The sequence below is a fragment of the Callithrix jacchus genome, chromosome 5 (genome assembly GCF_049354715.1).
Source record: "Callithrix jacchus isolate 240 chromosome 5, calJac240_pri, whole genome shotgun sequence".
In the NCBI taxonomy this organism is placed as follows: Eukaryota; Metazoa; Chordata; class Mammalia; order Primates; family Cebidae; genus Callithrix; species Callithrix jacchus.
In genome coordinates this window covers 139,271,958-139,560,315 of record NC_133506.1, presented here as the reverse complement: position 1 = coordinate 139,560,315, position 288,358 = coordinate 139,271,958, and the positions used below count along the sequence as shown (strand labels likewise).

Below are 288,358 nucleotides of genomic sequence, written 5' to 3'. Positions count from 1 at the left end.
TATCAAAATCCCAATTATGTCTTTTGTAAAAATAGAAAAGCCCCACCCTAAAATTTATATGAAATTTCAAGGGATCCTGAATAGGCAAAACAATCTTTAAAAGGAACAAAATTGAAAGACTTGCTTCCTGCTTTCAAACTTACTACAGAGCTACAATAATCAAAAAAGTATGGTACTGGCATAACAAACACACAGATCAATGGAACAGAATAGATAACCCACAAGTAAACCTTTGTGCCTGTGGTCAATGATTTTGTTTTTCTTAAATTTGGTGTTTTTTATAGAAAAATACAAAAATAGCTTTGCCATGTTGCCCACGCTGGTCTCAAATTCCTGAGTTCAAGCAATCTGCCCACCTCAGCCTCCAAAAGTGTTGGGATCACAGGCATACGCCACCATGCCCACCTTCAAATGATTTTCAATAAGGGTATAATATGATTCAAAGGGGAAAGGACAATCTTTTCAACAAATGATGCTGGGAAAACTGGATATTCACATGCAGAAGAATGAAGTTGGGAACCTTACCTTAAAACATATACAAAAATTAACTCAAAATGAATCAAGGACCTAAATATAAGTGCTAAGCTATAAAACTCTTATAAGAAAACAAAAGAAAATCTTCATGACATCGGATTTAGCAATGACTTATTAGATCTGACAGTAAAGGTACAGTCAATAGGAGAAAAAATTGACAAATTGGACTTTGCAAAAATTTTTAAAAATTGCATGAAAAGATGCTATCAACAGAGTAAAAAGGCAAACCACAGAATGAGAAAATATTTTACACACATACCTGATAGGAGATTGATTTCCAGACTATATATGTAACTCCCCAAACTCAACAACAAAGAAAAAATAATCCAATTCAAAAATGGGCAAAGGCCGGGCACAGTGGCCTATGCCTGTAATTCTAGCACTTTGGGAGGCTGAGGTGGGTGGATCACCTGAGATCGGGAGTTCAGGACCAGCCTGGCCAACATGGTGAAAACCCATCTCTACTAAAAATATAAAAAATTAGCCAGGTGTGGTGCCAGGTGCCTGCAATCCCAACTACTCAGGAGGCTGAGGGAGGAGAATCACTTGAACCTGGGAGGTGGAGGTTATAGTAAGCCAAATTGGTGCCACTGTACTCCAGCATGAGTGACAAGAGTGAAATTCCATCTCAAAAAAAAAAGACAAACAAAAAAACAAAAATGGGCAAAGGAGTTGAATGTACACTTCTCCAGACAAGACATACAAATGCCAATTAACACATGAAAAGATGCTCGACATCTCTAATAATCAGAGAAATGCAAATCAAAACCATAATTGGATACCACCTTACATCAGTTAGAGTAACTACTATCAGCACTGGGGATGGTGGCTCACGCCTGTAATCCCAGCACTTGGGAGTCCCAGGCAGGCAGATCACCTGAGATTGGGAGTTCGAGACCAGCTGGACCAACATGGAGAAACTCCATCTCTACTAAAAATACAAAAACTTAGCCAGATGTGGTGGTGCATGCCTGTGATCAATTCCAGCCACTCGGGAGGCTGAGGCAGGAGAACCACTTGAACCCAGTAGGCAGAGGTTGTGGTGAGTGGAGATCGGCCATTGCACTCCGGCCTGGGCAACAAGAGCAAAACTCCATCTCAAAAAAATAAAAAGAATAACTACTATCAAAAAAACTGCTATTGCCTGGGTGTGGTGGCTCAAACCTATAATCCCAGCACTTGAAAATACGTTAAAAAAAAATGCACTTGAAAATATGAAATGAGGCTGGGTTGGGAGGCCGAGGTGGGCAGATCACTTGAGGTCAGGGGTTCAAGGCCATCCTGACCAACATGGAGAAACCCTGTCTCTACAAAAAATACAAAATTAGCTGGACATGGTGGCACATGCCTGTGATCCCAGTTATTCAGGAGACTGAGACAGGAGAATCACTTGAACCCGGGAGGCAGAGATTGTGGTGTGCTGACATCATGCCATTGCATTCCAGCGTGGGCAACAAGAGCTAAACTTTGTCTCAAAAGAAAAAGTAAAAGAAAATACGCAATGAAAGATACATAATATTTCACTAACATAGTGCTGTGGTTTGTATATTGTTTGTCTCCACCAAAACTCATGTTGAAATCTGTTCCCCAATGTAGTGGTGATGAAAGGTAGACCCTAGTGGGAAGTGTCTGGGTCATGGGGTTAGATACCTCATGAATAGCTGACTCCCTTTCCAAGGGTTCTTCCTCTTACAGGAATGGATTGATTTACTCCAATGGGCGGCAGTGGCAAACTTTCTTTATGCCGAAATAGGACTCATTTTAATCTTCTGCTTACCTTTTATTCCTCCTCAGAGATGGCAGAAGATTTTTTCACTTAATGTCTGGGGTAAAATTGCAACTTTTTGGAAAAAGCCTTTCCTTACTATTATCGTCCTATTGATTGTTCTATTTCTAGATGCTGTGTGAGAAGTAGGGAAATATTCCTCAGTTCATACCATTTGGAAGAGTTCCACCAGCAGACCTGATGCATATGAACACACACAGATGAAACTTTTTAGGTCTCAAAGAAATCTTTACATTTCTGGATTTTCTCTATTTTTTTTGGCTAGTGTTGAGATGTCTGGTTACGCTTATTACTCAACTGGCAAAAGAACTGTTAAACAAAGGTGTACTTAAAACTCAAGCAGAAAATACTAACAAGGCTGACAAAAAATTTTTGGAAGAAAATGAAAAACTAAAACAGATTTTGAAAAGCCATGGTAATAATGAAGAATGTGTTTGGGAAGCAGAAAATAAAAAACTAGTAGAAGACCAGGAGAAACTGAAAACTGAATTAAGGAAGACTTCAGATGCCCTTTCTAAGGCACAAAATGATGTGATGGCAATGAAGATGCAATCGGAGAGACTTTCAAAAGAATATGATCAACTCCTGAAAGAACACTCTGAACTTCAGGATTGTTTAGGAAGACGCAACAAGAAAAGACTCAGACCTTTATGAAAGATGCTTGCGATATACCATGTCAAAATAATAAATTTCTTATGTTAGCCTCTAGAAAATTTAAAATGAAGTTCAGAAAAATGTACTATGACCTGTCATTTTTTTAATGCCACGCATAGGTTGTATTGTAAAGGCATTATCAAAATATTTGATGAGGTTTCAGATATATTGTAAAGTCTGTATTCCACCTCTTAAGAAATATATAAGCATGTTAAATACCATATTTACATATTGATAATGACACTGGTATATGGTGGCTGTATAAAAGGAAAAAATTCATTAGCTGGTTACTTTCAAAATTAGAAGTTTTAACTTGCATGAAACCATTAATAGCCTTGAAAGCTTTGATGAGTTTTCAGTAATAATAATCCATGTAATCTGATGATGATGTGTTTGAAAATAGTTTTCAGTATCAGCAAATTTGTATACAGGGAATGTAAATAAGGGTAACTATCAGAGCTATCCACTGTATTTATAAAGAAGAGTTCGAAAAAACAATGACTTCGTTTTTTTTAAGCCTGATGATGCTATGGTTTACTCTAATAAGATATTGTTAATTATATTTTTGTTACTGTGCCCCTGCACATGTTGGACCGTTTTTTGTTGACATTTGTATTAATAACACGTAATTAGTAACCACTCTACGCTTTCAAGTTAATCTAGTCATAAAGTTTACATATATTTACATAACTGCCATTCCACTGCACTGAATTTATTTTACAACAATGTAGAATTCTTTAAAAGTTAACGTAGAACATATCCAAAAAGCAGTATTTCTTTCCATTGGTTGTGAGAGTACCTAATTATATAAATATTACCTCAAAAATACATCCACTGGTATCACACAGTTTTTCTAAGATGTTTCTATGTTCTGAAAGCTAATATTACGGACTATTTTTCCATTCAAACATTCATTTAGAATTTCCGTTAGAAGAGGCAGTGATTGTAATATTAATATGATTTAAGTTGTTCCCGTGTTTAGACATGAAATCATCTTCCTTGTCCCATAAAAACCTAAATATTAAAAAAAAAAAAAAAAAAAAAGGAGTCTAGCTTCTGCTGGTCAAGGTGACACACACCTATAATCCCAGCACTTTGGGAGGCTGAGGCAGGTGGATCATGAGGTCAAGAGATAGAGAGACTATCTTGGCCAACATGGTGAAACCCGTCTCTACTAAAAATACAAAAATTAGCTGGGTGTTGTGGTAGGCGCCTGTAGTACCAGCTTCTTGGGAGGCTGATGCAGGAGAATCGCTTGAACCCAGGAGGCAGAGGTTACAGTGAGCCAAGATCATGCCACTGCACTCCAGTCTGGCGACAGAGCGAGACTCCATCTCAAAAAAAGAGTGTGGCTTTATTGGTTTTTGTTTTTTCTCTCTCTTGCTTCCTCTTTTTCTTTGTGATCTTTTTACACATGCCTACTCCCCTTCCACTTTCTGCCATGAGTGCAGCATGAGGTTCTCACTAGAAGTGAAGCAGATGCAGCACTATGCCCCTTCAACTTCCCAGCTTGCAGAACTGTAAGCTAAATAAACTTCTTTTAAAAATAAATTATCTGGTCTCAGGTATTCTGTTTAGCAACACCAAATACACTAAGACATATAAGGTACCTTGAGCAGTCAAATTCATACAGACAGAAAGTAGAATGCTGGTTGTCAGAAGAAATGGGGAGCTACTGTCTAATAGGTATAGAGCTTCACTTTTGCAAGATAAGAGTTATGAAAATGGGTGATGGCTTCAGCAGGTCATGGGCTTAAGAAAATTAAAAATAATAAATAAAATGGGTGATGGTGATGGTTACATAAGTTTATTCATACATAAGTGAATAAACTTAGTGCCATTGAACTTAAAAATAGTTAATAGGGTAAATTTTATGTTATGTGTATTTTATCACACTTTTTAAAAATTTTTAGGCCAGGCAAGGTGGCTCACACCTGTAATCCCAGCACTTTGGGAGGCCAAGGTGAGTGGATCACTGAAGGTCAGGAGTTCGAGACCAGTCTGGCCAATGTGGTGAAACTTGTCTCTACCAAAAACATAAAAACTTAGCCAGTGTGGTGGTACATGCCTATAATCCCGGCTATGTGGGAGGTTGAGGCAGGAGAATCATTTGAACCTGGGAGGCAGAGGTTGCAGTGAGCTGAAATCGTGCCACTACACTCCAGCGTGGGTGACAGAGCTAGACTCTGTCTCAGAAAAAAAAAAAAAAAAAATTAAGAAAAAAGGTAGGGCCGGGTGCAGTGGCTCACACCTGTAATCCCAGTACTTTGGGAGGCCAAGGCGGGTGGATCACGAGGTCAAGAGATCGAGACCATCCTGGTCAACATGGTGAAACCGCGTCTCTACTAAAAATACAAAAAATTAGCTGGGCATGGTGGCACGTGCCTGTAATCCCAGCTACTCAAGATGCTGAAGCAGGAGAATTGCCTGAACCCAGGAGGCGGAGGTTGCGGTGAGCCGAAATCGCACCATTGCACTCCAGCCTGGGTAACAAGAGCGAAACTCCGTCTCAAAAAAAAAAAAGATAAAAAAGAAAAAGGGCAAAAAGACACTGGAACCAACTTAAGGAAAAAAGACACTAGAGTCAACTTTATTTATTTATTTTAAATTTCAGATTCAGTGGGTACATGTGCAGGTTTGATCACAGGGACTGAACGAATTTACATTCCCACAAACAATGTGTGAGTGTTCCCTTTTTTCCACAGCCTCGCCCACATCTGTTATATTTTTACTTTTTACTAATAGCTATTCTGACTGGCACAAGATGGTATCTCATTATGATGTTAATTTGCATTTCTCTGACGATTAGTGATGAGGAGTATTTTTTCATATGTTTATTTGGAACCAACGTTAATAGCTCTCACTAGCTGTAGTAGGCTTAATATGGACCCCAAAGCTATCAGGTCCTAATCCCTAAAATCCATACATGTTTCCTTCCATGGCAAATATTTGCAAATATAAGTTTTTAAAATTTTTTTTGAGACAGGGTTTCACCATGTTGGCCAGGGTGGTCTCAAACTCCTAACCTCAGGTGATCCACCCACCTCGGCCTCCCGAAGTGCTGGGATTACAGGCATGAGCCACCACACCCGGCTGTAAATATGATTAAATTAAGGTGTATGAGTTAAGGAAAGTGTGGAATAATCAGACTGGGCTCTAAAAGCAATCACATATATTCCCACAAGAGGGAGACCAACGGAGATTTGACACTCAGAAGAGGAGAAAGCAATGTGACCATGAAATTGAAGACTGGAATGAGCTGGGCAATGTGGACCACATCTCTAATCCCAGCTACTTGAAAAGCTGAAGTGGGAGGATCTCTTGAGCCCAGGAGTTAGAGACCAGCCTGGGCAACACAGTGAGAGCCTCCATCTCTAAAGATAAATAAATAAATAAATATTAGCTGGGTGTGGTGGTACATACCTGAAGTCCCAGCCACTTAGGAGGCTGAGGTGGGAGAATCCCTTGAGCTCAAGAGTTTGAGGTTGCAGTGAGTTGTGATCATGCCACTGCACTCCAGCCTGGGCGACAGAGCAAGACTGTCTCAAAAAGAAAAAGAAAAAGAAATAAAGAAAATCAAGTCCCAGGTTCTGCCTCACAGGCGATTCGTAAGTATTTGATGAATGAGTCACTGACTTAGGAGGCCTAAGACATTTAATCCAGCTCCTGGAGTGAGAGGAAAGAGATCCTTTTGAGAGGCAACAATCAAAGTTTCAAGTGCCTTTCAAGACCACCTAGTCCCATCCACCCTCCACCCCCACACCAAGGTTTACAGATGGGAGAATTGATACTAGAGAGGTGAAGTTCTTGCCCAATGCACTCAGTAGCACAGATGGGCTGGAACCCTGGTCTGCATAACAACCAAGTCTACTGGGCGCCAGGCATGGGGTTGAGTGTGGGAGACCCAGATGAGTGTGAGGTGAGCCCCGCTGTACCTTTCTGCCTCCCTGAGAGCAACAAGAAAGAATGGTTCAGACAGGAAGATGCCTCTGATGTGGTGGTTCTCTAACCGGAGAGGGCAATAGCATCACCAAAGGAACATGCTTAAAATCGACTCTGGGCCCAGCATGGTGGCTCACACCTGTAATCCCAACACTTTGAGAGGCCAAGGTGATCACCTGAGGTCAGGAGTTTGAGACCAGCCTAATCAACATGGTGAAATCCCGTATCTACTAAAAATACAAAAATTAGCTGGGCATTGTGGCGGGTGCCTGTAATCCCAGCTACCTGAGAGGCTGAGGCAAGAGAATCACTTGAACCCAGGAGGTGGAGGTTGCAGTGAGCCAAGATTATGCCACTGCACTCCAGCCTGGGTGACAGAGCTAGACTCTGTCTCAAAAAATAAAATAAAATAAGTAAATAAATAAAATCGACTCTGTCTAGAAACCACCAGCCTGAGCTCTTCAAAACTGTCAGCGTCATGAAAGACAGAAAGGCCAAGGGGTCATTCCAGATCAAGTAGACCTGAGCGACATGACAAGTAAATGCAACACCTATTCCTGCATCAGATCCTGATCGGGGAGGAGGACTGTCCACAGTGGAAAATATTCAGACCATTGATAAAATCTGAATACTAGATAATATTATCCTATCAGTATGAGTAATACTTGTTCTGTCATTATGGCTGCAATGCTCTTGTTCTTTAATACATGCTAATAATTTAAAGGTAAAGAGACCGCCAGGCGAGATGGCTCACGCCTGTAATCCTAACACTTTGGGAGGCTGAGGTGGGTGGATCATGAGGTCAAGAGATTGAGACTATCCTGGCCAAAATGGTGAAACCCCATCTCTACTATAAATACAAAAATCTGCTGGGCGTGGTGGTACGCGCCTGTAGTCCCAGCTACTTAGGAGGCTGAGGTGAGAGAATCGCTTTAACCCAGGAGGTAGAGGTTGCAATGAGCCGAGATGTGCCACTGCACTCCAGTCTGGTGATAGAGCAAGACTCCATCTCAAAAATAATAATAATAATAAATAAATAAAAGTAAAGAGACATTATGCCTGAAACTATCTCCAAAATCAAGTATGTGCCTATACAAAATATTTTTTTTTCCTTTGAGGCAGAGTCTCCCTCTGTCACCCAGGCTGGAGTGCAGTGGCCCAACCTCCGCTCACTGCAACCCCTACCTACTGGGTTCAAGTGATTCTCTTGTCTCAGCCTGCCAAGTATATAGCATTACAAGTGCCTGTCACTATGCCTGGCTAATTTTTGTATATTCAGTAGAGATGGAGTTTCACCATGTTGTTCAGGCTGGTCTCAAACTCCTGGCCTCAAGTGATCTGCACACCTCAGCCTCCCAAAGTGCTTGGATTACAGGTGTCAGCCACTGTGCCCAGCCATGTAATCTGCTTTTTTTTTTTTTTTTCTTTTTGAGATGGAGTCTCACTCTGTTGCCAAGCTGAAGTGCAGCGGTGAGATCTTAGCTCACTGCAACCTCCACCTCCTGGGTTTAAGCCATTCTCTTGCCTCTGCCTCCCGAGTAGCTGGGATTCCAGGCACACATCACCATGACCAGATAATTTTTGTAATTCTATCAGAGACGGGGTTTCACCACATTGGCCAGGATGGTCTCGATCTCTTGACCTTGTGGTCTGCCCACCTTGGCCTCCCAAAGTGCTGGGATTACAGGTGTCAGCCACTGCGCCCAGTTAGAGTTCACTTTTAAAATTAATAAATATTTCAGAGGATGGGCACCGTGGATCATTTGAGTTCAAGAGTTCAGTCAGCCTGAGGAACATGGCAAAACATTATTGTTATTAAAAAAAATACAAAAAATTAGGCAAGCATGGTGGCTCACGCCTATAATGCCAGCTGCCCCAGAGACTGAGGTGGGAGGATCACCTGAGTCCAGGAGGTCAAGAATGTAAGGAGCTGTGTGTCACTCACCCCAGCTGAGTGACAGAGTGAGACCATCTCAAAAAATATAAATAATAATAATAAACATGTGAGTCTGCTTAAAATTTTCTACACATGCGCATTTTAAAATTTCTCCAAATACTACTCTCTGATTTTTTTTTTTTTTTTTGAGACAGAGTCTCCCTCTGTCTCCAGGCTGGAGAGCAGCCGCACAATCTCGGCTCACTGCAATCTTCGCCTCCCGGGTTGAAGATTTTCTCCTGTCTCAGCCTTCAGAGTAGCTGGGACTACAGGCATACGCCACAATGCCCAGCTAATTTTTTTTTTTTTTGAGAAGGAGTGTCGCTCTGTCACCCAGGCTGGAGTACAGTGGCAAAATCTTGGCTCACTGCAACCTCTGCTTCCCCGGTTCAAGCAATTCTCCTGCCTCAGCCTCCCAGTTAGCTGGGACTACAGGTGTGTACCACCACGCCTGGCTAATTTTTTGTATTTTTAGTAGAGATGGGGTTTTACCGTGTTAGCCAGGATGGTCTACATCTCCTTATCTCGTAATCTACCTGCCTCAGCCTCCCAAAGTGCTGGGATTACAGGCCTGAGCCACTGCGCCTGGCCTAGGGAGCAGAGTTTTAAATTTTTGCATTTTTTAGTAGAGATGAGGTTTCACCTTGTTGGCCAAGATGATCTCAATCTCTTACTCTCTGATTTTTTATTATTAACATTCTTTTGTGCATTGTAGTCAGGGAATGCCATGTGTACGTGATCCATTCTTTCATATTTGTTGAGAAATCCCTTATAATTCAGTTAGTATTCAGTTTGTGTAAATGTTTCACATATTATTTAAAAATTAGTCATTTCCTCATTATTGGGTACAGAACAATTTTTTACCTTTAGTATAAATTAAAGCCATAAATGTGCTAAACGGACTTTTTTCTGCTTGACTTTATGAAAGTGTGGCATAATTATGGATTTTCAATTTCACCATATATTTATGAATGATTTCATATGTAAGGAGCATACAGTTTCTAAACTGAGCGGGGCATGTTGGCATGTGCTTGTAGTCCCAGTTACTCAGGAGGCTGAAGTGGGAAGATTGCCTGAGCTCAGGAGTTTGCCACTGCACTCCAGCCTGGGCAATAGAACACGACCCCATGCTCTATCAATACAAATTAAAATAAAATAAAAACACTTCGAATTTTCTGGTTAATTTTTCTTTTTATCAATAAGTAATCTCTTTTGCTTAGTAATGCATTTTGCAAAAATGTCTATTTTATATATTATTGTTGCTTCACTAACTTTCTTTTGCTTAATATTTCGCTAGTATACATTTTTTATCTCTTTGCTTTCTGTAGTATAATTTGTAGCATATGATAAACTTTACATTGCTACCATTTAAAAATCTAATCTTCAAGGATTTCTCTTTCAATAGGCAACCATATTGTCTATTCATATCCATTTTTAGCATTTTGTGTTTTCTATTTGTTTGTGTTTTGCTTATGTCTTTTTCTCCTTCCTGCCTGTGACCGTTTTAACGTATGTCCACATATTCTCTGGTACTTTTCCATTTAATTTGTACTGCCTAATTCCCCTCTGTTTGCCTGTAAGAAGCACTTGGTGACTTGCTTCTGATTACTTAAATAGAAATGACAGTGTAAGGCTGGGCATAGCAGCTTATGCCTGTAATCCCAGCATTTTGGGAGCCCTAGAAGGATGGATCACCTGAGGTCAGGAGTTCAAGACGAGCCTGGCCAACATTATGAAATCCTGTCTCTACTAAAAAATACAAAATTTAGCCAGGCATGGTGACTCATGCCTGTAATTCCAGCTACTAGGGAGGCTGAGGCAGAAGAATCGCTTAAACCCAGGAGGCAGAGGTTGCAGTGAGCCAAGATCACACCACTGTACACCAGCCTTGGAGATAGAAAGAGACCCTGTCTCAAAAAAAAAAAAAAAAAGAAAAGGAAAGAAAAGAAAAGAAATGACAGTGTATGGTCAGGCGCGGTGGTGCACACCTGTAATCCCAGCACTTTGGGAAGCTAAGGCAGGTGGATTGCTTGAGCTCAGGAGGTCGAGACCAGCCTGGGCAACTACAAAAAATACAAAAGTTAGCTGGGCATGGTGGTACATACCTGTAGTCCCAGCTACTTGGGAGGCTGAGGCAGGAGGAATACTGGAGCCTAGGAGGCAGAAGTTGCAGTGAGCTGTGACTGCACCACTGCACTCCGGCCTGGGAGACAGAGAAAGACCCTGTCTCAAAAATAAATAAATAAATAAATAAGACAGTGTACCACTTTGGTGACAACTAGAGAAGAACTGAAGCCTCATGCTAACAGCCACATGAGTGGGCTTAGAAGCAGATCCACCAGCCCGTGAGGCTTTCATGTGACTGCAGCCCTGGCCTTCATGTGGACTGCAGTCTCATGAGAGACACTGAGTCAGGACCACCCAGCCGAGCTTCTTCCAAGTTCTTGACCTACAATAACAGACATAATAAATATTTGTTATTTTAAGTCACTCAGTTTTTAGGTAATTTGTTAGGCAGTAATAGACTATTATCCTGCTTCCTGTGTGATTGTTCAAGTTTTCTTTTTCCCATCACTACTAATTATTCTTTTCTTTTTTTGAGACAGCATCTCCCTTTGTTGCCCAGGCTGGAGTGCAGTGGCACAATCACAGCTCACTGCATCCTCAACCTTCTGGGCTCAAGCAATTCTCAACCCCTCACTCCTGAACTCCAGACATGTACCACTGCACCAAGCTAATTTTTGTAATTTTTTTTAGAGACAGGTTTTGCCATGTTGCCCAGGCTGGTCTAGAATTCCTGTGATCCACCTGCCTCAGCCTCCCAAAATGCTGGGACTACAGGCATGAACCACCACACCTGGCCAATACTAATTTTTTTATTCTTTTAGTAGCTATACTTACATAGCTAATATATATTTTATTTTAAAATACCTACTTAAATTACATACATGCCCTTCTCTTACAAAATATAAGAACTTCAGAATATCTTAACGCTGATTTCTTTGTTCTATACTCCATGTTAATATTTTATATACTTACAGAACATAAGTTAAAAAAAAAAGCAATCCCTAAAAATAGAAAGTAAAATGAAACAAGTAAAACTTGTGTATCCAGTTGGCAGCATAACCATCTAGCAAGAAACACCATCTGACTTTACACACTTTAATTTACTGTGCATATTAAGTTGGAATTTTGTTAAGGAAAAAAGTAACTACAAACTAAGTTTAAATCAGTTTTATTAATTGTATATTGGGTGGTATTTGTGTATATTTTTGTTCTGTGATAGTTGCATTTACATGTAGGATAAAGCAAATAAGATTTATGGGCCAGGTGAGGTGGCTCATGCCTGTAATCCCAACACTTTGGGAGGCTGAGGAGGGTGGATCGCTTGAGGTCAGGAGCTCGAGACTCCAGCCTGGGCAACATGGTGAAAACCCATCTCTACTAAAAATACAAAAAATTAGCCAGGCATGGTGGTGGGTGCCTGTAATCCCAGCTACTACAGAGGCTGAGGCCCGAGAATTGCTGGAACCCGGGAGGTGGAGGTTGCACTGAGCGGAGATCATGCCACTGCACTCCAGCCTGGGCGACAGAGTAAGATTCTGTCTCAAAAAAAAAAAAAAAAAAATTATGCTTCTATTTTTGAGAACTGTACTGTTTGGCATGAGACAAAAGAAATGCAAATGTAAGATCAGTGAGTTTCAGAAAAAACCCTGTGGTTCAGTATGAACTCATGTTATATTGCCAAAATAACATATTCATTACTAGCCCTGTCCCCTGAAAAACCTATAAACAATGACCATGTAGGAGCAATAAATACTCCTAGCTTCTAGATTATGCTCCTTAACTACTATGTCCTAATAAAAGAAAACAATGGTCTGGAAAAACGAGATTCAGGTGTGGGGCAGGAAATGTAGGGAATAATGGAACATCTCGTTATAACAGAAAGCAAGGAAATATGAAAGATGACTCAGATAATATCATATCAAAAGGGCTCAGAAGCAAAATTGAAATGACCAAAGTTGAAACATTATGACTATCAATAGAATACCTAGAATAGATTAAAAGAAAACGCTATTACACAAACTTTAATCTCTGACTATGCTCATCACAGTAAAATAATTGATCCCTCTGAAGGATATTTGTAAAACAACTGTTGATATAAAAATAAAATGGTAGAGATGAATCTCTAATGTTTTATTTGGGGAGAAAGCATTGCAACTGGGAGCATACATACAGATCAGGTGGTTTTCTTTATGTCTGAGGAACAAAGAGAAGGTTGGGGTTTTTATGAAAAGAAGTGTTATGTACTGCTTGTTGAGAAAGCTCTCTGGCACTAGTAAGGTTCTGGGGAGCTGGCAAGCTCCAACTGGTGAACGACGGCGGTGGGCAAAATTAGTCCTAAAGTTGCAGCAAGTTATCACAACAGTCTTACATAAAACTAGTTTCAGGCCAGGTGTGGTGGTTCACGCCTGTAATGCCAGCACTCTGGGAGGCTCAGATGTGTGGATCACTTGAGGTCAGGAGTTTGAGACCAGCCTAGCCAACATGGCGAAACCCCAACTCCACTAAAAAATACAAAAATTAGTTGGATGTGGTGGCAAGTACCTGTAATCCCAGCTACTCCAGAGGCTGATGCAGGAAAATCGTTCAAACCTGGAGGTGGAGTTTGCAGTGAGCCAAGATTGTACCACTGCACTCCAGCCTGGGCAACAGAGCAAGACTCCATCACAAAGAAAAAAAAATCATCCTACTGATTCTAGAGATCTTTTCTAAAATATAGCAACCAGTCATCTTATGTTTTTTAAATCTTAGATTCTGTTCCTTCTCTTCTGATAAATTTTCATAATTATTTTATTGCTTAAAATACCTTTTGACTGGTTTGTCCAAGATAAGCATTAATTCCCTCAGTCCCTTTTCTCTCTCTTCCCCACCCCAGTTGTTTTTGATCTATGCTTCTAATATCCCTATGAATTACTTGGATGACGATTTAAGAATATTATAGTAACACACTTTCAAAGAATAAACAAACTTTGGTTCCAATTACAGTCCTCCAAGGTTTATTTTACATATTAACTCCAATAATTAAATATTTTCTTTTCTTTCTTTCTTTTTTTTTTTTTAAGATGGAGTTTCACTGTTTTTTTGTCCAGGCTGGAGTGAGATCTCAGCTCACTGCAACCTCAACCTCCCAGGTTAAAGCGATTCTCCTGCCTCAGCCTCCTGAATAGCTGGGACTACAGGCGTGCACCATCAGACCCGGCTAATGTTTATATTTGTAGTAGAGACAGGGTTTCACCATGTTGGCCAGGATGGTCTTAATCTCCTGCCCTCATGATCTCCCTGCCTCGGCCTCCCAAAGTGCTGTGATTACAGGTGTGAGCCAGTGTACACAGCAATATTTTCTTTTTTTATTACAATAGTAAGAAAGTGCTGATGTTACATTAAAGATACTTTTGTTTCACTAAAGTATTATAAACAATTTCTTTGTTTTTGAGATAGGGTCTCACTTTGCACCCAGATGCTGGTGTGCAGTGGCACAATCATGGTTCACTGCAGCCTTGACCTCCTGGGCTCAAGTGATCCACCTCAGCCTCCTGAGTAGCTGGGAATACAGGCATGCACCACTTCTGGCTAATTTTTAAATTTTTTTTCTAGAGACTAGGTCCCATTATGTTACCCAAGCTGGAATAATTTTTTTCTTAATGTACTACTGCACTGTGCTAATTGGGAATTAACAATGACAGGTAAAATGTACAAGCTTTTATTAATGTGCCAGGTACAATTCTAAGTGTCATATGTGTGGGTTTTTTTTGTTTGTTTGTTTTGTTTTGTTTTTTGAGCAGAGTTTCGCTGTTGTTACCCAGGCTGGAGTGCAATGGCGCGATCTCGGCTCACTGCAACCTCCGCCTCCTGGGTTCAGGCAATTCTCCTGCCTCAGCCTCCTGAGTAGCTGGGATTACAGGCACACGCCACCATGCCCAGCTAATTTTTTGTATTTTTAGTAGAGACGGGGTTTCACCATGTTGATCAGGATGGTCTTGATCTCTTGACCCCGTGATCCGCCCGCCATGGCCTCCCAAAGTGCTGAGATTACAGGCTTGAGTCACCACACCCAGCTTTTTTTTTTTTTTTTTTTTTTTTTATATAGAGTCTTGCTCTGTTGCCCAGGCTGGAGTGCAGAGGTGCCGTGTTGGCTCACTGCAACCTCCACCTCTTGGTGTGCTCACTGCAACCTCCACCTCCTGGGTTCAAGTGATTCTCCTGCTTCAGCCTCCCAAGTAGCTGGGATTACAGGCGTGAGTCATTGTGTCCATCCAATTTGTTTAATTCTCAAAAAAAAAAAACTTCTTAGGTATTTCTGTTACATTTTTAAAATGATAAAAGTGAAGCTGAGTAACTTGTCTTTTTTTTTTTTTTTGAGACAGAGTCTTGCTTTGTTGCCCAGGCTAGAGTGCAGTGGTACGATCTCGGCTCACTGCAGCCTCTGCCTCTGGGATCTAGCGATTCTCCTGCCTCAGCCTCCTGGGTATCAGCCTCCTGGGTAGCTGAGATTACAGGTGCCTGCCACCATGCCTGGCTAATTTCTGTATTTTCAGGAGAGAAGGGGTTTCTTCATGCTGGCCAGGTTGGTCTCAAACTCCTAACCTCAGGTGACCTGCCCACCTGGACATCCCAAAATGCTGGGATTACAAGCTTGAGTTACCGCACCCGACCAGTAACTCGTCTATTAATATGATCACACAGCTACTAGTGATAAAGTTATGATTCAATGTCAGGTCATCTGGCCCCTTTGCATAGTCTTGTTCATAATTTTGTGACTTTACATTAGCCAGGAGTCCTGAATTATCAAGATTTACAATAAATAACACTATCTTGTTGAACAATGAAGACTTTTTTTTTCTAAATGTTCAACACCCTTCGAAATCATGGCAGCATACTGAGGTGAGGGTTTTCATTGGCACTTGAAACTGTTACTGTTGCCATTATCCGGAAAAAGAAACATTACCCAATTTAACCTTTGAACAGTATCAATGACAAAAAATTGTGAAAAAGATACAGATTCATAAAATGGATTACATGTGGCTAATGAGCTTAACATTTAGCTTTTGTGAGAGCGCTAAATTTTCTCTATGGAGCCCTTCTCCACGAACTCAGTGAACCACTGGCTTTGAACTCAACCACCTTTAAAAGAAAAAAGATGCTTTCAATTTACAACAGTCATTAACATGATAACACTACGTGTAATTCATTTATTTCCAATACTAATTAGGGGCCTTAAAATGTGATATTTGGCATGTCCATGAAATACAGCACTAAGTAGCACGCAAAGGCTTACACAGCACTCTCATCAGTCCATGAACATGCTTTCGGCTTAGATCAAGCTCATCCAACCCACAGCCCTTGGGCTGCATGCAGCCCAGAACGGCTTTGAATGCAGCCCAACACAAATTCGTAAATTTTCTTAAAACATTATTATTATTGGCATTTTGGTTCTTTTGTGTGTGTGTTTTAGCTCATTAGCTATGTTAGTGTCAGTGTATTTTATGTGTGGCCCAAGACAATTCTTCCAATGTGGTCCGCGGAAGCCAAAAGATTGGCCACCCCTGCGTTAGATGGTTAATGTCTAATTTTCATTGAGTAAATCTTTGCCTTTACCATACCACAGAAGTAAAAAGGGGCTCGATGTGTTTTTTAAAAATCACATTAACTGTATTTCCAGACACACGGCCAGGTATTTCACCAGCTTCTATCCAGACCAACATTCTCAGTTGTAATCCCACTAAGGACCGCCAGGGCGAGACGAAAGCGGCATTGCTTCCATCTTAACGTGGAGGCTTGGAAATTGTTCTGCACCGTGACTTCCGCCAAAGGCGTAGGTGTAGACGAAGAACAAAAGATAAAACACCTCGTGGAGAACGCCTAGGAGGCCTGTGAGGCCTGTGGGGCCCGCCCTTCTCGGGCGCCGTCTGTCCCTGACTCCGCTCCCCCAGGGGGCCGCAGAGGGTCTGTCCTACGATGGAGCAGGCTGTGGAAGGAGCCTCCATCAGCCATTGAGGACCAGGAGACGGTGGCAGGTGGTGGACAGGCCTGGACAGGGCCAGCGCCCGAGGCTGCGAAGCACAGGACGGCGGCGCCCAGGGACGACCCAGGGCGGGCCCCGGCTCCTCGAACTGGCGGGAGCCCAGCTCCAGGGGAGCCCGCAGCTCCCTCCATCTTGATTGATGGAGGTGGGGAGCGTTGTCTGGGTCTCTCCAACGTCGCGCCCATCCCCTACGGCTCCGCGGACGTAGACGCCAGCAGCCGGGGCTGTTCCCTTGGCCTAATGGCAAAGCCCAGTCGGGGCTTCCCGGGGACAAGTTTCCCGGCCCCAAGGGGCTTGGTTTTGAAGGGGTCCCAAGTTCCCACAGCCGTTCCGACAAAATAGAGGACGTCGTCTCCCCTTGCTGCAGCCACGGCGGGAGGTGGGGGACTATTCCCCACGGGGCGCGGCGAGGGTGGAAGGGCCTCCACTGGCCCCAGCGCGATCAGGGTTCCACTTCACCCGCGGCCCTGAAACCCCACTCGGGCCTCGCCCCTCTCGGGGGCCTTCAAGGAATTGGACAAAGAGGGCATTGGGGGCATCAACGCCGCGTCTCTCCTCGGGCAGAGGCGTTGGGAGCCGCAGCCGCGGCCTGGGCGCCCGGAACTCGGGCCAGGACAGGAGGCCCCGCCAGAGTCTCCCGGGCTGTCTAGGCCCGGGAGAACCCCGAGCCCCGAGGAGTCGAGGCGCTTTCGGTCCAGCGGGCAGCGAATTTAGGGCTCCTAACTCTGGAGGACCCGGTGGGTGGGGGCGGGGGACGCGGGGGACTCGCTTGGAGGGGACCCAGCGGGGATTCCAAGGCCGGTGGAGGTGGGAGCGAAACTGTAGGGCCGGGGGTGTGGCCCGAGCCTGACGGACAGCCCTTCGGACCACCCCACCTAGCTGGGGGAGGATTGTCCTGAAGGACGGCCGTCGGGGCCAATGGGCGTGCCCTGAGTTCCCAGGCCCACCTCCCCTTCCAGCCAACGAGCAAGCACATGGCTGGGCCTCCCCGGGCCGGGCATCAAGCTGTCTCCTCTGCCTCCTCCTCCTCACCAGCGCTATACCTGGGACGGGATCCAGCCGAGTTTTGCGTGTCGCCGAAGCGGGGTGGGCCGGGGGAGGGGAGGTTCGTTCTGCGGAGCCGCAGCCAGAGCCGGGTGAGGCTTATCCCCGCTGTCTTCCCAGTCCAGGGCCGCCGAGAGTGGGGGTGGCCGGGAACAGCGCAGCCTCCGGAGGAGAAGGCGAAGGAGACTAGGGAGGCGGAGATGGGTGAGGGCAGCCTCTGAAGCCTCCCACGGACCCAGGATTAATACCCCGCGGAGCGGCTGCTGTCGCCGCTGCCGCGTCGGGGCCTCGGGGACAGCTCCGGGCTGAGCTCCTGTCACAGGCGCCTTTGCATGCTGCCCAAGAGGCTGAGAGAGTGCGGGCCAGGCCGTGAGAGCTGGGTGAGGCGGCCGCCAGCGGCGGGGGTAGCGGGGCCAGCGGGGCGGCGGGGCGGAGGTCCCGGCCGCCGGGGGAGGTCGCGGGGCATTTTCCTTTCTCTCCTGCGGGGGGCGGGGAAGGGGCGCACCGGCCGAGTCTCTGCTTTCTGGGCCGCGCTGCCACCCAGTCCGCCGGAGCCGAGGTACTTAAGTTTTTCAGGGCGAGTGCTGCTGCCACTGCCCCGCCGAGTCCCCTCCCGCTTTTCTTTTCCCTCACGCTGCGCGGCTTTTACTCTTTGCTTCTTATCTGGGCTAGTTTAATGGCGGATCTGGGGCCTGTCGTTGACTGCAGGGGCCCCAGGGCAACTTCTTGAAGCAGTTTTGGGCCAAGCCGTGACGCCCGCCTCCCGTTACCTCTGAAATGGTACTTGGAGTCACAGAGATGACGCTGGGTGGGCAATTTAGGAGGGAATACAAATCCCTTGCTGGCGTCAAGGCAACGTTTTCCCTTCCCTCTCCGCTCCCGGGACCAGGCTCGGACTCCCGAACCCACTCTATCTCCAGTACTGCAGTTGGACGAAGCACTTTTAGCTTTGTCTCCTCCTTGCGGTTCCTATAGTTCTTTTTTTCAACTTGGTTTCTCGGCATCATTAGGGTTGGGGAGGGTAGTAGGGCCCAGGAACTCCTTGTATTCTTACCTCATTGCCACCTCCTTGTGTTGGGTTGGTTATGCATCCAGGTTGCTTGTCCCGAAATTGTTTTTCATTTCTCATTCTAGGATCCAGAATTACCTTCAAGCCAATGTCGTGAAGCTTTGGCAGAAATTGAGAAGGAAATATCTCTATTGTGAGTCTTTTTTACCCTGCTTGGTTGTCTAATATAATTAGTGCAATAGTAGGGTGTTCTTCCTGAGGGATTTGTGTTTGTGTTATCTTGAAGGCCCTGGCCTTCAAGCTAATTGCTTGGGTGGCCCTGTCCCCAGAGCCAGGCCATGGTAGTCCTTGGGAAGGCATGGGGAGTGCTGGCATTTATACCACGGGAACTCTTTCAAGTTCCAAAACAAGATTTAAAGTTAGCTCTCTCTCTTTTTTTTTTGAGACGGAGTTTCACTCTTATGCCCAGGCTGGAGTGCAGTGGCACGATCTCAGCTCACTGCAACCTCCGCCTCCCGAGTTCAAGCGGTTTGCCTGTCTCAGTCTCCCGACTAGCTGGGATTATAGGCGCACGCCACCATGCCAGTTAAGTTTTTGCATTTTTAGTAGAGTTGGGGTTTCATCACATTGGTCAGGCTGGTCTGAAACTCCTGACCTCAGGTGATCCACCCACCTCGGCCTCCTAAAGTGTTGGAATTACAGGCGTGAGCCACTGCCTCTGGCCAGTTAGCTCTTTTAAATGCCTTGCATTTAACAATTTTTTCTTTTCCAATAGATTGGAAAAACTTTTTTACAGTCAGATTGAAAAGAAACTACAGAATAATCTGTTGTTTTGACATTGGTGTTTGACTTATATTTGAGGAAGACTGTTATTTATGTACCCTGTCAGTCCTCCAGCGAGCATCACATGAGGAGATAACGTAAACTATTTGTCACACTATTCCTAAGATTGACCACTGAATCTGAGTGGCCTGATCTCTCTCTGTTGGTTTTTGTCTTCAGGGTTTTTTGCTGCTAGACAGTGATCTATGTGTTCATTTTGGTACAGTACAAATGCCCTTTCTCTGTCAGCTATTAACTTAATGGTTTTAACACCAATGCTTGTGTGAATCAATAATTTCATTAGGAGTGACAGAATGATTTTCTTTTTTAACAAGCTCTACTTCTACATTTGTAGTAGTTCCTGTAGAACTGTAGGAACCGCAAGGAGGAGACAAAGCTAAAAGTGCTTGGTCCAACTGCAGTACTGGGGATAGAGTGGGTGTTGTTTTTGTTTTTTTTTTTGAGACGGAGTCTCTCTGTCACCCAGGCTGGAGTGCCGTGGTGAGGTCTCAGCTCACTGCAACCTCTACTTCTGAGTTCAAGCGATTCTCCTGCCTCAGCCTCCCAAGTAGCTGGGATTACAGACATGCACCACCATGCCTGACTAACTTTTGTATTTTTAGTAGAAACAGGGTTTCACCATATTGGCCAGGCTGGTCTGGAACTCCTGACCTCAGGTGATCCATCCACCTCCCAAAGTGCTGGGATTGCAGGCGTGAGCCACTGTGCCCATCCTACTTCTACTTTTACTATCTAGGATTCAGTTCTTGCCAATTTTGTCCTTTCAACCTTGATCAAACAGTTCTCCATTGCTCATCAAAAACAAACTTGTGACTGGGCACAGTGGCTCTTGCCTGTAATCCCAGCACTTTGGGAGACCAAGATAGGCGGCTCACCTGAGGTCAGGAGTTTGAGACCAGCCTGACCAACATGGTGAAACGTCATCTCTACTAAAAATACAAAAATTAGCTGGGTGTGGTGGCGAGCACCTGTAATCCCACCTACTAGGGAGACAGAGGCAGGAGAATCACTTGAATCCGGGAGGTGGAGGTTGCCATGACCACAGAGATCGCACCTCTGCACTCTAGCCTGGGTGACAGAGCAAAACTACATCTCAAAGAAAAACCCAAACAAACAAAAACAAACTTCTGATTTGTTTATCTCCCGTAGGAGTATTCCTGCCTTGCTTTTACCCTTGTTGCTTTCTGCTAACTTATTTGCTCTTATTTTCTTACATTTTGCAGCACACCTCTTTAGTTAGTTTAAACTTAGGACTGTGTCAGGATGTGGTAGATAGGTAAAGTGGCTGGGCAAAGTGGTTCATGCCTGTCATCCAACCACTTTAGGAGGCTGAGGTGGGTGGGTAGCTTGAGCCCAGGAGTTCTAGTGTGGACAACATGGCAAAACTCTGTCTCCACAACAAATACAAAAATTAGCAGAGCGTGGTGCCACACACCTGTAGTCCCAGCTACTTAGGAAGCTGAGGTAGGAGGATCTCTTGAATCCAGGAGGTGGAGGCTGCAGTAAGCAGTGGTCACATCACATACTCCACCCTGAGCAACAGATGGAGACTGTCTCAAAAAAATGTGTAAAGTGACCCAGGCGCTGTGACTCACTTGTATAATCCCAGCACTCTGAGAGGCCAAGTTAGGAGGATTATTTGAGCCCAGGAGATGCAGTCTTGCAGTGAACTATGTTCCACAGCATACCACCTTGGGCAACAGAGCCAGACCCTGTCTTAAGAAAACAAAAAAGCCTGGTCTATAATGTTTGGGACACACACATGCATGTAGTTAGTGGGAGATATAATTGTCCCCCACCACCTGAGATACGTAATTCTTATCCTCTTCATTTTTTTCCTTTATTTCTCGATATTTTCTCAGCTTTATCTTTTAACTCTTATTGCTAAATTTTTCATTTCTGCCACTAAGCTTTTAATTTCCAGCAGTTCTTTTTATATTAGAAGCGTTGGCTAGGCATGGTGGCTCATGCCTGTAATCCCAGCACTTTGGGAGTCCAAGGGGGATGGATCACCTGAGGTCAGGAGTTCGAGACTAGCCTGGTCAGCGTGGTGAAATCCTGTCTCTACTAAAAATACAAAAATTAGCCAGGCGTGGTGGTGGGCACCTGTCATCTCAACTATTCGGGAGGCTGAGGCAGGAGAATCACTTGAACCCAGGAGGCAGAGGTTGTAGTGAGCCGAGATCACACTACTGCACTCCAGCCTGGGCAACAGAGCAAGATTCCATCTATAATTTTTTTTTTGAGACGGAGTCTTATCCTGTCACCCAGGCTGGAATGCAGTGGCGTGATGTAGGCCCACCACAACCTCTGTCTGCTGGGTTCAAGTGATTCTCATGCCTCGGCCTCCTGATAGCTGGGACTGCAGATGTGTGCCACCGCGCTCAGCATAATCTTTGTATTTTTAGTAGGGATAGGATTTGACCATGTTGGCCAGGCTGGTCTTGAACTCCTGACCTAAGTGATCCACCCGCCCCAGCCTCTCGAAGTGCTGGGATTATAGGTGCAAGGTGGGTGGATAGCTTGATTCCTTTTAAAAAAAAAGGTTTTATTTTAAATTTTTTTATGGGTATATAGTAGGTGTTATATCTATTACATAATTCTTGCCTGATTTATTCGTGATTAAGAATTGGGAACTGGCTGGGCACGGTGTGGCTCACGCCTGTAATCCCAACACTTTAGGAGGCCAAGGTTAGTGAGTCACCTGAGGTCGGGAGTTTGAGACCAGCCTGACCACTATGGAGAAATCCTGTCTCTACTAAAAATACAAAAAATTAGCCAGGCATGGTGGTGCATGCCTGTAATCCCAGCTACTTGGGAGGCTGAGGTAAGAGAATCACTTGAACCCGGGAGGAGGAGGTTGTGGTGAGCCAAGATCATGCCGTTGCTCTCCACCCTGGGCAACAAGAGCAAAACTCCGTCTCAAAAAAAAAAAAAAAAAGAATTGGGAACTAAGAAGCAAATTGGAAGAGTGAGAGTGGGGCTTTCAACTTGAAGCTTAATAATAGGATGATCTTTTGGTCAATTGATGGAGAACCCCATGGGTTAATATTTTTAGGACTTTCCTTTTTTTCTGGTTCTTAGTTCCACAGGGAAGAGTCTTGCTGAGAAAGCTTCCAGAGAAGTTTGTTGCCTGGAAAATACAGGTCTGGATGCCAGCTCTCTGGGAATCAAGTAGAAAGGGGGACATTTCATGGGTGTTGAAACATTCCCCAGTGCTTGATGAACCCAAGACTTAGATCTTTATGTTCTATCTTGTCAAAGAAAAAATGCTGAGAATCTGTGCTAGGATGGGGAAAGGCCTGCCACCATCAGCATGATGGAGGGAAGAAATCTGTCAACCTCCTTTTTCAGCATCTGCCCATCCTGTTCCAGGGGTATCTGGTGCTATATATTCCTGAGCCTACAGCATAAATCAGAATTTTTTTTGGCTTTTCTTCACTGTTGTAGACTCTGGCTATCTCAGACTGGTAGTTAGTTAACCATTCATCCATCTCTTCTTCGGCTTATAAAATCATGTTGCTTTTGTTTCTTCTCTTGCTCTTCCTTTCCTTGTGATAGTACTGTTTAGGGGAGTTTTGGAAGGGAATGAAGTTAGTTGTATGTGATCAATCTACCATCTTTTTTTTTTTTTTTTTTTTTCTTTTTCAGAGACAGGGTCTCACTCTTTGCCCAGACTTTAGTGCTGTGGTACAGTCATCGCTCACTACAGCCTTGAACTTCTGAACTCAAGTGATTCTCCTGCCTCAGCCTCCCAAGTAGCTGGGGACTACAGGTGTGCACCACAATGCCGAGCTAATGTATTTTATCTTATTCTATTTATTTTTTATTTATTTTTGAGACAGGGTCTTGCTCTGTTGCCCAGGCTGGAGTACAGTGGTATGATCATGGCTCACTGCAGCTTTGACCTCCTGGGTTCAAGCCATCCTTCCACCTCAGCCTCCCAAGTAGCAGGAACTGCAAGCATGTGCCACCATGCCTGGGTAATTTTTAAATTTTTTGTAGAGAAGGGTCTTTCTACTTTGCCCAGGCTGTTCTTGAACTCCTGGGCTCAAGCTATCCTCCCACCTCACTTCGCTTCCCAAAATGCTGAGATTACAGGCATGAGCCACCGTACCTGGCCTTTGGTTTTTTTGTAGAGATGAGTTCTCCTTTTGTTGCCCAAGTTGGTCTTGAATTCCTGGCCTCAAGTGATCCTCCTGCCTTGGCCTCCCAAAATGTTAGGATAACAGATGTGAGCCACCATGCCCAATTTAGATAGTAATTTTGTACCTAGTTCCTGCAACAGTTCTCTTGCTACTTGTGGTGGTAGTTCAGTTTACTCTTCTTTTTCTGATCTCATTACTTTTGTTAGTACCTTCAGAATCATGGTACACCTTTATATCTGATTTTAAATAGGAGTGAGTGATTGTATACTCAATTATGAAGTGTCTCTGAAAGTAGTCTACAAGAAGAGAGCTAAATATAATAGGTCAAAGTACATTTATTCATTTCTTTGTTTTAGTGTTAACTCTTTATCTTTACCCCTAATTAAATATCCTGTTAAATTTACAATGTCATTACTCATCCTCTAGAGATAGTTTGCATTTAAGCATTTTGCTTGTGTTATAATTTGTGCGTGAATAAGATACCACAAGAATACTAGATAAATATTTAAAATTAGGCAGTTGCTAAAATCCTAGGATGTAGTGATATAGCACAATATTTGCCTAAATACCTTTTATTGGAAAGGATTTTTGGTTTGTTTTTGAGACAGTCTCATTGTATCACCCAGGTTGGAGTGCAGTGGCATGATCTTGGCTCACTGCAACTTTCACCTCCTGGGTTCAAGCAATTCTCTTGGCCTCAGTCTCCTGAATGGCTAGGACTCCAAGCACATGCCACCATGCCTGGCTAATATTTGTATTTTTTGTAAAGATACCTGCCTCAGCCTTCCACAGTGCTGGGATTATAGGCATGAGCCACTGGGCCTGGCCATAATTTGATATTTGTTACACTCTGTAATATGGACCAGGCAGTATGCCAGGAATTTGCATGTCTACTCATCTCATTAAAAACCTTAAAGCTATATATTATCCCCGTTCATAGTTTAGAAAACTAAAACTCAGTGAGGTGGCATAATTTGCCTGTTGCCACGTAGCTAATTGAAAGCTAAGGGCAAAGGATCACTTGAGCCTAAGAGGTGGAGATTGCAGTGAGCTGAAATGGTGCCACTGTACCTGGGTGAAAGAGAAAAACCCCATCACAAAAAAAAAGAAAACTGAGGCCAGGACTGTCGTGGTGGCTCATTCCTGTAATCATAGTACTTTGAAAGGCTGAGGTGGAGGATCACTTGAGCTCAGGGGTTCAAGACCACCCCGGGCAATACAGTGAGACCTCACTCACCTCCACTAAAAGAAAAAAAATTGAAAATTGAGAACAGCATGTATAATCCCATGTATTGTTTCTGTATATTTACGTACATTCCAATTATACTTAATTTGCCTTCTTGCAGTTGAGATAGAAGTGATTCTTTTTTTTTCTTTTTTTTTTAGACAGAGTTTCGCTGTTGTTACCCAGACTGGAGTGCAATGGCACAATCTTGGCTCACTGCAACCTCCGTCTCCTGGGTTCAAGCAATTCTCCTGCCTCAGCCTCCCGAGTAGCTGGGACTACAGGCGTGCACCACCATGCCCAGCTAATTTTTGTATTTTTAGTAGAGACGGGGTTTCACCTTGTTGACCAGGATGGTCTCGATCTCTTGACCTTATGATCCACCTGCCTCAGCCTTCCAAAGTGCTGGGATTATAGGTGTGAGCCACCACGCCTGGCCAGAAGTGATTCTTATACATGATCAATTTCATTACCACCTCTGTACATGTCCTTATCTCTCATCTGCTTAAGATCCTTCCATGTTCCATCAGTTATTCACTTCCAGATTTTTCAACTATTGTTTCTCCTCTAGGTTCTTTCCTTCATTGTAATTTAATGCATAGTAAGTATACAAAATGTTGAGTATTAACAAGTTAAGAATTTGGGGCTAGGCCAGGTACCATGACTTGTGCCTATAATCCCAGTACTTTGGAAAGCAGGAGGATTGCTTGAGGCCAGGAGTTTGAGACCAGCCTGAGCAATGTAGTAAGACCCTTGCTCCAAAAAATTTATGAAACATTAGCTGGGTTGTGATGGCAAGAGCCTGTAGTCCTAGCTACTTGGGAGGATGGCTTGAACCCAGGAGGTTAAGGCTGCAGTGAGCCAGGATTGCACAACTGCACTCCAGCCTGGGCAACAGAGTGAGACCCTGTCTCAAAAAAAAAAAGTATCTGGGGCCTAGTGTTAGAGCCCTGAGTTTAAGTCTTACCCCAAAGGCTTATCTGGAACAATTTAGTTAGCTTCTCTAGGCCTCAATTTCTTGAACTATAGAAGAGTAAATTATACCTACCATTATGGGGTTTTGAGAATTTTACTTTCTGCAAAAAGCCCATAGCATAGTATCTGGCATAAATGGACTTATTGCTTTCTATACAAGGATAAAAAAGATGTAGAAAGATAATCACATAGTTATTTTGGAAGAAGAGATTTTGGAAAAAAAAAAACAATGACCCTTGGTAAATAGAGCCATATCATAAACACTGTAGTAGATAAACGCATATGGAATATAAGTGATTATATTAGGACCCTAAGTTATTGGTATTGAATATAATTATTTTGTTACTATTTTCTAATTCAAAGGAAGACGGGCATTTTTTCACTATGAAGAGTGACTAAAGTGAGTCCCATAAATTGATTACATTTTTTTAAAGGATTACCAAGATTATATAATTAATTTCCATTAAACTCTGAAGTAAACAGTTAACAGTAGAGGAAAAAGAGAATGGATATCAGGTATCACATAAATAAAACAATTTGAAAATTTTACTTATACTATTTTATTGTAGCAAAATGCAAAAACCATAACATACTAGAATTTTTCTTTCTTTTCTGTCTCTTTACAGGTTCATTGGCATGGATAAATGTTCAATGGGAGGATTAGAATTGACTGAACAGACTCCTGCTTTATTAGGAGATATGGCCATGGCAACTACTCTCAGGGACGTAGGAGATTCATTTGGTCATCCAGCTCATCCTTTAGTCAGTAGATGTAGAAACTCAACAGGGGAAGATGATGATGATGATGATGATGTTGTATTTATTGAATCTATACAACCTTCTTCAGTTTCGGCTCCAGCAATAGTTGATCAAAGAAACTTTAGATTTATGTCATCAAAAAATGAAAAGCCACAAGGAAATTATTCTGTAATTTCTCTTTCTTCAAGAGATTTGGCATCTCAGAAAGGAAATATAAGTGAGACAATTGTTATTGATGATGAAGAGGACATAGAACCAAATGGAGGAGTGGAGAAAAATTCTTCCTGTTTTATTGAATGGGGACTTCCTGGAACTAAAAACAAAACCAAAGATTTGGATTTCTCCACTTCCAGTCTTTCAAGAAATAAGGTAAATGCAGGAATGGGTAATAGTGGTATCACTACAGAATTGACTGAAATACCTTGTTACTAATGTTACAACATTAGAAACAGGTATAAGCTCTGTGAATGCTGGGCAAGATATGAACATAATGATTACATATAAAACATCACTATAGAATACCAACTTGGGAGATGTCGCTAAAGGACTTCAGTCAAGTAATTTTGCTGTTAATATACAAACATACACCCCATCTTTAACTCCACAGACCAAGACTGGAGTAAGACCTTTTAACCCTGGTAGAATGAATGTGGCAGGAGACATATTTCAGAATGGAGAATTTGCAGCTCATCATAGTCCTGGTAAGCAGTAAGTGGTATTATTTTCTTTCTACCTCAGGTAGATAAACCTTTGGGTATTCTTTTTAGTGCTCATATCTATTTTATTCACATTCTATGTATAAAGTATTTTATTTCTCTTCACTGTCTTTTTTTTTTTTTTTTTTTTTTGAGACCGAGTTTCACTCTTGTTGCCCAGGTGGCGTGCAATGGTATGATCTCTGCTCACTGCAACCTCTACCTCCTGGGTTCAAGTGATTTTCCTACCTGAGCCTCCTGAGTAGCTGGGATTACAGGCGCCTACCATGCACAGCTAACTTTTGTATTTTTAGTGAGACAGGATTTTACCATGTTGGCCAGGCTAGTCTCAAAGTCCCGAAGTCAGGTGATCCGCCTCCTAAAGTGCTGGAATTACAGGTGTGAGCCACCACACCCGGCCTTTGACAAGTGCATGCCATAATAACCTGCTAATTTTTTTTCTTTGGTAGAAAGAGGGGATTCTATTTGGTACAGTCTAGTCTATTAGTCTAAAATCTATTGATTTTGAATTTTTTTTTTTTTTTTTTTTTTCAAGACGAAATCTCACTCTGTCGCCCAGGCTAGCATACAGTGGCCCAATTTTGGCTCACTGCAACCTCCACCTCCCAGGTTCAAGCAATTCTCTTGCCTCAGCCTCCCAAGTAGCTGGGTCTACAAGCGTATGCCACCACGCCCAGCTAATTTTTATATTTTTAGTAGAGATGGGTTTTCACCATATTGGCCAGGCTGGTCTTGAACTCCTAGCCTTGTGATCCGCCTACCTCGGCCTCCCAAAGTGGTGGGATTACAGGCCTGAGCCACCACACCCGGCCTTGAATGGATTTTTAACCTTTGTATTTTTTTTTTTTTTTTTTGGGGGGGGAGGAAGGTAGGAAGGGAGGGAAGAAGGACGGTAGGGAGGAAGGAAGGGATGAAGAAAGGAAGGAAGGAAGGGAGGAAGCGGGGAGGGAGGGAAGAAGGACGGTAGGGAGGAAGGAAGGGATGAAGGAAGGAAGAAAGGAAGGGAGGAAGCGGGGAGGGAGGGAAGAAGGACGGTAGGGAGGAAGGAAGGGATGAAGGAAGGAAGAAAGGAAGGGAGGAAGCGGGGAGGGAGGGAAGAAGGACGGTAGGGAGGAAGGAAGGGATGAAGGAAGGAAGAAAGGAAGGGAGGAAGCGGGGAGGGAGGGAAGAAGGACGGTAGGGAGGAAGGAAGGGATGAAGGAAGGAAGAAAGGAAGGGAGGAAGCGGGGAGGGAGGGAGGGAGGGAGGGAGGGAAGGGAAGGAAGGAAATCAAGCAATGAGAGAGACATTGCCGACCTGGATCTAGAGGTTTACAAGTTGATTTCTTTTTTTTTTTGAGAGAAGGAAAGAAAAAAAAAAAATAAGTAAAGGAGAGGAAGAAAGAGGAAGAGAAAGAGGGAGAGTAAATGGAAATATTGCTTTATTTTGAAAAAAAATTGAGTATTAATAATGGCCAATCAATGTTTCATTTAAACTTATGGGTAGGTGTGATGTGGTATTGACAAGAATGTATATTTTGTGTATTTGAAGTGGAGAGCTCTATGAATATTTATTAAGTTTACTTGTTCCGGATCTGAGTTCGAGTCCTTGATATTCTTATTAATTTTCTGTCTCATTGAATCTAAGTCTCGTATCTGGGTATTAGGATCGTTAGCTCTTGTTGTTGCATTGATCCTTTTACCACTATATCTTTGTTGCTTTAAAATCTATTTTCTCCGATACCAGAATTGCAACTCCTGCTTTTTGTTTACTTATTATTTATTTTTGCTCTCTATTTGGTTGGTAAATCTTTCTCCATCCCTTTGTTTTGAGTCTTTGTGTATCCTTGCATGTGAAACAGGTCTGGATGTAAAATGCCATTGGGTTTTGGCTGTGTCTTTTGATTGGGGGATTTAGTCAATTTAAATTTAGGGTTACTGCCATTTGATGTTGACTGGCTGTTTTATCCATTCGTTGGTGTAAATTCTTCTTTATGTTGGTGCTCTTTACTTTTTGGTGTATTTTTAGAAAGGCTAATACTGGTTGTTTCTTTCTGTGTGTAATGCTTCTTTCAGAAGCTCTTGTAAAGCAGGCCTGGTGCTAATAAAATCTCTGAGTTCTTGCATGTTCATAAAAGATTTTATTTTTCCTTCAGTTGTGAAGCTTAGTTTGGCTGGATATGAAATTCTGGGCTGAAGGTGCTGTTCTTTGAGGATGTTGAATATTGGCCCCCACTCTCTTCTGGCCTGTAGAGTTTCTGCCGAGAGATCTGCTGTAAGTCTGATAGGCTTGCCTTTGTGGGTTATCCGACCTTTCTCTCTGGCTGCCCTTAGTATCCTCTCCTTCGTTTCAACCCTGGTGAATCTAACGATTATGTGCCTTGGGGTTGCTCTTCTTGAGGAATATCTTTGTGGTGTTCTCTGTATTACCTGGGGTTGAATGTTGACCTGCTTTGCTAGTTTAGGAAAATTTTCCTGAATAATATCCTGAAGGGTATTTTCCAGCTTGGATTCATTCTCTCCATCGCATTCAGGTACACCTATCAAACGTAAATTTGGTCTTTTCACATAGTCCCACATTTCTTGGAGACTTTGCTCATTCCTTTTTATCCTTTTTTCTCTAATCTTTTCTTCACGTTTTATTCCATTAAGTTGGACTTTGACCTCTGATATCCCTTCTTCTGCTTGAACAATTCGAGTGTTTAAACCTGTGCATACTTCTCGGAGTTCCTATATTGTATTCTTTAGTTCCATTAATTCACTCATACTCCGCTCTAAGTTGTCTATTCTCAATAGGATTTCATCAAACCTTTTTTCAAAGTTCCTAGTTTCTTTACGTTGGGCTACAACATGGTCTTTTAACTCACCGAAGTTTCTTATTATCCATTCCTTGAAGAGTGATTCTGTCATCAGGAGGCGCTCGTTCTCCATCAAGCCTTGTTCCATTGTTGATGTGGAACTGTGATCGTCTTTAGAGGGAGAGGCGTTCTGATTTTGAGTATTCTCAGCTTTTTTACGCTGGTTTCTTCCCGTCATTGTAAATTTATCCTCCTGTCTCTTTGAAATTACCAACTTTCAGATTAGGTCTCTTGAGTGGACGTCCAGGTTGTTAGTTCCCAGGGCCAGAGCAGCGGTGTTAAAACTGATGGTGTTTTTCTGCCCAGGATTCTCCTGTCTGGCTTCCTTCTTGTGTCCGTAGTAGGCGACTCTGCCTTCCCGGGGCTCCAAACCTCGGTCAGAAGGGAAACCGGTCCTGTTTACTCTGTGCCGAGCGCTCCGCGCCGAGGTGCCGTCACAGCCGCTGCCGGGCTCTGGTGTCCTGCTGGGGACCCGGCCGGTCCTCCGAACCTGTTTACTTTGCTCCGAGAGCTGCCGCGCCAAGGTGCCGGCGGAACCGCTGCACCGGCCACGAGAGTCGCGCTGGCCACCCGTGTGTTTCCTCCACTGGGGGATCTCCTGCTCTGTAAGCGACCAGAATTTGTCTGAAAGTGTGGCGTCCTCTAGTTCTCCGCGCCTTCCCTGAGAGCTGCAATCCCAGGATGTTAGCGATCGGCCATCTTGGATCGTCTCCCACCTTTGTATTATTACTTAATAACATTGTGCCTTGGTTATTTGGAAAATATTGGTTTACTGGATCATTCAGATCCTGCTAAATGTTGACACTTGATACAAGTTTTCAAAAATTGTCTTTTTTTTTTTCCTCCCGCCAGTGACATCACTCAGGAGGTCCTGGAATATGTGCATCAAGTTTTCAAAAATTCTGATTTTCACTTGAAAGCTCAAATTTTCTCATCAGCAAGAAATACTCTTAGTTTTCTTGAAGTGATAGACTCTTTTGATTTATTTTTAAGAAAACGTCTCCTAATAGTCACAGTTTGTCATTCTTTGAAGTAAAAATGATATTCCATGAAAAACGGCTAGTTCACCTTATACTCCAGGAACTGTGCGAGCACTTTTCTGTTTTTCAATAGGAAAACCTTTGTACTTTGGTATGAAACAGAAATACTTTAGGCATACTACCCAGTTTGTCATACAGAAAATTAAGATTTCAAAGGCTAAAATTTCGTGAAATTATTAATAACGTTTCCTGTTGGACCAAAGACCTCTATAGTAAAGATGATTTTTGTCCCTGGTCCCTGGAAGAGAGACTCTGATTCCTTGAAATTTTCAAGTGTCTTTGCTATATTCGTAAGCCCCTTGGATCATACCTGAATTTATACTAAGAGATGAGATGACTCACAGTGGGATCTAGACACCAGAAAGACCAACTATGGGATGAGAAATTTGGGTCTTTGAGGCAGCCCAAAGTCAGGGAGGGGTGGGGATCTGGAGCTGAGTTCAGTCATGTGGGATGAGTCACGCCTATGTAATGAAACCCAAGTAAAACCACTCTAGACTTTGAAGCTCAGTGCAGCCTCTTGGTGAACATATCAGTACGCCAGGACAGTGATGCTACTGCATCCACTGAAAGCTGGCCCAGAACGTCTGCATTTGGGACCCTCCCAGACCTTGCCTTATGAGCCTCTTCATTTGGCTGTTCCTGATTTGTATTCTTTGTTTAAAAAAACAAACAAACATAAAACTGTAAATGTAAGTATAGAGCTCTTCCTGAGTTCTATGAGTCATTATAACAAATTATCCAACCTTGGGAACCCTCCCAGATTTGTGGCCAGTTGATTAGAAGTGCAGGTGGTATCTGAAGTGACGGCAGTCTTGTTGAGACCCATGCTTTTTTTTTTTTTTTTGAGACAGAGTTTCGCTCTTGTTGCCCAGACTGGAGTGCAATGGCACGATCTTGGCTCACCGCAACCTCTGCCTCCTGGGTTCAAGCAATTCTCCTGCCTCAGCCTCCCGAGTAGCTGGGATTACAGGTGCGCACCACCATGCCTAGCTAATTTTTGTATTTTTAATAGAGACGGGGTTTCACCTTGTTGACCAGGATGGTCTCAATCTCTTAACCTCGTGATCCACCTGCCTCGGCCTCCCAAAGTGCTGGGATTATTGGCGTGAGCCACCGCGCCCGGCCTGAGACCCATGCCTTTAAACCTGTGGAGTCTGATGCTAAATCTGAGTACATTAGCATCAGAATTGTATTCCATATATACCAGTTGGTATTGGAATAACATCCATAAGTGAATTTATTTTTACAATTGCATGCTAGTGAAAACTGCTAGTACAGTTTAGTTCCATTGTGAGTGGTTTTGCATTTCCATCATTAGTGCAAATGCCACATAGTGCAAAAAGCAATAAATCTTGGTATTACTATGGAAATAGTTTGACTTCACACACTCCCTTTTGTTTCTTTTTCTAATACAATGCTTAATACAAGTAGTAGACTATAAAACCATGTCTTTTTCTTGATCTTGGGGAAGCATTAATATATCATTATATTATTAGTTCATATTAAATGTAACTATGTTTTTTGTTTTGTTTTGTTTTGCTTTTTTTTTTGAGACAGACTCTTGCTCTGTCACCAGGCTGGAGTACAGTGGCACGATCTCGGCTCACTGTAATCTCTGCCTCCTGGGTTCAAGCGATTCTCCTGCCTCAGCCTCCAGAGTAGCTGGGACTACAGGCGCGCACCAATGTGCCCGGCTAATTTTTTGAATTTAGTAGAGAGCCCAGCCATAATATAACTATCTCTGTTAATGTTGATGTGTCATTTAAAAGTAGGCTGGGGGTGGTGGCTCACACCTGTAATTCCACCACTTTGGGAGGCCAAGGCAGGCGGATCACCTGAGGTTGGGAGTTCGAGACCAACCTGACCAACCCTACCAAAAATACAAAATTAGCCGGGTGTGGTGGCCTGCACCTATAATCCCAGCTACTCGGGAGGCTGAGGCAGGAGAATTGCTTGCACCTGGGAGGCAGAGGTTGTGGTGAGTTGAGATTGTGCCATTGTACTCCAGCCTGGGCAACAAGAGTGAAATTCCATCTCAAACAAATAAATAAAAGTGGCAGAGGTGGGTAGATCACCTGAGGTCAGGAGTTTGAGACCAGCCCAACCGATATAGTGAAACCCCGTGTCTACTAAAATTACCGAAATTAGCTGAGCATAGTGGCATGAGCCCATAGTCCCAAATACTCTGGAGGCTGAGGCAGGAGAATCACCTGAACCCAGAAGGCGGAGGTTGCAGTGAGCTGAGATCACACCACTGTACTCCAGCCTGGGTGACAGAGCAAGACTCTGTCTCAAAAAAAAAAGTTTGTTATTTCGGGTAGTTTCCACTGTTTGCAATTACAAACAATGTTTCTCATAAACATCTCTTAAGTTTGGTACCCTTATTTTCTTGAAAAGTTTCTAGAAGTAGATTTGCATTCAAAATGTCAACATATTTTTAAAGCATGTGATGGTTAGTACAAAATTCTCCCTACCACCAAATTGTGTTACTTTTCTTGCAGCATGAGAGTTCTGTTTTGGCCAGGCACGATGGCTCACTCCTGTAATCCCAGCACTTTGGGAGGCCGAGGTGTGTAGATCACCTGAGGTCAGGAGTTCGAGACCAGCCTGACCAACATGATGAAACCGGTCTCTACTGAAAATACAAAAAATTAGCCGGGCATGGTGGCAGGCACCTTTAATCCCAGCTACTCAAGAGGCTGAAGCAAGAGAATCACTTGAACCCTGGAGGTGGAGATTGCAGTGAGCCAAGATCACACCACTGCACTCCAGCCTGGGCAACAAGAGCAAAATTCTGTCTTAAAAAAAAAAGTTGTTTTTTTTAATACTGTAAACATTCCCAAACAGTAGGCATATTTTTTAAAGTTTGCTAAACTGAAAGGTGGTATCATCATAATTTGCATATCATTGACCATTTACAAATATATTTGAAAATTTTAAATGAATTTTCTCAAATTCATGTCTGTCACCCATTTATTACTATATACATGTCTTATTAATAGCTAAACCTGAGACAACATAGAAAACTTGCAATCTCTATATAGAAGGATGTGTTAAAAGCAATGAAGGTGTCAAAGACTTTGAAATGATGTCCATTGCAACTCATCCTTTTTAGTCTATTTTTACTTACTTATTTTTTGAAACAGGGTCTGGCTCTGTCGCTCAGGCTGGAGTACAGTGGCATAATCTCAGCTCACTGTAACCTCAACCACACGGGCTCAAGTCATCCTCCCACCTCAGCCTCCCAAGTAGCTAGGACTACAGTTGTGCATGCTACTATACCTAGCTAATTTTTTTCTTTTAAACAGAGTCTCACCTGACTCTATCATCCAGGCTGGAGTGCAGTGGTGCAATCTCAGCTCACTGCAACCTCCACCTCTCCGACTGAAGCCATTCTCCCTCCTCAGCCTCTCTAGTAGCTGGGATTACAGGCACACGCCACTGCGCCCAACTAATTCTTGTATTTTTTGTAGAGACAGGGTTTCTCCGTGTTGCCCAGGCTGGTCTTGAACTTGTGAGCTCAAGCCATCCACCTGCTTTGGCCTCCCCAGTGCTGGGATTATAGGCATGAGGCACCACACCATGCCTGTTTTTCTTTTAGTCTTTTACTATTTGTTTTATAATCATTTTTTATATTTTACATATGTATTGCTTGTTTTAGATATCATTCATGTTTATTTTATTTTATTTTATTTTGAGGCAGTTTCTCACTCTGTCACCCAGGCTGGAGTGCAGTGGTGCAATCTTGGCTCACTTCAACCTCCATCTCCTAGGTTTAAGCAGTTCTCCTGCCTCATCCTCCTGTGTAGCTGGGATTACCGGTGCACACCACTGTGCCCAGATGTTTTGTATTTTTGGTAGAGGCGGGGTTTCACCAGATTGGCCAGGCTGGTCTCAAACTCCTGACCTCAAGAGATGCACCTGCCTCGGCCTCCCAAAGTGCTGGAATTACAGGCATGAGCCACTCCACCCAGTCTCATGTTGATTTATATAAGCAAGAATTCCATCTTCGATAAATAAAACCTCTTTCATGGAGTTTATGACTAAGATGCCTTGCTATATATTTATGTTTTAGTCTTTAAGACCATTTTTCATCTTCTGAAGTAAATTAACGTTGTATATTTAATGGTGTATTTGGGTAAATAGGTGTATTGTTTTTTTTTTTTTAATAGGTGTTTTTCATTACAGAATCGTAATAGAGACTGATACTTCACTATACAAAAACATTCTGGGCTGGTATGGTGGCTCACACCTGTAATCCCAGCACTTTGGGAGTCTGAGGTGGGTAGGTCACTTGAGGCCAGGGTTTGAGACTAGCCTGGCCAACATGGCAAGACCCTATCTCTACAAAAAATACAAAAATTAGCCTGTGGTGGTGCATGCCTGTAATCCCAGCTGCTCAGGAGGCTGAGGAACGAGAATTGCCTGAACCCAAGAGGCAGAGGTTGCAGTGAGCCAAGATTGAGCCTGTACTCCAGCCTGGGCAATAGAACAAGACTTTGTGTCAAAAAAAAAAAAGAAAAAATTTGTGGTTAGCTACTATACTATCATTTCACTCAAATTGTAGGTGTAACTGAGAATTACCAAGGTGTTTGAAAGAGGTTTTTTTTTTAAATTTATTTTTTTATTGCATTGCATTTTCGGTTTTGGTGAAAGAGGTTTTGATTACTCCTGAAGTTATTTTTATTCTTGTCATCCCTTTATCTCATTAATTTAAAACTATATTTGATTTTTTGTTGGTCCAGGAGTGAAGACATATGTTGCCCAGGCTGGTCTTGAATTCCTGGGCTCAACCAATCCTTCTGCTTCAGCCACCCAAGTAGCTGGGACTACAGACCCGCACCACTGTGCCTGGCCATTTCAAATATTTTCTCTTTACGTGAAGTACTCGTGATTTAAAGTTTAACAGGCTGGATGTGGTGGCTCACACTTGTGATCCTAGCACTTTGGAAGCTCAAGGCAGGTGGATTGCCTGAGCTCAGGAGTTCAAGACCAGCCTGGGCAACATGGTGAATCTTCGTAGCTACTAAAATACAATTAAATAGCTGAAGGCTAGGTGTAGTGACTCATGCCTGTAACCCCCATCACTTTGGGAGGCCAAGCTGGGCGGATCACCTGAGGTCTGGAGTTCGAGACCAGCCTGATCAACATGGCGAAACCTCGTCCCTACTAAAAATCCAAAAATTAGCCAGGCATGGTGGTGTACACCTGAAACCTTAGCTACACTACCATGCCTGCCTGAAGTAGGAGAATCGCTTGAACCTAGGAGGCAGAGGCTGGGGTGAGCTGAGATCACATTCCAGCCTAAATGACAGAGCGAGACTCCATCTCAAAAAAAAAAAAATTCTTAGGCCAGGCGTGGTGGCTTACGCCTGTAATCCAAGCACTTTGGAGGCCAAGGCAGGTGGATCACCTGAGGTCGGGAGTTCAAGACTAGCCTGACCAACACGGTGAAACCCTGTCTTTAAAAAAAAAAAAATTTTTTTTAACAGAAAGACTAAATGTACCGAATGACTTGTTTGACACTTACTCATATAAATTATTTTGCTTATGATACAGGACAATGACTTTTTTTTTTTTTTTTTTTTTTGTGAGACAGAGTCTTGCTCCGTTGCCAGGCTGGAGTGTGGTGGCACAGTCTTGGCTCACTGCAACCTCCGCCTCCTGGGTTCAAGAGATTCTCCTATCTCAGCCTCTTGAGTAGCTGGGAATATAGGCACGTGCCACCATACCCAGCTAAATTTTGTATTTTTAATGGAGACGGGGTTTCACCATGTTGGCCAGGATGGTCTCAGTCTCTTGACCTCGTGATCTATCCACCTCGGCCTCTCAAAGTGTTGGGATTATAGGCATGAGCCACTGCACCTGGCCAGGACAGTGACTCTCTGTTGTCTATGAAGTATGGATGAATTTACAAATTCCTAAGTTCTCTGAAGGTCTATATTTGGGGACAAAAATTATAGAACTGTGTCCTTTAGATAATAAGATTTAATCTGTAATTCTGGAGAAAATGTTCAAAAAATTTTCATGTGAAGAGCAATGCTGAAAAACAGGTGAATATTAAGCTTTCTTAAAGCACTTTAGGAGGCCAAGGCAGGCGGATCACTTGAGGCCAGGCATTTAAGACCAGCCCGGCCAACATGGCGAAACTCCATGTTGAAACTCAGCCTAGGCTGAGTCTTAAACTTCTGGCCTCAAGTGATCCTCCCACCTTAGCCTACCAGAGTGCTGGGATTATAGGCAGGAGCCACCTCTCCTGTCCAAAAGCTGTTTTTGAAGAGAGATTATAAAATAGTTCTTTATTATAGGGCCCCGTTTCTCCAAACTTCACCATTATCTAAGAGTTGGTTAGAAATGCAGAGTATCAGTTTCCTCCTCAGACCTACTAATTTAGAATCTCCATTTAAACAAGATTCCCAAGTGATTTCATATGCACAATAAAGTTTGAGAAACACCTCACCAGTAAGTAAAAATACAAAAATTAGGCCGGGCTCAGTGGCTCAAGCCTATAATCCCAGCACTTTGGGAGGCCGAGGCGGGTGGATCACCTGGTAAACATGGTGAAACCCCGTCTCTACTAAAAATACAAAAGATGAGCTGGGCATGGTGGCGCGTGCCTGTGATCCTAGCTGCTCGGGAGGCTGAGGCAGGAGAATTGCCTGAACCCAGGAGGCGGAGGTTGCGGTGAGCCAGGATCGCGCCATTGCACTCTAGCCTGGGTAACAAGAGCGAAACTCCATCTCAAAAAAAAAAATACAAAAATTAGCCAGGCATAGTGGCACATGCCTGTAATCCCAGCTACCTGAGAGACTGAGGCATGAGAATCATGTGAATCTGGGAGGCGGAGGTTGCAGTGAGCCAAGATCATGCCACTGCACTCCAGTCTGGGTGACAGAATGAGACTCTGTGTCACAAAAAAAAAAAAAAAAAAAAAGATTGAATTGGCTGGATGCAGTGGCTCATGCCTGTAATTGTGACACTTTGGGAGACTGATGCAGGAGGATTGCTTGACCCCAGGAACTTGAGACCAGACTGGGCAGCATAGTGAAACTCCATGTCCACTTATTACTTGCTGTCAACATTAGTACAACAAATTAGCTTTTATCAGGAAGCTTTAAGAATAAGATGACAGTGATTATATTATTATAATGTTTTTTGAAGTCAAAGCTCTTCCAGAGCGTGTAACTTTAGTTGCCATGTCTTTCCCAGGTACATAAATTGAAGGTTTTCTAGTACAAGAGGAAAAAACGGGCAAGGATTTCTGGAGTTGAGTTGTATTTAAATTTAGGGCTTATAGGTTTAAATATCATCATATAAAACTGGCTCTTGACAGCCCACTGTGAGAGCAGGTCTGGCTGGCCCATGGGGTAGGCAGGTTGACAGAAGCGGGAAGCACCAAAAAGAAAACCAAAACAACTGGTTCTTCATAAAGTACACCGAAAAGTGCATTCCATTTTATGAAAATGGGATTGTATTTGTTAGAAAGGACCACTGAGTCATTTAATTCTTCATTAACTTTTAGGGTAGACCATGTTTCAGTGAAAGTTCTCCAGTTTTCACATACCTTTGTATAAACAGTTTAATTAAAAAAAAAAATGACTGGGCGCAATGGCTCATGCCTATAATCCCAGTGCTTTGGGAGGCCGAGGCAGGCGGATCACCTGAGGTCAGGCGTTCGAGACCAGCCTGACAATGTAGAGAAACCCCATCTCTACTAAAAATACAAAATTAGCCAAGCGTGGTGTCACATGCCTGTAATCCCAGCTACTCAGAAGGTGGAGGCAGGAGAATCACTTGAACCCAGGAGGTATAGGTTGCAGAAAATACCTAAACTTAGAATTTGCTCTTACATCTCTTTTGTTTTTGTTGCATTATAAACATTTCTGACCATGATACCGAGTCTAAGGAGTTGTACTTCTTGATAACTAGGTAAGTCTTATCCCCTTGCTGAGAATAATTAAGAAAAAAAAAATGACAAAATATATAAAATGTCTATTTAAAGACATCAAGAGCTACAAATAGCAAATGGAAAAATTAGGATTCTAAGATCTGAGAGAAGAATTGGAGCTGTTTTTCCCTATTGAATATGTGTTCAATTGCAGAAAAGGCTGCAGAGAAGCTAAATGGAGCTTTCGGTAGACACTGAGGGCCCACAAAGAGGAGTACTGATTAAAAAAAAAAAAACCCTCCCAATCTGTGGATTGAAATACTAACATCATCCAGAGCCTCACAGTTTTTTGTAATTTTTTAAATAAAAATAGTAAAAAGTGGCCAGATGTGGTGGCTCATGCCTATAATATTAGCACTTTGGGAGACTGAGGCAGGATGATTGCTTGAGTCCAGGAGTTCAAGATCAGCCTGGGCAACATAATGAGACCTTTTCTTTTCAAAAAATAAAAATATTAGCCGGGTGTGATGGCATGTGCCTGTTGTCTCAGCTACTCAAGAAGGTGAGATGGAAGGATTTCTTGAGCCCAGGAGTTCAAGGCTGCAGTAAGCTGTAATCATACCACCGTCCTGCAGCCTGGGCAACAGAGTGAGAAGCTGATACTACAAGCAAGCGCCACCACATCCAGCTAATTTTGTTTATTCTTTGTAGAGACAGGGTTTTGCCTTGTTGCCTAGGCTGGTTTCAAACTCCTGGGCTTCCAGCCTCCCCGAATGCTGGAATTACAGGGAATGAGCCACTGTACCCTACCTAGGCTGAGTCTTAAACTTCTGGCCTCAAGTGATCCTCCCACCTTAGTCTCTCAAAGTGCTGGGATTATAGGCATGAACCACCTTACCTGTCCAAAAGCTGTTTTTGGAGAGAGATTACAAAATAATAATTTTTTATTATAGGGCCCTGTTTCTCAAAACTTCACCATTATCTGAGAGTTGGTTAGAAATGCAGAGTATCAGTTCCCTCCTCAGACCTATTAATTTAGAATCTCCATTTAAACAAGATTCCCAAGTGATTTCATATGTACAATAAAGTTTGAGAAACACTTCACCTATAAGTAATAACTGTATTGTTTTGAAACTAACAGTAATTTATAATACTGTAGCTGCTATGTAAGGTTGGGAAAGCTGAGTCTTTCCTGAGTAATCCACAACCTATATTAATGCCTGATAAATAATATCTTAGAAGACTGGGAAATAATAGATTTATATTAAACTATTATGTCTAAAGTATTTTGAAAGTAAGTGTACTAATGTCTACAATTCACTTGAAATACATAGAAAGAGATGGATGGATTGTTTAGTGGTATGAATAGATAGAAAGATCTGATTAGGCCAGAAGTGGTGACTCATGCCAGTAATCCCAGCACTTTGGAGGCTGAGGCAATGGATCACTTGAGGCCAAGAGTTTGTGTCTAGCCTGGCCAACATGGTAAAATACCCTGTCTACTAAAAACAAAAAAAATTGAGCTGGGCATGGTGGCACGCACCTGTAATCCCAGCTACTTGGGAGGCTGAGGCAGGAGAAATGCTTGAATCTGGAAAGCAGAGGTTGCAGTGAACCAAGATGATGCTACTGCACTCTAGCCTGGGCAACAAAATGAGACTCCATCTCAAAAAATAAACAAAAAAGATGTGATTAGACAAAAACAGTAAAATAGCGTTGAATCTACTTGGTTGAGTATATCAGTGTTAAGTGTAAAATTCTTTCAACTTCTCTTGAAATTTTTCCTAATTTTAGGGGCAATCGGGGAACTATTAAAAAACTAGATATTAGTAAGCTACCAGAGTATCACATTCCTCAAGGGTTCCAGAGAGCCAAACTGTTACTATAATTGTCTACATATTTATATATCCTTTGCTTTATTTTATAAATGTTTATGGTTTTTTTCTTGTTGTTAGGGGTTTTGTTTTGTTTTTTGAGATAGAGTCTCAACTTGTCACCCAGGCTGGAGTGCAGTGGCATGATCTTGGCTCACTGCAACCTCCACCTCCCAAGTTCAAGGGATTCTCATGCCTCAGCCTCCCCTGAGTAGCTGGAATCACAGATGCAAACCACTACGCCCAGCTAATTTTTGTATTTTTAGTAGAGATGGGGTTTTGCCATGTTGGCCAGGCTGGCCTCAAGTGATCTGCCTGCCTCAGCCTCCCAAATTGGATTACAAGCATGAGCTACCACGTCTGGCCTTATAGGTGTGTTAATACTTTCCCCTTAAGGAAGAAAAAGTGGCTAATATTTTTTGAGTGTGCCTTTGTGCCGGGCATTTATCTCATGTATTCTTCATAACACTCTGATGAGTTAGGTATCATCAGTTCATATATTTGTATAATTTATTAAGCTTAGGCGATATTTGAACCTGGGGTCTGATTTAAGAGCTGATGGCTACCACATTGTACAGTTCCAGACACCAACATTAACTTAATTATTATTGTTGGCGCAGTGAAGTAGCATTCAGTTGAGATACATAGTTCCCCTGGGATTATGCATGAAGAGTGGCCTTAACCACATGCTTATACACCTACCTCATTTGTCTCTTAAACTCTTAAATGAAAATGTAAATTATTTTTCTGATGTACATTTTTATTTGTTCCATGATTTTCTCTTGTGTGTTTTATTTTTAAGATTCTTGGATCTCCCAGTCTGCTTCATTTCCCCGTAATCAGAAACAGCCAGGAGTGGATTCTTTATCACCAGTGGCCTTACTTCGTAAGCAGAATTTCCAGCCTACAGCCCAACAGCAACTTACTAAACCAGCTAAAATCACTTGTGCAAATTGCAAAAAGCCTTTACAGAAGGGCCAGACAGCTTATCAACGAAAAGGATCAGCTCACCTCTTTTGTTCTACCACGTGCCTGTCTTACTTCTTTCATAAACGTACTCAAAACACACAAAGTGTAATATGTAAAAAGTAAGCAGTACCTTTCACCATTTCTCCACATAGTTGAATACTAGTGGTATAAATAAGTACACTTAATGTAATTGCAGAGCTGGATAGATTTATCAGTAGAATCGTTGCAGAAGTGTCTTTAATTAACTTTATTGAGCTTGAGCTCCTAGAATATGTCTAAGCTTGTGCTATATGTATTCTTGGCAGAAAAATGGAACATAGGTATGGAAGTTAGTTGCCCTCTCCCTGCCACTACATTTGCCTCCCCTTCTTCGTCATCTTACACTTTAGTTCTATAAATTTATTACCAGCATTTTTATTTGTTTTTTTTGAGACTGAGTCTCACTCCGTTGCTCAGGCTAGAGTGCAGTGGCGCCATCTCCGCTCACTACAACCTCTGCCTCCCAGGTTCAAGTGATTCTCCTGCCTCAGCCTCCTGAGTAGCTGGGATTGCAGGCTCCTGCCACCATACCCAGCTAATTTTTTGGATTTTTAGTAGAGATGGAGTTTCATCATGTTGGCCAGGCTGCTCTTGAACTCCTGACCTCAAGTGATGTGCCCATCTTGGCCTCCCAAAGTGCTGGGATTACAGGTGTGAGCCACTGTGCATTTTTGAATGCATCTAAAAATCTCAAGAACTTGTGGTAAGGTTCTTGTGCTATGAAAGATTTTTATCTCTGATTCTTCTCTTTCCATATCATTTAAGAACTCTTGGCAATAAAGCCAAAAGTAGATTTGCTGCATCCAAAAATTATAGTTGATTTCTAGTATTAAATCATAAGAAAATGAAAAATGGCAATTATTCATATATTTGACTTGTATTAAAATGCAATGTTCTTAAATTATGTGTCTATCTCTTCTGTTTCAGAGATGCATCTACAAAGAAGGCTAATGTTCTTCCAGTAGAATCAAGCAAATCCTTCCAAGAATTTTGTAATATATCTTGTTTGTCTCCCTGTGAAAACAACCGGAATCTTAAAAAAGGAGTTTTTAATAAGTCAAGATGCACAATTTGTAGTAAATTAACAGAGGTCTGTATTTTTATACCTAAGTTGTTGTTTAGGCTAACAGTGCTAACTTTAACTTTTAAGTGCTATTATGTACTCTTTGGTCTACATAATGCACATGCTCTGGATGTATAACATGAAGCTAAAAGGAAGAATAAGGATATGTTAGAACTATCTTATGGGATATTTTTATAAATAAAATCCCATTTGCATAGCATGGAAAGTACACATCTGTTTCTGTGGGATTGGCTGTGTTCATAAACAAAACAATTGTTTTATGGTGGATTTTGTTCTTACTGGTGACATTCAATAAAAATATATCTTGGCCAGGTGCGGTGGCTCATGCCTGTAATCCCAGCACTTTGGAATTACAAAGGAGGTGGGTGGATCACGAGGTCAGGAGTTCAAGAGCAGCCTGGCCAAGATAATGAAACCCCATCTCTACTAAAATACAAAAATTAGCTGGGCCTGGTGGTGGGCGCTTGTAATCCCAGCCACTCAGGCAGCTGAGACAGAGAACGGCTTGAACCCAAGAGGTGGAGGCTACAGTGAGCTGAGATCACGCAACTGCACTCCAGCCTGGGTGACAGAGCAAGACTCCATCTCAAAATAAATAAATAAAAATGTAGTCTAAGAGTTGGGGGTCAAGGGCTAGAAAACTACCTCTTGGGGCCAGGGATGGTAGCTCATGTCTGTAATCCCAGCACTTTGGGAGGCTGAGGCAGGTGGATATCTTGAAGTCAGGAGTTTGAGACCAACCTGGCCAACATGGCGAAACGCCATCTCTACTAAAAATAGAAAAATTAGCCAGGCGTGGTGGTGCACACCTGTAATCCAGCTACTTGGGAGGTTAAGGCAGGAGAGTCACTTGAACCCGGGAGGCAGAGGCTGCAGTAAGCCAAGATTGTGCCACTACGCTCTAGCCTGGATGACAGAGTGAGACTCCATCTCAAAAAAATTTTTAAAAACCTAAAACTACCTCTTGGGTACTATGCTTACTACCTGGGTGACAGGATCATTCTTACCTTAGACCTCACAGCATATCCTTGTAATAAACCTGTACATGTATCCCTTGAATCTAAAATAAAAGTTAAAATTATTTTTTAAAAATAGATGATTAAAAAAATGTAGTTGCAGGATGTGAAGAAAACAACAGATCCTGGTACAAGAACACATGAAACAAGCAGAGCAAATGTATACCTACTCCTTGCTTAACATTAAGTAATACTGCAATTTTCCCAGTTCCTAGAAGAAACATGCATGTAGGCAGTCTTTACTTTATAAAGTCTTTGGTAACTAAATTTAGTGTTGGTTACCCCTGAGCCGTGCATATAAAGGACATTATTTTATCTCCGTTACCACATTGAGAACTACTCTGCTTCTGGTTATACCAAAACCATTCTGAATACAGGTAATATTGATTCCCTTAGCTCCCTCCACAAACGTTCTAGGGCAGTGAACTTTACTTATAATACTATCTAAAAATTGTTGATTGCTGGAGATAAGTGACTCACACATATAATCCCAACTGTTGAGGAGGCTGGGACAGGATGGTCACTGGACCCCAGGAGTTTGAGGATGGAGTGAGCTATGATTGTACCACTGCTTTCTAGCCAGGGTGACAGAGCAAAGGACTCCGTATCAAAAAAAAAAAAATTATTTCTTTTAAGCAAGTCATATCAAAATCTTCTAAACCAAAGCCAGGTGTGGTGCTGCAATCTGTAATCTGAGCTACTCAAGAGGCGTGAATAGAGTGCTTGCTTAAGCCCAGGAATTCGAGATCAGCCAGGGGAACATAGCAAGAAATTGTCTCAAACCAAAAAAAAAAAAAAAAGTTCATTTTGTGTTGTTATTAAATGTCTTTAGAGAAGTTATTACTGATTTTATTGCTTTATTGCTTTCCTATAAATCTTATTTTTCTCTTGTAAAATCAAAGTGACCTTACAAATAAAGGAAAAAAGTCTTTCACAGCCAGGCATGATGGCTCATGCCTGTAATCCTAGCATTTTGGGAGGCCGAGGCAGGCAGATCACTTGAGGTCAGGAATTCGAGACCAGCCTGGCCAACATGGTAAAACCCCATCTCTACTAAAAATACAAAACTTAGTTGGGCGTGGTGGCAAGCACCTGTAATTGCAGCTACTCAGGAGGCTGAGGCAGGAGAATCGCTTGAACCTGGGAGGCAGAGGTTGCAGTGAGCCAAGATTGTGCCATTACACTCCAGCCTGGGCAACAGAGTAAGACTCTGTCTCTGGGAAAATAAAAATATATATATTTTAGAAAATTATATATATATATATTTTCCCCCCCCCAGGAATATCTTCCCCTGAGAGATGACTAGAGATTCTTTGCTTCTGTTACAGAAACTAGTTATCTCATTGTTTGTTGTACTAATGTGGTTCATATATCTTAATGAATTCTGTTTTTTTTTTTAGATTCTCCATGAAGTCAGTGTAAATAATGTAACACATAAACTGTGCAGTAACCATTGCTTTAATAAGTACAGATTGGCCAATGGTCTAATAATGAACTGCTGTGAACACTGTGGAGACTACATGCCTAGTAAGAGTACTGGAAGCAACATCCTGGTGATTGGAGGTCAGCAGAAGAGATTTTGCTGCCAAAGTTGCATTAACGAATATAAACAGGTAATTTTTTCTAATGAGCTTTAAATGATCAAGTTACATAGTAGCTTCACCCTTATAGCGTACATGAACCCTTACAATCTCATTTAGGTCCATTTTGTCATTCTGTCATTGGTTTGTCCCATCTCAAATATTCAAGTCTATTGATTGTTGTAAGCTTGTTTTAAAAGTTTACTCTGGGCTGGGTACAGTGCCTCACTCATGTAATCCCAGCATTTTGGGAGGCTGAGGCAGGAGAATCACTTGAACCCAAGAGGCAGAGGTTGCAGTGAGCCAAGATGGCACCACTATACTCCAGCCTGGGTGACAGAATGAGACTGTGTCTCAAATATATATATATATTAGCCAGGCATGGTGGTGCATACCAGTAGTCCCAGGTACTTGGAAGGCTGACGTTGGTGGATCACTTGAGCACAGGAGGCAGAAGTTGCAGTGAGCCAAGATCATGTCACTGCACTTCAACCTGAGCAACAGAGTAAGACCCTGTCTTAATAATAATAATAATAATAATTTAAAAGTTGGAAAATATAGGCATGATATTTCTGTATAATCAGAATGTTTTACATTTTATAAATGTGCTTCCCCACTCCACTCCAAACACATGAGTATTTTCTCTTTGTTTGTTTTCGAGATGGAGTTCCATTCTTGTTGCCCAGATTGAAGTGCAATGGCACAGTCTCAGCTCACTGAAACCTCCACCTCCCAGGTTCAAGCGATTCTCCTGCCTCAGCCTCCAGAGTAGCTGGGATTACAAGCATGCACAACCATGCCTGGCTAATTTTGTATTTTTAGTAGAGATGGGGTTTCTCATGTTAGTCAGAGTAGTCTTGAACTCCTGACCTCAGATGATTCACCTGCCTTGGCCTCCCATCATGCCAGTATTACAGGCGTGAGCCACCACACACAGCCCACATGAGTATTTTCAAGTAATTAGTGGCGGGCCTTCTGAAGAGGCCAACAGAGAAGACTTCATATGTGAACACCACAAGAAAAAACTGAAATCTTTAATTAGTAGCTTATTGCTGAATAACATACAGTTATAAAATGACTGTGTCTAAATAATAATAAAGCCAGTGTTTCTCAACCAGGGATGATTTTTGTCTCCATGAGGACATTTAGCAATGTCTAGAAACATTTTATTTTTTTAATTTGCCAGATAAAAGAATTCAGAAGGATAGAAACATTTTTGACTGTCATACCTCAGGGGTGCTGCTGGCATCTAGTGGATAGAGTCCAGAGGTGCTGCTAAACATCTGCAGTTCACAGCACAGTCCTTTACAACAAATAATAATCTTGCCCAAGAAATCCTGTAACCAAAGATAAGTGGCTGGGTGATGAGTATATATAGTGAGCATGGTAAAAGAAAGGAAAGCAAAATTTTTATCTTCCTCATTGAGAAGTCAATTGATGATACCTAAAGTGGGGAAGGAAAAAAGTAAATAGTGATACGAACATGTTACTTTGAGATTTGGAAATATATAACCAAAGAATCAGCTAGAAAAGTTGTAAGTGCTAGGCATGGTGGTGGTGTGCACCTGTAATTCTAGCTACTAGAAAGGCTGATGCAAGAGGTTCATTTGAGCCCAGGCATTTGAGTCTGTAGTACATGAGGATCACACCTGTGAATGGCCACTGTACTTCTCCCTGGGCAACAAAGCAAGGGCCTTGTCTCAAAAAAATTTTTTGCCTGGCATGATGGCTTATGTCTATAATCCCAGCACTTTGGGAGGCTGAGGAAAGAGGATTGCTTTAGCCCAGGAGTTCAAGACCAACTTCAGCAACATGGTGAGACTGCTGTCTCTACAAAAAACTTAAAAATTAGCTGGCATGTCATGCCCCTGTTGTCCCAACTACTCGAGAGGCTGAGCCTGGAGGATCACTTGAGCCTCCAAGGTCACAACTGCAAATGAGTGAGCCATGATCTCATCACTGCACTCCAGCCTGAATGACAGAGTGAGACTGTCTCAAAACTATATGTATATATATATATATATATATATATGGTTTTTTTTTTTGCTTATAGCTATTACTGGATAGTGAATTTTAAAAAATAAATTAATAAAATATATATATATTTAAATGGTATATGTTAAAAAATTTTTTTAAATTTTATTTTAAAAGGTTATAGGTGGTTAGCTTCTGGTAAAAGGGAAATAGGTAGAGGTAGTAGGGGACTCTTATTTGTTTTAATTAACCTGGTATGACTAGTTGGTGTTTTATACTAAATGTATCTGTTTTTATGTTTTGTTTGAGATAGGATCTCTCCCTCTGTCACCCAGACTGGAGTGCAGTGGTGTGAGCTCTGCCTACTGCAACCTCCAGCTCAAGTGATCCTCCAGGCTTAAGTGATCCTCCCACCTCAGCCTCCTGAGTAGCTGGGCCTACAGGTATGCGCCACCACCTTGGCTAATTTTTGTATTTTAGCTGGGTGTGGTGGTGTATGCCTGCGGGGGTTTCATGGGGTTTTGTCATATTGCCCAGGTTGGTTGAACTCTCGGGCTCAAACTATCTGGGTTGAAGTCTTGGCCTCCCAAAGTGCTAGGATTACAGGCATGAGCCACTTTACCTGGCTGGTATATGTAATTTTAAAATGTCAAAGATATTGAAGTTCAGTGAGCATTTAGCCTAGTCACACAGCTAGATTTGACCTATATCGTTTGTGTACTCTGTTGCCTCCAATAGAAACATTCATTAGTGTACCCTATTGCCTCCAATAGAAATATTTGCTTATACATGTGCATTATCCCCCACAAGAAACCGTAAGTAGGTTTATGTCTGCTTTAGTTTAATAATCTCCAGCAGGATGTGATAGCTCACGCCTGTAATCCGAGCACTTTGGGAGGCTGAGGAGAGTGAATCACCTAAGGCCATGAGTTTGAGACCAGCCTGACCAACATGGTGAAACCCCATCTCTACTAAAAATACAAAAATTAGCCGGGTGTGGTGGCAGGCACCTGTAATCCCAGCTACTCCAGAGGCTGAGGCAGGAGAATCACTTGAACCCAGGAGACAGGGGTTGTTGCAATGAGCCAACATCACACCATTGTACTCCAGCCTGGGCAATAGAGCAAGACTCCATCTCAAAAAAAAGGTAATAATAGCTTAAAACAATAGCTAAGAAAGTTAAGAGTCAGAAGCTTTGTTCCCTGTAGAATCTAAAGTTAATATATGTCCTGAGTTTTAATTTTTTTTTTTTTTTTTTTTTGTGACTGAGTCTCACTCTGTTACCAGGCTGGAGTGCAGTGGTGCAATCTCGGCTCACTGCAACCTCTGCCTCCCAGGTTCAAGTGGTTCTCCTGCCTCAGCCTCCAAAGTAGCTGGGATTACTGACACCTACCACCATGCCCAGCTAATTTTTTTTATATTTTTTGTAGAGACGGGGTTTCACCATCTTGGCCAGGCTGGTCTTGAACTCCTGACCTCATGATCTGCCCGCCTTGGCCTCCCAAAGTGCTGGGATTACAGGTGTGAGCCATTGTGCCTGGCCTGTATGGACATATGTTTTTATTTCTTTTGGGTATATACTTTGGAGTGGAATTGCTGGATCATATGATAACTCTGTTTAAACTTCGACAAACTGCCAGATAGTTTTCAAAAGTGGCTACACCGCTTTACATTTCCCACCAGCGTCTTTTGGAGGTTTCAGTTTCTCCACATCTTTGCCAACACTTTCATTCTCTCTTTTTTTTTTTTTTTTTTGAGGATGGAGTTTTGCTCTGTTGCCCAGGCTGATGTTTAGTGGCACGATCTCAGCTCACTCAACCTCTGCCTCCAGGGTTCAGTCAAGATCTCTTGTGCCTCAGCCTGCAGAGTAGCTGGGATTACCAGTACCTGCCATCACACCCAGTAAATTTTGTATTTTTAGTAGAGATAGAGTTTCTCCATATTGGCCAGGCTAGTTTCAAACCCCTGACCTCAAGTGATTCACCCGCCTCAGCCTCCCAAAGTGCTGAGATTATAGGCTTAAGCCTCCATGCCTAGCCTCATTCTCTGTTTATTATAGCCATCCTCTTGGATGTGAAGTGATATGTCATCACCTTTTTTGGGGGAGGGGACAGGGTCTCACTCTGTCACCCAGACTGGAGTGCAATGGTGCAATCTCGGTTCAGCGCAACCTCTGCCTCGAGGGTTCAAGCGATTCTTCTGCCTCAGCCTCCTGAGTAGCTGGAATTAGAGGCGCACGCCACTATGGCCCAGCTAATTTTTGTATTTTTAGTAGAGATGGGGTTTCACCATGTTAATCAGACTAGTCTCCAACTCCTGACCTCAAGTGATCCACCCGCCTTGGCCTGCCAAAGTGCTGGGATTACAGGCATGAGCCACCACGCCCGGCTGTTGCCTTTTGATTCGCATTTCTTTGACGCCTAATGATGAACTTCTTTTCATGTGCTTATTGAGCATTTGTATATAAATTTTTTTTTTTTTTTTTTTTTTGAGACGGAGTTTCACGCTTGTTACCCAGGCTGGAGTGCAATGGCGCAATCTTGGCTCACCGCAACCTCCGCCTCCTGGGTTCAGGCAATTCTCCTGCCTCAGCCTCCTGAGCAGCTGGGATTACAGGCACGCGCCACCATGCCCAGCTAATTTTTTGTATTTTTAGTCGAGACGGGGTTTAACCATGTTGACCAGGATGGTCTCGATCTCTTGACCTCGTGATCCACCCGTCTCCGCCTCCCAAAGTGCTGGGATTACAGGCTTGAGCCACCGCGCCCGGCCTGTATATAAATTTTTAAAAGTTTAACAATCTTAAAATTGTAATCCATCCTGTTTGTCCTCAGATGATGGAAACAAAATCAAAAAAATCATCAGCATCAGAAAATAGAAAAAGGAATGCTATTAGAGAGGAAAATGAAAAACAATTCTGTGGATCATTGAGTATACTTTCGGAAAACATAGAGGGAATCCCAGAAAAAAAGGAAAAGACATCAGAGCTACAGGTTTCAGTAGAATGTGGCACAGATACATTACTGATCACAGAGAATGTGAATTTACCTCCTTCTTCCATGTCAACCATAGCTGATATATTTCAAGAGCAACTGGAAGAGAAAAATTCTGAAGACTCCATTGTACCAGTTGTGCTTTCCGCAGATCCAGGTACATGGCCCCGAATTTTGAATATTAAACAACGGGACACTCTTGTTGATAATGTTCCACCTCAAGTAAGAAATTTTAACTTTCCAAAAGATAATACAGGGAGGAAGTTTTCAGAAACGTATTATACACGGATTCTTCCAAATGGTGAAAAAACCAATAGATCCTGGTTACTTTATTCGACCTCAAAAGACTCTGTGTTTTGTCTATATTGCAAACTCTTTGGGGAAGGAAAAAATCAACTGAAAAATGAGAATGGGTGCAAAGATTGGCAACATTTATCACATATTCTTAGTAAACATGAAGAAAGTGAAATGCACATCAACAATAGTGTTAAGTACTCAAAATTAAAATCTGATCTAAAAAAAAATAAAACTGTTGATGCTGTAGAACATAGATTATATGAAAATGAGAAAAATGATGGTGTGCTGTTGTTGTACACATAATATACCTGATTTGTTTTTTGACATGACGGTCAGAATCTTACATTACTCAGAAAACATTTGTCCTGCAATAGTCAGTACTATGGTATTGTAAGTCTCCTCTACAGAGTCACTTGCAGCAGATCCTTAGCAATAAGCATGTTAGCAAATAAATAGCAAAGAATGTTTCCATTCCAAATCTAAAACTAATTAGATTCCGTTGTCACTAGGCAATGACTTCATTAGGCAGTGAAGATTAACAGTAAGTAATTGTTGCTGGGCGAGGTGGCTCATGCCTGTAATCCCAGCACTTTGGAAGGCTGAGGCGGGCGGATCACCTGAGGTCAGGAGTTCAAGACCAGCCTGGCCAACATAGTGAAACTCCATCTCTACTAAAAATACAAAAAATTAGCCAGGAGTGGTGGCACACACCTGTAATCCCAGCTACTCAGGAGGCTGAGACAGGGGAATTGCTTGACCTCAGGAGGTGGATGTTGCAGTGAGCTAAGATCACACCACTGCACTCCAGCCTGGGTAACGAGAGCAAAACTCTGTCTCAAAAAAATAAATAAAAATAAATAATCTTCACAATCTATCAATTTACAACTTTTTAAAAGTTGGCATTTAAGGACTGCCATTTGACAGGTTTGGTTAATATTTTGTTCTTGGCCAGGCTTGATGTCTCAACGCCTGTAATCCCAGCACTTTGGGAGGCCCAGGCAGGCAGATCCCTTGAGGTCCTGACCAACATGGCAAAACCTCATCTCTACTAAAAATACAAAAATGAGCCAGGCCTGGTGGCACATACCAGTAGTCCCAGCTAGTCAGGAGGATGAGGCAGGAGAATCGCCTGAACCCAGGAGGCAGAGGTTGCAGTGAGCTGAGATAGTACCACTGCATTCCAGCCTGAGCAACAGAGCAAGAGTCAGTCTCAAAAAAAAAGAAAATTCTAGTAACCTTGAAAGAAGAAGGAAAGACTTAATTGGTCAATACCAGTTTGAATAAGATACTTATGTGAGCAAGCATTCTCAACATTATTATTAAAGTAAAAATACTCAGTTTACAGAATGGAATCTGAAACTACAGATTTTTGCTATTAAACCAAATACTTGTGATTTACTTCATTTGAGCAAAACACTTATTTGAGCAAGACAGCATGATTTGTTACGTTAATGATGGTTAAATTCCACTTTATTGGTTTTATTTTTGTTTTAACTTAATTTTTAAATGTTTTATCATTTATTGTATATGAACTATAAGCAGAAAGAATACCTATTTTATGTTCATAAAAATATAAAAAATATTAAAATAAGTATATATTAACTTAAGCTTCAAGTGTTATGGCTTTTTTCTCTCTGAAAAGAGATGGCATGCTTGAAATTTGAGACACATCAATGAAAAGGATAGAAAAAAGAAAATCAAGGATCTAAGTTGTTTTAGATGCTCAACATCCCTATCACTGTGTGTTTAGTAAATCTCCCTTCTGTTTCTGATTTCTGATGTCAATTTTTATATACTATTCCTATGAAACAAAATGGCATATGAGCAGTGACTAGAATGGTAGATGGACATTCTTGTGGGATGACACTAGGAACACTTGCAGACTCTCAATGATGCCAGCGTATACTATTTTTAGAATACATATTGAAAATCATTCTCAATAACTTCTAACTATTTTGAGTTTTTGTTTGTTTGTTTCTTGACAAACAAACAAAACCTCCCACCTCAGCCTCCCAAAGTGCTGGAATTATAAGCTTGATCCACCATGCCTGGCCACCATTTTGGGTTTTGACAACTAGATCATTTAGTATTTTCAGACTTAGATCTGAATGTGGCCTGGGATGTTTCCAAAAATCCTGTTTACTTTGGAAGCCCAGAGAATATTCTACAGACTCTAGAACAAGTTTTGAAGTTTGTTTCCAAATTATTCATGTACTCATTATTTCAGGCTGGGCACAGTGGCTTATGCCTGTAATCCCAGCACTTTGGGAGGCCGAGTGGGGTGGTCACTTGAGGTCAGGGGTCAAAGGACAGCCTAGCCAACATAGTGAAACCCCGTCTCTAGTAAAATACAAAAATTACCAAGGTATAGTGACATATGCCCATAGTCCCAGCTACTTGAGAGACTGAGGCAGGAGAATCGCTTAAACCAAGGAGGCAGGGGTTGCAGTGAGCTGAGATTGGGCCAGTGCCCTCCAGCCTGGGTGACAGAGTAAGACCCTGTGTCCAAAATAAATAAATAAATATATTTGTTATTTCATTAAAGCTTGCCAATCACCTGAATCACAGATTCATGGTTTAATTAGACTATTTTGTATTTGAAAACTATTGAAATCAATCAGTGGCTGTTTAAGATAATTTGGCATAAATATCAAATTTATCAATAGAAAAAATAAAATTAGGGCCGGGCATGGTGGCTCACACCTGTAATGCCAGCACTTTGGGAGGCCGAAGCGGGCAGATCGTGAGGTCAGGAGATCAGAACCATCCTGGCTAACATAGTAAAACCCCATCTCTACTAAAAATACAAAATATTAGCCAGGCATAATGGCATGCACCTGTAGTCCCAACTACTCGGGAGGCCAAGACCGGAAAATTTCTTGAACACAGGAGGCAGAGGTTGCAGTAAGACAAGATCACACCACTGTACTCCAGCCTGGTGACAGAGTGAGACTCCATCTCAAAAAATAAAATAAAATAAGATCCTCACCTTAAATTCATTTATTTCATCAGCATACCTCATACCTAGAAGGTGCCATAAATTCTACACATAGTAATTAAAGGTAAAATATTCAAAAAATATAGATGTTTTGTTGACATGTGTTCATTGTAAATAGCTTTCAAATTTTCAATGTTTGACATTTTTCATAATACAGTGTTAGATGATCCAGGCTTAGTGCCATATCCCTGCTACTCAGTAGGCTGAGGGAAGATCCCTGGAGCCCAGGAGCTGGAGTCCAGATGAGGCAATGTAATAAAAACCCTATCTCTTAAAAAAAAAAATTCAACTAAATTCAGAAGATAAGATAAAAATTCAAGTATCTCTGTACAGGAATAATTTAATTTTTTTCCTTTTCTAGTTTTTAATTTTTAGTTTACTTTTTTTTTTTGAGATGGAGTCTTGCTCTGTCGCCAGGCTGGAGTGCAGTGGTACAATCTTGGCTCACTGCAACCTCTGCCTCCTGGGTTCAAGCGATTCTTCCACCTCAGTCTCCCGAGTAGCTGGAACCACAGGCACCTGCCACCACACCCGGCTAATTTTTTGTATTTTTAATAGAGACGGGGTTTCACCATGTTGGCCAGGATGGTCTCGATCTCTTGACCTCATCATCCGCCCACCTCGGCCTCCCAAAGTGCTAGGATTACAGGTGTGAGCCACTGTGCCCAGCCTAGTTTACTTTTTTAACATTGTGAAATTTACCATGAGAACAGTATGGGAAAAAAAAAAACATTGTAAAATTAATACATGCTCATTATAAGGAAGTAAGGGAGAAAATGTAGACAAGAAAGTCCTATTTATCATCCCTTACTTTTCCAGCTGCAGAATGTGTCATCACTGATCTGGACATCTGGACTGTACTCAGGGTTTCTTTTCATCTTTTTTTTTGAGATGGAGTCTCGCTTTTTCTCCCAATCTAGAGTGCAGTGATGTGATCTTGGCTCACTGCAACCTCCGCCTCCCAGGTTCAAGCGATTCTCCTGCCTCAGCCTCCTGAGTAGCTGGGATTATAGGCTCCCACCACCGCACTTGGCTACATTTTGTATTTTTAGTAGAGACAGGGTTTCAACATCTTGGCCAGGCTGGTCTTGCACTCCTGAACTTATAATCCACCTGCCTCAGCCTCCAGAAGTGCTGGGATTACAGATGTGAGCCACTGCACATGGCACTTTTCATCTTTTTAATTACCTCACTGGGAAAAGTCATTAGAAAAAATTATCTACTACTAATTTTATATCAAAAATTAGGACAATCTTAAAATAACAGTCTTTGAGAAAATGGCAATGCCAATTAATATTGACTTACTCGTTTTCTCATCTCACTGAGGACAAGTGAGATTGTTTTCATAAACTTCCGTTTTTCAAAATTGCTATCTTTAAAATCCTTACATTGACCTATTTCCTCTTGTGACTTCTTTGACCCTCTGTTAGTGTCATGAGCCAGTAACAGTTGCTAATGGCCACTTTATATGTACAGTGTATAATTTGCCACATAGAATGTAAAAGTGAGGCCGAGTGTGGTGGTTCACGCCTGTAATCCCAGCACTTTGGGAAGCCAAGGCAGGTGGATCACTTGAGGTCAGGAGTTTGAGACCAGTCTGGTCAACATGGTGAAAACTCATCTCTACTAAAAATTAAAAAATGAAAAATTAGCTGGTCATGGTGCTGTGTGTCTGTAATCTGAGCTACTTAGGAGGCTGAGGTGAGAGAATTGCTTGAATCTGGGAGGCAAAGGTTGCAATTAGCCAAGATTGTGCCACTGCACTTTAGCTTGGGTGACAGAGGAAGACTGTCTCAAAAAAGAAAAAGGCCAGGCATGGTGGCTCATGCCTGTAATCCCAGAACTTTGGTGGCTCATGCCTGTAATCCCAGAACTTTGGGAGGCCAAGGCAGGTGGATCATGAAGTCAGGAGTTCAAGACCAACCTGGCCAACATAGTGAAAACCCATCTCTACTAAAAATACAAAAAATTAGCCAGGCATGGTAGCAGGCACCTGTAATCCCAGCTACTCGGGAGGCTGAGGCAGGAGAATCACTTGAACCCGGGGTGGGGGCAGAGGTTGCAGTGAGCGGAGATCGCCTGGGCGAAGATGCAAGACTCCATCTCAAAAAAAAAAGCAAACTCAACTCCTTGACACAACATAAGGTCTTAACATAGTCAGCTGCAATCCTCAGTGGCAGATGAATAGGGAAAGGGGTAGACAAAGACAACATGAAGGCACAAACTTTTAGAGCTGAAATACTGCTGTGTAACAGGGGTTCCCAAACCCTTGGCTGTGGCCTGTCAGGAACTGAGCCACACAGCAGGAGGTGAGCAACTGGTGAGTGAGCATTACTCTTGACCTCTCCAGAGTGGGGGACCACCAGGTTGCCTAAGGAGAGGTGAACCAGCCCAGGTTGGAAACAAAGGTCAAAACTCCCATGCTGATCAATAGTGGGATCATGCCTGTGAATAGCCACTGCACTCCAGCCTGGGCAACAGCGAGACCCCATCTCTTAAAAAAAAAAGGGGGCCCTCAGTCCCTTTGGAGCTGCAAGCCCCAAAGGCTCTCAGGCTGTTGGTCCCTTCAAAAAAAAAAAAAAAAGAATTTGAGGCTGGGCTGGACTGGGCTGGGTGTTGTGGCTCGTGCCTATAATCCCAGCACTTTAGGAGGCCAAGGCAGATGGATCCTTTGAGCCAAGGAGTTTGAAATCAGCCTACAAAAAAAATAAGCCAGTGTGATGGCACACATCTGTGATCCTAAGTACTCGGGAGGCTGAAATGGAGGATCACTTGAGCCCTGGAGGGTGAGGCTGCAGTGAGCCATGATCGAGCATTGCACTCCAGCCTGGGTTAGATAGAATATCAAAAAAAAAAAAAAAAAAAAAAAAAAAAAGCTGGTCCAAGATGAGCCAGGAGGGTGAGTTATCTCAATTGTTCACAGTCAGTTACAAATTGAACTCTCCCTCTTCTCACTACTTCTTTAAAAAAAAAAAAAATGAGAATTTAGACTTGAAAGCAAATTTTGAGCCAATTAACACAATTAACAGAATCTTTGTTTTGAAGAGGTTGTGAAATTAGTTCAGGAATATAGTGGTGTTAATTTTAAATGTGGACAGTAGATTATTTTGAACTAATGTCCTGGAAGTCACATTTAGAGTGAAGAACATATTAATCCAGTTTGCTTCTAAGGATAAATAAAGCAAGAGAAACCCAAAACCTGGGAAATAAGACCAACACTTCACTCCTGTTGGTGTTAAAAAGCCTTTCACATATTTATGTATATTAGAATCGGGGCTGGTCTCAAACTGCTGGCCTTAGGCCATCCACCCGCTTAGAACTCTGAAAGTTCTGGAATTACAGGCGTTTGCCACCACGCCCCGCCAAAAAAAAAAAAAAAAAAAAAAAAAAAACCTTTCATAATATGTACCTACCTACAGATTAATAAAATTGTAAAACTTTAGTGGCCAGATGTCGGGCTGAGTCCTGGGCGCTGAGATGCACGGGGCCAAGTGCGTGCTCGGCGACCCGGGAGCCTGCCATGAGCTTCGCGGGGACCTGGGCCGGCGCATCACCCTGCCGGGCATCTCAGATGACCATGCGGGTGCCGCTGAAGCTGCGCAACCGCTCGCACTGCGTCCAGAAGCTGGAGACGCGCTGCGGCCTGCCTGGGGCGCCTCCACCGCGCGCAGACTGGCCTGCTGCAACCAGCTCCAGGACGCCACCTGCAAGAACCGCAGGCACCCGCTGGCTCACCGGGATCCTCGCCCTGGCGCTGCATGAGGAGATCTCGGTCTATAGGATGGTAAGCGACAGCTGCTGCAGGGAGAAGAGCCCCACCCCGCCCCCACCCCCGCCCACGCTTGGTGCCTTACCATTAATTCCAGAAGAGCCGGTGTCATGAATGTCGAATCTACCTCCAAATAGCCCATCACCGAAGTGGCGTCTACTCCCGATGGGCCAAGAAGCCCATCCCGTTCTCCCTCTGTCCTGGAGGGGCAAGGAGCCTCTGTCCCCACACTCCACCAAAAGCATTTAATTTATGGATCCTGCTTCCTGGCACATGCCAGATGGACCTAAAGTCCCTTTCTGCCCCACTCTGGGGACACTTGGAGCTATCTCGGACCTCAAGACTTGAAGGGGAGCAGAGGGGGTGCCCTGTCTCCACTTTCACTCCCTGAATAATTCACAGCATCACCCCAGATTTGTCAAGTGGTCTTTGTCCCTGGGGCTGATGGCCCCCTAAGCACCAGCATCATGACTTTGTGCCAGTTCTGGTGCTTGCTCCCCTGGCCGCCTACCACCCTTTGGTGCCACACTTCTCAGGCTGGTCATCCTGATTGGGGCAGCAGATAGTCTAGAGTTTGTTGGGTGAAGGTGCCATTTAGCTGTGACTGCCGGGGCCATATTAGGAACTTACGGATATATCTGGAGGGTAGAGGGGAAGACAAAATGAAAGAAAACAAAGAAACATTGGAAGAACAATTTAGGTCAAAGAATTTAAGATAGCGGGATGTTAAAATAAAAAAAAGAAAAAAAAAAAGAGATAGCCAGACGTGGTGGCACATGCCTGTAATCCCAGCTACTCAGGAGGCTGAGGCAGGATAATTGCTTGCTTGCACCCAGGAGGCAGAGGTTGCAGGGATGCAGAGGTTGCAGTGAGCCAAGATTGCACCATTGCACTCCAGCCTGGGTGATAGAGTGAGACTCAGTCTCAAAAAAAATAAAAATAGGCCGGGCGCGGTGGCTCAAGCCTGTAATCCCAGCACTTTGGGAGGCCGAGGCCGGTGGATCACGAGGTCAACAGATCGAGACCATCCTGGTCAACATAGTGAAACCCCGTCTCTACTAAAAATTACAAAAAATTAGCTGGGCACGGTGGCGCGTGCCTGTAATCCCAGCTACTCAGGAGGCTGAGGGCAGGAGAATTGCCTGAACCCAGGGGGCGGAGGTTGCGGTGAGCCGAGATCGAGCCATTGCACTCCAGCCTGGGTAACAAGAGCGAAACTCCGTCTCAAAAAATAAATAAATAAATAAAAATAAAAAAGGATTTGAGAAATTTGATAGAAAATTCCCTCAAAGGATCCAAGATGGCCGATCGCTAACATCCCAGGATTGCAGCTCTCAGGGAAGGCGCAGAGAACTAGAGGACGCCACACTTTCAGACAAAGTCTGGTCGCTCACGGAGCAGAAGATCCCCCAGTGGTGGAAACACACGAGTCACCAGCGCGACTCTCGTCGTGGGCGCAGCGGTTCCGCCGGCACCTCGAGGCGGCAGCACTCGGCACAGAGTAAACTACTACGGAAACAAGAAGGAAGCCCGACAGGAGAATCCTGGGCAGAAAAGCACCATCAGTTTTAACGCTGCTGCTCTGGCCCTGGGAACTAACAACCTGGACGTCCACTCAAGAGACCTAATCTGAAAGTTGGTAATTTCAAAGACGACAGGAGGATAAATTTACAATGATGGGAAGAAACCAGCGTAAAAAAGCTGAGAATACTCAAAGTCAGAACGCCTCTCCCTCTAAAGATGATCACAGTTCCACATCAACAATGGAACAAGGCTTGATGGAGAACGAGCGCCTCCTGATGACAGAATCACTCTTCAAGGAATGGATAATAACAAACTTCGGTGAGTTAAAAGAACATGTTGTAGCCCAACGTAAAGAAACTAGGAACTTTGAAAAAAGGTTTGATGAAATCCTATTGAGAATAGACAACTTAGAGAGGAGTATGAGTGAATTAATGGAACTGAAGAATACAATACAGGAACTCCGAGAAGTATGCACAGGTTTAAACACTCGAATTGTTGAAGCAGAAGAAGGGATATCAGAGGTCAAAGTCCAACTTAATGAAATAAAACATGAAGAAAAGATTAGAGAAAAAAGGATAAAAAGGAATGAGCAAAGTCTCCAAGAAATGTGGGACTATGTGAAAAGACCAAATTTACGTTTGATAGGTGTACCTGAATGCCACGGAGAGAATGAATCCAAGCTGGAAAATACCCTTCAGGATATTATTCAGGAAAATTTTCCTAAACTAGCAAAGCAGGTCAACATTCAACCCCAGGTAATACAGAGAACACCACAAAGATATTCCTCAAGAAGAGCAACCCCAAGGCACATAATCGTTAGATTCACCAGGGTTGAAACGAAGGAGAGGATACTAAGGGCAGCCAGAGAGAAAGGTCGGATAACCCACAAAGGCAAGCCTATCAGACTTACAGCAGATCTCTCGGCAGAAACTCTACAGGCCAGAAGAGAGTGGGGGCCAATATTCAACATCCTCAAAGAACAGAACCTTCAGCCCAGAATTTCATATCCAGCCAAACTAAGCTTCACAACTGAAGGAAAAATAAAATCTTTTATGAACATGCAAGAACTCAGAGATTTTATTAGCACCAGGCCTGCTTTACAAGAGCTTCTGAAAGAAGCATTACACACAGAAAGAAACAACCAGTATTAGCCTTTCTAAAAATACACCAAAAAGTAAAGAGCACCAACATAAAGAAGAATTTACACCAACGAATGGATAAAACAGCCAGTCAACATCAAATGGCAGTAACCCTAAATTTAAATTGACTGAATTCCCAATCAAAAGACACAGCCAAAACCCAATGGCATGTTACATCCAGACCTGTTTCACATGCAAGGATACACAAAGACTCAAAACAAAGGGATGGAGAAAGATTTACCAACCAAATGGAGAGCAAAAATAAATAATAAATAAATAAAAAGCAGGAGTTGCAATTCTTGTATCGGATAAAATAGATTTTAAAGCAACAAAGATATAGTGGTAAAAGGATCAATGCAACAACAAGAGATAACGATCCTAACACCCAGATAGGAGACTTAGATTCAATGAGACAGAAAATTAATAAGGATATCAAGGACTCGAACTCAGATCCAGAACAAGTAAACTTAATAAATATTTATAGAACTCTCCACTTCAAATACACAAAATATACATTCTTGTCAATACCACATCACACCTACCCATTAGTTTAAATGAAACATTGATTGGCCATTATTAATACTCAATTTTTTTCAAAATAAAGCAATATTTCCATTTACTCTCCCTCTTTCTCTTCCTCTTTCTTCCTCTCCTTTACTTATTATTATTTTTTTTTTCTTTTTCTTTCCTTCTCTCAAAAAAAAAAAAAGAAATCAACTTGTAAACCTCTAGATCCAGGTCGGCAATGTCTCTTTCATTGCTTGATTTCCTTTCTTCCCTTCCCTCCCCGCTTCCTCCCTTCCTTCCTTCCTTCATTCTTTCCTTCCTCCCTACCGTCCTTATTCCCTTCCTTCCTGCCTTCCTCCGCCCCCCCCAAAAAAAAAAAAGAAAATTCCCTCAAAAAGTACAACAGCCAGGTGCTATGACTCGTGCCTGTAATCCCAGCACCCTGGAAGGCCCAGGCAGGCAGATTATTTGAGCTCAGGAGTTTGAGACCAGCCTGGCCAACATGGAGAAACTATGTCTGTATAAAAAATAAAATACAGGCCGGGCACGGTGGCTCACACCTGTAATCCCAGCACTTTGGGAGGCCAAGGTGGGTGGATCATTTGAGGTCAGGAGTTCGAGACCAGCCTGACCAACATGGTGAAACCCCATCCCTATTAAAAATACAAAACTTAGCCCGTGTGTGGGTCCCAGCTACTCAGGAGGCTGAAGCAGAAGAATCGCTTGAACCCAGGAAGCGGAGGTTGCAGTGAGCCAAGATCGCACCACTGGACTACAGTCTGGGCAACAGAACAAGACTCCATCTCAAAAAAAATAAAATACAAAAATTAGCCAGGCATGGTGGCTCATGCCTGTAGTCCAAGCTACTCTGGAGGCTGAGGTGAGAGGATCACCTGTTCCTGAGAGGTCTAGGCTGCAGTGAGCAGTGATCATGCCACTATATTCCAGCTTGAATGGCACAGTGAGATCTTATCTCTAAACAAAATAAAACAAAACTACCTCAAAACAAGGTACATAATACATACTTTGAGATGCAGCAAAAATAAAATGAATTTGCTGGGTGCAGGGACCACTCCTGTAATTCCAGCATTTTGAGAGGCTGGAGGATCACTTGAGGTCAGGCGTTCAAGATCAGCCTGGCCAACTTGGCAAAACCCTATTTCTCCTAAAGATACAAAAATTAGCCAGGCATGGTGGCACACATCTGCAATTCCAGCTACTCGGGAGGCTGAGGGATAAAAATCGTTTGAACCCAGGAGGCAGAGGTTGCATGAGCCAAGATCGCACCACTGCACTCCAGGGGAAAAGAGCAAGACCTTGTCTCAGAAAAAAAGATGGATTGAAGGATGATGGATGGATGGATGGATGGATGGATGGATGGATATGCAATAAAACAAGTATAGAAACATGTTAATGGTAGATGGTAGTTGTAAACAGTGGTTATAAGGATGGTGACTCTAATTTTTTTTTATTTTTATTATTGTCTTAGAGACAGGGTTTTGCTCTGTCACCCAGGCTGGAGTGCAGTAGCATGATTATGGCTCACTCTAGCCTCAATTTCCTGAGCTCAAGTAATCCTGCCATCTCAGCCTCCTGAGTAGTTAGGACTACAGATGAGTGCCGCCACGCCTGGCTAATTTTTTGTTTTGTTTTGGTAGAGATGGGGTCTTGCCATATTGCCCAGTTTGGCTTTAACCTCCTGGGCTCAAGCGATCCTCCTGCCTCAGCCTCCAAAAGTGCTGGGATTACAAGCATGAACCACTTGCCTGGCCACCAACATGACTTGTTTTTGAGACAGAGTCTTGTTCTGTTGCCCAGGCTGGAGTGCCTGGCTCACTGCACCTTCTGCCTCATGGGTTCAAGCAATTCTCAGCCTCTGAAGTAGCTGGGATCACAGGTGTGCACCACTACGCCCAACTAATTTTTGTATTTTATCCATTTATTTATTTTATTTTATTTATTTTTTGAGACAGAGTCTTGCTCTGTTGCCCAGGTTGGAGTGCAATGATCATGGCTCACTGTAACCTCTGCCTCCCAGGTTACTTGCCTCCCAAGTAGCTGGGATTACAGGTGTCCACCACCATGCCTGGCTAATTTTTGTGGTTTTAGACAGGGTTTTGCCATGTTGGCCAGATTGGTCTCAAACTCCTGACCTCAGGTGATCCACCCATCTCGGCCTCCCAAAGTGCTGGGATTACAGGCATGAGCCACTGGGCCCAGACTGTTTATTTGTTCTGAGACAGAGTCTTGCTCTGTCACCCAGGCTGCACTGCAGTGGTGTGACTGTAACTCATTGCAACCTGAACTCCTGAGCTCAAGAGTTCCTTCCCATCTCCAATTCCCCACGTATCTGAGACTACTACTACATGCCCAGCAAATTTTTATTTTTATTTTTTTTTTTATTTTATTTTTTTTGAGATGGAGTTTCGCTCTTGTTACCCAGGATGGAGTGCAATGGCGCGATCTCGGCTCACCGCAACCTCCGTCTCCTGGGTTCAGGCAATTCTCCTGCCTCAGCCTCCTGAGTAGCTGGAATTACAGGCACGTGCCACCATGTCCAGCTAATTTTTTGTATCTTTAGTAGAGACGGGGTTTCACCATGTTGACCAGGATGGTCTCGATATCTTGACCTCGTGATTCACCCGCCTCGGCCTCCCAAAGTGCTGGGATTACAGGCTTGAGCCACCGCGCCCGGCCTTGTTTTTATTTTTTTATAGAAATGGGACTTCCTTATGTTGCCCAGGCTGGTGTTGAACTCCTGGCCTCAAGTGATCTTCCCGCATCAGCCTCCAAAACTATTAGGATTAGAGGCATGAGCCACTACACCAGACCCACATTGAAGTTGAGTTCAGTTCTCACTGGACTATTGCAATAGTATGTTACTTATTAAAATCTGCCTTTACCTCTTTAATATTTGGCTTTATCTCTGATATAGCTTTTCTGAATGTCTGAAATTTTCATAATAAGATTGGAATAAAAATAACAACACTTAAAAACCGTAGACACATACCAGCTATGTCAGAGTAACTGGTATTGGGCTTGCCTCCTCCCCATAAACAAACAGAAAACTGGGGCTGGGCATGTCAGCTCACACCGATAATCCCAACACTCTGGGAGGCTGAGGCAGATGGATAACCCGAGGTCAGGAGTTCGAGACCAGCCTGACTAACATGGGGAAAACCCATCTCTAATAAAAATTTAAAAATTAGCCAAGTGTGGTGGTGTGCACCTGTACACTGTAGTGCCAGCTACTCACGAGGCTGAGACAGGAGAATCACCACCCGGGGGCACAGGATTCAGTGAGCCAAGATCACTCCACTGCACTCCAAGCCTGGGTGACAGAGCAGGACTCTGTCTCAAAAAAAAAAAAAGAAAACTGGATACATATGTGAAACGGCTGTTTTTAGACAGGAGGCAACAAGCAGCACAGGACCCGGATCCTGGGGACAAGAGAAACAGGCTTTCTGCCTGGAGAGCCTTTCCAGGGTGAGACATAGGAAGATGGTGTCTGGGCCAGGTGCTATGGCTCAGGCCTGTATTCCCAGCACTTTGGGAAGCTGAGGCAGATGGATCACCTGAGGTCGGGAGCTCGAGACCAGCCTGACCACTGACCAACATGGTGAAACCCTGTCTTTAAATAAATTAATTAAATTAAATAAAAAGGAAGATGGTATCTATGAGACCACAGCAAACTTGCTGACTTGAGGGAACAGAAAAAGGATTCAGAGGAACTGAGGGAGCCAGAATGCATGGGGCAGAATACCAGAGAGGAGGGAGCTAGCTATACAATGAAAAAGCTGTAGAAATCCAGATAGGGACCGCCTTGAGTCTTTGGCTTATTGATTTTTTTTTTTTTTTTTTTTTTTTTTTTTTTTTGAGGCAGAGTTTCACTCTGTCGCCAAGGCTGGAGTGCAGCAGCAGTTTCTCTGCTCATTGTACTTCTGCCTCCTGCATTCAAGTGATTCTCCTGCCTCTGCCTCCTGAGTAGCTGGGATTACAGGCATGCGCCACCACACCCGGCTAATTTTTGTGTTTTTATTTGTTTGTTTGTTTTGAGACTGAGTCTGTCTCTGTCGCCCAAGCTGGAGTGCAGTGGCATGATCTCGGCTCATCGCAACCTCCACCTCATGGGTTCAAGTGATTCTATGCCTCAGCCTCCCAAGTAGCTGGGACTACAGGCACATGCCACCACACCACACCCAGCTAAATTTTTTATTTTGAGTGGAGACCAGATTTCACTATGTTGGCCAGGCTGGTCTTGAACCCCTGACCTCAAGTGATCTGCCCACCTCAGACTTTCAAAGTGCTGGGATTACAGGCATGAGCCACAGCACCTGGACATAATTTTTGGGTTTTTGTTCGTTTGTTTTTTGAGTCAGAGTTTTGCTCTTGTTGCCCAGGCTGGAGTGCAATAGCATGATCTCAGCTCACTGCAACCTCCACCTCCTCGGTTCAAGCAATTCTCCTCCTGACTCAACCTCCTGAGTAGCTGGAATTACAGGCATGTACCACCATGCCTGGCTAATTTTGTATTTTTAGTAGAGACAGGGTTTCTCCATGTTGGTCAGGCTGGTCTCGAACTCTTGACCTCAGGTGACCTGCCCGCCTCAGCCTCTCAAAGTCCTGGGATTATAAGCATGAGCCACCGTGCCCACCCTCATTTTTGTACTTTTATTGGAGATCGGGTTTCACCGTGTTGGCCAGTCTGGTTTTGAACTCCTGGCCTCAAGCAATTCACTTGCTTTGGCCTCCCAAAGTGCTGGGATTGCAGGCATGAGCCACCACACCTGGACTGGCTTATTAAAATAAATAAGCAAGAGGCCACTGGCCTGAGGCTGTCTCCATACTTCAAGTTCCTACATATTGAACTGTGACCTAATTTAGTCCATAAAGGAATTTAAACCTAATTTAGGAGTATATTTTTTGTAAAAGATAATCAGGTTTCAGCTAATCATAAGCAACCAGGTTTCAGTCAATCACGGGCAGCCAACTGATGGGACCATGTTTAAACAAGGCTAACCCCTTAGGTTACTTCCGTAGTTTACTTCTATTTTCCGTCTATAAACACTCGCTACCCATGTTGCAGAGGCAAGTTCTTTGAACCTCTTCTGGTTCTAAGTGCTGCCCAATTTATTAACTGTTCTTTGCTCAAATAAACTCTGTTAAGTTTAATTTTGCCTGAAGTTTTTCTTTTAAGAGGCTGAATACTAAGCTATAAAACTGTGGGGTGAAATTCAGTAACAAAACGCAAAACCCCCTGCAAGCTATTCCAGTCATAAACCGAAAGGTTCCCAGAGCTCACATTAGCCAGCAGTGGAGAGACTGTAGGATAACCAAAGCATCCAGTAGAGGTCCCAGAAGTGTCATACCCCCAATAACAAGGCTAGAGCAGTGGCTCTCAGAGTATGACCCACATGACATTTCCTGAAGGTCTTCAGAGTCAAAAGTATTTTATAGTGTTACTGTCAAAGTCACAATAAAGATGTAGCGATGAGACCGGGCGCGGTGGCTCACACCTGTAATCCCAGAACTTTGGGAGGTCAAGGCAGGTGGAGCACGAGGTCAGGAGTTCGAGACCGGCCTGGCCAAGATGGTGAAACCCTGTCTCAAAAAAAAAAAAAGATGTAACAATGAATCTCTAAATTTAACATCTTATTTGGGAAGCAAGAATGGCAACTTGGGGCATATATAGACTAGGTGGTTTTTAGTGTGTCCAAAAAACAAAGAGAGGTTTGGGGGTTTTACAAAAAAGATAAATGTTATGTGTTGATTTTAAATAAATTTCATTGATATTAATAAAGTTTCAGAGAGCTAACAAGATACAATTAGTGAGCAGATATGGTGGGTAAAATTAGCCTTAGAGAGGCAGCAGGTTGTTTCAGCAGCTATGAGATAAGACTGGCCTCAAGTTACAACAGGCAGTTTCTTCAGCAACTGGACATGCAGAGAACTACATTTTTGGATCAATGTTATGTGCCCTGAAAGCTTTTTCCCTCTGGCCTCTTTTACTCTTAGTTGAGTATGACAAGAATGACTCAATTTGTATGTTCAGCTTTCACAGTATCAAGATGTAATTTGCCTTTTCACTGTGTTGACATCTGCACTGACAGGTACAAAAGAAATTAAGGAGGCTGAGCGTGGTGGCTCAATCTGTAATCCCAGCATTTTGGGAGACTGAGGCAGGCAGATAACCTGAGGTCAGGAGTTCAAGACCAGCCTGGCCAACATGGTAAAACCCCATCTCTACTAAAAATGCAAAAATTAGCTAAGCTTGGTGACGAGTGCCTGTAATCCCAGCTACTCAGGAAGGTGAGGCAGGAGAATTGCTTGAACCCAGAGGCAGAGGCTGCAGGGAGCTGAGGACGTGCCATTGCACTCTAGCCTGGTCAACAGAGAAAGACCTTGTCAGGAAAGAAAGAAAGAAAGGGAGGGGAGGGGAGGGGAGGGGAGGGGAGGGGAGGGGAGGGGAGGGGAGGGGAGGGGAGGGGAGGGGAGGGGAGGGGAGGGGAGGGGAGGGGAGGGGAGGGGAGGGGAGGGGAGGGGAGGGGAGGGGAGGGGAGGGGAGGGGAGGGGAGGGGAGGGGAGGGGAGGGGAGGGGAGGGGAGGGGAGGGGAGGGGAGGGGAGGGGAGGGGAGGGGAGGGGGAAGGAAGAAAGAGAAGAGAAGAAGGAAGAAAGGAAGGAAGGAAGGAAGGAAGGAAGGAAGGAAGGAAGGAAGGACTGCCAGTTTCTTGGTATTAATTAGGAATCAAGGAAGTCTCCATTGTATTCTTCACCAACACATAATCACAGGGGTTTTTTTGTTTTTTTTTTTTGAGACAGAGTTTCGCTCTTGTTAGGCTGGAGTGCAATGGCGCGATCTCGGCTCACCACAACCTCCGCCTCCTGGGTTCAGGCAATTCTCCTGCCTCAGCCTCCTGAGTAGCTGGGATTACAGGCACGCGCCACTATGCCCAGCTAATTTTTTGTATTTTTAGTAGAGACAAGGTTTCACCATGTTGACCAGGATGGTCTCAATCTCTTAACCTCCCAAAATCCACCCACCTCAGCCTCCCAAAGTGCTGGGATTACAGGCGTGAGCCACTGCGCCTGGCCAGTTTTATTTTATTTTATTTTTAAGCCAGTTTCAATTAAGAGTCCTGTGATGAAATAATAAAACTTAGGCCTGGCATGGTGGCTCACGCCTATAATCCCAGCACTTTGGGGGACCCAGGCGGGTGGATCATGAGGTTAGGAGATTGAGACCATCCTAGCCAACATGGTGAAAGCCCATCTCTACTAAAAATACAGAAATTAGCCACGTATAGTGGCACATGCCTATAGTCCCAACTACTCAGGAGGCTGAGGCAGGAGAATCGCTTGAACATGGGAGACAGGGGTTGCAGTGAGCTGAGATGGCGCCACTGCACTCCAGCCTATGTGACAGAGCAAGACTCTGTCTCAACAAAGAAAGAAAGAATAAAACATGATAATTTCCAATGTTACAACTTTGTAACATTGAATACACACACACACACACACACACACACACACACACACTGTAATGAAATGGGAAGTAGATATGAAGCATTTCTGCTGCATACCAAAGTAGATAGCTGTCGGTCCATGCATAGTGGCTCATGCCTGTAATTTCAACACTTTGGGAGGCGGAGGAAGACAGATCACTTGAGGTCAGGAGTTCAAGCCCAGCCTAGCCAACATGGTGAAACCCTGTCTCTACTAAACAAAGTAAGTGGTATGCATCTGTAGTCCCAGTTACTCTGGAGGCTGAGGCAGGAGAATTGCTTGAACCTGGGAGGCAGAGGTTGCAGTGAGCTGAGATTGTGCCACTGCACTCCAGCCTGGGAGACAGAGCAAGACTCAGTCTCAAAAAAAAATAAAAGTAGATAGTTATGTAACTGTTTGAATTGCAAACTGAACTAACTGCTTTCTTCATGGAACACCATTTTTTACTTGAAATAGACTTGGGTGTTTGGTACATACATTCTTTAACCAGGAGAACATTACCACTTCAAGAAAAACTATTGACAATATTTGTTGCCAGTTATAAAAATTTTAACCTTCGCGCTTCCGCTGTCGGCGCAGGCCCTGCGGCTTGACCAGAGCGGAGGGGGCTCCGGAGACGAGTGGACACTGCTGGCCAGGATGGTGCTGGAGAGCGTGGCCCGCATTGTGAAGGTGCAGCTCCCCGCATATCTGAAGCGGCTCCCAGTCCCCGAAAGTATTACCGGGTTCGCGAGACTCACAGTTTCAGAATGGCTTCGGTTATTGCCTTTCCTTGGTGTACTTGCACTTCTTGGCTACCTTGCAGTTTGTCCATTCCTCCCGAAGAAAAAACAACGAAGGATAGCTTGATTAATCTTAAAATACAAAAGGAAAATCCGAAAGTAGTGAATGAAATAAACATTGAAGATTTGTGTCTTACCAAAGCAGCTTATTGTAGGTGTCGGCGTTCTAAACCGTTTCCTGCCTGCGATGGTTCACATAATAAACACCATGAATTGACAGGGGATAATGCGGGTCCACTAATACTGAAGAAGAAAGAAGTATAATAATAATAAATTAGGGTTGAGTTAATTGTATAAAATCTTATAACAATATTTTCTCATTCTTTGTGTATAGAAAATTTTTAAATGGTGGTCTTAATTATTACTACTTGTTGAAAAATTATTTCTTCCAATTTATTTTCTTGCTGCGCTACTGTTTGTATTTGATCCTTTGACTATTCAGTCACATATAGAAATTAAATTGTCAAGCCTCATATCTGACTTCAAAGAATTAATGTATCTTCCAAAAATAAAGTCACTTCTGATTTTAATTTAGGAAAACCTAACTCGTGGCTATGGATCCAAAGCTGTTTGTTTCTTGAATATCAATATTTTCAACAGGATCTTGTATTTAAATTCCCTCCCCCTACACTGTTAAATGTATTATTTTTTCACATCTCTTTTGGTTTTGATAATCTGAAGTGTTTTTTTCTCCTTTTGGCCTTCCACACTTCATTGTGTTTAGATGGATTATGTAAAGAAAAATATTGCCATCAAGAAAAAAAAAATTTTTTAACCTTCAAGCAAAAATTAGAATTTTGGAAAACTTGTGTTCACTACTTTGAACTTGACAGTTTTCCAGTATTTTCTGGGCTGGGCACAGTGGCTCATGCCTACAATCTCAGCACTTCAAGAGGCCAATGTGGGAGGATGGCTTGAGGCCAAGAGTTCAAGTCCAACCTGGGCAACAAAGTGAGACCCCCATCTCTACAAAAAATAACAAAATAAGCTGAGCACAGTGGTGTGTGCCTGTAGTTTCAGCTACAGGGAATGCTGAGACAAGAGGCTGAGGTAGAAGGATCATTTGAGTCAAGGAACTGGAGGCTGCAGTGAGCTATGATAGTGCCACTGCACTCCAGTCTGGGGGACAGAGCAAGACCCTATATCTAAATTTAAAAAAAAAAATATTCTGCCCCAAAAAAGAAAAAAAATTCTGATGAGATCCGTGGTGGTATTAACAAATGTGAATTCTTTGTTATTATGTAATGTGGTGTGTGTATATACATATATATACGTATATATATATCTATATATATTTGGTTTTTTTTTTGAGACAGAGTCTCACTCTATTGCCCAGACTGGAGTGCAATGGCACAATCTTGAGTAACTGCAACCTCCTTCTCCCAAGTTCAAGTGATTCTTCTGTCACCACTACCCAGTAGCTGGGACTACAGGTGCATGACACCGCACCTGGCTAATTTTAGTAGAGACAGCGTTTCACCATGTTGGCTAGGCTGGTCTTGAACTCCTGACCTCAGGTGATCCACCTGCCTCGGCCTTCCAAAGTGTTGGGATTACAGGTATGAGCTACCTTGCCCAGCCTATAATGTGGTTTTATTTATGTTTATTGGACAGACAGTCCTGAACTTATGATGGTTCAACTTATGATTTTTCCACTTTATAATGGTGTGAAAGCAATACTCATTCAGCAGAAACCCTAATTTGAATACCCTTACAGCCATTCTGTTTCACTTTCATTACAGTATTCTATGAGGCATTCAACACTTTATTGTAAAATAAGCTTTGTGTTAGATGATTTTGCCCAACTGTAGGCTAATGTAAGTGTTTTGAACATGTTTAATGTAGGCTAGTCAAGATATATGTTTGCTAGCTTAGGTGTATTTTCTTTTTTTTTTGTGGAAGCTTAGGTGTATTTTGACTTACAGTAGTTTCATATATATCTATTCCAGGCATAAGCCACCATGCCTCCCCAAATTTATAATATTTTCCATTTATAATGGGTTTATGTGATTGTAGCTGCATCCTAAGGCAGTCAATGAGCATCTGTATAATGAAGTCTCAACATTTTGGAAGACCTGCATCACTCAGTGAACCAATATAATTTTTTTTTTAAGACGGAGTTCTGCTCTTGTTGCCCAGGCTTGAGTGCAACTGCGCCATCACGACTCACGGCAACTTCTGCCTCCTGGGTTCAAGTGATCTCTGCCTCCTGGGTTCAAGCCTTCGGAGTAGCTGGGACTACATGCATGCACCATGACACCTAGCTAATTTTGTATTTTTAGTAGCGATGGGGTTTCTCCATGTTGGTCAAGTTGGTTTTGAACTCCTGGTCTCAGGTGATCAGCCTGCCTTTGTCTCCCAAAGTGCTGGGATTGCAGGCATGAGCCACCGTGCCTGGCCAATATTTTCTTTCTTTTTTTTTTTTTTTGGAGACAGGGTCTTGCTCTGTCACAGGCTGGAGTGCAATGGCACAGTCTTGGCTCACTGCAACCTCTGCCTCCTGGGTTCAAGTGATTCTCTTGACTCAGCCCCCCAAGTAGCTGGAACTATAGGCAGGCATCACCACACCTGGCTAAGTTTTGTATTTGTAGTAGAGATGGGGTTTCACCATGTTGATCAGGCTGATCTTGAACTCCTGACATCAGGTGATCCACCTGCCTCAGCCTCCCGAAGTGCTGGGATTACAGGTGTGAGCCACCGTGCCCAGCAATATTTTCTTTCTTTTTTTTTTTTTTTGAGATGACATTTCATTCTTGTTGCCCAGGCTTGAGTGCAATGACAGGATCTCAGTTCACTGCAACCTCTGCTTTCTGAGTTCAAGCCATTCTCCTGCCTCAGCCTCCCAAGTAGCTGGGTTTATAGGTATGCACCACCACACCCAGCTAATTTTTGTATTTTTTGTATTTTTTTTTTTTAGCAGAGACAGGGTTTCCCCATGTTGGTCAGGTTGGTCTCAAACTCCCGAACTCAGGTGATCCGCCCACCTCGGCCTCCCAAAGTGTTGGGATTACAGGCATGAGCTACTATGCCTAGCAATATTTTCAAATATTACAAAAATCATGAAAGAGTAAAAGATCTCTGCAAGGTTGGATTGCTTTAGGAGGGCAAGCCTGGGCAACATGGCAAAAATCCATCTCTACAAAACATTGAAACACTAGCCAGGTGTGGTGGCACACACCTATAGTCCCAGCTACTGGTGGGGCTGAAGTGGGAGGATCACTTGAGACTGGGAGGTAAAGGCCGCAGTGAGCCGAGACTGTGCCTCTGCCCTCCAGCCTAAGCAACCCTGTCTCAAAAGAAAGAAGTATATATGTATGTATCCATACATATATAAGGCTAGATTTTCTTCATGTAGTTCATCCATTACATTTTGCTGCAGTTTGAACACAAGCAGATATGACAATCCAGTGGTCTTCTATTAGGTCAGGCATTTAAAAGAATTTGCAAAATGTAAAACAGTGGCATTCGGTTTACTAAATTTTGTTTTGGAAAAGGTGATTTTTTTTTTTACAAAAACACATGCTAGGTGACACCCATTTATAATCTAATCCATCCTTCCCTCCCTCCTTCCCTTCCTTTTTTCTTTCTTTTCTTTCCCTCCTTCCCTTCTTTCCTCCCTCCCTTCTTTTCTTTTCTCTCCTCTCCTTTTCTCTCTCCTTTCTCCTCTCTTCTCTCCTTTTTCCTCTCTTCTCTCCTTTCTCCTCTCTCCTCTCTCTGCTTTATCTCCTTTCTCTCTTTTTTTCTCAGAATCTGGCTCCATTGCCCAGGATAGAGTGCAGTGTCACATTCTTGGTTCACTGCAACTTCCATCTCCCGGGTTCAAGAGATTCTCATAGGCCAGGCACAGTGGCTCACTCGTGTAATCCTAAAACATTGGGATGCTGAGGTGGGTGGATCACCTGGGTCAGAAGTTCAAGATCAGCCTGGCCAACATGGTGAAACCCCATCTCAACTGAAAATACAAACATTGGCCAGGCATGGTGCCACGCGCCTGTAATCCCAGTTACTCGGGAGGCCGAGGCAAGCGAATGACTTGAACCTGGGAAGCAAAGGTTCCAGTGAGCTGTGATCATGCCACTGCACTTGAGCCTGGGTGACAGAATGAGACTCTGTCTCAAAAAAAAAAAAAAACCACACACACACACACACAATTAGTCGGGAGTGGTGGCACACTCCTGTAATCCCAGTCACTTGGGAGGCTAAGGCAGGAGATTCACTTGAACCCAAGAAGTGGAGGTTGCAGTGAGCCGAGATTGCACCATTGCATTCCAACCTTGGTGACACATCTAGACTGCATCTCAAAAACAAAAACAAACCTTTCTTTTTATAACAATAAATACCATATATAATTTAAAAGTAGATTCAGAAAAAACTATTTGTAACATACTAGCCAGAAAAGCATGAGTTTCTATGATATAGAAATAACTTTTCTGGGGGATCAAGATATAAAAACTACAATGACAATAAAAAATTTAAGAAAATATTTTTTAAAAGCCAGGTGCGGTGGCTCATGCCTGTAATCCCAGCACTTTGGGAGGTTGAGGCGGGAGGATCAGTAGATCAATAGTTCAAGACTCAGCCTGGCCAATATGATGAAACCCCATCTCTACTAAGAATGCAAAAATTAGCTGGGCTTGGTGGCAGGTGCCTGTAATCCCAGCTACTTGTGAGGCTGAGTCAGGAGAATGGCTTGCACCCGGGAGGCTGAGACTGCAGTGAACCGAGATCATGCCACTGCACTACAGTCTGGGTAACAGAGCAAGACTCCATCTCAAAATAAATAAATAAATAAATAAGAGATAATATAAACAAAAAAGAACTATTTTTTATACTTCTGCACTCCAGCCTGGGCAACAAAGTAAGATCTTGGCTCAAAAAAAAAAAAGAAAGAAAGAAAGAAAGAGGGCCAGGTGCAGTACTTCATGCCTGTAATACCAACACTTTGGGAGGCCGAGGTGGGCGATCACCTGAGGTCAGGAGTTAGAGACCAGCCTGGCTAACATGGTGAAACCCCAATTCTACTAAAATACAAAAACAAAACAAAACAAAACAAAACAGTTGGGCATGGTGGCAGGTGCCTGTAATCCCAGCTACTCAGGAGGCTGAGGGAGGAAAATCCCTTTAACCCTGGAGGCAGAGGTTGCAGAGAGTTGAGATCACGACATTGCACTCCAGCCTGGACAACAAGAGCAAACCTCTGTCTTAAAAAAAAAAAAGAAAGAAAAGGAAAGGAAAGGAAAAGAAAAAAGAAGCTGGGCGCGGTGGCTCACACCTGTAATCCCAACACTTTGGGAGGCTGAAGCAGGTGGATCACGAGGTCAGGAGTTCAAGACCAGCCTGGCCAATATGGCGAAACCCCATCTCTACTAAAATACAAAAATTGCTGGGTGTAGTGGTGGGCACCTATAATCCCAGCACCTATAATCCCACCTACTCAGGAGGCAGGAGAATTGCTTGAACCTGGGAGGCAGAGGTTGCAGTGAGCTGAGATCCCACTACTACACTCCAGCCTGGGTAACAAAGCAAAGCTCTGTCTCAAAAAAAAAAAAGAAGAAAGGGAAGGACCAGCCTGGCCAATATGGCGAAACCCCATCTCTACAAAAATTAGCTAGCCGTGGTGGACTGCAGGGATGACTTGTTTGTCATATCTTTTTATTTAAAAAATAAGAAGAGAAAGAGAAATAGAACTTTTTTTTCCCCAAGGCAGAGTCTCACTTTGTCACCCAGGCTGGAGTACAATGGTGCAGTCTCGGCTCACTGCATCCGAGTCCCAGTTTCAAGCAATTCTCCTGCCTCAGCCTTCCGAGTAGCTGGGACTACAGGCCCTGGCCACTGCTCCCAGCTAATTTTTGTATTTTTAGTAGACATGGGGTTTCACCATGTTGGCTAGGATAGTCTCGATCTCTTGATCTGCCTGCCTTGGCCTCCCAAAGTGCTGGGATTATAGGCATGAGACACTGCGCCCAGCAAGAACTCTCAATATGAAAGTCAATGGGGGACAAGAGCGGGTGAAGGGGGAAAAAAAGGAGTCAATGGTGGGTAGGTGGCTGGAGGTGGTGGCTCACGCCTGTAATCCCAGCACTTTGGGAGGCTGAGGCAGGCAGATCACCTGAGGTCAGGAGTTTGAGACTAGCCTGGTAAACATAGTGAAACCCGTCTCTATTAAAAATACAAAAATTAACTGGGTACGGTGGTGGTCGCCTGTAATTCCAGTTACTTGGAAGGCTAAGGCAGGAGAATTTCTTCTTCTTCTTCTTTTTTTTTTTTGAGACAGAGTCTCACTCTGTCAACAGGCGCCAAGCTGAAGTACAGTGTCTCAATCTCGGCTCACTGCAACCTCCGCCTCCAGGGTTCAAGCAATTCTCCTGCCTCAGCCTCCAGAGTAGCTGGAACTACAGGCGCGCGCCACCACGCTCAGCTAATTTTTTGCGTTTTTTAGTAGAGATGGGGTTTCACCATATTGGCCTGGATGGTCTCGAACTCTTGACCTCGTGATACACCCGCCTCGGCTTCCCGAAATGCTGGGATTACAGGCGTGAGCCACCGCACCAGGCAGGAGAATTTCTTGAGCCAGGAGGCAGAGGTTGCAGTGTGCCGTGATCATGCCATTGCACTCCAGCCTGGAGGACAGAGCCAGACTGTGTCTAAAACAAAAACAAAAAACAAACAACAACAACAACAAAAAACAGGCTGACTGCAGTGGCTCCTGCCTGTAATCCCAGCACTTTGTGAAGCCGAGGCAGGCGGATCTCGAGGTCAAGTAATCAAGACTATCCTGGCCAACGGCAAAACCTCGTCTCTACTAACAATACAAACATTAACTGGGCTTCATGGTTCGTGCCTGTAGTCCCAGTTACTCGGGAGGCTGAGGCAAGAGAATTGCTTGAACCCAAGAAACCTTTCGGTGAGCTGAAATAGCGCCCTGGGCAATAATTGTGAAACTCCATCTCAAAAACAAGAAACAAAAAATGAAAACAAGGCTGGGTGCAGTTGCTCACGCCTGTAATCCCAGCACATTGGGAGGCTGAGATGTGTGGGCCACTTGAGGTGAGGAACTCCAGACCAGCCTGGCCAACATGGTGAAACCCCATCTCTACAAAAATACAAAAATTAGCTAGCCGTAGTGGCACATGCCTGTAATCCCAGCTACTGGGGAGGCTGAGGCAGGAGAATTGCATGAACCCAGGAAGTGGAGGTTTCAATGAGTCAAGATCGTGCCACTGAACTCCAGCCTGGGTGACAAAGCAAGACTCTATCTCAAAACAAAAACAAAAAAAAATAGCCATGTATGGTGGCAGGTACTGTAATCCCAGCTATTTGGGAGGCTGAGGCAAGAGAACTGTTTGAACCCAGGAGGCGGAGGTTGTGGTGAGCCGAGATCCTACCATTGCACTCCAGCCTGAGCAACAAGAGTAAAACTCCATCTCAAAACAAAACAAAACAAAAAACCTAAAGAAATATTTGGGATTAGATCAAAACATTCCATTAGTGCTAATAAAATAGGCCTCATGTTGAATGACTTCAGTTTAGTACTATATGACAATAATGCTTGGTTGTATTTCAGATATCGCTACAAATAATCTGCAAATATACAAATGATTTACAAATAGATTTTCAACATCATTTCTTGTTTTTTTGAGATGGGGTCTTGCTTTGTTGCCTAGGCTGAAGTGCAGTGGTGCAATCTGGGCTCGCTGCAACTTCCGCCTTCCAGGTTTAAGAGATTCTCCTGCCTCAGCCTCTGTGGTAGCTGGGATTACAGGCCTGAGCCACCACACCAGGCTAATTTTTTCCACCTGCATTAGCCTTCCAGAGTGCTGGGATGGTATGTGTGAGCCACCATACTCAGCCCATAATGTCGTCAAAAAAGATTTGTGGGGTTTTTTTTTTTTTTTGAGACAGAGTCTCACTCTCACCTAGGCTGGAGTGTAGTGGCCCAATCTCAGCTCACTGCAACCTCCACATCCCGGTTCAAGTGATTCTTCTGACCTCAAGTGATTTGCCTGCTTTGGCCTCTCAAAGTGCTGGGATTATAGACGAGAGCCACCATGCCTGGCCTATTACAGATGAATAAGTGGATTATTTTCTTAATCCATTTTGTGCTGCTGTAACATAATAACTGAGTCTGGGTAAATTTTATAATTTTTTCAAGACAGAGTCTTGCTCTGTCACCCAGCCTGTAGTGCTCACTGCAACCTCTGCTTCCCGTGTTCAAGCAATTCTCCTGCCTTAGCCCCCCAAGTAGCTGGGATTATAGGTGTGAACCACCATACCCTGCTACTTTTTGTATTTTTAGTAGAGACGGGGTTTCACCATGTTGGTCAGGCTGGTCTCGAACTCCTGACTTAGTGGTCCGCCCACCAAGCCTCTCACAGTGCTGGGATTACAGGCGTGAGCCACCGTGCCCAGCTGTACCGGGTAGTTAATAAAGAGCAGAAATCTAGTTCTCAGATTTCTTAAGACTAAGAAGTTCAAGATCAAGGCACTAACATTTAATGTCTAGTGAAGGCTGCATCCTCTGGAAGGGAGGTACACTCTGTCTTCACATGGCAGAAAGCAGAAGGGTAAGAGAGGACCAAGCTGTCAAGCCCCTTTATAAGGGAACCTAATCCTATTAATGAGGAAGGAAACCTCCTGCCCCAATCATTTTTTAAATTGTACTTTAGGTTCTGGGGTACATGTGCAGATCATGCAGTGTTGTTGCTTAGGTACATACATGGCAAGGTGGTTTGCTGCCTCCATCCCCCATCATGTATATCTGGCATTTCTCCCCATGTTATCTCTTCCCACCCTCTGCACCCCCTGATGTCCCTCCCCTAGGCCCCCCCAACTAACCCCAGTGTGTGATGCTCCCCTCCCTGTGTCCACATGTTCTCATTGTTCAACACCACCTATGAGTGAGAACATGTAGTGTTTGATTTTCTGTTCTTGTGTCAGTTTGCTGAGAATGATGGTTTCCAGATTCATCCATGTCCCTAGAAAGGACATAAACTCATCTGTTTTTACGGCTGTGTAGTATTCCATGGTGTATATGTGCCACATTTTCTTTGTCCATTCTATCATTGATGGGCATTTGGGTTGGTCCAGGTCTTTGCTATTGTAAACAGTGCCACAATGAACATACATGTGCATGTGTTTTTATAATAGAACAATTTATAATCCTTTGGGTATATATCCAATAATGGGATTGCTGGGTCAAATGGGATTTCTATTTCTAGATCCTCAAGGAGTCTCACATTGTCTTCCATAATGGTTGAAATAATTTACACTCCTACCAACAGTTTAAGAGTGTTCCTATTTCTCCACATCCTCTCCAGCATCTGTTGTCTCCAGATTTTTTAATAATCGCCATTCTAACTGGCATGAGATGGTATCTCAATGTAGTTTTGATTTGCATTTCTCTAATGACCAGTGATGATGGGCATTTTTCATATGTTTGTAGGCTTCATATATGTCGTCATTTGAAAAGTGTCTGTTCATATACTTCATTCTTTTATTAGAATGGGTTTGTTTGTTGTAGTTCTTGTAAATCTGTTTTGGATTCTGGGTATCAGCCCTTTGTCAAATGGGTAGATTGCAAAAATGTTTTTCCATTCTGTTGGTTGCCAGTTCATTCTAATCATTGTTTCTTTTGCTGTGCAGAAGCTCTGAAGTTTAATTAGATCCCATTTGTCTATTTTGGCTTTTGTTGCCATTGCTTTTGGTATTTTAGTCATGAAGTCCTTGCCTATGCCTATGTCCTGAATGGTTTTGCCTAGGTTCTCTTCTAGGGTTTTTACATTGTTAGGTCTTATATTTAAAACTTTAATCCATCTGGAGTTAATTTTAGTGTAAGGTGTCAGGAAGGGGTCCAATTTCTGCTTTTTGCACATTGCTAGCCATTTATTAAACAGGGAATCTTTTCCCCATTGCTTGTTTTTGTCAGGTTTGTCAAAGATCAGATGGTTGTAGTATAGTTTGAAGTCAGGCAGTGTGATGTCTCCAGCTTTGTTCTTTTTGCTTAGGATTGTCTTGGCTATGTGGGCTCTCTTTTGGTTCTATATGAAGTTTAAAGTGGTTTTTTTTACAGTTCTATGAAGGTCATTGGCAGCTTGATGGGGATAGCATTGAATCTATAAATTGCTTTGGGCAGTATGGCCATTTTCACGACATTGGTTCTTCCTAACCATGAGCATGGAATGTTTTTCCATCTGTTTGTGTTCTCTCATTTCCTTGAACAGTGGTTTGTAGTTCTCCTTGAGAAGGTCCTTTACATCCTTTGTTATTTGTATTCCTAGGTATTTGATTCTCATTGTAGCAATTGTGAATGGGAGTTCACTCTTGATCTGTCTGTTATTGGTGTATAGGAATGCTTGTAATTTCTGCACATTGATTTTGTATCCTGAGACTTTGCTGAAGTTGTTTATCAGTTTCAGGAGATTTTAGGCTGAGATGATGGGGTCTTCCAGATATACAATTATGCTGTCAGCAAATATAGACAATTTGACTTCCTCCTTTCCTAATTGAATATTCTTTACTTTTTTCTTGCCTGATTGCTCTGGCTAGAACTTCCAATACTATATTGAATAGGAGTGGTGAGAGAGGGCATCCTTCTCTAGTGCCAGATTTCAAACGGAATGCTTCCAGTTTTTGCCCTTTCAGTATGATATTGCCTGTGGGTTTGTTGTAAATAGCTTTTATTATTTTGTGATACATTCTGTCGATACCTTAGTTTATTGAGAGTTTTTAGCATAAAGAGCTGTTGAATTTTGTTGAAGGCCTCTGCATCTATTGAGATAATCATGTGGTTTTTGTCTTCAGTTTTGTTTATGTGATGGGTTACATTTATAGATTTGTGTATGTTGAACCAGCCTTGCATCCCTGGGATGAAGCCTACTTGATCGTGATGAATAAGCTTTTTGATGTGCTGTTGCATTCAGTTTGTCAATATTTCATTGAAGATTTTTGCATCAATGTTCATCATGGATATTGGCCTGAAGTTTTCTTTTTTAGTTGAGTCTCTGCCAGGTTTTGGTATCAGTATGATGTTGATTTTATAAAATGAGTTAGGGAGGATTCCTTCTTTTTGCATTGTTTCAGAAGGAATGGTACCAGCTCCTCTTTGTACATCTGGTAGGATTCAGCTGTGAACCCGTCTGGACCTGGACTTTTTTCATTGGTAGACTATTAATTGCTGCCTCAACTTTAGCCCCTGTTATTGGTCTATTCAGGGTTTCAACTTCTTCCTGGTTTAGGCTTGGGAGGGTGCAAGTGTCCAGGAATTTATCCATTTCTTCCAGGGTTACTGGTTTATGTGCATAGAGTTGTTTGTAGTAATCTCTGATGGTGGTTTGTATTTCTGTGGAATATGTGGTGATATCCCCTTTATCATTTTTTATTGCATCTATTTGATTCTTCTCTCATTTCTTTTTTATTAGTCTGGATAGCAGTCTATTTTGTTAATCTTTTCAAAAACCAGCTCCTGGATTTATTGATTTTTTGAAGTGTTTTTTTTTTGTGTGTGTGTCTCTATCTCATTCAGTTCTGCTCTGATTTTAGTTATTTCTTGTCTTCTGCTAGCTTTTGAGATTTTTTTGATCTTGTCCCTCTAGCTCTTTCAGTTTTGATGATAGGGCGTTGATTTTAGATCTTTCCTTGTTTCTCACGTGGGCATTTATTGCCATTAATTTCCCTCTAGACACTGCTTTAAATATGACCCAGAGATTCTGGTATGTTGTGTCTTCATTCTCGTTGGTTTCGAAGAACATCTTTATTTCTGCCTTCATTTCATTGTTTATGCAGTTGACATTCAGGAGCCAGTTGTTCAGTTTCCATGAAGTTGTGCAGTTTTGAGTTAGTTTCTTAATCCTGAGTTCTACTTGGATTGCGCTGCGGTCTGACAGACTGTTATGATTTCTGTTCTTTTGCATTTGCTGAGAAGTGATTTACTTTCAATTATGTGGTTGATTTTAGAGTAGGTGTGATGAGGTGCTGAGAATAATGTATATTCTGTGGATTTTGGGGTGGAGAGTTCTGTAGATGTCTCTCAGGTTCACTTGGTCCAGATCTGTGTTCAAGTCCTGGATATCCTTGTTGATTTTCTGTCTGGTTGATCTGTCTAATATTGACAGTGGAGTGTTAAAGTCTCCTACTATTATTGTGTGGGAGTCTAAGTCTCTTTATATGTCATTAAGAACTTGCTTTATGTATCTGGGTGCTCCTGTATTGGGTGCGTATATATTTAGGATCATTAGCTCTTCTTGTTGTATTGATCCTTTTACCATTATGTAATGCCCTTCTTTGTTTCTTTTGATCTTTGTTGATTTAAAGCCTGTTTTATCAGAGACTAGGATTGCAACCCATTTTATTTCACTCTCCATTTGCTTGGTATATCTTCTTCCATACCTTTATTTTGAGTCAATATGTGTCTTTGCACATGAGATGGGTCTCCTGAATACAGCACACTAATGGTTCTTGACTTTTTACCCAGTTTGCCAGTCTGTGTCTTTTGATTGGGGCATTTAGTCCATTTGCATTTAACGTTAATATTGTTATATGTGAATTTCATTGTGCCGTTTTGTTGCCAGTTGGATGTTTTGCCCTTTGGCTGGTATAGTTTCTTCATTGCTTTGTTGGTCTTTACCATTTGGTTCTTTTTTGCAGTGGCTGATACTGGTTGTTCCTTTCCGTATTTATTTCTTCCTTCAGGAGCTCTTGCAAGGCAGGTCTGGTGGTGATGAAATCTCTCAGCAGTTGCTTGTCCTTAAAGGATTTTATTTCTCCTTCGCGTATGAAGCTTAGTTTGGATGGATATGGAATTCTGGGTTGAAAGTTCTTTTCTTTAAGGATGTTGAATATTGGCTCCCACTCTCTTCTGGCTTGTAGGGTTTCTGCCGAGAGATCTGCTGTGAGTATGATGGGCTTCCCTTTGTGGGTGACCCAACCTTCCTCTCTGGCTGCCCTTAGGATTTTGTCCTTGGTTTCAACCCTGGTGAATCTGAGGATTATATGCTTTGGGGTTGCTCTTCTTGAGGAGTATCTTTGTGGTGTTCTCTGTATTTCCTGCATTTGAATATTGACCTGTCTTGCTAGGTTGGGGAAGTTCTTCTGGATAATATCCTGAAGAGTAGTTTCCAGCTTGGATTCATTCTCCCTGTCATCTTCTGGTACACTGATCAAGCGTAGATTAGATCTTTTCACATAATCCCATATTTCTTGGAGGATTTGTTCATTTCTTTTCACTCTTTTTTTCTCTTTTCTTGCCTTCTCATTTTATTTCATTGAATTGATCTTCAATCTCTGATATTCTTTCTTCTGCTTGATCAATTCGACTATTGAAACTTGCATATGCTTCAAGAAGTTCTTGCACTGTGTTTTTCAGCTCCATCAAGTTGTTTATGTTCTTCTCTAAGCTTGTTATTATAGTTAGCATTTCGTCTAACCTTTTTTCAAGGTTTTTATTTTCTTTGAATTGGGTTAGAACATGTTCCTTTAGCTCAGAGAAGTTTGTTATTACTCATCTTCTGAAGCCTGCTTCTGTCAATTAGTCAAATTCATTCTCCATCCTGTTTTGTTCCCTTGCTGGTTAGCCAGCACAGTGGGTCACCAGTGAGGAGTTGTGTTCCCTTTGTGGGGGTGAGGTGTTCTGGTCTTTGATGGTTTCATCCTTTTTGTGCTGGTTTCTTCCAATCTTCTCGGATTGATCTAGCTTTGATTTCAGGTAGCTGCTTGGGGAGGTGGTCTTTCCTTTGTCTGCCTGCAGAGGCACTGCTGGGCTGCCATGGATTCAGTGGAGCTGCTGCATAGATTTCCTGCGTCATTTTTTTACTCAGGAAGATTAGGCCCACCTCTGCAATGACGGCTGCCCTTCCCCCTGCCAAGCTTGATCACTCCTGGTCATGCTCTAACTGATGTGTTGGCCATGATACTCTCAAGTGAGAGGACTTCAGCCTGTTGGGCTTTGTAGGAGAGGGATCCTCCTGGCCATATGGCCTGATTCCCTGCTTTCAGTTCCCTTTCTTTCTGGGGGGTGGGTAGGTCCCACGGGCTTTCTTGGCATCAGTCAGTGCTTCCGCCTAGAATCTGTGCTGACAACCCTGGAACCCCTGGAATTGCTGCTCAGCCCTGGTCAGGCAGTTTGTGGGGGCTTTTCAGACTGGTGAAGACCTCCTGTTCTGTGGGTTGTGGAGGACTTGGGTGAAGCACAGTATCCGAACTGAGGTCCCAGAGGGGGAGAGCCCCCGATCCTCTAGTCAGTTTCACATATCTTCTGGGTGAGGCAGTGCCCCTCCCTGCCTCAACTTGCTCTCTTTGGTTTATACTCACTGTCCAACCAGACCCACAAAATGAATCTGGTACCTCATTTGGAACTATGGAGACCACTTGGCTTCTGCATCTCTCTCGCTGGGAACTGCATGCCAGAGCTGCCTCTATTTGGCCATCTTGGAAACAATGACTGCTAGTTCTTTTTTTTTTTTTTTTTTTTTTTATTTATTTATTTTTTAAATATAAAGATGGGATTTCACCATGTTGGTCAGGCTGGTCTTGAACTCCCGACCTCAGGTGATCCGCCTGCCTTGGCCTCCAAAGTGCTTGGATTACAGGTGTAAACCACCAAGCCTGGCCAACTGCTAGTTCTTAACAATTCCCCATCTGTGAGATGTTCACCTCTTCAAGTGACATAGAGTGCCCAGGTGGCCCTTGGTTTAATCTGAAAAAAACAAACAAACTGCTTTTCTTGTGGCTTCTGAAAATGAATTCCTCCTTTTCCTCCAAAAGCAAAGTAGTTCTATTGCCTGTGACTCTCACTTGGAGAAGACCACACAGCTCCATCAAGGCAGCCTTCCTTCTCTTAATCCCCACTCGAATGTGATCTTACACACTAACCCCAACCGTCTGTCAAAACACGTCCTCAAGCACTCAGCATAGTGGTGTGTCAACATGGGTTGCCCAATCTAATTGCTGGGGCTGGGTGTCTCTTATGGATTGGAGGCTGAGGGCAGGGCTGAAACTGGAGGTCTGAGAACTCCCAGTAAAGTAACGTCATCCCAATCATTTTTTAAAGGCCCACCTCTTAACACTATCACATTGGCAAACACCTAATATTTGGAGGATCCTCATTCAAACCATAGCAAATATGTAAAATGCTGTTTTGTCTTTGAAATTAGTCTTGGCTGGGCACAGTGGCTCATGCCTGTAATCCCAGCACTTTGGGAGGCCCAGGCAGGTGGATCACCTGAGGTCAGCAGTTCGAGACAAGTCTGACCAACATGTAGCAACCTCGTCTCTACTAAAAATAGAGAATTAGTGGGGCGTGGTGGCACATGCCTGTAATCCCAGCTACTACAGAGACTGAGGCAGGGGAATCGCTTAAAACACAAGAGGTGGAGTTTGCGGTGAGCCAAGATCATGCCATTGTACTCCAGCTTGGGCAACAAGAGTGAAACTCTGTCTCGAAAGAAAGAAAAAAAGAAATTAGTTAGTCTTAGTTATTTTCCACTGAAAATAACTTAGTGATTTTCTATTGAAATCAGGCAAACAAATTTAAAAGATATTTTTACTAAAATTACATGGAACCAGGTGCAGTGGTTCATGCCTATAATCCAAAGCTACCTAGGAGGCTAAGCTGGGAGGATGGCTTGAGCACAGGAGGTCAAGGCTGAAGTAAGCCATGATCACACCACTGTACTCCAGCCTAGGTGACAGAGTGAAATGCTGTCTTAAAAAAAAAAATAGCATGCAACAACACGTATGCATCTTGAAAATACGGTAACTGTAATAAAACACACAAAAGGACAATTATATGATTCCACTTATATGAAATATCTCGAACAGTCAAATGCCTAAACATTTAGAAAGCAAAACGGTGGTTACCAGGGGCTGGAGGGAGGGAGTATTGTGAAGTTATTGTATAGTGGGTAGATTCAGTTTGGGTTGAATGAAAAAGTTCTGGAGATGGAAGATTGTAATGGTTGCACAACAATGTGAATGTACTTGTTGCCACTGAATTGTTCATGTAAAAATAGTTAAGATGGTAATTTTTTTTTTTTTTTTTGAGATGGAGTCTCACTCTGTCACCCAGGCTGGAATGCAGTGGTGCAATCTCAGTTCACTGCAACCTCTGCCTTCTGGGTTCAAGCAATTCTCCTACCTTAGCCTCCTGAGTAGCTGGGATTACAGGTACATGCCACCATGCCCGGCTAATTTTTTGTATTTTTGGTAGAGAGCGTGTCACTATGTTAGCCAGGATGGCCTTTATGTCCTGACCTCGTGATTCACCTGCCTCGGCCTCCCAAACTGCTGGGATTACAGGCATGAGCCACCGTGCCCAACCAAAGTTCATTTATTTTTTAAGAGGAAGGGTTTCACTCTGTTGCACCAGCTGGAGTGCAGTGGTGCCATCATAGCTCACTGCAGCCTTGAGCTCCCAGACTCAAGCAATTCTCTCACCTCAGCTTCTTGAGTACCTGGGATTACAGGTGTGAACCACTCCACTCACTTCAAGCTTTCAATTTTAAGGAAGTCCAGATTGTCTATTTTTCCTTTTGTTGCCTTTGTTTTTGGTGTCATATCCAAATCATTGCCAATCCAAGTCATGAAGATTTTGCCCTATGTTTTCTTCAGAGTTTCATAGGTTTAGCTCGTGTTACATTTAGACATTTGACACCTTTTGAGTTAATTGTGTATATGGTATTTGATAAGGGCCCAACTTTATTCTTTTGCACATGTATCTCCCGTTTGCCAGTACCATTTGCTAAAAAACTGTTCTTGCCTTAATGAATGGTCTTGACACCCTTGTTAAAAATTGTTGACTGCATATATGTGAGGGTTTATTTCTGGGCTCTCTATTCTCTTCCATTGTCTGTGCATCTGCCTTTATGCCTGTACCACACTGTTTTGATTTCTGTAGGTTTGTAGTATGTTTTGAAATCAGGAGTACGAGCCCTATGACTTTGTTTTTTCAAGATTGCTTTGACTATTTAGGGTTCCCTAAAATTATATATACATTTTAAAATAGGATTTTTTGGCCAGGTGCAGTGGCTCATGCCTGTAATTCCAGCACTTTGGGAGGCTGACATGGGTGGATCACAAGGTCAGGAGTTAATGACCAGCCTAGCCAACATGGCAAAACCCCATGTCTACTAAAAATACAAAAATTAGCCAGGTGTGATGGTGGGTGCTTGTAATCCCAGCTACTCAAGAGGCTGAGGCAGAAGAATCACTTGAACCCAGGAGGTGGAGGTTGCAGTGAGCCAAGACCGTGCCATTGCACACCAGCCTGGGTGACAAGAGCAAGACTCTGTCTCAAAAAAAAAAAAAAAAAGATTTTTCTATATCTTTTTTGTTATTGTTTTTTTTTTTTTGAGACGGAGTTTCACTCTTGTTACCCAGGCTGGAGTGCAATGGTGCGATCTCAGCTCACCGCAACCTCCACCTCCCGGGTTCAAGCAATTCTCCTGCGTCAACCTCCCAAGTAGCTGAGACTACAGGTGTGCGCCACCATGCCCAGCTAATTAATTGTTTCGTATTTTTAGTAGAGAAGGAGTTTCACCATGTTGACCAGGATGGTCTCGATTTCTTGACCTCACGATCCACCCGCCTTGGCCTCTCAAAGTGCTGGGATTATAGGCATGAGCCACTGCACCCAGCCTAGATTTTTCTATTTCTACAAAAAAAATTTCACTGGGATTTTGATAGGGATTGTGTTTAATCTATAGATTGCTTTTTGTATAATTGCCAATTTAGCAATATTAAACCTTCCAATCTATGAGCATGGAATGTCTTTCCTTTTATTTATTTTTAGTTTTATTTTTGAGTCAGGATATTGCTGTCAGGCTGGGCACAGTGGTTCACGCCTGTAATCTCAGCACTTTGGGAGGCCAAGGCAGGTGGATCATGAGGTCAAGAGATAAAGAGCATCCTGGGCAACATGGTGAAACCCCATCTTTACTAAAAAATACAAAAAAATTACCTGGGCGTGGTGGTGTGTGCCTGTAGTCCCAGCTACTCAGGAGGCTGAAGCAGAGAACTGCTTAAACCTAGGAGGTGGAGTCTGCAGTGAGCCAAGATCTGGCCGCTGCACTCCAGCCTAGGCAACAGAGTGAGACTTCATCTCAAAAAAAAATTTTTTTTCTCTTTCAACAATGTTTTGTAGTTTTCAGTGTACAAGTTTTTCTTTCTTTCCTTTTTTTTTTTTTTTTTTGGTCAAGTGTATTTTGTTTGTTTTTGTTTTGAGACAGAGTCTTGCTCTGTTGCCCAGGCTGGAGTGCAGTGACATAATCTTGGTTCACTGCAACCTCTGCTTCTTGGGTTCAAGCAATTCTCCTGCATCAGCCTCTCAAGTAGCTGGGATTATAGGTGTTTGCCACCATGCCCAGCTAATTTTTTGTATTTTTAATAGAAATGGAGTTTTGCCGGCTGGGTGATGTGGCTCACGCTTGTAATCCAAGCACTTTGGAGGCCAAGGCGGGTGGATTACCTGAGGTCGGGAGTTCAAGACCAGCCTCACCAACATGGTGAAACCCCGTCTTAAAGAAAAAAAAAATTAATAAGAGATGGAGTTTTGCCATGTTGGCCGGTCTGGTCTAAAACTTCTGACCTCAGGTGATCTGCTCACCTGGGCCTCCCAAAGTGCTGGGATTACAGATGTGAGCCACGGGTCCAGCTTGAGGGTTGTCTTTTGAAAACAAATGTTTTTTCTTCTCTCTGTTTTTTTTGAGATCGAGTCTTGCTCTGTTCCCCCCCCCGCCCCCACAGACAGAGTCAGGCTGGATCCAGTGCAGTGGCCCAATCTCAGCCCACTGCAATCTCTGCCTCCCAGGTTCAAATGATTCTTCTGCCTCAGCCTCCTAAGTAGCTTACAGGCACATGCCAAAATGTCTGGCTAATTTTGTGTACTTTTAGTAGAATGTGGGGGGGGGGTCTCACTATGTTGCCCAGGCTGGTCCTGAGCTCCTGGCCTCAAGTGATCCTTCGGCCTCAGCCTTCCAAAGTTCCAGAATTAGAGGCATGAGCCACCTCGCCTGACCATTATTTATTTATTTATTGTTACTTATTTTTAAGACGGAGTTTTGCTCTTGTCACCCAGGCTGGAGTGCAATGGCATGCTCTCGGTTCACCACAACTTCCACCTCTCAGGTTCAAGCAATTCTCCCTCCTCACCCTCCTGAGTAGCTGGGTTTACAGGCATGCATCACCACACTCGGCTAATTTTGTATTTTTAGTTGAGACTGGGTTTCTCCATGTTGGTCAGGCTGATCTCGAACTCCTGACCTCAGGTGATCCACCAGACTTTGCCTCCCAAACTGCTGGGATTACAGGGCATGAGCCACTGCACCTGGCCTTGGCCATTATTTTTATTTTATTTTATTTTTTTAGAGATTGGAGGAGTCTCACTATGTTGACCAGGCTGGTTTGAAACTCCTGGCATCAACTGATCCTCCCAAAGTGCTGGGATTACAGGCAGGAGCCACTGTGCCTGACCTCTTTGTTTTTTTCAAGTCTTTGAGTTGCAAGAGTTCTTCATATACTCCATATTAAGCAACGCCCTGTCTTAAAAAAAAAGATATGGCTGGGCGCAGTGGCTCATGCCACTGCACTTTGGGAGGTGATCACCTGAGGTCAAGAGTTTGAGACCAGCCTAGACAACATGGTGAAACCACATCTCTACTAAATATACACAATTAGCCAGGTGTGGTGGTGCATGCCTGTGATCCCAGCTATTTGGGAGGCTGAGGCAGGAGAATTGCTTAAACCTGGGAGGGGGAGGTTGCAGTGAAATGAGATTGTGCCACTGCAGTCCAGCCTGGGCAACAAGAGCGAAACTCCATCTCAAAAAAAAAAAAAAAAAATATTAGTTTCTTACCAGATACAGGATTTGCAAATGTTTTCTTCATTCTGTAGGTTGTCTTGACAATGTACCTCATGCTTTTTTATGCTCTTTTATTTTTTGTTCTTATTGTTCCCTCTTTTGTGTAAACACTTTCAGTAATATTATTTTGTATGCTGTGTAATCATTCCAGGGCCTGAAATCTCACTCACCCTCTTTTCTCCTATTGACTCTTCCTCATGATAGATTATTCCTTTATATATTTTGTAACTTTTGTTTGACTGCTTTTTTTTTCTATTTTTGTTTAACTTATTTAAGACCATCTTCCTACAATTTCCAGAGAGAAAATACAAAACAAGAAACAGACTTGGTTTCAAATACATAACCAGGTGCTAGAGTTTAAAGCATTACTGATAATGATAGCATTGTTACGGAAGAATGGCAGCTTACTCCAGGGCACTTCAGTATTCCTGAGAAATAAACAGGGTTTCTCTGGTCTTCCCACTGGGATGTTCTCACGTTAAGTCACTGCTCCTGTTCTTTGACATATATATATATATATATATATATATATTTTTTTTTTTTTTTTTTTTCTTTTTGAGACAGAGTCTTACTCTGTCACCCAGGCTGAAGTGCAGTGGCACAATCTCGGCTCACTGCAACCCCAATCTCCCAGGTTCAAGCAATTCTCCTGCCTCAGTCCCCAGAGCAGCTGGGACTACAGGCACCCGCCACCATGTCCAGCTAACTTTTTTTTTTGAGACGGAGTTTCGCTGTTGTTACCCAGGCTAGAGTGCAATGGCAGGATCTTGGCTCACCACAACCTCCGCCTCCTGGGTTCAGGCAATTCTCCTGCCTCAGCCTCCTGAGTAGCTGGGATTACAGGCAGGCGCCACCATGCCCAGCTAATTTTTTTGTATTTTTAGTAGAGATGGGGTTTCACCATCTTGACCAGGATGGTCTCGATCTCTTGACCTCATGATCTACCTGCCTCGGCCTCCCAAAGTGCTGGGATTACAGGCAGGAGCCACCGCGCCTGGCTTTTTTTTTAAAAGGCTAGTCAAGTGAAGCAGTGGGAGTGGAGAAGGAACAAAGAAATCTGTAACTGGTTGTGATCAATTAGTTGTAAACACAACTGCACTCAGACCAGCCAATTTTTTGTATTTTTAGTAGAGACGGGGTTTCATCATATTGGCCAGGCTGGTCTTGAACTCCTGACCTCATGATCCACCCACCTCGGCCTCTCAAAGTGCTGGAATTACAGGTGTGAGCCATGGCGCCAGGCCGCTCTTTGACATATTTTCTGTGTAGAAGATATGGAGCCTGGAAATCATGCTGACAGTTGGAGTAAGCCATTCATTTTTTTAGGGCCACATTTCCGGGAGGAGTAAACCATTCCTAATCTTATGCTAGAACTGAAGGCTAATGGCCACATTCTTCTTTTAAAGAAGGTAAGTGAGAAAACAATTCCTTTAGGGTCTCGATCCAAGATGGCTGATCGATAACAGCTTGGGATTGCAGCTCTCAGTCAAAGCGCAGAGAACTAGAGGACACCACACTTTCAGACAAATTCTGGTCGCTCACGGAGCAGAAGATCCCCAGTGGCGGAACCACACGGATCGCCAGCGCGACTCTTGTGGCCGGCGCAGCGGCTTTGCCGGCACCTCGGCATGGCAGCTCTCGGAGCAGAGTAAACAGGGCCGGCTCCCCTTCTGACCGAGGTTTGGAGGACCCACACGGGTCCCCAGCATGACTCCTGAGACTGGCACAGTGGCTGTGATGGCACCTCAATGCCACAGCTCTCGGCGCAGAGTAAACAGGACCGGTTCCCCTTCTGACTGAGGTTTGGAGCCCGGGGAAGGCAGAGTCGCCTACTACGGACACAAGAAGGAAGCCAGACAGGAGAATCCTGGGCAGAAAAGCACCATCAGTTTTAACACTGCTTGCTGCTCTGGCCTTGGGAACTAACAACCTGGACATCCACTCAAGAGACCTAATCTGAAAGTTGGTAATTTCAAAGACGACAGGAGGATAAATTTACAATGATGGGAAGAAACCAGCATAAAAAGGCTGAGAATACTCGAAATCAGAACGCCTCTCCCTCTAAAGATGATCACAGTTCCACATCAACAATGGAACAAGGCTTGATGGAGAACGAGCGCATCCCAATGACAGAATCACTCTTCAAGGAATGGATAATAAGAAACTTCTGTGAGTTAAAAGAACATGTTGTAGCCCAACGTAAAGAAACTAGGAACTTTGAAAAAAGGTTTGACGAAATCCTATTGAGAATAGACAACTTAGAGAGGGATATAAGTGAATTAATGGAACTGAAGAATACAATACAGGAACTCCGAGAAGTATGCACAGGTTTAAATACTCGAATTGTTCAAGCAGAAGAAAGGATAACAGAGGTCAAAGTCCAACTTAATGAAAGAAAACAAGAAGACAAGATTAGAGATAAAAGGATAAAAAGGAATGAGCAAAGTGTCCAAGAAATGTGGGACTATGTGAAAAGACCAAATTTACATTTGATAGGTGTACCTGAATGCTATGGAGAGAATGAATCCAAGCTGGAAAATACCCTTCAGGATATTATTCAGGAAAATTTTCCTAAACTAGCAAAGCAGGTCAACATTCAACCCCAGGTAATACAGAGAACACCACAAAGATATTCCTCAAGAAGAGCAACCCCAAGGCACATAATCATTAGATTCACCAGGGTTGAAACAAAGGAGAAAATACTAAGGGCAGCCAGAGAGAAAGGTCAGGTTACCCACAAAGGGAAGCCTATCAGACTTACAGCAGGTCTCTCAGCAGAAACTCTACAAGCCAGAAGAGAGTGGGGGCCAATATTCAACATCCTCAAAGAACAGAACCTTCAGCCCAGAATTTCATATCCAGCCAAACTAAGCTTCACAACTGAAGGAAAAATAAAATCTTTTATGAACAAGCAAGAACTCAGAGATTTTATTAGCACCGGGCCTGCTTTACAAGAGCTTCTGAAAGAGGCATTACACACAGAAAGAAACAACCAGTATTAGCCTTACTAAAAATATACCAAAAAGTAAAGAGCACCAACATAAAGAAGAATTTTCATCAATGAATGGATCAAACAGCCAGTTAACATCAAATGGCAGTAACCCTAAATTTAAATTGACTAAATCTCCCAATCAAAAGACACAGCCAAAACCCAATGGCATGTTACATCCAGACCTGTTTCACATGCAAGGATACACAAAGACTCAAAACAAAGGAATGGAGAAAGATTTACCAACCAAATGGAGAGCATAAATAAATAAATAAATAAAAAGCAGGAGTTGCAATTCTCCTAGCGGTTAAAATAGGTTTTAAAGCAACAAAGATATAGTGGTAAAAGGATCAATACAACAAGAGCTAACGATCCTAACACCCAGATACATAGAGACTTAGATTCAGTGAGACAGAAAATTAATAAGGATATCAAAGACTCGAACTCAGATCCGGAACAAGTAAACTTAATAAATATTTATAGAGCTCTCCACTTCAAATACATAAAATATACATTCTTGTCAATACCACATCACACCTACTCATAGGTTTAAATGAAACATTGATTGGCCATTATTAATACCCATTTTTTTTTCAGAATAAAGCAATATTTCCGTTCACCCTCCCTCTCTCTCTTCCTCTTTCTTTCTCTCCTTTAGTCATTTTTTTTCAAAAAAAAAAAAAAGAAAACAATTCCTTTTTTTTCTTTTTCTTTTTTTACTGCAAGTACTTTTCAGAGAAAATAATTTTTTTTTTTTGGGGGGGGCGGGAGGAAGGCAGGAAGGGAGGAAGGAAGGGATGAAGGAAGGAAGGAAGGAAGGAAAGGAGGAAGCGGAGAGGGAGGGAGGGAGGGAAGGGAAGGAAGGAAATCAAGCAATGAGAGAGACATTGCCGACCTGGATCTAGAGGTTTACAAGTTGATTTCTTTTTTTTTTGAGAGAAGGAAAGAAAAAAAAAATAAGTAAAGGAGAGGAAGAAAGAGGAAGAGAAAGAGGGAGAGTAAATGGAAATATTGCTTTATTTTGAAAAAAATTGGGTATTAATGATGGCCAATCAATGTTTCATTTAAGCTTATGGGTAGGTGTGATGTGGTATTGACAAGAATGTATATTTTGTGTATTTGAAGTGGGGAGCTCTATAAATATTTATTAAGTTTACTTGTTCCGGATCTGAGTTCGAGTCCTTGATATTCTTATTAATTTTCTGTCTCATTGTGTCTAAGTCTCTATGTATCTGGGTGTTAGGATCGTTAGCTCTTATTGTTGCATTGATCCTTTTACCACTATATCTTTGTTGCTTTAAAATCTATTTTATCCGATACGAGAATTGCAACTCCTGCTTTTTATTTATTTATTATTTATTTTTGTTCTCCATTTGGTTGGTAAATCTTACTCCATTCCTTTGTTTTGAGTCTTTGTGTATCCTTGCATGTGAAACAGGTCTGGATGTAACATGCCATTGGGTTTTGGCTGTGTCTTTTGATTGGGAGATTTAGTCAATTTAAATTTAGGGTTACTGCCATTTGATGTTGACTGGCTGTTTTATCCATTCATTGGTGTAAATTCTTCTTTATGTTGGTGCTCTTTACTTTTTGGTATATTTTTAGAAAGGCTAATACTGGTTGTTTCTTTCTGTGTGTAATGCTTCTTTCAGAAGCTCTTGTAAAGCAGGCCCGGTGCTAATAAAATCTCTGAGTTCTTGCTTGTTCATAAAAGATTTTATTTTTCCTTCAGTTGTGAAGCTTAGTTTGGCTGGATATGAAATTCTGGGCTGAAGGTTCTGTTCTTTGAGGATGTTGAATATTGGCCCCCACTCTCTTCTGGCTTGTAGAGTTTCTGCTGAGAGACCTGCTGTAAGTCTGATAGGCTTCCCTTTGTGGGTAACCTGACCTTTCTCTCTGACTGCCCTCAGTATTTTCTTCTTTGTTTCAACCCTGGTGAATCTAATGATTATGTGCCTTGGGGTTGCTCTTCTTGAGGAATATCTTTGTGGTGTTCTCTGTATTACCTGGGGTTGAATGTTGACCTGCTTTGCTAGTTTAGGAAAATTTTCCTGAATAATTTCCTGAAGGGTATTTTCCATCTTGGATTCATTCTCTCCGTAGCATTCAGGTACACCTATCAAATGTAAATTTGGTCTTTTCACATAGTCCCACATTTCTTGGACACTTTGCTCATTCCTTTTTATCCTTTTTTCTCTAATCTTTTCTTCGCGTTTTCTTTCATTAAGTTGGACTTTGACCTCTGATATCCCTTCTTCTGCTTGAACAATTCGAGTATTTAAACCTGTGCATACTTCTCGGAGTTCCTGTATTGTATTCTTCAGTTCCATTCATTCACTCATACTCCTCTCTAAGTTGTCTATTCTCAATAGGATTTCATCAAACCTTTTTTCAAAGTTCCTAGTTTCTTTACGTTGGGCTACAACATAGTCTTTTAACTCACCGAAGTTTGTTACTATCCATTCCTTGAAGAGTGATTCTGTCATTGGGATGCGCTCGTTCTCCATCAAGCCTTGTTCCATTGTTGATGTGGAACTGTGATCATCTTTAGAGGGAGAGGCGTTCTGACTTTGAGTATTCTCAGCTTTTTTACGCTGGTTTCTTCCCATCATTGTAAATTTATCCTCCTGTCGTCTTTGAAATTACCAACTTTCAGATTAGGTCTCTTGAGTGGACGTCCAGGTTGTTAGTTCCCAAGGCCAGAGCAGCAAGCAGTGTTAAAACTGATGGTGCTTTTCTGCCCAGGATTCTCCTGTCTGGCTTCCTTCTTGTGTCCGTAGTAGGCGACTCTGCCTTCCCCGGGCTCCAAACCTCGGTCAGAAGGGAAACCGGTCTCGTTTACTTTGCGCCGAGCGCTGCCGCACCGAGGTGCTGTCGCAGCCGCTGCGCCGGGCTCTGGTGTCCTGCTGGGGGCCGGTGCTGGTCCTCCGAACCTGTTTACTCTGCTGCAAGAGCTGCCGCGCCAAGGTGCAGGCGGAACCGCTGCTCCGGCCACGAGAGTCGCGCTGGCCACCCGTGTGTTTCCTCCACTGGGGATCTTCTGCTCCGTGAGCGACCAGAAATTGTCTGAAAGTGTGGCGTCCTCTAGTTCTCCGCGCCTTCCCTGAGAGCTGCAATCCCGGGATGTTAGCGATCGGCCATCTTGGATCGTTCCCGGAGAAAACAATTTCTAATCCAAAACATTAATTCACTAATCCAAAACGTTCATTCACCAGTACTCATTTATTCACTGGTTCTTGCATCAAAATTTCCACCTACGCCACTAACACCGAAACTGCTCTGGCAAAGGTCATGTGACTGGTCTGAATTTATGAAAATTGAGAAAGATTCTCTACTTGGTGAAACTTTGGTCAGGCTCCTAAACCTCCTCTTAGGCCCATCTGTATCCTTCCTTGTAAAATCCAGTTTCAGCGAAGAACCTTGTTGAATCAGTTTAGCAAGAATTCCCACCCTTAGGCTCCTCGTCCTCCACCCTCCCTCAGGGTTCTGGTCACCCTGGCCTGTCTTCCACAAGAATTCTGATAGGTTGGTTTAGACAGAATCACCCTCACCTGGATGTTTCCTCAGTGATTTTTCATTCATTAACTCCTGCCCTTCTCCTTGGCTATAAATTCCACTTGCCGGTGCTCTATTCAGAATTTAGCCCAATCTTTCCAACTGCTAGACACCAATGCAGTAGTTCCTATACTGATCTCCATGGTCCTGAGTAAAGTCTTCCTGTTGTGCTTTTTTTTTTTTTTAGAGTCTCGCTCTGTCACCCAGTCTGGAGTGCAGTGGTGTGATCTCAGCTTACTGCAACCTCGGCCTCCTCGGTTCAAGTGATTCTCCTGCTTCAGCCTCTGGAGTAGCTGGGACTACAGACGCCCACCACCACGCTCAGCTAATTTTTTTTATTTCTAGTAGAGACAGGGTTTTGCCATATTGCCCAGGCTGGTCTCCAACTCCTGACCTCAAGTGATCTGCCTGCCACAACTTCCCAAAGTGCTGGGATTACAGGCGTGAGCCACCGTGCCTGGCCACTTGACATGCTTTAACAAATATCGCTGAAACATTTCTCTTTTCTGGAAGTGGGGTAGTCTCTCTGCATTCATCTTTTAATGGCCAGTCATAACTTTTTATTTCACAGAATCCATATCTTAAACTTGGAAGGAGTCTGCTGCAGTTCCCTAGAGAGCATTTTGTTTCATTTTGCCAGAGACAAAAGCAGTTACTGGGACTCATAGCACAATTCCCCTAAGTATGGCACAGTGGCATTCTGATTGTTTTTGAGCTGAAGGAGTGCCTCAGAAGCCAGACGATCTCTCTCTGACTTTCTCCCACCCTCCCTATCCTCCCACCTGCCTACCTCTCGACTCCACCACCTCGCTCTTTCTCCCCTAAAGCAAGCCGTGAGTTTGAGAAAGATTACTTTCTGACTTACTTCTTCTGAAAGTAGGTCATAGATCCTTATGTGACATGAGTCCTGCCTGATACACAGAGGAAGGGAATGCTATACAGAGACACGAAAAATCTGAACAAACAGGTTGTGCTGAGTTATCCCCAGAAAATACATATTTTCCCCTGGGTCTCTCTCTGTCATTCGAGCCAGAGTGCTGTTGTGAAATCCTAGTTGACTACAGCCTGGACCTCCTGGGCTCAAGAGATCCTCTCACCTCAGCCTCTTGAGTAGCTAGGACTACAGGTATATGCCACTATGCCTGCTAATTAAAATTTTTTTTTCAAAGATGGGGGGGATGGCTCACTAGGTTCCCCAGGCTAGTCTTGAACTCCCGGCCTCAACCTTTTCAGCCTCCCAAAGTGCTGGGAGTCCAGGTCTGGGTTTTCATTTCTGAAGGTGTCCATGTCACGTAACACTTTTTTTTTTTTTTTGAGAAAGAGTTTCCCTCTTGTCACCCAGGCTGGAGTCAATGGCATGATCTTGGCTCACTGCAACCTCAGCCTCTGGGGTTCAAGCAATTCTCCTGCCTCAGCCTCTTGTGTAGCTGGGACTACAGGCACACGCCACCACGCCCAGTTAATTTTTGTATTTTTAGTAGAGCCAGGGTTTCACTTGTTTGCCAAGCTGGCCTTGAACTTTTGACGTCAGGTGATCTGCCCGCCTTGGCCTCCCAAAGTGCTGGGTTTATAGGCATGAGCCACTATGCCAGGTCCATGTCACATAATACTTTGATAAATAAACTTGTTATGCTTTTCTCTGTTTTGTTTTTTTGAGATGGAGTCTCACTCTGTTGCCCAGGCAAATTAATGTAAGTTGCCAGCACAGTGTTGCCAGGCTGGAGTGCAGTGGCACAATCTCAGCTCACTGCAACCTCCGATTCCCAGGTTCAAGGGCTTCTCCTCCCTCAGCCTCCCGAGTAGCTGGGATTTACAGGCATGCGTTAGCATGCCCAGCTTATTTTTGTATTTTTAGTAGAGCCGGGGTTTCACCATGTTAGCCAGGCTGGCCTTGAGCTCTTGAATTCACGTGATCCACCTGCCTTGTCCTTCCAAAGTGCTGGGATTATAGGCGTGAGCCACCGCACCTGGCCCATTCAATTCAATTCTAAGGCTGTCTACTTGGAGATAATATCAGATCCCACTGGGTGAGGGCTCAGTCCCACAACACTGCTCCCACTTCAGGCACCAGTTATAAGCAGTTGGTTGTCACCTATACTTCTGATTGAGTGACTATGTAGCTTGGGTTCCCCTGACACCCTCTTTGGGTTTGATTAATTTGCTAGGATAGCTCACAGAATTCAAGGAAACACATTTATTATAAATAGGTATTTTTTTTAAAAAAGAGATAAATGGGTATTTTATTTGTAAAGGACAGTTTTTTGTTTGTTTGTTTTTTGAGATGGAGTCTTGCTCTTGTTGCCCATGCTGGAATGCAATGGCGAAATCTCGGCTCACTGCAACCTCTGCCTCCCGGGTTCAAGCCATTCTCCTGCCTCAGCCTCCTGACAGCTGGGATTACAGGTACTTGCCACTATGCCCAGCTATAAAGAATATTTTGAAGGATTCAGACGAACAGCCAGGTAAAGTACATAGGGCAAGCTACAGGGGAATAGGCGAGGAGCTGCCGTGCTGTCTCTGGGCATGCCATTCTCCTAGCACCCCCGTGTTCAGCACCCTGATGAGAAGCAGTTCCAAGTGGATTTTTAAAGGCAACAAAGGGGGAAAGGGAGTGGGCTTATACAAAGTTGTTTGTAAAGGCTGGGGCCAGTGGCTCACACCTGTAATTCCAGCACTTTGGGAGGCCAAGGTGGGCAGATTACTTGAGGTCAGGAGCTCTAGACCAGCCTGGCCAACATGCTAAAATCTCATCTCTACTAAAAATACAAGAAAGTTAGCCAGGTGTGGTGGCGCATGCCTGTAGTCCCAGGTACTCAGGAGACTGAGGCAGGAGAATCGCTCAAACCCAGAAAGCGGAGGTTGCAGTGAGCCGAGATTGTGCCACTGCACTCCAGCCTGGGGGACGGAGTAAGCCTCTGCCTCAAAAAAAAAAGAATTTTTTTTTTTTTTTGGTAGAGATGGGGTCTCCCTGTGTTGCCCATGCTGGTTTTGAACTCTGGGACTCAAGTGATCTGCCCACCTCAGCTTCCCAGGTGCTGGGATTCCAGGAGTGAGTCACTTTGCCTGGCCAGCAAGCAGTTTCAAGAGATGAATACACAGTTGAAAGGAATGAGTAGGCCATGCCTGCTGTCTCATTTAATGTCTCTCCGGGGCTGATCATTTATTTTTACTTTTCAATTGAATTTAATTTTTTGGAGATAACATCTTGCTCTGTTGCACAGGCTGAAATGCAGTGGTGCTGTCATAGCTCTCTGCATGCTGAAAACCCTGGGCTCCAGTGAGCCTCCCAGTCAGTCTCCCAAGTGGCCAAGTGGCTGAGACTACTGGCATGCGCCACCATGCCTGGCTAATTTTGTAATTTTTTTATTTTTGTAGAGACAAGGTCTTGCTCTGTTTCCCAGACTGGTCTTGAACTTCTAGGCTCTAGGGATCCTCTCTCTTTGGCTTCCCAAAGTGCTGGGATTATAGGCAGGAGCCACTGGGCTCACAAACCTGAAGATTTAAAGGATTTGCATTCCTCAGATAAAAGTTCTTCTCTTTTCTCACTGGCTGGGGCTGAGAGTTCCAACCCCTAATCCTCTAATCACTAGATCTTTCTGATGCCCAGCCCCAGCCAGTGCTGCCTAAGGACCCCCTTCTCCTCTACCCCCACTTCCTGCATCAAGTCACTGCATTAGCATAAACTCAGGCGTTATGAAAGGGGCTCATTATGGCCGGGCGCGGTGGCTCACGCCTATAATCCCAGCACTTTGGGAGGCTGAGGTGGGTGGATCACGAGGTCAAGAGATCGAGCCCATCCTGGTCAACGTGGTGAAACCCCACCTCTACTAAAAATACAAAAATTAGCTGGGCATGGTGGTGCGCGTCTGTAGTCTCACCTACTCGGGAGGCTGAGGCAGGAGAATTGCTTGAACCCAGGGGGCAGAGGTTGTGGTGAGCCGAGATGGTGTCATTGCACTCCAGTCTGGGTAACAACAGCGAAACTCCATCTCAAAAAAAAAAAAAAAAAAAAGAAAGGGGCTCATTATTAATAACAAAAGACACTCCCATACCTCAGGAAGTCCCAAAGGTTCTAAAGGCTTTGTGAGGCCGGGGTACCTTGACCCAAGCCTTGTAATCCCAGCACTTGGTGAGGCTGATCTAGGACTCTGAGAGGAGCAGTTTGAGGCCACAGTGAACTATGATTGTGCCACTGCACTCCAGCCTAAGTCTCAAAATCAATAGAAATAAAATAAAAATAAAAGCTCCATGACAGGAAGTGGGGACGAAGCCCAAGTATATTTCATATTATACCAGGGTAGATTTCTCTTACTTTTTTGGGAATTTAATTTCTGCACATAAAAGATGTGTTTTTGTAGTTTATGCAGGATTTCTTGGTGGTTTTAGCAGGCAAGTTTTTCAGTATGTCTTGTCAAGATCTTCCTGAAAGCAAAAGTGTGACTTAAATTTAAAATACATCTCTGAGCCGGGTGCAGTAGATCACGCCTGCAATTCCAGCATTTCGGGTGGCTGAGGTGGGAGGATTGCTTGAGCCCAGGAGTTTGAGAACAGCCTGGGCAACATGTAAAGACCACATCACAAGGTCAGGCATGATGGCTCAAGCCTGTAATCCCAGCACTTTGAGAGGCCGAGGTGGGCAGATCATGAGGTCAGGAGTTTGAGACCAGCCTGGCCAGTTTGGTGAAACCCCATCTCTACTGAAAATACAAAAAAATTAGCCGGACATGTTGGTGCATGCCTATAATCCCAGCTACTTAGGAGGCAGAGGCAGGAGAATCACTTGAACCTGGGAGGCAGAGGTTACAGTGAGCCAAAATTGTGCCACTGCACTCTAGCCTGGGTGACAGAGTGAGACTCTGTCTCAAAATAAAACAAAACAAAAAACAAATCACTACAAAAAATTAAAAATAAGCCAGATGTGGTGGCACCTGCTTGTAGTCCCAGCAATTTGGGAGGCTGAGGCAGGAGGAGTATTTGAGCCTGGGGGAGTTGAGGCACAGTGAGTTGTGATGGTACCACTACACTCCAGCCTGGAGTGACACAGGAAGATCCTGTCTAAAAAAATAATTATTGGCCGGGAGTGGTGGCTCACACCTGTAATCCAAGCACTTTGGAGGCCAAGGCGGGTGGATCACCTGAGGTCAGGAGTTCAAGACCAGCCTGATCAACACAGTGAAACCTGGTCTTTATAAAAAATAAAATAAATTTAAAAAATAATTATTATGTGATAAAATAAAATACATCTCTGCTCTCTAGGGAATAGATGTTAGTACTTCTCTGGGAAAAATTTATAAAAATAATCAAGACAAACAAAAAGAAAAAGAATGGACGTTAGCAGGGCGAGAGGGGAAGCAAGAAGGTAATTAGGAGACTACTCCAGTAGTTACTAGTTAATGATTAGTAGTTCTCAGATGATGAATTGATTTAAAATGTTTGTGTAAAGGATATATTTTGAAAGCAGAGCCAACAGGATTTGCTGACTGGATATTGCTGTAACAAGAAAAGGAGAACAGTAAGACCTCTAGTTTGATGGCTGTGGATGTGGATGAATGGCAGTGTCATTCATGAAACAGTAAGGACTGGACATGCAAGGTCTGTGAGGAGATCACCGACAGTCTTGGTCTGGACACCTTATATTTGAGATGCTCGGCACCTGGTTTGGATGTAAAGTAGGTAGGGCGCAACTCTGACTAGTGATTTTATTTTATTTTATTTTGAGACGGTGTTTTGCTCTTGTTACCCAGGCTGTAGTGCAATGGCGCGATCTCAGCTCACTGCAACCTCCACCTCCTGGGTTCAGGCAATTCTCCTGCTTCAGCCTCTTGAGTAGCTGGGATTACAGGTGTGAGCCACCGTGCCCGGCTTTATTTTATTTTTTATTGATTTTTTTTTTTTTTTTTTTGAGATGAATTCTCACTTTGTTGCCCAGGCTGAAGTGCAGTGGTGTGATCTTGGCTCACTGCAGCCTCCGCCTCCTGGTTTCAAGTGACTCTCCTGGCTCAGCCTCCCCAGTAGCTGGGATTACAGGTGTCTGCCACCACAGCTGGCTAATTTTGTATTTTAGTAGAGACAGTGTTTCACCATGCTGGCCAGGCTGGTCTCGAACTCCTGACTTCAAGTGATCCACCTGTCTTGGCCTCCCAAAGTGCTGGGATTACAGGCATGAGCTGCAATGCCAGGTTGCTTCCCATACATTTTATTTAACAATTCACATTGTAGCTCAACTTCTTCTTCTTCTTTTTTTTTTTTTAATTTGAGACGGGGTCTCACTGGAGTGCAGTGGCACAATCTCAGCTCACTGCAACCTTGGCCTCCCAGACTCACACGATTCAGCCTCCCGAGTAGCTGGGATTACAGGTGCACACCATTACTGCCTGGCTAACTTTTTGTTTATTTAGTAGAGATGGGGTTTCATCATGTTGGCCATACTGGTCTTAAACTCCTGACTTCAAATAACCCACCTGTCTCAGCCTCCGAAAGTGCAGGGATTACAGACATGAGCCAAGGTGCCCAGCCTTAAGCCACCTCACCTAGGCTTCTGCTTCTTTTTTTTCTTTTGAGACAGAGTCTTGCTCTTGTCACCCAGGGTGGAGTGCAATGGCATGATCTCGGCACTGCAACCTCTACCTCCTGGGTTCAAGCAATTCCCTTGCCTCAGCCTCCTGAGTAGCTGGGATTACAGATGCACGCCACCATGCCAGGCTAATTTTTATTTTTAGTAGAGACGGGGTTTCACCATGTTGACCAGGCTGGTCTCAAACTCCTGACCTCGTTCCATCCACCTTGGCCTCTCAAAGTGCTGGGATTACAGGCGTGAGCCATTACAGGTACCTGCCACCACTCCTGGCTGATTTTTTTTTATTTATTTATTTATTTAGTCTTGCTTTGTCGCCCAGGCTGGAATGCAGTGGCGTGATCTCAGCTCAATGCAACCTCTGACCCCTGGGCTCAAGTGAGTCTCCTGCCTCAGCCTCCCAAGTAACTGGGATTACAGATGCCCATGATCACACCTGGCTAATTTTTGTACTTTTAGTAGAGATGGGGTTTCACCATGTTGCTCAGGCTGGTCTCGAACTCCTAACCTCAGGTGATCTGTTGGCCTTGGCCTCGGCCTCCCAAAGTGCTGGGATTACTGGCATGAGTCACTGTGTTCAGCCTGCAGGGGTTTATTTGTCTAGCTGGTGGGTGGGTAGGGAAGGTCCCAGTCCCAACAGCCTGGGCCTTGGAACAGGGAGGGGACAGTGATGCCCCCTGGAGTCGTACTCAGGGTGGTAGAGGATTGGTTCTCCTCTGGTCCCTGGAGCATCTGGTGATTTGGCATCACCCACAACCAGGGCCCCTCCTCGCCCTGGTCCTCCTTAGGTGAGGCTGGGCTCAGGACCCTGCTGGGGGCTCAGGACATGGCCCAGGATGTCCTTGGTCTCCACCCAGGCCTTGGTGCCTGGTGGCTTCTCCTCAGCAGTCAAGAGCTTCGGCTTCTGGATGGGGAGCACCCCCACCAGCTGGCTGTCCTTCTCTGTTGGCTCCATCAGACGGGCACCCTAGGCCTTTGCTGCATCCTGCTCCGAGGGCTGGTGTTTGACTTGGACCTTGACAGGGACCTTGGGTGCTGGGGTCACACCGGCCCCCGACAACAGCACAGCCAAAAGGCTGGTGACCACGAGAAGCCTCCTCATGTCTGGGATCCCCATCTCTGCATAGAGAGTGCTCAGGGAGCTGCAGGTGCTATTCCCAGTATCTGGCATCTGGCCCAGACCCTCCTTAATTTTTGTATTTTTAGTAGAGACAGGGTTTGACCATGTTGGCCAGGCTGGTCCTGAACTCCTGACCTCAACTGATCTACCCACCTCTGCCTTCCAAAGTGCTGAGATTACAGGTGTGAACCACTGTGCCTGGCTACACTGACTAATATTTATGATGGCAGAACATTTTCTAAGTATTTTAATTAAGCATTTATTTATTTATTTGAGACAGAGTCTCACTGCGAAGCCCAGGCTGGAGTGCAGTGGTGTGATTCTCCTACCTCAGCCTCCTGAGCAGCTGGGATTACAGGTGCCTGCCACCAAACCCAGCTAATTTTTGTATTTTTAGTAGAGATGGGGTTTCACTATATTGGCCAAGCTGGTCTTGAACTCCTGATCTCAAGTGATCCACCCACCTCTGCTTCCCAAATTGCTGAGATTACAGGTATGATCCACTGAGGCCAGCCTTAATTAAGCATTTAATATGCACAATAACTCTGTGAAGTAGGCATTATGCCCATTTTATAGTTGAATAAATGAAGGCACAGATCTACAAATGTCAAATGCTGCTAAAAGGTTGACTGGAGGAAGATCTGAGATTTGACTATGGGGTCTGGCAAAGTGAAGGATGTTGCTGCTGACTATGACAAGGAAGGGTTCAGAGAATGAAATGGTGAGGGATGGAAGACGCATTACTGTGGCTCAGGAATTCAAGGAGAAGATAAATGATGAACAATTGGAAACATACAATGTAGAAACTCTCTCTCTCTTTTTTTTTTTCCTGAAACAGAGTCTGGCTCTGTTGTCCAGGCTGGAGCACAGTGGCACAATCTTGGCTCACACAACTTCCGCCTCCCAGGTTCAAGAGATTCTCATGCCTCAGCCTCCTGAGTAGCTGAGATTACAGGCACCCAACACCACGCCAAGCTAATTGTCTGTATTTTTAGTAGAGATGGGGGCTTCACCATGTTGCGCAGGCTGGTCTCGAACTTCTGATGTCAGGTGATCCACCTGCCTTGGCCTCCCAAACTGCTGAGATTACAGGTGTGAGCCCCTGCACCCAGCCAACATTCATCCTTTTAGAGCACAGTTCGACTGAGTTTTGACAAAAGCATACAATTGTGTAGTCACCACAATCAAGATTTCTATCATTCTAAAAGCTTCTGAGTGTCCCCATGAGGTTAACTCCCCTCCACCTCCAGTCCCCAGCAACCACCAATCTGTGTTCTTCAGCAACAGTTTTGCCTTTTCCAGAATGTTACATACACAGTATGTAACCTTTTCAGTCACAGCATTGCTTATATCAGTAGTTTATTCCTTTTTATTGCTGAGTAGTGCTCTGTTACATGAATGTACTACTATTTATACATCCACTGGTAGAAGGACATTTTAATTGTTTGTTCTTGTTTTGAGGACAAATAAAGCCCCTATAAACATTTGCATACAGCTTTCTGTGGTAATACAAGTTTTCATTTCACTTGGATAAATACTTAGCAATGGGATTGCCAAATACTAGCAAATGTTGATCTTCATGAGATACTGCTGAACTGTTTTGCATAGTGACTGAGTTCATTTCTTTTCAACATTCATTGAGGAGTCATGCTGTGCCAGGAGCATAGAGTTGAGTAGTTGTGACACAATGTGGCCTGCAAATCTGAAATACTTGCTATCTGGGCCTTTACAGAATAAGTTTGTTGACCCTTGTCATAAGACTATGGCCAGTAAGAGCTCATGGTCTGATTATACTGAATTTTTTTTTTTGATTTTTTTTTTAAATTTAAATTTTGCATTTTTTTTTTTTTTTTTTTTTTTTTTTAAGATGGGAGTTTTGCTCTTGTTGCCCAGGCTGGAGTGCAATGGCTCAATCTCAGCTCACCAAAAACTCTGCCTCCTAGGTTCAAGTGATTCTCTTGCCTCAGTCTCCCAAGTAGTTGGGACTACAGGCACCCGCCACCACATTCAGGTAATTTTTGTATTTTTAGTAGAGATGGGGATTCTCCATGTTGGTCAGGCTGGTCTTGAACTCCCAATCTCAGGTGATCCTCCCACCTCGGCCTCCCCAAGTGCTGGGATTACAGGCATGAGCCACCATGCCTGGCCTGATTATATTGATTTTATAAGCAATTTCATGGAGTCCTCTGAGGCTAATAATCAACAGCACAATTATTTTATAGAATTGTAATGTTTATTTAAGAAATATAAAAACCTTGGTCTTGAAACAGAAATAAAGGTTTTACAAAGTTACTGGGAGATGATATCTTGTTATTGAATGCTACGTTTAATTTATGCAAGTTTTTACTCTTCTGCAATCATTGAAAGTTGAGCTTAATGTCTAAAAGGGTAAGGATGTTGGTACGCAAGTCACTGTATCTTCACACACTGCTGCACACATCACATAATTTGTCCTAAGACTACAGCCAACAGCACTGTGATACTCTAGCAGGACGGGAAGAGGAATCACCCCTCCCAGGTCTGGCGATTGCACGCGCAACGTTGTGCGCATACGCCGCCCGAGTCAACGGTCCGTTGGTGCCTGGAATGCGCAGGCGCGTTGCTCCGGCGCCGGCTTTGGCGAAGGGGCGGGACTTGCACCGGCGTCTCTTCTTCCAACTGCAGCTTGGGGCAGCGCCATTTTGAATGTGCAGCGAGCGGCTGCGGGCGTGAATTCGGGCAGGACGAGTTGCCGGCTCGCCTACCAAGCGGTCTCTTAACTGTCAATATTTTGTTGCTAGAGGCTTATGTAGAGACGTATACATATATATATATATAGACATACGCACTATATATAGATCTAGGCCTGTATCTGGTGTCCGAGGCGAACTCACTAAGATGATGTTAAGGGGAAACCTGAAGCAAGTGCGCATTGAGAAAAACCCGGCCCGCCTTCGCGCCCTGGAGTCCGCGGCGGGCGAGAGCGAGCCGGCGGCCGCCATGGCGCTCGCGCTGGCCGGGGAGCAGGCACCACCCGCACCCGCACCCTCGGAGGACCACCCGGACGAGGAGATGGGGTTCACCATCGACATCAAGAGTTTCCTCAAGCCGGGAGAGAAGACGTACACGCAGCGCTGCCGCCTCTTCGTGGGAAACCTGCCCACAGACATCACGGAGGAAGACTTCAAGAGGCTCTTCGAGCGCTACGGCGAGCCCAGCGAAGTCTTCATCAACCGGGACCGTGGCTTCGGCTTCATCCGCCTGGTGAGTGTCGGGCCGCCCGTGCGAGGGAACAAAAGGACTGTCGGGGTGGCCGTGAGGTCGCGGGGCCGTGGCAGCCGTGGCGCTGCTCGGCCTCGTCGATCCCCCTGTGCAGGGTTGGCCGCTTCCCCAGCTCGGCGCCTTCGCCTTTGGTTTCGAGTTCGCGGTCCCGGGATTTCCTGCGCTCTCGGTGGCCGCCGTTTTCTGCCGTGCAAGCGCTCCCGGATTCCCTGTTGCCCGGGATACCGACAGGGCCCGGGGGCAGGGGCGGGTAGCGTTTTGGGGTGAGAATTCTTGAAGGCAAAAATCGTGCCGTAATAATAGAAACGAATTAGTTATGAATTTGGAACGGAAGCTGGAGTCAGACCAGACATATCACTAGGTGTGAGGTTCTAGCCAGGAGACTTGCTTCTTAAAGAATTATTCACATCCCCTCCATGCCGTCCTTAGCTTTAACCAGACCTTTATGCGTTTCAGGGTAGGCCACTTTATTTTTATTTTTTTTTAATTAAATTAATTTTACTAGAGATGGGGTCTCGCTATGTTGCGCAGGCTGGTCCCGAACTCCTGGGCACGTGGGATCTTCCTGGTTTGGCCTCCCACTTTATTTCTCACCTCAGTACATCCTGCTATTTACCTCAAACTGCCTACGTGCCCAAACTCGATACTCAAGTAACACTGTTTAATCTGCAGTAATGGGACGGTGTTATATTGAATGTATCTAAGATAGTGCTTTTCTACCTAATATCCTGAACACTTCCACATTTTTTGTAGGGGAGAGGATAGATGATACACAGTACTACTTTGTAAATTATTGATACATATCCTAGTATAATAGTAATATACCTTACCCTCTTTTAATCCAAACTTTGAAAAGTTTTCCAATGATTTATGCAAAAATTGTCCTTCCTTCCTTCCTTCCTTCCTTCCTTCCTTCCTTCCTTCCTTCCTTCCTTCCTTCCGTCCTTCCTTCCTTCCTTCCTTCCTTGATGGAGCTTTCTTTGTTCTTGTTGCCCAGCCTGGAGTACAGTGGCGTGATCTTGTCTCACTGCAACCTCTGCCTCCCCGGTTCAAGCGATTCTCCTGCCTCAGCCTCCTAAGTAACTGGGATTACAGGCGCATGCCACCATGCCTGGTTAATTTTTGTGTTTTTAGTAGAGACGGGGTGTCACTGTGTTGGTCAGGTGGGTCTCGAACTCCTGACCTCGTGATCCACCCGCCTCAGCCTCCCAAAGTGCTGCGATTACAGGTGTGAGCCACTACACCCAGCGCTTCCTTTATATTTTTAAGAAATTTGGCTGGGTGAGGTGGGGGCTTATGACTGTAATCCCAGGCACTTTGGGAGGCCAATGCGGACTGATCATGAGGTCAGGAGTTTAAGGCCAGCCTGGCCAAGATGGTGAAACCCCATTTCTACTAAAAATACAAAAATTAGCCCGGTGGTGGGTGCCTGTAATCCCAGCTACTCAGGAGGCGGAGAATTGTTTGAGCCTGGGTGACAGACTCTGTCTCAAAAAAAAAAAAAAAAAAATTGAACAAGACAGGCCAACATGGCAAAACTCCGTCTCTACCAAAATTAGAAAAATTAGCTGGGCATGGTGGTACAAGCCTATAGTCCCAGTTACTTGGGAGACTGAGGCAGGAGAACTGCTTGAACCCAGGAGGCAGAGGCTACAGTGAACCGAGATCGTGTCACTGTACTGCAGCCTGGGCGACAGAGTGAGGTCCTGTCTCGAAACAAAACAGTGAAGGCTTACGCCTTTTTTTTTTTTTTTTTTTTTTTTTTTGAGACAGGGTCTTGCTCTGCTATCCAGGCAGGAGTGCAGTGGCTTGATCTTGGCTCACTGCAATCTCCACCTCCTAGGTTCAAGCAATTCAACTGCCTCAGCCTCCTGAGCAGCTGCTACTACAGGTACATGCCACCACGTTCAGCTAATTTTTTTTATTTTTATTTTTTGAGACAGAGTCTGTCTCTGTCTCATACAACCTCTGCCTTCTGGGTTCAAGCGATTCCCCTGTCTCAGCTTCCCGAATAGCTGGGATTACGTACATGCTGCCATGCCTGGCTAGTTTTTTTGGGTTTTTAGTAGAGACAGGGTTTCATCGTGTTCCCCAGACTGATCTCGAACTCCTGAGCTCAGGTAATCCATCTGCCTTGGCCTCCCAAAGTGCTAGGATGACAAGTGTGAGCCACTGTGTCTGGCCAATTTTTGTATTTTTAGTAGAGATGGGGTTTCACCATGTTGGCCAGGATGGTCTCAATCTCTTGACCTCGTGATCTCCCCGCCTTGGCCTCCCAAAGTGCTGGGATTACAGACATTAGTTACTGCGCCCTGCCAAGATACTAGTATTTTTTAGAGCAAACACTTAAACGTGTAAGTGGCTTCAAGAGAAGGGTAAATATTCACAAGGTATTAATAATAATGAAATATGGAAATTTTCTTCAAATTCAAGTTAAATCATTGCGTTTTGAACATTAAAATATATTTATTTTTTGGACGTTAGAGAAACAGCTTGCCACTTGGTGAAAATTTTTATATAAAAGTTATCTTTTTTTTAAAAGACAGGGTTTCACCATGTTGGTCAGGCTGGTCTTGAACTCCCGACCTCAGGTGATCCGCCTGCCTTGGCCTCCAAAGTGCTTGGCCTGGCCTTTTTTTTTTTTTTGAGCCAGAGTCTTGCTCTATTGCCCAGGCTGGAGTGCGGTGACATGATCTCGGCTCACTGCAACCTCCACCTCCCGAGTTCAAGCCATTCTTGTGCCCCAGCCTCTGGAGTAGCTGGAATTACAGGCATCTGCCTTCATGCCCAGCTAATTTTTATATTTTTAGTAGAGATGGGGTTTCACCGTGTTGGCCAGGCTGGTCTCGAAATCCTGACCTCAGGTGATCTGCCCGCCGTGGGCTTGCAAAGTGCTGGGATCACAGCTGTGAGCTACGGTGCCTGGCCTCATTCCTCCCCACTCCTCCCAGACTTGCTGTTACCCAGGCTGGAGTGCAGTGGCATGCTCTGCTCACTGCAGCTCTGCCTCCCAGGTGCAAGCAATTCTTGTCTCAGGCTCCTGAGTAGCTAGTATTACAGGCATGCCACCACCCTGGGATGATTTTTGTATTTTTAGTAGAGATGGGGTTTCACCATGTTGGCCAGGTTAGTCTTGAACTCCTGACCTCAAGTGATCCACCCACCTCATCCTCTCAAAGTGCTGGGATTATAAGTCTGAGCCACTGCACCTGACTTTAATAAGCATTTTGTATTTTACAGTATGAATGTACTGTAAGTTTTTTAATTCATTTTATCTTTTTTCTTTATATTATCGAATCTGCCTTGATCTTGGATCAACTTTGTGTTGATTGACTTGAAGCTTATTTCTCTTTTTTTTTTTTTTTCTGTTTCAAATTATTTTTCCAGGAGCCCCATCAGGTTCTCACCCTCTGTATTGGGATTTCCTTGTACTTATTAACTTAGTGCCTTTGGAATGGGGAGTTTTTGTATTTTTATTTTTTCTTTTCTTGTATATTCTTCCAGTGAATAAGTGGGGATTTTTAAGCAGCTAGTAAACGAAACAGTGAGAGAAAAAAAGGTCTCGTGATTTGGAAAATACCCTGAAATAGAAATCATTGGACCTTAGTTTGAGCAGGCACTGTATTGGTGTAGTCATTTAGTTTCTTGTGAATTCATGTATTACTTCTATTAAAGATCCTATAGTTTTAAGTATTTGTGCAGGGTGATAGTAGGAAAATCAATTGGAGGGTGGGATAATCGTGTATTGATGGAGATTGTGAATTCCTTATAGGTTCAAATTAGTACTTGAAGTGTGTTCTTGGGCAGGTTACTTAACCTCTTATAGGCCTGTCTCCCCATATGTAAAATGGATATAGTAAAACAAAACCTAACTTGTAAGATTCTTGGTGAGGATACTGAAAGATAATGTGTGTATCTATATATTATAATGGATAAGGGCTGATCTGTAGTAACTACTTGATAATATATCTTGTAGTTATTCTGAGGCATGAGGTACAGATCTTTGTCATGATGATTACATAGTTTTATTATTTATTTTTTTGAGATGGAGTTTTGCTCTTGTTGTTCAGGCTGGAGTGCAATGGTGTGATCTCTGCTCACTGCAATCTCTGCCTCCCAAGTTCAAGAGATTCTCCTGCTTCGGCCTGCTAAAGTGCTGGGATTACAGGCATGAACCACTGCCCAGGCAAAAGCATTATATTTTTTTTTTTTGTAGAGATGGGGGTCTCACTGTGTAACCCAGGCTGGTCTTGAACACCTGGTTTTAAGCAATCCTCCTGCCTTGGCCCCCCAGAGTGCTGGGATTACAGGTGTGAGCCACCATGCTCAGCCCCCAATTATGTAATTTTGATTGATTTTACTTTTAATTGCTTTTACAGATACTTCAGTATACATTTAGAGCAGTGGGTCTCTAACAGGGTGCTCTTGCTCTCCAGAGGATATTTATTTGGCTATCTCTGAAGACATTTTTGGTTGCCAAAACTGGGGAGTGATTCTATTGGCATTGGGATGAGTGGAGACCAGAGATGCTGCTAAATAGCCTACAGTGCCTGGGACAGCCCCTCAGGGTTTCACCATGTTGGCCAGGATGGTCTCAATCTCTTGACCTCGTGATCTCCCCACCTTGGCCTCCCAAAGTGCTGGGATTACAGACATTAGTTACTGCGCCCTGCCAAGATACTAGTATTTTTTAGAGCAAACACTTAAACGTGTAAGTGGCTTCAAGAGAAGGGTAAATAATCTGGCCCATAATAACAATAGTGTTAAGGTTGAGAAACCCTGATTTAGCACCATTTAAAACTAGAGAAAGTGGCCGGGCGCGATGGCTCATGTCTGTAATCCCAGCACTTTGAGAGGCCTAAGTTGGTGGATCACCTGAGGTTGGGAGATCAAGACCAGCCTGGCCAACATGGTGAAACCCTGTCTCTACTAAAAATATAAAATTAGTAATCCCAGCTACTGGGGAGACTGAGGCATGAGACTCTTGAACTCAGGAGGCAGAGGTTGCAGTGAGCCAAGGTCGCATCACTGCATTCCAGCCTGGGCGATAGAGGAAGACTGTCTCAAAAAGAAAAAAAAATCCATAAACTTTGAAAAAGGATTTTTTTATAGCATTGAAAATTCCTGAAAGCATGAACATTTTATTTGCCCCAGACAGCATTAAGAATGGAATTGGTTGCCAGTAGTTAAAAATTACTTGATGAAAAATTTGAGATTTCTTGTTTTTCCTGAAAAAAACAAAATATGTGACATCTTGGATATACCTAATGGAATCGGAACAAGAGTTGCCCTCTGAAAACACTCTTCAGTTCTGCAGCCCTTACCAGATTCCCTTTATCTACCTCCCTCCAACATTCAATTATGAAACATTTTAGACATACAGAAATGAACATATGTCTGGCCAGGTGTGGTGGCTCATGCCTGTAATCCCAGCACTTTGGGAGGCTGAGGCGGGTGGATCATGAGGTCAGGAATTGGAGACTAGCCTGGCCAATATGGTGAAACCCTGTCTCTACTAAAAATACAAAAATTAGCCAGGCGTGGTGATGCATGCCTGTAGTCCCAGCTACTTGGGAGGCTGAGGCAGGAGAATCGCTTGAACCTGGGAGGTGGAGGTTGCAATGAGCCAAGATCGTGCCACTGCACTCCATCCTGAGTGAGAAAAAAAAAAAAAAAAAAAAAAAAAGAAAAGACGAATGTATTTCCATATGCCTACCACTTAGATTCTTAAAATTAAATTTTGCTGTATTTGTGTTATTAGGTACGTGTTCATCTTTTTCTACCCATTGGTTTTTGATTCTTGATTTTTAATTTATTTTATTTATTTTTTGAGATGGAGTCTTGTTCTGTAGCCCAGGCTAGAATGCAGTGGCACAATCTCGGCTCACTGCAACCTCTGCTTTCTCGGTCCTGGTTCAAGCAGTTCTCCTGCTTCAGCCTCCCATGCACCTCCATGCCCAGCTAATTTTTTTATTTTTATTTTTAGTAGAGACAGGGTTTCACCAAGTTGGCCAGGCTGGTCTTGAACTCCTGACCTTGTGATCCTCCCACCTTGGCCTCCCAAAGTGTTGGGATTACAGGCATGAGCCACCATGCCAGGCTGTTTTTTTCTTCTTTTTTTGTTTTTTAAGACAAGTTTCACTCCTCTTGCCCAGGCTAGAATACAAGAACTATCTGGCTCATAATAACAACATGGGGTTTCTCCATGTTTGTCAGGCTGGTCTCATACTTGTGACCTCAAGTGATCCACCCGCCTTGGCCTCCCAAAGTGCTGGGATTACAGGCATGATGAGCCACTGCAACTGGCCTATTGTTTCTTCTTAAAACAATTTTTTTTTTTTGAGACAGAGTTTCGCTCTTGTTACCTAGGCTGGAGTGCAATGGCGCAATCTCGGCTCACTGCAGCGTCCGCTTCCTGGGTTCAGGCAATTCTCCTGCCTCAGCCTCCTGGGTAGCTGGGATTACAGGCACATACCACCATGCCCAGCTAATTTTTTGTATTTTTAGTAGAGGCGGGGTTTCACCATGTTGACCAGGATAGCCTCGATCTCTTGACCTTGTGTCTGCCCACCTCAGCCTCCCAAAGTGCTGGGATTACAGGCTTGAGCCACCGCGCCCGGCAAAACAATTTTTTTAGGCTGGACGTGGTGGTTCATGTCTGTAATCCCAGCACTTTGGGAGGCTGATGCGGAGAGATCACGAGGTTGGGAGTTTGAGACCAGCCTGGGGCAAGCATGGTGAAACCTTGTCTGTACTAAAACAGGCCTCAAACTCCTGGGCTTAAGTGATCCTTCTGCCTCGGCTTCCCAAAGTGCTAGGAAGACAAGCATGAGTTATCACGCCCAGCCACTGGTTTGTGAGTTTGGACAAATGTACATGTCTGTTTAACTCAAACCTCTGTCAAAATATACATATTATTATCCCATCAAATGTCTTTGTATTTCTTCCTATTCTCTTTCAAGACTGTTTCTAAAGTCTACCTCTCAAGAGCTGTTGAATTACATAATGTGTTAGGTAAGAAAGTACCCCTCTCTCTCGCTCTCTTTTTTTTTGAGACGAAGTTTCACTATTGTTCTGGCTGGAGTGCAATAGCATGATCTCAGCTCACTGCAACCTCTGCCTCCCGGGTTCAAGCGATTCTTCTGCCTCAGCCTCCCAAGCAGCTGGGATTATAGGCATGTACCACCATGACTGGCTAATTTTGTATTTTTAGTAGAGATGGGGTTTCTCTATGTTGGTTAGACTGGTCTCAGTGATCCTGACCTCAGGTGATCTGCCCACCTCGGCCTCCCAAAGTGCTGGGATTACATTTGTCATTCACTGTGCTGGGCTGTATTATTTTAAATTGTTTCTTTTTTTTTTCTTTTTTGACATAGTGTCTCTCTCTGTAACCCAGGCTGGAGTGCAGTGGTGTTATCTCAGCGCCCTGCAACCTCTGCCTTCTGGGTTTAAGAGATTCTCCCACCTCAGCCTCCCTAGTAGCTGGGACTACAGGTTCTCATCACCATGCCTAGTTAATTTTTGTATTTTTTGATAGAGACTGGGTTTGCAATGTTGGCCTGGAGGCTGGTCTTGAACTCCTGTCCTTAAGTGATCCACCTGCCTCAGCTTCCCAGTCCTCAAGTGATCCACCTGGCTCAGCTTCCCAAAGTGCTGGGATTACAGGGATGAGCCATTGGGTCTGGTCCTGAATATTTTCAAGCCACTTTCGGAGAATCCATGGAAACAGAGGAATGAATGTATCTCTAAAAAGGGTAACTTTGTTTTTGTAAAAATAATTCCACAGGTAGATTTTTGCAATAAAGGGCAGTAATTTCAAGCTGTCATGGACATTTTAGGGATTGCATAAAGATCTCTTGTGACCTTAAGACATTTTTCATAAGGTAGTATATTTGTATTCTTCTTACATATACGTATAAAGCCTCTTCAGTTGTCCCTGGAGAGTTCCCGTAACACGATGAAAAAGACATACATCTATTAAATTTACCAGTTTGTTATTTATTGTTTTATGTGCTGTTCATATTCTACACCAACTTTGAATTCTCCAAGTAGAAGGAAGTTCTCTTACCTTGTAGTTTCAGCAATGAGCATATTTTTCAGTGCATATGTACACTTGCTTCTCTATATAATGGTGAGAACTGTTATAGCTCATGAGTGTTGCCTATGTTTCTTTTTATGTGATAGTGAGAAATCTGTAGCCCATGACAGTATTTCAGGAGAAGTAATTAAGGCATTGGCTAGGGCAAGGTGGCTCACACCTGTAATCTCACACTTTGGGATGCTAAGGCGAGATGATTGCTTGAGGCCAGGAGTTCAGGAGACCAGCATGGGCAATATGGTGAGATCCCATCTCTACAAAAAAAAATTAAAAAATTAGCCAGGCTTGGTTGCATGTGCCCGTAGTCCCAGCTGCGGGTGAGGTGGGAGGATCACTTGAGCCCAAGAGTTTGAGGCTGCAGTAAGCTATGATTGTGCCACTGTACTCCATCCTGGGCAACAGAGTAAGACCCTGTCACAGACACTCCCCTCCCCTGTAAAAAAAAAAAAACCCAAGAAATAATAGTAGTTTTTACATAAAATATTGAAGAGAAATGCAAATAAAAAGGAAAGGCGATTTTTCTGGCCATAGAGAGGTGGGATGTTTTGTTAAGATATAAAAAACATAAAGGGTATGGAGAATTATTCCTTTGATGATAGTTTCTAGTCAAGTTGTTATCATTTTTTGTTGTTATTTTTCTGAGACAGAGTCTTGCTCTGTTGACCAGGCTGGAGTGCAGTGGCGCCATCTTGGCTCACTGCAACCTCTACCTCCCAGGTTCAAGAGATTCTCTTACCTCAGCCTCCCAAGTAGCTGGTATTATAGGCGCTGCCACCACGTCCAGCTAAGTTTTGTATTTTTAGTAGAGATGAGGTTTCACCATGTTGGCTAGGCTGGTCTCGAACTCCTGACCTCAGGTTATCCGCCCGCCTCGGCCCCTGAAAGTGATGGGATTACAGGTGTGAACCACTGTGCCCAGCCTCTAGTCAAGTTATTAATATGTGTTTCTTTTAATATCTGTGGGAGATTTTAAAACTATATTGTTTTGAATATTTAATCGTTGGTAATTGGGCTTATGAGGAGCTAATCTTTAAATAATGACTTTTAACAAAACAATGGAGTTGGGACCTTTTACTTAAAATGGTCATTGAATAGTTAAAACCATGTGATACCAATGTTAAAAGAATCAAAAACAAATTGATCCTATCAGCCATTTGCTAAAGCTACCTTGTTCTCCCTAGAAGCCAACCCCTGTTTTAAAGTTTTTCTGTTACTGTCATCTTTTAAAAATGTTTTCTCTTCCTAAAAAGGAATCCAGAACACTGGCTGAGATTGCAAAAGCAGAGTTGGATGGCACCATTTTGAAGAGCAGACCTCTACGAATTCGCTTTGCCACACATGGAGCAGCCCTAACTGTCAAGAACCTTTCTCCAGTTGTTTCCAATGAGCTGCTAGAGCAAGCTTTTTCTCAGTTTGGTCCAGTAGAGAAAGCTGTTGTGGTTGTGGATGATCGCGGTAGAGCTACAGGAAAAGGTTTTGTAGAATTTGCAGCAAAACCTCCTGCACGAAAGGCTCTGGAAAGATGTGGTGATGGGGCATTCTTGCTAACAACGTAAGTTTTAAATATCTTGTCCTTCTATCCAGTTACATATGGGCTTCTCTCTATTCTGGAATTCTGTCTTTCCTTGCAGTTCATACTAGCATATGGTAAGTAGGTGTTAAGTAAATATTCAGTGAATATAAATAAGAAATTTCTGTGTACTGGTAGGAGTCAAGAGTCATACATTTTCTTCAAACTTCAGAGTTTAGTTAAATCTCAGGAATGTTTTGTATTTTGATTTTGTCTAATGTACTAAACATCTATATACAAAGTAAAATCTATAAACTTAAAGTAATCCTTTTAGAAATTGTAATCAGCTTTATTTGTACCTAATTGACATACATTAAAAAGCACCATAGGGCGCGGTGGCTTACACCCACTGGGCCAATCACCTGAGTCAGGAGTTTCTGACCAGCCTGCCAGCATGACAAAAGCCCATCTCTACTGAAAATACAAAAATTAGCTGGGTGTGGTGGTATGTGCCTGCAGTCCCAGCTCCTTGGAAGGCTGAGCCTTGAGAATCACTTGAACCCAGGAGTTGGAGGTTGCAGTAAGCTGAGATCATGCCCCTGCACTCCAGTCTGTGCGACAGAGTGAGACGACTCCTTCTCAAAAACAAAGAAAACCTCGTCTCTACTAAAAATACAAAAATTAGTTGAGCATGGTGACACATCCCTATAATCCCAGCTCAGGAGGCTGAGGCAGGAGAATTTCTTGAACCCTGGAGGCATAGTTTGCAGTGAGCCCAGATCATGCCACTGCACTTCAGCCTAGGTAGCAGAGTGAGACCCTGTCTAAAAAAAAAATAGCACCTTGGGCTGGGCACGGTAGCTCATGTCTGTAATCCTAGCATTCTGGGAGGCCAAGGCGGGTGGATTGCCTGAGCTCAGGAGTTCAAGACAAACCTGGGCAACATGGTGAAACCCTGTCTGTACTAAAAATACAAAGAATTAGCTGGGCGTGATGGCGTGTGCCTGTAATCCCAGCTACTTGGGAGGCTGAGGCACCAGAATCAGTTGAACCCTGGAGGCAGAGGTTGGCGTGAGCCCAGATTGTACTACCGCACTCCAGACTGGGCGACAGAGTGAGACTATGTCTTAAAAAAAAAAGGCTGGGCTCAGTGGCTCATGCCTGTAATTTCAGCACTTTGGGAGGCTGAGACAGGAGGATCACCTGAGGTCAGGAGTTGGAGACCAGCCTGGCCAATATGGTGAAACCCCATCTCTACCAAAAATATGAAAATTAGCTGGGCTTGATAGTGGGTGCTTGTAATCCCAGCTACTTGGGAGGCTGAGGCATGAGAATTGCTTGAACCCAGGAGGCAGAGGTTGCAGTTAGCTGAGATCGTGCCACTGTACTCCAGCCTGGGTGACAAGAGTGAAACTGCATCTCAAAAAAAAGAAAACACAACACCTTGGGGAGCCCAGCATGGCGGAATGCACAGTAGTCTCAGCGATTTGCCCTGTAGTCAGTCCCAGCTACTCGGGAGGCTGAGGTGGAAGGATCACTTGTGCCTAGGAGGTCAAGGTTGCAATAATCCCAGCACTTTGGGAGGCCGAGGTGGGTGGATCACGAGGTCAAGAGATGGAGACCATCCTGGTCAACATGGTGAAACCCCGTCTCTACTAAAAATACAAAAATTAGCTGGGCATGGTGGTGCGTGCCTGTAACCCCAGCTACTCAGGAGGCTAAGGCAGGAGAATTGCCTAAACCCAGGAGACGGAGGTTGCGGTGAGCCGAGATGGCGCCATTGCACTCCAGCCTGGGTAACAAGAGCGAAACTCCATCTCAAAAAAAAAAAAAAAGAAGCAGTCTCTAGGCCGGGCGCGCGGTGGCTCACGCTTATAATCCCAGCACTTTGGGAGGCCGAGGTGGGTGGATCACAAGGTCAAGAGATCGAGACCATCCTGGTCAAAAAGGTGAAACCCCGTCTCTACTAAAAAATACAGAAACTAGCTGGGCATGGTGGTGCACGCCTGTAGTCCCAGCTACTCTGGAGGCTGAGGCAGGAGAATTGCTTGAACCCAGAAGGCGGAGGTTACGGTGAGCCAAGATCGTGCCATTGCACTCCAGTTTGGGTAATAACAGCGAAACTCTGTCTCAAAAAAAAAAAAAAACAAAGAAGTAGTCTCTACTTAGAAAGAAAATTTAAAAAAACAATAAAAAAGACATTCTGTTTTAGAGCTCAATGAGGTGTTGTTTTTTTTTTTTTTTTTTTTTTGAGACGGAGTCTCGCTCTGTCACCCAGACTGAAGTGCAGTGGCGGTCTCGACTCATTGCAGGCTCCACCTCCCAGGTTCAAGCAATTCTCCTGCTTCAGCCTCCCAGACAGCTAGGATTACAGGTGTGCCCCACCGTGCCCAGGTAATCTTTGGTATTTTTTTTTTAGAGGGAGTCTTGCTCTGTCGCCCAGGCTAGAGTGCAGTGGCATAGTGTCAGCTCACTCAGCCTCCGGGGTTCAAGTGATTCTCCTGCCTCAGTTTCCTGATTAGCTGTGATTAGAGGTGTGAGCCACCACGTCTGGCTAACTCTTGGATTTTTTTAGTAGAGATGGGGTTTCACCATGTTGGCCAAGCTGATCTTGTACTACTACCTCATGTAATCCCCTCGCCTCAGCCTCCCAAAGTGCTGGGATTACAGGTATGAGCCATTGCTCCTGACCTGTGTTTTTGTAGAGATGGGGTTTCATCATGTTGGCCAGGCTGGTGTCAAACTCCTGACCTCAAGTAATCTACCTGCCTGGGCCTCCTAAAGTGCTGGGATTATAGATGTGAGCCACTTTGCCTGGCTGAGCTCGCTGAGCTCGATGAGCTCGATGAGTTTTAACAAACATATGTATGCATGTAATGCACTGCCATGGTAAAAATAGAGAACATTTTCATTACCCCACACAAGTTCTGTTGTTCCCTTTTACAGTTATTCTGCACTCTATCTACCTGCCTTAGATACCTATTTCTGTTACTAAAAATGAGTTTTTTTTTGGGACAGAGTCTCATTCAGCTGCCTGGGCTGCAGTGCAGTGGTGCATTCTAGGCTGCCTCAGGTTCAAGAGATTCTCCAGCCTCAGTCTCCTGAGTAGCTGGCATTACAGGTGTGCAGCACCATGTCTGGCTAATTTTTTTTTCACCATGTTGGCTGGGCTGGTCTCAAACTCCTGACCTCAGGTGATCTGCCCACCTTAGCCTCCCAAAGTGCTGGGTTTATAGGTGTGAGCCACCTTGCCCGGCCTAAGCCACTGTGCCTGGCTGTGTTTTCTAATATTAAGTGAAATCATGTAGTATGTACTCTTTTGTGTCTGGCTTCTCTTGCTTAGCATAATGTTTATGAGATTTCCTACATATCTTTGTGTGTATAGTATTTTGTTTCTTTTATGGTGGAGTCATATTCCATGGTATAGACATAATTATATTGTTTGTGACGTATGGATGGATATTTGGGTTGCTTACAACTACTGGCTATTGTGAATATAGATACTATGAATGTTTGTTTTCAAGGTTTCTTGTGAGTATTATGCTTTCACATGGCTCACATAAATATTTAGGGGTAAATTGCTGTATGTTTAACTTTAAAAGAAACTGCCAAACTGTTTTTTGTAGTGGTTGTACCATTTTTTACATTCCTGTTGGCAATGAGTGAGTGACTTCTAGTTACTCCACATTTTACCCACACTTGGTGTTTTTATTTTTTATTTTAAAATTTTATTTTTATTTAAAAATTTTTTTATTTATTTAATGTTTTGAGACAGAGTCTCACTCTGTCACCCAGGCTGGAGTGCAGTGGCACAAACCACCTCTCGAGTTCAAGCAGTTCTCCAACCTCAGCCTCCAAGTAGCTGGGATTACAGGCACCTGCCACCACACCTGGCTAGTTTTTGTATTTTTTAGTAGAGTTGGGGTTTCACCATCTTGGCCAGGCTGGTCTTGAACTCCTGGCCTTAGGTGATGCACCTGCCTCAGCCTCGCAAAGTGCTGGGATTACAAGTGTGAGCGACTTGTTTCTGGCCTTTTTTTCCCCTTGAGGCAGGGTCTCGGTGTATCTCCCAGGCTGGAGTGCAGCAGCATGATCACAGCTCATTGCAGCCTCGACTTGCTAGGTTCAAGTGATCCTCCCACCTCAGCCTCCCAAGTTGCTAGGACTATGGGGATGTACCACCACTCCCAGTTAACTAAGAACTTTTTATTGATAGCTTTTTTTTGGAGACAGGGTCTCACTGTCACCCAGGCTGAGTATGATCACAGCTCACTATACCCTCAAACTCCTCAGGCTCACGTGATCCTCCCACCTCAGCCTTCCTAGTAGCTGGGACCACAGGCATGTGCCACCATGCCTGGCTAATTTTTGTACTTTCTGTATTTTTGTCATGTGGCCCGGGCAGATCTTAAACTCTTGAACTCAAGCAGTCTTCCTGCTTTGGCCTCCCAAAGTGCTAGGATTGTAGACACGAGCCACTGCTCCTGGCTGGTAAGTAGGTAGGTAGGGTAGGTAATTTACTTATTTAAGACAGGGTCTTGCTCTGTCACCCAGGCTTGAGACAGGGTATTGCTCTGTTACCCAGGCTGGAGTGCAGTGGCATGATCTCGGCTCACTGCAACTGCTGCCTCCCGGGTACAACCGATTCTTGTGCTTCAGCCTCCTGAGTAGCTAGGATTACAGGCATTCATCACCACACCTGGCTAATTTTTTTTTTTTTTTGAGACAGTCTCATGCTGTTGTCAGGCTGGAGTTCAGTGTCGCGATCTGGCCCACTGTAACCTCTGCCTCCTACGTTCAAGTTATTCTCCTCCCTCAGTCTCCGGAGTAGCTGGTGCTACAGGTGTGTGCCCCCACGCCCAGCTAATTTTTTGTATTTTTAGGAGAGACAGGGTTTCAGCATGTTGGCCAAGATGGTCTTCATTTCTTTTTAAATTTTTTTTGTTTTTATTTGTTTGTTTATTTTTTTGTATCTTGGTCTTGGTCTCTTTACCTCATGATCCACACCTCAGCCTCCCAAAGTGCTGGGATTATAGGTGTGAGCCACCACGCCCAGCCTAATTTTTGTATTTTTAGTAGAGACAGGGTGTCGCCATGTTGGCCAGGCTGGTCTTGAACTCCTCACCTCAAGTGATCTGCCTGCCTTGACCTCTCAAAGTGCTGAGATTATAGGTGTGAGCCACCACGCCTGGCCTGGATGATAGCTTTTAAATAAAAAGAATTTTGAGGGAATGGGCAAGGTGTTGAACATTTTGTCTGTCAGATACTTCATAATCATGTTCTTGGATTTTTGTGGCAACACTGGTTATTATTTGTTCCATTTTTCAGATGAGAAAATTGGCCCAGATAAGTAATTTGCTTAAGTTGTACAGCTAGTAAGTTGTAGTCAGTTGTATGAGGTGTGATGTTTTGTCTGATGCCAAATCTCAGGGGAGTAGTTTATTCTGCCAGCAGACTTTCCTTGCTTAGGAACTTTATTACTTGTTAATTAAACCTTCTCATGGAACTCAAGATGTTCTTGTTCGCGTAGTAGTCCCAGCTGAAATGTCACCTACTAGAATATTTCTCTAACTGCCTTATTTAAACTGGGCTCCCTTTGTTATTCTCAATGACTGCATTGTTTCTTTCCTCCCTAGCTCTTAGACTGAATGTTTTTTGTTTACTCACATATACTTTTGCCTCTCTTAAGACATTAGGAACGGTTTTGTTTACCTTTGTATCCCTTGCCCCAAGTACAGTCTTTTTGCTTTTTTGAGACCAAGTCTAGTTCTGTCACCCAGGCTGGAGTGCAATGACACCATCTCGGCTCACTGCAACCTCTGCCTCCTGGGTTCAAGCAATTCTCCTGCCTCCTGGGTTCAAGTAATTCTCCTGCCTCAGCCTCCTGAGTAGCTGGGATTGCAGGCGTGTGCCACCATACCTGGCTAATTTTTGTATTTTTAATAGAGACAGGGTTTCTCCTGTTGGCCAGGCTGGTCTCGAACTCCCAGCCTCAAGTATCCACTCACCTAAGCCTCCCAAAGTGCTGGGATTTTACAGCCTTGAGCCACCATGCCTGGCCTGAAATTTTTCTGTTTCTTATCATGAATTTTTCCTTATGTCATTGAAGATTCTGTATAGTATGTCATAATCGTGTCAGATTTAACTGTTCCTACCATGATAAACATTATGGTACATAGTGTTTAGTCACCCTTTGTTTTCTTACAGATTTTAAACAATGCTTAATTCACTTTTTTTGGTGTGTTCAAAAACATGATGTAGTAGCTGCAGCTGGAGGCTCGGACTTTGCACTGAGACTTGTGTTTGTCTCTTTGAGATGGTCATTTAATTCCTGATAGGGAGACTTGGTGAACACAACCTTTCCTGAGATTGGGGGTGAGGTAGCTGTAGGTTATGGAGATAGCATCAAAGGTAGCCTTTGCAAAGTTGCCTAGAGTGGCACTGTAGCCCCCGGCCAAGGTATAGCAGTTGGTACTGGCCATCATCAGCAGTTTTTTAGGCACGGGCTGAGATGATATTAGTGCGCCTGGGAGTGCGGAAGAGTCACACCAGCACAGAGCCACAGTAGCAAGGAATGGTAAGGGGTTTGCTGATCTTACTCTCCCAGTAGTCTTGCCGCATAGCAGCAGTGGAAAGCTTGCCCAGGATGATGACCGCCCCCCCACATGGTGGTAGTTACAACCCAGGAGCGCATAACATTGAGACTAACGTGGCTATTCTAGTCACCGATAGCAACAAATGCCGTGGACCTGATCTGTTGGCTATCAAGGGTTTGCTTTTGCATGAGCATAATCTTTGAAATCTTCGAAAAAGTCAAAGATTTTAAGACTCCTTGAGAGACAGGGAGAGAGAGCTCTCCAGGGACTTGATCTTCATGTCTTTGACTAGGAGGCCCAATTTGATGTTGGGGGGCCATTCCTTGGCCTCAACCTGGCCTCTCTGAACTCGGCACCTTCTGCCCACCAGGAATAGATTTTTTTTTTTTTGAGACGGAGTTTCACTCTGTTGCCCAGGCTGGAATGCAGTGGCATGATCTCAGCTCACTGCAACCTCCGCCTCCTGGGTTCAAGTGATTCTCCTGCCTCAGTCTCCTGAGTAGCTGGGATTACAGGCACACACTACCACACCTGGTTGATTTTTGTGCCATTTGGGTTGTTACAACCAAGTGTCATAGACTGGCAGGTTTATAAACAACAGAAATTTATTTTTCGCAGTTCTAGAGGCTGAGAAGTTGACTATCAAGGTGCTAGCAGACTCAGTGGGTGGTGAGGTCCTGCTTCTTGATTCATGGACAGCCATCTTCTCACTCTGTATGCCTCTTCTCATCTAGGAAGGGATGAGGGAGGAGCCTTTGGGATCTCTTTTATAAGAATGCTGCTTCTGTTCATGAGGATGCTACCTTCTTGACCTGTGCACCTCCCAGAACCCCAGATCCTTTAACACTAAGGATTAGGTTTCAGTACATGAATTCTGAGGGGACACAGACATTCAGTTTATAGCAAGGAGTAACCTCTTTTCTGTTACAACTACTAATGTGGCTCATGTTCTTGGTATATATAGCATTACTCTATTTGCTAATTTTTGTCCCTTTTCATTTTATTGTTTTTGGGAGAAAAATAACTTACTGGTTTCTATATCAGTTCTCTTCCAACACTATGTTGTATTTCTGTGCCTTTTAGAGACCTTTGTGGCTTTGATAATTTTTGAGATTGACAGATATTAAATGTTTAAATTAATAATTAAAGTAAAATTTAAAAACTGTTGTATTGGCAAAGATTTAAAAAATACCTAGTGAATAACAGTGAAGCCACATGAGTATTTTTGTTTTATTTATTTATTAAAAATATTTTCTAGGATCAAGGTCTCACTCTTACCCAGGCTGGGGTACAGTGTTGTGATCATAGCTTACTGTAACAAACTTTCTGCCTTAGTCTCTGGAGTATTAACAGCTGGGACTATAGGCACACTCCACCAGAAACCACTGATTATTATTTTTATTTTTGGAGACAGAGTCTTGCTTTGTCACCCAGGCTGGAGTGCAGTGGTGTGAACCCGGATCACTGGAACCTCCTCCTTCTGGGTTCAAGCGATTCTTGTTCCCTAGCCTCCCGAGTGGCTGGGACTACAGCCAGCTAATTTTTTGTATTTTAGTAGAGATGGGTTTTGCCATGTTACCCAGGGTTGTCTTGAAATCCTGAGCTCAGGCAATTTGCTCGCCTCAGCCACCCAGCCTGGGTAACAGACCAAAGTGCTGGGATTACAGGCATGAGCCACCGTGCCCAGCCTTATTTTTTTAGAGACACAGTCTCAGTATGTTCCACAGACTGATCTTGAACTCCTGGCCTCAAGGAATCCTTCTGTCTTGGCTGCCCAAAGTGCTGGTGTGCCTGGCTTCAGGCTTGCTTTTTAAAACTCCTTTCTGTACACTTTCTTGTGCAGAAAAGTACAAGATTTTGTACTTTTCCTATTTTATATTCATATTTGAAAGGGATTACTTTTCCAAACATTTTATTTGCTTTTTCACATCTTTCCATTAAATAAGGTTACTTTTAGACAGAAAAAAAAAATCCTTTAAGAAAAACATAATAATATTTCCTTTCCCTGTTGGAAATATGAGTTATTTAGGTATACATTGTTACTTTTTAGGAAAGCAATGTTAACCCTTGATATAGTATTGCTGCTAATTGGATCCAATTTTAGTTTTTTGCTTTCTTTTTTTGTAAAGATTGATATTTCCTTATTTGTTATTTGTAGTTATTTGTAAAGATTGATACTTCCTTATTTCTTAGAGGTCTTCAAAAGAAGAAAAAGAAAAATCTAAAAAATTAAAACAAGCTGGGTACAGTAGTAGGTACCTGTAGTCCAAGTACTCTGAAGGCTGAGAATTGCCTGAGCCCAGGAGTTTGAGAGTAGCCTGAGCAACATAGTGATACCCTTGTCTCTCCAAAAAAAAAAAAAATTAGATCCCTTTACTTAAAATTACCACATGGATCTATTGTGTCATTTTGTAAAGCTAAGATAACATTATGAGATCCTACTGATTTTATTTTTCCTCCATCATAAAATTTTATTGATATTGTCATCCTGGTAATTATTACTATTTGAGACCGGTGTTGCTCTGCCACCCACGGTGAAGTGCAGTGGCATGATCTCGGCTCACTACAAGCTGTGCCTCCTGGGAAGTCATTCCTGTGCCTCAGCCTTCTGAGTAACTAGGACTACAAGCGCACACCACCACACTCAGCTAACCTTTAAATTTTTTCTAGAGATGGGATTTTATCATACTGGCCATGGCTGCATCCTGGTAATTATTTTATCATTGCTCTTGACTGTTCTCAACCATGCTTATAAATAAAATGAAAAACCATCACAAAATGGTATGTCTATAAGGATAATTCAGTGCAAAACAAATTGTCATCATTGCACATTCCTCATTTTAACAATTACATGTAGCTTGGGCAACATGGCAAAACCCTGTCTCTACAAAAATATACAAAAATTAGCCAAGCATGGTGGTGCACACTTGTAGTCCCAGCTACTTTGGAGGCTGAGGTGGGAGGATCACTTGAGCCTGGGAGGTCAAGGCTGCAATGAGCAGTCATCATGCCATTGCACTGCAGCATGGGCAACAGAGCAAGACCCTGTCTCAAAAAAGAAAATTACATGTGCGAAATATTGCATTATCTTTGTCATTTTTTTTTTTAAGGCAAATTCTGCTCTCACCCAGATTGCAGTGCAGTGGCATGATCATAGCTCATTGTAACCTAGAATTCCTGGCCTCAAACGATCCTCCCATCTCGTTCTGCCAGTGTTGGGATTACAGGCACAGGCCACCTTACCCAGCCCTTAAGTCACTGTGTTTTTAGTACTGTATATTCTACTTTTTTCCCACAGTTCTAAGGAAAGATCAGTCACAAATATGTATTTCATATTATATATCATTACAGAAAACATGAAAACCACAGATGTATACCAGTTGGTATGGCTAAAAATATTACTGTGTTGGGAGGTTGAGGCGGGTAGATCATGAGGTTAGGAGTTCAAGATCAGCCTGGCCAAGATGGTGAAACCCTGTCTCTACTAAAAATAGAAAAATTAGCCGGGCATGGTGGTGGGCGCCTGTAATCCCAGCTACTCAGGAGGCTGAGGCAGAGAATTGTTTGAACCCGGGAGGCGGAGGTTATAGTGAGCCGATATCATGCCACTGCACTCCAGCCTGGGCGACAAAACGAGACTCCATCTCAAAAAAAAAAAAATTTGTGCATGCATACAATGCATAAAATGGTGCCAGCCATTTTACATTAAGTACATTGGATATCTGAAAAAAAGCATGTATAGGTTTTCACAAAAATGTGATCAGAGCTCCTCTCCAAATATTAGGATTTCAGGGGACTTGTTTCTTCTATAGAACTTACTCTCTAAGTTTTTTCACATTGAAACATTTTTCAAGTTTTTTATTTTTGTAAATAAATTAACACTAAACTTTAGTATTTTGAGGCCTGAAAGAACACTGAAATACTTTTTCCCCCTTTGCTCCCCCTCCCAAAAAAAACCCTTCAGTTTGTTTTTTTTTAATTCAAGACAGGGTTTCAGTCTATCGTCTAGACTGGAGTGCAGTGGTGCAATCTCTGCTTACTGCAACCTCCACCTCCTGGGTCAAGCAAGTCTCATGCCTCAGTCTTCTGAGTAGTTGGGACCATAGTCACTCACCACCATGCCTGGCTAATTTTTGTATTTTTTATGTTGGCCGAGCTGGTCTTGAACTTCTGACCTCAGGTGATCCGCTCACCTCGGCCTCCCAAAGTATTGGGATTATAGGCGTGAGCCACTCCACCTGGCCAACTTCACTTTCCATTTAATGATATCCCTTTACCAAGAACTGTGCTAAGTGGCCTACCTTTCTTTTTTCATCATAGCAACCTTATGACGCACTGCTATCCCATTTTACTGATGAGAAAACTTTGACTAGCTCAGGTGAACCTCCTAGCCGAAGGCTATGCAACTCATAACCTGCTGTAGACCCCATGGCCTCAGCCTCGCTCTCTGTCCTTCAAGGTTATAACCAAACTAATGATTGACTTGGTGGTGAAATGGGGAGAAAAACAAAAACCCTATAAAGCAGTAACTCCAGATTTAACATTATGGTTGAACACTTTGATTTGTTTCCCTTCAGTCTGTTTTCTACTTATTATATACTTACATTTGCAAAAAGAGTAAACTAGGCAGATGTAGTGGCTTATGCCTGTAATCCCAGCACTTTGGGAAGCTGAAGTGAGAGGATAGCTTGAGCCCAGGAGATTGAGACTGCAGTGAGCCATGATCAGGCCACTGTACTCCAGCTTGGGCAGCAGAGTGAGACGCTGTCTCAAGAAAAAAGAATAAATTTAGTTGTTAAACCTATGGTAAACAGAATTTGAGGTTTTTTTTTTGTTGTTTTGTTTTTGAAACAGTTTTGCTCTTGTTGCCCAGGCTGGAGTGCAGTGGTACAGTGCTGCCTCCGCCTCTTGAGAGTCTCCTGCCTCAGCCTTTCAAGTAGCTGAGACTATAGGCATGTACCACCATGCCTGGTGAGTTTTTTGTATTTAGTAGAGACGAGGTTTCACCATGTTGGTCAGCCTGGTCTTGAACCCCTGAACCTCAAGTGATCCATCCACCTTGGCCTCCCAAAGTGCTGGATTAAAGGTGTGAGCCGCCGCGCCTGGACTTGAGTTTTACAAACTTTGGTTACACCTAAAGATGAAAGTGAAATAAACAAGATAAGTCAGAAAACGTACAAAGGGAGCTCCTATAGGGAGTGGTGTATGTGCAATGAAACCATAGATGTTAACATTTTAGAATGTATTCCAATAAATAAAAATAAGACACAGTCTCTTAAATAATTCCCTTGTACACAACACATACCCATCTTCCTTGGTCTTTTTTTTTTTTTTGGTAGAGATAGGGTTTCACCATGTCGCCCAGGCTGGTCTCGAACTCCTAAGCTCAGGCAATCCGCCTGCCTTGGCCTCCCAAAGTACTGGGATTACAGGCGTAAACCACCGTGCTCAGCCCCTCAGTCTTTTTATGTTGTGCAATTAGATGAATGTGGTTGCGACTGATCTTTGCTCACTGGTTTAGGTGTCTCTTTGGAAGTGGAATTTCAGGGCTGGGCTTGGTGACTCCTGCCTGTAATAATCCCAGCACTTTGGGAGGCGGAGGTGGGTGGATCACGAGGTCAGGAGTTTGAGACCAGCCTGGCCAACATGGTGAAACCCTGTCTCTACTAAAAATACAAAAAAAAATTAGCCAGGTGTGGTGGCAGACACCTGTAATCCCGGCTACTTGTGAGGCTGAGGCAGGAGAATCTTTTGAACCCGGGTGGCGGAGGTTGCGATGAGCCAAGATTGCATCATTGCACTCCAGCCTAGGTGACAGAGCCAGACTCTGTCTTAAAAAACGAAAAAGAAAAAAGTGGAATTTCAGGAGCAAGATGATATATATAGAGAGAGGTAGAGTGAGACTGTATAAATTTGTATGTGTCGATTAAGTTCCCTCTTAGAAATCTGTATTTCTCCTTTCCTGCACTGTGTAAGATTGTCTAGTGTCCCAAACTTATCTGTTAAAAGTTTACAGTTTGTTAAAATCGCTAACCTATTTGGGAGTACAGAGATGATGTCAGAGTTTTCTAATTTTGATTAGTTTCCCTTGGCTTCATATGCTTTTGTCATTTCTCAATGACGTATCATCTGCTTAGTTCATTTTTCCCTCTTAAGTCTGTTTCTAGATTTTCCTTGAAGGGGGATGGTCTTGTGTTACTGGAAGAGTTTGCTTGTTTCTTTGTTGGCCTTTGCTCAGGTGTACCTCTTATCTGATTCTGTTACTATGTTTGTGGCCCTGCCATAGCTTCCAGTGGATGAATGGTCCATAAAATGAATCATCTTCATTTTGACCCTGGGCCTATTTGGGTACTTTTAGAAGTATCACATCTTAAGTCTCTTTTCCTTTAGGTTCCTATTCAGTTTATCTGAGGTTTCTATACTCTCATTTTACCACTGTATGGTACTCCATACCTGCTTTAACTGTTTCCCTAAAAGGTCTTCACTAGCTCAGTAATAACTGTGAAAAGTTATTTTGTATCTTTTCTAACGTTTTGATCTAAAGTTTGTGTTAATCTATGGTATTAGAGAAGCTTTTGGAGTCCAAAAAACCTCTTCATCTCTCTAGCTTAGTTAAGTTCTTTCTTTCTGAAGCATCACTGATTTAAAGGTAGTAGAAATAGATTTTTTTTGTTTTTTATTTTTATTTTTAGAGATGGGGTTTCACCATGTTGGCCAGGTTGGTCTTGAACTCCTGACCTCAGGTGATCCACCTGCCTCGGCCTCCCAAAGTGCTGGGATTACAGGCATGAGCCACTGTGCCTGGCTATTGACTGATTTTTATGAGTACAATCTCAAGTGAGACATTTTCTAAGTATCTTTATTATTATAAAACATTTCTTTTAAGAGGGTATTCTTGACACTGTGTTAATTTTTATGAATGCTTTTATACCTATCCAGGACTCCTCGTCCAGTCATTGTGGAGCCCATGGAGCAGTTTGATGATGAAGATGGCTTGCCAGAGAAGCTGATGCAGAAAACTCAACAATACCATAAGTAAGATTTTATTATTAGATATTTTATATATGTGCTATCAAGGGTGTTTACTACATTTGTTTTTAAGTATTGTTGAGTTATGAGGTGTTCTGTTTATTTGTATAATCTGGTTAGTAGAGTGGCCTGGTCTACATGGAATGCTAGTAGTTTTCTTTCCTTCTTTTTTTTTTTTTTTTTTTTTTTTTTTGGAGACAGTGCCTTGTTCTGTCATCCTGGAATGCAGTGGTGTGATCTTGGCTCCCTGCAGTCTCTACCTTCCGCGTTTGAGTGATTCTCGTGCCTCAGCCTCCTGAGTAGCTGGGATTACAGGCACACACCACCATGCCTAGCTAATAGTTTTCTTTTTTTATATGGGTAAAACATGGTAATTTTTTAAGAAAAGACTCCTTTTACAGCTGGGGCAGGTTGGGTAGTAGGAAGACACTGTCAATAATACTTATGACAGAAAAACAATGAATTCTAGGTAACATGAAAATACCTTTTTTTTGTTTTTTTTTTGAGATGGAGTCTTGCTCTCATAGCACAGGCTGGAGTGCAGTGGTGTGATCTCACCGTAACCTCCATCTCCTGGGTTCAAGGGTTTCTTCTTCCTCAGCCTCCCAAGTAGCTGGGATTACAGGCATATGCCACCATGCCTGGCTAATTTTTTTTTTTTTTTTAGTAGAGGCAGGGTTTCACCATGTTGGCCAGGCTGGTCTTGAATTCCTGACCTCAGGTGATCCGCCTGCTTTGGCCTCCCAAAGTGTTAGGATTACAGGTGTGAGCCACTGCGCTCAGCTGAAAATACTTATTAAGTTTTATTTTATGCTTCAGGTCTGTTGTAGGTTAAAAGGAGACTTTTGGTGTGCTGGGTTGGAGCAGGGTATGCCCAGTTAAATAGCCAGATACAGGGGAAGAACTCTTAGAAATTGCAAAAAATAACTCATTTTCAAAATTTTGAGTGTTTATTCTTTTGCCCTTTTCACTTATAATAATACAAGTATATTTACATAAGTTATCTATATGAGTGCATTATTATTTTTTCAGTTTGTAAAGCTTTATTAAACATTTCGAACAGCTGTGCAACAAACACACCACATAAAAGTTCTAGAATAGCAATCCAAATGTTTCACAAGTATGGCCTCACAGTCTCATTCCCTAGATGGACTGCCTCTAGTTCTGTTCTCTGCCTGGGCCACCTCCCTTTCCCCTCCAATTACTTTTGCAGAGTGCATTATGTTTTTAAAAACATAATGTACTTGGCTGGGCACGGTGGCTCAAGCCTGTAATCCCAGCACTTTGAGAAGCCGAGGCAGGTAGATCATTTGAGGTCGAGAGTTTGAGACCAGGCTGGCCAACATGGTGAAACCCCATCTCTACTAAAAATATAAAAATTAGCTGGGCGTGGTGGCATATGCCTGTAATCCCAGCTCCTTGGGAGGCTGAGGCAGGAGAATTGCTTGAACCTGGGAGGTGGAGGTTGCTGTGAGCTGAGATCACGCCATTGCATTTCAGCCTGGGTGACAGAATGAGACTTCGTCTCAAAAAAAAAAAAGTCACTTATTTATTTATATTTTTGAGACAGTCTCACTCTGTCACCCAGGCTGGAATGCAGTGGTGCAATCTCTGCTCACTGCAACCTCCACCTCCTGGGTTCAAGGGATTCTTGTGCCTCACCCTCCCAAGGAGCTGGGATTACAGGTGTGCACCATCGTGCCCAGCCAATTTTTGTATTTTTGGTAGAGACGGGGTTTCACCCTGCTGGCCAGGCTGGTCTCGAACTCCTGACCTCAGGTGATCTACCTGCCTTGGCCTCCGAAAGGGCTGGGTTTACAGGTGTGGGCCACTGCACCCCACCCACTTGTTTATTACATAAATAAAACCTAGAGTGCCTTTTTGTTAGCCACTGTTCTAGGTGCTGGCAGTGTCGTCAAGCAGATAGTTGGATTTATACCTAGGAATTAGAGCAACTGTCCTGGCTGGATTTATTAACATGATATTTTAAAGTCAAGGGATCAAACCCTGAACCCTGGAGTACTCTGGTGTGTAGAGGTTGGGAACATCAGAAGGAATCAAAAACTACTGAAAAGAGAGCATTCATTCATTGGAGTAGGAGATTGAACCATCTGACTGTGTCCTGGAAGCAAGGGAAGAGAGAATTTCAGGGAGGAAGCATTAGTAGTAATTGATTATAATTCCTATCTATTCTGATTTCCCCTACAATTCCCTCCCCTCCCCCTTCCCCTCCCCCCCTTCCCCTCCCTCCCTTCCCCCTCCCCTTTGCCCTCCCTCTCCCCCACCCCTTCCTCCTCCCCCTCCTCCTTTCTTCTTTCTTTCTTTTTTTTTTTGAGACAGGGTCTGGCTCTGTTGCCCAGACTACATTGTAGTGGCATGATCATGGCTCACTGCAGTCTCTACCTCCTGGTCTCAAGTGATCCTTCCACCTCAGCCCCCTTCCCCTGCCAAGTAGCTGGGACTATAGTTGTGAACCACCATGTCCCATTAATTTTTAAAATTTTTTAAAGACAGGTTTTTTTTATGTTGCTCAGGATGGTCTCAAACTCCTGGGCTCAAGCGATCTGCCCCGCCTCCCAAAGTTGAGTTTACAGGTGTGAGGCACTGGACCTGGCCACAATGCCAGTTTTTGAAGGGTTCCTGTGACTTCCTCTTCACTTAACTTTTTACTTGTTATGGGTCACCATTACAAATGTGAAATAGAGCATACTTTTGGATTTGGGAGAAAGAGAACTAGAAGTACAACGTTGTTAAAAGAATAGACTTTATAGACAATATTTGTTTATATATTTAATGGTCTCAGCAAACCTTAATAAGACCTAGTTGTGGCCAGACACAGTGGCTCATGCCTGTAATCCCAGCACTTTGGGAGGCCGAGGCAGGTGGATCATGAGGTCAGGAGTTCAAGACCAGTCTGACCAACATGGTGAAACTCCGTCTGTATCTACTAAAAATACAAAAATTAGCCAGGGGTGGTGGCTCATGCCTGTAATCCCAGCTACTCAGGCGGCTGAGCCCTGGAGGTGGAGAATGTAGTGAGCTGAGATTGTGCCACTGCACTCCAGCCTGGGTGGCAGAGCAAGACTCTGTCTCAAAAAAAAAAAAAAAAGCTAGTTATAATTTCATTTTACTACTAAAGATTTATAAGCCAGGCGTGGTGGCTCACACCTGTAATCCTAGCACTTTGGGAGGCTGAGACGAGTGGATCACCTGAGGTCGGGAGTTTGAGACCAGCCTGGCCAAGATGGTGAAACCCTGTCTCTACTAAAAATACAAAATTAGCCAGGTGTGGTGGCACATGCCTGTAATCCCAGCTACTTGGGAGACTGAGACAGGAGAATCGCTTGAACCTGAGAAGTGGAGGTTGCAGTGAGCCAAGATCGTGCCATTGTTCTCCAGCAAGGACAATAAGAGCAAAACTCCTTCTCAAAAAAAAAAAAAAAAAGATTTATTCCCAGAAGAAAATGCTTACAAAGCATAAGAGCCAAGATTCAAATTTACTTGCAGCTATGAAAAAGCATGTTATGTCAGTGTTGTTTTTTTTTTTTTCCTGTGGGAGAAAAGAAATAATTTTAAAATGTAGTCAATTTTTGACTTAGGAACTGCTGACTAATAATTGTTTTAGAAAAATGAGTGGTTGGTAGATTGTCCCACTCTTTCCCATTTTCCAGTCGTGCTTTAAAAAGAAAAAAAATCCAAGTAGGTTTTTTAGATAGAGGGTCCTTAGGATCATGGCTGGTCTTTGGTATTTCTTCATGTGCTTCTGAAGATCTTTCCCTCTTGTGTTACCACATCTTTCTCTCTGTGACAGTCTTCCCCTTTCTCCCAGATTTGTCATACCCATTCCTCCTCACCTCCATACCCCAAAATAAAAGTTAAAATTTATATTTGTAGCAAGTTACCTATGCTTTTATTCATAGAGTGGGATTGTGTTCCTATCAGTACTTTTTTTCTCTTTTTTGTTTGTTATGACACAGGGTTTTGCTCTTGTTGCCCAAGCTGGAGTGCACTGGCACAATCTCGGCTTACTGCAACCTCTGCCTCCTGGGTTCAGGCAATTCTTCTGCCTCAGCCTCCTGAGTAGCTGGGATTACAGGCACACGCCACCGTGTCCAGCTAATTTTTTGTATTTTTAGTAGAGACGGGGTTTCACCGTGTTGACCAGGATGGTCTCGATCTCTTGACCTCGTGGTCCACCCGCCTCGGCCTCCCAAAGTGCTGGGATTACAGGCTTGAGCTACCGCGCCTGGCCAGAACTTTTTAATAGTGGCTGTTATAGGCAAGACTAATTGAAGATTTTTCTGCAAAAATTTCTTGGAAGTTGGCTGGGTGTGATGGCTCTTACCTGTAATTCCAACACTTTGGGAGGCAGAATGGTTGCTTGAGTCTAGGAGTTTAAGACCAGCCTGGATAACATAGTGGTACCTCATCTCTACAAAAAATGGAAAAATTAACTGGTCATGGTGGCATGCCCCTTTAATCCTAGCTACTCTGCAGCTTCAGGTGGGAGGATTGCTTGAGCCTGGGAGGTTGATTGGGCAGTGAGTCTTAATTGTGCCACTGTACTCCAGTGTGGGCAAGTGAGCAAGACCCTGTCTCAAAAAATTCCAAAACAACAGCAACAACAACCAGAATTCTTTAAAGGGAAAAAAAATTGATTGGGACCAGGTGTGGTGTCTTGCACCTGTAATTTTGGCACTTTTGGAGGCTGAGGAATGAGGAATACTTGAGGCCAGGAGTTTGAGATCAGTCATATTTTTTATATGTCTCTAAAACATATATTTACATCTATATATCTCATATATATATATATAAATGAAGTCTTTCAGATACATTCATAGGCCTTTATTTTAATTTGGTAATTTGCTCATTTATTTATTCAAGAATTATATATTTAATGTATGTACTGCATTCTAGGTCCTTGAGGTACGGAAGTTAACATACATTTGATGTCATCAATTGAGTTTATAGGCTACCGAGGGAAAGAGCTATTAAATAGTTAACTGTAATTGTAGTGAGTTAGGCCTGGATTTGGTTGCCTATCCAATTAATTTGGCACATAACACTCAATAATATCTAGCTGGTTTTAATAGTAAAAATATCTGATCCAGACAGTTAATCCATGTGTTGAAGACTTTCCTTTGTAAAATGTTAAATTGACTGAAAACCAGAAAATGAAACCTCCAAAAGCAGAAATTTTATAGGTAATAATTAGGAGAGTCTGGGTTGTAGCATCAGATTGTCTAAGTTTTGAATCATTGTTCCATTATTAGTTGAACATCCTTGGGCAGTTTCTTAAGCTCAGACCTGTAATCACAATATTGTCATGAGGTAATTCATCTAGACATGGTGTCTCAAACAGTGCCTTGAACATTGTAAATGCTTGTTCCTGTTCGCATTTGTTCTTGTTTTACCTTTTAAACATAAATTTCTGTATGTTTTAATGTAAATTTAGGGAAAGAGAACAACCACCACGGTTTGCTCAACCTGGGACATTTGAATTTGAGTATGCCTCTCGATGGAAGGCCCTTGATGAAATGGAAAAGCAGCAGCGTGAGCAGGTTGACAGAAACATCAGAGAAGCCAAAGAGAAACTGGAAGCAGAAATGGAAGCAGCGAGGCATGAACACCAATTAATGCTAATGAGGCAAGGTAAACATGGGTTTTCATGTAGATGTGGTATGATTTTTATTTCCTTTAAGTGTGTATACCATTTATGTACTACTGTGTAAAGTGCCATTTAGGAGTTTAGAGAAAAAGTTGGAACTCAACATACTAGGTATGAAGATCTCAGAGAACTTAAGAAAAAAAAACTTATTAAAAGTTAGTTTTACTTATGCAAGTAGTATTGTTGGAGGTAATTTGAGGATATTGAACTGTGCCAGTAGCACCAGTAGCAAAGATACATGATTCTGTTGGCAAACAGAGAAACAAGGTGGGTGAGTTTTGGTAGGTAGACATGGCACATGTAGGACTTTTTGTTTGATGAAAAGAAGAATTTGGACAAATGCTGGCTATTTAAGATTATTCTTGCACATTTGAAAGAGTACAGATGGATAATCTGGTAGAGACAAAAAAGATTCATGTTTACAGATGGATGTGGGGATATAGGAAAAGTATATTCTGAGTAATTGGCAAGAATATACACACATACATACATACATACATACATACATTTTTTTAAGACGGAGTCTTGCTCTGTCCCCCAGGCTGGAGTGCAATGGTTCGATCATGGCTCACTGCAACCTCCGCCTCCCGAGTTCACACAATTCTCCTGCCTCAGCCTCCCGAGTAGCTGGGATTACAGGCCCAGATAATTTTTGTATATTTAGTAGAAATGGGTTTTCACCATGTTGGCCAGGTGGTGTCAAACTCCTGACCTCAGGCGATCCGCTTGCCTCAGCCTCCCAAAGTGCTGGGATTCCAGGGGTAAGCCACCGTGCCTGGCCAATTGGCAAGAATATTTAAGAGCAGTCAATAACAGGTGATAATTTATTATAGTCCACTGGACAAATAACTAACAATATGACAAGCTGCTTAAATACATGTCAAAAGCTCACTACTCCTGTTTCTCTATTACCTTTCTTTTTATGCCCATCCATGTTAATTATCTGTATCTCCTCTCCCTTTTTGTCTCTTCTTAAATTTTCTGTATAATTTTTCCTGGTTCTTCCTATCATTCATCTTTTCCACTACCCATAATGAGTTTTAAATTTCTTAAAATAAGCATCTGATTGCTTTCTATTTTGCTTTTAAGTTTTTGTTTTGTTTTAACTTAGCATTTGAGTAAATGTTTATCTGCCTTCTCTTGGCTGTCCCCAGAGATCAAGGTACCACAGTTGCCTGCCTGAGTTTCTGCAGTAGTGTTCCTGATGAACTTTTCTGTCATCCAATCTTGGCTTTCTTTAAACTGTTCTGTATACTAGATTCAGTATTTTTTTTAGCAGGTGAAAATTTGATCATTCATTTCTAAATCCTTTTGGGTAAATTCTCATTTCCTTAAAATGAAATGTAGGGTTTTTTTTTTTTTGGTGTGTGTGTTCTAGTATTTTGTACATCACTATTCAGTAAATGTTTATTGAGCAGTTATGATCAAGTCATTGAATAACTGTGCCGATGCCACATATGTTAAAACAAAATCAAGCTCAACAAACAGTATAAACTAGTCAGGTGTTTTGGTTTACTTTGTACCCTAAACCTGGCAGTTCTGTAAGTTTACTATTCTGACAAAATTGAATTCATTTCTGTATTATAGTAGGTTTAAAAATAAACTGTCTTCTGTTTTGCAGAAAACTTGAAAGTGTTTCAGTTAAAGATAATCATTCATTGGCTGTTAGAGCTGGAAGAGAGGTTTTTTTTTTTTTGTATTCTTTCTTTTTGAGATAGAATCTCTGTCACCTAGCCTGGAGTGCCATGGTACAGTCTCGGCTCAGGGCAACCTCTGCCTCCTGTGTTCAAGCAGTTCTTGGGCCTGAGCCTCCCTAGTAGCTGGGACTACCGGTGTGCCACCATGCCTGGCTAATTTTTTTTTTTTTAGATGGAAGTTTGCTCTTGTTGCCCAGGCTGGAGTGCATTGGTGTGATCTTGGCTCACTGTAACCTCCACCTTGGGTTCAAGCGATCCTCCTGCCTCAGCATCCGAAGTGGCTGGGATTACAAGAGTGTGCTACCACACTTGGGTAATTTTTTGTATTTTTAGTAGAGATGTGGTTTCACTGTGTTGGCCAGGCTGATCTCAAACTCCTGACCTCAGGTGATCTGCCTGCCTTGGCCTCCCAAAGTGCTGGGATTACAAGCATGAGCCACTGTGCTTGTAATATAATTTCAGCATGTTGGCGAAACTGGTTTTGAACTCATAGCCTCAAGTGATCTGCCCACCTTGGCCTCCCAAAGTGCTGAGATTACAGATGTGAGCCACCATGCCCGGCTGAAAGATCTTAAAGTTTGTCCCGGTGGTTTTGAAATTTTGTTACACATTAGAATCATCTTGGAAATTTAAAAAATTTTGATTCCTGGGCCTTGTGGTTGCTCTAGCCCTTCTGTTCAATATGAATTATTTTCTCTTAACCTGCTGGGCACTTCTTTGCCATTTCGTTTCCCACCTATCTACTGTTGTGCTTAGTTAGGAAATAATGTTGATTAGAGGTGGAAGCATCCGTTTTAAAGATTTGTCTTGATGCTACAGACAAACGGTGGTATAACATTCATTAATTTAGCACATCTTTAATGTTAGTTATAAGAGACACATCTGAGGTACTGAGGATATATTGATGGCAAAGAACATTTCCTTAGACTTCAGTTTTTTCTTGAGCTCTTAGAAAACTTTGCCTGAAGGTATTTTGACATTTGAAGTAGAGTAATTTTGCATAGCTATTTTTCCCATGAGTTTTAAGTTTTTTTATTTTTTTGAGACGGAGTTTCACTCTTGTTACCCAGGCTGGAGTGCAATGGTGCGATCTTGGCTCACCGCAACCTCCGCCTCCTGGGTTCAGGCAATTCTCCTGCTTCAGCCTCCTGAGTAGCTGGGTTTACAGGCATGCGCCACCATGCCCAGCTAATTTTTTGTATTTTTAGTACAGACGGGGTTTCACCATGTTGACCAGGATGGTCTTGATCTCTTGACCTCGTGATCCACCTGCGTCGGCCTCCCAAAGTGTTGGGATTACAGGCTTGAGCCATTGTGCCCGGCCCAAGTTTTAAGTTTTGTGCGTGTTCATTTAAAATCTCTTTTAATATCTTGGTTTATAATGTTAGAAAATCACATTGCCTCTTGCATCCTACTCCCTGCTTCTGGTTCACTTGTGCTAAAGTACTTATTTCATCAAAAGTCTGCAGTTGGTAAATTTCACTTTTACTTCGTTTAAAAATTTACAAAGTTGCTGGGCTCAGTGGCTCACGCCTGTAATCCCAGTACTTTGGGAGGCTGAGGCAGGTGGATCACCTGAGGTTGGGAGTTCGAGACCACCCTGACCAACTTGGAGAAACGCTGTCTCTATAAAAAATAAAAAATTAGCTGAGCATGATGGCACATACCTGTAATCCCAGCAACTTGGGAAGCTGAGGCAGGAGAATCGCTTGAACCTGGGAGGGCAGAGGTTGCAGTGAGCCAAGATCTCGACATTGCACTTTAGCCTGGGCAACGAGTGAAACTCGGTCTAAAAAAAAAAAAAAATTTAAAAAGTTACGACTTCCTCCCATTTGTTCTACAGTTTTATATTTCTTCCATTTTTTTTTTTCTTCTTTTTTGAGACAGATTCTTGCTCTGTTGCCCAAGCTGGAGTGCTGGAATGCAGTGGCACAATCTTAATTCATTGCATCCTCCGCCTTCTGGGTTGAAGTGATTCTCCTGCTTCAGCCTCCCAAGGAGCTGGGATTACAGGTGCGTGTCACCGTGCCTGGCTAATTTTGCCTTTTTAGTAAAGATGGAGTTTCACCGTATTGGTCAGGCTAGTCTTGAACTCCATACCTCAGGTGATCACCCTCCTCGGCCTCCCAAAGTGCTGTGATTACAAGCATGAGCCACCACACCCAGCCTACAATTTTATATTTCATCCAGTGTTTCTAAGTATGCATTCAGGTTGAGGTTTAATTAATCTTAGTTGTGTGGTTCTGCAGAGACATGTATTATGACATATCATGGAAGGAGAAATCTCAAACAGTACAGAAGAAGTGTCCCTCATTCCCTACCTTCTGCTTTTTTGTAGGGATCACTCTTCCGTATTTTAATTCTTTTTTGTATCCTTCAATGAAAATAAAAAAACTTGCATATGTCATTAGATGTTTGTGTGTATTTGTAAGCAAAAAAAAAAAAAATAGCAAAACAAACTGTCTGGGCGCAGCATGCCTGTAATTCTAGCACTTTGGGAAGCTGAGGTGGGAGGGTTGCTTGAGTCCAGCAGTTCAGGACTATTAACCTCAGCAACATGGTGAAACCCCATCTCTACCAAAAGTACAAAAATTACCCGGGCATGGTGGCATGTGTCTGTAGTTGCAGCTGCTTGTGGAGGCTGAGGTGGGCAGATCGCTTGAGCCCGGGAGCTTGAGGCTGTAGTGAGCTATAATTGTGCCACTGTATTCCAGCTTGGGTGACAGAACGAGACCCTGTCTCAAAACAACAAAAAAGCTGTTGACCTTTTCTATACCTTTTTTCCTTCTACATGGGTATATATGTAAGTCTCTGCCTTATATTTTTAATGGCTGTATGGTATTCTTCTAAGTGGTTATAGTTAGTTTAGTTCATCCTCTTTTGATTGATAACAATTTTCATTTTGTTTTTAAAAGCAGTGCTGCAAAGAATATATGTGCATGCATCAAAATTTCTGTAAATATTGATTCTTATTGAACACACGGGTACCTTATAATTGTTTCATTTATAGTTTATTGACAGTTATTTAGTCCTTTCTAGATTCAAATCCTATTTATTTATTTACGAATGAGATGGGGTCTTGTTTTGTCACCCAAGCTGGAGTGCAGTGGTGCAATCTCAGCTCACTACAACCTCTGCTTCCCAGGTTCAAACGATTCTCCAGGCGCAGCCTCCCAAGTATCTGGGACTACAGGAATGAGCCACCACACCTGGCTAAATATTGTATTTTTAGTTGAGACAGGGTTTTGCCATGTTGACCAGCCTGGTCTCGAACCCCTGGCCTCAAGTGATCTGACCACATTGACCTCCCAAAGTGCTGGAATTACAGGCGTGAGCCCCTGCACCTAGCCTCATTACATTTATTACAAGTTATTTTTATTTCTTCTCCCATGTCTTTTTGATCATTAGTATAGGAGAACATTTCTGAATTTTCTTAATGGTTATTTTTATGTTACCTTTGTGGCTGTATCTTATATAACTCTCAGTAGATAGTATTAGATGTCCCCTATGTATTTTGCTATTACTCCCTCCTTTTCCACTACTGGATTTTTCTTATTATATTATCATTTATTGTGTACACATTTATATTTATAAATGAAGTAATAGAAGGATATTTATTTCCTACAAATGATATCTTGTGCTCTGTGACTACCAAAGAAAAAAGAATGAGAAAATTAGGATATTAGTCTCCTCTTTCTCTTTCTGTCAGTTTTTTATTTTGCCTCTGATTTGTCTGGATTTGTGACACTGAATTAATTTTGTTTAATCATAAACCTCTTATGTGTTTAAGTCTTAATATCTCAAGTAGGTTCAGGCATGACTCTTCTGTTCTTTGTCTGATGTTTATCCTCTCTTGACTTAAGAAGGGCTTAGAGAAACATATTTATTAAACTCTTGTATGTGCTAGGATGCTATCTGTGACTCTTCTACTTTAAACTGGCTCTTGAGTGTTATAAAATTCAGGATCTTTTTCCCCCTTCTTAAGTAATTGATATCATGTTTCATTGTCTTTTGGCATTAAGTGTTTCTGTGGAAATGTCTGAAGCCTGAATTTTTCTCATACTTGCTTTATTACATTTTTCTAACTTTCCATCTTTATATTCAGAATATATCTGTGTACTCTAATACTTCAACTTTTCCTTGAAGCTAGGATGCCCTTTCTTTTCTTTTCTTTCTTTTTTTCCCCTACTTTTTTTTTTTTTTTTAATTTGAGACATCCTCACTCTGTGTCCCAGGCTTGCCAGGCTGGTGTGCAGTAAGTTTTAGCTTACTGCATTCTCAATCTCTTGGGCTCAGTTGATCCTTCCCCTCAGTTTCCCGAGTGGCTGCGACTACAGCTGCATGCCACCATACCCTGCTAATTTTTATATTTTTAAAAATAGAGATGGTGTTTTGCCGTTTTGTCCAGGCTGGTCTCAAACTCCTGGGCTCAAGTATTCTGCCCACCTTGGCCTCAGGGGGATTGTAGATAGGTGTGAGCCACTGTGCCCAGCTTGGATATGCTCTTTTGGTCTGCATATGCAAATCTTATATTTTTAGAAAATAGAATTGTTAGAAGTTAAACATTCAGTTTTCATGACTTGTGCAATATTAAATCAAGAAAACATTTTCTCACAGTCTTGCAAATCAAAATTTTAATTTGTTTATATTCCCCTTTTCTGTATCTGTATTTATGGTACATTGAAATTATAGCATATAATTTTATCATTAAGTTTGTTAGGACAGCATTTTAATTAATTAAGTAATTTGAGACAGTCTTGCTCTGTTGCCTAGGCAGGAGTGCATTGGCATGACCTCTGCTCACTGCAGCCTGTGCCTCCCAGGTTCAAGCTATTCTTCTGCCTCAGCCTCCTGAGTAGCTGGGACTACAGGCCTGTGCCACCACGCCTGGCTAATTTTTGCAGTTTCAGTAGAGAGATGGTTTTGCATTGTTGGCGAAACCAGGCTGGTCTCAAACTCCTGACCTCAAGTGATCCACCTACCTTGGCCTCCCAAAGTGCTGGAATTATTTTTGGGAGGCTGAGGCAGCCTCCCACTTTGGTGAGCCACAGTGCCCAGCTAGGAAAGCATTTCAAAGTGTTATTTGGTCTAGTAAGTAGTAAGTAGTACTGTAGATGATACTTTCATGTCTGCGGATGCCTTTGTTTTATTAAGAAAAATTCCTGAGTGTAATTACCTGGATCAGAAGATAAAGACATCTCTAGTTATGTGCTTTTTACAGTTTTTTTCCCTAGAAGGATATTATCATAGTAATGTACAGATGTATAAGCTTTAGTGAAATTTCAGGAACTTTGGGTATTAGAAACTTTAAAACATACATAATTTAGTAAGCATAAAATAGTAGTTTTAAGTTTATAGTTCTTTTAAGTATAAGGTAATTGTGCTTATTTGATAATTTGATTGTTGGAGTTTTTGAGCTAATTATACTGAAGTTATAGATGAGGTAATAAGATCTGAGAGGTTAAAAGCAGCTTTGTTAACTTGTATAGACTGTCAGTCCTGGCTGTTTGGGAGACTGAGGTGTAATCACTTGAGCCCAGGAATTTGAGACTGTATCGAGCTGTGTTCATGCCACTGCACTCCAGCCTGGGTGACGAGTGAGACCCTGTATCTGAGAGGAAAAAAAAGATATTTAAGTAATTCTAACGAGCATTTAAGGTTGAGAACTTATGTTGCAAAGGTTTGAAATAATTGCAGTCATGTTTAACATTTTTTAAGATAAATGTTTTCTCTATGGACGTATTATCAAAACGACTTGGGCCCTGTTGTCTCATATACGAGAACAGACTTTTCTTTTTTTTTGAGATGGAGTTTTGCTCTTTTGCCGAGGCTGTAGTGCAGTGGTGCCTTCTCCGTTCACTGAAACCTCTGTCTTCCAGTTTCAAGCATTTTTCCTGCCTCAGCTTCCCGAGTAGCTGGGATTATAGGTGCCTGCCACAACACCCAGCTAATTTTTGTATTTTTAGTAGAGATGGGGGTTTCACCATGTTAGCCTGGCTGGTCTCGAACTTACCTCATGATCCACCTGCCTCGGCCTCCCAAAGTGCTGGGATTACAGATGTGAGTCACCGAGCCTGGCCCAAAACAGACTTTTCTTAGCAACATCCCCAAATGCGCATATATATATATATATTATATATATATATATATATATATTTTTTTTTTTTCTGTTTCAGGCTGAGGCCCTAGATCAAATGCATATTTTTAAGTTTTCCAGGTGAGTCTGATCAACTAGATTTGGCTTACTTTGGAATAAGGACAGGGTTTGGCCTGGCATTCCAGTTGAATCATGGAATAGCTGGGGCAACTTTAAAATCTGTCTGAATCCTGACCGGGCGTGGTGGCTTACGTATGTAATCCCAGCACTTTGTGGTAGGTGGACCACCCAAGGTTGAGAGTTCGAGACCAGCCTGACCAACATGGAGAAACCCCGTCTCTACTTAAAAATACAAAATTTGCTGGTGTGGTGGCACATGCCTATAATCCCTGCTACTTGGGAGGTTGAGGCAGGAGAATTGCTTGAACCTGGGAGGCAGAAGTTGCGGTGAGCTGAGATCCCGCCATTGCATTCTAGCCTGGGGGACAAGAGTGAAACTCTGACTCAAAAAAAAAAATCTATCTGAATCCTTTTTTTTCCCTGCATAATTTATAAATGATTGTCTGTTTCTAATCTGTAAAATGGGGAGGATTATATTTACCTTGTTATGGTTACGATGCGTATCTTGCTATTGTTCTGAAGTTTAGGATATTGGTACCTTAGATTAACTTTAGCTGACTACAGTTAAAGTTAATCTAAGGTACCAATATCCTAAACTTCAGCTCTTGAGTATAGGATTTATTAAGAAACATTCAGTTGAGGTAATTTGTTCACTTTAGTCATTTCAGATATAAAGAGAAAAGGGAAAACAACCAGTAATTGTGCCATCCAGAGTATTTTAACATTTTATTATTTAAAAATATATGCATGTGTATATGCATAGTTTTGTACAAAATCATAGACGTAGTTTTTTTTTTTCACTTTTTGCTTGAAAACTTTATTAAAATAAGAATTAAACTTGAAAATAGAGCAATCAGAATGCTAGCCCTTTACATATAAAATCAGCAAGAAAAAGGAAAAAGAGAGAGAAATAAGGAAGGAAGGGAGGGAGGAAGGGCGGGGTAAAGAAAAGGACGAAAAAGCAAAGCAAAGCAAAGAAGCTTTGGAGATTTTTAACATGGAAAGTTTATACACTACTCGGATGTGCAATACAAATGTACTTTTCATTCTCTTACTCTGGAACTCCCCCTATTCCTGATAATGACAGGGATTGGTGATAGTGAAAATACTTTTTTGTTGTTGATAAGTCTTGTTTATATCAGCATTTAGCTTTGCTTTCTTCAAGAATTCTCACTCTTCTTCATAGGACATTGGCTTAGTGAGGGAGGAATGTCATGCTAATTGTCTTTCGAGGGATGGTCCTTGGGTTTTATGTCATTATTCCTGTTTGTCTGGTCTGGTTCTTAAGTGCCCTCTGCTGGTGTCTCTGAAGGCGTGTTTTTGGGCTTTGCATTTGCTGCTGAAAACAATTTGTTATAAAATTATAAGTGAAAATGAGTTCATATAGTTATTATTGATTCTGTTTTTAGTATGTATCAGCTCTTATGTTAAAACAATTACAACCTATTTTATTTTATTTTAGAGGCAGTTCTGCTATGCAACTCAGGCTGGAGTGCAGTGGTGTGATCTTGGCTCACTGCAGCCTTTGCCTCCTGGGCCCAAGAGATCCTCCTACGCCTTAGCTGCCCCAAGTAGCTGGGACTATAGGCGTGTGACACCATGCTTGGCCAACTTTTCGTTTTGTTTTGTTTTTGGAGACAGAGTCTCACCCTGTTACGCAGGCTGGAGTGCATGGCATGATCTTGGCTTACTGCAACCTCTGGCTCCCATATTCAAGTGATTCTCCTGCCTCAACCTCCCGAGTATCTGGAATTATAGGCGTGAACACCCAGCTAATTTTTGTATTTTTAGTAGAGACGGGGTTTCGCCATGTTGGCCAGGCTGGTGTTAAACTCCTGATCTCAGGTGATCCACCTGCCTTGGCCTCCCAAAGTGCTGGAATTAAGCTGTGAGCCACCACGCCTGGGCCTAAGTTTTGTATTTTTTGTAGACAGGGCTTCACCGTGTTGCCCAGCTGGTCTTGAACTCCTCGGCTGAAGTAATCCACCTCCCTCAGCCGCTCAAACTGCTAGGATTACAGGCACAAGCCAGCCTACCTATTTTAATTTCTTGACATAAAGATGAATTTTTTTTTTTTTTGAGATGGAGTCAACTCACTCTGTTGCTTACCTGGGCCTCCCAAAGTGCTGGGATTATGAGTGTGAGCCACCGTGCCAAGCCAAGATGAGTTTTATTATGCTTTTTTCCACCAACAAGAATGAACTTTTTCTTTCTTTCTTTTTTTTTTTTTTTGAGATAGAGTCTTGCTCTGTCTTTCAGGCTGGAGTGCAGTGGTGCGATCTTGACTCACTGCATCCTCCACCTCCCCGTCAGATGATTCTCCTGCCTTAGCCTTCTGAGTAGCTGGGACTACAGGCGCATGCCCCCACATCGAGCTAATTTTTGTAGTTTTGGTTGAGTTGGGGTTTTGCCATGTTGGTCATGCTGGTTTCGAATTCCTGGCCTCAAATGATCTGCCTGCCTTGGCCTCCTAAAGTACTGGGGTTGCAGGTGTGAGCCATCGCGCCTGGCCAAGAATGAACTTGAATACTCTTTTTTTTTATATACATGAAGAAATGTGCTCAGAAAGTATATTTATTTGATTAATTACTCAGCTTACATTTATTATAAAATGACTAGTATATCAGTATGTTGTCAGTGATAGAGAACCTTTATGCGTATTGGAAAAATATGGAAAGTGAAACTAAAAATATTAATATGCTGTCATTATTTTATAGATCTAATGAGGCGTCAAGAAGAACTCAGACGCTTAGAAGAACTCAGAAACCAAGAGCTGCAAAAACGGAAGCAAATACAACTAAGGTAAAAGAAGATAATTGTAAGAAACATGAATGTATGTCTTGTTAATAAAACTCCCCACTACCGGTTATAAGTTGTATATGTTGAGTATCACAGGAAAAAATAGGAAAATTGCCTATTTTAACCACATACAGTGAATTACTTCATAATTCTTTGCTGTTGTTAGTTTGGCTGGTTAAGGGCACTTTGAATACGAACACTTTGAACTTAAGGGTTTTAGGTATTATTATAAGTAATTCATTGTAAGAATATGCTGTGAACATCGATTTTTCCAGAGATGGATATATTTGAGTTGCTTTTAGTTTTTATTTTGTCATGTGTACTCTACTATGAATATTTCTTTATGTATCTTTGTGCTTCTGATAATGTCTGAAAAAGATTTCTGAGGCTGAGGGTGGTGGCTCATGCCTGTAATTCTAGCACTTTGGGAGGCCGAGGTGGGCAGTCAGATCACCTGAGGTCAGTAGTTCAAGACCAGCCTGCTGAACATGGGGAAACAGTGTCTCTACTAAAAATAAAAAAATTAGCCAGGCATGGTGGCATGCACCTGTAATCCCAGCTACTCAGGAGGCTGAGGTAGGAGAATCACTTGAACCTGGGAGGCAGAGGTTGTGGTGATTCAAGATCTTGCCACTGTACTCCAGCCTGGGCTACAGAGTGAGACTCTATCTCAAAAAAAAAAAATTTTGATGGTCAGCTTAAAATTTTTTAGGTTTAAGTAAGGATGTTTGGGAGAGTGGTTAATTCAAGATGTTAAACCCAAATTGACAACTCACCTTGTGCCTATGGTATTTAATTGCAAAATATAATGGTATAAACATTATTTTTCAAAGGTTCAGAAATCATATTAGTTAGGAAATATTGTGAACAAAGCTATGATAGTTGAAACAAACTTAGAAATCTGTTTTTGAAAATAATATTTGTTTTAAAAATAAAAAGTGCTTGTGATAAGAAAATAAGGTGCTCATGGGGACGTAAAAGTAAAGAAAAACGTGAAAAACCATGAACAAATTTGACGATTCTCTGGTCTGCAGAGAGGTGATGTTCTGCATATTTTGATGTGGTTTTTTTTTTCACATTTTTGTACCTGAATTTATCAATATGTAAATATTTCTATATGATTTTACTCTACCCAATTCATTTTTAAATTATATTCCCTGGACAGACAGCATTAACATTTACCTAGGGAATTGTCAGAAATGTAATCTCAAGCCTCTCCGCAGAACTGCTGAATGAGAAACTATAGTGGTGGGACCCAGCCACCTGGAATCCTCCAGGTTATTCAGATATATCTAAAAGCTTGAGAACCACTATATTTTTTTTTACAACTTTGAAACATTAATGTGCCTCCCTCAGGGACCTTTTTTAAAACTTCTTTTTCTTTCCTTTTTATATAAACATGTTCAAATCTCTTATACTTTTTTTTAACATGGAGTCTCACTCTTGTCGCCAGGCTGGAGTGCAGTGGCGCAATTGCAGCTCTCTGCAATCTCTGCCTCCTGGGTTCACTCAATTTTCCTACCTCAGCCTCCTGAGTAGCTCAGACTACAGGCGGTGCACTACCACGCCTGGCTAATTTTTGTATTTTTTAGTAGTGATGGGGTTTTACCACGTTGGCCAGGATGGTTTCGATCTCTTGACCTCGTGATACTCCCACCTTGGCCTCCCAAAGTGCTGGGATTACAGGCATGAGCCACTGTGACTGACTGGTTTTTTTTTGAGGCAGCGTTTCACTCTTGTTTCCCAGTGCAGTGGTGTGATCTCGGCTCACTGTAACCTTTGCCCCCTGGGTTCAAGTGATTCTCCCGCCTAAGCCTCCTGAGCAGCTGGGATTACAGGCATACACCACCACAGCAAGCTAATTTTGTATTTTTAGTGGAGATGGGGATTCACCATGTTGGTCAGGCTGGACCTGACCAACTCCTGACCTTAGGTGGTCTGCCTGCTTCGGCCTCCCAAAGTGCTGGGATTACAGGTGTGAGCCACCATGCCCAGCCAGATTATTCTACTTTTAACAAAGATAAGGAAACCTCCTCTACCTTAACTAAAGTCTTACTTGAATCCAGCTTTTTCCTCTTAAATTTAGACATGACAGCTAGACTTTTTGAAATTGTACCTACTCCTCGTGTAAGCAAAAAATAAATCACTAAAAGCAAATAGAATATGAGGGTGAATTGCAAAATAGGATTAAAAAATATAGTAAATTAACTGAATTTTCTTACAGATGAATAACATATTACATTGAAAGGGGATAGGGAAGAAAACAAGGAATCTAAATAACTGGAAAATAGTATCTTGACTAGATATCATAATAGTAATAAGAACCATGCATAAATTCTGTAAGCTAGTTAGGCGTATGAGCTTGTTGTTCTTAAACTGCTTTGTGTGTATACTTACATGAACAGATTAGTACATACAGTCTTTTGTATCTGTGGATTCTACATCCGTGGATTTAGCCAATTGTGGATTAATACTATCTGGGGAAAAAATTGTGTATATACTAACATGAACAGATTTTTTAACTTGTCATTTTCTAAACAGTGCAGCATAACCACTATTTACATAGTCTTTTCATTGTATTAGATATTATGAGTAATCTAGAGATGTTTGAAATGTGTAGGAGGATGTGTATAGGTTGTATGCAAATATTACATCATATGTCGGGGACTTGAGCATCCCTGGATTCTGGTGTCTGAGGGAGGTTCTGGAAACAAACCCCTGCACATACCAAGGTGTGACTGTATATTGTGGATAATGAGACCCAGGTTTCTCATTATTAGAGAAAGATGAATGCCTAAAATTAAAATCCTGTGGTGTTGGATTTGAATCAGAGATACAAACTCATTGCATTTAATATTGACAGATACATGAAGAAATATAGGTATATGTTTATGTATGGGTCAATATGTATACATTACTGTATTTTATTTTTAATAATTAAAAAAAAACTATTTCTTTTAAGAGACAGGGTCTTGCCCTGTCACTTAGGCTGAAGTGCAGTGTCAGAATCATATAGCTGACTGTAACCTTGAACTCCTGGGCTCAAATAATCCTGCCTCAATCCTGCCCAAGTAGCTGGGACTATATATAGGTGTGTACCACCATACCTAGCTAATTTTTTAATTTTTATTTTTTGTAGAGATGGGATTATGCTGTGTTGCTTAGGCTGGTGTCAAACTTCTGGCCTCAAGCGCTCCTCCCGCCTTGGCCTCCCAAAGCACTGATAGTACAGGCATGTGCCACCATGCCTAGTCCATGTGCAGTATTTATGGCTTTTTCTACTGAGAGGCTCTAGAGGCATTGATGCTTTAGATAGCAGTGAACATAGCTGGTGCCTCAATCTCTAATAATAATTGTTACAGACAAGCTTTTTTGATGGATGCCAAAGTTGGTGGGCAAAAACTTGAGAAGAAGGATTTTTGCATAGTCTCAAATTTGTATTAAGTATAAATGAAAAAAATATTAAATTTAAAGTGGAGAAACCCAGTAGATACCACCATAATCAAATACTAAATTTCATATCACCTGTAATAAGACCGTTGACATCAGGAGCCTCTTGATACAATTCACTGAATGGGATATAACATTATTTCTGTGATATTCTTGCCAGGTATGTATAATCTCATTCCAGTCATGAGATAACATCAGAGAAACCCAAATTCAAGGGCATTCTACAAAATAATCAGTTCTCTTTAATAGTGTCAGGTTCATGAAAGATAGAAAAACTGGACTATTACAGACCAGTGGAGACTAAGGAGCAGTAACAACTAAATGCAATGTGGGATTCTGGGTAAGGTTTTGGAACAGAAGAAAGGTATTAGTGGGCTTGTAGTCCCAGCTACTTAGGAGGCCGAGGTGGGTGGGTTGATTGAACTCAGGAGTTCTGGATTGTAGTGCACTGTGCAGATTGGATGTCTACATTAAGTTCAGCATCAATATGGTGACCTTCTGGGAGCAGGGGACTACCAGGTTACCTAAGGAGAGATGAATCAGCCCAGGTCAGAAATGGAGTAGATAAATACTCCTGGGCTGATTAGTAGTGGGATAGCGCCTGTGTTTAGCCACGGCACCCCAGCCTGGGAAATGTAGCAAGGCCCTGTCTCTTAAAAAAAATAAAAATAATTAAAGAAAACAGGTATCAGTGGGGAAACTGGTGAAATTTTAATAATGTCTGTAGTTAATTATAATATTGTGCCTGGTATTCATTCCTGGTTTTCATAATGTTGTACTATGGTTATACAAGGTGTTACTATTAGGGGAAGCTCGTGAGGCACATATAGGATAGGTTATTGATTTAATCATAGGCTGAGATATTGCATGCTTGTTGCATATATGGTAATTTTTTATTGCATCATTTTTAAATTATGTAATCTCCATATAAGGGCATCAGATTGAATTTAAAATTCAGTGAACTGAATACTAATAGTAAAAGTATCTCAATATGAGATAGTAATTTGATAAGTAACCGTTAAGTTTGGCTAAGTTCTAGCAAATAGAGGCCGTGATAAATCTGTTGCAACCTTAGTCTTGCCTGGTGGCTGGGGAATTTCTTTTGAAATTAATGGTAAGAATCTTGATTTAAGAAGTATGAACAACTTGCCTTAAAATTGAGTAGTTTTGTAGTACGTATAAAGGAAAAAAAAAGAGGTTATGTCTAGGAACTCATGTATCCCATATTTGCAAGAGGGAGCAAATGAAGAAAATGGTCACAATTAAACTGAAGAGATGGACCTGGCTGAGACTGCTACAAAGTAAAACAGCATTAATTGTTAACAAGACAAATAATCTGACTCTGCCTTTGTGTTTTACTTTAGTTGGAAGATAGAAAAATTGGCCTAGCACGGTATATTTTGAGAGAAATTTATTTGGAGTACACAAGTTTCTGGTTTTACTTTCAATGCTACAAATAAATTATTTAGTTTTTCATAGGTTGCTTAATTCTTCAGAGGCTGTGGCAGTACCGAAGGATGCAGGGTGAGGGGCTTACATGAACTGGTTCCGCCTATGACTTGACCATTTAGAAGTTTTTCCTTTGTTTTGTTCATTCACTTATTTTTGCATTCCTTCTCTTTCCACCCATTTACTCACCTGCCCACTTCCTTTTTTTGGGGGGGAAGGAGTTTCATTCTTGTCACCCAGGCTAGAGTGGGGTGGTGCGATCTCGGCTCACTACAACCTCCACCACCTCTTGGGTGCAAGTAATTTTCCTGCCTCAGGCTCCTGAGTAGCTGGGATTACAGGTGCCTGTCACCACACCTGGCTAATTTGTGTATTTTTAGTAGAGATGGGGTTTTACCATGTTGGCCAACCTGGTCTTGAACTCTTGACCTCAGTTGAGCAGCCTGTCTTGCCTTCCCAAAGTGTTGGGATTACAGGTGTGGGCTACTGTGCTCGGCCCCACTTCCTTTTCTTTTTCTGAGACGAAGTCACAGTGCCGGCCCCTACTTCCTTTCTTTTTTTTCTGAGATGGAGTCTTGCTTTGTTGCCACAGGCTGGAGTGCAGTGGTGCAATCTTGGCTCACAGCAGCCTCCACCTCCTGGGTTCAAGTGATTCTCCTGCCTCAGCCTCCTGAGTAGCTTGGATTATAGGCGGCCACCACCATGCTTATTTTTTTCGAGATGGAGTCTTGCTCTGTCACCAAAGCTGAAGTGCAGTGGTGTGATCTTGCCTCACTGCAACCTCTGACTCCTGGGTTCAAGTGATTTTCCTGTCTCAGCCTCCCAAGTAGCTGGGATTACAGGTGACTGCCACCACACCTGGTTAATTTTTGTATTTATAGTAGAGACAGGATTTCACCCTAACCCTAACCATGTTTGCCAGGCTGGTCTCAAACTCCTGACCTCAGGTGATCCTCCTTACTTGGCCTCCCAAAGTGCTGGGATTACAAGCATGAGCCACTGCACCTGGCCTCTACTTCCTTTCTTAAGTCATTCAGCAAATTATTATAAAGCCCTTCTGATATCTTGGGCTCTGTGATGGATGTGGAGCCATAGTGCCAAACAAGAATAGCAAGGAGGTTTTATCCACTAGGCACTTTGCGGAATCCTGCAAAAATATTTGAGACCTGAAAATAATTAATGGGCCTCAAAATGAAACAAATTGTAAAATTGAAATTGTATTACTTTTCAATTAAATGTAATGTGAAGGATGTTAAAATTTGTCATAATTGTTAGTTCTCCTCTTTTTAGTAGTTCCATTTGTGAATATACCCTAGGAAGTAATCCTTGACCCGAAGAGGTAATTTATGTAATTATAAAGGTGGTCATCTTGTGGAGTAGAAATAATCGAAGGCAAACATATGGACAATAGGAATGTGTCTATATGCTGTTATTAAATTTAGATTATAGAGTCATCTGTGTGGTATAATCACAAGGGCAATGCTTCTCTTCCCCTAATCATTTCCAGTGTGGTATAGACTTTTTAATACTCTCTTCTATGGTTATAAAAATGATTTTTATTTTATTTTTTAGACAGAATCTCACTTTATCACCTAGAACGGAGTACAGTGATGTGATCATGGCTCTCTGCTGTCTCAACTTCCGGGACTCAAGTGATCTTCCCACCTTAGCCTTTCTAGTAGCAGGGACTACAAGTGTGTGCTACCTACCAGGCCTGGCTTATCTTTTTTGTTGTTGTTGTTTTTTGAGATGGAGTCTTGCTCTGTTGCTGAGGCTGGAGTGCAGTGGCTCAGTCTTGGCTCACTGCAACCTCTGCCTCTTGGGTTTAAGCGATTATCCTGTCTAAGCCTCCTGAGCTGCAGGGATTACAGGTGCCACCACGCCCGACTCATTTTTGTCTTTTTAGTAGAGACAGGATTTCACCATGTGGGCCAGGCTGGTCTTGAACTCCTGACCCAAGTGATCTGCCCATCTCGACCTCTCAAAGTGCTAGGATTACAAAAATGAGCCACTGTACCTGCCCCTATTTCTCTTTTTTAGTGGAGAGAGGTTCTCACTATGTTGCCTAGCCTGATCTCAAATTTATGGGCTCAAGCAATCCTCCCACCTTTGCTTTTGCCTCTGCCTCTGAAAGTGCTGGGATTACAGGTGTGAGCCACCAGGTCTGGCCATAAAAATGATTTGTAAAAGCATTAATAGGAATACCATTCTTTTCCTTGCCTTTTTTCCTGACATTTGCATTGTAGACATTCTTTCATGCCAGTAGATAGAAATCTACCTCTGTACCAGATGTGTTCTTTGGTGTCAGTGAACCTTTTCTCCCATTTATAACTGATTAGTATGTCCTTAACTTTTTGATTTTATAAATATTGCCACAATATATATGTTTTTACATATGTACAGGGGTACATATATTCCTGTTTACTGAAATGGATTTGTACATTTAAAATTATGTGGTAGAAGTTGGCCCCGAAGAAGGTCATTGTGTCTATAATATTGTCTTTGCAATTTGGAAGCTTTGAGACTAGAAGTGTTCTATGCATCCGTATTCAAGTGGCAGTCTGACATGAGTCTATTTGTTGGCAAAGCTTGATCTGAACTCCTGTTACGTGAAACCTTTATTATCTCTAGAGCGCTAATGTTTCTTCTTACTGCAGAAATATTAATGTGGTTGATTATGAGGTGTCCCAGATCCCACTGAGCATATAAATAGTATTAGTATATTATTAGTATATCACCTTTTTGTAAGTATTATTAGTATGATTATATTGACCCTTTTTAAAATGAGAAAAACAAGTTCAACATATTTGGCTTTATTGGATCTTCCCATCCCCACCCACCCTAATGAATGTGAAGTATTTTCTTCATAGTAGAATGTGTGGAATGTGTTAACATTCAGGAAGTGAATTAACTAATTTACTTGAAGATTTTTTTTAAGGATTGTAATAAGAGTTATATTTTAGAGAGCATGACAACACTCTTAAAATAGTGCAGATTTTGCTTGAAATCTCTTAGGAACATTTTTGTTCATGTAGTCTGACATGAAGTCCTTAATTTTTTTCTGTGATGGTAGAAGAAATCACCATATGTTTTAGTTAGCGGACTCACATTTAGGGGGAGTGTTGTGCAACACACAAGAACAAAGTATCCTGAAATTTGAGAATTTGCAATTCCGAATGTAGAAAAAGTACATTATAAGAGTGATCTGGAAAACGACACCTAATAAAGGGGCATTAGCTTTATGTAGCCTTCACTATTTAAATTACTATTACAGTTTTATTGGTAGAGGGTGTACACGTTGAGTATCCGTTATGGGAAGTGTTTAAGACCAGAAGAAGTAATTTGGATATTTTCACATTTCCAGTATTTGTATTATGTTTACCAGGTGAGCATCTGAAATCTGAAATACTCTGATGAGCTTTTTTTTTTTTTAAAAACATCATGTTGGCTGTCAGGAAGTTCCAGGCAGGGTGTGGTGGCTCAATCATGCCTGTAATCCCAACACTGTGGGAGGTTGAGGCTGGCAGACTGCTTGAGCCCAGGAGTTTAAGACCAGCCTGGGCAACATGGCAAGACCCTGTCTCTACAAAAGTACAGAAAATTAGCTGGGCATAGTGGTGTGTGCTTGTAGTCCCAGCTGCTAGAGAGGCTAAGGTTAGAGGATTGCTAGAGCCTGGGCGGTCACGGCTGCAATGAGCCAAGCTGAGATTGGAACACTGCACTCCAGCGTGGATGACAGAGTAAGACCCTCTCTCAAAAAAAAAATTCAGATTTTGGAGCATTTCAGATTTAGAAAGATTCAAAAATGCTTTCAGATTTTTGGATTAGGGAAACTCAACCGGTGTATATTTGAATTTGCATTGGTTTAAATGCCAATATAATGTGTGTGTGTTACTTAAGTATTACTGTATAGGTTTTTTTCCCCTTACCCATTTATAACTTAATTGCTGATTTAATTGTAATTCTGCTATATGTAGGTAGTGATTTTTCTTTGAACAGACCTGTAGTGCAGGATTCGGCAAACTTTTTCTGGAACTAGATATTAAATATTTCAGGCTTTGCAGGTTACATTGTTTCTGTCTCAACTCCTCACTGCTAACCATAGACAGTAATATAAATGATTATGCTATAAAACTTATTTCTAAAAACAGATTGTGGGCCGACACCTGCTTCAGGGGATTTCTTTTAGTGGGTTGATGAAAATGGGGGAGAGAGGAGTTGGTAGGGCTTCCTTTTGCAAATGGGATTTTTGTTTAGGCATTGTGGTTTTTTGAGGTGGCTGATCTCTAGGTATGTTTAGAGTGCTTTAAGAACCGTGCAACGCCAGCAGTAGATCATTAGATTTCACACTTTTTCCTTTTTTTTTTTTTTTGAGACAGGGTCTCACTGTTGCCCGGGTTGGAGTGTAGTGGCATGATCTCGGCTCACTGCAACCTCTGCCTCCTGAGTTCAAGCTATTCTTGTGCCTCAGCCTCTCAAGTAGCTGGGATTATAAAACACCTGGCTAAGTTTTGTATTTTTAGTAGAGATATGGGGTTTCACCATGTTGGCCAGGTTGGTCTTGAATTCCTGAACTCAGGTGATCTGCCCACCTTGACCTCCCAAAGTGCTAGGATTAAAGGTGTAAGCCACCATGGCTAGCTGAGTCTTTTTTCTTTTTATTTATTTATTTTTATGATGGAATATTGCTCTGTTGCCCAGGCTGGAGTACAGTGGCGCCATCTCGGCTCACTGCAGCCTCTGCTCCCTGGGTTCAAGCAATTCTCCTGTCTCAGCCTCCTGAGGAGCTGAGACTACAGGTCTGCCACCATGCCCAGCTAATTTTTTGTGTCTTTAGTAGAGATGGGGTTTCACCACATTGGGCAGGCTAGTCTTGAACTCCTGACCTCATGATCCAGCCACCCTGGCCTCTCAGAGTGCTGGGATTACAGGCGTGAGCCACCGCTCTTGGCTGACTTTTTCCTTTTTATAGTAAGAGAGTACATGTTTGAGCTTTTTAAAAAATATAAGCAGTTTTTAAAATATAAGCAAATAACTGTCCTAGTTATGATTTTACTTTGTTTTTCTGGTTTATCTTAGCTAAGTTACTTTATTTCTTTGGCTTATTTGCTTTATTAAAGGCTTGGAGCAACATAGAAGGAAGGTAAATTTAGGATGCCATGGCCAATCATTATTACAGCTTTGGCATAATGTGATTGCATAAATGCTTCTATTTTACATGAAATAAAATGTCCAATGGCAGCTCATGTGTCATGGTGCTGAAATTTTTATTTAAAAAATTTTCAGACATGAAGAGGAGCATCGGCGGCGTGAGGAAGAAATGATCCGACACAGAGAACAGGAGGAACTGAGGCGACAGCAAGAGGGCTTTAAGCCAAACTACATGGAAAATGTAAGTAAACTACTAGTTAACTAAAATGATTTTATATTTTTAGGTTTATGATGTATATTTAGAATTCTTTAGATTTTGGTTTATACAGTAATCTCTTTTCTAATCTTTCTAAATTTATCATGTTTGATAAATTAGTGATTTTTTTTTAACCTCTTATGGGTGGTAAAGTAAAATTAGTTTCTGAAGATAATATTTATGTTTTATGAAATGGATGTTATATTTGTTCTATTATTTTAGTTGATCTTTAAAAATACATGCTATTAAATTAGAAATCTTGACATATACATTATTTCCACTTGACCGAATGTCACCATATATTATTATCAAAACATCTTTATTTTGGAAGATTCAGACATGTACAAAAGGATTCTAGTGTGTGCTCATCATCCAGCCATAACACTTTTCATCTTTAAGTATAACCACTTTATTTCTCAATTTATTTTATTTGAAATACCTGACTTCATATAATTTTATTATTTTTAATATGTATCTCTAGAAGATGAGGACTCCTTTGAAATATCTTTTATTATATCTTAAAAATGGTCAGTTTTTTAATTTAACTAATGAAAGCCCAGATTTGCACAGGTCTTAAATTTTTTTTTTTTTCTTTTACATTTGGTTTATTTGAATTGGTTGATATATCCAGGCTCTTTTAGTCTATAGGTTTCCTCTTCCTGTCTTTAATTTTTTACTTCACAATTTTCTTCTCTGTTTTTTCTTTTTTGAGACAGAATCTTGCTCGTCTTGCAGGCTGGAGTGCAGTGGCGTGATCTTGGCTCACTGCAACCTCTGCCTCCCAGGTTCAAGCAATTCTCCTGTCTCAGCCTCCTGAGTAGCTGGGATTACAGGTCCCCGCCACCATGCCCTGCTAATTGCTGTACTTTTAGTAGAGATGGGGTTTCACCATGTTGGCCAGGCTGATCTCAAACTCCTGACCTGAAGTGATCCACTCGCCTCAGCCTCCCAAAGTGCTTGGATTATGGGCATGAGTCACCATGCTTGGCCCATTTAAGCCAAAAAGAAAAAGAAAAAAGAAAGAAACAAAACCCAGAATGATATCTGTGTCCTGGATTTTGCTGATTACATTCTTGCAGTGATGTTTAACATGTTCCTCTATACCTGAATTTCCTGCAGACTGGCACTAGCTCAGAAGACTTGGTCTGATCCAGGTTTTTGTTTTGGGGGTAGGGTGGCGGGGCACACAAGGCTAGTTCAAATGTTAACATTTATTTTATTTTTTTCTGTTTTGAGACTTGAGTCTCGCTCTGTCACCAGGCAGGAGTGCAGTGGTGTAATCTTGGCTCACTGCAACCTCAGCCTCCTGGGTTCAAGTGATTCTCCTGCCTCAGTTTCCCAAGTGGCTGGGACTATAGGCATGCACCACTATGCTCAGCTAATTTTTGTATTTTTAGTAGAGATGGGTTTTCACCATGTTGGTCAGGATGGTCTTGATATCTTGACCTCATGATCTGCCTGCCTCAGCCTCCCGAAGTGCTGGGATTATAGGCCTGAACCACCGTGCCCAGTTTAAACATTTATTTATTTTATTTTTTTGAGAGAGTCTCGCTCTGTCATCCAGGCTGGAGTGTAGTGGTGCAGTCTTGGCTCACTGCAACCCCGGGGTCAAGTGATTCTTCTGCCTCAGCCTCCTGAGTAGCTGGGATTTTAGATAAGCACCACTATGCCTGGCTAACTTTTGTATTTTTTAGCAGAGACAGGGTTTCACCATGTTGCCAGGCTGGTATTGAACTCCTGACCTCAGGTGATCTGTCCACCTTGGCCTCCCAAAGTGCTGGGATTACAGGCGTGACAGCAGACAGTTTCAACTTTACTTTCCTGTCTTAAATATTTGGAAACATTTTTATAATTTAAAATTGAATTACTAAAAATTTTTTCTTTAAAACATTTTTGCGTTTAAAATTTATTTTAATGGTGGGCAAAATGATACAAATATCTAATGAACTTTGAGAAAAAATGAATTAGAAATTTAAACATACTAATTGAGTTTATCAACACTTCTTTTTTCTTTTTTTTTTTTTGAGACAGTTTTGCTTTTGTTGTCCAGGCTGGAGTGCAATGGCATGATGTCCACTCATTGCAACCTCCGCCTCCTGGGTTCAAGCGATTCTCCTACCTCAGCCTCCTGAGTAGCTGGGATTACACGTGTCTGCCACCACGCCCAGCTAGTTTTGTATTTTTAGTAGAGATGGGATTTCATTATGTTTGCCAGGCTGCTCTTGAACTCCTGACCTTGTGATCTATCCACTTCTGTCTCCCAAAGTGCTGGGATTACAGGCATGAGCCACTGTGCCCGGCCAACATTTCTGAAATAGATCATTTGTTGTTTTACAAGATTATGCTCATAGAAAAGGATTCGTGAAAATATACCTTCTTTTCTAGTAGTTTCTTAAAGTGTGTATTGCATACTTGAAGCATCATGATAAAATTAATTTGCCTAGAGTGTAAGTTGACAAGCTATATTCTGGGACCACTGCCTGTTTTTTCATTACTCCACCACAGATATATTGATGGTGTTTATGTTTTTAAAGGGTTATTGCAAAAAAAGGAGAATATTAGAAATGATTTGTGACCCATAATAACTTAAAATATTTGCTTTCTTATGTGTTCATAGAGTCTGTGGAAACCTGGGCTGAAATATTTGTGATTTTTCTTTTTTGTTTTAATTTTAAAATTAGTATTTATGGTAGTTCAGGTTACTATGCTTTTAACCTTTGGATTATCCATATTTCAAATAGTATGTAAATGAGGTATGATAATTGTATAACAATGACTAGTGTTAGCTTTTTTTGTGATTAGAAATTGTATGAATCGGCACAAGATTTTTATTACTTTGGTGTCAGTTTTATTTGGTTCCAAGCTTCACAATGCTTCTTGTTACTATAAACTTACCAAGCACTAAAAGCAATATGAATGAAAGCTCTACCTGTCTCAAATATTTTGTGTTAATGAGAATATATTAATAGGAAGACATTATGTTAAGAATGCATTGAGGCCTATCAGTTATTCTTTATTTACTTTGAAAACTGTCTTTGGAGAAAATTGTTAAACAATTTTAATGCTGTGTGTGTATGTGTATTTTCTTTAAGCTTTGCAATTAGGCCCTCTTATGTGCTTTCTCTTATTTCACTGTTCAGTTTAAAGGGAGGATTCAAATGGTAAGTGTTCAGCTTGTCCAAGAAATGAGTAAAGTTGATTTTCTTTGTTAGTTTTAAGATGCTATCTCTCCCTTCTTATCTTCCTGAGAGAAATATTCCAACACAACTGAGAGTTATGGGGCTTTTAAGTATAAAGTAAATATTGATTTACATATTTCACATTTAAAATTATAATTTCATGTAACAAAGAATGAGGGAAAACACTTGTCATTTCTGTTCATGTTTTTCTTTGTCATCCTTCAACTTGATCATAATTTTATGACACATAAAATTAAAGAGTTTCAAGCATATAAGCTAGTACTTCATCAATGTCATTTTCCTTAGAGGACAACCTTTTTGATAATTGCTGTTGTAACTATAAATTAAAGAATATTTTTCACTCATATAGGATAACATTCAACTGCCTTAAGAATGTATACATTTTTATAATATGTCTTAATTGCATTAAGGTTTATCTAAGTGGAAATTTTCTACTTAGCATGATTTTTGGACACATTAAAAGCTTTATTATTCTGGAAGCAACTAGCATTTTATGAGATTGTTTTATATTTGTCTTGTGATTGTTTTCATATTAGGTTACTCCACCAACTGTAGATTAAGTAGTTTAAATACTTAAGTGCTACAATGTACCAGTCTTTTTTTTTTGTGGGAAAAATTTGCATTGGAGTATATGATAGATTTTAGTTTTAGTATTTTGTTGATGCAGTTTCTTGAAGTAAACATTACTTATTGGGAAAATGTTAATGTCATAAAAATACCCAAACATCCATCCTATTTTATTTAGCTTTAGTTATTGTATCATGTAGTTATGAAATACTTGGGTTAGGAAAATTGGGGTGATGTTTAAATTGTATGCTACTTAATTTTAAAATCTGAGAAGTTTTGTTTTCTTGTATGGTACATATTAATGTTTGCTTTTTCTTTTCTTTTTTTAATTTTTTGAGATGGAGTCTTGCTCTGTCGCCAGGCTGGAGTGCAGTGATGCGATCTTGGCTCACTGCAACCTCTGCCTCCTGGGTTCAAGTGATTCTCCTGCCTCAGCCTCCTGAGTAGCTGGGACTACAGGTGTGTGCCAGCATGCCCAGCTAATTTTTGTATTTTTAGTAGAGATGGGGGTTTCATCATATTGGCCAGGATGATCTTCATCTCTTGACCTCATGATTTGCCAGCCTCTGCCTCCCAAAGTGCTGGGATTATAGGCATGAGCCACTGTTTGCTTTTTCAATAAAGAAAATAATAGTTCTTCATACCCTTTTCAGATTTCCCTCCTTTAACTAAATACATACCTGACTTGGTATTAAAGCTTATTTTGGTCCCATTTGAGTAGTTGGGAATAGGCCTGAATACCTCAACACAGTTTATTCAACACACATAATAAACTTGAAAATAAAGGTATGTTATATGTTAAGGCAACAGTTTGAATCAGTTGTATTTCTTTACTTGTCAGAGGTGTTCCATTGTAGCATTCGAGGGACTGTGAGGCCAGAACGATTAAGGGAATGTTGGCAGAGGCTAACCGTTTAGTGCCTCTTCCAATGACAGTGTAATAATTTTTTTTTCTTTTAGAGATGGGGTCTGATATGTTGCCCAGCCTGGGCTCAAGCAGTTCTCCTCCTCATCCTCCTGAGTAGCTGGGACAACAAGCACATTCCACTGTGCTCAGCAGAACAGTGTTTTTTCAAATGTGCATAATAAACACTCAAGGAGCTTTTAAAAAATGTGGGTTCCTAGATCATACTACTGGGAATTGATTAGTTTTGTGATCCAGGTAGATTGTAATACATTGATCTTCGATAACATTTTTTGCTAAATCCGGTAGTTTTCGACCTTGCAGTATATTTGTGGAACTTAAGGAGAAATTCCTGAGATTCAATCCAACAAATATTTTGATCCAGTATGTCTAGGTTGGTACCAGGGGATCTACATTTAAAAAAAAAAACTCTATACCTCGCTTATTTCTTTTTGTCAGCAAAGATTCAAAACTACTGGCCATGTATTGAAATGAGAGTAGTTGAATTTTTCATGGGTCCTGTGAGTGTTAGTGCTGAAGGCATGCTTGATGTGATTAAACATGGTGTAAGATTCATATAGAACACAGTTTGTTTATTTATTGATGGTGTCTTGCTGTGTTGCCCAGGCTGGAGTACAGTGGCTGTTGTCAAGTGTGATCATAGCACACTACAACCTCAAACTCCTGGGCTTAAATGAATCTTCCTGCCTCAGCCTCCCAAGTAGCTGGGACAGTAGGCATGCACCCTCTTTTCTTTCTTTTGATTGGCTATGTTACCCAGGCTCGTCTTGACCTCCTGAAGCTATCCTCCCATTTCAGCCTCCCGAATAGTGGGACTGTGGTTGCCTACCACTACATGTGGTTATGTCTTTATCTTTAGAACACGGCTTAAACAAGACAACATTCTATGTGAATAGTACCCTGCAGAATTTGGATGTGGCAATCTTGATTTGGGCTTTCAGAGTATATGTGCAGGATGTGTTGTCTCGAGCTATGCATTAATTTTTCATGCATAGTTCTAATAATTTTAATTGTCTCATCCAGACCAGGGGTTGACAGACTAGAATAGACCAGGCTCAGTTCACATCCTTCCTATTTTTGTTAATAAAAGTTTACTATAATGCAGCACTTTTTTTGTTGGTTTGTTCTTTGCCCTGCAAAAACTGATCTGAGTAGTTGTGACATAAGTATATGGGACTATATTGAGACTATCTGGCCTGCCAAGTCTAAAAAATATTTACATCATGCCCTTTACCTGAAATGTTTGCTGACCTCTGATTTAGAGCCAATCTGAGAGTTGGAGGGAATCTATAAAAAGTGGCTCATGTTAACCAAATTCATAGCGCTTGTGAAGAATAATGCAAATCTATTAATTTATATATTCTTTTCCAGTGTTTTTAGAAGGCTCACTGAGCACAGCACCTCATATACCAGATCCAAGGTTCCTGAGGAATCCAAATTAGTGTCCAGAAGGTTGATTGGTAGTCATGGTTATAAATCAGAGCAAAAGTCATGGGAAGAACTGGTAAAGTGTCACTGCCCTGCAGCTGATACCTGGGATTTTAAAATCTTTTCAGTTCTAGTCAGTAGAGGTATAAAGCACTGTTCTTTCAAATGTTAACCCCTCTTGATCAGTGTTGTTGAATTTGGCCTGTTATTTAACCAGTCAGCCTCTTTTCCTGCCTCTTGCATGGGCATTTTATTGTTTTTGTTTGTTTATGAATCTCTTGATTTATTTGTAACCTAACTTTCCCTGATGTGCCATGTGTAAAACTCAAAAACAGAAACTCTAGCCAGTAAAAAAAAATTCCATTAATTGATGCTGTCAGAGAAGAATCATCCCATTGTTATTTACTAATGAATAGGTACAAATTTATTTTCTGAAATGGTTTTTGAAAATTCCAGAGCAAAAGTTAAGAGTTTTGTGGTTTCCACATGGCCATCCCCCTTTTTCTACAGCTTCAAAATCTCTAATAAATAATTTATGTTGCTTTTTAGAGGATTTTTTTTTAAGTTTAAACTCCTGAAGCATTCTAACAAAAGACACATTTTACAAGGGATTTTTATGGCCTATTTATTAACTTACAGAAATAACTAAAAAATTATTTGTTGAAGGATTTGGTGTCAGATTTAACCATGACCTGCTGGGCTGGTAGGTTTATTTCTGGTATAAAGATGGCCCAGTCCCAGTGGTTTGGACATGTTGGTGAAAACCAAAATGGATCACAGATATTGCAGTGGTCTCATGTGTAGCGTTCTAGTTGTGACTAGTTTTGGTTATTAATGTTTTTACTTATTAAAATAATTTATTATAAGCCAAGGATTTTTCTCAGTATTTGGCCTGGTACATAATTGTAACAGACTTTTGTGAGCAAATAAAAACAAAAAGTTATGTAAGTTTATAATGTTTACACATATTCTTGGAAGTGATTTGTAGGATTTCTCTGATTTGGGATATTTGGATTGAAGGTATGTGTCAGTTTTAACCAGGTGTTGAATTATTTCATCACTCCTCAACAGGGTTATTTAATAGTTTTAATAATATCTAATCATGTTTGGGAAACTGTAGCATTTTTTTAATCTAAACTGGGACAAATAGACATGGATACTCTTAAAATACTTATTATAACAGGCATAAAATGGGCTTTCTTAGGTGAACCAGGATATATGGTTGGCCTAATCATATGCTATGCTTATGAGTATTTGGTTTTCTTTTCTCTATTTTATCATTCCTATTTGTAAATCTTTTCTGAATGACTACTTGGAAATGATTACTGAATCTCTTACACTATATGCATAGTTTGTCAGAGGGCACTTAATTTTATTGATTAACTTTTTTTTGGTCTTACCTTCCATTAGAGTTTCAGAGAGGTTCATAATCTGGAAAAATTATCATGTCTTCCTTTTTCCTTTTGGAGACTATCTGTTCAGACTCAGCTCATGTGTTTCTTCTGATTCCTCATCCCAACTGTGATCGTTTTCATTAAAAAAAAATTAAAAAGAAAAAAAAATTTTTAAGATGGAGTCTCGCTCTGTTTCCTAGACTGGAGCGCAGTGGTGTGATCTCAACTCACTGCAACCTCTGCCTCCTGGGTTCAAGCAATTCTCATGCCTCAACCTCCCAAGTAGCTGAGATTACAGGTGCGTACCACCACACCCAACTAATTTTTGTATTTTTAGTAGAGATGAGATTTCACCATGTTGGCCAGGCTGGTCTTGAACTCCTGACCTCAAGTGATCCACCTGCCTTGGCCTCTCAAAGTTCTGGCATTTATAGGCATGAGCCACTGTGCATGGCCAGAATTTTTTTTCTTTTTTTTTGGGGACAGAGTTTTACTCTTGTCACTCAGGGTAGAGTACAATGGCATATTCTTGGCTCACTGCAACCACTGCCTCCCAGGTTCAAGTGATTCTCTTGCCTCAGCCTCCCAAATAGCTGGGATTACAGGTACTCGCCACCACGCCTAGCTAATTTTTGTATTTTTAGTAGAGACAGAGTTTTACCATGTTGGCCAGGCTGGTCTCAAACTGCTTTCCTCAGGTGATCTACCTGCCTCGGCTTCCCAAAGTGCTGAGACAACAGGCATGAGCCACTGCGCCTAGCTGAAAATTTTTTTAAGACGGGCTCTCGCGTGTCACGCAGGCTGGAGTACAGTGGCATGATGATAGCTCCCTGTGACCTTGAACTCCTGGCCTCAAGTGATTCTCTTGCCTCAGCCTCCCACGTAGTTGGGACTACAGGTGTGTGACATCAGCCCCTCCTAAAGAAAAATATTCTTTTGTACAGATGGCATCTCTCTGTGTTCCCAAGGCTAGTCTCAAACTCTTGGGCTAAAAGCAGTCTTCTGTCTCTGCCTTCCAAAGCGCTGGGATTACAGGTGTGAGGCACTGTACCTGGTCCTTTTTATGTTTAATATGATTTATTCTTAATACTTACCAAGTTGTATTCTAATTTTTTTCCTGAACTTTGTTATCTACTCACTGTGTTCTCTGAATGAATTTTGAGGTAAAGAATTTTATGTTTGTCATGTTATAGTTACTTAGATGTAAGCTGAGAGAATTAACTAGCTGTTTGATGACATGTTTTTCAAATACCAGTGCATCTCAGTTATGGTTTTCAGTCTGTATAGATCATCAAACCTTGACATTTATTGAATATTCATGCCTCAGATATTAAACATTTGGTACATTGGAAAATAAACGTAGCATTGAGGTACAATTGCTGTTATTTTTTGTAGACTTCATATGTGATTACATAATGAAGAGTAATTTTTAAAAGCAGCCAAATAAACATTTTTTTGTGTGTGCTTGGTTTTCAATACACCTAACTTTTTACTTCAGAGTATTAGACTTACGGGAAGACTGGGAGGTTTCCATTTAGGAAGAAAAACTTGTTCACTGTTTCCTGTATTCAAAACATGGTACTGAGCACTGTAGAGGATATGGAGAATGTTGGACGATTTTAGGTTCTGAGTACTTAAGAGTGCTAATGTTAAAGGAAACAGCTCAAACATTCTTAAGAGTTTAGAAAATGAATTTCTCTACTGAGGATGTCCAGCTTGTCATTAAATAGTCTTGGCACTATTGTGGGGTACTTTTGTGTGTATACGTGTGTGTGTGTGTGTGTGTGTGTATGTGTGTGCGTGTGTGTGTGTGTTTGTGTGTGTTTTCATAAAATGATGTGATTTGTTTATTATTCCTGCTGTGTTGTAGGTATACCTCATGTCTTTTCATTTGAAATGGTAAGTTCTTCTAATAATTTTTGGTTCAGAATGGTAAGATTTTTTTAGCTAATGTTAACCTTTTTTTGAGCAATTGGAGAAGAGGAGAGTCCAGACCGGCAAATAGATGTGATTAACTAATATAAACATATCTTGTACATTGTCTAATATGCGATACAACTAATAATTTAAATCATTTAATAGTTTGAATTAATAACAAGATGCTAGGAAAGCATAAAAATTGAACTTGTTACTTCTGCTTTGCGACTTGTTTAATGTATTTGGAGCCACCTTACAAGTGCTTGTTCTACATAGTGACAATAAGGTATAATTTAGGCTAGTCAGTATCTAAGATCGTCTGTACTTCCTATTGAGGATAGTATCATTATAGTATCATCTAAAATGTTAGAACTTTGTACTAAAACTAAAAAGTGATAATGTCTATCTATATTCAGTATTAAGTAACTACTAATGAGAGGTAGGCTATAGGAACTTGGGTTTGTAAGCATCTTCTGATGAGATGCAGTTATTTGAGTTAGATTGATAATTATAATTACAAACTTTCAAAGGCGTTTACAAATTTCAAGTAACTGAAAGTTTATGGGTAAGTTTGCTTCTTTTCTTAATGATATCTTAGACTATATTGTGCACTATGTTTCAAACCCTGGCTTTTCTGGTTGTAAGTTTACCATAGTTTTCTTTTTTCTTTTTTTTTTTTTTCCAGCACAAGGGACACAGAACCATAGTTTTCTTAAGTCTTCATTTGGTTTATTATTGTTTTTCCTACATTTGATTTTAACCAATTGATATTACTGTTACAGTAGTTTGTTTTATAATTGCAGATTTTAAATAACTTTGATTTTTATTTTGGTATCACTTAAATGTTTAAAAAATGACTATGTATTTGAATCTGTTGCTTTGAGCTAGCTACTTAGAAGAAAATATGTATTTATCACAATTTCAATGCCCCTGGTAAATTAAGATGATTTAGCTAATGCCTAGTATCACAAACAGAAATGGGTATTCTCCTCTATAAAATATGTACTTAACTCATAATGCATTGGCCTTCTATGCCTTGTTTTTGTCTTTTTTGCTTTTTTCTGTTGATGGGACCAATTTGGAATTGCTGCTTGTGCAGTTTATATTTGTTTGTTTAGTTTCATCTTTTATACCTTGACCTGGCCAGTTGTGATAGTTTTACTTTGGTAAGGAAATGCATTGGATAAGAAAGAGGTTATGGATCAAGAAATGCAGACCAGTCACCAGTATGTGAGCTTTGGTAAGATTTTATTGCTAGTATTGTTTGTCTTACAGTTGATATCCTTGCTCCTTTTTTTTAGTTCTGGGTAAAGTAACTAAATTTGAAGAATAAATACTATTAATCAGTTTTAGGTTTTAAAAGCACTTCTTTAGAGTGAGTTTACAATGACAGTTGAAAATGGTAATCTTAAAAATGCCCTCAGGTGCATTATAAATAAAATTCTTAGGAGCAGTGGTGTGTGCCTGTAGTCCCAGCTACTTGGGAGGCTGAGGTGGGAAGATCAGGTGAGCTCAGTAATTCAAGGCCAACTTCGGCAACATAGCAAGAGGTCCATCTCTTAAAAGAAAATCTCAGCTGAATAGAAGCTTCCTTAACAATTATTTTATGTAAAATACATATTTCCTTCTGTGATGTTTGCTAGATTGTGTGTACGTTTAATTGATCTTTGGTTAGAGAGCCACCCTATGTATTAAAAAACAGCCATTAATTTTGATGCACATTCAATTGAATTTGACAGTAATATCAGAGTAATTTATTTACTCAATTACCTGAACCAGGCTTTTAAAATACACCGTTGAATGTATTTGTTTTAAGAGGCAGATGTTAAGTAATGAACACAGTTAAGTTCCCCTACTTTTATTTGTCATTGCCTCTATTTCTAATTTAGTATTTAACAAGTAACACCTACTTTTGTTTCATGACTAAACCTTGCAGTATAAATTAAAATGTAATTAGCTGGGTGTACTTGCATGATTTTAGTGCCAGCTATGTGGGAGCCTGAGGCAGGAGGATCAGTTGAGCCCAGTGAGTATAAGTCTAACCTGGGCAACAGAGTGAGACTACATTTTTTTTTTTTTTTGAGACAGAGTAAGACTCTGTCTCCCAGGCTGGAATGTGGCGGCTCCATCTCGATAGAGGCACTGCAACCTCTGCCGCCATGGTTCAGGCAGTTCTCTTGCCTCAGCCTTCCGAGTAGCTGGGATTACAGACTCCTGCCACTGTGCGCAGTTAGTTTTTGTATTTTTATTTTTCACTGTCTTGGCCAGGCTGGTCTTGAACTCCTGACCTCGTGATCTACCCACCTCAGCCTTGCAAAGTGCTAAGATTACAGGTGTGAGCCACCGCGTCTGGCCTTTTTTGTTTGTTTGTTTTTAATGTAATTGATTATTCAAAAGGATTCATTTTCAAGTTTCAATATTTTAGTAGTCTTTTTCAAAGGAACTTTAGGTTCACAGCAAGATTGTGTGGAAGGTACAGAAATTTCCCATATATCCTGTGTCATATACATACAGCTTATCCCACGATCAAAATCTTTTACCAGAATGATAAAACCAGTTGCTGAAGCTATGTTGATACATTCCTATCAACCAAAGTCTATAATTCAACTTTAGATTTGCTCTGGGTGTGCGTTCTGAGGGTTCTGACAAATCTATGATGTGAACCTACCATTACAGTATCATACAGAGTATTTTCACCTCCTTAAAAATCTTCTGTGCTCTGCTTCTTTATCCCTTCCTCCTAACCCTTGGCAACCACTGAACCTTCTATTGTCTCCATCGTTTAGCCTTTTCCAAAATGTCATGTAGTTGGAATCATACAGTATGTAGTCTCTTCAAATTGGCTTCTAGTCACCTAACAATATGTTTTTAAGTTTCCTCTATGTCTTTTCATGGATTGATAGCTCATTTCTTTTTAGCACTGAATACTTTGTCTGGTTGTACCACAGTGCATCCATTCACCTACTAAAGAACATCTTGGTTGCTTCCAGGTTTTAGCAATTAGCTGCTATAAACGTTCATGTGTAGGTTTTTGCGTAGACATAGGTTTGCACCTCTTTTGGGTAAAAAGCAAAGAGTGATATTGCTGTATCAGATGGTAAGAGTATGTTTAATTTTATCAGAAATGACCAGACTGTCTTCCAAAATGGTTACACCCATTTGTATTCCCTTCAGCAATAAGTTAAAGTTCTTGTTGCATCACATCTTTGCCCGCATTTGTTGTCAGTGTTTCAGATTGTCACCATTCTAATAGGTTTTGTAGTGCTATCTCATTTTAATTTGCAGTTCCGTCAGTGTAATTTATAATTCTATCAATGACATACAGTGTAAAGTTTCATTTTAGTAATCATGTAACTGAGGAATATTTTCCCAAATATTCATGGGTGAAGATATTTAGGAATGCATATATTAAGGGGAGAAAACCCGCCTTTGGGTATGTATATGTACGTATAAATATATATATACATACGTACATACATAGAGTCTTATTTTTTAAAACTATTTACCCCCTCCCTAACTAGCAGCAAATAATGCAGTGTATTGGAAATTATTGTTTTTAATTGCCTGAATTTAAATGTTAAGTTTTCCAAGCATTCACTGTTGGTTAGGTTGGAAAGTTTACATGCTAATTGAGTTGTATCAAAAGTAATGTGTATTTTTTTCCTCTTCGGTTTAAAACTTTTTTTTGGAGCGAGGTCTGATTCTGTCACCCAGGCTGGATGGAGCACAGTGGCACAATCATAGGTCACCATAACCTTGAATTCCTGACCTCTTGCCTTGATCCGCCAAAGCCCTGAGATTACAGGCACTAGACACCATGCCTGACCCTTATTTACCTTTTTTTTTTAAAAAGCAGAGTCTCCCTCTCTTGCCCAGGCTGGAGTGCAGTGGCACGATCTCTGCTAACTGCAACCTCTGCCTCCTGAGATCAAGTGATATTCCTGCCTCAGCCTTCCGAGTAGCTAGGACTACCAGGCACCCACTACCACGCCCGACTAATTTTTTGTGTTTTTGATAGAGACGGCATTTCACCGTGTTGACCAGGCTGGTCTTGAAGTCCTGACCTCAGATGATCTGCCCATCTTGGCCTCACAAAATGCTGGGATTATTGAGCCATGGCGCCCAGCTTTATTCTACTGCCTCAGCCTCCCAAGTAGCTGGGATTACAGGCATGCGTTACCGCACCTGGCTAATTTTTGTATTTTTAGTAGAGACAGGGCTTCATCATGTTGGCCAGGATGGTCTTGAATTCTCGGTTGCAAATGATCTGCCTGCCTCAACCTCCCAAAGTGCTGGGATTACAGGCATGAGGTACTGTGCTTGGCTTTAATTTTTAGTAGAGATGGGGTTTCACCACGTTGGCCAGGCCAGTCTTGAACTCCTGACTTCAAGTGATCAGCCCGCCTGAGCCTCGCAAAGTGCTGGGATTACAGGTGTGAGCCACCATGTCTGACCCAGTTTACTTTTATTAGAGAAGATTAATTTGTTGATATACACCCTTCACTATCTTAATGTTTTTTTTCATGAGTTAATACTTTCTTAGTAAAGAGGCCTAATCTCTTGAGGTTTTTAAAAATGCCTATCAATATTTCATGTAATTGATTTTTGCTTTATTCTTTGTGTCTACAGTTTGTTAGCTAATATTTCTGGTTGCTAACAGTTTTTACTTAATATTTCTCATGAAAGTTTAACTGGTTATCACTACCTTATTGTTCTTTTATGTAAACTTCTTTAGTGAAAGAAAAGGTAATAGAATGCAGTTTGCTCACACCAAAATCTTTTCAATTGCTAAATATAATTTTTTTCTAGGGAACTTATTTTTAGGAATATTTATATATTCCTAATTGATTAAAAAGACTGAATCCTATTGCTTGTCAGAACTTACTATATTTTTCTCTAGAATTACGTATTTTTTAGTGGATTTAAATGTTCTATATTATTTTAGCATTTTCTTTTTTTGAGACATAGGACCTAAATAGCATGTGGTGATTCCTAGACAATTCTTAAAGCTTCCTTTGAGATAAGCATGAGAGGTCTTTATCCATAAAGAATTTTGATTGTGACCTAAAAAAGAATATTGTTTGTGGCCATTAAGATTACATTCACTCAAACAAGAGTTTATACTGATAAAGTGTTAGATGAATACCTCTTTTGATTGATCATTAAATGTTGTTCCAGTTGACACAGTTAAAGCAGGTTTTACTTAGTTCAGTGAGTGTATCCCCAGGTTTATGTGGTCATACTACACTTTAGCTTTATCTGAGTACTGTGTAAGTCATTCCTTTAAATTAGGTTATTGGTAACACACACACACACACACACACACACACACATACACACAGTACAGGTTGAATATCTCTTACCTAAAATACTTGGGGCTAGAAGTATATTGGAATTTTTGGAATGTTTGCATATAGGTAATGAGATACCTTGGGGATGGGACCCAGATCCAAATATGAAATTAACTTATGTTTCATATATGTCTTATATACATAGCCTGAGGTAACTTCATAGAATTAAAAAAAAATCTTTTTTTAAGAGGGTCTCACTGTGTTGCGCAGGCTTATCTCGAATTACTGGGCTCAGGCAGCTCTTGCATCTCAGCTTCCTAGAGTGCTGGGGTTATAGGCATGAACCACCATGCCTGGCTCAGTAGAATATTTTCAATAATAGTTTTGTGCGTGAAAGTTTTGCCTAAATTTTGACTTAGACCCACTATATGAGGTCAGATGTAGAATTTTCCACTTTGGGCATTGTGTTGGTGTTCAAAAAGTTTTCGGTTTTGGAGTATTTGGGGTTTTGAAATTTTGGATGGTTATGCTCACCTTGTATCTTGATAGCCTAAATAAATATTAAAGGAAAAATATCCATGTTCTGCACAAAAAGTGTCATGTGCCAGTAGTGGCATGTTTACCATGCTTTGGAAAATATTTGGTAGGTTAATTTACCCTACTTAGTGCAAGCTTTCTGTTTTTTATATTTTCATTAAAGAAATACTGACTGGACTTTAAAAATAGTACTTTCAAACATTTTTGCTTCCATATTTCTTTAATTTTCCACATCATTGAGGGCTACAAAGTGCTGCCAAAGGATTGTATCAGTATTTACCATAGTATAAACCAAAGTGAGTTTTAGAGAAAATGTTACAGAGTTAAGAGTTGCTTTCTTGTACATTTTTGCAAATTTCTTTAATATTCACCTTCAGTGTAGTGGGAAGAATGGTATTGTTTTATGTTTTGTAAATTTGTTTTTCTCTGTAAAAAATGGTTGACTTCCCACATTTGCTTTTGCAATCCATCTATTGCAGAAAGCTTTTTGATTAAAATGCATCAAAGAAGACCTGACTTTATACGAAAAAGTGATAAGGGAGGAGTATGTTAATAACCTTTAAAGATAATTGTGGATATTTTTTGATACTACTGTAAAACTTAAAAGTACTCTTACATCGAAATTAATTGGGCTGGCTGGGCATGGTGGCTTACACCTATAATGCCAACACTTGGGGAGGCTGAGGAAGATGGATCACTTGAGCTCAGGAGTTCAAGATCAGTCTGGGCAACATGGTGAAACCCCCTTTCTACAAAAAAAACACAAAAATTATCTGGGGGTGATGGTATGTGCCTTTAGTCCCAGCTACTCTGGAGGCTGAAGCAGGAGGATTGCTTGAATCCAGGAGGCAGAGGCTGAGGAAGCTGAGATCACTCCATTGCACTCCAGCCTGGGTAACAGAGTGAAACTTGTCTCAAAAAAAGAAAAATCCACTGGGCCGCTTTGAATTTTGGATAGATCTTTTACCCATGCATGATTTTGTAGTGTCATGTACCAATCAGAAACTGATGCATTGACCTAAGCAGATTATCCAAATGTTAATGTTTTTATCTTACAAAATTAAAAGGTTACATTTCTTCATATTGATCTCATAGAAAATGCCTGCCAAATACTCAAGCCAATAGTTATAGTGTCTCATGTAAAAATCTTGTTCCATGAAAAAAGTAGTTCATTCAGCATGCACCCCAATCATGAATGCTTTTTCTTAAAATAACCATCCTACTTCAGAGTGCAGCAGCAGTGGTTTATGGACAAATCCTGTTTTATTGTGAAGGACATGAAAAAAGAATGTACCCATGGATAGAGATTTAATAAAATTAACTTTTACTGCTTCATCCAGGTATTCATAGTTTTAAACCACAGTTTGATGCATGTGACAAATGCAGTGGCTACTAGTAAAAATTGGGCACATGTCCCTTGGATTGTGCTAAAGCACTGGGACTTCCCAGCCATTACTTTTGCACCACTGAGTGTGGTAAATGTTGATACAGAGAAAAGCCTGTTGATAGTATTATAACTAATTATATCTTAGTGCCAGGAAAATATAAAATAGTATGATTGTGTACTTGCTGAGTGTTGGAGACTCTTAGTACTCCATGACCTACACATTAAGAACTGCGGTAATGCCGGAAGGCTGTTTTGACATGTGGTTCTGGGAATTAGTTGCTTCCTGTTTTGGTCATCTGTTAATTTAAGTACATTTGAATTACAAGCTTTTCAGGAATACATATGTATAATTCTTTTCATGGAAAGGCATACAGTCTTATGAATACTGCAAAGATAAGTTAAAAATCTCTCCTTTTGTTAGGCTTTGACTGTTGGAATTCTTTTTTTTTTTTTTTTGACCATATGGGACATGGAGATACGTTGAAATTTTTGAAGAATGAAAGTATCTTGTGAATGTTAAACGTTTTATGAACTCTATTTTAGCAGAATCATATAGGCTAGCTCAGCCACTTACTCTACATATGACCTTGACTAAGTTATTCAACAGCTTTGTGCCTCAGTTTCATTATCTCTAAAATGAGGTAACAGTAGAACCTACTTCACAGAGCTGAATCCATAACATAAAACTGAGTTTTCATCATAGCTTTATTTTAGCGCACTGCAGTCTTTTGAGAATGTTGGTAACAAAGTTGTTTTGGCTTAAACCAAACTCTTAATTTTTTTTGTAAAGTAATAAAGCATTATTTAAATTTGTAAAAATAACACATATAATGCACTGGTTCTAACTTAAACTCCAATTTGAAATATTATTAAAAGTCATTCATGGGGGAAATAAGGGTCTTGTGTCTTGCTCGTGGGGTGGGCACACAGTTGTGAATTTCTTCAAGTGGTTCTTACTAATATTTGATAGATTTAGTGATAGTGAAAAATACTGTATTAATTTCATTTTACAAAGTCATCTTAATATAATCTCTACCTCTTTTGCATTTTACTGGAAGTTTGTAGTGGTGGGTTTCTAGAAAGTAACGGCCTGAAGATATGACTAGGAAGCTGAAAACTTCTTTTGTTCCTTCTAAAATAGTTACAAAATAATGTCATCAAATTATACTGTCTTAAGAGCAAAGCTGTATAAAATAGTATTTAGTAATCATCTTTAAGATGCTGTCAACATTACTAAATACAAGTATATATATGTATTTAGTGAAAAACGCTATAATATACCTCATGAATTGGTATTTTAATACAGTAATATGCTATAGTAGCATGAAGTATTCTAAGATACTCTGATTATCTCATTTAAAGAAAGGTATTTTAGAACTTGTACCAATTTATAAACCACCACCAGAAAGGGAATGTTCGTATATAATAGTTGACTTAAAACCATAGATATTTTCAGTACATTGATACCTTTCCCATGGCATCTCTTAATGACAGTGGATTTAATAATAAAAGAAGATACTTTGTGAATAATAAAGCTCATACTATTCTAGAAAGTTATTCTAGAGAGTGATACACAGAGCTGAAAATACAAAGAGATGATAAAAAAGATTGTTTATGCCCCCTTTCCCTGCTGGTGAATCATAAGCCAATAGTTAAGGTATTAGGGTATATAGATATTGAAATCTCAAGCAGCGAGACTGTAAATAATTATCCTGTATTAGTGGTTAGATATTGAACTCCTATCCTTTCATTGTGAAGACAAATTTAAAAGTAAAAGTATAAATTGAACTCATGCTCCCCAAAAGTCATGATTATAAAATTCCTGTATTTTACTCAGTGATGCTGGTGTGTAACCAGCTTCTTAACAAAATATTTACTATATTTACTTGTTACAGATACTTACCTAGATGCTATAGATATCATTTTTATAGCTAAAAGATTTTGGGTGTGTTGAAGCATTCCTCACTTTGATCAGTAGGTTCTAAGAACTTAATCAGTAGTTTCTAAATAGTGATAAACAAATGGCAATTTGATTTATTCAAAGTAGTGATAACATAAGCTTTATTTTAAAATAATTTTTTAAATATAATACTTGATCAGTATTATATTTTATCTTACAGTCTAGCCTTTTTTTTTTTTGGGGGGGGGAGATAGAGTTTCATTCTTGTCGCCCAGGCTCACTGCAACCTCTTCCTCCTGGGTTCAAGCAGTTCTCCTGCCTCAACCTCCTGAGTAGCTAGGATTACAGGCATGCAGCACTATTGTCTGGCTAATATTTTTTTGTATTATTAGTAGAGACGGGAGTTTACCATGTTGGCCAGAGTGGTCTTGAACTCCTGACCTCAGGTGATCTACCCATCTCCCAAAGTACTAGGATTACAGGCATGAGCCACCAAGTCTGGCCTCAGTTTAGCGTTTTTTGCAGGTCAGTAATAATATCCGTTAATGGCCAAAATTTTTATGATGAGAAATTTATTTTTAGGAAAGTGAAAACATGGCTTTTAGGCTGGGCCTGATGGTTCACTCTTGTAATCTCAGCACTTGGTAAGGCTGAGGCAGGAGGATTGCTTGAGCCCAGTAGTTAGAGATCAGCCGGGTCAACATAGAGAGACCTCATCTCTACAAAAAATAATGAAACAATTCACTAGGCATGATGATGCATGCTTGTTGTCCTACCTATTTGGGAAGTTGAGGCAGGAGGATCACTTGAGCCCAGGAGTTCAAGGCTGCAGTGAGCTATGATGATGCCACGGCACTGCAGCCAGGGTTACAGAGCGAGGATCTCTTAAGAACATTTGTCTTAAAAGAAGCTTGTAGAAAGATTGGTATTTAAATGTTCTGATGTAAGAGAAAGCATTTTATCTCTCATGATGGTGTCTTTGAGTATAATAGCTTTATTCATTGTACCCTTCATGAAGATTTTTTTGGGCATCTCTTTTTTTTTTTTTTGATTTTAAATAACTGCAGTGCAAGAATGGACTGTGGTAGCCAGGGCATCTCTATTTTTTAAGTTAGACAGGCATTTTTTTTTAAGGAGTTGTTTGTGACTTAATGGCAATTACGTTTCCATTGTAGGCTTTTATTTTCTTTATTTCCAGCTTTGTCGGTGCTTTTCAACAGTATTTTGTATTATAAAATGGAACTTTACATGAACATTTAGATTTTAATAAGATAGGCTTTTCAAAGTACAGTTATTATACATTGTTTAAACATTGCTGCTTTTGTCTCATAATGGAATGTTTTTCATGATTGCTACATTTAACACAGTTTTCTGTTACTGGAAATGGTCATCAAGTCAAAGTGAAAATTGCAATTTTCGTATGTTATCTTGAGTAACTTAGAGATTTCATGGAAGTTAATTCTATGTAACTATTGTTGGTAAATGAAGAGTTTTTAGGAAGCAGTTGCTGTAATGAAATTTCAAATGTTTTGAATATTTCTGTTCTATAGTTACTTTCATTCAGGTTTTCAAGTAAAATTACTGCTCAGTTAAAGCAATGCTGTGTCAAGCTTTCAATAATTGCTTGTGTGGGCTATCTGTAGTCCCTTAATGGAATAATGCTTGAGTAAATGAATAAAAATATACAAATGAATTGTAACATTTAGACAATGAGTATTGTCTATAACTTTATTTTTAGCAGAATTCCCTAAAGCTATTTGTGGTTATATGTTTGAATACATTTCAACAGGAACTTGGTAATGGTCATTTCTATTTTAAGACTTCAGTGACCTGGGAGGAGAAAATAATTGGCCCTGGTGGTTATTATTACTAGATTTTCCTTTGCTTGGAATCTAGGCATGTGTCTTTCATCTACTGGAATAAACACATTGAAAATAATCCGTGGTAGAGTTTATATAATCTGATTCATTGGTAATCTAATCTTGCAGTGTAAACTGGGTGCTCTAAGCACTTGTAGTATATTAAGCCTGGGAGACTGAAGTTTCTTTTCAGTGTTCTTAAGTATGTGATGATGGAAATTTTTCAAAATTTTTAACAGAAAATGATGTCCCAATTCACTCTTTTTTTTTTTTTTTTCAATTTTAGATGGGAAATGTAAAGTCATAAAGATCAATAGGTTGACTGTGACAACTATGTTTACTTACAGAGAGAACAGGAAATGAGAATGGGTGATATGGGTCCCCGTGGAGCAATAAACATGGGAGGTAGGGATTTGAAGCAAAAGGCTTTTGTAACTATCATTTTTGGGGGGACTGTATATGCTGTTTGTGGTATCTACTTATCAGTAAGAAACTAAAATTACAAAACCAACATTTCTAAAGGTGAAATCTCTTACATCCATTAAACTGGAATACAATACAATTATATTAAAAATAAATGCCTGAGAAGAAAATTCTCATTTCGTTTTTGTTTTGAGGCTAAAAGATGCGTTACACATTCACAAACTTAATGAAAGAAACATATAAACCAGGTGGAATACAGCTTGAAACTAGTTTAGTCATTGTATGGTATAATACAGCTCTGTCTTTGTAGTTTTAAAATCAAATTTTATGCTTTCTAATGGGCTTTGGTTTTATTTTTGAGGCAGGACCTCACTTTATTGCCCGGTTTGGAGTACAGTGGCGCAGTCTGCTCACTGAACCTCGACTACCGGGCTCAAGTGATCCTCCCACCTCACCAAGTAGCTGGGACTACAGGTGTGCACCACCACTCCTGGCTTATTTTTTGTATTTTTAGTAGAAATGGGATTTTACCATGTTGCCCAGGTTGCTGTCAAACTCCTGTACTCAAGCAGTTTGCCTGCCTTAGCTCCCCAAAATGGTGATATTACAGGGGTGAGCCACCTCATCTATCCTAATTGGCTTTTTTACCTTCAGAAATTGATAGCTTTTGAGTTGTGTTTTTAAGCTCTTAGAGAGTATTTTATGCATTTCTATCTTAAACTAGCTTTTTGTGTAACTTTAAAGCTGTTTTCCTTCACTTTAATGAATATTGAACTTTTTTTCCTTTAACCTACAGTATTGTGCACAGAAGTGCACTCGCTGTTCAGAGACTATGACTTGTCTGGTATATGCAGGAAATAAGAAACGTGACGCATTACATGTGTGTCACCAATGCATGGTTTAGAGCTGACAGAGTTTTTAATTAAAGTACCTATATTAGCAACTTTAGTATGGATTTGCTCGTGTAGCCAGTTGTAAGGGAAATAATGCCAAGTAAATAGCCTGAAGGAAAAACAAATGTGGCATATTGTAGGCCTTACTAAATTTGAAATCTGAAATGTCACACATTCAAAAGTTGGGTAAGGAATTAAATTTTGTTAAATTATTTGCCCCATCAAAGCTGTCCCACATTATATTGTTCCACAAAAACTGTCATGAAGCAAAAATCTTTATTTAACTTAAGTGTACATATTGTTCTGCAGATTGCACTACCATGGCAAACAATGTACTTAATATGCACACCCATTTACAAAATCAAGTATGTTTTTAGCATATATGGTCTATCAAATGAAACTTAAAACATGTCATGTATGGAATGAACATTTTCCACCATCAGCTTTTTTTCTTAAACTTCTCTTGCCAGTTTTTCAGTAAAACTAGTCAGATAATATATAGAGTCATATATTGCTCTTTACTTTGTCACTTTTTACCAGCAAGTAGTTAGTTAGTGAATATCTCTGGTATATGCAGGAAATAAGAAACATGGCCCTTGCCCATTAAGAACTTAATTGTGAAGTTACAACAGTGGATACATGAAATAATGAACCAAGAGTGTCTAAATGAAGATGCATAATTGAGTATAATAATGTCCAAGTGGTCTAATATTTATGTCTGTTTTTTAGAATAAATTCTGGGATGATATTTAACATAATCTATGTAATTTTGAGGATTTTAAGAATAAGGTTATTATAGATTAGAGGCAGTTTAAAAGGCCCTTGTCATTATTAGAGTGTCATTAACATCACAGCTAAACTAAAATAGTATAAAACTTAAAACCATTTCTGATGGTGCAGAGATACCCTGTAATTTTATTAGAAGAAATATAAAAATATGTTTTTAGAGTCCTTAGTTAGGAATTGAAAAGAGTTTAAATTTTTTGTGACATTTTATTCACCAGAGAACCTATTTACATTTTAGCATTTACTCAGTCTAGTTCATCTAATTTTCTCTTCAGTCTTCGATGTGAGACTTCATCATAATGGTTTTGTAGAGTTATTAATCATTATAATTCAGTTGAATTGTTGAGAAGGTAAAACCGTCATAATCTCATCAACTTACATTGATGGAAAGTGGCTGCAGATTTTCTGGTGTATCACTAGTGCGTAAAAAAGTGAAATGTACATTATAATGCTACCTTTCAAGTAACCAGATAATGCTAACATTTCTTAGATCTTAAAATTTATTTATAGCTATGTGGTAGAAGATGCGAGTACTAAAAGTAAGGCTCTTAGTTAACTACTGTTAATTGGGAATATTATTTTTGATTTTTTTATACCCATAGTTGTATAGTTATTTTCCAAAGCCACCATTGTAAAATTACATTCTATTAAAGAGAAAGAGAGGAAAAAGAAACTTAATTTGTTTCCTGGGAGATAGTTGAGGTAAGATGCCTCTTAGATACTGTTCTTATACTCTCTTCATTTATAGATTGTGGAAATTATTAAAAATAGCTATTTAGGCTGAGCATGGTGGCTCGTGCCTTTAATCCCAGCACTTTGGAAGGCCAAGGTGGGCAGATCACGAGGTCAGGAGAATGAGACCATCCTGCCTAACACAATGAAACTCCATCTCTACTAAAACTAAAAAAATTAGCCAGGCATGGTGGCTCGCGCCTATAATCCCAGCTACTCAGGAAGCTGAGGCAGGACAATCACTTGAACCCGGGAGACGGAGGTTGCAGTGAGCTGAGGTTGCGCCACTGCACTCCAGCCTGGTGACAGAGCAAGACTCCCTTCTCCAAAAAAAAAAAAAAAAAGTGGTGGGGAAAGAAAGAGCTATTTAGGGCTATCCTGAAGTAGTGGAAATATTGAATAAAGTATATTTATTGGCAAGAACATTATGGGCTGAAGGAAATAATTCCTTCCTATGAAGTTGCCAGGTTCCTGGGGATTGGATTCAAAGAACAGAAGTATGATGCCAGGGGCTGGTAGGGAATCAGACTGCTACTCAGCTGCTCCTTGGACTCAGCCATACAGAGATTTCACCTGCATTAGATAGTGTGCAGAGTTGTGGGTTTGAATGAAACTCTTTTTTATAATGTATATTTGAGAAGCTGAGTTCTTACTGTCAGAAAATTGACCTATATAATGAAATACTAGAAGAAAACCCTAAATTAGAATGGCTTTGTTATGAATTTTTGTTTGTTTGTTTTTTGTTTTTTGAGATGGAGTCTCACTCCTGTTGCCCAGGCTGGAGTGCAATGGTGCAATCTTGGCTCACTGTAACCTCTGCTTCCTGGGTTCAAGCGATTCTCCTGTCTCAGCCTCTCTAGTAGTTGGGATTACAGGCATGTGCCACCACGCCTGGCTAGTTTTATATTTTTAGTAGAGATGGGATTTTTCCAAGTTTGTCAGGCTGGTCTCGAACTCCTGACCTCGGGTGATCCGCCTGCTTCGGCCTCCCAAAGTATTGGGATTATAGGCGTGAGCCACCATGCCTGGCCTGTTGTGAATTTTTAATGTTAAAGAAGTACTAACACTTAAAGGAAAAAAATTTTCAAAGAAAATACCTAAAGAAAAAGCACAAACACTATTAAAATTAATATGCAGTAGGTGGATTTTTTAATGAAAAAACTTGAAATATATCAGATTGTTCCCTTTTATGGAATTTAAACTTGTCAGAAAGATCCAGATGCTATATTAATATTTTATCTGTATTTGGTTGCTGTTGCTTTTAAAAATAAGTTTATTTCAGTATTTTTGTCTAGATTCCATATTTCAATATAAGAAGTTAAAAGAAAAGTTTCTCCTGTAATTTAGAGCAAAGTATTCCATACACTCAGGGAGGAAAAAAAAAGAAACTAAGATGAGAGGCTAGTTATAATGACTTTTATTTATATATTTCAGGAAATGATTTTCTCTCTGGCAACTTAGCATAATTTACATGCTAATATTTTTAGCCATGGCTTAAAAAAAATAAAGTGTTTTTGTAAGTGCTAATCCTCCATTTTTAGGGATTTTTTGGTTTAAAAGCAGACTAACAAATAATAGTTATGTCTCAAACTTGCAAACTGTTACAGTCTCAAATGCCCTTAAATAATTGATAGTTTCCTCATTGATTTTTAGTACGTTTGGCTTGGAGATGAAAATTCTAATTCTAGAGTGTAAGTAGTATTACACAGTAGATAATGCAGATCCCATTTTCAAGCAGAGAAAATAATTTTGATAATGGTCTTGATATATAGATTGCATAAATATTGTTAAATTTGTAATGTTTACTAAATTAAGATAGGACAGCTCTAAGTATAGATTGTTTTACATAGATGCGTTTAGCCCAGCACCTGCTGGTAACCAAGGTCCTCCTCCAATGATGGGTATGAATATGAACAACAGAGCAACTATACCTGGCCCACCAATGGGTCCTGGTCCTGCCATGGGACCAGAAGGAGCCGCAAATATGGGAACTCCAATGATGCCAGATAATGGAGCAGTGGTAATGTATCATAAACATTATTTTGATTATATTCAGTAATGTACACTTCTGCCCCAAGGATAACTTCACACTTAATATAATTTGGTATCATTTGTTCTGGCAGCCAATGAAGAAAATTTTGTGACATCTTACATTGATTTATTAGAGTTTTTAAGTAGTTCAAGAATTAGGATTACTGTCCATGGCATGCTTTGGTACCTCAGTATATAGCATATACTTATATTAATTACAGTTATTTTTCTGTGCTTTTAATTTGTATCCATCGTTTATCAGCATTCTAATGTTAAAGTATTTTATGATGGTGTTCTTTTCCTGTGTGGACTCCTGTTTGGTGAGGACAAAAGTCCAATATGTATGAACACACAGTTTCAGTAAATATTTTTGACAAAAATATTACCTGTCATCATTTAGTGCAGACTTCAGCTATAAAGTAATTAGCATTAAAGTTTTTGTGTATTTCTAAACCAGCAATGTAACTTTCTTTTCAAAGAATTTTAAATTACACTTATTAAATTTAGAGATGACAGTTTTTTGTCTTGATATGAGAGTGTGAAGATATCTTTGTGTGGATCAAATACTATATAAACAAGGTTTTTCAGTTACAATTTTTACTGTATTTAAATATATCAATAGCAAAAATGATACCTTTTATCATTTCCATTAAAGTGTATCACTAATTTGGGACTTTATATAGGCAAACCATTTTCTCATTTAGAATTTGTTAATGCTTGTTCTAAATAACATTTTGAAAGGGAAATTGGTTGGTTGTCTATTTTGAAAAGGCGTTTTGTAACTACTATGTGAAATCTTGAGGCGCCAAGTTGCTAAGAAAGAAAAAGCACTGCCAGTTAGATGCAGATGTGTCATCAGTTGTAAATTCATCGTGATCAGAGACGTTAAAGCAATGCATTGTATGTATTTAGAGTTGAATGCAGCGTTTATCATTTTATTTGCTTCAAATGTAGTCTTTTAAGAATTTGGAGAAATTGGACATGCTGGCAGTGGATTTTTTAAAATGATAGTTTATACAGGGAGATAAAGAGACGCAGTGTGCGTCTACCATGAACAGATGGCACCTAACACAGCGATTGCATTTGTTTCCTTCAGTAGAGGCTTTATTTTACAGTAATATGTTTGAAAGCTAGTAAAAACTTACACTACTGTGGTTAAGTTTTTGTGTGGCATATAATCATCAATAGAAAAATAGAAGTAACATTTACTGTCCCATTTTTTTTGTTGTCTCCCTGAACTTATAAACTTTATGTAAATATTACCTTTGGTCTTATTTGCACTGGCATTTTACTGCTACACTTTAGGGAGTTATCCAGCCTTTGAGATTAATATATATGATTATTGTGAAGTTTTTCAAAATATTTAATTCAGATATTTAATTGTGCCTATTAGTACATACTTTTACATTAATTTTTAAAACTATTTTCCCAATGATAGTCTTTCAAGGAAAACACTCTCAAAAGTTTCCATACCGAAATCATAATTCTTTGTGTATGTTTGTATTAGTGCTTTCTGTCTTCAAGGAATTAATGTAAATATTTTTTAAAGTGTTTACTTTTAAAAAACAGAATGTGATGCTGCTCCCCAGTTTTATTTCTCTGATTTTTTTTAAAGTATTTTTCTTAAATAGCATAGTTTTATGCAATATAAACTTTTGAAAAAGGAATCAGAGCTTTATTTTAATATTGATTAGGGTTAAGATGACATTTGCTTTTGTCAGGAAATCAGTTCTTTGTTCATGAAATTGGGGCATAGCATTAGCAATATGTAAATAAATCTTCAGATGCTGCATTTAAAAAAAAAACACAGTAACTAATTAAATTGCTCCTTTCTTCCCTCTATGTGTGATCCTGATTCTGCTGGACTTTCTGCCGAACTTCATGACACCACCACTTGGGATTTTGCCAATTTTCTTGTCACTTATATTTGGCGTGTTCCAAATGGACTTCATATTTTATTCCTTATTGTGTGGTATTATAGCACAATGACAGATTTCCTCAAGGACCGCCATCTCAGATGGGTTCACCTATGGGGAGTAGAACAGGTTCGGAAACCCCTCAAACACCAATGAGTGGTGTAGGTCCTGTGAGTGGTGGTCCTGGTGGCTTTGGTAGAGGAAGTCAAGGGGGCAACTTTGAAGGCCCTAATAAGCGTCGTAGATATTAAAGATTCGTTCATTCCCGGCTGTCTAGGAAAAAAAAGTCAGTGGTATGCCTTTATACTTTTATCTGTTACCTGGAAGAAATGGTTTTATTGTTAATGTATGTAGACTTAAATTTTTTTTTTGTGAAACTTAAGGTTTTTGTATTTTTCTTTATTCATAAGCTTTGTAGATTAGAGTGGTAATGATGATGCTCATCATTTTGAATGTTGAAATGTGTTTGTGACTTTAGCTAAATATAAGTATTCCATAGTACTGTGAAATCTATGTAGTTACTTAATCTCAATAAAGAAATCATTTTCGATAATTTAAAACTGTTACTAGTGGTATTCTCTTATGGTCTTACTAAACTTTGCTGTAACAATAATGCTTTGGTTGCTTTAACTAATCCTAGTCATTAAAAATGAAAATGATTTTGCTTTTTAATTTGTGCAAGTAGCACTGAAGATAGAAGCTTAATGAAAGCTGATGTCAATAAGGGGTGGATAGAGTAGTATATGTGGGGGTGGGAGGGTACGGGAGTTTAATTTGTGTAAACCATTGATGTTCTGTGAAATCGGAATTGCCGCCTACGTTTCATATAGATTCTGAATATTCAGGTATTCTGAGACGGATTATTGAGGATATCTTTGTCCTGTGCTGATTTTTCTGAATAAATCTTTTTCATCTTGAAAAAAACTGTTTGAAGGCAAATCTCTTTTGCTTATAAAAAATGTCTAGTTTTAAACATATCTGCCATTTATTTGGTTTCAATATCTAGATCTTACCCAATTATTACTGTACAGTTAGTGTTAAACATTCTTTAAAATAAAACAATACTGTTGGGTTGGCCGATAAGTGAGGTTTTGCTGTGTGATTTGTGGTGAATTAGGCATTTGAGAATGGAGATTTCTAGGAGTATTAAAAGATGACTTGACTCCCGTGTTGTAAATATTTCCCTGAAGTTTGGACATTTCTCTAGTAAAACCTACCTGATGGGTTAGGATCATTTTTCTCCAAGGAATGGCAGTTTTTTTTTTAATTGTTTTGTTTGTTTTTTTCAAGATAATGCTGAGACACCCAAGCAAGAGATGATTTTAAAGAGTGGCGAATTACTTGAGAATGGCTAGAGTCATTGGAATCTGATTAGCTCCCTTTACTATCAAATACCTATTTTGAATTTTGATTTTCAATACTAGGGAGAAACTGATTTTATCACACGATAATAACATTTATTGTAAAACAAAGTCATAGCTATGTTTAAAACTTTGTATGTTGGTCATGTGCGTTTAAAATTATATTTAAGGAATCATAAGTGACTTATACCACAAATCTGATTCATCAGACACTGATCATAGCGTAGTTATTTCTCATAAACATCACAGTGGTTTATTATATCATACTTTCAGCACCTTTCTGAAAGGTAATAAGCTATTTTAAAATAAACAGTATGTAAATAGTGGTTTCTGTTTTGCTGGAAGGTATAGTTTAGAAAGAAATAATTTTAATTTAAATTGTACATAAAAGCAGTGGGTTGTAAAGCATAATGGATGCATTCTTTTACACCAATTAAATTTTTCATACATATTCTTTCATGTTATTTTTTTAAACACAGAGTATGGATGGAATTATTTCTAAAATTTGCAGTATTCATAGGCTTCTGTTTCTGACAGTTCTTTGAAAACGTGTTTTGGAGATTGTAAGATAATAGTCAAAGACTATCCTCATGTTTCTCATAAGTATGAGGTGATGGAGAGTGGGATTCGCTTTAATTTGTGACATTAATTGGGGTATGGGAGTTTTAACATTGATTACAGTTTTTCAGTAATAGTCTGTTGTACTTAAATCTACCTTTCCCGTCATCTATATTTTATTCATATAATTCTCAGGTAATTTTTAGCATTGTATTTCACTTCAAAGCTGAAATATGATTGGGAGAAACTTGATCCTTTGATGTTATACCAAGCTACCTTTGGCCAAGGCTGTGAAATTCTGTATGATTCATTCAAGAACATTTGAAAGCCAGTGCACAAAAAGATGTCTTAATCTCCTGAACATCCTAGTGTCCAGGCTCAACTCTGACACCAAGAACAGAGTACTACACAACTTTTCCCCAGCATCAAGCAAATCCTTGTTCCGGCTTTACCAAGTTTACCCTGGGAGCAGTCAGCTTCTGAGTGACAGTCAAGTGGAGCGTCTCTGAACTCCTAGTTATTCCGTGTTTTTAGTGTTTTTGTATAGTTAAACTTTGTGGCTGGTTCAGTCAGTTTTTTTTCTTGTGAATTAGTATACCAAGAAAGATTTTTTAATATCATCTGCTTAAAAGTGGTAGATATAAAAATAAAGAGGAAATTTAGTAGTGTTAGCTTTGTAAGTGTGGTCATATATGCTATCATTTTTTTCATAAAAAGTAATAAACAGTTTTAATATATAATAGCATTATGATAGTTTGTGTCATAATTTGAAGTACTGAGTTTAAAGTCTTCAGGACTTACGTTTCATTTGCTATTTGTTATTAATATGTATAAGGGAATATCTGCTTTCTTAATGGTTTTATTCTAGCACTATATGTTGTTGGAATTTCCCCCATTTTTGTTTATTTTGTAAATAAATGCATATATTTTTTTCTTGACAGATGGCTTTTAAAAAACTGGTTCACTTGTGTTTTACAAAATTCAATATGCTATTTTTCCTTGAGTTTTTTTTTTTTAATTTTTCTGTGTAAAATCAGTGCTGAGCATTCAGTGAGATTAAATATTTTTAACCCTGAAATATCAATAATATTAGGGGAACAATATATGTTTTAGCTGGAATTGCCATTTAGTAAAAATGGGAATTATCAACAAGGACAGTGACTGAAACTTTGGTTCTTGTTTTTCAAACACTAGTTGAAATGATACTTTACACTTTGTTCAGAAACATACCTGTTGAATATTTCAGTAACTTGATGCATATATATATAGAGTCTGTAATAATTGCTCAATAGCAATGTGAATGATAAGTAGTCATCAATTAGTAAATGGGGGTTAGGTTGATAATTACAACATAGATTCTGAATGAGAAAAAGGACATATATGTGATTGAAATCAAGTACATTTTATGTAAGAATGTGATCAAATTTTTGTAAAAACTTTAGAAAGGGTTGAGATATAGCGTCAGGTAATATTAGTCAAAAATAAATGGGCTACATCATTTGGAAAAAATGGAGAAAGTTTCCTGGGGAATAAGGTAGTATTTAACTGTTTTGTGTAGGTGTTCAGAGTTTTGTTACAACATCTAATGTGTTAAAATGTATTCCTGATGTGTCAGAGGATAGCAATGATATAAAAAGTCAGACTTATTATTTTCAAGAATAAGACAGTAAACTACCCATATACATACCTCCTAATTCAACAGTTCATGTTTTCCTGTGTTGATAGCTATTTGTAGGGATGGACTTTTTGGGGGGATGGGAAACTACTTCAAACTAAGTAGCAGGCTTGATGTTACTTCTCCCTAATGTTTCAACATAACACCTTCTAAAAATAACATTTTTAGGTTAATTTCATACTGACAAAGATTCATTTTCTTAAATCAAAAAGTCCACCTCTTAAGTTATGTAGCCCAATATGGAAATGTTTCATTCTAAGCAAATCATATGATTAAATAAATTGGGAGTTGTCTTATACTTTATAAGAGAATTTTGTTTCTAGCAGTTTTCGTTACTGAATTTTAAAAATTAAAATTATTTTGCTATGTTCACTTGTTTTTGTAGTGTTGTAAAATGAAGTATGTGTTCCATTTCCTAAGTGAATATCCATCAGTTTATTTATAGACTGTTACTCTGGGGAAATAATGAAAAAATACAGAAAAAAAATGGATAGTGTCTAGTCTTTAAAATCTGGGTTCTTTTAAATATCAAAAACTGAGATGAGCCTGGGCAGCAGCTGTAGTGAGACCCTGTCTCTACCAAAAAAACAAAAAAAGTGTCTTCTATGTTTAAGAACATTTTGAATTTGTTTTTGTTTCCTTGATTATTGAGTAACAATAATTAATGATTGAAATTTGAAGCTTGTAAGACAATGTTTAAAGGGCTACCACTGTTGTTTTCTGATTTTATTTGATCTTTTTTTTCCTGTAAAACCATTTAGAATATAAATATCTCTAAGGTTTTGTCTTTGTTGAAACTTAATAGTAGATCACACCTTTTTTACTTGATGAAATTAACATTGTATGTGTTTTTTTCTATTTTGTGACATTTTGTTTTCCTTTTGAATAACAGAAGTCTCCTATTTCCAGATTGAGAATACTGAAATTCTTAATGTTATGTAGTGAGTGTATACATACACATTAAACAAAATCTTTTTCAAGACAGTTTTATGGCTTCAGTCACCATTATCACTACCAGCTCCCTCCTCTGCAGCAGATACTGTGTTTTTAAAAGAAGTTTGACAGAATTGTTCTTTTTAAATTTGTCTTATTTAGTCAAATGAACTTTAAAAGAGATGGTATTTTGCTTATATACATAAATACAATTTCAGATCTCTCTTATGGAATAGAAATCAAAGTTCACGTGAGGTAGTCTGTCTTAAAATTAAGAGTAGAATTAGTAGAACTAAGCAGATTTAAGTGAAAGTGTATTTAGTTTGAACACAAATTTGTTCATTTTAGATTTTCTTCATATTTCAAAATTTTGTCAATAAGACTGTTCATTAAATACTGGGTTCTACATTGTGACAGTAGTAATATAAGTAGACCTTTTATTTGTTAAATGCTCAAGTGTTGATGGTGTTGAAGACTTTGAAATAGATTATTTTAATCTAAATTTTATCTTAATTTTTATTTTTATCTATTTCAGTGTCTAAATTTGTATCTGAAAAATTTTCTAGCTCTTTATTATACCGAGATAGCTTCACATTTTTATTTACATATTGTACATTTCATGTACGGAATTACACATACATAAGCTAGTGTCACAACTTGAATAAGTAGCCACATTCATTCATTATGTTTTCTCTCTGACTGCATCTCTAAGATATATTCTTCCCTGTTCTAGTTGCTTTTATGCAAAAGGGCATTATGTGTTTATCAATCAACCAGGCTTATGTGAATGAGATTTAGTGTATGTTTAGAAGACCTATGTAAATATATAATCCTGTGCCTAATATCTTTGCTATGTTTGGAATACAAGTTATTTACATTATTATCTTTATGCTTATTTAAGTAATTTATTTTTTGCAAGTTATTTGTATTTTTTATGTGAAAATTGAGAACACATCTTAGTGTACATTTTGTGGTTAATTTTTCCTCAGGATATTTTTACATTATTAGATAATGTAAATCAGTATTAAATATCAGACATTCCTTAGATTTAAATATGTTGCCTGGTATTTTTATGTATTGAGAACAAGTAAGCTAAATTGTACGTAGTCATTCTGTGTGACTTACAGTAATTTCTGACCTTCTGGGTATTAGAGGCAATAATAGTTACTTGCTCAGTGGTTACTCAGTCTGTGTTAATTCTCTGAGTTGATTAGAATGTTTATATTAATATGTTCCCAGACTTGAATGTTTTATACATTAGGATAACTTTGGAGTGAAAAGTTTAGGTAACTGAAAATAGTAATTGAAGTAATTGTCTACAAAACATTTCTTAGTCATATAAGATTTATGAGGTGCCATGTCACTCAGAATTTCACTATATGCATTCATTGTAACAATGTGTATCAAGGGGTCCTACTGTGTATTGGGCAGTTTTCTAGGGCTTAAGATACAACAGTGGAATTCATCCTCTAAATTAAAGGACAACAGCCACAGACATCCTTCGGAAGTTAGTGGTTCTTACACTTCAGTATGTGTTAGAATCCCCTGGGAAGGTCATTAAAAAATCTCTGGACTTTATTCCAGAGTGGTCCATAGGTCTCAGGTGGAGCCAGGAACTTGAATTTCTAGTAAGTTCCTATCTGATGCTGCTGCTATTGTTTTTAGAAACCCCTTTGAGCATCTGTTTTCACATATTGTGCCTCAAAAGAGACTATTTTGGTTGTGGTTTTTGCTGTTGCTGTAGATGACTGTCCCAGGATAAGATAGGATAAGATCCCTGACTATCAAAATACCCTCAGACATTTCCAGCTATTGCCAGTTGATAAGCACTGAAAAGTTTGTTATTTCTGATTTGGAAACAGCAGCTATTGAGTTTTATATAATGTGTAAATTCATGTATCATACTTTGTTTGAACCAGGGTTTTAAAACCTAGTTAATGCAAACAAAGAGGAAATATGAAGTGTGCTTTGAAGATTTTGTGAAATAGGTTTCCTCTTAACAGATTCTCAACATACCAGTATCAGGGATGAAATGATGTAATTGTTTTTGTATCAGTGTATTTAGACATGCTTCTGCCTGCTGGATGAAGGTGCTAGTAAACTGTCCTGTCTTTGCTTACCCTCCTGGTGAATATGAATAGAATGATACAGTTTGGTGGATTAAAATGTGGCCTTTCTCTTTGGTGTAAGCTTGTTTCACTCTTATAGATTGAAGATAGATTTATTAAGTGTATTTCCCAAGACCATAAGTATATGTATTAAACATTTTACTTGTAGCTTCAGGGGTGTGTGTGTGTGTGTGTGTGTGTGTGTGTGTGATATCAAGGCCCACTCAAAATTATGCAGCGTAATAAAAAATTAAATTGGTTCATAATGAAAGCTTATATTTGCTGTATTGACAGTTGTTTGTTCCAAAAAATTGTGACTGTACCAGTGCAAAGAAACAATCACCCTGATTTCAAGCCTTTTAATATTTCAGAAAGTAGTTTCTATAACATTGATTTTAATGTGTGTATGTTAAGAATATCTACATGTAGGAAATACTTAAGTATAGAGATTTGTTTCTAATTGTAATCCAGAAACCACCTGGGGACTCTGACTCTGCTTCCCAAAAACCACCCTAAAATGGAATTTGGTATCTTCTCAGTTTTCCACATTGCTCAACCATTTTGAGATTTTTGCAAACTTAAATGGGTTTGGCTCTGAGAAGGTACAATCAATGTTATCTTTTAACATTGCACCAACCACACCCCCTCCCATGTTTTCTGTTCAGGAGTAGGAGTCCTTCCTCCATGGAGGCCCAGGTCTACAACTAGGCTTCTTTTACCTCCTTAATACTACTTAATAGTAGTTAAGTATTACTAATTGCCTTCCATCAAGAAATAATTATTTTTAACTCCTTTGACACTAAAATGAGTTATCGCTCTACAAAAATCAGTGCTTAACTTTTATTCTAGGTACATGAATACAGAAAAACAATTATAAACAGGGACCTGGCCAGGCACAGTGGCTCACGCCTGTAGGCCGAGGCGGGTGGATCATGAGGTCAAGAGATCGAGACCATCCTGGTCAACATGGTGAAACCCTGTCTCTACTAAAAATACAAAAAATTAGCTGGGCATGGTGGTGCATGCCTGTAATCCCAGCTACTCAGGAGGCTGAGGCAGGAGAATTGCCTGAACCCAGGAGGTGGAGGTTGCGATGAGCCGAGATCATGCCATTGCACTCCAGCCTGGGTAACAAGAGCGAAACTCCGTCTCAAAAAAAAAAAAAAAAAAAAAAAAAAAATAGGGACCTGCCTTGAGTTTTTACTTTGTGCTATCTTGTATGTTACTTAAGTCTTCTGATTGGAATGTGGTTCCCTCCCCGACCCACATGCATATTTAACAGCTCTAGCGTTACCTTACTGGGCAGCCATAGAACTTTATATTTGATTTCTTGCTAATATGTAGATTTATGCATGATAATTAACTGGGAAAAATAAGACTACTTTTTTTGTAGTAGTTTCTTAGCTTTGTATTTTGCTACATTGACCTTTATCTGGAGCCATTAAATTTAAAAAAAAATTAGTGGAAGATGGGAAATTTGTGGAAAATAACATGCTACAAGTTTTGGGGGTGGGTAGTACAATATAGAAAAAGTGTTCACTTTTTTGGTTTTTACTTTGCAATATAATGTGCTTAACTTATGCTCTGCTGTTTGTGCTGAAGGTATTAAAGTCAAACCTGTATTAAAGTATAGGAGTTAATGTCATGAACTTTTTGACATATGAGTGGATGAAATATTCCTTAGGTTGTTTGAAAATATGGGTCTCATAATTTGAATTATTTTGGAATTACTCAAATAATATAGAAGATGATCCTATCACAACCAGTTTCTTATTTCTTTTCTGTAGGTTATAAACACAGCATAGATATATGCATGTTAAATACTTTAGCAGTGCTTGAAACCCTCTTGGTTACATATTGACTTCCTACAATTTGCTATGTTGACTGTAGTTTCTTGCAGTTTGAACACTGGGAATCCAGCTGTGAACACAGTGGACCAATCCTTTGCTGTGACAGGACTTATATAGTAAAGTGACAATATCTGACCATGTAGTGATAAAGGTAGAAAAAGTGACAGCTACTCTTTCAGTTAAGGGGTCTAGAAAATAGCTATCTTTGAAGACAAAAGGGAAAGAAAACGATTTTGATTTAGTTTGCGCTCATGGAATTGAGTTATGCTGAAGTAAGTGGCTGCCATTCTGCCTGAAGCTGAATCGTCTTAGTGTAGTGGCATTTGGCTGTTAAGTCCTTGGAATGGGACTAGTGAGATAAGGAAATGAAATTGTAATATTACTGTAATTGATTTAAATTAAGTGATTGATAGAATATTAAGCATACTTGGAATGACGGGTATATTAATCTACTTTTGTATCTTTGATTTTATGTCATCAAAATACAGATAAGTATTTTTGAGGAAAATTTTTGCATCTGAATTAGATATGCAGACTTACAAAGAAAAGAATGTAAAATTTCTCAACTTTTAAAATGTGGCATATGCTGAAGTGATAATATTTTGGATACATTGAGTTCAATAAAATATATAATTAAGCTAATTTGACCTGTTGCTTTTTTCCCTCCTTTAGTGTGGCTTCTAGAAAGTTTAAAATTTCACATGTGGTTTGAATTATTTTTCTTGGCTCTGATCTTAGAAGAGTAATTTAGTCAAATTTTAATTTTTTCCTTTCATTATTATAATAATTGAATCCCATTACATAGGCTGTAATTATTGTTACCTTTTAAAATTAATAATGTAAGATTGAGATTTAAAGTATAAGCATATATTTATAATTAAGTGTCAGTGTGAGACTTATGTCACTTTCCTGAGCATAATTACTTGGTGTTTGCTGTCCTGCAGGGAAGGAGTTTGAGCACCAGGTTCTCAGGAAATAAATTGTACACATTAAGTTTTATACCCCTTTCACTTTGTTACTTTTCTTTTTGTATTGGCTATCACCTTGTTACTCTCCATGACATTTTGAAGCAAATGTTTTAAGTCTTGAAAAGGTTTGTCATACAAGATTTCTCCTAAAACATTTGTGTGAGGTTATCTTGTTTGCGTATTTATTTCATTCCATCTAGGATATCCATCTGTCATTTAGTAATTAATCTTCATTTCTTAGCAAGTCCTTGTTAGATATTTGAATGAATGAATGACACCAATTATAGAACAGACACAGTGTTTACAAATGAGGATACCAGGATGAACAAAATATGGTCCTTTTAGGATTTGAAGTTTAATGGGTATATGTAGAGCTGTAAGGAAGCTGACCAAGTTGTCATAATAAAGTGCCTAGAAAGTCTTTGAAAACCCGGATGCAAATAGTTCACTTATTTTGGGGATACTGGGCAGATTTCACTAAGGTCACCTTAGTCAGGTGTTGACAATGAGTAGATACTTGACCGTTGTAGGCTTTTTGGACGAGAAGGTAGGGAGTATTGTGGGGTGGCAACATGATGTGGTCACAGGCTGGTGGCAGTGAGCAGAGATCCTGAGTAGGCACTAAGCTGTCTAAGGGGAGGGAGCAAAGGCTGGTAGCAGAGAAGAGAAGTAAAGTTGAGATAAGATTAGGATTTATCACAGTTAAGGAGTTTAGACCTTTATTTGCCTATTAGGTGACTACGAGTAAGGATAAGCCCGACTATTACAACTTAAAATAATGAGGTGTAACAGCGACTAGACCGGAAACAATGTTCTGGAGCAGAGAGACCACATAGATCACGAATCCAGCCCCAGCCTCCCTACATCATGTTTGGAAGGATCTTAGTGTCAGTGAGGATTGTTCAGATTCCAGATAAGAGTAATTCAGAGATAGAGTGAATTTAGCTGTTTCTATCATATTGCAAGGGTGGGGGAAAGAGATGCAAAGTGTCCTAGGGGTTTCTGGTTTGAATGATGGTTGAGGATGCTATGAACAGAGACGCCAAAGGTAAGTGTGTTCAGGGTTGATGGTAAGGTGATTGATGTAGCTGCTAGAGGGAGAGGAAGGCATAATCCATTTTTTTTTTTAAATTCTGAGACGGAGTCTCGCTTTGTCACCAGGCTGGAGTGCAGTAGCGCAGTCTCGGCTCACTGCAACCTCTACCTCTTGGGTTCAAGTGATTCTCCTGCCTTAGCCTCCCAAGTAGCTGAGACTACAGGCTTGTGCCACCACACCCAGCTAAGTTTTTGTATTTTTAGTAGAGATGGGGTTTCACCCTGTTAGCCAGGATAGTCTCAATCTCCTGACCACGTAATCTGCCCACCTCAGCCTTCCAAAGTGCTGGGATTACAGGTGTGAGCCACCACGCCCGGCCTCCATTTGATTTTTGAATGTTTTGGTTTTAAGTGCTTTTAGGTGGTTCATTGGGATTTTTATAACTGAAGAAAATATCTCTGCCTGGTAAATATGTTCTCTCTCAAGGAACTGTTACCAAAGATGACTGTATTACCTTCCTAACTCGTCCTGTTTTTACTTTTGCCCATGCAACTTATTCTCCACAAAATACCCAATGCATCCTTCTAAAACAAGACTTGGCTGGGTGGATGTGGTGACACTCCTGTAATCTGAGCACTATGGAAGGCCGTGGTGGGCAGATCGCTTGAGCTCATGGGTTTGAAACTAGACTGGGCAAGATGGCCAAACTCCGTCTCTACTAAAAGAATAGCTGGGCATGTTAGCGTGAGCCTGTGGTTCCAGCTACTTGGGAGGCTGAGGCAGGAGAATCGCTTGAACCTGGGTGGCGGAGGTTGGAGTGAGCCGAGATTGCACCACTGCACTCTGGGCAATAGAGCCAGACCTTTTCTCAAAAATAAATAAGTAAATGAAACATGACTCAGATTCTGCTTCCTTTTCTTTATCAAACAGTAGTTTCCCACCTGAATAAAATCTCAACTACATTGTAGACTGCAGGATTTTATCTGATTTGGTCTTGGCCCGCCTTTCCAACCTCATCTACTTCCCCTGCTCCCTGCTTGCTCACTAAACTCTGAGGTGGTTTTTCTGCCTCCCAGATATTTTTGTAGCTCTCTCTTTTTTGAGACGGAGTCTTACTCTGTCACTTAGGCTGGAGTGCAGTGGCGCAGTCTCGGCTCACTGCAACCTCTGCCTCCCGGGTTTAAGTGATTCTCTTGCCTCAGCCTCCTGAGTAGCTGAGACTACAGACACCCGCCACCATGCCTGACTAATACTTGCATTTTTGAAGGACCGGGTGTTCACCATGTTGGCTAGGCTGGTCTTGAACTCCTGACCTCAAGTGATCCACCTACCTTGGCTTCCCAAAGTCCTGAGGTTATAGGCGTGAGCCACCATCCCTGGTCTTTGTAAATCTCTTACAAAAGCCTTTCTTAGAACAATTTCACATCACCTCTTTTCATTCATGTCGTTTTGCTTGTTGTGCCTACTTTTTCTTTTTACGAGACAAGGTCTCCCTCTGTCACCCAGGCTGGAATGCAGTGGTGTAATCAGAGCTCACTGCAGCCTCAAACTCCTAGACCCAAGTGATCTCACTTCAGTAGAAGAGTCCACAGGCAAGTACCACCATGCCTAGCTACTTAAAATTTTATTTTATTTTTTATAGAGACAGGGTCTCAGTCACTGTGTTGCCCAGGCTGCTCTCAAACTCCTGCCTTGGCCTCCCAAAATGTTGGGATTATACATGTGAGCCACTGTGCCTGGCAGTGCCTACTTTTTTCCCCCCATCTTCATCACTTATTCACACAGTGAATTTTTTCAGGAGAAAAAATGGAGTCATGGTATGGATTTATTTATTATTTTTGAGACAATTCTGGCTCTATTGCCCAATTAAAGTGTTTGGATGAGTATTACAGATTGTTTATTCATTCAATAAATTTTTATTGAACATTTTTGTTTCAGTCTGTGCATTTAATAGTGAAGAAAATAGACACTGTCCCTACCTTCTTTGAGTTTGAAGTCTAGTAGGTGGCAAGAGAAAAATCAGGTACCTAAAGAAATTCTTAGACAAATCCATTATACTAAAGGGTCAGGAGCAACAATAGCCAGCAGGGAGGGTGAGTAAATAGTCCAGTTTTTAATAGATGTTGGTACAATATGTACCCTGACTGAAGTGGAAAGAGAAGAAAGTTGGGATGGATAAATAGGAGTTAAGATATCCTGCTGTGGGACCAGAGAGTGGAATGAGGTTGGTGGAATGGGAGAAGACTTATTTTTAAACGATTGATATGAATCGCGATGTATGTTCTGTGTACTAGCTATGCCAAATACAATGGCGTATGGTCTTGGCGGAACCCCAAGCAATAAGAAGACGAGAGGACCTGGAAGTAAGTTTAAAAGCCTACCTGAGGTTTCTTCAGGAAAGTAGACTTCTTAAATTTGAGTTTAAAATGAAGGCTACTAGTTTTATAAGTTTGTTTTTCTCTCACACCTTTTCTTCCTTTGTTATACATTGAAGAGAAGACCAGAACCAACACTAACGGGAGAGGTTCACTGCTAGGAGAAACCCGCCAGGAAATGCTCAGAAGGGTCTCCTGCCTAAATGTAGCTGCTTGCACTCGTTGTTGATGTGATTATCATGTATTGTTTCTATATGTGATCATTATACATGCTTCAGACATTGGTGGTCTAGTTAATTCTTCTCGTAATTGAACTTTAAAATGACAATGTGGCTGAGATTTGCAGGAGAAATGATTCAGTAAAAATTGCGTGTGATGGAGGGAGCACCTAATCCTCTTAGATTTTGATACATTGGCTAATTTATACCAACATAGATTGAAAATCTCTGTACAAATACTGGGAGGAGAAAAAGCATGTAATTAGTAGTTTGAGGAAATAGTGTTGCCCAAAACATTTCCCTGACTTGGTCTTTCATGTTAATCGTCTCTGTTATGAGTGGATAGTTACTCAGGTGCTCTGAGGAGTTCTTAAGAGTTACCGGTTTCCTTCTGCCCTATCTTGTTTTCAGCTGCTTGCTTCCTTTACCCTGGTCTTTGACCTCGTGTTTATTACTGTTCAGTGGAATGGATTATGGGAATTTAAAATATTACTTGTAAAACCGACCTTGCTTTTTTGGATTGCTTTTACAAAATGGTAATTTCAGATGTTTTTGAAGAACAGACCAGATTTCTTAGTTATATGATAGACATTACTCAGTTCCTGCATTTTGGTTTTAGTCTCCATTTGTGAAATATGTCAGTTATATTCTTTTCAGCATCCTGGACTTTGTATTTTCTAGCAAGTACAAGTTAGGAAGAATGGGAATGCTACCAAGTCTGGGGACCAGACCTCTGCAAGAAACACTGTTTTTTCTTCTCTCCTTGACAAGAGATGATGAAAACTTGGCCTGAAATGTATAATGCAGCATCTGCAAAGGGTTTTAAAAATGTTCAAGTTGACATTATGATGTAATTTTGGTTAATAATCACATTATAGTATATATATTCCAAGTACATTTGGATCATAAATAAATGGAATCAACTCTTAATTTGCCAAAACTCTCATTTTTTTCTATATACTATAGTATGAAATATATATTTGAATACCTAAAATTTTCATGTGTGTTTTCCCAGTGTTACTGTCTTTACCGTTTCCTTAATTTTGCATCCTTGTTATCATCCTGTCTTTATTTGGCTCCTGTCTTCACCCTAGGCTTCTGTCTGGAGGCCTGCCTTTTCCTGCTCCAGTCTGAACCAGCTGCTGTCTAGAGCAGCTGGAGCAGAACTGTACCCGACAGGCCTCAGTGCTTCTCTGGGTTGGATGTACTCTTGGCTGGATTATCATTAAATGAATACCAGACAGCTCATGTTGACAGCTGACTATAAGTTTTCTGTTTGTCCTTTAATAGTTATTTTCCTTTGGCTAGTGCACACACCGACACATAAAATAGCCTGGGTGCTAGTGTGGAAATACTAAAATGAGTTTCCTTTTTTTATCTCTAAGAGTTTTATGATATTAAAAGTAACTTATGTTATTAAAATGCTAATTTAATGTGAATGTTTATTTGATGCCATATAAACTAATAAGCCAACACTGTATTTGGTTAACAAAAGGAATGGTTGCTAAACAACCTATAGGGTACATAAATGAATTGCAAGAGATTATGTCATTGTTACATTTGTGAAGGGCCAAGATTGCTTGAGCTGAATTAGTAAACACGAGTCATATATTAGATTAGAAATAACTGATTCTACAGCAGGTGTTGGGTGGGACATGGAATATAAGCTCCATCTGGCAAGTATTTACTTTATTGAAAATTAAGTCAGCCAGTGTGTGTTAGACAGGAGGTGCTTCTGTCTTCTAGCAACTCCAAACAACTGCTAAATGTTAGAAGACAGCACAGTAATTATAAAACAATACAGAAAAGGTCTGAGAGAGAACAGAACATCAGTAATGGTAGTAGCACCTTTTAACAGTCAACTTGAGACTTGTTTTACATATGCATGAATTGATAGGCAGACGGAAGGAAAAATTCAAGAATATACAGATTAATACAAAATAAGTGTTGGAATCTTGTTCTCAAAGCATGCATTTTGTTATGGTCAGCTTTTGGAACATCACATGGCAGGAGGTTATCTAGTATCCCATTATCTGTAAGAATCATCTGCTATGTGTACAGTTCAGTAGTAGTGCTAGGTATACTTTGGCACCTTGATGAATTAAACATGAAACCTGTTGCCCAAAATAAATGTGTTATAGGGAGTTTGGCAAAGAGAAATGAACGCAAGATAGAATAATTGGGAAGGATTTTCATAGAATGCTCTTGTTTGGAGGTGGGAGGATTAGATGACCATTCAAACAAAAGGGGAAGTAGTATCTGTCTTAATGAGTGTGTCCAGGGATTTGGGGAGGTAGAAATATCTAGGTATCAACTTCACGTGAGCTGTATCTGTTTTGGGGAGTGGACATAATCAGAGCGGGCCCGCTATGCGCAAAGGCTGGCAGTTGAAAAATGTGCAGAAAGCTGGTAGGAGACCAAAATGAGACTGGAAAACAAACCTAAAACCTTATTCTGTGATAAAGACCCATTAGATTTTTGGCAAGAGAATGAAAGTTAAGTTTGCTATTTCAGATACCTAGTGATTGGCAGCAGGATGCTTTTGAACAGCCTTGCACTGCAGGCAGCGAGGGCAGTTGAGATGTGGGATGGTGGGATGGTGGGATGGGGAAGAAGGGCAGAAATGAGATATGCCCATTGATGATGATTGGTCATGACTGGGCGGCTAACAATATAGGGGATTTATGTGGAAGAAGGAACACAAGGGGGACAGGTTTTAAAAAGCCAAATGACAGGTATTTTGGTGCTGCTAAGAGGAGAAAGGGCAGATGGAAGGGTTGGGGCCCTGTGCCATCTAGAAAGCACAGAAAATCATCATGCTCGGAGAAAAGACCTCGGCTAGAGAATTGATTGTTGGCAAAGTAAGCAACAATTGATAAATGAAAATAATGAGACACAAATAGTTTGCTAGTGTCAAATATATTTAGGTTAGGGGACTGAGATACCCTCTGTACATCCATAGAGAGCAATTTAGGTGTCCCCTGCAGGGGTTAGTGACTTGAGTCTTGGAATGGAATACATGGAAACCCTTGTAGCTCTATAGAACACTGCAGTTGCATTCATGAGTTACAGAAACGCACATGCCAAAGAAATGAACATGTACTAAAGATGGCTTTATTTATACCTGGTTAGTGGCCAGGATGAGGAAATACAGAACCCTAAGTGGACTAATCCCATTCTCTTATTCCTCACACTTAAAAGTTACCTGCCCAGGCCCTTCCTTATAACCATCATTCAGATCCTCCTTTGAGGTCTAGAAATAATCTGTATTACACTATCATACTTTAGAAAGCATACCTAATAAAAACTAACACCCTTCAAATACTATTTATACATAAACTATATTTTTGAATTTTTTGAATAATGTGCACTTGGTACACAGAAATAAACATACAAAGTGATGCAGAGTGAGGGTAAATTTCACAGTATCCTCTAACAGTCACCCAACTTCTCTATCCAGTGGCAACCACTGTTACTAATTTCTGGTAACACCATAATTTGGTAACATCAGAATTTGGTGTTACTAGAAGTTAGTAACAGTGGTTGCCACTGGATAGAGAAGTTGGCAACCACTGTTAATAAGAGAATAACACCACCTTATTCCTTCCAGAAGTTTCTGTATTCATAAATATATTTGTGTGTGGGTGTGTGTGTATATATATATATATATATTTTATTTTTGAGATGGTGTCTTGCTGTGGCCCAGGCTGCAGTGCAGTGGTACAATCTCTGCTCACTGCAACCTCCGCCTCCCAGGTTCAAGCGATACTCCTGTCTCAGCCTCCTTAGTAGCTGGGATTACAGGCATGTGCCACCACACCCAGCTAATTTTTGTATTTTTAGTAGAGACAGGGTTTCACCATGTTGGTTAGGCTGGTCTCAGACTCCTGACCTTGTGATCTGCCCTCCTCAGCCTCCCAACGTGCTGGGATTGCAGGAGCGAGCCACTGTTCCCGGCCTGTATATATTCTTAAGACATCCACATTTCTCAACTTTTTTTCATTATCACTTCCTCCAAATGCCTTTTGGACATTTTTTCCTAATTGACCCCCCCTCCACTGGAATGTTGACAACCTGGATAACTGGATGATTGTAATCTGTGCTGAGTACGATTTTTGTCCTGTCCCTCCCTCAACTAATTTTCCGCCTCTTGGGAGAGATTGCCCTGTTGAGAATGCAAGATGTGGAGCAATGCCATTGTAAGTGGTTGGGATTTTTTTTTCCCTAAGTAAAATGGGAATTCACCGGAGAGACTTTACTCAGGTCATGATCTATGCAGCTTATTTTTTAGAAAGGAATTATTTTAGCTACTTAAGGAGAATTGACTGGAGGAGATGAGAATTCAAGCACTTAGCTCAGTTAGGGAGTTGAGAGAGATGGTTGTGGCTTGGTCTGTAAAGACCACTGTTGCCAGATAAATATGTAAGAGGAGAGGGAATAAAATGCATATAGCGGTAATAGCCAAAAATGAAGCATGTCTATGTATATTAATGACAAAAGCTCTGGGATAAAATGCCCCTGAAGACAGTAAAAGGAGGTTGTCTATGGAACCCACAGGTGTAAGAAAGGGAACTTCGGGAAATGAGATACCCAATTCTGATTTTTAACCTTGAGGTCATTTTAAATTTTTTGTTAGGGATTTGGTTATATAAATAGATGGTCACAAAAGGAAGTAGAATGGTCAAAATTCCAGATTTATTTCACCCTCTTATTCCAGTCTGCTCCTTACTGGAGAGTCTGCTTAAAGCCTGCCTGCTCTATTCTTTCTGCTACACTAGCAGTGCTTGTGCATTATTAGTATGTGAACATCTGGACTTAAATTTCAGGGCTGTTTGTGTTACATTGAGTGATTCTTACCCAATACAGAATTTTTAGGCCTTCTGAGATGTTAAGGAAGACTTCCTTAAGGTGTGAATACTCTCATAGAGGTGATTCCTGTGCTTTTGTTGAATTAGTGAACAAGCCATTTGTCCAAGATCAAAGAGGTTGTTAGAAGGATCAAAATAGGATTTCTTTATACCACATAGTTTTGCCTGAAATAATCACTGCAAAATGATTGAGAGTGTTTTAAATGAGCCCTGATTATGATGGAAAATGGGAAATAGCACATGTGTTTTAACAAAGGGACTGCAGGGAATTCTGAGGCTCACGTGCCGCTTAAGGAGATGCTGTTACGCTTTGTCAAGGGACAGGAGCTGGGCTGGGCTCTGATGAGGTGCAGTGCCATGCAGCTTTGCTGATGGGAAGCTCCTGCATTCACAAATGATGAGGAGGCACGAAAAGTTTGAGATGGGAGATTTACAACTACTTATGGCTTTTCTTATACTTTGTTTTTCTGTTACCTATTAATCTGGTCTATATAGTCTAAATTTCTCAAACTTTCTGGCAACTGATAAATGAAATTTTGTACATTTACAAAGTGTGACGGATTTTTTAAACTTGCCGTCTGTTTTTAGACTTCAGTCTCTTTTTAGAAGATGTGTCATTCTATGTTAAAACAAACCAAACATTTAATGATCCTAATCTATTTTCATGTAAATACAGTTATTGGATGCACTTCTAATTCAGAAATAGTGTTCCCCAGTGAGGAGCTCATGCCAGATGGGGCAGCAGAAGAAAGGATCCTGGCTGAGGTTGGTCATCAGACCTCATCACTGATTTGGATTAGCACCTGTTTTCCCCTTCATTTAAACAGATGATCAGCACATTAACACTGCAGTGATATCTGAGTACCCTCTATATGACATTTTGGTATTATTTAATGTACTTGAATAAGTAATGGATTCTGCAAGAAATATTTTTAATTTGGTTTACCTGTTATCTTCAAAATAAGTAACAATAAGGTGCTATTTTTCAATGGTTTTAAGTATGTGGTACAAAATAAACTATTGGCTATTATTTGACAGTTTGTTTCCAGTGCCTTTTCATGATATGTGAACATGATTGATACGTTACATAAGTAGAAGTGGGATTCTTGGCTGTGGCAGTAATTTACTTGAAATATTGAACTTTTAAAGAAAATAGTGGAGGCTGTTCAGGTAAGTTAATAATAATCTCTTGAACTAAAAAATGCAATTTATTGTTACTATAGTCCAGCAAGGTTTTAAAACCTTACCCTGAGTATGCAATGATCAATGATCAATGGTAGTTTTTTCTGACTGTTTTTGTTTTTTACTGTTATGCTTGAGATGTGATCACAAGACAATTCTGGATTTTTTGAAATGCCTTTATAGGAATTTGGGGACAAAATTAAGGTTGAAAATTTTCAGTGACGTGTTTCACTTCCTAACTAGTATTTGCCTCACTACAGTTGCTTTGCAGATAAGGCAGACACATGTTTTAAGTTCCATTTCAACCTTTTCTCTAGAATTTGCTTTTCTTTTTTTCATGTCCGGGCACTTGAAATGGAGTTAATTCCTTAGAGGTGATTAATTATGTTTGAAGAAAATCATCAAATTGTACTTTATTCAACTATGGGTCTTTGCTGAACTTCTTTGATAAGTTACAGGAAATGTTACCATATAACCTTAGAGGAAAAGATGGTTGTGTGTGTGTGTGTGTGTGTGTGTGTGTGTGTGTGTGTGTATGCATATTTTTTTCCCTGAAAAACATAACATTCTAGCTGGAATGTTTAATTTTTTTTTAATATTTGTCTAAACTTTGGTGTTATTTTTAATATTTATGAATGATCCTATGTTTGAACATGGCCTTATCTTAGGTATTCATTTCTCAACTTTGAGTTGCTACATGAACTTACAAAGAAGTTTCTTTAAGAAAATGTGAAATTTTGCTTTTTAAAATTTGGGGTTAGCCTGTCAGTTATTCAAATGTCAATTTTGGTCAGTTTGACTCAGTTTTCATAAACTTAAGGTCTTATGAGCTCCTTTATCGTCAATCCATCCTACGTTGGAGGACGTCACTGTTGTATATTGATCACCATTGATAAGTCTGTCTGTTTTTGAACTTTATAGAAATAGAATGGTACAACATGTACTCTTTGTTCTCTCTGGCTTCTTCCACTTCACATAATGTTTTTGAAATTCATCTGTGTTGCTGCATCTATCAGTACTTGGTTCTCATACGTACCATTAAATGAATATGCCACATTTTGTTTTTCTGGTCTTCTATTGATATGCCCTTGGGATAGTTTTCATTTTGGGGCTATTGTGAATAAAGCTACTCTGAACACCCTTTTACAAGTCATTATACATTCATTTCTCTCAGGGAAAATACCTAGGAGCAGTATTGCTGGTATAGAAGAGCTTATGTTTCTCAGAAACTCTTAGAGGATAGGGCAGTTTCTTTCTTTCTTTGTTTTCTTTTGAGACAGGATCTCCCTTTATCACACAGGCTGGAGTGCAGTGGTGCAGTCATAGCTCACTGCAGCCTTGAGCTTCTGGGCGCAAATGATCCTCCAGCTCTGCCTCCCGAGTAGCTGGGAAATACAGTCATGTGCCACTGCATCTGCCTAATTTTTTTTTTTCTTTATTTTAGTGAGAGACAAGGTTTCTCACTATGTTGCCCAGGTTGATCTTGAATTCCTGGGCTCAAGTGATTCTCCCATCTCGGCCTCCCAAAGGGCTGGGATTACACCTGTGAGCCACACTGTCAGTCTAGGGCATGTTCCATGAATATGTTTCTTAGAAACTGCCAAGATACTTTCTAAAGTGTCTGTCCTATTTTCTTTTCCCACGAACAGTATAAGATTTCTGTTCCTCTGCATCCTTGACAATAATACTCCATACTGTCAGTCCTGTTCATTTTAGCCATTTTAGTGAGTATGTCTCATTGTGGTTTTAATTTGCTTTTTCTGATAACTTTTTTTAGTGAGCCTGACATTGTGAAGATAACTTCTGTTGTTGAATACCATATATATATATATATATAAATTTTTTTTTTTCCTTGAGACAGAGTTTCACTCTTGTTACCCACGCTGGAGTGCAATGGCGTTATCTCGGCTCACCACAACCTCCGCCTCCTTGGGTTCAGGCAATTCTCCTGCCTTAGCCTCCTGAGTAGCTGGGATTACAGGCACGCGCCACCATGCCCAGTTAATGTTTTGTATTTTTAGTAGAGACGGGGTTTCACCATGTTGACCAGGATGGTCTCAATCTCTTGACCTCGTGATCCACCCGCCTCAGCCTCCCAAAGTGCTGGGATTACAGGCTTGAGCCACCATGCCCAGCTATATATATATATATTTTTTTTTTTTGAGATGGAGTCTTGCTCTGTCACCAGGCTGGAATGCAGTGGCGCAATCTCGGCTCACTGCAACCTCTGCATCCTGGGTTCAAGCGATTCTTCCGCCTCAGCCTCCTGAGTAGCTGGGACCACAGGTGCGTGCCACCATGCCTGGCTAATTTTTTTTTTTTTTTTTTTTTTTTTTTTTTTGTATTTTTAGTAGAGACAGGGTTTCACCGTGTTGGCCAGGATGGTCTCGATCCCTTGACCTCGTCATCTGCCCGCCGTGGCCTCCCAAAGTGCTGGGATTACAGGCGTGAGCCACTGTGCCAGGACTATATACTTCTTTTCCTTGCCACTCAGACACCTTCTTTTGTAAAGTACTGCTTTTCTTTGATTGCTGTACACCCATATTGCTATTTAACTAGATTTTGTGATTTCATTACCATTTGGTGTTAAAACTCATTGACCTATGTGTAATCCATGTATAATCATGTGAATGTAAAAACGAGTTAAGCATAGATAGCTTTATTAGAATTCTGAGAAGCCAGGTGATATTAGGAATCCAGAATTGTGCTCATATTAGGGATTTTTTGCTTCTTGCAAAATATTAGCTGAAAGATGGAACTTCTTTATTAAACATCATCCAGTTGTTCACTTAACTGAGCTTATATTTTAATATGTTAAATAATTTGTTCATTTTTTGAAGTTGTGTTATATGCAAAAGTAGTAGGACCTTGTGGAGCTGCTGGCAATTTCTTTCCTGTTTGTTGCTTTCATAGGCATTTTCTCAGAAAACGTTGGCTTTTGAATTTTTTGCCTTATTCTGTTGGTATATCTTTCACTGAGTCTTCATCATTTATACTCTGTGTTGAAGATACATTCTTTGTTGCTTAGCGAGACTCTTCCAGGTAACACTAGAACAGCTTTGGTGAAAGGCAGTACTGTATATTTTGACAGCTATGAATTGCTTGTAATAGCATTTAGTTTATTTATTGCTTTAGCAGCTAACGTTATGGTCTGTGCCTTTGTCATGAAGGCAAAGGATCATATTCAGTTGTAAATACACCTCTGTATAAGATTTATCTGGTGGTCATGTTAGATAACATGGAAATCCCTACCCCTCCAAACTCTGCAGACTTCAGAGCATACCTTTCTCCGAAGGGAAACCCTGTGGTTGAACAGTGAACATGCTGGTTTAAAAAATGCTGGTCCCAAGAAGAAAAAATAAATAAATAAAAAATGCTAGTCCCTGTTGCTCAGCATCACAGGTGTCTGCTTCACAGGAAATCTTGCCTTTTAGCCAACTTTCAACATATGCCATTGTTAAAATCCTGTTTCTTGAAGTTTTACAGTTCATGTATTGTAATTTGAACAGCTCAGCCTCCAGGCTCATTAGATCATATATTACCTGTATTTTATATATTTATTCCTTAGGACTTCTATTATATATCCTTTATATATTACATAATATATAACATGTAATACATGAGTAATAGTAGACTTTGTGTCTTCAGGGAAAAGAGTATATTTCATTCAAAGGCTGGGAGAATGTTACATCCATTATTACAGTTTACCATTCTCAAAAGAATGGGGCTTCTTTATTTAAAAATATCTTTACATTTTATTTTATTATTAATTTTTAGAGTCTCACTCTGTCACCTAGACTGGAGTGCAGTGGCATGATTGATCATAGCTCACTGAAGCCTTGAACTCTTGGGCTCAAGAGATGGGAGATTGATCTCCCATCTCAGCCCCCCAAGTAGCCAGGACAACCTGGGTGTGCCACACGGCACCCAGCTAATTTTTAAATTTTTTGTAGAGTCATCTCACTATGTTGTCCAGGCTGGTCTCCTGGTCTCAAGCAGTCCTCCTGTGTTGGCCTCCCAAAGTGCTGGGATTACAAGTGTGAGCCACCGTGCCTGGCTTTGTATTTTAATGTTTTATTCTTTAAGTCATCAGAAGAGTATATGTGGTATTGACTATTTACATTTCTATGTGAAAAATGTCTCTATTCAATCTTAGTGTGTGGTTAGAGGGGCCTTTTTTTATTTGCTCTTGTCTAAATGTTTTGGTGTGAGGATAAAATCCCCCATTAATGTGTGTGCAGTTCTTATTGACCCAACTTTATTGTAAAATTAAAGACAGACTGCCTGTGTTCAAGGTGATGTCATATAGTCTTGTTACAGTTATGCTTTATAGGATTTCAGTTAAAGGAGCCCTTTTAATTTGATTTTTTTTTTTTTTCATATTTGGCAGTATCACTTTGATGGAGAAAGTGTTCTTCAGGATCAGGAAATATGAAGTCCTGTCTTTGTGTTTTAGCTTTCTAGGACTTCACATATTTTGAAATCCATATTATGAGTATCATTGAATAGATGTATTTGTGTAGTAGCTCATTGTGATGGTTTCATTCAATGTACAATTGACCGTGTCACTTTTTTGTAAGATGACTTTAAACAGAACACTAGTAACTTTCAAGTATTTAACAGAGGTAATAAGATAGATTACCCTTTTAAAAATTATTGGGCCGGGCGTGGTGGCTCACACCTATAATCCCAGCACTTTGGGAGGCTGAAGCTGGTGGATCACCTGAGATCAGGAGTTTGGGATCACCCTAGCCAGGATGGTAAAACCCCATCTCTACTAAAAATACAAAAATTAGCTGGGTGTGGTAGCATGTGCCTGTAGTCCCAGCTACTTGGGAGGGTGAGGCAGGAGGATAAATTGAGTATTCATATATTTGAGAAGTTGAGAAGGCTTAAAGTTTTCAGTAGTTCTGATGTTGAGAAGAATTAAGTCATGCCATTATCCAGTTTGGTTTAGGGTTCTGTTTATTTTTCTTGTCAGCCTTTACTGTACCAATTGTTCCTCCATATCCCAGGAGATTGCTTCTGCCTTTTGTGAATACCAAAATCTGCAGATCCTGCAGTTCCTGATATAAAATACTATACTGTTTCACATATTCAATGCACATCCTCCTGTATACTTTAAATTACCTCTAGTTACTTACAATATACCTCATACAGTGTAAATGCTATGGAGTTACATTAACAATGACAGCGAAAGAAGTCTGTACATGTTCAGTACAGACACAATCACTGGAGGCCTAACTACATTTTCTTTTCATTTTTAAGACAGGGTCTTGCTCTGTTGCTGGGGCTGGAGTGCAGCGGTGCTGTCTCAGCTCACTTCAGCCTCCACGTCCTGGCCCAAATGATCCTCCTGCTTTAGCCTGCCAATTAGTTGGGACTACAGACATGCACCACCACACGTTGCTAATTTTTGTATTTTATTTTTTTGTAGAGACAGAACTTTGCCATGTTGGCCAGGCTGTTCTCAAACTCCTGGACTCAAGTGATCTGCCCACCTCAGCCTCCCAAAGTGCTGGGAAGGCATGAGCCACCATGCCTGGCCTCTAACTGCATCTTCAATCTATGGTTGAATATAAGGATACAGAGTCTATAAATACAGAGCCTGCCTACAAGAGTAGATAGAATGTCATTTGCTGGTGGAAATATATAAAAAATAATTTGTTCATTTATGGCATTCTTTGTTTCAAAGATAATTATAGGCCAGGCGTGGTGGCTCACACCTGTATTCCTAGCAGTTTGAGAGGCCAAGGCTGGAGGACTGCCTCACTCAGGAGTTCCATACCAGCCTGGACAACATGACAAAACCCCATCTCTACAAAAAAATACAACAATTAGCTGGGTGTGGTGGTGCGCACCTATAGTCTTGGCTACTTGAGAGGCTGAGGCAGGAGGATTGCTTGAGCTTGGGAAGTCAAGGCTGCAGCGAGCCATGTTCATGCCATTGCACTCCAACCTGGGTGACAAAGCGAGACCCTCTCTCAAAACAACCAAAACCCCAAAGATTTGATTTCAGGGACCCCATGGATCCTCTTGGGTTACTGGGGAGCATTAAGGTGTCTGTGGGTCCCCTTGCAGGCACAATCTTGTCTATATTTCATATGCTTTTTGAGGGGACAGTTTCAGGCTTCATCCGATTCTCAGGCAAATTGAAATTCAAATGAGTTTTAACAACACTGATGTAGGGTAGTGATTTCCAGTATTTTTGGATTATGGACCCCCAACAGTTGAAAATTGAGCAAACAGCTGTATGTTTATGTGTATTCCTAAAATGCAATTATGTATGACCGTATGAATATTTCAGGTATGTTGTAAGGATAACAGTACACATAAACCTGTTCTCTGTTGAAATATTTTGGGTCCATGCTCTTTGAAGAACGTTGATCAAGGTCTTACTAGGGTAACAGTCTGTTTCTGATGGAGCATGACAGACACATTTGTATTCCCTGCCTTGGTACAAGTGGAATATGGATTTGTAGATGCACTGAGAGTGAGGATCCTTTTGGGATTTTGCATTTACAAGGTTTTCAGCTGTGTTGTGCTGAGGTATCAACAATCTGTATAAGAGGGCCTATGGAAATAAGGATTTAGCAAAAAGATTCTTAATAAATTGTTAGCAGATCTGAAAATTATTTGGTACTTAGGGCTTAATACTGTTTACCGTAGAAGATAAAATGAAGCTGAATTTTAAGTTGATTGATGTTCTTTGAGGAAATGGAGAGTATTTTTAATTAAAAACAAAATCCTTACTGAATGGACACAGTCAGACCACACAGCAAGCACTAAATGGCATCGAAACCTCAATTACTGTTAAGAACTTTATGACACGAGTTAACTCTGATTTTCTCATTGTTTACTGAAATCAGTTTTTAAAAAGGCTGTATCTGATTTCATTGTATTTCTAGGGTGATAAAAGAAAATGTGGCTGAAGGTACCTGAAGTTCAGCTTGCAGTATAATTCAGAAGAGTTAAGACCAGAAGTACTGGAATCATACTTCCTTTCAGGTCAGTCCGTATCTGCTCATTATTTTCTAACAGATCCTTGAGTATTCATTTCTTCCTAGTTTTCTCTAGTCCGTTCTTCCTGATTCTGATTCTGTTGACTGTAATGAACATATATAATGGTCTCAGTGTTTTGAGTCGGTAGAATATTTATGAACAGTTTATAGCTGAAGCTGAAGCCTCTATAGGTTGGCCTGTGAAGAACATGTTTTGTAGGATACACTGGGTTTCACCGGAAACGCTGGCATCACAGCTGGTCTCTCAGCAAGGCCAGAGGGGACTGTCAGCTCTGCCTTGCCTCCTCTTTCCTCACTGGTGTAATGCATATATTGATTTGTCTTCAGGTAAAACTGGACTGAGGGGAAATGACATTTTATAGAGGTCTTGGAGTGAGGAGAGAAAAAAAAAAAGGTCTTTTTATAAAGTAAAAAAATTTCCTGTTGATTTTTAATAACCTCCAAACCTAGAATTTTAAACTGTGTTCCTTTGGAAAGTATGTAATCTTAAAAATGGCATCAGAAAATCAGATCCATTCCTCCTCTTTCTGTTTTGGAGAGGGGTCACAATTTTTCTATTCTTTTGTCACACATAAAATATTATTGAAACATTAATGCGGCATCCTAATAGATCCAGAAAGTATTGAGTGTATTTTTTTCCTAGCTCTTATCTGGTGATGATAAACATTATTTTCTCTTATTCTTGCTGCTATAAGTGGTGCTGGGGACTAGGAGTGACAGAGTTGCCTGAGAGCTTCTTGGAAATACAGGATCTCCCATGCAGGACAGAGTCCTGCAAGTCAGAAAATCCATTTTAACTGTGGAGATCAGGTCCTGTGTACTAGTGAAGGCTGTTTCTTTTCCAGGATTTGTGTGCACTTGGTTTGAGATGCGCTGATGTATTCCATAATTTTACCTTTTCAAAGTATCTGACACCTCATGCAGCACAAAAGTGTGATAGCTGTTTTGCGTACTATTCCCAGCTCCAGAAAGTTAATCTCAGGCTTTGGTTCTCCAGCCTGGGCCCCAGACCAGCAGCAGCATCCTCTGGGAGCTTCAGAATGCACAGAACCTAGAGAATAATTTTATAGTAAACTTTCAAATTGCTGTATATATATGTCTCTGAAAATCCAAATAACCAATCTCATATATGGGTAAGGAAAAGAATTTGTGTATCCATAAGCTATCTGTGGCATAGATCAAGACTGTGGCATTCTGTGGCCTTCAGGGAGAGAAGGGGAGATTTGATAAGCCTATCAAATAGATTTGTCATTGGATCTTCAGGATTTTAAAATTTTGGTTAAAAAATATGAATACTGGGCTGGGCGTGGTGGCTCACACTTGTAATCCAAGCACTTTGGAGGCCAAGATGGGCGGATCACCTGAGGTTGGGAGTACAAGACCAGCCTGACCAACATGCTAAAACCCCATCTTTAAAAAAAAAATAAAAAAATAAAAATATGAACACTGTTACTTAAACTTCTTTTCATTATATATTTTACTTCTAACTGAAAAGAAACATGTTCACTCCAGAAACATGTAAAGAAAGTAAAATTATTAAAATACCAAATAATTAATTCTCGTGATAGACATTGAATCTGCTTTTAAAGAGTTAAGAAATTGCCATTTTCATGACAGTTTTTTCCTTCAACAATCTTAATATTGAACCTTGAAATTTTTTTTTTTAGGTCTGCTGGCTGGTCAGTGATTCTAGTCCAGCATTTACTTTATGACTGAAAGCTCTTCTTTCTTTAGAAAAATCTGTGGAGATTAGGTCCTGTTTACTAATGAAGACTCTGTTTCTTTTCCAGGTCAAAACATTTTGTGGGAAAAATCCTGTTCATGACCTGGGAGAAACAAGACAGAAAACAAATCTTACCTCATTTATGAATTTCTTATGTAAGCAGTTTATGGATGTCTGGGCAATCATAACACTTTACACTTAAAAACATACTATAGGGGCACATTTTCTGTGGTTAAAAATGATCTCCTGAATAAGTGTACACTAGTTTTCCTTTTTATTGAGGGTTTTGGCTTTTTATTTGTAAATTACATTGCTAACTACTCCTTGGTCTGGTGGTCTTGCTGGTTTATGTTGGACAGTAGTATGGTAGCAATGCACAAATTCACAATAGTCAACAGATCCTTCCTTTTCAACACTCTGTGACTGGAAACCATTAGAGGATTTTCAAAAACTGGCCCTCATAGCCCAAATTTTGGTTCTCAAAATTGAGAATAAGAAAATTGGCATTGTTGGGAGAAAAGTCCTGTTTTACTGAAACATGAACTGGCTCAGGCAAACAAATAGCGGGAGTTAGCACAGGAAGGAGAGCGTGCTGCGGGGATGTCTGGTGATGTCACCTTCAAAACTAAAGTGGTTCCAGGTGGACAGATGAGTCCCTGATCATGTTTCTGATCATGTTGTGACTGAATTATGAACCTTCATTGTCTTCACAATCTTGCACCTTACCTAGTGAGGCTTTTCGGAACTTGGAGGGAGACATCTAGAAATCCCAGTTTTGCTGTGTAAGGACCATTAGCTGCAAGTCAATGGAAGTCAAAAGAAAGCAGTGTAAATTCCAAAGGGGTCTTGACTTAGCGAGGATATGGGGTAAGTCTAAAACTTTATAGACTTAAGGCTATGAAACATGTTAACTGCATGAAATAGTAAACATTTCAAACTCTTTAGCCTTTGTCATTTCGTGACCCAGGTTTTTCACAGTCTGTTGTGTCTCCTGCCTTCCTTGTTTTGCTTATCCTCCTCCTTGAGCTTCTCCACTCCATTTTTATTCTGGGCATCCAATCCAGCCTTTCACAGTGTGTGCTTTATCAGTCCCTGGTTCACATGCTGAGTACCTTATAAGCCTTGCCAGCAGTAGTATATTCACAGTAAGTCTGCTTTGTGTGTTCGTGTGTGGTGGGGGGACCTTACTTTCAAAGCTACCTTACTTTGTATTCAATATAATGGATACAAAGCGGAACTCAGGAAGTAGCACCTGAGCTTCAAATCGACTTTCCTAATGATTCTACTAAATAAGATTCTCCACATTTAATACCCAAGATAGGATTGACTTGATAGTGTATAAAAGTGGAATAGTTTCCTATTTCTGGACTGAAACCAAACTCCTCATATCTAATTGTAGTTATTCAACATCAGAGTCCCTCTTTTTGGCAGAACAGACAAAAGAATGTGTAGTGTACTTTTTACTACAGCCATTACGGCAGACTAGTTCTGAGTGCTGTTGCTAGTAAATTATTGAACAGCCCAATTATGTTGTCCTTACACAGCAGACACTGGAAAGGAGTAATGGCAGAGGACATGACTGAGTCTGGCTACAGCCATGCATCCCATCTGTGGTGAGCTTAGTCTCGAGATTGCCTGTATCCTAGGCCATGAACTGAATCATGTACTGTATCTACTTCATAGCCTTCCAGGGGAAAGATTAGGAGATCTGGACATGTCTAGGCCTATGTCCTCTGTCACATAAGCTGTGCTGCATACACTTTAACTACACGAGGTTCCTTTGGGCCTTGACCTGTAGTTCTAAACATTATCTATAAACCTTTGGTAAGGTGCTGCCTGAGAACTGCTTTGTTTTCCAGAGGGATCATTGCTTAGGCTTTTTTCACCCCAAAATAATTTTGAACTATGTGCCGATTCCTATTTGGTTTGTGGCTTAGGCAGCCCTGCCTTCCTGATCAATAGCAGGTCACCTTCTTTCTCACAGTTCCTGAGGCTGTTCATTCACATCTGTAGTTGAACTTCTACTGTCTCCTTTATTGCTCCTGACCTGCACTACTGCTGACTCACAGCTCCTTTGTCCCCCAGAAAGCTATGAAACCAGATATACTACATGATTCAATTTAGTTGAAAAAGTCCAATCTCAGCCCTCACTTAGCTAAAAAATTGCAAATATCAACCATATTTTAAAGTTTTGAAACTTGAGATCTAAAAGGAAACAGACCAACGTCATAATGTTTTATTGACAAAACCATAGGAAAAGGCAGTTTTAGGATGTAAAGTAAAAATGGTGCTCTGAAATATCTATACAAATATGAATTCTGAAAAGTTTTCATTAAAATCGTATTTTATACAATTAGAAACTAATGAGGAACAAAACAATTTTCAACTTCTCCATAACCCAGACTGAGCTTGATTTATGCTTGCCAGATATTATTTAAGAGGCTATGAGTTCAACCTGTGGGTAATCTACAGAAGCAGGAACTCTTCCAAGATAGGGTGGCGGCTCCCACACAGCTGATAGGTAATAGGCTTGGCTGATACCTAAGTCCCATCTTCCCAGTTGATACTCAAAACAAAGGTACAAGATGTGGCTTTAAAAAAAGGTACAGATTCCAAGAACAAAGTTAAAAGCTCATTGTTTTGTTTTTGTTTTTGAGACAGGATTTCATTCTGTCACCTAGGCTGGAGTGCAGTGGCCTTTCACGGTTCACTGCAGCCTTGGCCTCCCAGCTCAAGCAATCCTTTCACCTCAGCTTCCTGAGAAGCTGGGACTATGGGTGTGTGCCACCCGTGTTACCCAGGCTGGTCTTGAACTCTTGTGCTTAAGCGGTCCTCCAGCTTCAGCCTTCAAAGCACTGGGATTATAGGTGTGAGCCACGACACCCGGCCAAAAGTTTACATTTAATATTATTTCATGCCTCGTAGTGTACTGATTTATATTCTTGCTAAATCTTAGACTTGTTACCCTTTGAAAAGATAAGTGACTACAGCACATTTATAGAGCGACTGCCGTCTCCACTTTTTGTGCTTGGGGAATGTGTCTACTAGAAAAAGATCAGGACTCCCAACCCCTTCAAGGGCAACAAACCCACACTTTATTCCGTGCTTGGGTAACTTGACTATAACATGGCTCCCTTGCTGTAAGCAAATGCTTCATAGTTGAATTTTTTACTTTTTTTTAAACACAGAAGTTCACCAGGGCTAACAAAAAATTTCAAGTTAATAAGTCTTGCTGGGCACAGTGGCTCACACCTGTAATCCCAGCACTTTGGAGGCTGAGGTGGTTGGATCACCTGAGGCCAGGAGTTTGAGACCAGCTTGCCCAACATGGAGAAACCCCGTCTCTACTAAAAATAAAAAATTAGCTGGGCATGCCTGTAATCCTAGCTACTTGGGGGGCAGAGGTTGCGGTGAGCTGAGGTTGTGCCATTGCACTCCAGCCTGGGCAACAAGAGTGAAACTCTATCTCCAAAAAAAAAAAGAAAAAGTCTTTAATTTTCTTAAATAATCCTCATATGTACTATCCACATTGTGGAAAAACTGAAATATGCAGTCTGGACACTGCACTGAGATTCCAGCACCCTGGCACAGACACAGCTATGTTGCATCTTACGGACTATGACAGACAACAGGCTTGATTGCAAGAGGTTTAGACAAAACTTTACATAGATGTGCTGGAATTCCAAACTGCTGTCAAAGAGATACAGGAATCGGTCTGCAGAGAACTCCACCCAATCCCTGCTGTTTGGTCACTGCAGCTGCACTCTATATGCACCTATTAGCAACTTAACCTGTTGAAAGAAAAGAATGCAGGTGTCAGTACAGATCCAGATTTACCCTTACAAGAAAAACCACACATAGCTGAGGTTTGCTTCTATTATTTGGCAATATTTTCAAGTTGCTTATCATCAATTTACACTGTTAGATCACTGCCATTTTAATTCAAGAAATAATTCCAAGTGCTTATAATTTTATATTACTGTTTTATTAGACAGACTATTTTGTCCAGCTTCCTTTCACACAAGAGAGATTAGGGACCGCCCTAAAGATAACACATTTGGCAATTCCATACGAAGGCCTAGAACATGATTCAGACGGCTGCATCCTCTAGAGGGCGTTCTTCTCAGCTGCAGCCTGGTCCTTTTCCTGCCACATTATCATGTCTAACACAGTGTAGACCGAGGGAGTGCACCTAGAATCACTACTCAATGAAGTGCCTGTCTCTAGGACAGACACACCAGGATTCTTGGAATTCTTTTCTAATGATGACACAGTAATCTGGAGTAACAACTTGAGTAGTGACACTAAATATGAAGAAAGGATGTTCACCTTGGCAGAGGGTGCTTCCGTCAACCTTATGAAGAGTTTATTGGGACCTGCAATAGGGCTGAATGAGTAAACAAAATGACTGTCCTACAATGGAAAGAAAAAAAAAATCAGTGTTTTTTCACACAGACTTACACCAGAAGCCTTTAAAACATCAATGGTGTAAAAGAATCATAAATAAGTTTTATTTATTTTTATTATTTATTGTTTTTGAGACGGAATCTCTGTTGCCCAGGCTGGAGGCCGTGGTATGATCTTGGCTCACTGAAGCCTCTGCCTCCTAGGTTCCAGTGATTCTCCTGCCTCAGCCTCCTGGGTAGAGATTATAGGTGCCTGCCAAATGCCCGGCTAATTTTTGTATCTTTAGCGGAGACGGGGTTTCACCATGTTGGCCAAGCTGGTGTCGAACTCCTGACCTCAGGTGATCTGCCCATTTGGGCCACCCAAAGTGCTTATTTTTAATTCATAAGTCAGTATGTTGTGGAGACCAAGGCGGCAGATCGCTTGAGCCCAGAAGTTTAAGACCAGCCTGGCCAACATGGTGAAACCCTGTCTCTACAAAAAAATACAAAAAAATTAGCTGGGCGTGGTGGCATGTCTGTAGTCCCAGGTAGTTGGGAGGCTGAAGCAGGAGGATTGCTTGTGCCTGGGAGGTCGAGGCTGCAGTGAGCTGTGATCCATGCCACTGCACTCCAGCCTGGACAACATTAAGCAAGAGCCTGTCTCGGGGGAAAAAAAAAAGTCATTTATTTTTCCCTTGATTAAAAATATACAAATGACAAAATTAATCCAGGAAACTGGATTAAAAAGGACCCAGTCATATACAGTACAGTGTTAAAGTGACTATATCCAGCTAATTTTGCTTAATTGAGTCCAAGGAAAGAATTCTAAAAATGGCCAAGTAGTTATATACAAAGAATCTTTGAGATCATGAAGAATTTATATTCAGAACAATGATGGTCCAAAGACAGTACAGTAAGCATAATTTAAGGCAAAAAATAAACAGGAAAAATTCCTACTGATAAAATTTAGGATAATCTTACTTTATGGGTAATATTAGCTGGGTCATTTCTGAACAATTAGATTTTATTAAGACACAAAAAATTTAAAATTAAATCAACTACTATTAATTGGGCCATTTTTTATGAACAATTATATTTTATTAAAACACAAAAATTTAAAGTTAAGTCATCTGTGCTTTTGATTGGAAGAATGTACATTTCAGTAGTGAAATAGAGTACCTTACCAGAAAAACAGGAAGTTGAAATTTATCATTCAGAACTACAGCTTGTACACTGCATGGTCCACAGAGCCGCGCAATAACTTCTTTACCCAAAAAGTTTGCATGGAAGATAAACAGCAGGATGCCAGAGCCTGAACACACGGGAGATGTGTGTGAATTACTCCAAATGCAACCTTGAGCCCCCAGAGAGAGGAACACACACGCCAGATGGAAGTGGGCCCCTGAGCTGGGCCTGGTCAGACAAGCATCACCCACTCCAGCTGGAGGCTCAGAGGAGGATGGCCGCCTCAAAGCTTGTGTCACCTGGCATTTTTTAACCCACAGAACCCTTTTTACTTTTTGCCCAAGTAACCTCTACTGACAGTTCATGGAAAAGACTTAAGTATGATTTTCTACGCTGAAATTACTAAACTGGTATTTAAAGGTTCCTGATGAATGAGCACACGTCCCAGGGACATTCCAGTGGTGGGCATCTTTGGGTGTGGGTCTGAGTGGTTTTCCATTTTCTTCCACATAGTCTTTGTTCCCTTCCAAATTTTCTGATTAAGACATACCAAAAATTGGCCAGGCATGGTGGCTCACACCTGTAATCCTAGCACTTTGGGAGGCTGAGGCAGGTGGATCACCTGAGGTCAGGAATTTAAGACCAGCCTGACCAACATGGAGAAACCCTGTCTCTATTAAAAATACAAAATTAGCCAGGTGTGGTGGCACATGCCTGAGATCCCAGTTACTCAGGAGACTGAGGCAGGGGAATCGGTTGAACCCGGGAGGTGGAGGTTGCAGTGAGCCAACTTCGCACCACTACACTCCAGCCTGGGGAACAGAGTGAGACTCCATCTCAATCAATCAATAATGGTTGATGCAGACCTTGTGCACATGCTGAAAAAACTCTGCAGGCCCAGCAGCTGTGGATGTCAGTGGGTGCTCAGGTTCACCAGGGCCAGCCCAGGCCATCGCTATCTGGTGCCCACACCTGGCAATGCAGATGCTCCACATGAATGAACAAAAGTGTACATTATTGGCTGAGCATGGTGACTCATGCCTGTAATCTCAGCACTTTGGGAGGCTGAGGCAGGCGGATCACTTGAGGTCTGGAGTTTGAGTCCAGCCTGGCCAACATAGCCCCATCTCTACTAAAACTACAAAAATTTGTTGGGTGTGGCAGCAGGTGCCTGTAGTCCCAGCCACTCTGGAAGATGAGGCAGAAGAATCACTTGAACCCAGAAGGCAGAGGTTGCAGTTAGCTGAGACTGTGCCACTGCACGCCAGTCTAGGTGACAGAGGGAGACTTCCTCTCAAAAACAAAAGAAAAAAACAACTATAAATTATGATTCCACAACGTCAGGTTCTCTCAACACTAAGGTATTACAGGCTCTTACACTAATGGCTCTTTCAGGGTCATGGCTATGTCTCTTCAATACATTTTCCAGGAATGAGACCATTTACAAAACGGGTAACAAGGGTTTCTAAGCAAAAAAAGATTAGAGTCCAGCTTCCTGCCCTTGGCAGACAGTGCTGCCTCCACATCTACCTAGCACTGTGTCTAGGGAGGGCCAGCCACAGTCCTGCCTGGAGAGCAGCTGTCGGGCAGAGGCTAGAGAGGGAAGTGGCATTTCCATCTCTTTCCACTGAGTTTTTCTACGGCCAAGACTATTACAAACAAAATTCAGGGAAAAAACATTCTAGGCTTAGAATCTTGAAGCTGACCTTAATAAAATGGAAAATGTATTTAAGAAACATATAAAGAGCCATCTGTAATACCTTAGTGTTGAGAGAACTTGACGTTGTGGAATCATAATTTATAGTTGTTTTTTTTTTTTTGAGAGGGAGTCTCCTTCTGTCACCTAGACTGGCATGCAGTGGCACAATCTCAGCTAACTGCAACCTCTGCCGTCTGGGTTTAAGTGATTCTTCTGCCTCATCTTCCAGAGTGGCTGGGACTATAGGCACCTGCTGCCACACCCCACTAATTTTTGTAGTTTTAGTAGAGATGGGGCTATGTTGGCCAGGCTGGACTCAAACTCCAGACCTTCATAAAACTCGTTAGGAACTAGTGTCATTATTAAGACCCAAATTCCAAGCTCAAAATGGGTGTTAAAACAGGGAAGGGGGTGTCAGCTGGGTCTCTCTTTCACCAGAGCAGCTTGGCTGTTAACTGGTCTGCAGAATTATTACACATAATGGAATTTCCTCAAAGAAAAGATTCTGTCTAAAGGTCTGTTAATATAGTGTCACACTTCACATAGAAAAGTGTGAAGAGGCATAGGCTTACCTTCTGGCATATTCTGTGGGGGTTTGTAATTAAAATCTGTTGAAAAATCTGGCCCCTCACAGAGTCGATGACATGCAATTGGAAAAACTGGTTCTAGCAGAGCAAGGCGAGCTTCAAAGTAATCCTTTATTGTCTCTTCTGCTACTCTGGAAAGTCTAAGAAAAACAAATAGTAGGCATTGCTAACATTAATGTAGAAAAGAACCACAAGCCTGTCAAATATCAGTGAGGCCTTCTCAGGCCAACCTTCCAAAAAAGAGCTGCAGCTCTGTTTGCCTCCACTTTCCAGCTCTACCTCCATCCAGCACCGGACACCCGTGTATCTGTCTTGTCCATCTCAGTGGAAGTGAAGTCTCTTCCCCTCACTGCCATTTCCATCTCCCTGGCCTTTAGAACAGTGCTTGGCACAAGTCTATGTGTAATACATAGTTGTCTAATGAATCAGTGGAAAATCAGAAATGGGAACCCCTCAGTCCTGGGCAATTCAGGAAAGTGGGTCACTCTACTTGCTGGATCTCTGCAAACACCCCATGTGAACAGGGGAGTCAGGACTCTAGCCATCAGCAGCACTGAGTGAGACCGGCATGGTCCCAGAGGCCCACTGCTACATAAACACCCACCCTGAGTTTGCTACTGTCTGTGAGAGTTTCTGATACATGTTGCTGAAAGAGTTAAAGTGATAGAATACTAAACTGTTATAAGTATGAACTTACAATCAAATAAAATGTGATTTAGAATTTATTTGAAAAAGAATGAACTGAATAAACTGGTAAATCCTGACAACTGACAACAGAATATTAATCAGAAATGCACTATTAAGACATGGAAGGAATCTCAGATTCCTTCCATTCCTTCTCATGCCTATTCCTAAATGAAAAAGGCCAATCTGAAAAGGCCAAATAATGTGTGATTCCAACTGTTCTGGGTAGGGCAAAATATGAAGACAGTAAAATTACTGGTGGTTGTCAGGGGTGAGGGGGGAGGGAAGGATGAAGAGGTAGAAAACACAGGCTTTTTAAGGCAGTGAAACTATTCTGTATGACACTGTGATGAGAGATGGATGTCATTATGTATTTGTCCAAATCCAGACAATTTGTAATACCACGAGTGAGCCCTAATGTCAGTGCTGCGCTCCGGGTGATTATGAGGTGTCCCTGTAGGCACATTGGCTGTAGTCATGTACCACTGTGGGTTGACTGGGATCTCAACAGCAGGGGAGGATGTTGTGGGGGAGGCTTGGAAATATGTACCTTCCATTTAACTTTGCTGTGCTTAAAACTGTTGCAAGAAATAAAGTCTATTAAAAAGAAAGACAAAAGTTTAAAGTTTTTTTTTTTTTCTTTTTTGAGATGGAGTCTCACTCTGTCACCCAGGCTGGAGTGCAGTAGCACCATTTTGGCGCACTGCAACCTCCGCTGCCTGGGTTCAAGCGATTCTCCTGCTTCAGCCTCCTGAGTTGATGGGATTACAGGCACTCACCACCATGCCTGGCTAATTTTTTTTTCTAATAGAGATGGGGTTTCATCATGTTGGCTGGGCTGGTTTCAAACTCCTGACCTCAAGTGACCCACCCACCTTAGCCTCCCAATGCACTACAATTACAAGCATGAGCCACTGTGCCCAGCCAAGTTTAAATGTTTTTAAGAAAATGTTTGCTAACCAAATTAAGAGTATACTTAACATTTAAGAAAAATACTCCCAGATAGGCCAATGTTAACTTGGAAATTTTTTGAGACTTAGCTGGGCGCAGTTGCTCATACCTGTAATCCCAGCACTCTGGGAGGCCATTGTGGGTGGATCATGAGGTCAGGAGTTTGAGACCAGCCTGGCCAACATGGCAAAACCCCATCTCTACTAATACAAAATTTAGCCAGGTGTGGTGGCAGGCACCTGTAATCCCAGCTACTCTGGAGGCTGAGGCAGGAGAATCAGTTGAACCCAGGAGGTGGAGGTTGCAGTGAGCCGAGATTGTGCCACTGCATTCCAGCCTGGGTGACGAGCAAGGCTCCATCTCAAAAAAAGAATTTTTCCGAGAAATAACTTGCAGAGAAATAATTCATGTGCCATTTATTAAATCTGTGATCTACTGGAAACAAAACCACCAGGACTTGTGCTGGATGTTTTTCTGAGCAATTACACACAGGCCACTCCAATTACAATGTGTCTACATAAACAGGTGTAGGCTACGGGACTTAACCATGGCACAGTCCTTCCCACTTACGTCTCTAAATGGCTCTTCAGCAAGTCGTACACAAGCACATTGTTAGACTGCTTTGCAAAGTGCAGGGCACTGTTTTGGTGCTTTGACAAAATGTTGCAGTCAGCTCCACATTCAATTACGAGTCGTACAATGTCTGAATTTCCTCTTTTACAGGCCTAGGTCAGGAAAAAGGAGTAACAATTACTTAGCTGTAAACTGTGGTAACACTACCCACAGCTGCTGGTCCTGTCTCCATGCATGCCTGGGGGTTCTCTGGGAAGAGAGGGCACAGGGCAGGGAAGAGGGGAGAGAATTCATGGGGCCCGTCAGGCCATGGCATTAGGAGTCACAAAGCATTGTTTAAATACAAGTGGGGAATATCTTTGACTCAGGGGCCAACACAGAAATCTGTGTGCTACATTCAGTCAATTTCTTCACTGAATTTTCAGGAAATGGGCAACTTCAAAAAGGATGCTTCAGTCCCAAGACAGAAGAGACATCATGCCTTGCTAAACAGTCCCCTGCTGTCCTCTGTCCATGCCATGCTGTCCCCTGTGAGCCAGCCCCTCAGCAGAGGCACAGAGATATGCAAGCCTGGCCCTCACTATAGAGAGCTTTTTCTCCAGAATCTCAAAAGCACCTCTCATAACCTCAAAATGTCCCCAGCTGCTACTGTAAAGGAGACATCCAAGCACAGATATGAATCTGAATTTGCAAATCTGTGATGGAGCTGTGGCACAGTCGACAGTTTGTCTCTGCCACTTACTAGCCACGTGACTTCAGATAAGTCCTTTAATTCTTCTGAGGCTCATGTTTCCATCTGTGAAAGGAGATACGGGTCCCTGTGCCTCCCTACCCTGTGAGGCAGATGCTGGGAGAGTGAGAGGCCCCTCTGGGACCCACAGAGCCCACAGCGACGGGCGAGGGCAGACCCTCTGCACCTGCCCGCTCTGGTAAGAACCAATGTTAGACACTTCCTCCTCAGGTGAAAAGGTTTTTATTTTAATTTGTGAAAATTACTATGTTTACATCTCATTCTAAAACTCAAAAAAACTTAAACATGCTAAATCCTGAAAGCAATTAAAATACAGCTTTTCAGGAACAAATACTTAAATAAACTTCACGGCAGATAAAGGCAGTCTATGGAATTCAGATCCAGTGAAGTAAGTGCTACGTGTCCTCTCAGGGAAGAAATGCCACGCCCTCCCCAACCCACCTTCAGAGCCATCTCCTCTCTGCACCTCACTACCCAACTCAACACCATACCTCAGCAAGGCAGGCAGCCCTGAGGAGCTGACCCAGGTGCCTGCTGTGCCGGGGGAGGCACTGCCTGTGGAGGAGCACTTCCGCCCTGTGGCTCTCACATGCTCTCCTCCTTCTCCTCCTTCTCCTCCTCCTCCTCCTCCGCTTCTCCCCATGCAGTCTTCTTCCATCTATGGCCCTTTTCTCCTTTCCAATTCCCCATGGATGACCCCACTCTCAACCTACGGCTACAGTCAGTGTTGCAGAGCTGAATGGCAACAAACCCAAATCTCCAGTCTGCACCTCTCTCCTGAGCCCAGAATCCCCAGTGAAATGTGCAGAGGTGACACATAAACAACGCAATGCCCAACTCCCCCCATCTGTGTCACCTGTGCCCCAATTAGGAAATGGAATGCCTAGGCGTCACCTCCAGTTATCAAGCTCCGTGAACTCACGTGCTCCATCCCTTTTGCCACTACCGAGATACGGACTTAATATTTCACGTGACCTGGAGACCCTCTGGCCAAATCTGCAAACTATCTTCCTCCCAATCTATGCCTCTTCTGTACTGAGAAGCATTAAAACAAACAAATGAGAACCCTCTAATCCGATTCTACCCTTCTCCAGCTTCAGCCTTGCTGTGGCTCCCCAGTACCCTCAGACTTGGCCCACAGGGGATCTGTGCCCACCCACCTCTCTCATGCTCTAGACACATCTGCATGGCTGCAGTTCAGGGTGGACCTGGCCATCTGTCACCAAGATGATGCTTTGAGAGGCCACCTTGGCTCCGCATACACCACCCACAGAAACAAATGAAGGGAAACAAAAGACAAATGTCAGGCTCCTGAACAAAATGAACATTCCCATGCACCAAAAGGCAAGTGCTTGAGGCCAGGAGCTCAAGACCAGCCTGGGCAACACAGTGATATCTTGCCTGTAATAAGAAAAAAAAAATGGCTGGGCTTGGTGTCATGCACTTGGGAGGCTGAGGTAAGAGACACTTGAGCTTGGGAAGTTGAGGCTTCAGTGAGTCATGATGGTGCCACTGCACTCCAGCCTGGGCGGCAGAGGAGACTGTTTATGGGCCTTGTGCAGCACGAGGCCAAGGGACAGGTGGTCTGGGCCTTCAAAATAGGGTTCACAGTGGGATTCGATGCCAGGTGTCATGCAGACCGGGACTTGGCTATACTCTTTTGCTTATTGGGGCCAGAGGCTGGAATGGACACTGTGGGCAGGCCCCTGCTTGGCTCAATGGCTTACACAGAGCCAAGCATCCCAGGGACGTAAGAGGACAGGTGCCCATGGGGAGCTGAGCCGGCTACCCCTGGCTGGGTGTCTGGACCTGCTATATCCTAACAGCACCTTGGGCCAGGAACCCACAACTGCCGCAGAGGAACCAACCAAACTGGGCAGGGCCCCCTGAGACAAATGCCAAACTGCTGACCTTCCTCTCAAAACCTGTCTGGGAACCACATTCCAGAACACAGGAGCAAGCCCAAGGTGACAAATTCACCAAAATAAAATGATGAACACACAAAGCACACGAGGAGCTCTGTCCCACCCTCAGCCTGGCTTTGAGGCCAGCAGCCTCCCCGCTGTTCCAGCTGTGGCTGGAGTGCTCCCTCCCTGCTGACTTGACTGCCATTTAGGACATAGTATGGCACTGGCCTCATCCACCCTAAGGACTTCCAATGTCCCCAGGGCCCAGCTCGGAACACTTCCCTGTGACCTCATGGCCCTGTGCCTGTTCCAATCATACCACTGAGCATATGAGCTCTCACTGCTGCCCTGCTGGCCCGTTTCTCCTCCTCCCATGTAAGCGGCTGGACTCCAGGACTGTCTTCGTACCCACTCGGTTTTCAGTCCCCAGCACTGTGCCTGAAAGTGGCAGGTGCCAACACGAGCACCAGCCAAGGTACTGAAGAAAGGGACAACCCACAGGAGGGATTTACCTTCATCAGCGCGGTCTCACCATTGCTTTGCTGGACATTTACAAAAGCTCCTGCTTCCAAAAGAATAGCCACTGTAGTTAAAAAGTTCTATTAAAAGAAAAAAAAAGCAAATTTAATCCCCCAAATTACTTAAAAGACAGTTTTCAGATATTTTGAAAGTTTTAGTCATCAGGAAAAATACCCAGCAGGTTCTATTGCAAGTGGCTGTGGGCCACAGCATTTCTGTGGGGCCACAGGGGTAAGCCCTGTCCCACAGATGCCTACGCTTGGCCACTCACTGTGCTGCCAGCAACAACCACTACCTGAGTGGAACCACTGGCTCCAACCTAACAGCCTCTGCATATAAATTCTTTAAACAGATGTAAATCCTTTAATGAGGTGCAGTGGCTCACGCCTGTAATCCCAGCCAGCACTTTGGGAGGCTGAGGTGGGCAGATCATGAAGTCAAGATATTGAGACCATCCTCGCCAACATGGTGAAATGCCATCTCTACTAAAAATACGAAAATTAGCTGGGCGAGGTGGTGCGCGCCTATAGTGCCAGCTACTTAGGAGGCTAAGGCAGGAGTATCACTTGAATCCAGGAGGCAGAGGATGCAGTGAGCTGAGATCGTGCCACTGCACTCCAGCCTGGCAACAGAGCTAGACTCTGTCTCAAAAAAAAAAAAAAAAAAAAAAAAAGATATTGGGAGGCGGAGGCGGAGGCGGAGGCGGAGGCAGAGGCGGGTGGATCACCTGAAGTCAGGAGTTTGAGACCAGCCTGGCCAACATGATGAAACCCATCTCTTCTAAAAATACAAAAATTAGCCAGGCGTGGTGGCACACGTCTGTAGTACCAGCTACTGGGGAGGCTGACGCAGGAGAATCTCCTGAACCCAGGAGGCAGAGATTGCTGAGATCACACCACTGCACTCCAACCTGGGCGACAAAAAAAAAAGAAAAAGATGATATATGGGAACATTTCAATTAAATTATTAACCAAGAGGAATACAAATACAGTTGGAAAAAAATTTTAAATTATCTAGGATTAAAATTAATATTAGCACTTTAATCAGAGTACTTTAATATAAATTATCTCCAATGAGATAAATCACATTTTGAAATGTGATTACAATACACTATTGATCATTCATTACATGTCACAGATCAACTGAAGCATGAAATTAAAAAGTTACCCTGGCTGGGCACGGTGGCTCATGCCTGTGATCCCAGCACTTTAACCGAGGCAGGAGGATCAGTTGAGCCCAGGTCGGGCAACACAGTGACACTACAATTTTTTTTTTTTTTTTTTGAGATGGAGTCTTGCTCCACTGCCAGGCTGGAGTGCAGTGGCGTCATCTTGGCTCACTGCAACCTCTGCCTTCCCAGGTTCAAGTCTCCTGCCTCAGCCTCCCAAGTAGCTGGGACTACAGGCATGTGCCACCACGCCCAGCTAATTTTTGTATTTTTAGAAGAGACAGGGTTTCACCATGTTGGCCAGGATGGTCTTGATCTCTTGACCTCGTGATCTGCCTGCCTTGGCCTCCCAAAGTGCTGGGATTACAGGCGTGAGCCACCGCACCTAGCCTCTAAAAAAATTTTAAAAATTGGCCAGGTGTGGTGGCACATGCTTAGTCCCAGCTAGTTGGGAGGCTGAGGCAAGAGGACTGCTTGGGTTCATGGAGTTTGAAGCTGCAGTGAGTTATGATGGCGCACTGCACCCCAGCCTGCGCTACAGAGACCTTATTTCTAAAAGTAAATTTTTAAAAAGCTATGTGGCTGCGTAACTGCTGTATTTCACTACCGAAGAGATCCTCTCAGGCCGTCGGCAGAAATACCATGAAGGCTCTGAAATGGATGCATGAGAAGCCACAAACCTTCTCTGCAGCATGAATGAGGGCGGTGGTCCCGTTCTTCTGCCGACCGTTCACTTTCGCGCCTTTCGTGATGAGGAGTCGCAGGAGGTCGTCTTGCCCTCCTGCAGCGGCAAGCATCACCAGTGTCATCCCGCTGGAATCCTGTGTTGGTTTTGTTAAGTAAAAAACTTGTTAATCTTTAGTCAGAACAATTTCAGAACCAAGTCTCTTCACTTGAGTTGTTTCAATGTGAAATCACTAATGGGCACTGATTTAAGCATCTACTTAGAATTTTCGCTAAAATATCCCTACCATCAGAAACTAGTAGCTTTTAGAATATTTTTTCACATGTAAACGCTTGTATAAAATGCAGCTTTCCTCTACAGGCCCACCTCGTTCCATTGAGCTTTGCTTTACTGCACTTCACAGGGACTTTGCTTTTCACAAATTGAAGGTTTGTGGCAAACCTGCCACAAGCAAGTTTACTCACACCATTACTCCCACGGCATGTGCTCATTTTGTGTTGTTGTGTCAGCATTCTTTAGCAATAGAGTATTTATAAATTAAGATGTATAGTTGTTTTTTTTTTAAAAGATGTAATGCTCTTCACACTTAGACTATAGTATAATGTAAAGCTAACTTTTATATGCACCAGGAAACCAAAAATTTGTGTGACTCACTTTATTGCAACAGTCTGGAACCAAACTCACAATATCTCCAAGGAATGCTTGAATTTTTTTTGTTGGTGTTGTTTTTCCTTCTTCCTTTTTTATTGAGACAGGATATTGCTATGTTGCCCAGGCTGGTCTCAAACTCCTGGGCTTAAGCACTCCTCCTGCCTCAGCCTTGGGTAGCTGGGATTACAGGTGCGTACCACCAAGCCCAGCTCTCATTTTTGTATCTTTTTTGTTTGTTTTTATTTTGTGTATTAAATCCTAAAGGCACATAAAATGTTTGTACCATATAAAATGAAGTGAATTTCTGGGTGGCATATGATCAAATTTTCTACCTAAAAAATCCAAAAGAAGTAACTTGAAAACTATCAGAGTAAGAGAATTTCGTTAAATGACTGGAGACACACACATGGATGTATACAAAGACATTCATAGCTTTACCTTCGGCAAGCAATAACCAGTTAGGAAACAAAATGTAAATGAAAAAAGACTCTAATGACCATAATATTATAAAACATATAGGCAGACATCTATAAGAAAAGTACAATGTCTATATGAATGAAAAAACCCACAGAACTTTGCTTAAGGGTATAAATGAAGAGCTGAGTGAAAGTAGAATTACTATGTTCCTAGATAGAAGAGATGCAAAATGCAAATAAAAATGTCAATTCTCTGTTAATCTATATATTTCATGCCATTTTAATCAAAATCCCATTAATTTTTTGAATTGTTATCCCAAAGGATGAAACCTAAAAATCCACAGCTAAGCTAAAATATGAAAGAAAAAAATATAAAGATATTTTCTAAGCAAGACAAGATAACCAAAAGCCGTAAATGTAAAAGATTGACAGATATGATTGCCTAAAAATGAAAATCTTCAAGCAATACAAGACTCAAACACAAAACCTAAAATCTAAGGAGAAAGGGTCAATATGCTTCAATTAAAAAATCGTATGTATCAGTAAGAAAAATCCCCAGCTACCACAGAGAGATGGACAGTTGTTGTAAACAGGGCAACCATCAAAGAAACACAAATGGCCACAGGAAAATGGTCTTGTTCTATACTCTCAAAGTGCTAAAGGGTAACCCATCTACAAAACAGGTAGACCATAACCAAACCAAACCATCACTTTTAAGGGGGAGGGGGTTGGAATTAAAGGGACTATAACTGTATATTTAGAGGGTTCTATAATGTTTTAATTTTACAAAGTGAAAGTGCATCACCTTTTTTTTTTGAGACAGAGTCTTGCTCTGTCACCCAGGCTGGAGCGCAGCAGCTCGATCTTGGCTTACCACAGCCTTGACCTCCCAGGCTCAGGTGATCCTCCCACCTCAGCCACCCAAGTAGCTGGGAATACAGATATACACCACCAGGTCCAGGTAATTTTTTGTAGAGTTGGGGTTTCACCATGGAGCCCAAGCAGGTCTCAAATTCCTAGGTTCAAGCAATCCTCCTGCCTTGGCCTCCCAAAGTGCTGAGATTACAGGTGTGTGTCACCACGCCCAGCTTTTTTGTAATTAAAATAAATGAAAACTTAAATTGAATTCTTTCAAGATTTACTTTCCATTTTCCTTTCATGAGATTTTTAAAAGACATATTACCTCTTGGTCCAGGTTATATTCTTCATTTGAATTAAGGGCAACTTTTACAGTAATATAATCCCCATTTTTCACGGCATCCCTTAACACATCTAAAATGAAAGAAAAGTTAAGTTAGCTTTTATATATCTAGATTTGTGAAAGGGATTTCAATATTTCCAAAACTACTCACTACTTGGAATTCCATCTGCTGCAGCAAAATTCTCATCATCCCCATCAAGGTGCTTTTGGAAATCTTCTAACTTCATCCATTCCAACTGAAGGTCCATACCCAAACTCAGAATCTGCTGCCTGCCATCTGGAACACACAAAGGCCTTGTTAACATACATTTATTTGAAGTCTAAAAAACCCACAATGTTGTTTATTAAATTTGTGGTGTCTTAACCAAAGCTTTATGTATACTTTTAACGTAAATCATTGTATAATGGGTCTTTTAATTGATAAAATCCCCAATTTTCTTTGGGAAGTAATATGACCTACCCACATTTAGAAGCCATGGTGCTGTGAAGGCTTAAAGATAAATAGGTGGCTGGGTGCAGTGGCTCACGCCTGTAATCCCAGTACTTTGGGAGGCTTAGGTGGGTGGATCACGGGGTCAGAGATTGAGATCATTCTAGCTAACACAGTGAAACCCCGTCTCTATTAAAAATACAAAAAATTAGCTGGGTGTGGTGGCACGCGCCTGTAATCGCAGCTCCTCGGGAGGCTGAGGCAGGAGAATCACTTGAATCCGGGAGGCAGAGGTTGCAGTGAGCTGAGATCACATCACCACACTGCCTGGGTGACAGAGCAAGACTCTGTCTCACAAATAAATAAGTAACCTGTCATTGTAAAATAGCAAAGGAGGGATTTTAAGACTCAGTAGCTCAAAGGAAGGAGAAAGCAGGGATCTGGTAAGAGGAAACGCAATTCTAATGTGACTTTTCTCCCTTCCACCAGTCTTCTTGGACATACACTGCTTCCAACTATGTACAGATAAAGCCATTCTCGGTGTGTGAGCTAATCCAGCATATAAGTCAAAGGCACTGCTTATGGATCCTTCCAGACTCACTCAGGCCCCTATGCCTGGAAGCCTCCTGCTCCCACAGTGCCCTGGCTCACACCCAACCCACTGTAAGGTACTGCTGGAGTCTTCCCTGATGAGACCCACAGGGGTGGGAACACTGAGGACGCATGTGTTCAGCCTTTATCACCACTGCAATCAATCACAGACTTCAGCGCAGCTTATCTGGGAGTAATTCACAATGGTTATGTGCTGTTTTTACAAATGAAAAACAGAAATACTTGATGGTAAGAGTTAAAAGATTTTCACCAGAAACCAACTACATAGATGATGTTAGGCAGAAGGCCCAGCCACAGAAATGAAGTGTAAAACACATGCGATAACTGAGTAACTTTTTCCAAAGCCCTCAACTGAAACGAACACTTCTGCTAACTCTGAGAGCCAACAGCAGAGAAACAGCACAGCTTCTAGGCTGTTCATCCTGCAGCATCCCAGCTCTACCAGCAACGGTAACAGTGAAAGCCACTAGCAATCATGAGACACGTTAACTCGTTTACATGAATGGATCGATTTCCTCCATACACAATAATCTGTAAGGGGAGACGTGTTACAGATGAGAGAAACTGGGAAAGACTCCAGTGTTTGCTCAGAGACACACACCAGAGAGTAACAGAGCTGGTCTTATTCAGGTGTCTGAGTATATATATCCTGTGGAGCCCCCACATGGTATGCCCCATAACCCATCCCGCCACCGAGGCAGCAACATGGAAAGACTGGAAGCAGAACAAGTTAGGTCTTTATGAACCGAGATAATACCACCAAACTCACAGGGCTGCTGTAAGAACAGAGAGCATCCCTAGACCAGAACCATCGGAAAGGCTGAGCTGTAGCTCAGACTGTGGTCTCTAACAAAGCAAACTGGTTTAAAATCTATGTTCATTCCTGACAAGGGCTGGGCCTTGCCTCTGGACCTGATAGGCTTAATTTTCTCTTTATTTTTAATAGGAAACTCGATATACATATATGAAATAATGCATGTCATGAAACAATCAAGTGTGCTCTGTGGTCATAAGAACTGCCCAGGGGCACACACCTGTGCCTACCACAGCTGGCCCCTGCATGGTGTCATTTACATCTGCAGTCTGTGTCTCTCATGCTCTTCTTCAAAATAGCTTTGTCATAAATATACATATCCCTAAGAAATACATAGTTGGTTTTGCTTGCTAATGAGCTTTATACAAATTGCAAGAGTTCTTTATGCTCTGGGTGGTGATCCTTTGTCTTTTCACTCTTTCTTATGGTAGCTTTGACAAATGGAACTATATTGTTCAGTCAATTTTATCATTCTGCTCCGTTAGGGAACATTTTGTGTCTTAAGAAATCTTTTCCTACCCCCAAGGTCATAAAGATAGTATCCTTAATCTCTAAATACCTAGAATCTAAATACCCTCCAAATAGGGCTCACTCCATCAGGATTTGATTCACCTGTATGGGCTTTTGCTACATGAATAACCATCTGTTCTGACTCCAGTGAGAAGAGTCATCCTCCCCACAGGGACCACGATGCCCCATCCTCTGTCCTGTATCAGAGCTGCACCGCCGGACTGAGGTCTCTACTGTGCTGCACTAGTTCAGCTACCTTCCTGCGCCAAGCCAGCTATACTGATAGCTGGTTTGATATAGCAGGGTTTGACTGCTTGTTGGGACAGTTGGCTCTGGCTTTTCTTGAATCCTGGAGAAAATGACAAATTTCTAAAATTGTTTTCCTCTTTTTTTTTCTCTGAGACAGAGTCTCACTCCGTCACTCAGGCTGGAGTGCAGTGGTGCAATCTCGGCTCACAGCAACCTCCACCTCCCAGGTTCAAGTGATTTCTGTGCCTCAGCCTCCTGAGTAGCTGAAATTGCATGAGGGTGCTACCACACCTGGTTAATTTTTGTATTTTCTAGAAGAGATGGGGTTTCGCCATGTTAGCTAGGCTGGTTTCGAACTCTTGACCTCAAATGATCTGTCTGCCATGGCCTCCCAAACTGCTAGGATTATAGGCATGAGAAACTGCACCTGGCCCCTAAAATCGTTTTATAATAAAAATGGCATATATACATTTTAGTAACTTTTAAGCAATCAAGAAATCTTTAAAATTTTCTCCATACAGGCCTTTTTTTTTTTTTTTGAGACGTAGTTTCACTCTTGTCCAGGCTAAAGTGTAATGCCGCAATCTTGGATCCAAGCAACCTCCACCTCTTGGGTTCAAGCAATTCTCCTGCCTCAGTCTCCCGTGTAGCTGGGATTAGAGGCCTGCACCAGCATGCCTGGCTAATTTTCTATTTTTAGTAGAGACAGGGTTTCTCTATGTTGGTTAGGCTGGTCTTGAACTCCTGACCTCAAGTGATCTGTGCTGCCTTGCTGGGATTACAGGCATGAGCCACTGCACTGGTCCCTTTTTTTTTGAAACTGTGTTTTGCTCTATTGCCCAGGTTGGAGTGCAGTGGCATTATCTTGGCTCACTACAACCTCCACCTCCTGGGTTCAAGCAATTCTCCTGCCTCACCCTCCCGAGTAGCTGGGACCACAGGCGTGTGCCACCACAACCAGTTAATTTTTGCATTTTTAGTAGAGACGGGGTTTCACCAGATTGGCCAGGCTGGTCTCAAACTCCTGACCTCAAGTGATCCACCTACTCGGCCTCCCATGATTACAAGTGTGAGCCACCATGCCTGGCCCATCATTTATGAACAATATTCTCAGCAATTTTTAAAATGTGTTGGTATTGAAAACCGTTATCTTTTTAAAATATATTATTTATGTAGAAATGCATATAGGTTTAAAAAATAAAATTGGCTTTTGTCACTGATCTTATATCCAGTCACCTTGCTAAACTTTTAATACTTCTAATAATTTGTAGATTCTTGTGGGTTTTCCATATGAATCTGATAATAACAGATTATTATTATTTTTTTGACAAGAGTCTTGCTCTATCATCCAGCCTGAAGTTCAGTGGCGTGATTTTAATTCACTACAACCTACGCATCCTGGGCTCAAATGATCCTCCCACCTTAGCCTGCTGAATAGCTGGGACTACAGCTGTGTGCCATTCTGCCTAGCTAATTTTTGTCTTTTTTGTTTTTCAAGATGGAGTTTCACTCTTGTTGCCCAGGCTGGAGTGCAATGGTGTGATCTCAGCTCACCGCAACCTCTGCCTCCCGGGTTCAAGCAATTCTCTTGCCTCAGCCTCCTGAGAAGCTGGAGTTAGAGGCATGCGCCACCACATTTGGCTAATTTTGTTTATTTTTGTAAAGATGAGGTTTCACCATGTTGCTCAGGCTGGTCTCAAAACTTCTGAGCTCAAGTGATCTGCTTCGCCTCTCAAAGTGCTGGGATTACAGGTGTGAGCCACCCTGCCTAGCTGACAGCTTTTCCCCCTTCCTTTCCAATGCCTTTGCCTTTTGTATTTCTTTGCCTTACTGTACTGAGTAGACCTTAGTATAATGTTGAATAAAAGTGATGACAGAAGGCATCCTTGTATTATTCCTGATTTAAAATCAATGTTTCTGGCTAGTCATGGTGGCTCATGCCTGTAGGAGGCTGGGGAAAGTGGATCACTTAAACCCAGGAGTTAAAGACCAGCTTGCGCAACATGGTGAAACCCGTCTTTATAAAAAATCAAATCAAATTAATCTTTCTAATATTTTACCATTACAACTCATGCTGCTAAATGGTTTGTTGTCGTTGTTGCTGGTTTCTTAAAGACAGGGACTCACTCTTGTCATCCAGGCTGGAATACAGTGGTGTTATCATGGCTCACTGCATCCTTGAACTTTCGGGCTCAAGTGATCCTCTGTCTCAGCCATCCAAGTAGCTAAGATTACACCTGGCTAATGTATAAATATTTTGTACAGACAGGGTCTTGTTTTCCCAGGCTAGTCTTGAACTCCTGGGCTCAAGTGATCCTCCCACTTCAGCCTCCCAAAGTGCTGGGATTATAAGAGTGAGCCACCACACCTGGCTTACGTTGCTAAAGGTTTAATGCTCTTTATCAATCGAGAAAGCTCCCTTTATTCATAATTTGTTAGGTTTTACTTTTTAATCAAGGATGCCATTAAATCAATTTCTCCTTTACAATTTATAGCGAAAACCCAATGTGAAGACTTTTTTTTTTTTTTTAAACAGGGCCAGATTAAATTTGCTAATATTTTGTGGGGGACTTTTGCATGTGACTTCATTTAGTGGGCTTGGCCTGTTATTTTTCTTTCTTATATATAGTTTTTTTGGTCTGGTTTTGGTACTGAATTTATAATGGTCTCCCAGAATGAGTTAGTATTAGCATTCTTTGTCTATTTTTAGAATTACTTGTATAAGTTTGGTAGCGTTTGGTTTGAGAAAACCATCTGGGCTTGATGTTAAATTTATGATGCTGTTTTAATTATTATTTCACATTCTTTAACAGTTGTGACTATTCAGTATTTTTTGGATCAGTTTCATTAAATTATTTTTTCCCTAGGAATTTTCCCATGTCATTCAGTTTTCAAATCTCTTTTGAAATTTTAAAGATGAGGTCTGGCCGTGTTGTCCAGGATGGAGTGCAGTGGCTATCCACAGGTACAATCTTAGCGAACTATAGCCTTGAACTCCTGGGCTTAACTGATCCTCCTGTCTTGCCTCCTGAGTAGCTGCAATTACAGGCACACACCACCACACCTAGGCAGTTTTTTTCTTTTTTGGAGATGAAGTCTTGCTCTGTTGCTCAGCCTGGAGTGCAGTGGTGTGATCTCAGCTCACTGCAACCTCTGCCTCCCAGGTTCAAACAATTCTCCTGCCTCAGCCTCCTGAGTAGCTGGGACTACTGATGCACACCACCACACTTAGCTAAGTCTCTGTATTTTAGTGGAGACGGGGTTTCACCGTGTTGCCCAGGATGGTCTCAAACTTCTGAGCTCAGGCAATCCACCTGCCTCAACCTCCCAAAGTGCTGGGATTACAGGCGTGAGCCACCACACCCAGATGCCTAGCCAGCTTTCATATTGATTAGTAAGAAATTGCTCATATAATTTTTTTTTTTTTGAGACTGAGTCTCAATTTGTAGCCCAGGCTGGAGTGCAGTGGTGTGATCTCGGCTCACTGCAACCTCCACCCCCACCAGGTCCTGCTTCAAGCAATTCTCCTGCCTCAGCCTCCTGAGTAGCTGGAATTATAGGTACGTGCAACCATGCACAGATAATTTTGTATTTTTAGTAGAGATGGAGTTTCACTATGTTGGCCAGGCTGTTCTTGAACTCCTGACCTCATGATCCATTCACTTCAGCCTCCCAAAGTGCTGGGATTACAGGCATGAGCCACTGCACCTGGTGCTCACAGAATTCTTTCATCTTTTTAATCTGTACACAACCTGTAATCGTGTCTCTCTCTTTTTTGTTTTTGGCAATAAAGTCTCGCCATGTCACCTAGGCTGGAGTGTGGTGGCACGATCTTGGCTCATTGCAATCTCTGCCTCTGGGGTTCAAACAATTCTCCTGCCTTAGCCTCCCAAGCAGCTGGGACTACAGGCACACACCACCATGCCTGGCTAAATCCTGTCTCTTTTTCATGTGTTTCTTTTGTTCTCAACAAACTGTGTCAGAAGCTTGCTTATATTTTATAGCAAAGCCAGGAATCCACTTCTGGGTTTACTGATGTTCCCCCTACTGTATCTGTTCCTTTCTGCCTGGTGTCTCAACAGCAGCGCTAATTGGCATCTGCCCTCTAGGTGACCAACCTCTTCCTTCTTGCCCACTGATACTAGAAATTACCCTAATTTCCTGCAAGCTCAGCACTGCATCCAAAAGCTCATTTTACCTAGGTATCCAGGATATAGTCATTTTGTAGTAAGAGGGTATCCCAGACAATCTAGTCTGTCATATATTCTCAATTCTCTCCAACTGTTTCTCAAGATTCAAAAATTATAAAAAGTTTGATTAGACTAGTCTTTCTGATTTATTAGGAACTAGTTATAAACATACATGTACACATTTTAGTACGCCTTCCCATCACTACTGTAGTCTGTATTCTTCTTCTCGACCAATTCCAATGTCCTCAGGACACCATTTACAATATAATCTTATTTCGTGTTATGTGCTGCAACGTTAAAAGGGCAAAATACAAATAAGTTTGTATTTGATAATTTTCTAAAAGAAATTTATTAAATAGTAAGATATAAAATGAGGCTGCCAGGTAAGAGTAGGTAAGGTAGAAAATCAGAAATATTTTAGTTTCTCTATGTGCTGAGAACAACATAGGAACTCAGAAAAATTGATTGATCCATTGAGAAGTCACAGAATGACCCAAGTCTTCACTATAAAATGTTTTTATTATTTATTCAGGAGATCCAAATAGTTTATTTATCCAAATAAACTCTTCTATTCCATTACTTTTTTTTTTTTTTAATCTTGAAAGCAGAAATAGAGAGAGAAAAGTACAATAAAATAATATGGTGCAGCACTACCCTGAAAAATTGATTCCAGAATGATTCCAAACTCACCTGATTTCTCATCTGCTTGGCATGCACTGTCTAAAACCTCCTGATCACCTTCCGCAGCAATGTATGCCCAAGTATCCGTTTCGTCTCTGGTGTTTCTCCTTTCTTTAAGTGACTGTTTGTTTTCCTTGGTTTTGTGATCATCTATGGTTTTTAAATCCAGTGGCATTTCTTCTCTTTTTCGATTATTCTCAGAAATATCATTTTTTTCTTCTGGTGTTAATTTTAATAAGTCAAATGCACTTCTGATTTCCTTAAGTGCTAATGAAAAAGTTAAAATTGATAGTTAAGTAAGAGTCACAAATTTCTGTTACACTCAAAAGAAAATCTAAGTTAGTGTTAAACCAAGAAGATATTTTCTTAATTTTTACAACCTCTACCTTGCTTATAAAGCCTGGTCTGATTTACTATCAAAGGCACAAAATCATTTCAACTGGTCTTTCTACTAGTTGCTCAGTATTCAGAAACGATGTCCAGTGTGAATGCTATTAAGCAGATGTTGTGAACTACTCAACTCCTGTTGTGACAAAGGCCTACTGAAGACAGTGAGCCAAAGAGTGATCCAAGTCTCACCAGCATCTTTCCCACTGCTAAAGACACCAGACTGTTTAATAGCTGGATCCTGAAACTTGTACCAAAATGGTTTCTGGTGGCAAGTGAGGGAAACAGCAGGGTGCCAGAGCACTGCCTGTGTACCTGGTAAACCTGTACCTGATGCTACTAGCCTTTAACTAAAGAAGAAAGTGGCAAAGAAAACTGGCAGGTACTAGACCTGATATAAGAAATAACCCCCAAGATACATTTTAGGGACAGCAATCCAAGATGGCCGAATAGGAACAGCTCAGGAGTGCAGTTCTCAGAGAGAACAATGCAGAAGGTGGGTGTTCACCACATTTCCAAACGAGTTATTACTGCCCACAGACCAGGAGATTACCATGCTGAAAAGCGCCAAGAGTTTCCTGCATGGCTGTTTCAGCCAGCACAGTTGGGTCTCTGCACAAAAAAATCACACAAAGCTGGGTGGCCATTTCAACTGGCGCCTGGAATGCCTGGGAGACAGAGCCACCCATTCAACTGAAAAAAAGGGGCTAAAACAGAGAGTCAGGTGATCTGGCTCAGCAGGTCCTACCCCCCACAAAGACCAGCAATCTGAAACACTCTGGAGTGAGAGTTTCGCAGCAAGTGCAGCTGGACCAGGGACAGTCCAGCTCTGCGGGGGAAGGGCGTCTGCCACTACCGAGGCAATCCGCCATTACTGAGGCAGTTCTAACCATACCTCCATAAACAAAACCACAAGGAAGTTCACACAGCAGCTGGACAGAGTCCACAGCAGCTCAGCAATGCCTCTGCTGGCAGACTGTGCCTAGGCTATCCCCTCGCTGGGCAGGGCATCTCTGAAAAAAGGCAGCGGCACATCAGGAACTTATAAATAAAGTCCCACCTTCTCAGGACAGAGCACTTGGGGAAAAAGGCGGTTATGAGTTCCATTGCAGCAGACTTAAACGTACCTACCCGGCAGCTCTGAATGAAACAACAGAGCTCACAGCTCAGCACTTGAGCTCCTATAAGGGTCAGACTGCCTCCTCAAGCAGCTCCCTGATCCCCGTATACCCAAAGAGACACCTCATAAAGGAGAGCTCAGGCTGACATCTGGCTGGTATCCTTTTGGGATGAAGATAACAGAAGAAGAAACTGGCAGAAACCCTTAATGTTCTGCAGCTGCAGCAGGTGATCCCCAGGCAAGCAGGGTCTGGAGTGGACCTCCAGCAGCCCTACAGCAGAGGGGCCTGATTGTTAGAAGGAAAACTAAAAACAGAAAGAAACAACTTCATTATAAAGAAAAAGGACGTCCACTCAGTGACCCCATCTGAAAGTCACCAATTACAAAGACCACAGGTAGCTAAATCCCCAAAGATGAAAAGAAACCAGCAAAAAAAGGATGAAAACACCCAAAACCAGAACAACTCTCCTCCTCCAAGGGATCACAACTCCTCACCAGCAAGGGAACAAAGCTGGATCAAGAATGAGTCTGATGAATTGACAGAAACAGGCTTCAAAAGGTGCGTAATAACAAACTTCTCTGAGCTAAAAGAACATGTTCTAACCCAATGCAAAGAAACTAAGAACCCTGAAAAAAGGTTTGACAAAATATTAATGAGAATATACAGCTTAGAGACGAATATAAATGACCTGATGGAGCTGAAAAACACAACACGAGAATTTTGAGAAGCATACATAAGTCTCAATAGCCGAATCGACCAAGCAGAAGAAAGGATATCAGAGATTGAAGATCAACTCAATGAAATAAAACAAGAAGGCAAGATTAGAGAATAGTGAAAAGAAATGAACAAAACCTCCAAGAAATATGGGATTATGTGAAAAGACCTAATCTACATTTGATAGATGTACCTGAATGTGATGGAGAGAATGAATTCAAGCTGGAAAACACTCTTCAGGATATTATCCAGGAAAACTTCCCCAACCTAGCAAGGTAGGCCAATATTCAAGTCCAGGAAATACAGAGAACATCACAAAGATATTCCTCAAGAAGAGCAACCCCAAGGCACATAATCTTCAGATTCACCAGGGTTAAATTAAGGAAAAAATGCTAAGGGCAGCCAGAGAGAAAGGTCGGGTTACCCACAAAGGGAAGCCCATCAGACTCACAGGAGATCTCTCGGCAGAGACCCTACAAGCCAGAAGAGAGTGGGGGCCAATATTCAACATCCTTAAAGAAAAGAACTTTCAACCTAGAATTTCATATCCAGCCAAACTAAGCTTCATAAACGAAGGAGAAATAAAATCCTTTACGGACAAGCAATTGCTGAGAGATTTCGTCACCACCAGGCCTGCCTTACAAGAGCTCCCGAAAGACGTACTAAACATAGAAAGGAACAACCAGTACCAGCCACTCCAAAAATGTACTAAATAGTAAACAGCATCGACACAATGAAGAAACTGTGTCAACTAATGGGCAAAACAACCAGCTAGCAACAAAATGGCAGAATCAAATTCACACATTATAATATTAACCTTAAATGTAAATGGGCTAAATGCCCCAATCAAAAGACACAGACTGGCAAATTGGATAAAAAGTCAGAAACCACTGGTGTGCTATATCCAGGAAACCCATCTCACATGCAAGGACATATATACGGTCAAAATAAAGGGATGGAGGAAGATATACCAAGCAAATAGAGAGCAAAAAAAAAAAGTAGGACTTGCAATCCTAGTCTCTGAAAAAATAGATGTTAAACCAACAAACTTCAAAAGAGACAAAAGAGGCATTACATAATGGTAAAAAGAACAATGCAACAAGAAGAGCTAACAATACTAAATATATACGCACCCAATACAGGAACACCCAGATACATAAAGCAAGTTCTTAACCTACAAAGAGACTTAGACTCCCATACAATAATAGTAGGAGACTTTAACACCCACTGTCAATATTAGACAGATCAACGAGACAGAAAATTAACAAGGATATCCAGGACTTGAACTCAGACCTGGACCAAGCAAACCTAATAGACATCTACAGAACTCTCCACCTCCAATCCATAGAATATAAATTCTTCTCAGCACCACATCACACCTACTCTTAAAACTGACCACATACCTGGAAGTAAATCACTCCTCAGCAAATGCAAAAGAACAGAAATCATAACAAACAGTGACCACAGTGCAATCAAATTAGAATTCAAGATTAAGAAACTAACTCAGAACCATACAACTTCATGGAAACTGAACAACTGGCTCTTAAATGTTGACTGGATAAACAATGAAATGAAGGCAGAAATAAAGTTGTTCTATAAAACCAATGAAAACAAAGATAAGACGTACCAGAATCTCTGGGACACATTTAAAGCAATGTCTAGAGGAAAATTTATGGCAATAAATGCCCAAATGAGAAGCAAGGAAAGATCTAAAATCAACACCCTATCATCAAAATTGAAAGAGCTAGAGGAGCATGACCAAAAAAACTTAAAAGCTAGCAGAAGACAAGAAATAACTAAGATCAGAGCAGAACTGAAGGAGATAGAGACACAAAAACCCTTCAAAAAATCAATAAATCCAGGAGCTGCTTTTTTGAAAAGATCAACAAAATAGACCACTAGCCAGATTAATAAAAACGAAAAGCGAGAAGAATCAAATAGATGCAATAAAAAACCATAAAGGGGATATCACCACCAATTCCACAGAAATACAAACTACCATCATAGATTACTACAACATCTCTATGCACATAAACCAGTAAACCTGGAAGAAACTGATACATTCCTGGACACTGGCACCCTCCTAAGTCTAAACCAGGAAGAAGTTGAAACCCTGAATAGACCAACAACAAGGCCTGAAATTGAGGCAGCAATTAACAGCCTACCAACAACAACAACAACAAAAAAACTCAGGTCCAGAAGGGTTCACAGCCAAATTTTACCAGATATACAAAGAGGAGTTGGTACCACTCCTTCTGAAACGATTCCAAACAATCCAAAAAGAGGGAATCCTTCCCAAATCATTTTATGAGATCAACATCATCCTGAAACCAAAACTTGGTAGAGACTCAACAAAAAAAGAAAACTTCAGACCAATATCCATGATAAACATAGATGCAAAAATCTTCAACAAAATATTGACAAACTGAATGCAACAGCACATCAATAAGCTTACCCATCACAGTCAAGTAGGCTTCATCCTGGGGATGGCAAGGCTGGTTCAATATACCCAAATCTATAAACATAATCCACCACATAAACAGAACCAGAGACAAAAACCACGATTATCTCAATAGATGCAGAGAAGGCCTTTGACAAAATTCAACAGCGCTTTATGCTAAACACTCTCAATAAACTAGGTATCGATGGAACGTATCTCAAAATGATAAAAGCTATTTATGACAAACCCACAGCCAATATCATACTGAATAGACAAAAACTGGAAGCATTCCTTTTGAAATCTGGCACTAGACAAGGATACCCTCTCTCACCACACCTATTCAATATAGTATTGGAAGTTCTAGCCAGAGCAATTATGCAAGAAAAAGAAATAAAGGGTATTCAATTAGGAAAGGAGGAAGTCAAATAGTCTCTATTTGCAGATGACATGATTGTGTATTTAGAAGACTCCACCGTCTCAGCCCAAAATCTCCTGAAACTGATAAGCAACTGCAGCAAAGTCTCAGGGTACAAAATCAATGTGCAGAAATCACAAGCATTCCTATACACCAATAACAGACTTAAAGAGAGCCAAATCAAGAACGAACTGCCATTCACAATTGCTACAAAGAGAATAAAATACCTAGGAATACAGCTAACAAAGCATGTAAAGGACCTCTTCAAGGAGAACTACAAACCACTGCTCAAGGAAATAAGAGAGGACAAAATCAAATGGAAAAACATTCCATGTACATGCTTAGGAAGAATCAATACTGTGAAAATGGCCATACTACCCAAAGTAATTTATAGATTCAATGCTATCTCCATCAAGCTACCTATGACCCTCTTCACAGAACTGGAAAAAAAAAAACACCTTAAACTTCATATGGAACCAAAAGAGAGCCCGCATAGCCAAGACCATCCTAAACAAAAAGAACTAAGCTGGAGGCATCACGCTACCTGACTTCAAGCTGTACTGTAAGGCTACAGTAATCAAAACAGCATGGTACTAGACCAATGGAACAGAACAGAGGCCTCAGAGGCAACACCACATATCTACAACCATCTGATCTTTAACAAACCTGACAAAAACAACCAACGGGGAATGGATTCCCTGTTTAATAAATGGTGTTGGGAAAACTGGCTAGCCATGTGCAGAAAGCAGAAACTGGACCCCTTCCTGATACCTTACACTAAAATTAACCCCAGATGGATTAAAGACTTAAACCTTAAGACCTAACACCACAAAAACCCTAGAAGAAAATCTATGCAAAACCATTCAGGACATAGGCATAGGAAGGACTTCATGACTAAAACACCAAAAGCATTGGCAACAAAAGCCAAAATAGACAAATGGGATCTAGTTAAACTCCAGAGCATCTGTATAGCAAAAGAAACACTCATTAGAGTGAACCAGCAACCAACAGACTGGGAAAACATTTTTCCAATCTACCCATCTGACAAAGGGCTAATATCCAGAATCTACAAAGAACTAAAATAGATTTACAAGAAAAAAACAAAGCCATTCAAAAGGGGGCAAAGGACATGAACAGACACTTTTCAAAAGAAGACACATATGAGGCCAAAAAACATATGAAAAAATACTCATCACTGGTCATTAGAGAAATGCAAATCAAAAGCACACTGAGATACCATCTCACACCAGTTAGAATGGCAATTATTAAAGAATCTGGAGACAATTATTAAGATGCTGGAGAGGATGTGGAGAAACAGGAACACTTCTACACTGTTGGTGGGAGTGAAAATTAGTGTAGAATTGGTGAAAGTGTAAATTCAACCATTGTGGAAGACAGTGTGACGATTCCTCAAGGACACAGAAATAGAATCCATTTGATCCAGCAATCCCATTACTGGGTATATAGCCAAAGGATTATAAACTGTTCAATTATAAAGACACATGCACACATATGTTCATTGCAGCACTGTTTACACTAGCAAAGACCTGGAACCAACCCAAATGCCCATTGATGATAGACTGGACAAGGAAAATATGGTACATATACACCATGGAATACTATGCAGCCATAAAAAATGAGTTCGTGTCCTTTGTAGGGACACAGATGACCCTGGAAACCATCATTCTCAGCAAACTGACACAAGAACAGAAAATCAAATACTGCATGTTCTCACTCATACATGGGTGTTGAAAAATGAGAATACATGGACATGGGGAGGGAAGCATCACGCACTGGGGTCTGTTTGGGGGGAATAGGGGAGGGACAGTGGGGGTAGGAAGGTTGGGGAGGGATAACATGGGGAGAAATGCTAGATAGAGGTGACAGGGGGATGGAGGCAGCAAACCACATTGCCATGTATGTACCTATGCAACACCCCCACATGTTCTGCACATGTACCCTAGAACCTAAAGGGCAATTTAAAAAAAACACCAAAAGAAGATAATTAGGATGAATTCTACTATAAATTCTGGGTATACAGCAGAGGAGTTTTATTATCAGGGAATATTGAAAACTGGACTCTAGTAAGGACCTCTATGAATGGGACAAACAGTAGTTCCATTTAAGACTATATGGTTGCAGTAAAAATGTACCTGAAACTGATATACTAGATACTAGGAGAAAAAAACATTAACAAGGCTAGGTCCAATTTTGCAGTATTTTGAACCTCTAATCATTCTTTGAAGACTGGAAGGCATCTACTATTTTTGTTTTGCTTTGAATAATAGTCTTACAGCCACTTTATGTGTAACCCACTGAAACAGCCACTGCTCCTGCCTAGCTTCATTCACCTGCTTCTACTGCCAAGCCCAGCCTAGGCTTAGAAAAAAAAAATACTTTTAGTATTACCTCAGTTACATACAGCTTTCAGGAAAAAAACCCAGGGAAAATCATCCATCTCTCAGAACCACTGTTTGCAAGAAAACGTGATCCAAGTACTTTTGCTACAGAAACTAAATATATATCTGCTAGGGCTTATTCAAACACTGTAATGTTGTTCTTGTTTGTTTGTTTAAGAAATATAAAGTATTTGCTCCAATATTGATATATATTATGGATTCTCTATTATGGTCTATCTTGAAGTGATCCAAAATGTGTATTTAATGTATTTATACAAATAACACAGTTACATATAATTAATATATTAAACAAAAGGTGTTTTTTTAAATTTAGCATCTGCCATAAAAAAAACATTTATTTTTCTGCCATAAGTAATTTCCTGTCTCAGTAATTCTAATTTGATCCCTCACCATATTAAAAAGAAGGAAAAACGAGAGGGAGAAGATGGCGCTGTAGGACCAACTCAGGATTGCAGCTCCCAGTGAAAACACAAAGGGTGAGTGGATGCCGCATTTCCAGATGGATCTTTATTGTCCACTGACCAGGAGATTCTCAGGTGTAGGAGCCCCATGGGCCGCCAGCACGGCTGTTTGGGCCGGGGCTGCAGCGCAGCAGCACTCCGTACAAAATACACTAGTTTGGTTGTCCTGTTAAACCGGCAATTGGAGATTTCGGAAGGCAGATTAGCACATTCATCGATTAAATGGGACTTAAACAGAAAGCCAGGCCAGGAGATTCCCGGGCAGCAACGTTGTTCCAGCCGGCGCAGTGGTTTGCTGCATGCGAAATCAAACAGATCCCAGCACCCTTTCAGCAGGCGACTGGAACACCTGGGAGAGAGTCAACTGTTCAACTTAAAAAAAAAAAAACAAAGTGCTCTGAGGCAGGGAGCCAGGTGATCAGGCTTGGCGGGTCACACCCCCACAAAAACAAACAAAACAGCAATTAAAAAAACGCTTGGGGTTGAGAGTTTCAGGGCAAGCACAGCTAAACCCAGGACAGTGCAGCTCGGTGGGGGAGGGGCGTCTGCCATTACCGAGGCACTCGACCCCTATGGAAGGACTCTGCCATTGCTGATGCAGCCTGCCGTTGCCAAGGCAACCCACCATAACAGAGAGTCCGCCACTACAGAGGTGGGCCATCATCACCATGGCAGCTCTAACCACATCCATATAAACAGGACTACAGGGAATTACACACAGCAGCAGGCAGAGCCCATGACAGCAGGGCAGAGCCCACGGCAGCAGGTCGGAGCCCATGGCAGCAGGTCGGAGCCCACGGCAACAGGTTGGAGCCCATGGCAACAGAAACAGGAGCCCCCGGCACCTCAGCATAGCCACTACAGGCAGGCAGTGATTAGACTGCCTCCTTGCTGGGTAGGACAGTGCAATGGAGACTCATAAATGAAGCCCTAACTCCCCGGGACAGAGTACCTGAGGGAAAAAAGGGGCTTTATGAGTACTGCTGCAGCAGACTTAAACGTACCTGCCTAGCAGCCCTGAATGAACAACAGAGCTCACAGCTCAGCACTTGAGCTCCTATAAAGTACAGACTGTTTCCTCAAGCAGCTCCCTGACTCCCATATATCCAAAGAGTCACCTCACAAAGGTCTGATTAGACTGACATTTGGAGGGCATCATTCAGGGACAAAGATAGCAGAAAAAGAAACTGGTAGCAACCCTCATGGTTCCGCAGCTGCTACAGGTGTACCCCAGGCAAGGAGGGCCTGGAGTGGACCTCAGCAGTCCTACAGCAGAGGGGCCAGACTGTTAGAAGGAAAACTAAGAAACAGAAATACTTCATCAACAATCTGTATGTCCACTCAGAGACCCAATAGAAAATCAGCAACTACTCAGATGACAAATGGATAAATCCACAAAGATGGGAAGAAACCAGTGCAAAAAGGAGGAAAACACCCAAAACCAGAACACTTCACCTCCTACAAGGGACCACAACTCCTCACCAGAAAGGGAACAAAGCTGGATGGAGAATGAGTGTGATGAAATGACAGAATCAGACTTCAGAAGGTGGGTAATGAGAAACTTCCATGAGCTAAAAGAACATGTTCTAACTCAATGCAAAGAAACTAAGAACCTTGAAAAAAGATTTGAGAAAATGATAACAAGAATGGACAACTTAGAGAGCAATATGAGTGAACTGAAGGAGCTGAAAAACACAACACGAGAACTTCGCGAAGCATGCACAAGTTTCAATAGCCAAATTGACCAAGCAGAAAAAAGGATATCAGCAGTTGAAGATCAACTCAATGAAATAAAACGAGAAGCCAAGATTAGAGAAAAAAGCGCAAAAAGGAAGAACAAAGTCTCCAAGAAATGTCGGACTATGTGAAGAGACCTAATCTACGTTTGATAGGTGTACCTGAATGTGATGAAGAGAATGAATCCAAGCTGGAAAATACTCTTCAGGATATTATCCAGGAAAATTTACCCAACCTAGCAAGGCAGGCCAATATTTAAGTCCAGGAAATACAGAGAACACCACAAAGATATTCTGCAAGAGCAACCCCAAGGCACATAATTGTCAGATTCACCAGGGTTAAAATGAAGGAGAAAATGCTAACGGCAGCCAGAGAGAAAGGCTGGGTCACCCACAAAGGGAAGCCCCATCAGACTCATGGCAGATCTCTCGGCAAAAACCCCACAAGCCAGAAGAGAGTGGGGGCCAATATTCAACATCCTTAAAGAAAAGAACTTTCAAACCAGAATTTCATATCCAGCCAAACTGAGCTTCAGAAGTGAAGGAAAAATAAAACCCTTTGCGAACAAGCAAGTACTCAGAGATTTTGTCACCACCAGGCCTGCTTGACAAGAGCTCCTGAAAGAGGCACTACACATAGAAAGGAACAACCAGTACCAGCCATTCCAAAAACATACCAAATGCTAAAGAGAATCAACAAAATGAAAAATCAGCATCAACTACCGACAAAACAGCCAGCTAGCATCAAAATGGCAGTATCAAATTTACACATAACAATATTAACCATAAATGTAAATGGACTAAATGCACCAATCAAAAGACACAGACAGGCAAATTGGATAAAAAGCCAAAACCCATCGGTGTGCTGTATCCAGAAAACCCATCTCACATGCAAGAATACACAAAGGCTCAAAATAAAGGGATGGAGGAAGATTTACCAAGCAAATGGAGAGCAAAAAAACCAGGAGTTGCAATTCTCATCTCTGATAAAATAGACTTTAAAGCAACAAAGATCAAAAGAGACAAAGAAGGACATTACATAATGGTAAAAGGATCGATACAACAAGAAGAGCTAACGATCCTAAATATATATGGACCCAATACAGGAGCACCCAGATAGATAAGGCAAGTTCTTAATGACTTACAAAGAGACTTAGACTCCCACACAATAATAGTGGGAGACTTTAACACTCCACTGTAAATATTAGACAGATCAACCAGACAGAAAATTAACAAGAATATCCAGGACTTGAACTCAGACCTGGAACAAGCAAACCTGATAGACATTTACAGAACTCTCCACCCCACATCCACAGAATATACATTCTTCTCAGCACCACATCACACCTACTCTAAAATTGAGCACATAATTGGAAGTAAAGCACTCCTCAGCAAATGCAAAACAACTGAAATCATAACAAACAGTCTCTCAGACCATAGTGCAATCAAGTTAGAACTCAGAATTCAGAAACTTAACTCAGAACCGCACAGCTTCATGGAAACTGAACAACTGGCTCTTGAATGTTGACTGGATAAACAATGAAATGAAGGCAGAAATAAAGAAGTTCTTCGAAACCAACGAGAACGAAGACACAACATGCCAGAATCTCTGGGACACATTTAAAGCAGTCTCTAGAGGAAAATATGTAACAATAAGTGCCCACATGAGAAGAGTGGAGAGATCCAAAATTGACACCGTAACATCAAAATTGAAAGAGCTGGAGGAGCAAGATAAAAAAAACTCAAAACCTAGCAGAAGACAAGAAATAACTAAGATCAGAGCAGAACTGAAGGAGATAGACACACAAAAAACCCTCCAAAAAATCAATAAATCCAAGAGCTGGTTTTTTGAAAAGATCAACAAAATAGACCACTAGCCAGACTGATATAAAACAAAAGAGAGAATAACCAAATAGATGCAATAAAAAATGATAAAGGGGAAATCACCACAGATTCCACAGAAATTCAAACCATCATCAGAGAATATTACAAACAACTCTATGCACATAAACTAGTAAACCTGGAAGAAATGGATAAATTCCTGGACACTTGTGTCCTCCCAAGCCTAAACCAGGAGGAAGTCAAAACTATGAACAGACCAATAACAAGGTCTGAAGTTGAAGCAGCAATTAAGAGCCTACTACACAAAAAAAGCCCAGGTCCAGATGGGTTCACAGCCGAATTCTACCAGACACACAAAGAGGAACTGTTACCATTCCTTCTGAAACTATTCCAAATAATCCAAAAAGAGGGAATCCTTCCCAAATCATTTTATGAGACCAACATCATCCTGATACCAAAACCCGGCAGAGACTCAACAAGAAAAGAAAACTTCAGGCCAATATCCATGATGAACATAGATGCAAAAATCTTCAATAAAATACTGGCAAGCCGATTACAATAGCACATCAAAAAGCTTATCCACCATGATCAAGTAGGATTCATCCCGGGGGTGCAAGACTCGTTCAAAATACACAAGTCTATAAACGTAATTCACTACATCAACAGAACCAAAGACAAAAACCACATGATTATCTCAATTGATGCAGAGAAGGCCTTTGACAAAATTCAACAGCCCTTTATGCTAGAAACCCTCAATAAACTTGGTATTGATGGAACGTATCTCAAAATAATAAAAGCTGTTTATGACAAACCAACAGCCAATATCATACTGAATGGGCAAAAACTGGAAGCATTCCCTTTGAAATCTGGCACTAGACAAGGATGCCCTCTCTCACCACTCCTATTCAATATAGTACTGGAAGTTCTAGCCAGAGCAATCAGGCAAGAAAAAGAAATAAAGGGTATTCAAATAGGAAAGGAGGAAGCCAAATTGTCTCTATTTGCAGACGACATGATAGTATATCTAGAAGACCCCATCGTCTCAGCCCAAGAACTCCAGAAACTGATAAGCAACTTCAGCAAAGTCTCAGGATACAAAATCAATGTGCAAAAATCACAAGCATTCCTATACACCAATAACAGACTGAAAGAGAGCCAAATCAAGAACAAACTGCCATTCACAATTGCTACAAAGAGAATAAAATACCTAGGAATCCAACTAACAAGGAAGGTAAGGGACCTCTTCAAGGAGAACTACAAACCACTGCGCAACGAAATAAGGGAGGACACAAACAGATGGAGAAACATTCCATGTTCATGGTTAGGAAGAATCAATATCATGAAAATGGCCATACTGCCCAAATTAATTTACAGATTCAATGCTATCCCCATCAAGCTACCAATGACCTTCTTCACAGAACAGGAAAAAACCATCTTGAACTTCATATGGAACCAAAACAGAGCCCGCATAGCCAAGTCAATTCTAAGCAAAAAGAACACAGCAGGAGGCATCACACTACTGGACTTCAAACTATACTACAAGGCTACAGTAATCAAAACAGCATGGTACTGGTACCAAAACAGAGATATAGACCAATGGGACAGAAGAGAGGCAGCGGAGGCAACACAACATATCTACAACCATCTGATCTTTAACAAACCTGACAAAAACAACCAACGGGGAAAGGATTCCCTGTTTAATAAATGGTGTTGGGAAAACTGGTTAGCCATGTGCAGAAAGCAGAAACTGGACCCCTTCCTGACACCTTACACTGAAATTAACTACAGATGGATTAAAGACTTAAACATAAGACCTGGCACCATAAAAACCCTACAAGAAAATCTAGGCAAAACCAATCAGCACATAGGAGTAGGCAAGGACTTCATGACTAAATCACCAAAAGCATTGGCAACAAAAGCCAAAATAGACAAATGGGACCTAATCAAACTCCACAGCTTCTGCATGACAAAAGAAACAGTCACTAGAGTGAATCGGCAACCAACAGAATGGGAAAAAATTTTTGCAGTTTGCCCATCTGACAAAGGGATGATATCCGGAACTTACAAAGAACTCAAACCGATTTACAAGAAAAAAACAAACAAGCCCATTCAAAAATGGGCAAAGGATATGAACAGACACTTTACAAAAGAAGACATACATGAGGCCAACAAACATATGAAAAAATGCTCATCATCACTGGTCATCAGAGAAATGCAAATCAAAACTACATTGAGATACCATCTCACGCCAGTTAGAATGGCGATCATTAAAAACTCTGGAGACAACAGATGCTGGAGAAGATGTGGAGAAATAGGAACCGTTTTACACTGCTGGTGGGAGCGTAAATTAGTTCAACCATTGTGGAAGACAGTGTGGCGATTCCTCAAGTCCTTAGAAATAGAAATTCCATTTGACCCAGCTATCCCATTACTGGGTATATATCCAAAGGACTATAAGTTGTTTTACTATAAGGACACATGCACACCAATGTTCACTGCAGCACTGTTTACAATAGCAAAGACCTGGAACCAACCCAAATGCCCATCGATGATAGACTGGCCTGGGAAAATGTGGCACATATACACCATGAAATATTATGCAGCAATCAAAAATGATGAGTTCGTGTCCTTTGTAGGGACATGGATGAATCTGGAGAACATCATTCTCAGCAAACTGACACAAGAACAGAAAACGAAATACTGCATATTCTCATTCATAGGCGGGTGATGAACAATGAGAACACATGGACACAGGGAGGGGAGCACTACACACTGGGGTTTATTGGGGGGAATAGGGGAGGGACAGCGGGTGGGGGGAGCTGGAGAGGGATAGCATGGGGAGAAATGCCAGATGTGGGTGAAGGGGAGGAAGACAGCAAATCACACTGCCACATGTGTACCTATGCAACTATCTTGTATGTTCTGCACATGTACCCCCAAACCTAAAATGCAATAAAAAAGAAAAAGAAGAAAAAACAAGGTGAAAAGAAGGAAAAAAATTATATAAATTTTTATATAATAAACTTAGGTAAATTGTTAATTATTTGTATAATAGACAGCAATGTAAATGGCAAAACATTAATATTTACACTCACTCTTTAATCCTTTTGCCTCTTTTCGCCCTTTTTCTTCCTTGTCGGAATCATGCCTTTTCTGATATTTTTCTTTGGGTTCATTTTTTTTGGTCTCTTTGTCCTGAAAATGAGATGATATCCAAAACAAGAATGGATAAAGAGTTGACACTGTTTATTTATCTGAGAACGGAAAATACAGGTTTGTGGCTTCAGGGAACCACCCTTGTATACTGTTGTACATGATCACTGATCACTAAATTCTTTTCACACAAAAGGATTTTGCTTCCTCAGTCAACCATATAATTCACAAAATATTAAATTCAAAACTCAACACCGGTTTTTCTACCCTCTTCTAGGAATTTATTTAAAAGATAAAATTCTAAAAAAGTTTTCCATTCATAGTCTTAACCAACCATGACTATTTTTACTTCTCCATGTTCCCCGTTCTGGTCCTTATAGTTTTGCATGGATAATCTTTTTTAAAATTCATTTTTATTAACACTACAGATATTTTTACCTGACTGTATTCATTTTTATGTAGGGTTTTCTTCTCCACCGCATTTTCTAAACTGTTCTATTTTGCTACACTGACGTAATAATTAATATTTCAATAGTTCTAATAGTCCCCAAGTTGACACATCAATATTTCCTTAACCATTTCCTCTATGGCTAGAAAGTTAGACTGCTATCCATTTTTCATTAATGAAGACAATACTGCCATAAATAACTATGTATGCACAGCTTTTCCCTCTTTAAAATGATTTCCTTAAAATAAATTCCCCAAACTGGAAATAATGGATAAAAAGAAATGGTGTTTTTTTATAGTCCTTGATAAGTATTACATAAATATTCTCATAATTTGGAAAATATTTCCATTTTGCAAAGCCACATAAAAATAATTTTCATAACTGGTCAAATTCTTATTAAATGCATTTTTGCAAGCATTAAAAGACTTGTAATGTTAGTGTACTTTTGCCCTGTTGTTTAAGAAAATAGTGGTATACTGAAGACCACAGGGAAAATAACCAAGTAGGATGTGAAAAGCTAATAAAAGCACCTGATGAAGCTATAAACCTGAGTATACAGTGCTCCGTATATCATCTGAGTACCTCTAAAAACCATCCTGATTTTTGTTCAGAAATTAGCCTTTGATTTTCTAGTCATAATCATTTTAAGAGAAAACAAGCCAGAGACTAAGAGATAAGCCACAGGATCCAAAAGCTGGAGGAACTTCATTTATAACCACTTATGGTTATAACATTTTCTTACAGCTTGGCTGTTTCCCCTTCCTTGCTTGTGAAACGTCTTGACCACTCAACACGGGTTTTCTGATGCCTCCATGGCCCTTACCTCCTCGGCTGAGTCAGTGGACCGGAGGCTTCTCTCTTCCCCGCTCAACCTCCAGCCCTTTGGAGTTTGGGCAGACACAGGTGTCAGTTTCTCTAACTCTGCAGCACTTTTTCCTCTGTCTTGATTCCTCTGCTTTTTAGGCACAGTTTTCTTCTCTAAGAAAGTGTTCTTGTTCTCTAGCTTCCTGCTGTCTCTAGTGTCCTCAGACTTTCTCGAGGTCTTCTTTTTCCTCCTGCCTCTGACATCGGTATCCTCCTCAGCACTCAAGGCACTATCCAGGGGCTTTTCGAAGCTGCGCTCCAGCCCTGCGTCCTGCCCTGCTTTCTCTCTTGCACTTTTAGTTTTTTGTCTCTCTTCTCTGCTCTCAGAAAGTAGCCCTTCACTGTCATCCTCTGTAAAGGGCAAATCATTAAGTACACTTGATTCAGATTCCACCTGGGATTCGACCCATTTTTCTTTTTTTGTTTTTCTATTTTCTTTGAGATCTTCTCTTGTTTTCGTCTTTAAATCTCTTATTTCACCCTTTTTAACTTTCTTTAATTCCTTTGTTTCTTTTACTTCATCTTTTTTGGGCTTTTTGGACTCCTTTAGTTCTTCTCTGGCTTCCGAAATTCTTTTCTTTGTCCTTAAATCAAAAACTAAGCTTTCCAAGGAGCTCTCCAGGTCTGGTTTGGATTTGTCTTTTAGTTTTCCGGCCTTTGCCTTTTTCTTTTTCATATCATCTGGGCTTTTCTCTTCTCTCTGCCTTAATTTTTTCTTTTTCTTCTTTGGGGAAGTATCTTCTTTTGTCTCACTTTGCTGATCGCTATCAGAGTTTGCCTCAAATATGTCATTATTTAAGGATAGTTTCTAAAAAAAAAAAATTAAAATATTCATTAACATACTAATTTTAAAGGCTTTGAAAAGCAGTACCAATGAAATCTGGTAAGAATATTTTTTGTCCTAAGCAGAATCCCAACTTCTTAAAACTGCTTAACCAAGCTGAAATCATATGCCACCTCTATCTCTGACTTAGCAAACAGGTCTTGGTGATGAGGGCAAGTGTGAGTTTAGAAAGCAGGGGCACACAGAAACTCAATGCTGCTGAGTGCCTAACTCAAAGCAGGAGTGAGTGGACTCAGGTATGGTAGGTTGTAAATTATCTGAACTTCAATATTTCCAAAACCACCAAGAAAGTATTCTTTACAGGTTTTCTTGGCTGTCAACAAAGTAGTTACCAATGCAAACACAAAACGTTTTCTAAGACCCTGGGTCCCGCAATGTTCTTAAAATTGCTCCTAGATTTGATAGTTATGGAGCAAGACTGCACACAAATCTTACGTCTCAAATTCATGGGCTGTGTTATCTGAAATATTGCCTATGAAAAAACATTTTCCTATTTTAGAATTGAAAACCAGAAACCTAAGAATAAAGTACTTGTACAGACACAAAAACACTATGCTAAGTACTTTCAGTTCCCATTTCCCAAAACCACCTTATCCTAAATGACTTGGGGGTGAAAAGAAGGGAAGGAAATGATAGATATACTTTTTTCTTTTTTTTGAGACGGAGTCTCGTTCTGTTGCCCAGGCTGGAATGCAGTGGCGTGATCTTGGTTTACTGCAACCTCCACCTCCTGGGTTCAAGTGATTCTCCTGCTTCAGCCTCACGAGTAGCTGGGATTACAGGCGTGCACCACCATGCCCTACTAATTTTTGTATTTTCAGTAGAGATGGGGTTTCACCATGTTGGTCAGGGTGGTCTCGAACTCCTGATCTCAGATGATCCACCTGCCTTAGCCTCTCAAAGTGCTGGAATTACAGGTGTGAGCCACAGCGCCTAGCCAGAAAGATATACTTTAAAAATGTCTTCCCTACACTGCCTAAGAAATGGATGCCACCAATGTTAACAAGTGGGAATATGGTGGCGCTAGCTTAACCTTTCCAATCTCCCTGAATCACCTTATAAAAAACAAGGCAAGTAGGATAGCCAAACAAAATTCCCCCACAGACAGCTTTTAGTTTGGTAAGTCCCACGTCCACACCATGCAGGCCTTACCAATACTAAAACAGCAGTGAGGCTGGTACAGTGCGGACAGTCACTCAGGGGAAGCGAAGGCCACAATCTGGAAAGGCCCAGGCGGTTGGTGCCTGAGAGTACAGCAGTGGGGTGGGGCCGTGTGCGCATTGGGCAGGGAGAAGCGGGGAGGAGGCTGGCCCCTCCCAGGCCCTGCAAACTCCCAAAAGGGACCAGAGAAGCTCCCCTCAGGAATTCCAGGACCAAGCCCTACAAGGAGGAAAAACTGCTAGGATTAGATTCCAAACCAGGTAGGCCAGAGAAGACAGAAACAAAAGATCTAAAAAAAAATTTTTTAAGTTAGCTAGGCTAACTGACTACCCTAAAAACAATAAAAGCATGCCAAAAAGACATGTCCATAAAACAGTAGACACAAACAAAAACTTTGGAGCATCATGCAAAAAGACCCAAGTCACTTATTAGACAAAGAAACTCAATTGGTCATCAAGAGCAGTGTTTTGTGCCAGATGACAATGGATTAACATAATAAGACACCTGAGAAAAAAAATTTGTGCACCAAGGAATCTGCAACTGGTGTTCAGAGAGAAAAACTGCCAACAAACTAGGAAACACAAGAATTCAGCAAATTTTGTTCTCAAGAGCCTTTCCACCACAAAGGTGGGTTGTAAACTCTCGTGTCCACCCCCACTGGGGGCTGACGCTCCTGCCAGAGTCCACATTTGGAGAAGCCCTGTACTAAAGCATGAGCTTCAGATAACCAAAAATGACTGGGCAAACATCACCAGAAGGACTAGTGGAAAGCATTAATTGTGTATTTGCTTCTAGAACTGAGACTGAATGAGGTTTTAAGAGAGACTGTAGTACATGTGACTAAATGTTCTGACAAGGTACAGTGAAATAATGGGGAGAGGTGGTGAACATATTAAAGGAATATTATGCTTGCCCATTATAGTTATTAACTTAGTAAAGGACAGTACTTCAAATTAGATATAGAGGGAGAGAAAGGGCAGGGAGAAGATAGGTCCTACTTAATTTCTACTTTTATCCTTTAAACCACATTAAGTATTTTACATACTCAACAAAACTACATCAGCAAGGATGGGGAACCCTAAAACTGAATACAGACAGACAAATGAACCTGCTTATCAAATCGATAACAAAACCACACAGAAAAAAATCCAAGTAACTTCTGAACATTAAACAGTGAATATATTCTAAGAACAAAAAGAACTGCAAATAAATGTGGAACTTTATCAAATAGGTTGACAAATACTGTTTGTTGTTTGCAGTAGAAAGGGCATAGCAAATCTGGGGCTAATTTCTCTGTATTGTAAGATTTAGTAAATGAGGGTTATGACCAGAGTTCTCCTTGTAGGAAAAGGGAGAGCATGCAGGGTTCTGTGGTGACAGACTGAGTTACAGAGGTCAGCACAGATTTATTAAGGCTGGGATGTGCCACTGTGTCAAAAAGGAGAGCAGTACTACCCTGAGAGAGAGAGCACCAGGGCACAGGGGCTGGTATGAAGGGGTTCCCAGATAAATGTGCAACAGTTTTAGCACGAATAGTAACATGTTGAATAAAAGAATCTCTGAGAATCTACTGGTGCCAAAAATATCCCTATTTGTTTTCTGAATATGTATTAATAAAAGATTATTTTAAAGGAAGGGCAAAGAACAAATTTATTACTATATGGTAAAAAGTTTAAAAGAAAAATCAGGTTGGGCACAGTGGCTCATGCCTGTAATTCCAACACTTTGGGAGGCTGAGGTGCAAGGATCACTTGAGGCCAGGAGTTACCAGCCTGGTCAATAGAGACATACCCTGTCTCTAAAAAAAAAAAATAGCCAGGCATGGTGAAGTGTACCTACAGTCCCAGCTGCTTGGGAAGCTGAGGTGGGAGGGTTATCACTTGAGCCCAGGAGGCTGAAGCTGCAGTGGGCCATGACTGTGCTACTGCACTCCATCCTGGGTAACAGAAGCAAGATTCTGTATTTAAAAATAAATACATGAGAAGAAAAGAATAAATCATACATCTATATACAACCTGAAGGCAGCACAAGGGCAGAAAATAGATTTTACCCTATCTTTCTGTAACTGTAACTGTTTAAGGGTCTGGCCCATATGAGATACTTCATGTTTACTCAGAAAAGAAAAAAAAAAGCTAAAAATACTAAAGTGTAGACAAAACAGTTCAGGAGAAGTCCATTAGTGTTACATAACGTCACTCAAAGCTCACGACAGATCAGTAGTCACCTTACTTGTAGATTTTCAATAGTTTTAAAAATTGAAGAGCTGGACCATATCACACACATGGATATTTAATGGTACCTTCTTTGTTTTTATTTCAGCTTGAAATAACTCATGGTCAATTAGCCAGGTGTGGTGATTCATGCCTGTTGTTCAAGCTACAGTGACAAGGCCTTTAATAACATGTTTTAAAAATTATTAAGCACAATGAGCATGTATACTACATAAGTGTGCTCAGCACTCTAGTATATGGTCTAAGATGGGAAACTGAGGCTTAGAGGAATTTAGAGTAGCTGAGGTTAACTACCTAATCCAAGTTCACCCACTGAGTAATGATACAGCCAAGGAGCTATACTCTTAACCAGTTTCGAAAATCTATGCTACAATGGCAGGGCCTTTAATAATGTTTTTAAAGTTATTAAGCAAAATTCTCAGTACTTTTTATAATATTTATAAAGGAAATCCTTTACAAAATGAGTCCAGAATAAAGTAGAGACTTACATTGCCAATTCTTTTCTTTTAGTCATACTTCACTTTTCTCAGACGGATACCTGACCCCACCTTCCCAGCTCTTTCCCTAAAATCACTCATGTGTACATACTAATACACCTGTTTTACTAAGTGATTGCTTCACTCATAAACCTGTGCTGACCCAGTGTGTACTAGTTATGTAGTGTACACACATGCTCAGTAAATGCCAGCTGCTTCTGTTATTGCCATTATTATTATTAAGGACTACTACACACAGTCAAAACTAAGATTGTTTTGGTCATTTAAAAAAAAGACTAAGTATTTTAAAAAATATAGTTGAAACTTAAATTGTAGGGAGAAAGATCAACGTTTAGCCTATAAAATAAGTAATGAGAATCATTCTCTTAATGTGAGATATCTTCACTAGATAGTTCTAAGTTTTTGTTTTTTTTAAAAACCAGGTCCTCACCATATAATTTGTTTTAAATAGCAGAAAAAGCAGGCATAAGACATAGGTTAATAACACAGAATAAATATAAAATATACAAAAACAAGTTGCTCATATCATGAATGAACAAATGATAGTTTGGCATATCTCTTTTTTCTCCACTTTCACCTTACTCTTTTTTTCTTAATTGACTCAGACTGACCAGTGGGAACTCAGACTGACCAGTGGGACTTACTCTTAACTTAAAAGAAAATATCAATATTCATCTCCAAACAATTCTTGCTTGTCAATTATAACTGTAGGTTGGGTACAGAAGGAAGAACCCAGCAAAAATCACTGAAAGCACTCTGTGAGAACCAGCTATATGGAATTTACACTAAGGAATATTGTATACTTTATTATTTGTAAATTATTTACTACACTTTAAAAGAATTAAAATTTACAATAAACTGATGTACATAAAAACAAATATGAGACAAAACATGGTACCTGAATGTCCTTCCTAACTGCTTTGGCTTTGTTCTCTGCAATCTTCTTCCTAAATTCAAGAAGCACCTCTTTACAGTCCTCCAGGTGAACCTCAGGCTCCCAGGTGTCGTCATCTGATGTATAGCCTTTCCAGCGAACTTTGTAAAGAACTTTACCCTGTTATAGAAAATAAAAGCACGCAAATAAAGGAGGTCACTAACTTGATTAAATTTCCAAAAAACAAACTGCTGAGAAGACATGAAAGAACTTGAAAGCTGCTTCTAAATGGAAATTATCACATTATAAAGTACACCCATCTCCTGAGAAAAGTGGCTTAAGAAAAAAAGTATCAGCCGGGTGCTATGGCTCATTAATCTCCAGCACTTTGGGAGGTCAAGGTGGGCAGACTGCTTGAGCCCAGGAGTTTGAGAACAGCCTGGTCAATATGTTGAAACCTTGTCTCTATTAAAAATACAACAATTATGGTGGCATGTGCCTGTAGTCCCAGCTACCTGTGAGGCTGAGGCAGGAGAATGCTTGAATCCAGGAGGTGGAGGTTGTAGTGAGCGGGGATTGGGCCACTGCAGCCTGGGCAAAACAGCAGGACTCCATCTCAAAAAACAAACAAACAAACAAAAAAACTGTGGTCCCAGTTACTTGGGAGGCTGAGGTGGAAGAATCACTTAAGCCCAGGAGGCAGAGGTTGCAGTGAACCGAAATGGCACCACTGCCTTCCAGCCTGGGCAACAGAGCCAGACCCTGGAGTGGAAAAAAAGAGAGAGAAAAAAGAAAAGAAAAAGCAGTGTCACTGATCTATTTTTCATAAACCAAAACTGAGGTCCTATTTTGATTCCATAAAATGGTGTGTAATACTTCAAAAGCAATGAAAAATAGGAAGAACCAAATAAAAGTCATCCATAGATACTGATAACAATTTGATCTATTTCCTTCACCTACTATGTTTATTAACACATATTTAGAATGTGTTAAAAACATTAGGCTAACTTTTAATATTGCTTTTTCACTTATGTATCAATCACTTTTTGTTATATCACTTTTCAAAAATACAACTTTTAGTGACTTAAAATTATTTCATCATACAAATATAACAAAAAATACTACAAGAATGCTCCCTTTGTTACAATAGTTGTTTAGGCCGTTTCCATTTTTCTGTATTCATAAATAAAGCCGAAATATCCCTGTGTATCTGTGATTAAGTCATTAGAATAAATTCTCAGAAAGGAGAGTAATGAGGTAAAAAACCTAGCCATTTCCAGGGTTGGTGGCACCCAGGCATGGTGGTGCACACCTGGAGACCCAGATACTTGACAGGCTGTAGTGGGAGGATCCCTTAAACCCGAAAGTTCGAAGCTAGCCTGAACAACATACTGAAATCCTGTCTCAAAAATAATAATAAAGTAAAATAAAAATAAAAACCTATGGTAAATTTTTTTTTTTTTTGAGAGGGAGTCTTGCTCTGTCACCAGGCTGGAGTGCAGTGTCGTGATCTTGGCTCACTGCAACCTCCGCCTCCCACATTCAAGTGAGTCTCCTGTCTCAGCCTCCCACGTAGTTGGGACTACAGGCTCATGCCTCCATCCCCAGCTAATTTTTGTATTTTTAGTAGACACGGGGTTTCACCATGTTGAACAGGGTGGTCTCGAACTCCTGACCTCAAGTGGGAGGACCTCAAGGCTCCTCCCGCCTGAGCCTCCCAAAGTGCTGGGATTACAGGTGTGAGCCACTGCGCCCGCCACCCCCCAGGGTTAATTTTAAAGTTTAAGATGTTCTTGCCGGGCACGGTGGTGCATGCCTGTAGTCCCAGCTACTCAGGAGGCTGAGGCTGGAGGATCTCTTGAGTCCAGGAGTTCTAAGCTGTAGTGCACTATGCCTATCGGGTGTCTGTACTAAGTTCGGCAAAAAATATGGTGACCTCCCGGGAGCGGGGGACCACCAGGTTGCCTAAGGAGGGGTGAACTGGCCCAGGTCAGAAATGGAGCAGGTCAAAACTCCTGTGCTGATCTGTAGTGGGATTGTGCTGTGAATAGCCACTGTACTCCAGCCTGGGCAACATAGCGAGACCCCGTCTCTTACAAAAAAAAAAAAAAAAAGATGTTCTGTGTGATAACAGTCCACCATATTCTCAATTTTGCTGGCTTTCTGAATAAATCTGTTTTTCTCTCACCAATCCTCGTCTCTTGTGTCTGGTTTTTGAGTGGCAACCAGCCAAATCTGGGTCCAGCTAGATTCTTTGATATGCTACCAAAAGCACAAACAAAAGAAAAAGATAGATAAACTGTATTTTATCAAAATTAAAAACCTGGCCAGGCGCAATGGCTCACATATGTAATTTCAGTACTTTGGGAAACCGAGGCGTCCGAATCACCTCAGGTTAGGAGTTTGAGACCAGCCTGACCAAACTGGTGAAACCCCGTCTCTACTAAAAACACAAAAACTAGCCGGGTGTGGTGGCGGGGGCCTGTAATCCCAGCAGCTTGGGAGGCTGAAGCAGGAAAATCATTTGAACCCAGGAGGCAGAGGTTGCAGAGAGCCGAGATTGCACCATTGCACTCCAACCCGGGCGACAGGGCGAGACTCCATCTCGAAAAAAAAAAAAATAACAAAACTTTTGGGCATCAAAGGACATTATCATCAGGTGAAAAGATAACCCACAGAATGGGAAAAGTATCTGCAAATCATATATCTGATAAAGAATTAATATCCAGAATATATAAACACAACTTTTGAAAAGATGCTCAACATCATTAGTCCTTAGGGAAATGCAAATCAAAACCACAAAATGAGACACTACTTCACAACTTTAAATGGCCATTAAAAAAAAACAAAACAGAAAATAGTGAGTGTTAGTAAGGACGTAGATAAATTGGAATCTTCTTACATTGGTGTTAGGAATGTAAAATAGTACAGCTGCTATGCAAAACTGTCAGGCAGTTTCTCAAAAATTTAAACATAGAATCATCCTATGACCCAGCAATTGCAAAGGTAGTTCGTATTTTCAATTCCAAAAGGATTGAAACAAATATTCAAACAAATATTTGTACACCAAAGTTCACTGCAGCATTATTCACAATAGCCAAAAGGTGGAAGCAACCCGAGTATCTGTTGATGAATGAATAAAATGTGGTCTTCCCATACAGGATTATTCAGCCCTAAAAAGGAAAGACATCCTGACACATGCTGTAACATAGATGAATCCTGAAAATATTATGCTAGCAAAACACAAATGGCTATTTATGATTCCACTTACATGAGGTACTTAGAATAGGCAAATTCAATGAGACAGAAAATACATTAGAGGCTACCAGGGACTTGAGGTACACAGGATGGGTACTCTTCAATCACACCCACACTGTCCTTAAATCATTCAGCCATCTGTGTAAAAAGACCAAGTACCAGTACTGTTTAATGACTACAGAGTCTCTGGAAAGATGAAAAGGTTTTAGAAATAGTAGTGTTGTCTGCACAACTGAGTGAATGCAATTAATGCTGCTGAACAATACACTTAGAAATGGTTAATTTTATGCTATGTATACATAATCATGATAAAACACTTTAAGTTACCTGTTGTGTCTTTTACCCATCTTCTTGCTCTTCTATAAGAATATCCCTTTCTAATACTTTTTAAGGTTATTAAATTTTTGTAATACATATTTCAAAATTTTGCTTCTTCAGATTTCTGGTTTAACTTTTCTGCTCAATACCTAATCTCACTGAGAATCAAGAATACAAAACTTGACTGTCAATATGAACTGCAGAGCACCATTCTAGCCGCACACTTAACACTTGCCCTATTTTCTTCCCACCACCACCAAGGCAATAAACTTTCCAAGCAGAGTGCCAAGAACTGCTCCCTCCCATTTTACCCTTCAATCATACCCACACTGCCCTTCAATCATTAACTGTGTAGAAAGATCAAGTACGAACACTAAGCAGAATATGAACTCAAGAAATTCCAGAAAAAGAACAGATTCAAAATCTTAACCCTTTTTTTTTTTTGAGATAGAATCTTGCTCAGTCTCCCGGCTGGAGTGCAGGGGTGTGATCTCGGTTCACTGCAACCTCTGCCTTCCCGGCTCAAGCAATATCCCTCTCTTAGCCTTCCAGGTAGCTGGGACTACAGGCGGGCACCACCATGCTTGGCTAATTTGTATTTTAGTAGAGATGGGTTTCACCACATTGGCTAGCCAACACAAAAGGCTATTCGATCTCCTGGTCTTGATCTCCTGACCTTGTGATCTGCCTGTTGGTCTCTATCTCCTGACCTGGTGATTTGCTGCCCTTCCTTGGCTTCCCAAAGTGCTGCGATTACAGGCATGAGCCATCATGCCCAGACTCAAAACCTTAACTTTTAAAGATAAGCCTGAAAAGCCTTAAAATGTTCAAGTAATAGTTAAGAGAATATCAATACAGTTTTACTGTTCAGCTACATTAAATGGGTAGGAAGATGGTGATTTTATCCATTGAGAATATATGTGTATTATTTTGGGGAAAATAACATAGAAGGAAAACTACTGTATACAACTTTGTAAGAGCTTCTGTAAAGGCATAATTAAAACTGAAAAAATTAAAGGTGAGACAGCACAGTTAAGAAGTTTGTATGAATGGGGAAAAAGAAATCTTAGTCAATAGTATGCAGAACTGCCTAAAAGAAAGCAATATGTTTGGTTTTAAAACAAACATCATACAAAGAGTTATTATCACACAGTGAATGAATACACTAATTTTATCAGTAACAGGTCATGGGAACAAAAATGATCTTGTTTGTGTATGTGCATAAAAATAGAGGCAAATGCGTTATTCAACATAGCCCTTAAGAGAATGCCACTTTCAAATGGGCCAGAAAAAAATGTATATACACAGAGAAAAAAGATAAATAGATAAATGATTAACAACTGGAGAATCTGGGTGAAGGTATATGAGTCTATCTAATTCTTGCAACAATTCTGATAATTTTTAAATTATCAGAAATGCACTGAAGACCAGAAAACTACCTTTTACATTAACGCAGTTATAAATCTAATGCTAGTTACCAAGAAATTTGATCTAATTGATGAGGAGGGTATTAAGAAAAATTTTCAAGTATTAAGGAGCATATCTTAATTATAGCTCCAGATTTAATTTACTGATAATTGTTAGCCTTTACTTCAGCAGTTGTGCCTCATTCATTCACTCATTCAACAAATAGCTACTGAATGTGGTCACCATGTTTCAGGAACCTTTTGAGTTTTAGGAGCACTGCAGTATGAAATCCCGGAATTTCAAATTTAGATAAAATTTCTGAATTTCACATCTCTGTATAGGAGTCATGTAGATCCAAATATTGTCCAGGGTTTTGTCATATATTAGGAAACTGCATGATAGCCCTGGGATTTATAAATTTGACTTCAAAATTCCAAAAGTAGTCTATTTTCCTTTAGCCTAATCAGTGAGCCAAACTAAAAGGCAGGCCCCTATTCTACCAGGTCATATACACTAGAGCAACAGTTTAAAATGTTTGTTTAAAAAAACTGGCCTGGTGCAGTGGCTCACACCTATAAATCTCAGCACTTTGGGAGGCCAAGGGTGGAGGATCACTTGAGCCCAGGAGTTTGAGAACAGCCTGGACAACATAGGGAGACCCAATCTCTATAAAACATTAAAATATTAGTTGAGGTAGGGCACACCTATGGTCCCAGCTACTCAAGAAGCTGAGGTGGGAGGCCTGTTTGAGCTGGATGGTCAAGGCTGCAGGGAGCCATGATCATGCCAATGCACTCCAGTCTGGGCAACAGAGAACCTGTCTCAAGAGAGAAAAAAAAAAAGGAAATTAACCAATATGCATTATTAGAATTTAATTCTCTGCTTACTCTACTACCCCAAGTAAATTATAAATAATAATATATGGGTTGGAATGGTGGTGTGTGTATATATTTCCACAGTTCTTATGTTCATTATTCATACATATAGTTAGAATCAAGAAATATTATGAATTAGTAAAAAGTGAATCAACTCTAAGTGTTTCTGATTATAAATTTTAAATCCCTAGACTATAAGGAGGCCTAACAAACCACTAGCAGGACCCTTAAGTTTGTCGATGGCTAGGTGGCTAACCAACTAGCTGGCTCTGCAGTAAAAGAGAAAACTATCTTAGCCCTGTTCTGCTAATACCTTTTGTATTAGTCTGTTCTCATAGTGCTATGAAAAAATACCCAAGACTGAGTAATTTATAAAGGAAAGATGCTTACTTGACTCAGTTCAGTGTGGCTGGGGAGGCCTCAGGAAACCTATAATCATGGCAGAAGGCAAAGAAGCAGGCACCTTCTTCACAGGGTGGCAGGACCGAGTGAATGCAAGCAGGGGAAATGCCAGAGGCTTATTATAAAATCACCAAATTGAGACTCACTATCACCAGAACAGCACTGGGGGAACCACCCCTATGATCCTACCTTCACCTGGTCCCTCCCTTGACATGTGGGAATTATGGGGAATACAATTCAAGATGAGATTCTGGATGGGGACACAGCCAAACCATATCACCTTCATCTTACAAATCACTCCTTCACAAGAGCACCTAAAAGTGCAGGAACTTTAACTCAAACTTACAGCACTAAAGAATAACTGCCTTACACATATATGATCTTTAGTTTCACCCTCTTTAGACTGGTGAGGCCTTAGGTATACAGTGCTTACATTTCTTTGAGGCTGGCAAAATTAAAAACTTAATGAATGAATGAATCTTAATTCTAAAGATTTTATCCTTCTAGCCAAATATTTTTCAAATACCTTCTGTGCGAAAAGTATTGTGTTAAATGCAGGTGATATGAAACAGTCTAACAGTGGCTCCTTCTTTCACCTCAAGGTGCTTACAATATATTTGGACAAATTATACATAAAAACATTTCTATCTTTATTGCAAATGACAATATTAATGACATCAGATCTTAATTACTGAACTCCCCAAATACAGGAAAAGTTTCCACTGTCAGCACCTGTGTATGCTTCAATTAATTTCTATTGTCCGGACCTAACACAGCACCTGGCATACAGTAATTGAAAAACAATGCTGAATGAATGGGCAAAAAATTGACACAAGGCAACATGTGACCAATGGGAAATAACAGACAATGAAAATACAACACGGAGAATGACCACTGTGGGGCCCTTTGGTTACCTCACACCCATCTACAGAAACAGATTATTTTCTTATTGTTTCCCCTTGGATTGAAGAAGCCCACATGCAGCAAGAGAGACAAAGAACAATATTGGCTTAAATGCCTATATTGAGGTCAACACAAAAAGTAAAAAGGGCAGAGATGAGAAAACTCCTCACTCTGCAGAGATTAGGGTCAAAAAAGGCTTTCCCAGGGAACTAGACCCCGAGGCCTTGAAACATTAAGATTTCACCAGAAGAGGGCAGAGAACGGTCCAGGCCAGGAGGACACTAAACACCAACGCATGGTGTGATGAATTCGAAGTATTTCTGTGTGGCTGCGATTTACACAACGCGTGGAGGAGAGAGGGATAATGCTGGCCAGGTTCTGAAGGCCTTTAAATGCCACCCTCTGGGGGAGATTGAGATTTCACTCCGAGGGGAAATGAGAATTCCATAAGATTTTAAACCAGGAACGAGTTGGTTACGATTTTGGAAAACACTGGAACGAAGGAGTGGACAATGAACCATGACAAGACGCGATACTTCACTATCGTACCACTCCGAAGAGCAGCAGCTCCAACCATGTACCCAAATACTGAGGACCACAGAAGTCCGTCACCAGCTGCCTGCAGCCTTGTCATCACCACACACCGCATCCCAAACTGCTGCGTCCCTTCAGCCAAAACAATCCTCCAAAACTTGCTGAAGCTTCCCTCACAGACTCGGCCCTAGGAGTGCACTGGGAAATGTCACTTCGCTTTTCCCACGATTTCGCGGGCTTGCGTCGAGCTCGTCATGTTTCTCCCCCGCTCGCGTTTTGGGTCTGCCCGTGCAGTTTCCAGCTCGCGTCCTCCCCGCTGGGCCCGCAGATCCCCGCCCAGCCTCGCGTCGGGGCCCCTCCACGTACCCCCTCCGTCTTCATGTCCAGGATCTTCTCCACTTCGAACACATCTTCCCCGTCCTCCTCACTGTCACCAACGGCCTCCGCTCCTCTCGGGGCTGCGTCGTTCTCACCCGCTACTCCAACTCCTTCTTCGACTTCGGCCAACTCCACCGTGCTGTCGGCAGCTGACACAGGTACTGCGGTCACGCTCGCTCCCTCCGGAGCCGGCTCCATCCTAGAAGCTCCGTAAACAGCCGAGAAAACCCGCTGCGACACACACCCAGCAGCTCCTAGCGTTCCGCGCTCGGCCCTACTCCGCTTCAGCGGCGTGACGGAAGCAGACCAATGGTGAGCTTGGGACCCTAGAGTGACAGGCACGAAAACCAATCATGTAAAGGCGGGCGCGGCGTAGCCTCGCGTAGCCCAAGGGAAGTAGGTGGGCGGGGCGCGGGGCGCCCGAACGGAAGAACGTAGGGGCGTTCTGGGGGTGTGGCGGAAAAGGTCAAGGGTGAGAGAGAAGAGGGCGAGGCTGCAGAGCCGCACGACGCTTGGGAGGGCTAGGGTGGATCCGGCGGATGGCGTCCCACGGTCGAGGGCGGCCCCGAGGACTTGACAGTGCCGGATCCCCGGGCAGGGAAGCCTCAGGCGCGGAAGTCCGGGAGGGCCAGAGCCGGGGACTTTCTAGGAAAGGGAACTCCGCTGCTGCCAAAACCCCAGCCGAGCGAAACGGGTTCCCAGAAGTCATATATGATTTAGCACGTGTGGATGATCCAATCAAATATAACTCATAGTGCTCTTATATTTTAATGAGTGTTGTTTAAAGTCAAGGAAATTTAGCGGCCTAAAAAGCATCCATTTTCCAAGTTCTAGCACCCTTTGCGTTTTCATTGAAAATATTGGAGAAAGACGTGATTAAAAGTATTTGTTCAGGTTGTGAAGAGTTGACAAAAATTACGCCACCCAAAGTTAGCGAAATACTGCTTAGGAAAATACACTTAAGGATAATATATTTTTCTCACTTTGATTTTCGGATATGCAACTGAAGTCTTCATGGCATCAAGCTTTCTGTTTTTGTTTCTTTGAACAGGGGACTTAATTTGTAAGATGAGCTTCATTGCCAGGTTCTGAGCTTTAACTGAAGAATAATCTATGGTCCAGCAAATCCTTTCAGAGAGGATCACCGGATCTTTGAGTTGACTCAATGATTTTTTTTCCACTCAGGTTTAATCAGATAGTACTCAATGATATATTGTTGAGCTTCTTAAATGCATCCTAGGGTACCATCACTATAGCAGGCATTAATTTTTGATAGATGTTATGGTTTACAGGAATACAAAGATCAGTAGAGCATAGTATGCCATCCTAATATCCACAGGAAGGAGTTTTAGGAAGACACAACCAATGCTAACAATTATGTATTTTAAAAACTGTAAAAATATTACAATCATAAAATTAGTGGATGGGAGAAAGCTCATTTTTACAGAATTCCAGGTGATAAATATAGAAGGAAAGATAGAGTTAGAAAAATCACAGTAATGTGTGCAAAAGATCCAGGGAGCAAAGCATTTATATGACAGGGTGATGAGGAACTGGATATTCACAAGGCACTATATATCCGCAGATTATTTGTTGGTTGTAGGGGAAAATCTAATTTCACGTTTGAAAACCCACTGATCAATGTTAGCATTACTAAAAGTGGAATAACCAGACTGTATGCTTCCTGTTGACAAAAATGTTTGTCCTTAATATACTTGGGCCTTTAAGTGTCATTTCCAGTTACACAGGAATAAAGGGGAAAGAGGAAAGAATGAAGAGGAAATGAGGAAAGAATAAAGGAGAAAGAGGAAAAGGAAACAGACAAATACAGAATGTGGGATATCCTTTTGGACAACTGATTGTTTCCTTCAGTTAAAGATAAAAGAAGGAGGAGAAGATTGTTGTAGATTTATAACAATTTGAGATGAAGCACTTGGCAACATTTTAAATATTTTAAATCTTAATGGGTTCATTATACTGTTCTCTGCTTTTATGGTTTTTTTTTTTTTTTTTTGAGACGGAGTTTGGAGTTTTCGCTCTTGTTACCCAGGCTGGAGTGCAATGGCGCAATCTTGGCTCACCGCAACCTCTGCCTCCTGGGTTCAGGCAATTCTCCTGCCTCAGCCTCCTGAGTAGCTGGGATTACAGGCACGTGCCACCATGCCCAGCTAATTTTTTGTATTTTTAGTAGAGACTGGGTTTCACCATGTTGACCAGGATGGTCTCGATCTGTTGACCTCGTGATCCACCCACCTCGGCCTCCCAAAGTGCTGTTATGTATTTTTAAATAAAATTTAAGTACATATATTCATGGTAAAAGTTTTCAATTAAAAATTATATAAGGCTGAGCACAGTGGCTCACACTTGTAATCCCAGAACTATGGGAGGCTGAGGTGGGAGGATGGTCTGAGCTCAGGAGTTCATGACCAGCCTGGGCAACATGGCAAAATGCTGTCTCTATCAAAAATACAAAAAATTAGCTGGGCGTGGTGGTGCATGCCAGTGGTCCCAGCTGCTCGTGAGTCTGAGATGGCGAGATCCCTTGAGACTGGGAGGTGGAGGTTGCAGTGACCTGAGATTGCGCCACTGCACTCCAACCTGGGTGACAGAGTGTGACCTCGTCTAAAAAAAATATATATATATATAAAAAAAAAAGGAAAGTTGGAATTTCATCATGTTGGGTAGGCTGATTAAAAAAAAAAAAAAAAAAAGGCTGAGACCTACTGGGCTACATTCCCAGGAGGTGAGGCATTCTTAGTCACAGAATGAGATAGCAGGTCAGCACAAAATACAGGTCACAGGGACACTGCTGATAAAACAGGATGCAGTAAGAAAAGCTAGCCAAAAAAAAAAAGCCCACTTCTGGACTAAAACTCTAATTTGTATGCCAAAGGGGTGAGTTCATAGAGATGGTTCTAAATTCCCTTAATATATTTCCTACTCAGTGCTTTCCTATACATAAAATCAGTCAATTTCAACATATTAACTTGTGAGTTAATGAATAAGAAATACTTGTGAGGCTTCCCTCCATATTGAACTCAGACTGTAACTGTGTTGATTAAAAAAAAAAAAAAGAAACTAGCCTGGCTAACATGGTGAAAACCCATTTCTACTAAAAATACAAAAATTACCCAGACATGGTGGTGTGCGCCTGTAATCCCAGTTACTTGGGTGGCTGAGGCAGGAGAATCGCTTGAACCCAGGAGGTGAAGATTGCAGCGAGCTGAGATCACACCACTTCACTCTAGCCTGGGTGACAGAGTGAGATTCCATCTCCAAAAACAAAAACAAAAAGTCCAGTTTTGATGTACTTATGAAATAAGACTGTGCTGATTGATATAAGCAAGATGACAGAATAGGAAACCCCAGACCCTCATCCTCCTACAGAGACATCAACTTAACAACATCATATGGACAAAATTGCCTCTCTGAGAACTCCAAAAACCAGTTGAGAGTTTGCAGCACCCAAAGGTACACAAAGCCAAGAGATTCATTGAAACAGGTAGGAAATTGTGTGGCATTTTGCTTGCCATTGATAAAGAAAAGCAAGGACAATTATTATAGTTACAGTAAGACAAGTGGGGATTTATAGTCAAAGAGCAGAGTTGCAGGTGGGGGTGAGCAGTGAATGAAAAATTACTAAGAGGCAATGTCAAGACAAGGGTGACATACTGGTAAAACTGATTTGACAGGGTTCTTGCTGAAGGCAGGCCAGTGTGATCAAATGTCATCTGGGGGATGATGGAGGATGATTAATTTGATTAGATATCAAGAGTGGAAGATTCTTGCTAAAACTGCAAGAAATAGTTTTGTGATGCAAAGATGAATATAGGAGCTCAGAGGTCAAGGCCTGGTTAAGTAGAGGGTTCAGAGGAATCTGACTAAAGTGTGGTCAAGACGAGATTCTTTGTCATTGTAGTTACTCCCTATCCCTAGCACACTGCAGTATAATTGGGAGAACATTTCCAATCCTCTTCTCCCTCAAGAGAGAAAAAGAGAAGTGAATCAACCATGGTCCAGTGCTCAGGCCTTTTGACAGTTCACCTAAGAAGCAGATTTCTGTCTCTCCTGACTTGGGGTACTGATGGGAACAGCAGTTTAAATGCCAGGTTGGGATCACTGAGATCAAAGGTGACTGCCACAGCTTGTTATGGAAACAATAAGACTGTAGTACCACAGACAGACACCAAGGGGAGCAAGAGATTGTAGGCTGCAGAAAAGAGACAAGCAAACCTTAAATTGGGGAATTCTAAACACAGCCCGGAGAAGATATGTTGCCAAAAAAAGTTGGAAAAAGCCCTAGAATCTCTAGCGGGTTGACTGGTGAAGGTCTTACCCTGTATAAAGCCATTCTGAAATGCCCAAAGCTTAAAAAAAGATTTCAAGGCATACAAAGAAGCAGAGAAGCTGGTCCAATCAAAGAAACAAAATGAATCTCTAGAAACTGACCCTAAAGATATGGAGATCTATTAATTACCTGTCAAAGAATCTAAACAATCATCTTAAAGATGCTCAGTGAGCTAAAAGATAACACAAACCACAAAACAAAATTAGGAAAACAATGCAGGTAAAAAATGAGGTTATCAACAAAGAGACAGAAACTATTGAAAAGAACCCCTAGGGGAGGGACAGTGGGGAGTTGAGAGTGGGGAGTTGGGGAGGGATAACATTGAGAGAAATGCCAGATATAGGTTATGGGGAGGAAGGCAGCAAACCACATTGCCATGTATGTACCTATGCAACAATCCTGCATGTTCTTCACATGTACCCCAAAACCTAAAATGCAATAATTAAAAAAAAAAAAAAATATATATATATATATATATAAAATCGTGGAGCTGAAGAATATAATAACTAAATGGAAAATTTCACTGGAGGGTTTCATACTTGACCAAAGAGGAGAAAGATTGAGTAAACTTGAAAACAGTTTATTTGAAATTATTAAGTCAGAGGGGAAAAAAATGAAGAAAAATGAAGGAAACTTAAGGAGATTATGGGACATCATCAAATGAACAACACATGCATTATGGAATTCTTAAACATAGAAGAGAGAAAGGGTTGAGGTCCTACTTAAAGAAATAATGACCCTGTATTATTCTGTTTTCATGCTGCTGATAAAGAAATACCCAAGAGTGGACAATTTACATAAGAAAGAGGTTTATTGGACTTACAATTCCACATTGCTAGGGAGACCTCACAATCATGGTGGAAGGTGAAAGGCACATCTCATGTTTTCTCATGGCAGCAGACAAGAGTAGAGAGCTTGTGCAGGGAAACTCCTATTTTTTTTTTTTAAACCATCAGATCTCATGAGACTCCTTCACTATCATGAGAACAGCACAGGAAAGGCCCACCCTTATCATTCAATTACCTCCCACCAAGTTCCTCCCATGACACATAGGAATTGTAGGAGTCACAATTCAAGATGAGATGTGGGTGAGAACACGGCCAAACCTTATCAGACCCCAAATTTTTCAAATTTGAGGAAAGATATTGCCATACAAATTCAAGAAGCTCAACAAACTCCAACAAAGATAATCTCAGAGAGACCCACATATAGTCCTACTGTAATCACATATTATCAAAATCGCAAAGAGAATCTTGAAAGCAACAAAAGAAAAGTGACTGAACATATGCAATGGAGCTCCTATAAAATTGTCAGCAGCTATATCCCCAGGCATCCTAAAGTCCAGAAGGGAGCAAGATGATATATTCCAAGTATTTAAAAAGAAAAAAAACAAAAGATTTGCCAGCCAAAAAAATTATACCTAACAAAACTGTCATTCAAAAATGAAGAAGAAATTGTCTTTCCCAGATAAACAAAGGCTGAGGGAACTCATTACCACTAGACCTGCTCTGCAAAGAATACTAAAAAGAGTCCTTCAAATTGAAATGAAAGGATTCTAGAAAGCAATATAAAAGCATAGTAAAATATATGGTAACTATAATATTATCACCTCATGCTTGGTTAGTCTCATCTGGCCAGTCTCAGCTTCCTCCATTTGAGATGGTTTTGCTCTGTTGCCCAGGCTGGAGTGCAGTGGTGCAATCTTGGCTTACTGCAACCTCCACCTCCTGGGTTCAAGTGATTCCCCTGTCTCAGACTCCCAAGTAGCTGGGATTACAGGCGTCCACCACCAGAACTGGCTAATTTTTTGTGTTTTTAGTAGAGACGGGGTTTCACCATGTTGTCCAGGCTGGTCTTGAACTCCTGATGACAGGTGATCCACCCACCTCAGCCTCTCAAAGTGTGGGGATTACAGGTGTGAGCCACTGTGCCTGGTGAAAGTTACATTTTTTTTTAAATTTATTTATTTTACTTTAGGTGCATACTATATCTGGCATTTCTCTCCATGCTATCCCTCCCCACCCTCCTCTCCCCCACCCCACATTGTCTCTCCCCTATGCCCTCCAACTGTCCCCTGTGTGTGATTCTTCTCTCCCTGAATCCACGTGTTCTTGTTGTTCAACACCCACCTATGAGTCAGAACATATGGTGCTCAGCTTTCTGTTCTTGGGTCAGTTTGCTGAGAATGATGGTTTCCAGATTCTTCCAAGTCCCTACAAAGGACACAAACTCATCGTTTTTTATGACTGCATAGTATTCCATGGTGTATATGTACCACATTTTCTTTGTCCAGTCTATCATTGATGGGCATTTGGGTTGGTTCCAGGTGTTTGCTATTGTACACAGGGCTGCAATAAACATACGTGTGCATGTGTCTTTATAGTAGAACAATTTATAGTTCTTTGGGTATATACCCAATAGTGGAATTGTTGGGTCAAATGGAATTTCTATTTCTAGATCCTTGAGAAATCACCACACTGTCTTCCACAATGGTTGAACTAATTTACACTCCCACCAACAGTGTAAGAGTGTTCCTATTTCTCCACATCCTCTCCAGCATCTGTTGTCTCCCAATTTTTTAATGATTGCCATTCTAACTGGCATGAGATATCTCAGTGTGGTTTTGATTTGCATTTCTCTAATGACCAGTGATGATAAGCATTTTTTCATATGTTTGTTGGCCTCATATTTGTCCTCTTTTGAAGAGTGTCTGTTCACATCCTTTGCCCACTTTTGAATGGGGTTGTTTGTTTTTTTCTTGTATATCTGTATGAGTTCTTTGTAAATTCTGGATATCACCCCTTTGTCAGATGGATAGATTGCAAAATTTTTTTCCCATTCTGTTGGTTGCTGATTCACTCTAATGATGGTTTCTTTTGCTGTACAAAAGCTCTGGAGTTTAATTAGATACCACTTGTCTATCCTGGCTTTTATTGCCATTGCTTTTGGTGTTTTAGTCATGAAGTCCTTGCCTATGCCTATTTCCTGGATGGTTTTGCCTAAGTTTTCTTCTAGTGTTTTTATGGTGTTAGGTTTTATATTTAAATCTTTGATCCATATGGAGTTAATTTAGTGTAAGGTGACAGGTAGGGGTCCAGTTTCTGCTTTCTGTACACTGCTAGCCATTTTTCCCAACATCATTTGTCAAACATAGAGTTCTTTCCCCATTGCTTGTTTTTTGCTGGGTTTGTCAAAGATCAGATGGTTGTAGATGTCTGGTGTTTCTTCTGGGGTCTCTGTTCTGTTCCATTGGTCTGTGTCTCTGTTTTGGTACCAGTACCATGCTGTTTTGATTACTGTAGCCTTATAGTATAGTGGAGTCTGGCAGTGTGATGCCTCCAGCTTTGTTCTTTTTGCTTAGAATTGTCTTGGCTATGTGGGATCTCTTGTGATTCCATATGAAGTTTAAAGTGGTTTTTTCCAGTTCTGTGAAGAAGGTCATTGGTAGCTTGATGCGGATAGTATTGAATCTATAGATTACTTTGGGCAGAATGGCCATTTTCATGATATTGATTCTTCCTAACCATGAGCATGTAATGTTTCTCTGGAGATCTGTTTGTGTGCTCTCTTATTTTGTTGAGCAGTGGTTTGTAGTTCTCCTTGAAGAGGTCCTTCACATACTTTGTTAGTTGTATTCCTAGGTATTTTATTCTCTTTGTAGCAATTGTGAATGGGTTTTCGCTTTTGATTTGGCTCTCTTTAAGTCTGTTATTGGTATATAGAAATGCTTGTGATTTCTGCACATTGATTTTGTATCCTGAGACTTTGCTGAAGTTGCTTATCAGTTTGAGAAGATTTGGGGCTGAGATGATGGGGTCTTGTTGATATACAATCATGTCATCTGCAAATAAAGACAGTTTGACTTCCTCCTTTCCTAATTGAATACCCTTTATTTCTTTTTCTTGCCTGATTGCTCTGGCTAGAACTTCCAATACTGTGTTGAATAGGAGTGGTGAGAGAGGGCATCCTTGTCTAGTGCCTGATTCTTCCAGCTTTTGTCAATTCTTCCAGCTTTTGCCCATTCAGTATGATATTGGCTGTAGGTTTGTCATATATATCTTTTATCATTTTATGATATGTTCTTCCAGCTTTTCCCCATTCAGTATGATATTGGCTGTAGGTTTGTAATACATAGCTTTTATCATTTTATGATATGTTCCATCAATACCCAGATTATTGAGAGTTTTTAGTATGAAGGGATGTTGAATTTTATTGAAGGCCTTCTCTGCATCTATTGAGATAATCATGTGGTTTTTGTCTTTGGTTCTGTTTATGTGATGGATTACATTTATGGATTTGTGTATGTTGAACCAGCCTTGCATCCCAGGGATGAAGCCTACTTGGTCATGATGGATAAGCTTCGTGATGTGCTGTTGCAATGTACTTGCCAGTATTTTATTGAAGATTTTTGCATCGATATTCGTTATGGATATTGGTCTGAAGTTTTCTTTTTTAGTTGAGTCTTTGCCTGGCTTTGGTATCAGGATAATGTTGGTCTCATAAAATGAGTTAGGGAGGATTCCCTCCTTTTGTATTGTTTGATACAGTTTTGGAAGGAATGGAACCACCTCCTATTTGTACCTCTGGTAGAATTCAGCTGGGAACCCGTCTGGACGTGGACTTTTTTTGGTTGGTAGGGTATTGATTGCTGCCTCTACTTCAGCCCTTGTTATTGGTCTATTCAGGGTATCAGCTTCCTCCTGGTTTAGTTTTGGTAGAGTACAAGTGTCTAGGAATTTATCTATTTCTTCCTGGTTTACTGGTTTATGTGAGTAGAGCTGTTTGTAGTAATCTTTGATGGTAGTTTGTATTTCTGTGGGATCAGCGGCGATATCACATTTATCATTTTTTATTGCATCTATTTGATTCTTCTCCCTTTTCTTTTTTATTAATCTGGCTAGTGGTCTGTCTATTTGGTTGATCTTTTAAAAAAACCAGCTCCTGGATTTATTGATTTTTTGAAGGTTTTTTTGTGTCTCTATCTCCTTCAGTTCTGCTCTGATCTTAGTTATCTCTTGTCTTCTGCTAGATTTTGAGTTTTTTTAATCTTGTTCCTCTAGTTCTTTCAATTTTGATGATAGGATTTTGATTTTAGATCTTTCCTCTATTCTCTAGTGGGCATTTATTCCTATAAATTTCCCTCTCGATACTGCTTTAAATGTATCCCAGAGATTCTGGTAAGTTGTGTGTTCATTCTTGTTGGTTTCAAAGAACATCTTTATTTCTGTCTTCATTTCATTGTTTATCCAGTGAACATTCAGAAGCAAGTTGTTCAGTTTCCAAGTGGTTGTGTGGGTTTGAGTGTGTTTTTTGATCCTGAGTTCTAGTCTGATTGAGCTGTGGTCTGATAGACTGTTATAATTGCTGTTCTTTTGCATTTTCTGAGGAGTGATTTGCTTCCAATGATGTGGTCAATTTTAGAGTAAGTGCAATGTGGTGCTGAGAAAAATGTATATTCTGTGGCTTTGGGGTGGAGCATTCTGTATATGTCTGTTAGATCTGCTTGGTCCAGCTCTGCATTCAAGTCCTGGATATCCTTGTTAATTTTCTGTCTTGTTGATCTGTCTAATATTGACAGTGGAGTATTGAAGTCTCTCACTATTATTACGTGGGAGTCTAAATCTAATTTTAGATTGTTAAGAACTTGCTTTATGTATCTGGGTGCTCCTGTGTTGGGGGCATATATATTTAGGATAGTTAGCTCTTCCTGTTGGATTGATTCTTTTACCATTATGTAGTGTCCTTCTTTGTCTCTTTTGATCTTTGTTGGTTTGAAGTCCATATTATTAGAGACTAGGATTACAACCCCTGCTTTTTTTTTTTAATCTCCATTTGCTTGGTAAATCTTCTTCCATCCCTTTATTTTGAGTCTATGTGTGTCTTTGTATGTGAGATGGTTTTCTTGAATACAACATACTGATGGGTTCTGACTTTTTATCCAGTTTGCCAGTCTGTGTCTTTTGATTGGGATGTTTAGGCCATTTACATTCACTGTTAATATTGTTATGTGTGAATTTGATCCTGCCATTTTGTTACTGGCTGGTTTTCTTTCTCATTAGTTGACTCACTTTCTTCATTGCGTTTTTGGTCTTTGCCAACTGGTTTGCTTTTGCAGTGACTGGTACTTGTTCCTGTCCATGCTTAGTGTTTTTTTCAGGAGCTCTTGTAGGGCAGGTCTGGTGGTGACAAAAATCTCTCAATAATTGCTTGTCCATAAAGGATTTTATTCCTCCTTCACTTATGAAGCTTCGTTTTGCTGGATATGAGATTCTGGGTTGAAAGTTCTTTTCTTTGAGGCTGTTGAATATTGGCCCCACTCTCCTCTGGCTTGTAGAGTTTCTGCCAAGAGATCTGCTGTGAGTCTGATTGGCTTCCCTCTGTGGGTGACCTGACCTTTCTCTCTGGCTGCCCTTAGCATTTTTTCCTTGATTTCAAACCTGGTGAATCTGACAATTGTGTGCCTTGGGATTGCTCTTCTTGAGGAATATTTTTGTGGAGTTCTCTGTATTTCTTGAATTTGAAATTTGGACTGCCTTGATAGGTTTGGGAAGTTCTCCTTGATAAATATCCTGGAGTGTGTTTTCCAGCTTGGATTCATTCTCCCCGTCATATTCAGGTACACTGATCAAGCATAGATTAGTTTTTTTCATGTAACCCCATATTTCTTGGAGGCTTGGTTCATTTCTTTTCACTCTTTTTTCTCTTGTATTGCCTTCTCTTTTTATTTCATTGAGTTGATCTTCAATCTCTGATATCCTTTCTTCTGTTTGATTGATTTGGCTATTAAAACTTGGGTTTGCTTCATGTAGTTGTTGTGCTGTGTTCTTCAACTCCATCAAGTCGTATATGTTTTTCTCAAAGCTGGTTATTCTAGTTAGCATTTTGTCTAACCATATTTCAAGGTTTTTGGTTTCTTTGCATTGAGTTAGGACGTGTTCCTTTAGCTCTGAAAAGTTTGTTATTATCCACCTTCTGAATCCTGTTTCTGTCAATTCTTCACACTCCTTCTTGGTCAAGTTGTGATCCTGTGTTGTTGAGAAGTTGTGATCCCTTGAAAGAGAAGAGGTGTTCAGGTCTTTGGTGGTTTCACCTTTTTTGCACTGTTTTTCCCCCCATCTTTGTGGATTTACCTGGCTGTGGTGTCAGAGAGCTGCTTGATGAGGTCACTTGTCTGCCTGTGGGGGCACTACTTGGTTTCTAGGGACTCCTTCAGGTTACTAGGGAAGCTTCCTGTGTCTTTTTTTTTGTTTCTGCTGGGAGATTAGGCCCCCCTCTTCCGCTGGCCTTCAGGAGCGGTTTGGTTGTCAAGAACGCCATCACGTTGCTACATAGGCTTACTGTGTTTTTTGTTAAAACATGTAGCCCAGTTTTACCCCTCTAGTGGTGGGTTGTGCCCTTCCTCCACTGGGCTGGATCATTCAGGGTTCATCTCAGACTGTGGCACTGGCTACGCAACCCACTAGAGTCAGAGCTTCAGCCCTCTGGGGTTTGTGGGGGAGGTTAGGGACCCTCCCAGCTGCACCCAGCAGTCTCCCTCTTTTAGCTTTCTCTCTGGTCATGGGGTAAGGGCCACCCAGCTGCTCCTGCTTACAGCTCCCTCCCTCTCCAGGGGTGGGAGGGGGCGATAGCTCAGTCTGCAGACTTATTCAACTCCACACTTGTAATTCCTTGCACTTGACTCGCAAAGATCCCTCATTCTGTGTATTGCTGAGGGTTTGGGGGAAGCACTATCTGGACCGGAGTGCAAGAGGTGGAGCCTCTGACTCGCTGGTCAGAGGCACTTTCTGGGTGAAGCAGCACCCCTGTCTGCCTTGGTATGCCCTGAGTGGGCTTTGCTCACCCTCGGATCAGACCTGTTGAAATGCACCTGGTATCTCGGTTGGAACTAGGAGATCTCTGAATTTCTGCGTCTCTTGCTGGGTGTTGTGTGCTGGAGTTGGGTCTAATCCACCATCTTGGATCCTCACTCAAAAGTTACATTCTTATCAGTTTAATATCAATTGTTCTAATTTAATATATTTTATATAATTTCCAAGGCAACAACAACACAACAAAGCCACTTATAGAAGATACATAAAAGGGAATGAGGAGTGAATCAAAGCATGCCAACACAGAAAAACAATTCATAAAAGACAAAGGAAGGCAGTAAGGAAGGAAAAGGGGGACAAAATAGCTACAAGACATATGGGAAACAATTAACAAAATGACATTAATAAGGCCGTCCCTATACTAATTACTTTAAATGAAAATGGATTTAAAAAAAGGTCCACAAAGAGAACTTTCTTCAACACAGTTCCTTAGTAGGACTCACAAAAAATTGCCACCATATTATAAAAACACAGAGACTGGGAAGATGGCGCTGTAGGACCAACTCAGGATTGCAGCTCCCAGTGAATCTACAGAGGGTGAGTGGATGCCACATTTCCATACGGATCTTTATTGCCCACAGACCAGGAGATTCCCAGGTGTAAGAGCCCCATGGGCCACCAGCATGGCAGTTTGGGCTGGCATGACTGTTTGGGCTGGAGTGGCTGTTTGGGCCAAGGCTGCAGCACAGCGAAACTCTGTACAAAATACATTGGTTTGGTTGCCCTGGTAAACTGGCAATTGGAGATTTTGGAAGGCAGATTAGCACATTCATCTGATTAAACAAGACTTAAACAGAAAGCCAGTCCAGGAGATTCCTGGGCAGCAACGTGGTTTGAGCTGGCACAGTGGGTTGCTGCACGGGAAATCACACAGATCCCGGTGCCATTGCAGCAGGCGACTGGAACACCTGGGAGAGAGTCAACCGTTCAACTTAAAAAAAAAAAAAAAGGCTCTGAGGCAGGGAGCCAGGTGATCAGGCTCGGCGGGTCCCACCACCAAAAAAAAAAAAACAAACAAAACAGCAATCGGAAATGCTCGGGGTTGAGAGTTTCATGGCAAGCACAGCTGAACCCAGGACAGTGCAGCTCGGTGGGGGAGGGGTGTCTGCCACTACCGAGGCTCGTGACCGCTACAGAGGTACTCTGCCATTGCTGATGCAGCCTGCCATTGCCAAGGCAACCCACCATAACAGAGAGAGTCCACCACTACAGAGGTGGGCCACCATTGCCACTGCAGTTCTAACCACACCCATATAAACGGGACTACAGGGAATTACACATGGCAGCAAAGCAGAGGCCATGGCAACAGGGCAAAGCCCATGGCAACAGGGTGGAGCCCATGGCAGCTCATCATAACCACTACAGGCAGGCAGTGACTAGACTGCCTCCTTGCTGGGCGGGAAAGTGCAATGGATACTCATAAATAACGCCCTAACTCCCTGGGACAGAGCAGGACAAAAAAAGGGAGGGCTTTATGAATTATGCTGTAGCAGACTTAAACATACCTGCCTAGCAGCCCTGAATGAACAACAGACCTCACAGCTCAGCACTAGAGCTCCTGTAAAGGACAGACTGTCTCCTCAAGCAGCTCCCTGACCCCCATATATCCAAAGAGTCACCTCACAAAAAACTGATCAGACTGACATTTGGCGGGCATTATTCAGGGACAAACATAGCAGAAGAAGAATCTGGGAGCAACTCTCATAGCTCTGCAGCTGCTACAGGAGTTCCCCAGGCAAGCAGGGCCTGGAGTGGACCTCAGCAGTCCTACAGCCTTAGAAAGAAAACTAAGAAACAGAAATACTTCATCATCAACAATCTGGACGTCTACTCAGAGATCCAATTGGAAAATCAGCAACCACTCAGACGACAGGTGGATAAATCCACAAAGATGGGAAGAAACCAGCACAAAAAGGAGGAAAACACCTGAAACCAGAATACCTCTCCTCCTACAAAGGACCAAAACTCCTCACCAGCAAGGGAACAAAGCTGGATGGAAAATGAGTGTAATAAAATGATGGAATCAGACTTCAGAAGGTGGGTAATGAGAAACTTCCATGAGCTAAAAGAACATGTTCTAAATCAATACAAAGAAACAAAGAACCTTGAAAAAAGATTTGAGAAAGTGATAACAAGAATGGACAACTTAGAGAGGAATATGAGTGAATTGAAGGAGCTGAAAAACACAACACAAGAAATTCGTGAAGCATGCACAAGTTTCAACAGCTGAATTAACCAAGCAGAAGAAAGGATATCAGAAGTCGAAGATCAACTCAGTGAAATAAAACGAGAAGCCAAGATTATAGAAAAAAAGTGCAAAAAGGAATGAACAAAGTCTCCAAGAAATGTGGGACTATGTGAAGAGACCTAATCTACGTTTGATAGGTGTACCTGAATGTGACAAAGAGAATGAATCCAAGCTGGAAAATACTCTTCAGGATATTATCCAGGAAAACTTCCCCAACCTAGCAAGGCAGGCCAATATTCAAGTCCAGGAAATACAGAGAACACCACAAAGATATTCTGCAAGAGCAACCCCAAGGCACATAATCATCAGATTCACCAGGGTTGAAATGAAGAAAAAAATGCTAAGGGCAGCCAGAGAGAAAGGTCGGGTCACCCACAAAGGGAAGCCTATCAGACTTCCAGCAGATCTCTCAGCAGAAACACTACAAGCAAGAAGAGAGTGGAGGCCAATATTCAACGTCCTTAAAGAAAAGAACTTTCAACCCAGAATTTCATATCCAGCCAAACTGAGCTTCATAAGTGAAGGAAAAGTAAAATTCTTTGCAAACAAGCAAGTACTCAGAGATTTTGTCACCACCAGGCCTGCTTGACAAGAGCTCCTGAAAGAGGCACTACACATAGAAAGGAACAACCAGTACCAGCCATTCCAAAAACATACCAAATGCTAAAGAGCATGAACAAAATGAAGAATCTGCATCAACTAATGGGCAAAACAGCCAGCTAGCATCAAAACGGCAGTATCAAATTCACACATAACAATATTAACCCTAAATGTAAATGGGCTAAATGCACCAATCAAAAGACACAGACTGGCAAATTGAATAAAAAGCCAAAACCCATCAGTATGCTGCATCCAGGAAACCCATCTCACATGCAAGGTTGCACAAAGTCTCAAAATAAAGGGATGGAGGAAGATTTACCAAGCACATGTTGCAATTCTTGTCTCTGATAAAATAGACTTTAAAGCAACAAAGATCAAAAGAGACAAAGAAGGACATTACATAATGGTAAAAGGATCGATACAACAAGAAGAGCTAATGATCCTAAATATATATGGACCCAACACAGGAGCACCCAGATATATAAGGCAAGTTTTTAACGACTTACAAAGAGACTTAGACTCCCACACAATAATAGTGGGAGATTTTAACACTCCACTGTCAATATTAGACAGATCAACAAGACAGAAAATTAATAAGGATATCTGGGGCTTGAACTCAGACCTGGAACAAGCAAACCTGATAGACATTTACAGAACTCTCCACCCCACATCCACAGAATATACATTCTTCTCAGCACAACATCACACCTACTCTAAAATTGACCACATAATTGGAAGTAAAGCACTCCTCTGCAAATGCAAAACAACTGAAATCATAACAAACAGTCTCTCAGACCACAGTGCAATTAAGTTAGAACTCAGAATTCAGAAACTAACTCAGAATCGCACAGCTTCATGGAAACTGAACAACTGGCTCTTGAATGCTGCCTGGATAAACAAAGAAATGAAGGCAGAAATAAAGAAGTTCTTTGAAACCAACGAGAAAAAGACACAACATACCAGAATCCTGGGACACATTTAAAGCAGTCTCAAGGGAACGATCCAAGATGGCTGATCACTAACATCTCGGGATTGCAGCTCCCAATGAAAGCGCAGAGAACGAGAGGATGCCACACTTTCAGACAAATTTTGGTCGCTCACAGAGCAGAAGATTCCCAGTGGAGGAGCTGCACGGGTCGCCAGCATGACTCTTGTGGCCAGCACAGCGGTTTCGCTGGCACCTTGGCGCGGCAGCTCTCAGTGCAGAGAAAACGTGCGTCAGCTCTTGATGCAGAGTAAACGGGACTGGTTCCCCTCTGACCAAGGTTTGGAGCTCCAGGAAGGCAGAGTCGCCTATTATGGACTCAAGAAGGAAGCCAGACTGGAGATTCCTGGGCAGAAAAGCACCATCAGTCTTAACGCCACTGTTTTGGCCGGTGCAGTGGGTTGCTCATATTTCAGCCCTGGGAATTAACAACTTGGACATCCACTCAGAGACCTAATTTGAAAGTTGGTAATTACAAACACGACAGGTGGATAAATTTACAATCATGAAAAGAAACCAGCGTAAAAAGGCTGAGAATACTCAAAATCAGAACGCCTCTCCCTCTAAAGAGGATCATAGTTCCTCATCAACAAGGAAACAAGACTTGATGGAGAACGAGCACATCCCATTAACAGAATAAGGCTTCATAAGATGGATAATAAGAAAGTTCTGTGAGTTAAAAGAACATGTTGTAGCCCAATGTAAAGAAACTAAAAACTTTAAAAAAAGGTTTGATGAAATCCTAATGAGAATAGACAACTTAAAGAGGAATATAAGTGAATTAATGGAACTGAAGAATACAATACAGGAACTCTGAGAAGTATGCATAGGTTTAAACACTCGAATCGCTCAAGCAGAAGAAAGGATATCAGAGGTCGAAGTCCACCTTAATGAGAAGACAAGATTAGAGAAAAAAGGATAAAAAGGAATGAGCAAAGTCTCCAAGAAATGTGGGACTATGTGAAAAGATCTAATTTACGTTTGATAGGTGTACCTGAATGCAACAGAGAGAATGAATCCAAGCTGGAAAATATTCTTCAGGATATCATTCAGGAAAATTTTCCTAAACTAGCAAAGCAGGACAATATTCAACCCCAGGTAATATAGAGAACACCATGAAGATATTCCTCAAGAAGAGCAACCCCAAGGCACATAATTGGTAGATTCACCAGGGTTGAAACGAAGGAGAAAATAGTAAGGGCAGCCAGAGAGAAAGGTCAGGTCACTCACAAAGGGAAGCCTATCAGACTTACAGCAGATCTCTCAGCAGAAACTCTACAAGCCAGAAGAGAGTGGGGGCCAATATTCAACATCCTTAAAGAACAGAAATTTCAGCTCTGAATTTCATATCCAGCCAAACTAAGCTTCACAACTGAAGGAAAAATAAAATCCTTTGTGAACAAGCAAGTACTCAGAGATTTTATTACCACCAGGCCTGCTTTACAAGAGCTTCTGAAAGAAGCATTACACATAGAAAGAAACAACCAGTATTAGTCTTTCTAAAAATATATCAAATAGCAAAGAGCATCAACATAAAGAAGAATTTACATCAACGAATGGATAAAACAGCCAGTTAACATCAAATGGCAGTAATCCTAAATTTAAATAGACTAAATTCCCCAATCAAAAGATACAGCGAAAACCCAACAGTATGCTACATCCAGACCCACTTCACATGCAAGGATGCACAAAGATGAAAAACAAAGGGATGGAGAAAGATTTACCAACCAAATGCAGAGTAAAAATAAACAAATAACTAAAAAGCAGGAGTTGCAATTCTCGTATCTGATAAAATAGATTTTAAAGCAACAAAGATATAGTGGTAAAAGGATCAATGCCACAACAAGAGCTAACGATTCTAACACCCAGATACATAGAGACTTAGACTCAATGAGACAGAAAACTAGTAAGGATATCAAGGACTCGAACACATATCCGGAACAAGTAAACTTAATAAATATTTATAGAGCTCTCCACTTTAAATACACAAAATATACATTCTTGTCAATACCACATCATACCTACTCATAGGTTTAAATGAAATATTGATTGGCCATTATTAATACCCATTTTTTTTTTAGAATAAAGCAACATTTTTGTTCTCTCTCCCTCTTCTTTTCCTCTATCTTCCTCTCCTTCACTGTTTTTTTCCTTTCCTTCTCTCAAAAATAAAATAAAATAAAATAAAGCAGTCTCTAGAGGAACATATATAGCAATAAGTTTCCACATGAGAAGAGTGAAGAGATCCAAAATTGACACCCTATCATCAAAATTGAAAGAGCTAGAGGAGCAAGATCAAAAAAACTCAAAACCTAGCAGAAGACAAGAAATAACTAAGATCAGAGCAGAACTGAAGGAGGTAGAGACACGAAAAACCCTTCAAAAAATCAATAAATCCAAGAGCGGGTTTTTTGAAAAGATCAACAAAATAGACAGACCACTAGCTAGACTAATAAAAAAGAAAAGAGAGAATAATCAAATAAATGCAATAAAAAATGATAAAGGGGAAATTATCACAGATTCCACAGAAAATCAAACCATCATCAGAGAATATTACAAACAACTCTATGCACATAAACTAGTAAACCTGGAAGAAATGGATAAATTCCTGGACACTTGTGTCCTCCCAAGCCTAAACCAGGAGGAATCTGAAACTATGAATAGACCAATAACAAGGTCTGAAGTTGAGGCAGCAATTAAAAGCCTACCACACAAAAAAAGCCCAGGTCCAGATGGGTTCACAGCCAAATTTTACTAGACATACAAAGAGGAGCTGGTACCATTCCTTCTGAAACTATTCCAAATAATCCAAAAAGATGGAATTCTTCCCAAATCATTTTATGAGACCAACATCATCCTGATACCAAAACCCAGCACAGACTCAACAGATTGCTGCATAATATTCCATGGTGTATATGTGCCACATTTTCCCAATCCAGTCTATCATCAATGGGCATTTGGGTTGGTTCCAGGTCTTTGCTATTGTAAACAGTGCTGCAATGATCATTCGTGTGTATGTGTCCTTATAGTAGAACGATTTATAGTCCTTTGGATATATACCCAGTAATGGGATTGCTGGGTCAAATGGAATTTCTATTTCTAAGTCCTTGAGGAATCGCCATCTGTCTTCCACAATGGTTGAACTAATTTACACTCCCACCAGCAGTGTAAAAGGGTTCCTATTTCTCCACATCCTCTCCAGCATCTGTTGTCTCCAGATTTTTTAATGATCGCCATTCTAACTGGCGTGAGATGGTATCTCAATGTAGTTTTGATTTGCATTTCTCTAATGACCAGTGATGATGAGCATTTTTCATATGTTTGTTGGCCTCATGTATGTCTTATTTTTAAAGTGTCTGTTCATGTCTTTTGCCCACTTTTGAATGGGCTTGTTTGTTTTGTTCTTGTAAATCTATTTTATTTCTTTGTAAATTCTGGATATCAGCCCTTTGTCAGATGGGTAGACTGCAAAAATTTTTTCCCATTCTGTTCGTTGCCAATTCACTCTAGTGACTGTTTCTTTTGCACTGCAGAAGCTGTGAAGTTTGATTAGGTCCCATTTTTGCATTTTGGCTTTTGTCGCCAATGCTTTTGGTTTTTTGGTCATGAAGTCCTTGCCTACTCCTATGTCCTGAATGGTTTTACCTAGATTTTCTTCTAGGGTTTTTATGGTGTTAGGTCTTATGTTTTAGTCTTTAACCCATCTGGAGTTAATTTTAGTGTAAGGTGTCAGGAAGGGGTCCAGTTTCTGCTTTCTGCACATAGCAGACAGTTTTCCAAACACCATTATTAAACAGGAAATCCTTTCCCCTTTGCTTGTTTTTGTTGGGTTTATCAAAGATCAGGTGGTTGTAGATATGTTGTGTTGCCTCCAAGGCCTCTGTTCTGTTCCATTCGTCTATATCTCTGTTTTAGTACCAGTATCATGCTGTTTTGATTACTGTAGCCTTGTAGTATAGTTTAAAGTCTGGTAGTGTGATGCCTCCTGCTATGTTCTTTTGCTTAGAATTGACTTGGCTGTGCGGGTTCTCTTTTGGTTCCATATGAATTTTAAGGTGGTTTTTTCCAGTTCTGTGAAGAAGGTCATTGGTAGCTTGATGGGGATAGCATTGAATCTGTAAATTAATTTGGGCAGTATGGCCATTTTCACGATATTGATTCTACCTAAGCATGAACATGGAATGCTTCTCCATCTGTTTGTGTCCTGTCTTATTTCATTGAGCAGTGGTTTGTAGTTCTCCTTGAAGAGGTCCTTTACATCACTTGTTAGTTGTATTTCTAGGCATTTTATTCTCTTTGTAGCAATTGTGAATGGCAGTTAATTCTTGATTTGGCTCTCTTTAAGTCTGTTATTTGTGAATAGGAATGCTTGTGATTTTTGCACAGTGATTTTGTACCCCGAGACATTGCTGAAGTTGCTTATCAGTTTCAGGAGATTTTGGGCTGAGACGATGGGGTCTTCTAGATATACTATCATGTCTTCTGCAAATAGAGACAATTTGGCTTCCTCCTTTCCTATCTCAATACCCTTTATTTCTTTTTCTTGCCTGATTGCTCTGGCTAGAACTTCCAGTACTATATTGAACAGGAGTGGTGAGAGAGGGCATCCTTGTCTAGTGCCGGATTTCAAAGGGAATGCTTCCAGTTTTTGCCCATTCAGTATGATATTGGCTGTTGGTTTGTCATAAATAGGTTTTCTTATTTTGAGATACGTTCCATTAATACCTAGTTTATTGATGGTTTTTAGCATAAAGGGCTGTTGAATTTTGTCAAAGGCCTTCTCTGCATCAATTGAGATAATCCTGTGGTTTTTGTCTTTGGTTCTGTTGATTTGGTGAATTACATTCATAGACTTGCGTATGTTGAACCAGCCTTGCATCCCCAGGATGAATCCTACTTGATCATGTTGGATAAGCTTTTTGGTGTGCTGTTGCAATCTGCTCACCAGTATTTTATTGAAGATTTTTGCATCTATGTTCATCATGGATATTGGCCTGAAGTTTTCTTTTCTTGTTGAGTCTCTGCCGGGTTTTGGTATCAGGATGATGTTGGTCTCATAAAATGATTTGGGAAGGATTCCCTCTTTTTGGATTATTTGGAATAGTTTCAGAAGGAATGGTAACAGTTCTTCTTTGTGTGTCTGGTAGAATTCGGCTGTGAATCCATCTGGACCTGGGCTTTTTTTGTGTGGTAGGCTCTTAATTGCTGCCTCAGCTTCAGATCTTGTTATTGGTCTATTCATAGTTTTGACTTCCTCCTGGTTTAGGCTTGGGAGGACATAAGTTTACAGGAATTTATCCATTTCTTCCAGGTTTACTAGTTTATGTGCATAGAGTTGTTTGTAATATTCTCTGATGATGGTTTGAATTTCTGTGGAATCTGTGGTGATTTCCCCTTTATCATTTTTATTGCATCTATTTGGTTATTCTCTCTTTTCTCTTTTATTAATCTGGATAGTTGTTTATTTTGTTGATCTTTTTAAAAAACCAGCTCCTGGATTTATTAATTTTTTTGAAGGGTTTTTCATGTCTCTATCTCCTTCAGTTCTACTCTGCTCTTAGTTATTTCTTGTCTTCTGCTAGGTTTTGAGTTTTTTTGATCTTGCTCCTCTAGCTCTTTCAATTTTGACGATAGGGTGTCAATTTTGGATCTCTCCACTCTTCTCATATGAGCACTTATTGCTATATATTTTCCTCTAGAGACTGCTTTAAATGTGTCCCAGAGATTCTGGTATGTTGTGTCTTTGCTCTCATTGGTTTCGAAGAACTTCTTTATTTCTGCCTTCATTTCATTGTTTATCCAGTTAACATTCAAGAGCCAGTTGTTCAGGTTCCATGAAGCTGTGCAGTTCTGAGTTAGTTTCTGAATTCTGAGTTCTAACTTAATTGCACTGTCTTCTGAGAGACTGTTTGTTATGATTTCCATTCTTTTGCAATTGCTGCAGAGTGATTTGCTTCCAATTACGTGTTCA

General features: G+C 41.1%; 3 protein-coding genes, 1 long non-coding RNA gene and 3 pseudogenes across 20 annotated transcripts; 5 read left to right on the top strand and 2 right to left on the bottom strand.

Annotated features, from left to right (window-relative positions):
• Nucleotides 1-2,984, top strand: part of LOC100387836 (B-cell receptor-associated protein 29 pseudogene) — a 9,448-nt pseudogene extending 6,464 nt beyond the window's left edge.
• Nucleotides 2,985-17,906: 14,922 nt separating this feature from the next.
• ZMYM5 (zinc finger MYM-type containing 5) lies at nt 17,907-52,854 on the top strand. 14 transcript variants are annotated; one of them, XM_078375079.1, is made up of 10 exons: nt 17,919-18,074; nt 19,117-19,184; nt 23,486-23,609; nt 26,546-26,698; nt 26,809-27,310; nt 27,549-27,642; nt 42,101-42,386; nt 43,234-43,396; nt 45,807-46,019; nt 50,795-52,854. In XM_078375079.1, the coding sequence occupies exons 4-10, from the start codon at nt 26,688-26,690 to the stop codon at nt 51,551-51,553; spliced, it is 2,028 nt and encodes a 675-aa protein (XP_078231205.1). In that variant the 5' UTR covers nt 17,919-18,074; nt 19,117-19,184; nt 23,486-23,609; nt 26,546-26,687; the 3' UTR covers nt 51,554-52,854. The 14 variants fall into 14 exon arrangements, with proteins under 14 accessions (XP_078231212.1, XP_078231205.1, XP_078231206.1 ...); XM_078375080.1 differs by lacking the exon at nt 23,486-23,609; XM_078375081.1 differs by lacking the exons at nt 23,486-23,609; nt 26,546-26,698 and adding an exon at nt 23,680-23,817.
• Nucleotides 52,855-69,286: 16,432 nt separating this feature from the next.
• LOC144582747 (CDGSH iron-sulfur domain-containing protein 2 pseudogene) lies at nt 69,287-69,861 on the top strand (annotated as a pseudogene).
• Nucleotides 69,862-103,032: 33,171 nt separating this feature from the next.
• LOC100387120 (proline-rich acidic protein 1 pseudogene) lies at nt 103,033-103,650 on the bottom strand (annotated as a pseudogene).
• Nucleotides 103,651-106,235: 2,585 nt separating this feature from the next.
• On the top strand, nt 106,236-215,085 carry PSPC1 (paraspeckle component 1). Of its 3 annotated transcripts, none has more exons than XR_008481761.2 (9): nt 106,236-106,803; nt 116,170-116,471; nt 129,965-130,060; nt 135,510-135,706; nt 146,354-146,438; nt 156,621-156,726; nt 164,456-164,553; nt 209,968-210,067; nt 211,872-212,748. XR_008481761.2 is itself a non-coding variant. In XM_008997988.5 (9 exons), the coding sequence occupies exons 1-9, from the start codon at nt 106,438-106,440 to the stop codon at nt 184,176-184,178; spliced, it is 1,566 nt and encodes a 521-aa protein (XP_008996236.1). In that variant the 5' UTR covers nt 106,236-106,437; the 3' UTR covers nt 184,179-184,487. The 3 variants fall into 3 exon arrangements, 1 of the variants encoding a protein (XP_008996236.1); XM_008997988.5 differs by lacking the exons at nt 164,456-164,553; nt 209,968-210,067; nt 211,872-212,748 and adding exons at nt 177,494-177,551; nt 181,831-182,000; nt 183,993-184,487; XR_001911883.4 differs by lacking the exon at nt 164,456-164,553 and having other exon boundaries at nt 211,872-215,085.
• On the top strand, nt 196,687-197,936 carry LOC144582745 (uncharacterized). Its single transcript, XR_013536137.1, has 2 exons — nt 196,687-196,779; nt 196,911-197,936. It is a non-coding gene; the product is annotated as an uncharacterized LOC144582745 (long non-coding RNA).
• MPHOSPH8 (M-phase phosphoprotein 8) lies at nt 214,027-266,619 on the bottom strand. Of its 2 annotated transcripts, XM_002748873.6 has the most exons (14): nt 266,327-266,619; nt 258,288-258,443; nt 252,616-253,464; nt 251,287-251,386; nt 236,665-236,922; nt 229,321-229,446; nt 229,152-229,240; nt 226,897-227,037; nt 225,042-225,128; nt 221,869-222,023; nt 219,649-219,803; nt 217,377-217,504; nt 216,134-216,217; nt 214,027-215,595 (listed from the first exon to the last, which is right to left on the bottom strand). In XM_002748873.6, the coding sequence occupies exons 1-14, from the start codon at nt 266,534-266,536 to the stop codon at nt 215,554-215,556; spliced, it is 2,580 nt and encodes an 859-aa protein (XP_002748919.1). In that variant the 5' UTR covers nt 266,537-266,619; the 3' UTR covers nt 214,027-215,553. The 2 variants fall into 2 exon arrangements, with proteins under 2 accessions (XP_002748919.1, XP_017828471.1); XM_017972982.4 differs by lacking the exon at nt 214,027-215,595 and having other exon boundaries at nt 215,774-216,217.
• Between the last annotated feature and the right edge of the window lie 21,739 nt (nt 266,620-288,358).

What these genes read in the sequence shown, in the direction of transcription:
- MPHOSPH8 (XM_017972982.4), bottom strand. Translation starts at nt 266,536, where the DNA reads ATGGAGCCGGCTCCGGAGGGAGCGAGCGTGACCGCAGTACCTGTGTCA. An exon ending in TGGACATGAAGACGGAGGGG is followed by an intron (nt 258,444 to 266,326) that starts GTACGTGGAGGG and finishes TTTCTATAACAG; the next exon opens with GGTAAAGTTCTTTACAAAGT. An exon ending in CTGAAGAGCCATTTAGAGAC is followed by an intron (nt 219,804 to 221,868) that starts GTAAGTGGGAAG and finishes TGTTTTTCTTAG; the next exon opens with ACTTTCCAGAGTAGCAGAAG.
- ZMYM5 (XM_078375078.1), top strand. Translation starts at nt 18,315, where the DNA reads ATGCTGCCCAAGAGGCTGAGAGAGTGCGGGCCAGGCCGTGAGAGCTGG. An exon ending in GGCCAGGCCGTGAGAGCTGG is followed by an intron (nt 18,363 to 19,116) that starts GTGAGGCGGCCG and finishes TTCTCATTCTAG; the next exon opens with GATCCAGAATTACCTTCAAG. An exon ending in CAAAGTGTAATATGTAAAAA is followed by an intron (nt 42,387 to 43,233) that starts GTAAGCAGTACC and finishes CTTCTGTTTCAG; the next exon opens with AGATGCATCTACAAAGAAGG.
- PSPC1 (XM_008997988.5), top strand. Translation starts at nt 106,438, where the DNA reads ATGATGTTAAGGGGAAACCTGAAGCAAGTGCGCATTGAGAAAAACCCG. An exon ending in GGGGCATTCTTGCTAACAAC is followed by an intron (nt 116,472 to 129,964) that starts GTAAGTTTTAAA and finishes ATACCTATCCAG; the next exon opens with GACTCCTCGTCCAGTCATTG. An exon ending in CGGAAGCAAATACAACTAAG is followed by an intron (nt 146,439 to 156,620) that starts GTAAAAGAAGAT and finishes AAAAATTTTCAG; the next exon opens with ACATGAAGAGGAGCATCGGC.